Source organism: Theropithecus gelada, chromosome 7b, assembly GCF_003255815.1.
Source record: "Theropithecus gelada isolate Dixy chromosome 7b, Tgel_1.0, whole genome shotgun sequence".
Classification (NCBI taxonomy): domain Eukaryota; kingdom Metazoa; phylum Chordata; class Mammalia; order Primates; family Cercopithecidae; genus Theropithecus; species Theropithecus gelada.
This window is the reverse complement of record NC_037675.1, coordinates 65,893,032-66,180,145: the sequence shown is the minus strand read 5'-3', so window position 1 is coordinate 66,180,145 and position 287,114 is coordinate 65,893,032. Positions and strand designations below refer to the sequence as shown.

At 47.1% G+C, this 287,114-nt stretch overlaps 4 protein-coding genes and 1 pseudogene across 10 annotated transcripts; 2 read left to right on the top strand and 3 right to left on the bottom strand.

Moving 5' to 3' along the window:
• Window positions 1–55,241: 55,241 nt before the first annotated feature.
• On the top strand, window positions 55,242–134,461 carry SPTB (spectrin beta, erythrocytic). Its single transcript, XM_025392131.1, has 35 exons — window positions 55,242–55,678; window positions 75,064–75,215; window positions 76,377–76,550; window positions 77,499–77,584; window positions 77,977–78,057; window positions 78,411–78,526; window positions 78,942–79,054; window positions 79,880–80,067; window positions 81,980–82,097; window positions 83,412–83,570; window positions 84,790–85,092; window positions 85,810–85,960; window positions 86,563–87,433; window positions 88,572–88,709; window positions 93,281–94,037; window positions 94,475–94,677; window positions 94,791–94,881; window positions 96,025–96,171; window positions 97,841–98,104; window positions 100,681–100,887; window positions 101,368–101,457; window positions 105,221–105,499; window positions 106,106–106,236; window positions 107,212–107,416; window positions 107,681–108,055; window positions 109,512–109,756; window positions 110,912–111,050; window positions 111,493–111,577; window positions 112,706–112,902; window positions 113,205–113,254; window positions 113,769–113,844; window positions 127,046–127,302; window positions 130,614–130,787; window positions 131,075–131,117; window positions 131,295–134,461. The coding sequence occupies exons 1-35, from the start codon at window positions 55,531–55,533 to the stop codon at window positions 131,460–131,462; spliced, it is 6,981 nt and encodes a 2,326-aa protein (XP_025247916.1). The 5' UTR covers window positions 55,242–55,530; the 3' UTR covers window positions 131,463–134,461.
• A 1,932-nt stretch (window positions 134,462–136,393) lies between these two features.
• On the bottom strand, window positions 136,394–179,065 carry PLEKHG3 (pleckstrin homology and RhoGEF domain containing G3). Of its 2 annotated transcripts, none has more exons than XM_025392133.1 (17): window positions 178,766–179,065; window positions 152,925–153,314; window positions 151,804–151,901; window positions 150,602–150,671; window positions 150,224–150,270; window positions 149,963–150,113; window positions 149,743–149,874; window positions 149,369–149,551; window positions 149,110–149,202; window positions 148,748–148,834; window positions 148,487–148,520; window positions 148,046–148,144; window positions 144,137–144,175; window positions 143,665–143,684; window positions 142,189–142,302; window positions 138,266–139,685; window positions 136,394–137,747 (listed from the first exon to the last, which is right to left on the bottom strand). In XM_025392133.1, exons 2-17 carry the CDS (start codon window positions 153,273–153,275, stop codon window positions 137,035–137,037), a joined length of 3,651 nt encoding a protein of 1,216 aa, XP_025247918.1. In that variant the 5' UTR covers window positions 153,276–153,314; window positions 178,766–179,065; the 3' UTR covers window positions 136,394–137,034. The 2 variants fall into 2 exon arrangements, with proteins under 2 accessions (XP_025247918.1, XP_025247917.1); XM_025392132.1 differs by lacking the exon at window positions 178,766–179,065 and adding an exon at window positions 164,702–165,090.
• A 51,094-nt stretch (window positions 179,066–230,159) lies between these two features.
• On the bottom strand, window positions 230,160–273,722 carry PPP1R36 (protein phosphatase 1 regulatory subunit 36). The gene is made up of 12 exons (XM_025392380.1): window positions 273,564–273,722; window positions 272,646–272,710; window positions 270,777–270,824; window positions 257,296–257,382; window positions 256,346–256,443; window positions 256,094–256,160; window positions 252,769–252,867; window positions 246,567–246,701; window positions 232,693–232,735; window positions 232,199–232,377; window positions 231,273–231,464; window positions 230,160–230,408 (listed from the first exon to the last, which is right to left on the bottom strand). Exons 1-12 carry the CDS (start codon window positions 273,630–273,632, stop codon window positions 230,222–230,224), a joined length of 1,269 nt encoding a protein of 422 aa, XP_025248165.1. The 5' UTR covers window positions 273,633–273,722; the 3' UTR covers window positions 230,160–230,221.
• On the top strand, window positions 261,277–261,839 carry LOC112628990 (annotated as a pseudogene).
• Window positions 273,723–279,590: 5,868 nt separating the features above from the next.
• Window positions 279,591–286,901, bottom strand: HSPA2 (heat shock protein family A (Hsp70) member 2). 6 transcript variants are annotated; one of them, XM_025390997.1, is made up of 2 exons: window positions 286,824–286,901; window positions 279,591–282,010 (listed from the first exon to the last, which is right to left on the bottom strand). In XM_025390997.1, exon 2 carries the CDS (start codon window positions 282,003–282,005, stop codon window positions 280,086–280,088), a length of 1,920 nt encoding a protein of 639 aa, XP_025246782.1. In that variant the 5' UTR covers window positions 282,006–282,010; window positions 286,824–286,901; the 3' UTR covers window positions 279,591–280,085. The 6 variants fall into 6 exon arrangements, with proteins under 6 accessions (XP_025246782.1, XP_025246786.1, XP_025246784.1 ...); XM_025391001.1 differs by lacking the exon at window positions 286,824–286,901 and having other exon boundaries at window positions 279,591–281,498; window positions 281,589–282,380; XM_025390999.1 differs by lacking the exon at window positions 286,824–286,901 and having other exon boundaries at window positions 279,591–281,828; window positions 281,880–282,377.
• Window positions 286,902–287,114: the final 213 nt, after the last annotated feature.

The window sequence follows — 287,114 nt, the reverse complement described above, 5'->3', positions numbered from 1 at the left end:
GAAGGGTCAGGACATGCTATGCCAAGAGACTGAATGGTTTCCATCTTTTCTTGGGACATGCTATGCCAAGAGAGTGAATGGTTTCCATCATTTCTTGGGGTCACTAGATCCCTGAGCTCTGCCCCTCGGGTCCCAGGATCACCACTAACTTTTTTTTATCCCGCAGGCAAACACCTGATATATAATGTGAGCAGGACAGAGGAGGCTCCTAAGTGAATTATTCTGTCTCAGGGCCCTTCCTCCTCTTGTATCCTTTAACTCTTGCTTGCAACTTCCCTACACTACTGCTCCTCCTGAATCTGTTCTGGTTTCCTCTGATTTTGTTTCTCTGTGAATCAGATCTTGCGTCTTTTCTGTATCTCTGGATTTCTTGAACATTGTTGGAATACTGATCCCCCTTTTCCTTATTTTCCTGTGCTTTTAGATGCCTGTTTCAGACATATCTTTTAATGAAATTTGGAGTAGAAGAGAAGCTAACTGTGTGTATTCAATTCACCATCTCCATCCAATCTTTACCTTTTAATTTATTTATCATCTCTACTTATTATCAAACAATACAAGCTTATTGTGAAAAACTCAAAGACTATAGAAATGGAAAGTGAAATTTCCCTTTTATGTTAGATGACTCTAACATAAGTCTCAGCTGGTATCTTCTTGGCCTCACCTGTTGGTTTCAGCTAGAGCTGAGTAGACAGTTCTGTGAAGGCTTACCCCCCAACTCTCTGGCTGTCAACATCTATTCTCAAATGCACACCTTCTCCTCTGGCCCCAGAACTCTTCCAAATCTGCAGATTGCCTGTGTGGAGCTTGCTGGGTAGCTCGGAAGTGCAGACTTTCAACATGGGTGGGAGAACAGTGGGGGCAGTCCCTTGTCCAACCAGGATGAGGGCCAATATCCTATCCTTCACATAGACAATTCCAAGAGGTATTCTATACTCTTCTGAGGAAGTCCCTCCAAACTTGATCCCTATTGCCCGCAACAATGACCTTGATAATGAACCTATGTACGTGTTTCCTTCTCCCTTCTTTTTTTTTGAGACAGAGTCTTGCTCTGTCAGCCAGGTGGGAGTGCAGTAGCATGATCTTGGCTCACTACAGCCTATGCCTCCCAGGTTCAAGCAATTCTTCTACCTCAGCCTCCCAAGCAGCTGGGATTACAGGTGCGCACCACACCCAGCTAATTTTTGTATTCTTAGTAGAGATTGGGTTTCGCCATGTTGACCAGGCTGGTCTTGAACTCCTGACCTCAAGTGGTACGCCTGCCTCAGCCTCCCAAAGTGCTGGGATTACAGGCGTGAGCCACCATGCCGAAACTTTCTCCCTTCTTTTACTCTCCCAATTTCTTATTCCTGGTCACAGAGATCTGTTCCCCTTTCCCTCTTATTTGACAATGCCCTTTTCCTCACTGCAAACCTAAATTTCCTCTATCCCTCAGTTCTGATTTATCATTTCACTATAACTCTATCAGCTGTAAAGCATTTGGGGATGCTGTCAGGATAACACGCTCTGTAGCAAATGAGGTTGTATTGAATTATTTAGCTTTCAACTAAAGTGGAGATAACTAAAGCAGCTGAGCTGGTTCGTAAAATGTTGGGGTAATCTGTCTGCTGATTTGGAGCTTTTATCATATTAATTTTTTCTTACGGTTGAAAATTATAAATTTTAAGGTTACAAAGAAAAATATGTGTGCAACTATTTAGTTCAGTGCCACAAACCTATAGCTAAGGAGTTATCTGTTTTGCATAGTATATAATTACGTAGCTGCAGAACCACTGTTCTAGAGAACCATGAATTTATCTAATAAGTGTATTCATACAAGGTTTTAAAAAACCATAAATACATAATTTCCCTCCATTTTTTTCTATCAAAAGTAGATCAAGGATTTCTGCTTGAGATATATAATAGTCTCAGCTTTTGAAGCTGGCCTGTTTTTCTTGAGCTTTTTTTGCCAGAATTTGACTTAAAATTTTTTTTTTCACCAAAAAGAACTTTCTGTCTTTAACTCAGTAATAGACAAATGCACTCTTAAATGTTGTCAACAAAGCAGAGGAGAGGATCATTGCTAATCTATTGATGACCATGAATGTTTTTGTATCCTCTATCCCATATTATTAGTGTCTCTTGGAAAATTGAGCTGTAATAAGGGTCCAGCCAAGAGGAGGGTGAAGTGAAGAATTCTGTGGCTTTGTAATACCTGGGGCGTTTGTCCCACTCAGCATATCTCAGTGTCTAAATGCCCACCCTCAAGAAGTGGGACTGCGGCAGGAAGTGAAGTATCTTTGCATATGTTCAATATATAAACTAAACTCGAACATCTGGCAATTAAACACCCCTTTCCTGGGTGAATTCTGGAAAACAGCACAATTATCCTCCCAAGCAAATAACTGATGCTGCCTGTTAAGAACACCAGGCAGCATCAGTAAAGTTAAAACTTCTTTCTGCATCTATGCGCTTTTAATCTCCACGGCTATTTCCATAACACCTGAGATTACCTGCGTTGATAGCTGGTGAGAAACCATCCCAGGTACCACAGGTGGAGTAAAGAGATGAAAGCTACCGCAAGGCGCACACGTAAACCTTACTGAACAATGACCTTGTATCGTTAGAAAGTCAAGAAAATGGACTGCCTTGCAAGCTGCCCGTGTTCTGTTGAGTCTCTCTCCGGGGGCAACTCGGAGATGCCTTTTTGGCACCATCGGTTCTAGAATTTCCTCTGGCCTGCTGCACCGCGCCTCATCCAGGCTTGCAGTGAGGCACCCCCACTCGCCCGGAGACCCGGGTCGGCCAGGAGGTGCCAGTGGGCAGGTGTGGCAGCCTGCCTGTTGATTACAGTCTCTGCAATGTGCGAGCGCCTTGGGACTGCAGGCTGCGTGCCGCCAGCTTTGCCTGGTTCATCCTGACTACACTAGGTTTTCGGGCAGACACAGCGACACCGAGCTCGGGCTGGGGGTGGGGGCCTCGGGCCCAGTGCCCGCCCCCTGCCCTCCCAGCGTCTGCTCTCATTGCCAGCCGGGAGAAGCCCGCCCGGGAGCGCGCTTTCTAATGCACCAGCCCCTGGGAACAATCTGTCCCTCCCAAACCCGCCACGGCGGGGGATCACCGCCCGGGTACCCGTCGCGCCCACCCTATGGCCTGAGTGTCTTTTCATATATTTAAAAAACCGAACTGTGTGCAGTGGGGACGCAGGGCGAGAAAGGCTGGAGGGCTCGTTTTCGCCACCAGGCTCGCCTCTCAGGGCTCACGAATTAGGCCCCAGCTAAAGTCCAACCCTATTCTCGCCTCAGGGGGCTCGGGGTGGCGCGGGGTTAGGGGCAGTGAACGACGATGGGGGGGCGCCCCAGGCTCAGCGGCGGGCGGGAAGGCAGAGGCGGGTTCCAGGAGCCGGGCTGAGGCCCGGCAGGTGCCCCCAGGCGCGGAGGCTGATTGGCAGGTGCGGGAGTGGGTGGGGAAGGCGGGGGCTGGGCCTGGCGCTGCGGGAGGCTGCGGCCCCGCCTCCCCGCCCCCGCCGCGGGACTATCTGGTCCCGGCAGCAGCGATGTCCCCCGGCAGGAATGTCCCTCCTCAGATAATGTTATTTATATCTCTGGGCGGGTCCGCGGCTCGGCAGCACCAGGAGCCCGGCGGCCGCTGTGCCAGGAGCCCCGCGCTGCCCTCCTTCCCCTCCGCCGCCGCCCCTGGGCTCGGGGTGGCCCCCGCTTCAGTCCCAGGGCAGGTGAGTCCCACGAGGGCCCGGCGGCCAAGGGAGCTGGGTGCGGGTGAGCAAGGCTGGTACGCGCGGGCGCCAGCTCAGAGGAGCGCTGGGCCCAGGGGGCGTATGACGCGCAGGGCCCAGGGTACCGGGTGGGAGTCCAGCCCCAGTTGCCGGGCGTGGGATGGGAGGGGTGCGGGGCCCGGGAGGCCCGGCAGCTGCGGCAAAGATCATTCCGGGACGCGGGAACGCGCGCGGGCGTCCGAGACACTTGGTGCTAGCTTTGGAGAGCCGGATCCCGGAGAGGCCGTCGCCCCGGGGCGCAGGGAGAGGGTGACTGGGGTGCGTGTTCTCGTCCGCCTCCTCCAGGACCCCGGCCTGGGAGCAAAGGGGATCGCGCGTCTAGCCGGTTCACCGCCGCGCTGCTCTCTCTGCCTTTTTCTGTCGGGCTTCTCGGCTCTGGGGCCGCTCATATCCCTCTTCTGGGGAACTTGGCTGCGCTCTCCCTGGGCCGCCCAGCGCCCAGGCAGGAGGGACAGGTCAGGGCAGCAGAGGGGGCCGGTCCTCCGGGCGCTGGGAACCACGCGGAGAGTGACCCCGTGTAGACCGAGGGAGGAAAGATCCTAGTGCCCTAAGCCATACTTCAAGGACCCCTAGCCTTCCTCTCCCAAAGAGTTCCTCTTTCTCTAAGCTTCTCCAGGCTACTCTACCCTCACCCTCCTCTCCAGTTTCCCCTCTTCCTCTAACTTGGTCTTGAGAAATAGCAGAAAGTGGGATAAATAATAGAAGCTGTAAAACAATCCCCGACTCCCACCAACTCATCCATACTTCCCAGGCTAGGGAAGCAGCTGCGGGGCTGGAGTGCTGTTTCCCTGACAACGAGCTTCAGGTAGGGCCTTGAGTTATAGCCTATTAATATCCAAACAACTGTTTTCAGTGAGCAATTAGAGGCGCCAGGAGTAAGGAAAACGAAAAGAAGTCACTGTTTTTTGTACATCTAAATGTTAGATGCATCAGATTGGGGGGTGGGGTGGGGGGATATAGTGACAGTCTTTTTGTACTGAAAATTTCTGTGAGGAGAGACTAGGTTGTCACCTCCAGGTAGGAGGCAGTCATGCAAAACCCCTGCCTGGAGGTAGTCACGATCCGTATTTTAGTTTCTAAGGAAAGAGATTCAGGCGGCTCCCTAAGGAGAGGAGTTTGCAAATCAAAGATTTTTAGGCACAGCTCAACTGTCCACTGTCCTATGCTTAGCTTCACAGATGGCTCTGAATTTTATTCTAGAATTCCCTCTTCGCCCACCCCTTCCCCCACTATAACCCAAGACAGGTCATTTCTTATTTCGGGATCCAACTTCTATTCTTTTGCTCTGAGTCCCAGGTTCAAAAATGCAATTGAAAACACTTTTTTTTCCTAAGTGCAAAATGATTGTTAATGTATGCTGAATGTCCAGCACCTAACACAGTTAGGCCTGTGCTTGCCTGGAGGCTAGCAGGCTAGCCAGGAAAGGGAATGTTAAACTTACATTGAAGAAGAGCCCACCAGCCTTGAAACCCACCAACTCCAGAGGTGGGTCATTTATACAGAATTTTGTCAAAAACTCTAGAGTAAAGCACCATTGAAAGACATAAACCCTCATGAAAATGTGGTTTTAGACCCCTGAGCTGTTGTTCTTAGCTTTATCAGTGCCCCAGTGGCAATGATTGGGGATGAGCCAGTCCTATTAATCTTGAGTTCTGGGAAGACTCAGAGTCCACTCGTGGAATTGTAAGCACCCAAGGACTCCCAGGCATCCAGGATGGGCCTTGTAGCACAGGCATATCAAGTTCTCCTGAGCGGCTTGCCCAGAAGAGAGTTGGGATACCACCTTTGGCTCTGATCAATGCTTTTTCCAAGTGTTCTGAAGGTGTCCTATAGCAGAACACCTGCTAGATGACTAGTTTTGGGGGTGAAGGTATGACAGGAGCAAGACTTCTACCTGGGATCACGTTTGGCAAAATAAAAATGAGTATTTTAGGCAAGCTAGGTGTGAATGAAAGTTTTGAACTAGAGTCAAAGTCTGACAGGTCTGTCACAGCTCTGGAAATAAACTGTTTTTGGTAAATAAAAATAATAATAGCTTTTATTTATTCTGTCTTTTATGTTGTTGTACCCAGTACCTGGCTGGTAGTGAACCCTCAGTTAATCTTTGTTGAATGAATGAGGAAACCAACAAATGAATTCTCAGCATTTTCTTTATATTATCCAACTTAATTATCATGGTAACTCTATAAGGTAGCTCATATCAGCATTTTACAAGTAAGGAAACAAGTAATCTTCCTTACAAGTAAGGAAGATTAAATAACCTGCTTCATATTACCTAGCTAATGAGAGATGGGTCCAAGATTCAAACTCAGTTTGTTTGGTTCTACCTTCTTTTTAAGGTTAGATACTCAGCAGGGAATATAGAGTATGAGTTGGGAAGATTTGACTGTAGCATTGTCTTCTAGCTTCACAATCTTCATTCCCAGGACCTCAGGTAATAGTTCTGCTTATATCAGAGGAGCTTAAAAAATATTGTCTGAAGACAATATTGGGCATTTATTTGCTCAGAGGTTTTTAGCCTTGCCCATTATTTTCAGGTCATTGTTTCAAGGACAGAACTATAATTTTGGCAGGAGTCAAAGCATGGATTTTTTTTTTTTTTTTAAAGAACAGATTTTCCTTTCATTCCTGGAAGTGGCCAGGAGGGCTTGATGATACATAGGGACAGTGTGATAGGACAGAGGATAACTATAAAAAATTCATGAGGCAAACACTATTGGAGAGGGAAGGGATTTTGGAGGTCACTGAACCCAGCCTTCCATATGCGTACTTACTTGCTTAAAGGCAAGACCTAACTACATGTACCTGATCATTGATGTGTAGCTATGGCACCCATACTCCTTATTACTCGAGCTCACTTCTTTCCTGTCTCACTCTCAAGGCCAATATGGTTTATTTCCTGAAGTTCTGCCTAATCAAACTTCTGAGATTGTATTTCCTTTGGAGGAGATTATGAGAGGATGTGTTTTAATATCCAGTACTTTCATTTTAGTGAAATCTTACAGAAAAGGTATTGAGGATAAGTAGGAGAGAAGGCAGTCTCAAGCATTAAACTCTAAACTGTTCTATAATCTCCCCCATCGCTTGTAAGGTGTACACATGTATACATTTTAAAACAATAGTTACGCACATTACGATCTAGAGACAAGAAATCTTAAGTAATTATGTCCATTTTTGGGGGGCATGGGGAAGGACTTTAGAGAACTATTGAGACTGTCAGATATGTGTTTTAACCTAAACCCAATCACCAAATTGCTCTTGAAGAGCAGCACTTTAATTTCAAAATCAAACACAAAATTTTACTCTCTGCTCAAGACCAGAAAACGTAGGAAACACGACCAGTGGGAGATTTAAAGTAGAGATGGGGTTTCACTATGTTGGTCAGGCTGGTCTCAGGAGTTCAAGACCAACCTGGCCAACCCCATCTCTACTAAAAATACAAAAATTAGCCAGGTGTGGTAGTGGGTACCTGTAACACCAGCTACTCAGGAGGCTGAGACAGAGAATCACTTGAACCTGGGCAGTAGAGGTTGCAGTGAGCCAAGATTGCGCCACTGCACTCCAGCCTGGACAATAAAGCGAGGCTCTGTCTCAAACAAACAAACAAACAAAAAAAAGTGTTATAAAAAAGCAAGGTATAGTGGCTTATGCCTATAATCCCAGCTACTTGGGAGGCTAAGGGAGGAGGATTGCTTGAGCCCAGGAGTTAGAGAGGCTGAACTATGATTGTGCCACTGTACTCCAGCCTGGACAACAGAATGAGGCACCATCTCTAATTCATGAATTAATTAAAAAGTGATTTAAAATACATTTCTTTGTTACGGAATTTTAAAATTATGGAATTTAAAAAAATAACCTCAGATCTACAGATTAACATTTATCAATGAACTTGGGAGGATCAAGAGTGAAAATAACTGTGCTATGTGGGCTGATGAGAAATTTGATTATATAATGAGGACTGGCAGGGAAGTTCATGGATACTGGTTTCTAAAACCATATGGATATCACAAGCCAAAAATGACTGTGGAAAGAAGAAGTTCATCTTTGAAGTAGCTTGTATTGACTCAGTTGGTTTTAACACACAGATCGTAGGTTACTCCTCTGTTTTAGATAAGAAATCTGAGGAGGAAGAGTAGATGCAGTGGTCTGAGTGCCAGAATCATCATGTGGCATTTGCTGGGTTTATCACAGAGATGCTTCCTTCTTCACCGCATTAGGTGAAGGTCACCTGTTTTGGAGATGGAGAGAGTGATTGAGGAAGAGCGTAGGAGGCAGTCAGGAAAATTCACTGTCAGATCTGGCTCCGCTGATGGATTGCCAATTCCCCTTGGTAAATATTTAGAAAATGCCATGGCGTGTTTCCCTCTGTTGCTGCGTGTATTTCTTAATTCACAGCCAAGTGATCCAAATTCTTCCATTTTCAGCCAGCCTCAGCTGAATATCAAACCACTAGGGATCCCTAGCCTTTATAGCTCCCGTAGTCTTAGAGGTGGTCACAGACAGAAAATGCTTCCTTAATGAATTGTCTGCCTAGCTTATCAAATTCCCAAACGACCTTTCATTTTTCTCTTTCTTTTTCCTGGTTGCGGGAAATACTACAAAGCCCTCTTCTTCCTACCTCAGCAAGTCCTTCTCAGGCTTTGCCATAATGTTTTATTTCCACACCGTACCTGTGCAGACCTGGCTGAGGGTAGAATTACAAGGGCAATTAAAACTCAGACATATACCATGTGAGCAGTGGGGGCAAAAGTGGGCTTCCTTTCTTTCACTTGGATGTTATAAATTTAGCAAGTGAAAAGGCACAGGGTTAGAAAAAAATAGGCTTTGCATTGAACCGGGCTCAGATCATCCAGGATATTTATGAAGAGAATAACAGGGCACCTTGACAGCTAAAGAACAATAATTGCTTCGAATTATAGTCAACTTAGGAGTTTCCACCATTGTGAAAAGGAGAAGAAACTTGAATAATTCTGAAAATGAATACGTTGAAAATAATTTCCATTTGTACCAGACTTAAATATGGGCATGTCTCATTTGAGAATTTATAGCAATTCAAATAAAACAAAGCATACTTTAAAGGCATGAATTATGTGGACCAGAAAGAAGTCTGTAACCTTATTCTGTCCCTCTTTCGAGTCCCAACCTGTTTCTAGAAGAACCCTAGGAATGGCAATTAATTTCACCTTCCAGCATATTTCTGCAAGGGTGGAAAAGCAAGAAAAGGCCTTTCATAATACTGACTTCGAGTCGTAAGTCATAGAGAGTTAGAGGTAGAAAGGCCTGAGAAAGAATTGAGATGTATTCAAAAACAGCAGACATTGGGTGTCTACCACGTGTCTTACACTATTATGCTATTATGTGCTGAAGACACACAAAGAGATCAGATGGAGAATCACTGATCTGGTATGAAAATGGCCTTGCAACCAAGTAATGATTCAACAGGATGCCTGAGAGAGAGGGCGCATAGGAGGAAACGTCTCATTCAGGTTGGGGAATCCCAGAAGACCTTTGAAAGTGCCTAGGATTTCCCTAATGGAAGAAGGGAGGATGAGGGGGCCTGCGAGTGGAAGTTTAGGCAGTTGTCCAGCACAGACAATAAAGCATGATTAGATTAGGGGATGAATCGTAGTTCCACATGGCAGAAGTTTGGCCAGAAAGGTGGTTGGGGTTCAGCCTGTGAAGAAGTTTGAGTCACTGGAAGTTTTTAAGTCGTAAAGGGGTATGATGAAATCTCTGTTGACAAAGCTCACCAGTGGCGGTGAAGAGAAAGTGAATTAGATCCCAGCCAGTACAGGATGATGATCACAGATAACTATAGTCCACTCAATATTCAGCATGCCTTTGTCTGCACGTCATCTTATTTTATCTTATGATGACCATGTGAAGGGAAGATCTGATTATTCCTGGTTTCCAGTTACAAAACAGGATTAGAAATGTACATTTATATACTCAAGGTCCCTCTAGTAGTTTACTCCAAAATGTGACTTTGACCCAGTTGCCTAGTTCTGAGGCTGGAGCTGTTTCCAGGTCTTCTCAGTGGAGTAATTGAATATTCTGGGCCTTCTGGTTGAGACCACGTTTGCTTTTTTTCTTCAGCAGAATATTCCACCTAAGTTCATTGGTTCCGGAGAGAAGGAGGGAGACGTTTGTTAACAGTATTACCCTTTACCATAGCCACAGAACCTCAAGAATGGCCCTCCAGAGTATACACAGATGATGTTCCAAAGCATAAATTAATGGATTCTCAGTAGCATGCCATAGATAAATGAAGGGTTCATCTGCCTGTTAATTGATGTTTTGGCTTTTTCATTCCTTTACCCCAGAATCACTGGACATTATTGTGCTTATGCTTCATTTTGGACTTCAGCAGCCTCTTTTTGTCCAGTGATCTTGAGGGCCTTGATTTGTACTTATGTCAGTCTTCAACAAATATTTACGGAGCTCTTATTTAATTTGCCAGACATGCTGTAGGCCCAGGGGATGTAACAGTGAATGTGGCAAAAATGTCTGATGTCATAGAGTGCATATTGTAGTTAGGGGAGAGAGGAACTAAATGACAAGCAGCAGACAAAAATATATATTGTAATTTCAGGTGCTAAAAAGAAAAATAAAGCAATGTGAAGGGAAAGAAGGGTGGTTCTACTATTTCAGGTAGGGTGGTATCTGATGGGGCTTCATCTGGGCTGAGACTCAAATGAAGTGGGGAGAGGGGCATGGGATGTTTGGGAGAAGAGATTCAGGTTGAGTGGCAGTCTGTTCTCACACTGCTAATAAAGACATACCAGAGACTGGGTAATTTATAAAGGAAAGAGGTTTAATTGAATCACAGTTCAGCATGGCTGGGGATACTTCACAATCATGGCAGAAGGCAAAGAAGGAGTAAAGGCATGTCATACGTCGTGGCAGGCAACACAGCATGTGCAAGGGAACTGCCCTTTATAAAACCATCGGATCTCATGAGACTTATTCACTATCATGAGAACAGCACATGAAAAACCCACCCCCATGATTCAGTTACCTCCCATGGCGTCCCTCCCATGACATGTAGGAATTATGGGAGCTGCAATTCAAGATGGGATTTGGGTGGGGACACAGCCAAACCATACCAAGTGAGAAGCCCCCAGCGTGGGACCACTGCTGTGTCCAAGCAATGGCAAGGAGGCCAGTGTGGCCTGAGTGTAGGGCGTCATGGGGAGAGCTGACCACAGTGCTGGAGAGAAAACCGGGTCTGGATGGTACAGGCTTTGTGACCTTTGGGTTTTAGCCCAAGTGTCATAGAAAGCCACTGGAAGTTGGGGGCAGGGGAGTGACTTGTTCAGATTTGTGTCTCAAGTGGATCTTTCTGGCTGCCCTAAGGAGGATTGATTGTGAGGCACAAGAATGGAGGAAAGGAGTCCCATGAAAGCTACTGCGGTGTTTCAGGACTGAGAGGACGAATCAGGATGATAGTGCTGGTGAGATGCAGTTGGGTTCTGAGTATAGAGATTATGGGATTTGGATATAGAGGATGAGAGAAAAAGAGTAAGATGATTCCATTGTTTTTGGCCTGAACAACTGGACGAACAAAAAGGTCGTTTACTGAGATGGTGATGTATTTTATCAAATGTACCACGGGCTATTTTTTTTATTTCTGTTTTTGTCGAGGTGTTGACTTGGAATAGTCTCTGGCAGACTTTTCATTTGAATACACCAAAAAGGAGATGTTTTTATTTTCAGATGATTCATGACATCTGTTTGAAGTGAAGCCTTAGATGTGCTGTGCACTTTGTACTGGTACTTTTAGATCAGTCCCACAATGTTTACACTATGTGATGGAGATTAAGATATGGGAGAAACAAGATTGACATATGTTTCACTTTATTTTTAGAAATGTTTTGAATTGGCTGGTTAAAGCCCAAATATTTTTTGATGCTTCCTTGTTGTCATATTTTAAAAACTTTTAAAATTATAAAATAAATTCATGTACATGGTTAAAACATATATCCATATTATACAAGGGTATACAATGAAGAGTAAAAGTCTTCCCCTAACTTTAGCCCTGTTTCTAAGAAGGTACCATTGTCAGCAGTTTCTGTGTATGCTTTGAGAAGAATTTTTTTTACGTTCAAGCATTTGGCCTGATACATTTTAAGTCATAGCGTTAAGCTAGCAGCATCACGTATTTGAGTGGTAGTCTGTTCTCACACTGCATCAGGTTTCAGATTTAGTAGCCCTCAGGCTAAGCGACCTGGAGTCCACTTTCTATCAACTAAGGGTCTCGCTCTCCAAACCATCCCATACTGAACCACTGTCTTTATCATATAACACCCCTTCTCAAAAGCCACCAGTGGTTCTTCTCTGGGTCGAGGTAGAAATCCAAACTCATAAAGTTGGCTTTTAAGAGCCATTGTTTAGGCACCAGTCTCTTTTTTTCTACTCTTTTACCACTTTCCATCACAAACTCTCTACTTAAACTAAGTTTCTCCGCTTCTGCTTACTGAGTCCTGAACATTTTTCCCAGATTTGGAGTGTTTGCCATCAGAACCTGGGTTCAAAGCTGTGTCTTCTTCCTGGAACACTTCACTCCACAGTAATCTCTCCCTTCTTCAAACTTGCTAAATTAGGGCTAGATACATGTACCCTATTTGAACATAATCACAAATTTTTTATTATTATAAACTTTCCTTGTATCTGTGTATTATTTGCTCAAATATATGCAACATAAAATTTACCATTTTAACCATTTTTAAGTGTACATACAGTTTAGTGGCATAAGCACATTCACATTGCTGTGCAGCCATCACCATCATCCCTCCCCATCATCATGAAAAAGATGGACTTTTTTCATCTTCCAAAACGCAAGCACTGTATCCATTAAACACTAACTCTCCATTCCCTCTCCCTCCATCTGTCTATGGACACTTGGATTGCTTCTACTCTTGCCTATTGTGAATAATGCTGCTGTGAACATGGGTGGGCAGATGTCTCCTCAAGACCTTGCTTTCACTTCTTTTGGACATATACCTAGATGTGAAATTGCTGGATCACATAGTAATTCTATTTATAATCTTTTAAGGAACCCGTCCATGCAATTTTAATATTTCCCCTTGGTATTTAACATCTCCAAAGGGAAGGGCAAAAATTTATTAACATCCTCATTTTGGGGGCCAAACTGAACTTGAGAAGTGTTTATTTCAGAACACTGTCTTTGGGTGATAGTTCGTCATCACAGTTCTTGAATTTGTTCATTTATTAGTTTGCCTATTTTTAGATTGTAGACTTTTAGAGGACAGGCAGGAGATGTTTAATTTGCTTTGTAGAGCATGTAGCCCAAGCTTAGGTGGGGAAGGGTGTAAATATTATGCGATGTTTTATTTCAGCTAAAAAATCTCCTTGAGCTGGATGACAAGAGTCTGGGTTGCTTCCAGCTCCTTTTCTCTTGCTGTTTGCCCTTGGGCAAAGAACTTCCTCTTTCTCTGACCTTTTTTTTTTTTTTTTTTCTTTTTCAGGGCTTTTTGTGTGTGTGATTGTGATGGTGCCTTAACATTTATCATCATCCTTAACATTTTCCTTGTGGATTCCTCTGTAAAACTTACATGTTGCCTTCTCTTCATAACCTTGCCTGACAGCCCCTCTTCCTTGCCAGGTCCTGGGGTAGCGCTGATTGCTTCCTCTTTTGTATTTTTACCGTACCTTTCTCATTCCTTTCTTACAGGTGGATCATCTTGTTTTGTAATTGTCAACTTGCCTTCTACACTATTAGTTCAAGCTTCTTGCAACGGGGAACTGAGTCTCACGCTTAAAAACAAAACAAAGCAAAACAAAACAAAATTCAGCACCTAGAGCCATGCTTTATACGCAGAGGGGAGTGGATTAAAAATATTTGTTGATTAAAAAATTAGGCTGGACATGGCAGCTCACGCCTATAATCCCAGCACTTTAGGAGACTAAGGTGGGCAGATTGCTTGAGCCCAGGAGTTTGAGACCAGCCTGGGCAACATAGCAAGACCTGTCTCTACAAAAATTAAAAAAAAAAAGCTGGGCATTGTGGCACGTGCCTGTAGTTCCAGCTACTCAGGAGGCTAAGGTGGGAGAATCACCTGAGCCCGGGAAGTTGAGACTTCAGTGAGCCGTGATTGTACCACTGCATTTCAGCCTCGGTGACAGAGTGAGACCCTGTCTCAAAAAAAAAAAAAAGAAAGAAATTTTAAAAATCTGACCAAGCACAGTGGCTCACACCTGTAGTCCCATCTGCTTAGGAGGCTGAGGCCGGAGGATTGCTTGAGCCCAGGAGTTCAAGGCTGCAGTGAGCTACGATCATGCCACTGAATTCCAGTCTGGACTACAAAGTGAGACCCCATTCAAAATAAATATATTAATTAAAAATTAAAAAAAAATTAAAGCAATTGGTTAGAGTGTGGAGCTCATAAAAAATTAATGAATGTTTGAAATTACATGTATCTAAGTTCGTATAATTTTAACTTGGATACAAGGCATTGTTATGCTAATGAGTTTATTATAACAACAAGTCAACATTTATTGAGAAAGTTATGTGGTAAGCACTATGCTGAGAGTTTTCATGTGTATTTATTATTTACAATCAGACTTGGAAAGTTAACTTACCCATGAATACCCACCGAGTAAGGTAACAGCTGGACTTGAACCCATGTGTGTTTATTCTGGAGTGCTTGCTTTGAACCACTGCGCCTGCTCAAATTGGGGTGGAGGCCAACACTACCTGACTTAATTCTCAGCGTTTCTTTTTTTTTTTTTTAAATCCTTCATCTTTAATGGTTTGAAATTAGAGAGGTAATTCGTTGCATATCTTTATATGTTGCTTTATATTTGCAATGATTTAGCCTAATAGACTTGAATCCCTTTATTAGCTTTTAATAAATAATTAATGTTCTGAATCCTACTTCCGATGTAGTTATTTGACATCTGAGGATGGAGATGCTAATTAGTACCACACAATATACCCACTCTCATAAGGCAGCTGTACCAAAACTGCTTTAGAAAAGGTCTGAATTATTGCCAAATGTGATAGCCTCCTTCCAGACCCGAGGTTTCCGACTTCTCCACAACATTTGACCACTCTCCCATTGAACCTCTGCCCTCTCTGGGCGTCTGTGACCTGGGCCCTCCTTTTTCCCTCCTAGCTTCTTTACCACTGCTGCTACATTTGTTGTTATTGTTCCTTCCTCTCTGCCAGCTTTCAATTGTTGGGATTGCCAATAGGTCTGAATCCTTATCTCTAGTCTGACCTCCTCCTCAATCCCAGATCAGCTTCACAGCAGTCTGCTGCTGTCTTCATTTGCTTCTATAGAGATATCTCAAGCTCACCATGTCATCCTGGGACTTCTCGCCTCCCTTCTTCACCCCAAATCTGCTTTTCTGCCTTTTTTTTTTTTAATATATATATAGCTAGGTTCATGTTGTCACCATCCCCCAAGTAAGAATCTCAGTACCATTTTTGGTCTCTCTTTTTCCCCCCATACTTCCACATCTACTTGGCTGCTCATTTTTCCTCTAAAATTTTCAAATTAGTTCCTTTCTTTTAATTCCCACTGTCACTATTCTTATCTTATGTTTAAATAATTGGCCTTTAGGCCTTCAGTCTCTACCTTTCTAACCCATCCCACACCCTGACCTCAGAATTATTTTTAAAAACCTAAGTCTGACTGAGTCATTCTACTGCTTTGAAACCCTCAATGGTTCACCATTGCCCCAAAATAAAGTGTAAAGGGGCAGGCAGGGGCCTCGGCAATCTGTTCCAACCTCCCTTCCTAGCTTCATTCCTTCTCCATTACCTTGCCTGGGGTGCTTGTGACTTGCTCAACTTCAGGCTCATTTTCCTGCCTCCATAACTTTGCTGCCACTTTTTCTTTCTTTCTTTCTTTCTTTCTTTCTTTTTTTTTTTTTTTTTGAGACAGAGTCTCGCTTTGTTGCCCAGGCTGGAGTGCAGTGGCACAATCTTGGCTCACTGCAAGCTCCGCCTCCCGGGTTCACGCCATTCTCCTGCCTCAGCCTCCTGAGTAGCTGGGACTATAGGTGCCCGCCACCACACCCGGCTAATTTTTTGTATTTTTAGTAGAGACAGGTTTTCACCATGTTAGCCAGGATGGTCTCGATCTCCTGACCTTGTGATCCACCTATCTTGGCCTCCCAAAGTGCTGGGATTACAGGCGTGAGCCACCGCGCCCGGCCTGCTGCCACTTTTTCTATGCCTAGAATCTTTCCTCTCTTTCCTTAGCCATGAACTCTTTTTTTTTTTTTTTGAGACAGAGTCACCCTGTTGCCCAGGCTGGAGGGATAGAGGACAGTCGCATGATCATGGCTCACTACAGCCTCCACCTTCCAGCTTCAAGTGACTCTCCTGCCTCAGCCTCCCGAGTAGCTGGGATTACAGGCGCCCATCTCCATGCCTGGGTAATTTTTGTATTTTTAGTAGAGACGGGGTTTCGCCATGTTGGCCAGGCTGGTCTTGAATGCCTGACCTCAGGTGATGTGCCTGTCTCAGTCTCCCAAAGTGTTGGGATTACAGACGTAAGCCTCCACACCCAGCACAGCCATGAACTCTTACACATATATGCCTTAAGACCCCCATCAGCTGTAACCCCTTTTTGAAGCTCTCCTGAAACTTCTTTCCCTCTACTGTGACCCCAGAAGACACACATTCCTTCCACCTTTGCTGTCCACACTGTAGCCTGGCTGGTCATGCACAGGCCTGACTCACCTCTAGATTATGAGTTCCTTGAGGAAGAGATGGTGTCTGATGTCCTTGGGGACACTCGTGCCCAACTCAGGGCCTGGCTTATGTTCAGTGCTCAAGAAACAAGTTGAATTGGGTGATAGGGGGAGGTTTCAAGAATATTAGGCGTTGTAAATAATCCAGAAATTAATGACCTATAAAAGATTATGAAGAGGGGCTAATGGAAGACACTATGGATGGGTTGGAGGTGAGGAGGGAAGAGGATTGCTTTAGACCTGAGTGGAGGCTGTCTTCCACCTCTGTATTCTCCACAGTTTCCCATTTATGAGAGGAACAAATAATGGCTCATTTTAACTTACATCATCAGATATGTCTATTGCTAGAAAAATTTAGTTATTCATCCAGAATACAGTCACTCCCACCTCATTTTTCAGTGAATGTTTGAAGCTGACCCTCAGAATGCAGCTATGAAAGGCTCTTTGACTGTGCATTTCAGATCCATGGACACAAGATTTGTTTCATAACAATAAAGAGTTAAGAAAAACACTTAAGAAAAAAAAAGACTGAAAATTCCTGTATAGAGGTTTTATTTTTCTGGGTACAGTTAATCTGTTTACTTGTTTGTCCTTAAGGCATGTCAAAGTAGGAACTACCTTGTAATATATTACAGTATTTATTGGTTGGTTTGTTCTGCCCTCATTTCTGCCTTACCCGGACAAAAAGTGAACCTCACCAATGGCTGGACTCACCCGAATTCTGCTTGCTCAGGCCTCTGAGCATGTTTTGTTTCTTTCAACAAAACTCTCTGTCATGGATGCACTCCCACTGCAATCCAGCTGCTCTCTTTTCCTGCCTCGTCCTGCACCCAGTGACTGATAGGAGCTGGTATTTAACTTCCAGAGGCGGTGAGTGGAGCTACGAGGCCTCTAAGTATGTGGTGGGGTCTGAGATGAGCTGATAAGCGGAAGGCCCTCAAAGGCCTTGGCAAGATGTGCCTGGGATAAAGAACGGCAGGGGACAAAGTTAGGCCTTGTGAGGGGGACCTGAGGGCAGTGAGGCAGAGGAAGGGACTCAGCCAAGACAACTGAAGAACCCATTGAGCTCTGACAGGTATCCTGAGGCCAGCGATAAGCAGACAACAGTCAGCAAACTCAATGGAGAGCTGACAGTGAGGGTGGGATAAACAACTAGCAGCTTCTAGAAGCTCTGGAATGTCATGAATGCCAGTGATCATCACCCCATCTCAAGGATTACTAGGCACCATAGTGAAGGTCACCAGTAGGCTGACTACTAGTTAGTGGCCTCACTGCATACTCTTCAAGTGAACAGTCTTATTCATTTCATAGATGTTTTACTTTGTGGTGTTTTAGCCACGCCATGGTCTCTGTTTTTCTCATTTAAAATCCAGCCTGCTGCTCGTAGAGTCAGTAGAGCAGGCTCTGCCTTTCTCTGCAAGGTGGGTGTGTGCATTCTGTAACCGCTTTCTGGAACTATTGGGAAATCTTGATGCCCAAATGTTCAACCTAAAGTTGACGCAGGAGGGTTCTTCACTGTGTGAAGTGATGGGAGGAATGAAGGTGTTTGCAGGTACAGGGAGTGAAGTAAGATGGTAGAATCAAAGCAACTGCTCTGGGAGAGGAAGCCAGTACCCTCTGCAAAGCAGAGACCTATACCTGTGAGGGCAAACTGGGTCATTTGTGTTTCAAAGCTGTGTGAAATCTCTTTGCCCAGGAGACTGAAAGAGTACTCCATGGATCCAGGCTAGCCAGGCTTTTCTTACCATGGTCGCTGGTGAGTCCAGTGGGTGTATGGTAGAGCTGGTACTCAGTACGGCGTCCTCAATGTAGTAACTCCATTGGCAGCCTCGGTTTAGCTACTCTCACTGCATCTGACCCAGAAAACGCTCAGAAAATGACTGCAGTGAAACGCGTCTTCAAGGTGAAGCTTTGAGTCCACGTGGGGGAGGGATGCGGAGTTGATCCCAAGGGCTCAATACTTCTAAATGTGCTGGGAGTGAGCTTTGTTTATGCTCTGACCCAGAGGAAGTCACTTTACATCTCACCCTGCTTCTACCAGCATAGAGTGCCTTCTGCTTGTTTTGCATAAGCTGTGTGCCTCCTCTGCAGAAGAGGCACAGAATGAATTGGGAGCTATAAAACTCCTGGCAGTCATAATTCTTTGTGAACAGCAGAGTCTGGTGAGCAGTGTATTTGGTTGGCAAGTGATCATTACGGTCTATACTTGGTTTCTCTGTCTGTAAGACGGTGGGAATGCTTTCTCACTGAAATGTGAAGGGGGTCAAAATGAAATCGTGTATACATTGTCCTTTTTCTAAGACCCGATGCTTAAAGCATCAAGACTCATCAAAGAGAGATGTTCTATGGATAAAATCTACTCCAAGCATCTTGCAGACATTATCTAATTGAAATTGTCCCTGAAGAGCATCTTGTTCAGCTCCCTTATTTTACTAATAAAGGAGATTTGGAGGGGAGTGATTGGCATGAGCTTGCATAGTTCGTGCAGGACTCTTGAGTGAAACCCAGGTCTCCTGATCTGTGGCCTAGACCTTTTTCCCTGCCTGTATCTCTCCTTCCCTCTCCTTCTTCATCTTCTACAACTTTTTAAAAACCAGTTTTTAGAAATTATAACATGAACATGTTATTTTTACCCAGGGTAAAAATAATTCAAACAGTACCAAAGAGTATAAATAGCACTCCTAGACTCGTTACTGCAGAAGAGGCACAGGTAACAACTATTAACAATTTGTTGTCTATCCCCTAGAGATTTTCCAGGCACATATAGATATACACACATAGATACAGATATGTGTTTTTGTAGGTATATATATGTGTATATTGTGGTCTTTTATTTTTTCATACAACATTGTAACTTGTCCTTTTGACTTAATGATGAAACTCTTTGGATATCTTTCCATATTAGGACATAGAGGTTGACCTCTTTTATTTTTCTGTTTTTGAGATGGGGTCTTGCTCTGTTGCTCAGGCTGAAGCACAGTGATGCAATCATAGCTCACTACATCCCTGAACTCCTGGGCTCAAGTGATTTTTCTGCCTCAGCCTCTTATGTAGCTAGGACTACAGGCATGCACCACCATACCTGGCCTTTTTTTTTTTTTTTTTTAAAGAGATGAAGTCTCACTGTGTTGCCCAGGCTGGTCTTGAACTCCTGGGCTCAAGTGATCCTCCTGCCTTGGCCTCCCAAAGTGTTGGGATTACAGGCATGAGCCACTATGCCTGGCCTGACCTCTTTCATTCTTATCAGCTGTGTAATATCTTATGCTCCTTCTATTTCTTCATGATGAGTTTCAGAATTATAAGCAGCACTGTGGAATTTGAGTCCTGAATTCATGATGCCAAAATAAGAATCTCTATTTTACATGAGACTCCGGTAAGGGGAATGACTTCTGACAAGGTCACATGGCCTAGATAATTGAGAAATCTGAGACTCTACTTCTATTTGCTGATGCTATGTACTTATGGGCCCCAGTCATATGCCAGCTGCCATGCTAGGGCTTCGAATACCTTCACTCGTTTAATTCTCAAAATAGTCCATTCAGTGTGATGTTGTAATTGCCATTTCACTGATGAGGAGGCTGAGGCTAGTCAAGCTAAGTTTGCTTTGGTTCACACAATCAATTAAGTGTCTGACTTCAGATTTGTACCCAGATCCACTTGACCCAAAAGGCAATGCTATTCTCACTGTCTGAAATCTAGGACACTAGGGAGAATGGTTATGGTGAATTGAACCAAGCATTTTTTAATGGCTTTCAAGTTTGGCTAGAAACTTGGGACCTAGAATCTACTATGTGCATAGCAATGACATGGAGGACCAAGTAGCAGTGGAGCAGAGACAGAAATGATGCAGGGAGGTGGGGACAAGAAGTGGCCGCTCCTCAGGACATGTTATTATCTGTTTTATGCTAGGCTGTGTGGAAAACACAGAGGTCATTTGTTAAGGCACAGTTCTCTGCTCTTGAGAGGTTTGTAGCATGACACAAAGTGGACCCAGGTAGGTGCCATTGTGGGGCTGGCTGCAGAATGATCCAGGGTCTACACAAGCTCGTTCAACCCAAGGCCTGTGGGCTGCATGTGGCCCAGGACAACTTTGAATGTGGCCCAACATAAATTCATAAACTTTTAAAAAACATTATGAGAATCTTTTGAAAAACAATTTTTTTTTTAGTTCATCAGCTATCATTAGTGTTAGTGTATTTTATGTGTAGCCCAAGAAAATTATTCCAGTCCAGCCCAGGAAAGCCAAAAGATTGGACACCCCCTGGTCTACAGGAAGCCAAGACTGGTTTGGACTGGGGACCCAGATCTTAGGGCACCATCAAAACTTTCTAACAGGGGAGTGACATACAACCAGCTATGTTTTAGGACACCCTGCAGAAATATAACAAACGACTCAAGAGTGTCTAAACCAGGGCAGTAGGAAGGGAAGAGAGGCGGTGAATTCAAGAGCTTCTGAGAAGTCAGAGTATCTGTACTTTCTATGTGAGGTAGGATCCAGTTCAGTATTTTCAGGCCCTACCACATAAAGGATCAAAGATATTAAAATTTGCCAATATCCCATATTAAATATCATGGGGTGTGGGGTTTTTTTGTTGTTGTTGTTGATTTTAGTTTTTTGTTTGTTTATTTGTTTTGTGACAGAGTCTCACTCTGTTGCCCAGGCTGGAGTGCAGTCAGTGATCATAGCTCACTGCAGCCTCGAACTTCTAGAGTCAAGGTATCCTCCTGCCTCAGACTCCCAAGTAAAAGCATGCTAGCATGCCCCACTAATTTTTTTTTTTTTTTTTTTTTTTTTTTTTTTTTGAGATGAAGTTTTGCTCTTGTTGCCCAGGCTGGAGTGCAATGGCATGATCTTGGCTCACTGCAACCTCCGCCTCCTGGGTTCAGGCAATTCTCCTGCCTCAGCCTCTCCAGTAGCTGGGATTACAGGCGCCCACCACCACGCCCGGCTAATTTTTTATATTTTTAGTACAGACGGGGTTTCACCATGTTGGCCAGGCTAATCTTGAACTCCTGACCTCAGGTTATCTGCCCATCTCGGCCTCCCAAAGTGCTGGGATTATAGGCGTGAGGCACCGCGCCTGGCCCACCCCACTAATTTTTAAATGTTTTTACAGAGATGGGGTCTCACTATGTTACCCAGGCTAATAAAACATTTTTGTTCTCGGAAATATTTGAAAGGATTTTAGAATTATTCTTAATTTTGATTATATGGTCTTAATTTTGTACTTATAAGATAGTTTTTTTTTTTTTTTTCAAGTCTTAAAGCATTTTTGCAGGTTCTTGAAAATCTTGTAGGTATGTGGTGCCTACTGGCACTTAAGGGGAGGGAGAGAGCCACTGAGTGTGGCTGGAGTTTTCTAGCTCAGGTATCTGGGAGGTTGCTGTTGCTAATTTACTGAGATTAAAGTCTTAAAAGAAAGAGGCACCCTGGGAGTAGGGAGGATGTACAAAGGAAGAATTCAATGTTAACTGTGTTAAGTGGGAAGCAGCTGCAGCGTGTTCTGTGGAGCTGCTGTAGCAAGTTGAGTCCAGGAGGGGCTGGGCTGGGGGTGTCGATTTGACAGCTCTCAGCACAGAAAAGGGAGCGGATCACATGAGAGAAAAGAGAGGCCTTAACTTTGGGTAATGCCTACATTGAAGGGGTGAGTGGAGGAAGAGAATCTAGTAAATGTGATTGCAATATCACAGCACACTGAGGATGAAGAGCCAGGAGAATTCAAGGCCTTGGAAATCCAGCTTTGAGAAAATGATGGTTGATTGTTTCTAACACCGAAGAGGGATCACATCGGAAAGGAGTGTACGAAGGCTGTTAGACTTGGAAGAGGCTCAAGTGACCCTCTAGAAAGCAATTTTCGTGGAAGGATGAAACTCGATGATCAGGAACTACAGAGGGAAGCCGTGACGAGGAGGAGAAGGCAGTGAATGCAGATTGCTTTTCTGAGAAGTTGATAGAAAGAGGATGGTTTGAGAGAGAGGTCAAGGGAAATTTTGTGCATTGAATAACATGATTTTTAGGCCAAGAGGGTGGGGATCCCTTGGAAAGAAAGTGGGGATACTGAGGCAGCTAGGGATGGAGACAGAGTTGATAGATGCTGGAAGTCTCTGGGAGGCTGGAAAGCATCAAGTGGATGGGGGAGCCGGTCAGTGCACCCACGTGTGTGCCCTGCCATAGATGCCTGGTATCATTTTGAGAACACTTGCCAAGTCCTGTCACATACAAAGAACCATGATAGGTGGCCCTGTGGCATTCTTCACTTATATGAGGCTTGATTATATACTCTCAAGGGCAGGGACACTTTTTTTTTCTCCTTTATTTCTTCAAAAAAAAAAAAAGAAAAAAAACGGGATACATGCGCAGAACGTGCAGGTTTGTTACATAGGTGTATGTGTGCCATAGTGGTTTGCTGCACCTATTGATCTATTGACCTGTCCTCTAAGTTCCCTCCCCTCACCCCCAACCCCCCAACAGGTCCTGGTGTGTGTTGTTCCCCTCTCTGTGTCCATGTGTTCTCATTGTTCAACTCCTACTTATGAGTGAGAACATGCGATGTTTGGTTTTTTTGTTCCTGTGTTAGTTTGCTGAGGATGATGGCTTCCAGCTTCATTCATGTTCCTGCAAAGAACATGCTCTCATTCCTTTTTATAGCTGCATAGTATTCCATGGTGTATATGTACCACATTTTCATGGGCATTTGGGTTGGTTCCATGTCTTTGCTATTGTAAATAGTGCTGCAGTAAACATACGTGTGCATGTGTCTTTATAGAAGAATGATTTATATTCCTACAGGTACACACCCAGTAATGGGATTGCTGGGTCAAATGGTATTTCTGGTTCTAGATCCTTGAGGAATCACCACACTGTCTTCCACAATAGTTGAACTAATTTACATTCCCACCAACATCGTAAAAGCATTCCTATTTCTTCAGGGCAGGGACTTTTTGTTCAATGCTTGTTATTTGTGGATAGAGCAGGGCCTGGCACAGAGGACGTGTTTGTTGACAGACTGATGGACTTATTGCACCTGTCCTACAACATCCTGAGGCAGGCTCGATCTTTTTTTTCTTTTCTAGTGTCCTACTGTGGGATATATGACATATGGATGAGAATATAAGTCATACACATGTAAGTTTTGAAGCATAGTTACAAAAAAAAAGCACAGTCCTGGCTTCCACGCTTGTGTGCCTACCTGGGTGCTCCTCCCCTTTTCTCAGAGCCCTGCCCTCTCAGGTCTTGTTTCTCTTGGAAATGTGGACAACTGAGTTTTTATTGGGACTCTTCCTGTGCCTCTCAGTGCCCCATTCTGGGGCACCAGAATGTTCTGTAGAAGCAGGGAAAGAATATATGACAATCCTTTAGGGGAAACAAAGGGGCTCATTCAATGAGTGAGTGAAAGATGAGACTCCCAGTTGATGGTGATAAGAGGATTTTGTTTCCTGAAAGTTCTCTGGGTGTGAATACACTTTCTTTGCTTGGTTCATGTCACTGGGGGATTTCCTTCTTGCCCAGTGAACAGGACAACTCTTTGCTAAGAAGTCCAGCTCCTGCCATCCCAAACTATTTTTGGGAAGGTCAGAAGCTCAAGGGTCAGGCCATATTTGCTGCAATTCTCTTAGATTCTAGGGGGGAAAAGTATTTTATTCAGTTGGAAGCATCTGACTTCAAGTTTTAGGCAATTTTACCTTTTCTTATTGAGATGAGGTGGGAGATTTAACTTTTCATTCACAGTCTTTTCAGAAAGACAATTTTTTTTTTCTGATCACAAATGTAATGCAAAGTTTTACTAATGTAAAATATTACAGAAATACAGACCATAGAAAAATATTATATATACATATATATATATAGAGAGAGAGAGTTTCCCTCTGTCGCCTGAGCTCAAGTGATCCACCCACCTCAGCCTCCCAAATAACTAGGACCACAGGTATGCACTACCACACCTGGCTAATTTTTATATTTTTTGTAGAGACAGGGTTTCTTATGTTGTCCAGACTGGTCTCAAACTCCTGAGCTCAAGTAATCTGCCTGCCTCAGCCTCCTAAAGTGCTGGGATTACAGGCATGAGCCACCACAGCTCGTCAATTGCTATGTATTTTTACAGAAAATGTTTTATAGTTTACATACTATTTAACAGCTTACCTTGTTTAACTTAGCAGTATATAAAGATCATCTTTCCGCATATGCATACCTGTAGACTTACCTCATTCAAAATTGTTCCACTATATTTCATGATATGGAAGAACCACATTTATTTAACCAATTTTATTTTATTTATTTATTCTTTCTTCTGAGACAGAGTCTTGCTCTGTCGCCCAGGCTGGAGTGTAGTGGTGCGATCTTGGCTCACTGCAACCTCCGCCTCCTGGTGATTCAAGCGATTCTCATGCCTCAGCCTCCGGAGTAGCTGGGACTATATAGCCACGTGCCACCAAGTCTGGCTAATTTTTTTGTGTAGAGACAGAGTTTCACTATGTTGACCGGGCCGGTCTTGAACTCCTGACCTTAAGTGCTCCACCCGCCTCAACCTCCCAAAGTGCTGGGATTACAGGTGTGAGTCATTGCACCCGGCCTATTTAACCAATTTTAAAATGATGCCTGATTAGGTTGTTTCTGTTTTTTATTTGGCTTTTGCTCTAACCAGTAATACAGACTATTTCCAAACTGCTAGAGGTGGATAGTCTGTTTAAGCTAGCGGGGCTGGTAAAATGAGGCCATCTTTACTGGGGAAATGGAAGGCTGAGCCCCAAGACTCCCCTGATGCTCTCCTGACATTCTCCCTTAACAGGCAGACAGACCTTTCCTGTAGCTCAGGACATCACCTGCCCCTTCTCCCAGGCAGGGTCCAGGCACCAGCCTTTTATTGGGATGCATACTTAGACCAAATGCCACTGTCATTTGTTTGATGTTTTCCCCTTCTTCCCTCCTTTCCTGTCTTCTTTTCCTTCCTTCCTTCCTTCCCTCCCTGCTTTCTCTTACTCACTTGGTGTCCAGTTGCAGCTTCCGCTGTCTCTCTCCTCTCTTATTCCAGTCACCTGTGGGTGTCCAGGCTCTGCTAGCTTCCCTTCCCCACAGCAGGGCCTCCTACTGCTCCTAACTGTGATCTCATTTCATACCGGCTCGAATTTCCAGTTTCTCTAGATGGTGCCTTTCTTAGTATCTGCTGCCTTCTCCTATCACCTCTGCAAAATGTATTAAATCTACTGCTTTCACAAGTACTTGCCATACCCTTTAAAGGATTTAAATAAGAATCAAGCTTAACACGGCTGCCGCAGTAGCCTCTTTACTCCATGTTACCTAGCTCTTACCTGCACCCTCTGTTTACTGTACCATGAGTAGTAAATTTCCGTTCCTCGCGAGGTGACTTCATTTGTAGTAGAAACTCCTGCCGTGTGGTGTGGCAGAGAGTACATGCTTTGGCTACGGTCTAACCTGGCTTCAAATCCAGGTTCTAACACTCACTGTCTGTGTGGCCACAGCAGGTAATTTAATCTTTCTGATCTTCATTTTCCTCCTCAGTAAAATAGGGAAGAATAAATAATACCCACCTTGGAGACAGGTATTGCACCTGTGCTATGCTGTGGATGAAAATATGTGTCAGATGCCTGGCACATGACAGGTGAACAAAAATGCTAGCTACTGTTGTCCTTATAGCTCACTTTCTCTTTTGCACATTTGTTGATTTTTAGTAGATCTCATTATGTGCTATAAGGGATCAAAGAATTGATGTATCCGAAGTCTTATTAGAAATGGATCCCATAATGATGTACAATTTTGAACATAAATATCTTTGCCAGCAGTTCCCATATTTCTAGCAATAGTAAATAGAGTAATTAATAAAACAACAATTTAGAACAAGAACTTAGATATTTTCTTGAAGGCCATTATGCTAGAAATAATTTATATTTTTCAGAGAATAGCTGTTCCCATTCCCTCCAAATGATTTCCAGAAGCAGGATTTTTTTTTTTTTTTTTTTTTTTTTTTGAGACAGTGTCTTGCTCTGTTGTCCAGGCTGGAGTGCAGTGGCGTGATTATGGCTCACTGCAGCACTGCAGCCTCAACTTCATGGGCTCAAGTGATCCTCCCACTTCAGCCGAGTAACTGGGACTATAGATGCATACCACCACGCATGGGTAATTTTTAAATTTTTTGTAAAGATAGGGTCTCACCATATTGTCCAGGCTGGTCTCAAACTCTTGGGCTCAAGTGATATTCCCGCCTCGGCCTCCCAAAGTGTTGGGATTATAAGCATGAGCCACTGTGTCCGGCCTGGGATTGTTTTTTCTCTCCTAGATCCAGCAGTTGTATTAGACGATGCTCTTTGTGGTTTCATTATTGCCACAAATATGCACCAAAGGCTTTCTAAGCCAAGACTTGAGGTGTTCATTTGAGGGTTTGCTATAGATTAATATGGCAATGATTCTCTGGTACCCTCACTATCAAATTTGTGTATTGCGGTCGCATGCTGCATTTTGGGGTTTCATACGCAACATTCTGGGGTTACTTGGTTTGGAGTCGAGTCTTTCTTTACTGGTTTCTGGTGCTAATCCCTCAAAGGGTTTCTCAGGACCATATGAACAAATGATAAGGAAATTAAAGCATTGACTCAAATTTTCCTTGATTCTCAGAGGAAAATTAAGAACTTTGTTCCCTTCCCACAGAGGCAGTGAACTTGTCCAAGGTCTCAAGCATGTCGGCAGCAGCTGCCACTTGTTTTTTCTCTGGAGCCATCCTTCCTTGTGGCTGTAACAGCAGCTCTCCCACGCTTGGGGCTTAGTTGCCCTCCTCTGAGACCAACTAGGAAACAAATTCTTGAGGACTCCACCCTTCTCCCTTGAGGGTTTCTGAGCTCCGTAAACCTTGGGAACCTTTCATTGCCCTAGGGAAGGTACGTTCTGCCTGGGAGGCGTTAATGAACACAAAGGCATCTGATCTGCAAAGTTTGCCCTGGCTCATCCATTTGGGGGCAAGTTGGGTAGTATCATCTCTTCCTTTTCAAATGGAAGAGGGCTTGGTAAGGAAGAGAAATGACTTGCCCAGAGCGTCCCAAAGTTACTAGCAGGACTGAATTTTCCCTTCCAAACCTTTAAACTCTTGCTTCCTTGATGAACTTGGCTAAGCATCTTAGGGGCATGATGCTGATGGCTCAGGGGCAGGTCAGCTGTGCTGAGAACGTGGATAGTCTCATGGAAGAAAAGGAACTTGGCAGTGGGCTCCTCTCTCCCTACAGCCAGATCCTCCCTCTCAGGTGGCAGCTATGAAGAGTCCTGGTGAGGGAGGTTTGGGATGAACCTTTAGCATGGACGTTGGGAAGCTCCTTTCTCAGGAAGTGAGCTGCCTTGTAAAACTGAAGCGAGATTCCTGGAGAGACAGCCTTCTGGGCCTTACTGTGCTTTGTCTGCTTAAACCAGCAGGAGCTACAGGACCCAGCATTAGCCCATTGCTTTCTTTTCTGAAACCTCCATTTTTTCTTCACCTCTTTTCCTCCCATTTCTTCCCTCCCCTGAACCAGGCAAGGAGGCTTGGGGCCAGCTGGGCTGTGTGTGTCCTTGCCATCTGCCAGGCCTCACTCCTCGGCCCGGAGCCTGGGCTTCAGCCAGTGCTTCCGCAGCTCTGCCCTGCAGCCCAGCCCTGCGATCTTCTCAGTGGCACTGAGCAGGTGTCCTACCAGGGTGCCTGGTGCCGTGATGCCAGCCTCCTGCTCCAGCCCTACAGGAAGGGGTGGAGGCTTGAGAGAGGCTCCTCTAAGGCAATCTGGTGGAGAAGGGGCAGACCTCGTGCCTGGAGCGCCTCCCCTGCTGGTGTTCTCAGGCACTCTGGCCCCAGCCCTCCAGTTTCTTTCTCTGCTGTATATTTATTTTTCATGAATTTTGTGGTTCCAATAGCAACAAGAGGAATTGAGTGGAAAATCCAAATCCGGAAGCCACTTACAAAGAAGATCCACATTTCTCTTAGACAATTATGTTGTGTTTTTCAGGAGGCCAAGGTGGAAGGTTTGCTTGAGCCTAGGAGTTCGAGACCAGCCTAGTCAACGTAGCAAGACCCTGTCTTATGAAAAGATTAATAATAATAATAATAATAAATTATGCTGTGTTAGAACACAAGGGATGATGAATATTTGGTGTCTTGTGATGTAAATATTTTGTCTAATACAATTTATCTTTTTTCATTTCCCCAAGCCATAAAGAATAACTTCTTAGAGTATCATTTTCCTATTTCATAAAGAATGGTGTTTAGAGTGCATTCTCCTTTGGGAATGGGTCAGGATCTCTAGGCTGGTCCACCCTGTGGTGAGAGGAATAGTTCTTGCTAGACATTTTGTCTTCATATGGACACCTTGTTGACTGTCTTTCCTTCCCTTTCCTTCTGTTTTTGCTTTTCTTAGCTTTGCTGCTTTATTGTTTTGTCTATCACTCCTCACTGGTTGGGAGGCCCTTTGCCTGGTAACTGGCGCATTGGGCACCCTTCTCTTCCAGAGAGCCAAGTGGTTCCAGGTGTCTCTGCTGTCATTTGACCACAGAGTGGTTGTGAAAGGCACTTGCTTTCTGGCGAGTTGCCGTAAATTAAGGGCAAGGGCCCCAAGGATGATCTCACTGAGGCGCCACTTCCTGAAAGGGGTGATCATGGAGCCTGGCCCATCAGAGGGGCATCAGCAGCCCTTCCCAGCCAGCCTGTCTGTGCACAGAGAACTCATTTGTAGGAGAGTTTCTGGGGTGAGGTAGCACTACTACTTTGTTCACCAGGAAATAATATACCAAGTTTTTCAGTTTTCCCTTCAATGAAGGGCAAGGCCTTGGAGGCCTTGGCCTGCCAGCATCCTGGAGGATGGGATGGGGTGTAATCCGAGGAGCTTTCCCCTCACCCATGTAGTTTTCTGGGCCCGGCTTGGCCCAGCAAATGTAAATCCTACACGACTAGCTGAGGCAGAACTAATATAGGGAGTCCAGAGTTGGACCATCTAGTAGAGAGAGAGCTATCTCCAATCAAGAGTCCGGAAAGCTGGCTGGGCGCAGTGGCTCACGCCTGTAATCCCAGCACTTTGGGAGGCCAAGGCAGGCGGATCACGAGGTCAGGAGACAGAGACCATCCTGGCTAACACAGTGAAATCCCGTCACTACTAAAAATACAAAAAATTAGCCGGGCATGGTGGTGGGCGCCTGTAGTCCCAGCTACTCAGGAGGCTGAGGCAGGAGAATGGCGTGAACCTGGGAGGCAGAGGTTGCAGTGAGCTGAGATCACGCCACTGCACTCTAGCCTGGGCATCAGAGTGAGACTCCGTCTACCAAAAAAAAAAGTGTCTGGAAAACTATTGACTGTTTTTGCCCAGTAATAAGTTTTTTTTTTTTTTTTCCTGTAGTTGTTGTTGTCTTTAGGCAGAGTCTCGTTCTGTCACCCAGAGTGGAGTGCAGTGGCGTGATCTTGGCTCACTGCAATCTCTGGCTCCCGAGTTCAAGTGATTCTCCTGCCTCTGCCTCCTAAGTAGCTGGGATTACAGTCGCCCGCCACTACACCCAGCTAATTTTTGTATTTTTAGTAGAGACAGGGTTTCGCCATGTTGGTTAGGCTGTTCTTGAACTCCTGACCTCAGGTGGTCCACCCGCCTCGGCCTCCCAAAGTACTGGGATTACAGGCGTGAGCCACCACAGCCAGAAAGTGATAAGTATTTTTAAAAAATTTTTAATAAATGTCTCTTGAGTCATACCAGAGATAAGTGTTAAATTTTACTAAGCTCCTGATATGTGTGAGATCCTAGGCCAGTAGACACAAGAAATGTTCCCAAACACTTCAGGGCTTGTCACAGAACATCTGAATCTTCAATCCTTCCCTCTCTCTTGCTATTTCACTCTTGCCTATAGACAAGTTCAGGTCTTTCGCATTGACTACAACTGTCCCTCGGCCCTGCATGCCTGTCTGCTCACCCTCAAAGCCCCATACCCTCTCCCATCAAACATTTTGAAGGAATGGGCTACACTCATTGTTGTACTCTGATTTATTCCACTCTCTGCTGCCATGGGTTCTTGTCCCCATGCTCTACTGAAACTGTTCTCCCTCTGGTCACCAGCTGTGAATCACTAAGGCTCTCTGGGATATGGGACAGCGTTGTTTGCTCCTTGCTTCTGGAAATTTCCTTCCCCGAGGCTTCCTGATATGGTTATCGCCTAACTTGCTTTGTTCTTTGATGGCTTCCTGGGCATATCCTGAGGAAGGGGTTCTCCAGGGTTCACCCTCAGCTCCCATTCTGGGCAGCTTAAACCCTCTTTGTGGACAATCTTGGCCACTTTTGGTGTTCCTGCTACCACCTATTTACTGCTAATGACTGTAAATTTCTCTGGTCTTCGGCCATTCATTTCCACAGGTTCAGTACTTGGGTACCCAGCCTCAGGTTAAGCATTTCCACCCAGACATCCCATGGGATGTCCAGGACTCCTACTGCTGGCATTGCACGTGCTCTTTCCCCATTCTTTGCCTGTCTCTTATTTGTCCCATAGGTATTCATTTAAAGGCTACTTCCTCAGGGAAGCCTCCCCACATCCCCTAGGCTAGTGGAAACCTCCCTGTTAATGCTTGCCTAGTACCTATACATCTCCTCGGCAGCACTCGGCAATGTGTAAATTATAATTATTTGTAATAATTCACTGGCTATTTGTCTTCCTTGCTGGACTGAAAGCACATGAGAGCAGAAAGCCTATCTATTTTGCTTCACTATTGCATTCCCAACACCCAACATTACGGCTAGCACAGGGTAAGGGCTTGCTATGAAATTTTGACCCATTGAACTCATCCTTTATCCCCCCTAAACTTCCTCCTTGTCTGGTAATCACTACCTTGGTTGATGGGACCATCATCCACTTGAGAAATCATTCTTGGCTCTTCCCTTTCTCTCACTTGCTATTTCCACTCACCTACCAGTATCCTACATAGGTTTGTAACCTGATTGCTCCTCACCATCTTGTCTACCAAAGTCCTGAGTCTTGCCCACACCATCTCTTGTCTCAATTACTGCAGCGATATCCTAATCATTTCCCTGCCTGTAATTTTGTCCCTTTCCCTTTGAATCCATCCCTCCATACACCTGCCAAAGGGATCTTTCTAGAAGGCAAGCTTAGCTACACTGTTCCATTTAGCACCCTTCGCTGTCTCCCCACTGCTTAGGTTCCCCTTGTCTGGCCCCCAGCCTTATCTCTCACCCCTCTCTGAGCTGGTAGCCGTTTCCTGGGATCTCCAAGCTGTTTCTTCCATCCTTCCATGCCTCCGCATATGCCTTCCTCTTACTTGCCTGTCGTGCCTGCCTCCACTTCTCTATCGCCCCCAAGTGTGCCTGGATAACTCCTGTTCCTCCTAAAGCCTCAGCTCTGATCCCCACTCATCCTCCACCCTTGCAGAAGGCCATCTGTGTGCCTACTCTGCTCCCACAAAACCCCAGGTACTTCCCTTTCCTCATTGTCACCTAGCCTGCTTTTACAACTTTTCAAATACTCAACTGCAAGCTACTGGAGGCTTTTTTATATTTTGATTTTAAGTTCCGAGGTACATATGCAGGATGTGTAGGTTTGTTACCTAGGTAAACGTGTAAAANAGTTCCGAGGTACATATGCAGGATGTGTAGGTTTGTTACCTAGGTAAACGTGTAAAAATGTGCACCACTTACAAGTGCTAACACGCGGTGTTTGGTTTTCTATTCCTGCATTAGTTTTCAGAGGGTTTAAGGTAAATGAGTCCACTCTACTTCTGGGGCAGGGTTTTTAATTACCGTGTAGTCTTTGTTCTGTTGTTGAGATCGGGCTTCTCTGTGTAGGGAGAAGGGAATTCCAGTCATCCTGTTGCATTATAATCAAGTTACTTATCACAAGTCAGGAGTAGCAGTTCTCTGCTTTCATCCTGATCACAGTGGTGATACAGGAATGTAGCATCTAGTGTTTCACTGGGTGCATTAGGCTGCGGTTGCAACAGTGCTTCAGACTGGTGGTTTTCAATCTTTTAAGGACCATGAAGTCATTACAAATTTCATCTGAACTCCATAGTCTACCTACTTTATGCATAAAATGTAGAGTGGGTTTTTTCTGGAAAATCAATTTTGGCCTGAAATGCCTGACCATGAAATGTATTTAATAAATAACACACACAGAGCTTAAAAATTAAAATGATAAAATTGTAAAAGAGTTGAAAATAATTTGGCTCAACAATGAAGAGAATAGACGAGCCCATGGCAGAACTCATTTCACAAAGTTGGAGAAACATACAGGGAAACTTCTGATCCCTAAAACATGATAATTTCTTATTGTCAAAGGCTGGTACAGCTTGGCAGCTTTGTAAGTTGGGTGATCCTGCTGTCTCCTGATTCTGGTGTCACAACATTTTGCTTTTCATCTCTAGAGTCCTGTAGTTTGGTAAAACTTTAAGTTTGAGAGTTCAACGCAGTGCTCAGAAGATATTTGTTGGATGAATTCATCACTCATACTCCAGTTTGGTTATCTTTTTGTAATTGATGAGGATGAGGAGAGTGGCAGGTATTTTCGTCAAAGGGCTAAGACTATAACTTGTAAATAGGTACTTAGTTTCCAAAGACACACAGCCACTTGGGCCACACAGCCAGTACCTGTTCTGTATTCATGAGCTTTACATCTGTGTTTATGATGTTTGTACCAATGGGCATACACAGAACTACCAATCTTTTGGCGGGCTAAGCGGCTACTTCTGTTCAAAGGAAAAAACTTGCTAAGTGGCTATTTTCTGATAAGGATGTCCACATGTAATGGGTGTAGCAAACTGTGTAGGGCACAAAAGAGATAATGACAGGGAGCAGGCTAGTTCTGCCATGCCCAGATAGTGAGGATAGGAGGAGCTGATTCTGTATAGCCAGTCTAGCCTGGTTTGGTTATGGATTACTTTGGATCTTTCATTTCTCAGTGCTTTGCTTGTTTTCCATGTCCATCTCTCTCTTTAACAGGGGAGTATTGTATGCAGTGAGAGCAAGAGCTCAAAGACTTGGGATTCTGGGTCTTATTTCTGGTCAGGTTAATGACATGAAATGCTCAGAGGTTTTAGGAAGATCATCTTCTTCTCCATCTCCAAAGTTGCATGCTGCAGTCACAGAGGGAATGGGAGGCAGACATCTTTCCAGACACTGAGATCAGGTGGAATCTCTGGAATGTGATTTGGATGTATTTTGGAAGTGTTGGGCTATTTTTAGTAGAAACGGGATAGGGAGTTGGGGAGAAGAGTAAATCTGACTTACAGAGAGTAGATGTTCATGGGAAGTCATAGCCTCTTCTTCATGTTACTTTTCAATTAAAGCCCTGCTAAATGTTAACGTGAATTGCTGGACTGTTATTAACAAAGCTGAAATTTATCATTAGAGACAATTCATCCTCAAGTTCTGCTGTCAGACCAGCATCAGGCTTCTCACAGTTATGTGCCTTTGGGCAAGTAGCTTAAGTTCTGTGAGCTTCAGTTTCTTCATTTATAACATGGAGAAGTGAAAATCACTCACAGGAGAGCACCGATGATGAACGGTGGTGTGTATGTCAGGCACTTAGCATGGTGCTAGGTACTCACTAATCATGGTTGTTTCATTGTTGTTGGGGGTGATGGTATTCTACAAATGTCTAGTGTTGGAGATGTAAATTCCTATTTTGTGTTGGGACCTGGTCTCTTCACACACAGGTGGATAATTCACAACTGAGGACATGCATTTGCTGGCAGTCAAGGGTAACTATAATAATAAAGACAGGCTGGGCTTTCTAGCTTTCTCTTTTTTTTTTTCCTCCATGACTCCTGCTAAGCACTCTTGGAGATCATGGCCATCACATTCTTCGTGAAGATTCTCCACCCAGACTGGATGTACTATTTTGAGGACGGGTAGGTCCACTCTTGTTGGATCTCAACTGCAACCTTTTTTGTTGGGATTTGCTAAAGATCTGGCATATGTCACTTTTATAATTAAAAACAATTTAATAAAACACATTAGGGTGGCTGAAAGGAAATATCCCAAATTAACTATGGTCCTATCTGAACATAGGCTAATGCACAGCTCTGTGCTGGGATGGGAGGCTGGTGGTGGTGATGGTGCTTAGACAGTCCAGTCAGGAGAATGGGTAAATTCTGCATTGAGCACAGAATGGTTCAGGGCAAGGCGCATGGGCTAATGCTCAGAGCAGGTGGTGACTATTGCTGTGCTCCAAGCCTGGCAAGGGGTGTTGCCAAGGTGAGCAGGCAGCATTCTGTCTGTGCACACCCACTCTTCTCTCCCAGTCCTGCTCCTCAGGTTGGCTTGACAGCTGATGGCCTTTATCCAAAGAAGGCAGCTGCTGGAGGAAGCCTAAAGCCTGTCCTAACTCTTGACAAAATGTCACACTCATGCCTTTTTTTCCTAGCACCAGAGACTAAGGGTTGTGATGGAAACAAGGGAGCTGCAATAGGGCCGTGACCAAGTCGAAATGAGAGAGTAAGGAGTTTACTGTTTTGCTTGTTGTGAAGAACGGTGGCAAACATTCAAACATTGGTTTGGGTTTTATTTTCCTAATGAAATATAAAAACATCTTTTCCTATTTTTTTGGAGGGAAAGGAGGGGGCAACAACGTGACAGAGCTTGAGTAGTAACTGTGTGGCCGCTCTGCATCCTGCCCTGAGCATCTCTTCTGTAGACATGTCTTAGGCATCACAGTAGAGATGTGGTTGCTTCCTCATGTCTTCTCCTGGACCTGTAAAAGCCTTGAGAAGCACAAAATACAGGCCGTTTGTTTTCATCAGAAACCTGTCATCCAGTATTTACGGAATCTACACAGATGCCCAAAAAGGGCAAGATAGCCATTACCCATGTAAACGCTAGATAGCCTATGTCTGATGTTAAAAATTTTCTACTTCTATGTGTCTCCCCTACCCCTTTTTTTTTTGAGACAGGGTCTCGTTCTGTCACCCAGGCTGGAGTGCAGTGGTGTGATCACAGCTCACTGCAGCCTCAACCCCAGGCTCAAGTGATCCTCCCACCCCAGCCTCTCAAATAGCTGGGACTATAGGTGTCTGCCACCATGCCTGGCTAATTTTTTATTTTTTATAGAGACAGGGTCTCTCTATGTTGCCCACGCTGGTCTCAAACTCCTGGGTTCAAGTGATCCTCCTGCCTTGGCCTCCCAAAGTGTTGGGATTACAGACATAAGCCACTGCATCCAGCCTATATGTCCCCATTTTTAAGTGCCACAAGTAGAGGGGGGTGTAGTTGCCATTTTATAATTGGAGAAACTGAGGCACAAACGGGGCTAACAATTTGTTCTTCTGGGCTGTGGAAACAGCAGCAGCCTTAGAGCAATGTTTGTAGACCACACAGGTTCAGAGCCTGTATACTCCTTGCCTGACACTCTATTAAGGACTTTAAATACATTATCTCATTTGATCCAAACAGCAGTGCTGTGAGCTGATGACTATTATTAACTTCATCTTATAGATGAAGAAATAGAGGCTTACAGACTTTAACTAAATGGCCTAGGGCCTCCCAGTTACTAAGTGGCTAAGTCTGGAGACATCCCCAGGCATTCTAACTCCAGATATACCTAACCACTATGCCGTACTGCCTGGTTCACGTCCCCAGATCAAAGTCACCTTAGAATACTATTTCTGCCATGAAATCCCCTGCCTGCTATCCTCTGGCTCTTTCTGGAAACTGGCTCCAGCCCTTGCTGAATGGAGGAGTACTGCTACCATGTACTAGGAAATGAGGTGTGGCAAGCGTTTTAGAGTTGCTTGCAGACTGTTTTAGCAATGACCACTCACTTCTCTGTACCTTTCAAATGACCTATGCTGGCTTATGTGTCCACCACCATGGCCCCACACACGTGCCTTCCTGGGAACAGCGGGCACTTGACAGCTCTTCTGCCCCTTGCTCTAGGCAAGTTGTTTGGAATCAGGCCACTTTAAGAGAGGAATGTGGTGGCAGTTACTTTGCAAGCAGCTCAGTGTGACTATTGGTAAGGCACTGACATGCCGTTCAGTGAAACTTCTGAGTAGCCCAGTTACAGTGCTCAGAACTGGGGGTGCTCTTGTCCTGGGTGCTTCCAGATAACATTTGCCGCACTCTTTAACAGATATGAGGAAAGTGTTATCAAACTGCGACACCTTGGGACACCTTCTGCAAGAAACCCTCTTCTAGTTCCATATACTGGGGTTTCTCTTCTTCTGCATATAGGTAAATATGTGCTGTGTTAAAGAAAGACCCCCCCCCCAAAAAAAAAGTGGGATGTCAGAGGGCAGCTGGGAGATTGGACATAGACATTTCCCTCTGACTCTGCCACTGGTCTGTCCTGGGAATGTTACCCACAATGCTTTCCTATCTTCTCTACGTCTGTGTTGATTTCAGGGAAAAAGCGCTTGGCAATCCTCACAAGAAATGTGGATCTGACGCAGGCTAGAGACCCAGTGCATTCTGTGTTTTGAAATCTCAGGGTGTGGATTAGCTGTGACCCTAAAGAGCCTTTTGGGCCTCCAGCGCAGATCGTCTTTCTTTCCTGTTGCCTTTCTTGATGCTCTTGTTGCCTGGTGTTGAGCTGGAAGTGGAAGAATTCGTCTCAGATGATTTAAAAACTGTTTATAACCTCCCCACTCCTTTGATCTCCACATTCCTTCCTGCAGAGGGCTTGGGTCTGGCTCGGTTGACAGGGCAGTGATCACAGGAGGTAAGGGCAGGGGCTCTGACCCAGACTGCCTGCGTTTGAATCCTGGCTCTGTCATTTACAGGCTGATGTGCTGGGGCAAGTCACTGAACCCTCTAACCTCAGTTTCCTGACTTATAAAATAGGGATAAGGAGAGTGGCTTGCCCTCAGGGTTGTTCTGAGGAGACGATGTAATGGGGTTTACAAAATCCAATGCCAGGCACAAGGTAAACTCTCAGTAAATATACAATGACAATAGCTTCATAGCTGGAGAAATTTACTTCCTATTAACTGGGTGAGGAAACTGAAGCACAGAGAAAAGCAGTTTTTCCAGCTGTGCCAATAAGAAATGTTTAAATTACCTTCCTGACTGTAAGCTCCTTGAGGATAAAGAACACATATATAGCATCCCTTTGGGAAATATTTGGATAATTAAATTGATGTTTATAATGGTACTGTCTTGTATGGCAATAGCAGCAAGTTCTACAGGCCCTATCCACCTCTCTGTCCTGTGGTCTCCTCCCTAGAGGACTCTGCTCTATTGCTGATCTCCCTTCTGTGTAGCCCAATGTTGATCACATCGACAGACTCTAGAAGTAAGGAGCTCAGTACGTGTGTGTCAAATGTGAAGGGATGGTGAAGAAAGGGCTCTGTGGGTCACAGCTCAGCCAGGTGAGGTGTGTGAATAGGTTCTCTCCTTCAGGTAGCAAGAAGCTTCTTAGAATAGCCTCATAGTTCTTTTGGGGAACTGGTCCACTGCAATAATGAGTGCAGCTTTAATAATTCACTCCACAAGTTCTGAGGTTGCATCTTACATGATTTCAGAATTACGTATTTGACCATGCCTTTGCAGCAGTACTTGTAACTTTCAAGACTTTTGCTTTTTTAGCATTTATAAAAGATACTTTGAGACCTTTAAAGCATGAATCTAAACAAATGTCACAAAAAGTCTTTACTCTCTTGGCTTTTGCTTTCATAAGCAGGAAAGGCTCAAATAATGATGTTAGCCTCGTGGGGTATTCTCAATGGCCAGGAGAAAGGTGAGAAGTAGCTGATTCACTTGGAGGGATCCTAAGGTGGAAATGGGCCATTAGCAGTCTTTCCCCATCTTCTGAAAAGGCAGAGTTTTTCTTCTGAATGGGAACATCATGGAGCAGAGCACATAACAAACTCTCAGAAGACATGAGTTCAAGCATTGGTTCTGCCAAGAAAGGAACTTGATCTCTAAGTCTTAGTTTGTTTAACTGAAACTGAAATTAATAGTACCTTTCCCACCTGTCTCACAGGGTCATAAGCAGATCAGAGAGAAATTGCAGGAGATAACTTTCTGATAGGCATTGTTTACATAGACAATAAAGATCATCATTCCCTTTTATCAGCACCCGGCTCAGACGCCGTGTCTTCCATGAAGCCTTCTTTAATTTCTGTAGCTTTAAGTATTCTCTCTGACTCTGAAATTCTGTGGCACTTATTTATGCCTCTCTCTTGACACTTGCATAGCTCTATCTTGTTGTATCATTATTAATACCATGTGTTAGGCAACCTTAGGAAAGAATTCATAAACTTCCACTATAGAATCTTGCTCAAGAAAAATCTTGCATTATTTAAAAATAAATTACGATAATTATTTGACATTTTTCTCATCAGAGCAGTTTATGGCAATGGGACTGCCAGGTAGTAAGTGCTCCATAATTATTTGCTTTTAATCTTTTCATTTATGTTTATTTATATTTTAGTTTTAATATGTTGCTTTTATGTCTATCAAAGCATAATTTACATACAGTAAAATTCACAAATTTCTATAGGTTTTGACAAATATATATAGTTGTATCACCACCATCAAAATCAACCTCCAAAATTCCCTCATGCTCCTTTCTGTCAACCTATTTCCCCAACCCTACAATCCTAACCCCTGGCAACCACTGATTTGTTTCTTGTCCCTATAGTTTTGCCTTTTCTAGGACAGCATATACACTTAATCAGACAGTGAGCAGGCTGTTCAGTCCAGCTTCTTTTGCTTAGCAGAATGCATATGTGATACATTCATGTTGTGTATATATCAATTCTTACCCTTTTACCACTGAATAGTAGTCCGTTTTGTAAGTGTACCACAATTGGTTTATCTATTCGCCAATCTGATGAACATTTAGGTTGTTTCCAAGTTTTAGTCAGTATAAATAAAGCCACTATAAATATTTGCATAGAGGCTTTTTTTCTTTTTCTTTTTTGAAACAGTTTCACTCATGTCGCCCAGGCTGGAGTGCAGTGGCGTGATTTTGGCTCACTGCAACCTCCACCTCCCGGGTTCAAGCAATTCTACTGCCTCTGCCTCCCGGGTAGCTGGAATTACAGGCACGCACCACCACCCCAGGCTAATTTTTGTATTTTTAGTAGAGATGGGGTTCCACCATTTTGGTCATGCTGGTCTCAAACTCCTGACCTCAGGTGATCGCCCGCCTTGGCCTCCAAAGTGTTGAGATTACAGATGTGAGTCACTGCGCCCAGCCCTAAATATTTGCATAGAGGCTTTTGTGTGAACATGTTTTCATTTCTCTCAGGTAAATACCTGGGAATGAAATTGCTAAGTCATATGGTAAATATGGTATGTTTAACTTTATAAGAAACTGCAGAACTTTTTTTTTTTTTAAAGCCACTCTAATAGATATAGAGTGGTGTCTACCTGTGGTTTTAATTTACATTTTCCTAATGACAAATGAATTTGAGCACACTTTCATGTGCTTATTTGTTATTATATTTCTTTTTTAGGTAAAGCATCTGTACAAATCTTTTGCTCATTTTAAATTGAGATTTTTTTATTGATGAGTTTTGAGTTTTATATATTTTGAATACAACTACTTTATCAGATACATGTTTTGCAAACATTCCTCCTAGTCTAGGGCTTGTATTTTCATACATTTTTAATTTTGGTAGTCAAATTGATCAAATCTTTCTTTTATGATACCTGATCTTTTATGGATTATACTTTTAGTGTTTAAAATATTTTGCTTAACCCAATGTCACAAAGATTTTCTTCTGATTTTTTTAATGGAAATTTTATGGTTGTAGGTTTTATATTTAGATCAATAATCCATTTTGAATTAATTTCTGTACATGGTATGAGGTATGGGTCAAGGTTCACTTTTTTTGCATATGGATATCCAGTTGTTCCAGTGGAATTTGTTAAAAAGACTATCCTTTCTCCATCAAGTTGTTTTTGTACCTCTGTTGGAAATCAATTGGCCATATATGTCAATCTATCTCTGGACTCTATTCCATTGATATATATGTCTATCCTCTTGCCATACTAGTCTATCTTGATGACCGTAGCTTTGTGGTAAGTCTTGAAATCAGGTAATGTAAGTCCTCCAGTTTGGTTTTTCTTTCAAAATGGCTTTGTCTATTCTATTTTCTTAGCCTTTCCATAGAAATTTTAAAAATTAGCTTGTTGGCCGGACGCAGGGGCTCACGCCTGTAATCCCAGCACTTTGGGAGGCCAAGGTGGGTGGATAACCAGAGGTCAGGAGTTCAAGATCTGCCTGGCCAACAGGGTGAAACCCCATCTCTACTAAAAATACAAAAATTAGCCGGGCATGGTGACAGGCACCTGTATTCCCGCTACTCGGGAGGCTGAGGCAGGAGTATCGCTTGAACCTGGAAGGCAGAGGTTGCAGTGAGCCGAGATCGCACCACTGCACTCCAGCCCAGGCAACAAGAGCAAAACTCCGTCTCAAAAAAGTAAAAATTAAAAAAAAATCAGCTTGTTGATTTATCAAAAACAGTTCTCCTAGGATATTGACTGGCATTGCTTTGAGTTTATAGATCAGTTTAGAGAGAATTGACATCTTAACAATATTGATTCTTCCAATCCCTAGGCATGGTATATTTCCCCATTTATTTAGATCTTTGGTTTCTTTCTTTAATGTTTTTAGATCTTGCCCATTTTCTCTTATATTTATAGGTAAGGATGTAATAGGCTGTAGGTTGCTGTTGTTGAGTAAATACTTGAATTCGTGAGTACATAAAAGTGTCAACCTACTTGTGAGTGCTTGTCTTGATTCCATAATTAAATACAAGATGCTAGAATAGGGTTGGAAAATTTATCAAATCTCTTGGTTATGAAGAGGCCAGCAGTGAGAATAAGAGGTCTGAGCCTCCAGGAGACAGGAAATCTGGACTTCATTCTGACACCCTCCCCAGCACATTCTTTAACCTTGGACAGCTTCTTTCCCCTGCCAAGGGTCTGCCTCCTAGCACAAGTTATACATTGAGAAGTCTGCATCTTTCAGGGATTCTCTGGGAAGAGCTCATTTTCTCTGTAGCTGCAACAGACAGCTGCCTTTCTTGCATGATTTGAAGGTGCTGAAGAGCCTGTCTGACCAGCCATTTCTCACCCATTAGCCTGATTTGGCTCCTAAATTTCCTCTTGCAAAAGATGTCCCTCCTTTGAGTAATATATTATATTTCCATAGGCCTTTATTCAGATGTGTTCCCTGAGAGGGATACTCTGGCTCCTTAGGAAGGTGGATAGTTACATCTGTTCCATCCAATTAACATGTACTAATTGAGTACCTACCATGTGCAAGGCACTTTTAAGACCTCCAGGGTGAAAATGGCATCCTTCCCTTCAAGGAGTTTACAACAAAAGGAAATTAGGTTGTCAAAGTCAATTTTGTTTCGAAGTAGGATAACCGCTAGGTCTGAAGGACCACTGTTTGAGTCATTCAACTTGGAGGTTAGGAGGGCAGGGATGTTTGAGGCAGGGACGAAGGAGAAAGAGGGTCACAGAAGGGGCGATGGGGAAATGACAATAAACCCCACCGACCATACCCTTTTTTTCATTTTGCCATGACAGCATATTGAGCAGACCCACAAACTCAATACCGAGAGACATTGTATGTTATTTGTAAATAATACCCTGAGGCAATCTGTTACTATACAGTTTATACATTATTTTCATATAACTTCATTTAATCTGTGCAGCAGCTTTATGTGGTAGGTGGTGAGTGTATTAATTAGGGCACCCTAACTGCTCCAATAAAGATTCCAAAATGAAATGTTATCTTTTGCTCAAATCATAGGCTAGTATATCAGTGTAAATCGAGGGGGAGGCTTTGCTCCTGAAAGTCATCCAGGAAATTCAGTTCTTTCCACCTTATGGCCCCATCCTCTAGGTCCTAGGAATTTAGAGCAAAGAGTAAGAATGATGGGAAAGATTTTATGGCTAAGACCTGGAAGTGGTGCACATCATTTCTGCTCATTCAACCTCACAGCCTCACCTAACTGCAAGGACAACTGGAAGGTGCCTCCAAGCTGTGCGTGCAGAAAGCAGAATATGGATAATGGTAGACCCCACCAATCTCATTTTATAGGTAGGGAAACTGAGGTACCGAGTCATTAAGTGAGCTGTAGAAGAGCACATCATTGCTAAGTAGGACAGGATTTCAACTTAGGTCTTCTATTTGGATAGAATGGGAATAATAATGGCAGTAATAACAATAATAATATCTACCAGTTTGTGAGTGTGGGTGGGTATTCAATGGAACAATATACATAAAGGCCTTAGTATGTTTCAGATTCCCTTTCTAACTCTGAGCTCTGCAACACAATCCTATAAAGAGCCAAGTATCTTTCCTGAGCAGCAGAGGGACAGCAGGAGCTGGTAGCTGGTGGCTGCCTGTCAGCAGAGCCCACCACAGGGCTGAATCGACTCTAATGGTGGAATGCTGCTCTCCCTGCAGACCTGGGAGATTGTGCACACCAGGAACTGACTCTGGGCTGGGTGAGGTGGCTCGCGCCTATAATCCCAGCACTTTGGGAGGCCGAGGCAGGCAGATCATCTGAGGTCAGGAGTTCGAGACCAACCTGGCCAACATGGTGAAACCCTGTCTCTAGTAAAAATACAAAAACTAGATGGGCAAGGTGGCGAGTGCCTGTAATCCCAGCTACTCAAGAAGCTGAGGCAGAAGAATCATTTGAACCCAGGAGGTGGAGGTTTCAGTGAGCAGAGATTGCACCACTGCACTCCAGCCTGGGTGACAGAGCGAGACTCTGTCTCAGAAAAAGAGAATGGACTCTGCAGGGCCTGAAGAAGCTGGACTTAATTTTGCTCAGTACCAAAGCTGCCTCTTGCAAGCACCTTCCCAAATGTTCCCAGGGGACAGCCCCACTGAGTCAGGCTAGGCATGCTGGCCAGGGATGAGAAAACCTCTAACCAGCCCCTGTTCCCTCAGGAGTCCTTGTGGGCCCCAGCAACTTTTAAAAGATAAATTTTCACTTAATTCTTTTGAAAGCTCTAACATGAATGAATAAGTAAATTGGCACCCATAACTTATATATTATTTATAGGTTAGACTTTTTAAATAGCTCTTTTTGTTTGGAAACCATTCTAAGACTGACATTTCTGTGACACGAGAAAGAAACTATAAAAGACTTCTCAACTAAGTAAGGTAGGGCTTCCCTGTCTAGAAAAGTTCTGCATGTGAAGCTGCTGCTTTTATCAATTTTTGGGGTGAGGAAATTGAGGTGTGGGTTGTGTCAAAGCTGTCCTAAGGGATTTTAAGATTTGTAGAGATTCAGGCTGGGTACAGTGGCACATGCCTGTAATCCCAGCACATTGGGAGGCCAAGGTGGGTGGATTGCTTGAATCAGGAATTCCAGACCAGCCTGGCCAACAAGGTGAAACACCACCTCTACAAAAAATACAAAAATTAGCCGAGTATAGTGGCACGTGCCTGTAGTCCTAGATGCTTGGGAGGCTGAGGTGGGAGAACTGCTTGAGCCTGGGAGGCAGGGATTGCAGTGAGTGGAGATCATGCCACTGCACTCTAGCCTGGGCAACGAGATTGAAACCCTGTCTCAAAAAAAAAAAAAAAAAAAAGATTTGTAGAGTTGGTAGGAGTTTGGGCCCTGTTGCCACTGCCCATCCCTTTTGCCACACCATCTAGCAGGAGAGGAAGAGGTGGTTAACAATGTGTGGTTGAGCCAGTCATGGTGGCTCACAACTGTAATCCCAGCACTTTGGGAGGCCAAGGTAGGTGGATCATCTGAGGTCAGGAGTTTAAGACCAGCCAGACCAATATGGTGAAACCCCGTCTCTACTAAAAATACAAAAATTAGCCAGGCATGGTGGTGGGCGCCTGTAGTCCCAGCTACTTGAGAGGCAGAGACAAGAGAATTGCTTGAACCCAGGAGGCGGAGGTTGCAGTGAGCCAAGATCATGCCACTGAACTCCAATCTGGGTGACAGAGCGAGACTCCAATTCAAAAAAGAAACAAAAAAACAATGTGTGGTTGAGGCAGGAGGAGTGACAGGGACAATGTCAGGGCATTGATGATGAATCCACAGTGCTACTGCAACATGCTATGCTTCCAACCTTCTCGCCACCTTGACCTCCAAATTGGCCTCCACATGGTGTGTCCTCTGTGGGAACTGCTTTTATCTCCTTAAGGAGCAGCACTCTGCATTTCTCAATTCTCATCCATTTATTAAAAAACGATCTTTAGCTCATTTCATGTACCTGGCATTACGTTGGGCTGTTGGGATAAGAAGAATGAATATGGATGGTCCCTGACCTCAGGTAGCTTACAGTCAGTCTGGGAGAGACAGAGAACTAGACTATGATGCTACAGTGTGGCAAGTGCATTGATGAAGATGAGTACGAGTGTGATGGGAACACTAAAGAAACACCCCACCTCTGCCTGCTGCAGGGGATGGTGGTAGAGGTGGGAGGTTTCTTTTTTTTTCCTTTTTTTTTGAGATGGACTCTTGCTCTGTCACCCAGGCTGGAGTGCAATGGCCCAATTTTGGCTCACTGCAACCTCTGCCTCCCAGGTTCAAGTGATTCTCCCACCTCTGCCTTCCCGAGTAGCTGGCACTACAGGTGTGCATCACCATGCCCAGCTAATTTTTGTATTTTTAGTAGAGCCTGTGTTTCACCATGTTGGCCAGGCTGGTCTCGAACTCTCAACCTCAGGTGATCCACCCGCCTCGGACTCCCAAAGTGCTGGGATTATGGGCATGAGCCACCACACCCAGCAGAGGTTTCTTGAAGGAAATGAGGCTGGGCTGAGTTCTGATAGAGAAGAAATTATTCTGTAAAGGAGCAAGGATTTTTCGGGCTTAGGGAACAGCACGTGCAAATAACGTGTTCAGAGAGAGCCAGGGACCTAAATGGAGTTCCTATGGCTGGATGTAGGATTGGAGAAGTTGGGGGGAAGGATTGGATGGAAATAGTAATCAGGGAGGGACTAGATCACAAAGGGCTTTGTCTGTGATTTATTATGGGTTTTAAACTCCCTTCTGAGATAGAGAAGAGCTGTTAAAGTATGTAAGTGATGTCATCTTTGTATTCTAGGATGGCCTTTCTGGCTTCAGTGTGGAAAATGGGCTTGTGTGGTAGGCCAAAGAACAAATATAGATACAAAAACCAGCAGAAACCACTAGACTTGAGAAGGCAGTGGCCAGAAGTGTGGGGAGCAGTGGAGATGGAGAAGAACAGAGATTGGAGAGATAGAAAAAGGGCTGGTGTGATGAGACGGAAGAAGGGCATGGAGCATGGTCTGAGGTTTTGGTTTGGGCCACTGGGATGTTGACAGACAGGAAGCATGGCAGGAAAAATGGGAAAAGGATGAGGATAGATTCCACTGGGGGTTAGGGTAAACATGAGGGACTTGTGGGCCTTCTAGGTGGATGTTCTGAAGGCGGGTAGACACGATGGATTCAGAATATTTGAAAGTCATTAGCATAAGATGGTAATTCAAGTCATGGGAGTGAAGGAAATAGCCTAGGAACAGTGTGTAGACCGAGGAAGAAGTGGAGGGGCCCAGGAGATAACTTTGGGGACCATCACTATTTAAGAGACAGGCCAAGGAAGAGTAGCCCACAGAGAAGGCCAAGGAGGAAGGGCCAGAAAGTTAAGAAGGGAACAAGGAGCATGTCCTGGAAGACAAAGGAAATGATTTCAGAAAATTTTGGAATGGCCAACAGAGCCTAATGCTGCTAAGTAAGATAAGACCTGAAAAGCATCTCCTGCTTTAAGTAACAAGGAAGGGAGGTATCAGCTATTTTGGCAAGAATAGCTTCATGGAAACTAGATTTCAGTGAGTTGAGGAGTGACTTAAGGATGGGATGAAGAAGCTAGAAGCTACCATGAATATAGATAAGTACACTGTATCTATTTTCACCTCTGGAGTGGAGGGCTGAGGTCATCATACTTCTCAGTTCATCATCATTTTCCAGGCAAGGCCCTTCTCTGTGGTTGGTTGATTGATTGATTTGCTTTTATTTCCATTTTCCTTTTCTATTCTCTTCACTCCACATAAAGACAACCATTTTTATGTGTTTAAGAGTTTTCCTTTAATTTGCATATGTCCTTGTATGGGTATTGGCTTATATGCACATATGTTTAAATTATGCCAATGATGTTATAGATCTCATTCTGTTTCCTATGTATTTTGTTCAGCACTGTTTCTGTGATCCCCCAGCATTGCCATGTGCCCTCCACGTGTTCATTCACCGCATTTTACCTGGCCCTGCCCCAGTGGTGGACACACAGGTTATTTCCACCTGCCAGTCACCACAATCAATGCCTCAGTAAACATTCTTGCATATGTCCTCTTCTAGGCCTGTGTGAGTAGAGTCACACTTAGCCTGCCTGAGTCCTGGCAGACAGCCTGCCAGAATGGCTGGGCCAGTCCACACTCCCACCAGCAGTGCACAAGGCAGCCCCTTTCCACATCAGCGTCTACGTTCAGCATGACCCAGCTTGCTAATGTTTGCCTGTGGGGTCTCCTTGTTTTAATCTGCATTTCTCAGGTTACTCATGGGCTTGAGTATCTCTTAGGGTTTTAGCTTTTTAGGTTTTCACTTCTATGAATTACTCGTTCATGTCCTTGGCAACTTTGTCAAGAATTTTGGCTCTGAAAGAAAGGAGAGAGAAGATGGCAACAAGGACTTTTGCTAAAGATGGGAAAGACCTGTGCGTGTGAAAATGAAGGCAGAAGAGAGAAAAAGCTAGAGATTCATGTTTCTCCCAGGATTTGAGGAATGGGCAGCAGGAAGGAATGCAAAGATCTGACCTCCCTTGGCAGTGGCAGTGAGGTTGGTGGGGAGGAAGTGGCAGTGAGGTTGGTGGGGAGGAAGTGAGACTGAGGAGGGGGAGTCGGTGCATGGGTCACCACCAGCTTTCCCTGAGCCCATCTTGCCTGCCCCCTCCACTTGAGGGGAAAAAGAGGCAGCCGGGGATCCGTGGGGTTGGATGGGGGGAAAAGGCAACCTCACTCAGCTTCTGAGAACATGATATACACGTGTTTCTAAATGTTTGAAAATTGTATTTGTTTTAAATTTTAAGGGGATGGGAGAGGTAGCTAAATATCAGGGTATGGGATATGGCATAAATAAAGTTGTCAAGGCACATGACACCATGGTGGGGACAGGGGCCATGTGAGCCCTCCTGACTAAAGCAGAGTTCACATAAAGGAGAGTGTGAGCTCAGCACCAAATGGTGCAGGACTTTGGATTGGACTGCACTGCTGAAAGCTTACAGAGTAGGGGTGTGTCAGCATGAGGGGCCATGCAGGAGGGACTGTGAAGGGACTGAGTACAGACAGAGATGGACCAAGTGGGAAGAGATGAGGGCCTGAGTGAAGTAGAACTTTAAAACATAAAGAAATGACGAATGAAAGACCCTGCCAGAGGCTTAATGACTAGCCTTGGTAATGAATAAATATTGAATAAACAGTCAGTACATGTACATGGGATAACTGAGTATGTGGGTCAGGGAATATGATGGGATAGAAGGCTTTAAAAAGGCTCCAGAAGGCAGAGGTTACAGTGAGCCGAGATCGTGCCACTGTGCTCCAGCCTGAGAAACAAGAGTGAAACTCCGTCTCAAAAAATAAAATAAAAATAAATAAATAAATAAAAAGACTCCAGAGTTTGAGATCAGGTCTGTAGGATGAGGATAATATTTACTGAGCACCTACTAAGTCCCAGGCCAAGTACTAGGCACTGGAGTACAATAATGAAAAAGACAGACATGACAGACATGGCTGCTACATGTAAGGAGGCTATAGTCTAGGCATAAAGAAAAAAAAAAAAAAGAGAAAACAGACAGATACATGAATAATTACAATTATAATAAGTTCTATAGAGTTAAACAGATTGTCAAAAAGACTGAGGCTAACAGAGCAGGGAGCTACCTTAGAGAGGGTGAGCAGGGAGGACTTCCACAAGAAAGCCATGTCTGAGAAGAGACCTGAGGAATGAGAAGGAGCCAGACATGCAGAGATGCTCCAGGAAGTGTCTGGGGCAGTGGGCACAGCATGCACAAGAGCCCTGAGCTGGGGAGGACATTTCAAGTTTGAAGAACTGAAAGAAGGCTGGCAGGTTACCTGTAGGGGGTGTGGGGAGATGAGCTTGGAGAAGATGGGAAGGACCTTAGGACCATGGGAAAGGGTTGACTTTTATTCTAGGTTCCAGTTGTGCCTAGGGCATATGACTGTATTTTACAAATTTAATTTATTATTAACTGCCAATTTTATCAAAGTTTTTATTATACAAAATTTCAAGCATAAAAAGTAGAGAGGATAGAATCATGACCCCCCATAAGTAGATCACTCCAAGCCAATAACCAACAAGTGGTTTCCCACTTGTTTCATCTGCATCTTATTTTGCTGAAGCACATTTAAGCAAATCCCAGACATCATGTCATGTCCCCCACTACATTTTTGAGCATTGCAAAAAAAACCTCATTTTCTTACATAACCATAATGCCATGATCACATCTAACAAAACTGACTAATTCCTAGGTACCAATCAATATTGAATCTGTAATTCAGATATCCCTGATTGCCTCGTAAATGTGTTTTTTTAAAATTCAAGATCCAAACAAGGTGCATTATATTTGATTATAATATCTCCTGAGTCTCTTGATCTATAGCAGTCCTCACTCCCTGCCTCTTTTTTGTCTGTTTTAATGCCTCTGACTTGTTGAAGAAGCTGAGTCAGTTGTCTGCAGAATGCCTTACATTCTGGGTTTGTTTCTTTGCTTCCTCATGTGGTTATTTATCTTGATTTCCTATAATTCCTATAAATGGGAAGTTAGCTCTAAAGCTTAATTATTAATAAATTCAGGTTCAACTTTTTTGGCAAGAACATCATAGGTCATGATGTCCTTCACGTTGCGGCATGTCAGGAGGAACACGTGTCTGATTGTCCTGTTCTTGGTGATACTAAGATTCATCAGTGAGTTTGGGTGTTGAAAACTTGATCCCTCCGTTGGAAAGTTCACCCATCAACCCATTATCTGATGGGTTTTTAAAATCTTTTCCGAATCAGTTATTACATTATAAATATCATTTCAATGATGATGCCAAATAAATTATTCCAATCTATTCTTGACTATTTCCAATGTTGAGACCTCACTACCTCCTGCAGTTTTCATCAGAGAAGAGAGAAGTTACTGTAGATATTCTGCAAAAGTCCTCATGGCAGAAGAGAAATTGGGCATCCAACTTTTCAACTCAGCTGCCATAAAATGTTACTTATTCTGGGAGAGGAGGGCAGTGGCTATCTTGAAAGAAGTGAGTTGGGAGAGATAAGAGGAGGTAGGACTGGGTCACAAGTTTCTGTAAGTGTAGATATTGAGCCCAAGAATCCCCATAGAGGATAATGTTTGAAAACTATTAGGTTGGTGCAAAAGTAATTGTGGTTTTTACCATTGAAAGTAATGGCAAAACCCACAATTACGTTTGTACCAACCTAATATGTATATAAGAGTATCATCTCTCCCCTCTCCTTTAATGGTTCCCAGTGGAAATTTGCCTCTGTGCAGGATGTGAAGTGCTGATAGATACTGTTGTTACGATAGAAGGCTGATGGGCCAGTCCCTACATCAGAGCTGAGCAGCACCTGTTCCTCAACCAAATCTTATAAGAACGATTGGAGCTATGATCCTATCCACCCCCACCCCTATTCCAGCAGCTGCAGCATAACTGGAGCCAGTTCTTGGTAGGAGATTTTTCCATGATGAGGGTGGACAAGTTGCGGCATGTAAAGCCCCTGCTGGGTGACAGAAACTGGAGTAGAAGTGTCTAGTAAAGGCCTCACCAAACAGCAGTGGACCAGAATGACCAGGACGTTGCAGATGCATGGAGATTCCTGAGTAGCAACCATGGGTAGTAATCTTGGGACTTTAAGCACCCCAAACCACAGTCCATCAGTGATGCACTAATAGCCAGGCTTGGTTGGGATGGGAACTGCAGTGTGAAAAAGCAGAATGTGCTCTGGGGAGGGGAAGTGGCTTGTCCAGGAACTGCTGGTGGTGTCCATTGACTGGAAAGGTCACCCATAGGTGGCATGCTTATCTGGGCCACACCATTACCCCATAATACTGAAACTCCCTGGTTCTGCTGTCCTGGTAGCCCCATGCTCAGTCTTAGCCATATTGAGACTGAGCTGTAATTTCTAGGTGGAGATGTCTGATAGGCAGATGGAGGTGCCAGACTAGAGCTTGAGAGTAGGGAGGAGGTAAGGGCTGCAGATGGATTTAGAGTAAGTACTCTGCACTGCATGTTTTATTGCTTCTCATTCTAGTGAGTGTGTGCACGTGTGTTTTTGTGTATTTAACTATTCTTTAAGGTGCCTGTGAATATGCAATGCGATTATGATTAGAGGGAGAGGAAGGATGTTCCTTTTTTGGTGATGGATTGACAGAAAAATTACCAGAGAAGCTTCAGGATTTAATCTCCTGACCGGGTTGCTACAATACCAAATTATGTTAAAAGCAGGTTTGAGGTAGCATAAGGGGGCAGGACAAACTAGAAAGCAGGTGAGGGGGTCAAACCTTACAGCTAGAGAGAAAATAACAACAGAGTGGAAGGAGCAATACTGTTTAAGCAAGACAGTGTCCTTGCTATTGCAACAGCCTGCTCCTCAGCCCTGCTTTGCCTTGTATTCCCCTGGTTTCCCACTTTGGAAGTAGATCTTTGTGCTTTGTTGCTTCTCACTTTTGTATGACCCAGGGAAGAGGAGAGGATGCTGTTTACTTTGTTATGGGACTAGAGGATGGAGAAAAGAGAAGAGCTGCCTCTTCTGCTTGGGGCTTCGGCGAGGGCTGACATACATGGGTTTTAGCTTGGGCTCCATCAGCACCCTGCAGGCTGGGAGAGGAGCTGCTACCACCACTTTCTCAGTTTTTAACCAACCCAGGGAGTAACTGGACATAGCATGTAAGGTTGAGGCTCCGAGCCTAGCATCCGACCTCAGAGGCGGATGTGAAGGTTGGAGTTGTGGGTTGCATCAGTGGTATTGTGAAATGCATTAATAAGTATACGTTCCTTCTGTGAGCTGAGTCCTCTGTGTGATCCCATAAACTTTTCAGTGCTGAGCTGTGGGCAAGACTTCTCGGGTCCCATCCTACTCAAAATATAGCCTGGGGTCAGAGGGTGGCAGAAGGCAGGTAAGGATGACTCTGGACTGTGCATTTAGGGCTGCTAGATGGGCAGGTGGATGGATGGATGGGGCAGGTGGACCTCTCTGGGCACAGAATCACAGAGACCAGAGAAGACCCACCTATACTTTGACAAGGGTCAGGTGGGTTCAGAGAAGGAATTCTGGGGGGGACTTGTGGGTGAGTCGGGGAATGAATGGACAAGGAAGTACTTATGCCTTTTTTCCTGGGTTTACTGATGGGCCTGAATTGCAATTTAAGGTCTAATTTTAGCCATGTATTTGTGGTCCTCCGTGACTCATGGAAGGCCACTCTAGATGTGCAGATGACTTATATCCTTGAAAATGAGACCAGATCATCTCATCTCCAAGTTCCTCCCAGGTAGCAATTTAAATGTCATTTCCATGACTCCCCATTTGATTAAGTGTCCCCACCATGAGCCCCAACATATGCTGTTTTTTTCGGTCATGGTCATCTCTTTATAGCCAGGCCTTTGAAGGGCCGTTGTAACAGTACAGAAAGAGACATGGTGACACTGAGAATGGGTTAAATCTGGTGTTGGACAGGCATATCTTCATGTTTGCTTTTTGTTAACTATCTGTAGCTTTGCTGTTCTCTTATTTATTTCCTTCCGCTTCTCACACCTGATTCTCCGAGAGCTTCCCCACGTGCGTGTACTGGCCCATCCCATGACCCCCTTGACTCTGATGGAATGCCATCTGGGCAGGGCCTGGGGTGGGCATGGCAGGGGAAGAGGGACACAAGGAAAGGGGCCTCACTTTCGTTTCTGAACCATCTTTCCTTGGTGTTTGTTTTCAGGGACCTGACTCTTTCCAAAACAAAAACAAAAACAAAAAACTCCAGCTGTGTATTTAGACACACATATACATCTCTTCCCATTCCTGGCAGAGCTGCTGCCCGGCTGCTGCCTTCTCTGAGCCGTGGCCGCAGGAGGGATGGCATTTTTAAGCAGGATGAATTACTGTCGAGCCGCCGCTCTTCTGCACCCAGGGCCATCAATCTTGTCTTGAATGCCGGGACTGCTGGTCGGCCTGCTCAGGCTCATCTTTCTGGGGCAGACTTATTTATGGAGCCACAGCAAAGGTAATCTCACTCTCCAGCCCCACGGCCCGGGCCTCTCTCGGCCACTCTTAAAAATAGCCTAGGACGAATAGGAGAGCCAGAGTCCGGTTACTTCCTGCACTCAGGGTCTGATCTCACCTCACTTCTTGCCTCTGGCAGCTCAGCCCTTCTCAGGGGCTGCTGGACAGGCTTCTGGCCCTGCAGGAGGTGGTCAGCCTGTCAGTCCCTCTCTGGCTTAGAGACCAAGTCAGTAGTAGTTTCTTAAGGGAAGTAGGGAAAGGCATGGGGCCGGGGGCGGGGGCTATCTTTCCCAGCTAGCATTGCCCAGCCAGTTGGGTGCGAAATCTCAGTCCTGGAAGCAGCAAGTCCATCTGCAGAAGAGGACAGGCTGTTCAAAGGGACAAGGATGGCCTTGGGCACAGGCCTGGCATCATGGGGTATCCTGTGTTTAGGGGGGATGACTGGTTTTCCCACCTTGCACCTTCCCTTCTCTTGAGGGGTAAACACTTTTGTCAAGTCCTGGCTGGGAAATGCCCTCTGTCCCCATGCACTGTGTCCTTTCCCCACCTGCCCTCCCGAAACCTGTTTGGTCGAGGGGGATAAACTGCACTCCCGTTTGGCCTTTGGTCCCAGCCACAGTCATTCCCCGGAAGACCCTGGGGAGGCCTCCTCCTGCAGCAGACCTTGGTTTTTCTCCCAAGGCAATTAGGGTGGGTAATCCTGGCTCCTGTCTTACCTCAAAAGGATGTGGTGGGATGGATTCATCAGGTTGGGGAAAATGCAGTCTCAAGTGAGTCTGTACGTGAAAAATAAGGCTGTAGCCTTGCTGCCATCTCACGCTTGGGCTAGTGAATGTGCTTCAGTGCCTCCAAAAGCGTGTGCCTGGCTGGTGCGCATGTGTGTGCTGGTGTGTGTCAGCGTGTCGGATGTGAGCCAGTGTGTGTGCTGTGGGTGCACACACCCACAGAGGGAGTGGTCTCCCTTACAGCTCACTGGCTGTCAACCCCCATCACGGGTCTGCCTCACAGCCTCCCCACCTCCCGCTTTGCTCTCTTGGATGTGAAGGCTCTGGGTCCTCTGCTCTCTTACAGACTTGATCTTGGAATCCCTTAAGATTCCCAGAAAGAGGAGCGAATGGCAGGTACAGATGAAGAAAGCTAGTAGTTTTCCTAGGGCCCAGGGCATCGAAGACCGAGCCTGGCCCCGCTGGCCCTCTCCTCACTTTTCTCCCCGATCCCAGCCCTGCCTTCCCATTACTTCTTAAGGTTCCCAAAGCTTGCTGTGTTCTTTCTTTTTTTTTTTTTTGAGATGGAGTCTCGCTCTGTCGCCCAGACTGGAGTGCAGTGGCACAATCTTGGCTCACTGCAAGCTCCGCCTCCCGGGTTCACGCCATTCTCCTGCCTCAGCCTCCCGTGTAGCTGGGACTACAGGCGCCCGCCACCGCACCCGGCTAATTTTTTGTATTTTTAGTAGAGACTGGGTTTCACCGTGTTAGCCAGGATGGTCTCCATCTCCTGACCTTGTGATCCTCCCATCTCGGCCTCCCAAAGTGCTGGGATTACAGGCGTGAACCACCACGCCCGGCCGCTGTGTTCTTTCTTAGCTTCAGGACTTTATACCTGCTCTTTATTCCCTTTGCTTGGACTCTTGTCCTTTCCCATCTGTCCCTTCATGGGTACCTCCAAGCTTCCTTTAGGAATAAACTTCAACTTCCCCTCCCTGGCACCAGTCCCCGCCGAGTCCCCACCTAAGCCAGCCATGACATACATCACACCTTCTTGTAGTTGCTTGCTTAATTGTGTGTCTCTGCCACCAGAGTCCAAGCTCTATGGGGACATGACCTTTCCTGTCTTGCTTGCCCCTGCCTAGTACAGTGCCTGCCACCTTGTTGGAGCCTGGTACATATTTGAATTAATTGTGAATGAATTAATGAGTGAGTAGGAATGATTGATGACTGGTGAGGGAAGACCCAGTGCTCCTGATGTGCTGGTTCATCGCATGGACTCGCAATGCACGGTTCCATTGTCCGTGGGATGCCCTGACTGCCATGCGCTTGATGGGACAGCAGGCTCCTCTGGGTTGCTCGATCTGTCCTGGGATTCAACAGGAGACCTCATCTGAGCACCTGGTTATGCTCCAAAGAAGCCCTAAAATGCAAGGTCACTTTCTGAATACCAGCTGCTGGGAAGGAACTCAGAGGGCTCTCCAAAAGCCTCCAGGAGGAGTGAAGTCCCCCCAGTGCAGCTGCCCTGGGCTGGTGGCATCAGTGGTGGCTTAACTCTCTCATCCATCTCTCCCCATGGTTCCCATTTGTGTCAGACTCAGCCTACTTCCAGCTTCTCCCATCCCCTGGCCTGTCCCCATCTCCCTCACCAGGTTAGGTCCTGGCCCAGTCCGCAGGGCGAAGGTTGCTTTCTCCAGCTCGTGCCCCGCAGCCTCTGGCTCCTGGGCTCCTGGGAGAGCTTCCCCTCTCCCGGGGTGCTCCCTGCGGCGGGGCGGCGGGGCGGCGGGTCTGGAGGAAGCCGCCGGCTGCGACTGACGTCTCCACCTGCTGGCCGTCCTGACCCTTGCTACATGCAGCTCTCCATCCCCGCCACCGCCGCCGGTACTGTTGCTGCTGCTGCTGCTGCTGCAATATTTTATAACAAACGACCCAGAGACCCAGGTAGGAAGCATGCCCAGGCAGATGACACGGCGTGCTGCTCCCGCCAGAATCTACTCACATTGGATGCTCCGAATAAGTTTCCCCTGAGAAAAAGTCCGAGCGGGTAGAGAGCTAACCCTCTGACTGTGTTGCCGTCCCCCAGGGATCCTTCCATGAAGACTGAGGCAGGCCGAGCTGCTAAGAGCCTGCTGACATGACATCGGCCGCAGAGTTTGAAAATGTGGGCAACCAGCCACCTTACAGCCGGATCAATGCCCGCTGGGATGCCCCAGACGACGAGCTGGACAATGACAACAGCTCAGCCAGGCTCTTTGAGAGGTCCCGGATCAAGGCCTTGGCAGGTACTGTTTGGGGCCACAGGGGTTGGAGGGCATTCTCCCAATCACAAGGTTCACAGCCCTCCCCAGTTAGTGTGGATCCTCCGTGTGTGTTGGGTGAGCCCTGGCATGGCAGTGATGGAGACATGTTTGCCGAGCTCAGGGAGGTGGGGGTCCCCTTGGGAGGGAGCACACGCTCTGGCAGCCTCTGCCCCCAAGGGCCTCTGAGAAGCGAGGAGGTGCTGAAGCTGGGACCAGGTGGGGCCTGCCCTCTGCATCTGTCCTGAGTGACCTGCGGCCAAAGTGAGAAGTACAAGAGTCTGGGCAAAGCAGTGTCTGAGGGCTGGACAGCCAAGCGCAGGTACACAGGGCCTCCTGGATAACCCCGATTTCCTGCCTAGGCCTGGAGAGAGGAATTGTCGTCCTCTCTGTGGTCCCAAAAGGAGTGATTGGATAGGAAATCGAGAGCAGATAACATCCTTGCCACTGCCTCAGGAAGGATTTTCTTGATGAAACCTTTCATCCTTAAGCTGGAATTAGATTTTTGCTTAGCAGGTTCATAATAGATCTTTCTCTCTCTCTCTCTGTCTCTCTCTCTGTGTGTGTGTGTGTGTGTGTGTGTGTGTGTGTTTGTGTGTGTGTGTGTGTGTGAATCCCAAGAATCGGACCTCAGCCGGTAGGGGGAGGAGAAGCCATTCCTACTAGAGATTTAAGATATTCTCCAGCCCCACCCTCTCTCTCTCTCGGGGTGTGTGTGTGTGTGTGTGTGTGTGAGAGAGAGAGAGAGAGAGAGAGAGAGAAGATGGGGGTGGAGAATATCTTAAATCTCTAATAGAAATGACTTCTCCTCTCCCTGTTGGCTGATATCTGATTCTTGGGATTTTTTTTCCCCCAACTCCTGTGCGTATTGCCTCTCTGAACTTGACCCAGGATAACTATATTCCGACCTTAAGTCCTCGGCCAGTAAGAAAGGTGGAGTTGCATGGTGTTGTGTGTGTATGTGTGGGGGCTGGGTTCCTTTCCCTGATCCGCCAGTCAGCAGCCCACATTGGACCTGTTTCCCTCTCATTGACTGTTCCTGTCTTCCACCTTCTAAGAAGACCACAACCTTCCCCATAAACACTGTCTGGAGTGATTCTCCCACTGCCCCCATACCTTATGGCCCAAATTGAAGGTTGTAGTAATCCTCTTCCATCCTCCCTCCCTGCACTCAGCTCCCAGATACCACAGTCCCCGGCTGATCTTGAAGCCTGAGCAGGCCCTGGACCCTCTGGGACCATAATGACCTCACACCTTGGAGTGTCTGGGCTTCTCATTCTGGGAAAGGAATGCTGCAGTGTCTCATCTCCCTTATCATGACAAGGGATCCACTTGGGTCTCACTCATCACCACTGGTGTCCTTGCTCTTTATAGGAAACTCTCTTTCTTCTTCCTTCATTTCCTTCTCACCCTCCTTGACCCCACAAAATTCTCCCTTGGTTTCCCTTGGGGACAGACCATAGCAGTGATCCATTGCTTTTGTATACATTAATTGAAGCCAACCAGACTTGGAACCATTGGCTTCGTCAGTCTGGTTTTACCTTCTTATATCTCTGTGCTGGCTGGATCTAGCTGCAATGACCCTGGTGATCCAGGTGGAGGGAGAGGGTACCATATTCCGTAAAATTTGCCAAAGCAAGGTAAAAGTGGGGACTGGACTTTGTGCAGGGATCCTTTCATCTTTTTTAAGAAACCAAGGTAAATTCTATTTTAATAGTTACTTGTTGTACTCTTACTATGTTTAAAGCTAAACCCCTGGCCAAACGTGAAAGGGGGAGAGGGGAACCACAGATTAATTCAATATAGTGTCTGTCTCTCAGGAGTTCACAATCTATTAGGGAAAAATGAACTATGTTCACAATTAATTAGCATGAGAGGAATTAGAGAAGAACTGTAGGAAGAGCACATAAATTAAACAGCAATGAGAGAGCCAAGGAAGAGATGCAGGGAGAATCAGGGAACAGTTCATGGAGGAGGCAGCCTTTGAGCTGGGAACTGAAGGGTGCGTGTGATTCTGGCAGGCAGAAGGGCCCCGGGTTTCTCTGGTTGGCCTGTGTGTGTTGTCGCCAGGTCTGATGAGCTGCTTGGGAAGTTGGTGGAGATACGTTAAAGAGCCAAGCACAAAGCCGGGTGTTGGGCGTGGTAGCTCATGCCTATAATCCCAGCACTTTGGGATGCTAAGGTAAGTGTATGGCTTGAGACCAGAAGCTCAAGACCAGCCTGGCCAACATGGTGAAACTCCGTCTCTACTAAATTACAATAACTAAATAAATAAATAACTGGGCATGGTGGTGCATGCCTGTAATCCCAGCTACTCAAGAAGCTGAGGCAGGAGGATCGCTTGAACCTGAGGAGGTTCAGTGAGCCAAGATCATGCCACTGCACTCCAGCCTGGTGACAGAGCAAGACTCTGTGCTTAGTGGTCAGTCCTAGGTTGATCAGGAAAGAGCCTTTGCTGACATTGGCTGTGCCTAGTTGAGCCTACGCCTCACCAGGAGCATGCATCTGACTTACCAGAGAATCTGAATGCCCCCTAGGGAGAGGAAAAGCCACAGAGCGTAGAATTGTATGCCTGGGCCTTAACGATTCAGAACATCTGGCCAACAAGTAAACATGCAAGTTTGAGGTCCTTTCAAGATTTTCAAAAAACAAACAACCTAAGTGGTTACTGGCTTCCTTCTCCTGAGAGTCCACTCTAGGTGATCTGGGCTTGAGCTAAAGCTTTGGAAAGGTCTAAATAGAGTGGCAGATGTGCCCATTCTACTGGGTAGGCAAAATGGAGAAAGGGAGCATGTCAGCCTTCCTAGTCTCAAAGTCTTGACTTTTTTTCCCTTTAGTACTGTCACTGGGGCCACCTTAACAGCCTAGGCAGGGGTCAGTCTTTCAAAAGAAACATTAGGGAGCAGGAGCTCTCAGCCACTCTCCCACTCACAGGAATATTAAGGCAAGGAGGGGATTCAGCCCTGAGTTGCTTAGAAGATAGCAGTGACCTGCTTCATAGGTATATGTGGTAAAGTAGGGGAAATTGGCCTGGCATCCTCTTCAGAAATGTAAGGTCCTGCGGTGAGGAGGAACATGTCACAAGATCCAGATTCAAGTCTTGATTCCGCCTTTAATGCCACCGCAGTAGAGGATCACTGACTCCTTTTCCATTTTTATCAAATAGGGATGATAGTATTTTCTCAAGGTTGTTGTGAAGAGCAAATAAGATAAAGTTTATGAAAGTTTTTATTAATAATAAAATGCTAGGTGAATGTTAGATAATGTTAGTACTAAGAAAATTCCCCATAGGTGTTTTCTGTCCTTTCTCTTTTCCCAACTTCAGACATTCAAGATCATGAGCTTGGTCTTTTTCCTTGCCTGTTGTACATTGGCCTGTTCTGGGACCTGTTTCTTCCTTCTTAACCCCCACCCTCCTTTGCCTCAGAAGTCTGAGTTGGAAGAAAAAGCCAGGGACCAAGGAAATCAGGCTAATGTTTGTGCTTGGAGCTCTGGGCTCTTTCCCCTTCCCCCAGGCCTGATGCCCATGAGATGGAGCCCCATGCCGTGCAGGTCTCTCTCTCCATAAGACTATCCAGTCCATGACCCTGGCTGTGTCTCTGCCATCTGACTGGGTGACATGGAAGGCCCAAGAAACCTAAGGATGATGGTCTCGTCAAATGCTTTTCCAGATGAGACAGTTTCTCTAGGTCCATCTCCATTTAATGACCTATGGTTGGAAGACCTGAATTTGGGTGACTGGATGTGCTCTTTTCTGCCTCTTAAGTAAAATTCCTCTCAACTCCGAAGGAAATACTCCCTATTCTGCCTTTCATACCACTCCCAGGTCTTCCTTCTTGGACCTAAAGAAACAAGCCATCTGGCTAATCTGTCCTCGTACATAAAAACCTGAGCTCTCTCCATAATGAATGACTTTCTGTATGAAACTGGGAGTCGGCCTAACTAAAGTGAAAAGGAAGATGGGTAGGAAAATGTTGCAGAAGGCTCCTGTAAGGGGGTGGATTTGACCTTGGCAATGCCAAGGGGAGGGCTGGGATCCCAGCAGGAATATTTGCCCTGTAGCTCCCTGAGCAGATTTTCGCTTTTTAACGTCAGTCTCTAAACTGGCCGCCTGTCATGAGGTTAAGTAGCAGATAGCCCTGAGGCTTCTTCCTGGGCTGGAGACCATGCTTCTCTCTTTCAATGACTGCCTCTGGCACCTTCCTACTTTCTAGACCTGTTTTGAGGGATTACAGGAAGAGCAGCAACTGAAAAGCCCAAGTTCCTATCCTTCCAAAAGGTTCCAGCCTTCACGTTTCAATAGAAAGGCTCCCCCTATCTCCTAGAGTCCCCCTAATTGTCACACAGCCCCATTTCTTCTCCTTCCCCTTTTCATACTGGGAGCTGCCAGATGAGCATTCGTGGCTGTCTGGATGAAGAATGAAGCACTGCAGGCTGCAGGGAACTTACCAGTCAGAATGCCCGCCCTCTGTCTCCCTCTCCTTGCCCCAGAGGAGGCATCTGCCTGCCTGCCTGCACACTCCTCCCCTCCCCGGCACCTGGGTACAGACTCCAGTGACTCCAGTGAGGACACTGCCTCAGGGTAGATGTGGCCCAGCTGGGAGAGCAGGGAGTGGAGGAACCCCATGGAAAGATGCCCCAAAAGAGAAGCCCTGTGCATGAGCCTCACTCCCCTTTTCTCTCTTCCCTCCCCTCCCTCCTTCCACTCCCCTGCCTTACCCATGCACACAGCTTGGCCTCCGGCATCCTATGTGCCGCCTGCTGCGTGATTTACAGCTTCTTGGCTCACAGAGGCATCTTGGAGGCATCCTGCAGTGCAGGGAGCAGTCCAGAGCCTCCTGCAAAGAGCCTGTGGGAGACACAGCCTTCATGTTCTTTCTCAGTCTTCCTCCTGTTCTTTGGCCCATGGAGCAATCACCAAAGGATAGACTACACAGGGCCTCTCATTTTAAAACCAGGTGTATAGAGATCTGTGTTACCCATTCAGGTTTTGCCTTTACATTCAAATCCAAGTGATGCGGCAAGCTAGAGATGACCTTCCTTCCTGCATTGTCTCTTTGTAGCCTTCTTCCCGGAAGAGAGATGAGGCTGAGGGGTGAGGTTGGTTGAGGACAATTCTGAGACTGCTGCAGGACAGCAGGTGCACTACAGCCTGTGTCCCTGCACTCTGAAGCACATAGTTGCTGCCACTCTGAACCTTAACTGTCTTCTGGACCCACTGCGTGCAGGCCCCGAGGTTAAGTTCTGTGGTTGCGGACATTCCTCAGATGCTCCTGCTCCCCGCCCACCTCCTGCTGCCAGGAACTCCCCGGGGAGGGTGGTAGAGGCCTTTTCCTGACGGCTGCTGAAAGGGCCTGAGAGTGTTCCGGACATGTTTGGCCTCTCTCTCAGACCCCTTTCCCCTTGTGTACAGGAGGATGCTGATCTCAGGTGCCCCGGTTGCCTAGGAGGGCTTTGTGTCCAGAGGACGAGTGATTTCTCAGGGAGCAGGGCCTCACCACCCTGGATGGGTATCAGTAGCTTCTCTGTTAAGTTGACAGATTCAGGTGCAGCTGCTGGAGAGCAAGGCGCCAGTTGTCCATGGTCCCCCCATATCTGTCTCCGGATACCTGTAACCAACAAAGATGGTAGTGTCATTAATGGGAGGTTTGTAATGTTTTCTTCTTCTCAGATTTCAAAACATAAAATGGAGTTTTATTTAGAGACTACATATTGGGAAAATGTACTAGCCACAGAAATAGCTATCATTGTCAGCAACCATTTTAATGTCAGAGGGAAAAAATTGGATCCGCAGCTTTCTCTGGGAGGTCAGCCATGGTGAGATTGTCTCCCTGCCCCCAGGCAGGACACAGTGTAGATAAACCTGCCAGTTACCTGTGCAGATAAACCTGCAAGAGATGTCAGCATGCCACCTGCTGTGTGGCCCAGGGCCGGTTTCCCCTGCCCAGGACATAAAACCTTCCATTGTCCCCTTACCACTCTTGATAAAAGCTATACTTCCTCTCTCAGAACTCTTTACAGAACCAAGGCTGCTTCCCTTCTATGGGTGGCTGCTATCTATCATTGTGAAGATGCTTTATCAAATATTAATACGCTGAGGTTAATAATAAGACTGTGTTCTCTCCCCCGGCAGTGTAGTCTGAGTGAACCATGTTAATAGCCTCCTCCATCTTTAGGACATTTCTGTGGGATTTGTTCCCAAGGGCAAGCTCTGACCCCAGGCCTTGACTGTGTTTATGGCTCTCAGGAGCAGCCAGCACCCATTCTCCCTGCCCCATGTGTCCCCCACATGCTGCTTGGCTGAGGAGGTGCCAAGGGTGTTGTTTTCAGAGCATCTGTAGCAATTTTCCATTTTCCCTTTATAACATGTCACTGAGAGAGAGTGACAAGGAGGCTAGTAGCAGCTGAGTCTCTGCGAGCATTTTACCTCCAAACCCTTTGGCCTTCAGACTCGGGAAAGTAGATCAACCAGAGAGTCTCATTTTACAGTCTAGTGAGACAGAGGTAGATCAAATAATCCCACATGCATCTATATGCATAGACACATGTGCACGGCAAATTATGACAAATGCTATGAAGATTTGCTGGGAACTGTAAAGTTTGTAACATAAACTGCAGCTCAGTTCAGGGGATAAGCATGTTTGAGTCAGAGCACAGGGTCGGTGGTGTTGATAGGAGGGCAGGCAGGGACCACCTCACAGGCCTGATAGGCCACCAGCGTTGCCAAGGTCCTGGGCAGGAAGCAGAGGAAAACTCAAAAGGGGTGGCTGTGGAGTTTGAGGAGGGAGTTCTTTGCAAAACAGTGGTGAGGTTGAAGGGTCCAAGAGAGGGAGCATTAGCTGTGGGCTGCAGGACAGGAGCTGAGCCTTCAGTAGAGGGTGGAGGGTAGGAGCTGCTGCCAGCCCATCAAAGTACTTTCAGCAGGAAAATGACATGGTTAGATTTGGGTTTTTAGGGCTCGCTCTGACTACTAAGGATCACCCTCTGTAGGGAGAACGGGTTGTGGGGAGGCTGTGCAGAAGTCCGGTAAAGAGAAGATGCTGTTTGAGTTAGCTTGTTACCCATAGGTGAGGAGAAAATGGTCTACCTGGCAATATCACTCTTCTGTCCTCCTGCCTCTATCGTTAGGGGACCTTGATCAAGTCACTCTTCTGCTCCTCGGGGCCTCTTTATCCTCACCTGTAACACCAGGGGCTTGAACTAGATGATGCCCAATGCTCTTCTAGCTCTGACAGTTTGAGCAGAAGCCACCTATGGAGTGGTATTGACAATGTGTTTCTTTACCCTGAACCATGTAGCTTTGGTTCCTGGCCTGGGGAAGGGAACTGATCCTTTTCAGCAAATCGGTGCTTCTCCAGAAACTCTCTCTCTGTTCACTAAAGGCATCACCTAGGCTGAGGCCAAGTCCTGGACTGTCTTGACTTTTGCAGCCCCATGTTCTCAGAGAGTGTAATCTCTCTCTGCAGCCACCACCTGCATGCAAGACAACCATGCCTGATATTTGTGCAACTGCTTCATGTTCTAGCTACTTTTGTTCAGATCATCTCCATGACTCTTCACCCACTCTGTGAAGTGGGCAGGGTATAGCTGTTGTCATCTCCCTAGAGATGAGGAAGGTCACAATGCCAGGAAGTGGCCAGGACAGGACTAGGATCCCAGGGCTTTAAAGTCATCACAGCACTGCTTGGGCTGCAGCCCGCGGACCCTACTGAATGCTCTTCATTCTTACCTTTTGTACTCCTTTGTGGCCCCCCGGAGATGCCCCTTCCCATTTTTCCTTCCAACACCAGCCTTTTGAGCCTCCTGCCTCCTGCCTCTCCCCTGTCCAGTCCGGTTTACACAGGACAGTTAGAATCTTTGTCCTCCAGCACACTTTCAGGAGGTGCTGCTTTACTTAGGAACCTCTGGGCTGTTATGTACCTGGACTATAATGTTCACATTCCCTAGACTGTCCTGCAGCTGCCTTGCTCTGGATAAATTCACTACTTCTCACCCCAACTCCCAAAACCTGCATACATGTGCACACATGCACACACACACATAGGCACTTGCCCGTTGCCACCTGAGGGGCTTTGAATATGACCTCCTTTTTCTTCCCTGCCATTCTAGAACCATTATCATTTTTAAACTCCAGATGAAAACTAGCCTTCTTCAAAAATAAAAAACTTTTTGATTTAAACTGGTCTACGATAACTTGTTTTCTTTTGCAATAATATAAAGATCATACTTTATGTAAAATGCAATAAGAGCTGGACACAGTGGCTCATGCCTGTAATCCCAGCATTTTGAGAGGCCCAGCAGGGAGGCCAGGAGCTCCAGACCAGCCTGGCCAACATGGTGAAACCCTTTCTCTACTAAAAATACAAAAAATTAGCTGGGTGTGGTGGCACATGCCTGTGATCCCAGCTACTCGGGAGGCTGAGGCACAAGATTTGCTTGAACCCAGGAGGCGGAGGTTACAGTGAGCTGAGATCCCGCCACTGCACTCCAGCCGGAGCGACAGAGGGAGACTCTGCCTCAAAAACATAAATAAACAAATAAAAAAGCAATAAGATATTTACTTCGATATCTTTTTAACATTTTTGTTAACAAGAATATATATTTAATATAGAAAATATGAGAAAAACAGATAAAAGTAGAGATTTTGTTAATGTCTCATATAGACATTTTAATTTCTATAGATGTATGACTGTATATGACTGTATAGGTCTGTGTATATATTGTTATCTATAATAGTATAATCTTAGACCCTCTTTCATGTAGCAATATGCTATGAGTATCTTTTCATGTCAGCAAACATGCAAATTATTTTAATGGCTATATTGTCTCCCTTTGAATTACTATACCCCAAGCTCAGCCTCCCAAGTAACTGGGACTATAGGCATGCACTACTGCACCCGGCTTCTGACCACTTTAAAATCAGTCTTATGGGCTTTATTCTTGCATTTGCATCTTAAGATATGTAGTAAGCATCCTAAACTTCCATCTTAGAATCACCCCTAGCTATGTTGCAAATCCTTAAGGGTTGGGGAAATAGCTGTTCACAAAACCAGTGTGACGAAAGTTGGTTGAAAGGAAAATTCCTCTCCAAACTGGTTAAACAGAAACAGTAGAATTTGTGTCATCATCATTTATGATGTGTCCCTGAGAGTCTGCCCCATGCTAGGCTTTATTGTGGATTGGCATCTGTGTCATTGAGGTTTGCCACAAGTTCATGGCTGTTAAAGTATGGCTCACTTGGCCGGGCACAGTGGCTCATGCCTATAATCCAGGCACTTTGGAAGGCCAAGGCAGGCGGATCACCTGAGGTCAAGAGTTTGAGAACAGCCTGGCCAACATGGTGAAACCTGGCCTCTACTAAAAATACAAAAAAAAAAAAAAAAATTAGCTGGGTGTGGTGGTGCGTGCCTGTAGTCCCAGCTACTTGGGGAGGCTGAGGCAGGAGAATCACCTGAACCCAGGAGACAGAGGTTGCAGTGAACCAAGATCGTGCCACTGCACTCCGGCCTGGGTGACAGAGGGAGACTCCATCTCAAAAAACAAACAAACAAAAACAACAACGGCAAAACAAAGCATGGCTCACTCTGGTTCCCTAAGCTCTTGGCTTCTTGGCATGAGAAGGAGAGAAATCACAAGTTGTGAACCTGCAAAGGGCTCAGCATGAAATGACTGTTTTCAGAAGACTCGTGGTCCATGGGCCTCCCTTGGTGCCTTTGCTCCTACTTGTCTTTCTGACCTACTAGTTTTACCTGTAGCTTAAGGCTGTGAGTGACTGAAAATGCAGACTTCCTCGAGATAGAAACTTTTTTTACTTTTCATCTATTAGTCCTCAGGGTTTATGAACTTTATATCCTATTTTTCTTTATGGCATCTGTCATTTCGTATTATAAAAGCAATATATGTCCATTGCAAATATTTTAGAAAACACAGAAAAGAAAAAAAAAAGTTACCCAGCATTAGGACATACGTTTGAAAATCTTAATTTTCCCCCAAAATACATTACAATATCCTTTCCTGTCATTGAAATTTCTTTAACAACCTTAATAGTATCCTCATTAATATACCAAAATATTAAATTATCCCTTGTTTTTGATTATTTAGGTTGCTATTTTCTATTCTTGAAAGCAAATTTTTTTTAACAGAAAAAGGAGGGATAGGCACAAAACCCTCAAGAAATGTAATAGAAAGCCACTGAAGCAATAAATAGATGGATCCAGAAATGGGAGACGAAGCTTCCAAAGATAAGATACTTCAACTTTACCGTTTGGTTTAAGGACGGCTCCTATTTTTAAAACAACCCCACTAGGGACTTTTGATGGTGAACTTCCCAGATGCCCGTGACATCAGGGGGTGAAGCAGGTCCTGGAGTGGGTTGGGCTGGCGGCTGGTGTGCTGCTAACCAAGAAGGGAGGAGGGAGGACCCACGGGAAGCCTGGCGAAGGAGTAACACAAGAAACAGACTGAGCCGTGACCCTGTGGGGAGACATTTATGCTTTAAACCCCCGTAGAGAGTATTCAGAGGGCGGAACCTCAGACAGGAGCTGTGTGGGGGTCGGGGAGGCAGAGCGTTCCTTGCTCCTTACAGACCTCACTTCCCTTTTGCATCCAGGGGCCAGTGCTTCTGCCATCGGCCTTGCTCTCTCCTTTTCACTTCTCTTATGGGCTCAGGTGGTTAAAGATGCTTATGATTTTGGCCTGGTGAAAAATCCCTAAGGCAGGAAAGCACGCAAAAGGAATGAGGCTATCTTGGAAAAAGGAAGAAAAGAAAAACATATTAGTATTTTCTTTAGGCTGGGCGCGGTGGCTCATGCCTGTAATCCCAGCACCTTGGGAGGCCAAGGCAGGCAGATCACCTGAGGTCAGGAGTTTGAGACCAGCCTGGCCAACATGGTGAAACGCTGTCTCTACTAAAAATACAAAAATTAGCTGGGCATGTTGGCACACGCCTGTAATCCCAGCTACTCGGGAGGCTGAGACAGGAGAATCACTTAAACCCAGGAGGTGGAGGTTGCAGTGAGCCGAGATGGTGCCATTGCACTCCAGCCTGGGTGACACAGCGAGACTTTGTCTCAAAGAAAAAAAAAAGGAAAAGGAAAATATATCTATTTCTGTTTTGAAGGAGTAATATATACACCCAGTAAGTAAAACCCAAAAGCTATAAAAGGGCAAATAACAAGTTTTACTCCCACCTCAGTCCCCCAGACATCCAGTTCTTTTCCCACAACCTCTGTTAATCATTTCTTGTGTATCTTTCCAGAAATATTTTATGCATATATAAGCACATGGTCTATATTTTTTCCCCAGCTGTAGTTTTGCTTTTTGTTTTTTTACTATATACTGTTCTATGTTTCTCACCCAATGTATCTTTTTTTTTGTTTGTTTGAGACGGAGTCTCGCTCTGTGGCCCAGGCTGGAGTGCGGTGGCCGGATCTCAGCTCACTGCAAGCTCCGCCTCCCGGGTTCACGCCATTCTCCTGCCTCAGCCTCCCGAGTAGCTGGGACTACAGGCGCCTGCCACCTCGCTCGGCTAGTTTTTTTGTATTTTTTAGTAGAGACGGGGTTTCACCATGTTAGCCAGGATTGTCTCGAGCTCCTGACCTCGTGATCTGCCCGTCTTGGCCTCCCATAGTGCTGGGATTACAGGCTTGAGCCACCGCGCCTGGCCTCACCCAATGTATCGTGATGATTGTTTGATATTAGTATATAAGCAGCCTCCACATTCTTTTTTTTTTTGAGACGGAGTCTCACTTTGTCGTCCAAGCTGGAGTGCAGTGGCGTGATCTCGGCTCACTGTTTCAACCTCCGCCTCCCAGGTTCAAGCGATTTTCCTGCCTCAGCCTCCTGAGTAGCTGGGATTACAGGCGCCTGCCACCACACCTGGCTAATTTTTGTGTTTTTAGTAGAGAGGGAGTTTCACCATGTTGGTCAGGCTGGTCTGGAACTCCTGATTTTGTGATCTGCCCACCTCGGCCTTCCAAAGTGCTGGGACTGCAAGCATGAGCCACTATGCCTGGCCTATTTTTTTAATTAAAAAAAGTTATCAAAAGATTTTAAAATTTAAAAATGCAATGAATTTCCAACTTCTATGTATATATATATTTTTTTTTTTACCAGTGTATTAATAGATCTGTAGGATAAATTCCTAGAAGTGGAATTACTGGGTCCAAAAGCATGTGCATTTGTAATTCTGAGGGGTCTTGCCAAATTGCCTTTCATAGAGGTTGAGCCAATTATACCCTCTCCAGCAACACATGAATGTTTTTTCACCACATCCTTGCCAACACAAGTATTTTATCAGACTTCTTGATCTTTGCCCAGCTGATAGGTGAAACATAGTGTGTTCGTGTATTTTCATTTTACTTCTTGGCTTTTATTATGCAAAATTAAAAACTGATAAAAAAGTAGAGACAAAAATATAATAGGATCCTTACATTATCACCTGAATTTAACAATTGTTGATATGTTGTTATATTTGCTGATCTATTTTGGGGGTTGAAGCATTGTTAAAGTAAAGTAAAGATCATCATTATATTTCCCCCTAATTACTCTAGTATGTATCTCTGAAAAACATGAGCATTTTCCGCCTAACCATGGTACCATTATTACACCTAATAAAATTAACAATAATTCCCTAAAAATATAACCTAATACATGCTTGATATTCAGATTTTCCAAGTTGTCTCAAAAATGTCTTTATGATTAGTTTGTTCAAACAAATTAAGGATCATTATTAGATTGTGTATTTGCATGTGTGTGTGTGTGCATGCACGTGGGCTTTTAATTTGGACCTCTATTATGAGTGACTTGTACATTTTTTTTATACTTTTTTTTTATACATTTAAGAGATGCTTATAATTTTTTCTGTTAACTCTTTGTTCACATTATTGGTCTTTTTCCCTGTTAATATGTAGGTGCTTTTTGTATATTGAGTACATTAGCCCTTTTGTATATTAAGTACATTAGCCCTTTAGAAATTTTTTTCCTCGTTTGTTTGACTTTGCTTATGGTGTTTTATCCAATACAAACTTTTTTTTTTGAGGTGGGTCTCAGTCTTTCACCCAGACTAGAGTGCGGTGGCATGATCATAGCTTACAACATAGCTCAAACTGAGCTCAAGTGATCCTCCTGCCTCAGCCTCCTGAATAGCTAGGATTACAGGTACATGCCACCACACCCCTCTAATTTTTTAATTTTTTTGTAGAGATGCAATCTTGTTATATTGCCCAGGCTACTCTCAAACTCCTGGCCTCAAGTGATCCTCCTACTTTGGCCTCTCAAAGCTCTGGGATTATAGGTATGAGCCACAATGCCTGGTCCAACACAAACATTATTTTAATGTAGTTGAACTTTCAAATTTTTATTTTATGGCTTTTGGATTTTGTGTCATATTTTGAAAGCCCTTCCCTACGCTAACATTGTAGAAAGCATTTACCATGATTGATCTTTTCTTGTTGTTGTTATTGTTGTTTTGAGACAGGGTCTCATTCAATCACCCAGGCTGGAGCACAATGGCAAAATCTCAGCTCACTGCAATCTTCAGCTCCTGAGTTCCAGTAATTCTCATGCCTCAGTCTCTTGAGTAGCTGGGATTACAGGCGTGCACCACCATGCCTGGCTAATTTTTGTATTTTTAGTAGAGATGGGGATACATCATATTGGCCAGGCTGGTCTCAAACTCCTGACCCAAAGTGATCCACCTGCTTTAGCCTCTCGAAAGTGCTGGAATTACAGGCATAAGCCATCACGCCTAGCCTTATTTTGGTATTTTTATAGTTTTGTGTTTTACATTTCAATTTTTGACCCACATGAAAATTATCCTGGAGTATGAGGTATGAATGTAACTAACTTTTCCTGCCTGTCCATCCAGTTTTGCCAATACTCTTATTGAGTAATTCATCTTTCCCCTTCCTATTAGAAATGCCACCTCTATCAGCCATTAAATGCCAGTATGTACTGGGACTATTTCTGTCCCATTGATATATCCATCTTTTCATATGCTAGTACAACACAGTTTTACTATAAGTTTACACTATTCTTTGATAGACAAAACATCTGGAAAGGTTGGTAGCCCTTTAGTACTCTTATTTTTTGGAATATTCCTATTTTTGATTGCATGTTTTTTCAGTGAAATTTTTAATCATTTGTCTTTTTATCCCACAAATTCAAATTGTATAATTTAAATATATTTAAAACACTATTAAATATATATTAATTTAGGGTAAATTGATATCTTGATGATGTTGAGTTTTTTATTCAAGACCTCAGCGTGCATTTCCGTTTGTCTAGATTTTCTTGTGCATGCCTCAGGAGCCTTTTAAGGTTTTCTTTGTATGGATTTTGCATACTTCCTTTGAGATGTAATCTGAAACATTTTGTATCTTTATTAACATTGCGGGCCTTACAAATTCATATTTCAGGAAATGACCTTACCACACCTTCAGTGCCTCCTTTGCCTCTAGGATTAAATTTTTTTTTTTTTTTTTTTGACACGGAGTCTTGCTCTGTCACCCAGGCTGGAGTGCAGTGGCGTGATCTCGGCTCACTGCAAGCTCCGTTTCCCGGGTTCATGCCAGTCTCCTGCCTCAGCCTCCTGAGTAGCTGGGACTACAGGCGCCGGCCACCATGCCCAGCTAATTTTTTGTAGTTTTAGTAGAGACGGGGTTTCACCATGTTAGCCAGGATGGTCTCGATTGCCTGACCTCGTGATCCACCTGCCTTGGCCTCCCAAAGTGTTGGGATTACAGGCGTGAGCCACTGCGTCTAGCCAGCCTCTAGGATTAAATCTAAACTTCTTAGCCTCTCGTTTAAAGCTTTCCACATCCTGTTTAAAACCTGCTTTCCCCTATAATCCCAGCACTTTGGGAGGCTGAGGTGAGCGGATCACAAGGTCAGGAGTTCAAGACCAGCCTGGCCAATATGGTGAAACCCCATCTCCACTAAAAATATAAAAAATTAGCCAGGTGTGGTCGTGCATGCCTGTAGTCCCAGCTATTTGGGAGGCTGAGGCAAGAGAATCACTTGAACCCAGGAGGCAGAGGTTGCAGTGAGCCAAGATCGCACCACTGTATTCCAGCCTGGGCGACAGAGCGAGACTCCGTCTCAAAATAAATAAATAAATAAACCCAAAACCTGCTTTTTCTCTAACCTGTAGCTATTCTCTAGCCCTAGCCCCTGAATAAGCTTTGGCCTTTTTTTTTTTTTTTTTTTTTTTTTTTTTTTGAGACGAAGTTTTGCTCTTGTTGCCCAGGCTGGAGTGCAATGGCAGGATCTTGGCTCACTGCAACCTCTGCCTCCTGGGTTCAAATGATTCTCCTGCCTCAGCCTCCGAAGTAGCTGAGATTACAGGTGCTTGCCACCATGCCTGGCTAATTTTTTGTATTTTTAGTAGAGATGAGGTTTCATCATGTTGGCCAGGCTGGTCTCGAACTCCTGACCTCAGGTGATCCACCTGCCTCAGTCTCCCAAAATGCTGGGATTATAAGCATAAGCCACCGCGCCCGGCCTAGCTTTGGCTTTTTATACCTGTCTGCTTGGACTCATTCTGTCTCCCTGGCTCCCCTCCCCTTCTGACAATCCAAAGTGGCTTTCTTCACCAGGTCCCCCCTCGACCACTCCAATCGGAAATGACCTCTTTCTTCTTGGAACCCTCGAGCATTGACCATATGTGTCATGTATCTGATATGGAATTCAGTATTACCCTGTGATGGCTTTTGTGTTATTAAAGTGAACTGCCACTTATTTCTTATGTGCTTGCAAAAGTTAATTGGTGGGTTTGAGTATTGTTTCTTCAACTGTATCTTAAGGCCTTGGGGAGAGTGAGCTGCCCAACGCCCCTGCAGCACCTAGGACAGGGCCCACTAGTAATAGCAGCAGTAGTAGTGACGATAACAATGAAAGTTCACATGACGGCAACCTTTCTCTGTGCCAGCCCGTTCCATGTACGAACTCACTTATTACTAGATAAATATATTTGAGGGTTTTAGTGTCATGGGTGTATATTTGACCTCAAACTAAACCTTTGAAGGGTTTTAGGTCACCCAGTCCCCATAAGACAATAATTCTGGGTCAGAGCTGATCAGGGAGGAAGATGAGTTTTCTAGGCAAAGGCCTAACACACAGCAGGGAATGAGGATGGCCACAGCCTGGGAAGGAAAGGGAAAGAAAGAGGAACAGAGAGGGCTGTGCACAGTGGCTCACACCTGTAATCCCAGCGCTTTGAGAGGCCGAGACAGGAGGATCACGAGGTCAAGAGATCAAGACCATCCTGGCCAACATGGTGAAAAATACAAAAAATAGCCAGGCGTGGTGGCGCACACGTATATTTCCAGCTACTCAGGAGGCTGAGGTAAGAGAATCACTTGAACCCAGAAGGCGGAGGTTGCAGTGAGCCGAGATAGCGCTGCTGCACTCCAGCCTGGCAACAGAGCAAGACTCCGTCAAAAAGAAAAGAAAAGAAAAGAGGAACAGAAAGGAAAGAGATGCTGGGTTTGATGGCAGCAGAGGCTGTGAACCAGTCCATGCTGGTGGACTCACCCCCTTTCCTGCACTGGCAGGGTAGGGCTCTGGAAATAAGGCCTGGCTCCTGGCAGGGCTGTGCTGAGGCCTCCTTCCCATGGTGGGTCCCAATAGGATGGTCTGGGTCCCCTGGGGACAGCAGGCCCAGTGCACAGCCACCTCTCTTCCTGTCCACACTACCGGGGTTCCCAGCCTAGCTGGCTCCAGGCCACCTGCCTCTCCTGCACTTGGAAGGCACGGGATGAGCGTCTGGGCTGTGCGGGAGTGAATGTGCTGAGCACGCCAATGCCAGGCGGCTGGAGCCAGCCAGCTCATGGAAATGCCTCCCACCCAGGGGCCTTTTCTCCCCTTCCGATCATCATTAGCCTCTCGAAATATTTCCGTGTCTCAACATTGCAAAGCGTTTTGGGGCTCTGGGGATTCTGGGTGATTTCACTCCAGCCTTCAAATAAAAGGCAGCTAGGAGGCCACCTGCCTGTGCTCAAAACCTGTGGCTCCCATGTTTGAGGGTCCAGGGGGCATCATTCATGTGGTGAAAACTGGGGAGATCCAAGGGTGCTTTCTGATACTTCTGCACCAATAAATGCGCCAGCCCAGTGGCCTAGAATTAATCCATGTTCCCAGCTAGAGGCACTCCCTTACCCTTTGCCAAGCACAGATAAATAGGTCTCAGCACCCAGGTAATGAATTGTTTGCATTCTTAACGACAGGAGAAGGAGGAAGCAATACTTTCACTTTGGGGGACACCTACATCTAAAGGGGCTAACATTTTTACCCCCCTTAGTCAGAGGCTCCGCACCTGACCTGAAGGGCTAGCTACTTAAAGAATAGATCTGGTTTCTAGGGAAAGAACTGTGGGACTGTGGCTGGCTCTATTGAATCTAAAAATGCCCCAGAATAAATGTAATTGCTTTCCGTCCAGTATGGCATCAAACCCCGTTTAGTTACATTTTGCTGAAGCAGCATTTAAAATCAGGAAAGTGGTTTAATTTGCTGCTGACAAAAGGGTAAGGGGAGTTTTCTCGCTGAAACTTTGCACAGAGGCCCAGAAAAAATGAGTGCCGTTTAAATTCTACATGTATTTAGGATTCACACAGTCAGTAGTAGTACTTTTCCTCTTCTTGGAAGTCTTATTTAGATGGCTGCTGTAGAATTCTTCATGTATGACTCAAGCCCTCGTCATATCTATAATAGACTCTGTCTGCCCCAAGGATGGGGACCGTTGGTCTTGTCCTTGAGTTCCGCACTGCCACCCAGGGCCTGGCACCTGACGGTTGTATGGTAAACATTTGCTCTATGGGTACACAGAAGAATCAAGGGTCTGAGTTCCTAATACCAAAAGAGCCATGAAACAGGAAGACATCTGATGCAGCAAGCCTCAGGAACTGCCAGGATTCTACCCTTGAGGCAGAACTGGCTGAGCTCCTCTTTTTGTTATTGTTGAATCAGATATTTAATAATTTAAAAAGCCAGCCCTTTCACGGCTGAGGCTCAGTTGAGCACACAGCCTGCTTCTACCGCGCGGACACCGCTCCTGGCTAGGCCACTCCAGGTGCGTCCTGGCTGTGATCTCCCCCACCCAGCCATGTACCCTCCCCAGGGATCCTCCACAACCTCCAGGCCCAGCCTCACTGCCAAGTCACCTCCTGCCCTGAATCTTCAAACCTAAGTGCCCAGAAGCCAATTGCCACCAAACTGTTCATAAATCCAGAGAGGGCTCACTCCTCTCTTCTCACCTTCAATTCTATCTTACTTGTTTTTCTTCTTTTCTGCTACTTTTCTTTTTTTCTCCCTCTCTCCTCCCCTATCCTTTTCCCTTTATTTTGTGCCATCCCAGTCTTCTGTCCTGTCTCTAGCATCTTGTCCGAGCTTCCCCAGGTAATGCTCATGCCTCACTTGGACAGACCACCAGCATTATTTGTACAGAGGCATTAAGAAGTACCCCACCTGATCTGGTACAGCATGGGCCAGGGGCTTGGCTTGGGCTGATGCTGATTTAGGGTGGGGATGTCATGTCACCTTCCCAGGGGTGAGAAAGACAGCATAATGCCACGGACAGCCCTCAGCCCAAACCTTCACTATCCTTACCCCCACATGAATCACACATGCTACATATCCTCTTCCCTTGCTCATCATTTTCCTCCCCCTACCAGAAACTCCTTGAGGGCAGGAAATTTGTTTTACCTCTGTGCGTCCTCAGGCCTAGCACAGTGCTGCCACATAATAGGAACAGAATCAATGTTTGTACAGACAGCCACAATACAGCTATGGAGTACTGATGGTGTGCCAGGTTCCAGACACTGGAGACAGACAGGTGACCAAGACAGATTTCCCTGGGCTCAGGGAGCATCCAGGAGAGAGAAGGAAATGTAAATGCAGGGAGCAGGGCACAGGAGGGGAGACGCAACCCAAGTGCCATTTACACCGGCTCTTAAAGGATGAATTAGTGTTAAGTGAAGGAGGTGGGGCGGAGTGGAGGGGCTCAGAGAGAGCATTCTAGGCAGAGGGAATGTTTGATGGGTGGATGGGTAATCCTGGCATTGAAATCTGAATTCAGTGGCACAACAGTACAGAGTAGTCTGACTGATACAGGGAAACAGATGCTGAATTAGGAGTGTCCTGATACTGTGCATAGAATATGATGGCAGTGGGAGTGATCTCCTTACTGCCTCTGTTCTGGTGGCTTGTGGACCGGTATTGCTACATCTTGATGGCAAATGCTCCCAGGAAGGGAGTGGAATGAATACATCGACCTCCTCTGGCAAGCATGGGGCTTAAGGTAAAACCCCTTGGCCCCATGTCACAAGGACCCTGCCAACCTCAGGCACCTCACCAAGGTTCTTCTCTCCGCCTAGATGAGCGGGAAGTTGTTCAGAAAAAGACCTTCACAAAATGGGTGAACTCGCACCTGGCTCGAGTGTCCTGCCGCATCACTGATCTCTACAAGGACCTGCGGGATGGGCGCATGCTCATCAAGCTGCTGGAGGTGCTCTCTGGAGAGATGCTGGTAAAGTCCCTTCCGTGGGCCCCGGGGCTGCTGCCATCGGCCCCTCTTCAGCAAAGACATGGTTTGAGGGCATCTCAAGTTCTCATGGCCTTCCCAGTTTCCTCTCTGCTCCTTTGGGAGGCTCTAATACTTAGAATGGGAAGCATCCATGTGGCTGACTGGGTTCTCTGAATTCTTCCCAGAACTTCTTGCCTCCTCTGACCACTCCCACCCCTTCATGCTTCTCCCAGAAGCCATGCAGAGCTCCTGACTTTCACACTGGGCTCTGGGCATCTGTAGCTGGCCTGTGATGGCCTGGCCCTCAGTCTGCCCATTGGGCTAAGATGCGTCTCTCTTAGAACCAAGAGGAAAGTGTGGAAGCCATTTTGCTGTGTGTTTTACCACCCTTGCAAGTGGAAATTTATTAGAGGCTGTCTCAGTTGTAAGCCGCCAGCAATACTGTTGACCCCAAAGGAGAAGTAGGTGAAGGTTTATGTTTTGCTCAGCACAGAGTAAGCTTTGTGTCCTTGGGCCTGTCAGGCAGGACCCTCTTTTCCTCCATTTCCCCCATGTGTAAAATGAGGGCAACGATACCTGTACCTGATGAAGTTATTCTGAGATCCTCAGAGTCTGAATGAAAAGGCTTGAATGAAATGCCTTTTCAACTCCGTGCTGAAGTTCTGCCTCTCAACCTGCATTGAAATTCCACTAGAGAGAGTTACCATGGGGAACCCATCAGATGATGCAGTTATCATCAGGGGAGAGGTGAAGGTTGATTGGCAAGGATGAACCCATTATCAATCACCAACCTAAAAGTCACTCTTAACACTGACTGGCAGTAAACAGTTCTTAGAACTGTGCCTGGCACATAGTAAGTGATCAGTTAACCATATGTTATGCTATCTTATGCAAATGCCATTTATCGCCCACTCAGAGGGCTTTGTTCAGCCCTGGAAGGGCACTGATGCAGCCTGGTTGCCGATCTCTGGGTGCTTGTTGGAGGGAATCTCTGAGCTTTGCTGAAAGGAAAGCACTGAATAGTGTCAATGAATGACCACGGGACTTGGAGTTTGGCCAAGAGGGTGGAGGGTGGGTGCTTATGACAGGAGCTGGTCCAGGCTGCGGCCTCTGGGATGACTGTGCAGTTCCTCCATGCCCACGGGGGCCACTGCTGTCCCCCAGCCAAAGCCCACCAAGGGGAAGATGCGCATCCACTGCCTGGAGAACGTGGACAAGGCTCTCCAGTTCCTCAAGGAGCAGCGTGTGCACCTGGAGAACATGGGCTCCCATGACGTTGTAGACGGCAACCACCGCCTGGTCCTGGGCCTCATCTGGACCATCATCCTCCGCTTCCAGGTAGGTTCCTGGGGGGCAGAGGAAGTCGAGGGAGCCCTCAAGGCTGCACAGGGCCTGGGAATCTTCTAAAATGGTGAACAAAGTGGGGATGTTAGCGCACATTCGGGGAGTCTGTAAATCTGCCATGTGGGACAGTGCTTGTATCACCCCAAATCGTTGAAGCTAAGGGGGAGCTGCTCACTCAGTAGTATAGTCTTTTCAGGGAGAAGATAGAAATTAATTGGTAGCTGGGTTGATATCTGGCTGGAAGATTAGCTTTTTAGCCTCCTCCCCCTACATATGTAACTTCTTGGTTTTTGAAATAATTAGATTCAGAAATTGCAAAAATTGTATAGAGGATCCATGTGTATATTTTCCAGTTAGAAACTTTTCTCTTCTCACCCTGAAATTCAAAGTCCAGATAATTTGTAAGGAAATTTAGAAAGGGGAAGGGGAGGAAAACAGGGGGACAGAAAGAACCTTGCCCGAGGAGGTGAGGGCAGGAGAAAGAAGACAGCATACAACTCGCGGACTGAAGACCTCAACCAAGTGGTCCTGGATGTCCGATCTCACTCTCCATGGATGCGTAAAATTGAACAACAATAGTAGCAGAGTTGGGGAGAATGGAAAGGCAAGAGGAGCTGCTAATGAAAGTGCAGTACTCACCAGCATTCATGTTGTTCCACAGCCTCAAGGGGCATTGCACGTCCAGAGGAGGAATCGGGGCATCTCGTCACTGATTCTCCACATTCTATTAGTTATCCAATTACAGCTGTCTCATCCCTGCGCCATTTTGGCTGACGGAGGCAGGGAAACAGGCTGCTGGGGCCCAGGGCCTCAGGGTGTGGTGTTGCTGTGGGGCTGGCAGCTACAGCAGAGGGATGAGGGGGGGAGCCTCCCAGGGACAGCAGGAAGGCACAGATCCAGATGCGAATTCTCGTCAAATCTCTCTTGTTCTCCTACCTTCAGATTCAGGACATTGTTGTCCCAACTCAGGAAGGTCGTGAAACAGCCAAGGATGCGTTGCTGTTGTGGTGTCAGATGAAGACGGCAGGGTATGCCCTGGGAACCAGCTGTCAGCACGTCCCCCACCAGCCCCTTGCTCCCCACAAGCACTGCCATCCCCAGAGGGACACTAGATATCATCATCCAGAACTACAGCCGCCTGCCTGTAATGGATGCGAAGTCTGTGCTGAGCTGATTCTTTGAGGCCGGGAATACAGGATTCTTTTCCAAAGCTGCCTGCAGGCAGACTGGGGGGTCTGTGTGGTGTTCACATCTGATGGGGGAGCCTCTGTGTGTGGCTTAGCTGCTGCCCCCACTTGGTGACCTGGCTCAAGAAAGGACAGTTCCATTTCTTTCCTAGTATATTGGCCCTCAGTTTGTACACTTGTTTGGGACTACAAAAAATCTAATTCTTAGCTCTTACTGTTTCTCTTGGATGCAGCTACCCTCATGTCAATGTCACCAACTTTACCTCCAGCTGGAAGGATGGCTTGGCCTTTAATGCCCTGATACATAAGCACCGGTAAGAGGGAGGGGACAGCCATGGGGACTGACTGAGACAGCCTCCCTGGGAATATTTGGACACATTGCACTTAACATGGAGTCACAGAAATGTGACCTCCGCTGTTCCTTCTCCTCTCCCCTTCAGCACTCCACAGCACCCCCACTTTCCTTAAATCGCAGCGTGTCTGCCACCCACTTCCCCCATGTGCCAAGGCTCACACCTGCCCCCTCTCCTCTGCTCCCGTCTCTTCCTTTCACTCCTCTTGCCCGACCAACTCCCTGCCTCTGCACAGTGTCTGCTTCATGCTAGGGCTGCCCTGCTGGTGGGGATGCTGTGGCCACTCCCTTTTCACAGTCCAGCTTTGTCCCCAGGCCCGACCTGATCGACTTTGATAAGCTGAAGGACTCCAATGCCCGGCACAACCTGGAGCACGCATTTGATGTGGCTGAGCGCCAGCTGGGCATCATCCCGCTCCTCGACCCCGAAGGTGAGCCACACCCACCCCTGCCAGCCTTTGCTGCAGCAATGAGGGATGCACTCGCTGTGCTAGAGGAGCTCAGCCACAGGACTTCTGTAGGCCGGCCCAGGTGCTGGGCAAGCTGTGGGCACAGGGAGGGGCAGTGGCCGGGCCAGGCTCTGCTCTGGGCCTGCTTCTCTGCTCCATGCTGGTTCCCATGCCTGCCTGGTCTGTTTGGAGATGGACTTTGGATCTTTCTTCTTTTCTTCTTTTGTAATTTGTGGTTCTAAAATGGATTTCATCACATTCTTCCATTCTTGCTCTGTTGGTTGTCACCTTGTGCCTGTAGCTGAACTTCAAGCTGGAGGAATGGGGGATAAATCCTCTAAGCCTGACTTTCCTGGCTTCCAGTTTGGTCCTGAGAGTACACCCTTTTCCCTAACAGATGTCTTTACGGAAAACCCTGATGAGAAATCCATCATCACCTATGTGGTGGCGTTTTACCACTACTTCTCCAAGATGAAGGTGCTGGCAGTGGAGGGCAAGCGTGTCGGCAAGGTACAAGCTGTTTTGGAACCAAGGTGTCACCCTTCCCCTGTCTGCCAGATCCACACAGAGTGGCCCCCTTTCCAACCTAAGAAAGGGTGAAGAGTACAGCTCCCCTACCCCCTAACTTCCTCTAAAGCTGCCCTTGGCAGCATTGATGGCTCCTGAGCTGAATTCCAAAGCAGGTTGATGGTCTGTCCTGAAAGGTACCACAGGCGGCTGCTCTGTGCCTGGCGTCCACCTGGTCCACCTGAGATGCATATCTCATGAACATCCCTACAGGAACCCTCCAGGCTTTTATGTGGTTTGTTTATTGTGATCGCCGACCTCTTAGGCACCCACAGTATACCAGAAACTCACCCATCGGTAGAGACCCTCATGCCAGATTCCTCTCCTCTGCTAGATAGATCCTTAGCTCCTAAAGAATAGGTACCATTTCTCATTCATCTCTGTGCCTCGTGTTTAGTAAAGACAATGGCTGGCGGCCCTTGACTCCTCATGAACATTTAAAAATAAACAAAACCCTGGCCCCCAAGTGGCTGGCATCCTGGCACAGCAAGCTTACCAGTCTTCTCTCGCACTGGGGAGGGGAGCTGCTCCCAATCCCTAACAGGCCAGCTCGCTGCCGATTGGCAAGAGGAGGGCTTCACCCACTTCCCGTCCACTCCTGCTGCCCTACCAACAGTCTTGGGCTCAGGGAACAAACCCAGCCTAGAGCACTCCGGGGCTTAGGAGGTGGGAGCCCCATTTCAGGGCACCTTGATGGTGGTCCTCATTGGTATCCTCAATGGTGGCATTGCCCTTCTGATGAGAATAAGTAAGAAGGTGATTCCTTAGGTTATTGACCATGCCATTGAGACTGAGAAGATGATTGAAAAGTACAGCGGGCTAGCCTCGGACCTGCTCACCTGGATCGAGCAGACCATCACTGTTCTGAACAGCCGCAAGTTTGCCAACTCACTGACGGGCGTCCAGCAGCAGCTGCAGGCCTTCAGCACCTACCGCACTGTGGAGAAGCCACCCAAGTAAGGGCCTTGGAACACGGGAGGGTGGTCCTCAGTGGCTGGGAAACTGACCACCAAAAGGTAGAGCCAGGTCCTGGGCCTTATGAAGTACATCTACGAGGCACATGCTCAAGATTAGAGAGCTGCACATGTATCACCTGCCTCGTGCCCCTCTTCACCACTCTCCTCCCAAGCCACCAGCTTAGAGGAAACCAGCATTGATGAGAAACCTCGATTCACGACCAAAGACAGTGGTTCCTCCCAGATCCCTGAGGAGGAGCAGGAAGGAAATCATAGGCTTCTGAGTCTCTTTGAATAATCCAGGCTGAAAAGCTCCTCTCTGGTCTGCCACTGAGCTGTGGGCTTGTTTTCTGATGAGATGACCTCTGTGCTCTCAGCCCCTGAGCTCTCTGCATGGGGTCTTATGGATCATCAAGTTCATCCTTCTTTTCCTCTCCCATCTGTCACTGCTCAGCAACAGAGCACTTAGCCTGCTTCTCAGGAACTCTGCCCTACCCTAGTGCGTGCAGAGCGTGTGTGCATATGCTTACACACATGTGCATGCAAACAACCGTGCACACACATGCATACCTGCGTACACACAACCATCCATACACACAACTGTGCACCCATGAACATGCATGCACACACAACCATACACACACAACCGTGCACTCATACACATACACATAACTATACATGCATTTGTGCGTGCACACACAACTATGCACCCATGCACATACATATGCACACACAACCACATGTGCAAACGCACATACATATGTACAACCACGCATGTGCACACGCACACACACACAAACATGCACACATACACACAGGGCGTTCCAGCTTATCTGCCATTAGCTTGTCCAGCTCCTTTGAAACAGGCTTCTAGCTCATTGGTGGTACCTTCTGCTCTGCTATTCCCCCCTACCCTCCACACTCTCCATTCGTGACTCTGAAATGGGGAAAGGTGAAATGCTGACTCTAGGATATACTATAAACAAGTATCTGGTTTCTGGTCTGACACCAACCCATTTCTGAAGCCCTAAATCCAATACAGTTAGCATCCCCTATGAGTCTACCAGTCACTGCACACAGGGGTGTTATCTCTTGGCTGTGTAGACAGTGCTTCATGGCCACAGTTCTCTTAAGTGCCTGTGAGCACTGAGATCCATTAGACTGGGCTCAGGGTGGGGACATTGCATATAGCTGATCCTTGACTGCCAGGTCAAGGATGCAGAAATGGGGGGACACTTGGGTACATGCAGAAATGTGGAAGTACCTGATACCTGCAGCCTGTACCCCACATGCTAGACAGCAATCCTGCTGCCAATTCTTGTCTCCTACACCTACAATCCTCTCAGAGCCCAGCCTTTCCTGCCTTCTGGGAAGCATCTGGCCTGTAGGACTTGCCAGGAGATCTGGCTCATTAGGACCTGGGTGAAAGCTGTTTTCAGTGTAGTATGCTCTCCCACGGAAAATGCTGCTTCTGGGGTTTTATTGACTCACTCAATAAGAAACTGACCAGAGAGCTGATAAGAAGCCCTCATCACTTGCAGAACAAAGAAGGTTTTTTTGTTTTTTTTGTTTTTTTGTATTGATCAGTAAAACTTGATATTTACAGGAATTACCAGAATACCTCAGCTTCCCATGTAGAAGCAAATGATAAATGCTATGGTGGCCATTGTGTTTCCTTTGGTTTATATTGTAAAGACCCAAACCCCTATTAGATCTTAGCTGGTGAGAAGGATAGATGTTTTAACAGGTAAGCAGACCTATAGATTCTCTTTAGTTTTTCTGTGTTTTTAAGGGAAATATGCTTTGCTATCTAAGCTTCAAGATGCCACAGTTCCGTATTGACTTCAGCAAAAAAAATTGGCCATGAGATATGAGATTAATACCAGTCTTCCTACCTCTGTTTTCTTGACAGGTTTCAAGAGAAGGGGAATCTAGAAGTTCTACTTTTTACCATCCAGTCCCGGATGAGAGCCAACAATCAGAAAGTGTACACACCCCACGATGGGAAACTAGTGTCTGACATCAACAGGGTACCACAGCATTTTCCATTATGCATTGATGGTGGATTGATTGAATTCCTGATAAGGACACAGTGAATGGTCATTGGACCAGATTAAACCAAGCCACTTTCTTTGGTGTTATTAATCCACATGTTGACTATTTGGGGGAGTTATCTGAACCTGGTTCTGAGGGGTCAGACTCTACTCTTCCACCCTCCTTTAATCCCCCTGTTCAGATGCCCTGAGTCCCTGAGTCCTTTTTTTTTTTTTGGAGACAGGGTCTCACTCTTCCACCCAGGTGGCAGTGCAGTGGCACAATCACAGCTCACTGCAGCCTCACCCTCCCGGGCTCAAGTGAAGCTCCCACCTCAGCCTCAGTAGGTGGGACTACAGGCGTGCACCACCACACCCAGCTAAATTTTGTATTTTTTATAGAGACAGAGTCTGGCAATGTTGCCTAGGCTGGTTTTGAACTGGGCTCAAACAATCCTTCCATCTTGGCCTCCCAAAGTGCTGAGATTACACATGTGAGCCACCACACCCAGCCTCCTAGTCCATTTTTTTTGGAGTCAGTTTTATAGCCTGTCCTCTGTAGAACCTTGAGTTTGTCTTTGAAGATGGAATATTAACTACTTATAACCAAAGGAAAATGCCTATGACATTTCAGAGGTTTGGAGGCTTACCACCACCTGGCAGTTCATATTGAACGGAGGTAGCCATTAGTCAATAAGAACTTACTGAGCATAGCCAGGCACGGTGGCTTAAGCCTGTAATCCTAACACTTTTGGAAGCCGAGGCAGGCGGATCACGAGGTCAGGAGCTCGAGACCATCCTGGCTAACATGGTGAAACCCCGTCTCTACTAAAAATACAAAAAATTTAGCCGGGCATGGTGGCGGGCACCTGTAGTCCCATCTACTCGGGAGGCTGAGGCAGGAGAATGGTGTGAACCCGGGAGGCGGAGCTTGTGGAGAGCTGAGATTGTGCCACTGCACTCCAGCCTGGGCAACAGAGTGAGACTCTGTCTCAAAAAAAAAAAAAAAAAAAAAAAGAACTTACTGAGCATTCAGAGAAGTGAAAAACATTATTTTGGGCCAAGAGTCTGAGGCAGGTTTAGGGGAAGAGGGAAGTGAGACTCATGAGCAGTGCCCCCTGAATCTTTCATGCGTCCAGACATGAAAGCCAAAAGGCTTTTAGTGATCTTTAATCTGTTACCACATCACCCAAGAGCATCAGGTTGTACCTCAATTCCAGAAATCACTCAGTGTTGGGTTAAAGAGGTGGAGCCCCCAAACTGAGGCATTTCTCCTGTACCCCAAGAATTCTCATTCCACCCTTTGTGCAGGCCTGGGAAAGCCTGGAGGAAGCTGAGTATCGGCGGGAGCTGGCCTTGAGAAATGAGCTCATTCGGCAGGAGAAGCTAGAGCAACTGGCCCGGCGCTTTGACCGGAAGGCTGCAATGAGAGAGACCTGGCTCAATGAAAACCAGCGCCTCGTGGCCCAGGTAATGAGGGACATGCTTTGGGTGACAGGAGAGGGGACATTCTTCAGAGCCCCCAGCTTTTGGCTGGGCTGGAGTCCAAGCTGGCTTCTCACAGCCTCTCCTTGTGCCTTGCATCCCAGCTCCCCCATGATCTGGTGGATCAAGATTTGCATCTGGGGAGGAGCTCTCCAGGATTTATTAAATCTCATTTTTAGGAAAGAGCCTTGGAGTCTAGAACTGGCTGCTGAAGTTGTCTTTTGTGGGCTTGTAGTGTCAACTACAGCTGGGATTTGAGTTGATGTTAAATCGTGGTTCTTGGGGGATATGGTAAAATCACAGATTGCACCTTGTCTGTGTCGGGCATGCCTTTTGGACTCTGGCCTCTGGTGCTGTGACATAATTCTAGCTAAGAATGGACCCCAGGGCTGATTCTTCATCAGAGCACCTGTTCCCTCTCACTTAAAACTTGGAATCAAATTAGATTCTTTCCAAAAAGGGGCAATGAGTATTCTGAGAGCACTGGAGAGTGTATGCGCACCCCAGAGAGCGTGTGAATAAACCATCTGTTTGCTGGTGCATGGTTTCTGAGTGAGAAGCAGCCCCTTCCTGCCCCAAATCCAACAAGTCCACTCAAGGCAGGGTGGGGAGTGCCAGCAGGCCACCAAGGGGCTCCATTAGTAACACACAGGCTGCATCTCCCACACGGGTGGCACAGGGAGTAAAATCACGAACTTGTCGCCGGGCGCGGTGGCTCACGCCTGTAATCCCAGCACTTTGGGAGGCAGAGGCGGGCGGATCACCTGAGGTCGGGAGTTCGAGACCAGCCTGACCAACATGGAGAACCCCCGTCTCTACTAAAAATACAAAATTGGCCGGGTGTGGTGGCACATGCCTATAATCCCAGCTATTAGGGAGGCTGAGGCAGGAGAATTGCTTGAACCTGGGAGGTGGAGGTTGCGGTGAGCTGTGATCGTGCCATTGCACTCCAGCCTGGGCAAACAAGAGTGAAACTCCATCTAAAAAAAAAAAACAACAAACCATGAACTTCTCTTAGAGGCTCTTGTAAGACATTACTTTTTGGAATTTGGGTCTGATAAGACAGCTGCGAAAGGAAGGCGAAGTTCTTGGGAATGTGCTTTCCCATCTAGCACTGGTTCTGAAGGGACCCGCCCTTTCCCTGCATTTGGGGATGAGCCCCGGGGTGTCTCACTGAGCTGCCTGTTTTTCTCCCGTGGGGCAGGATAACTTCGGGTATGACTTGGCAGCTGTGGAGGCTGCCAAGAAGAAGCACGAGGCCATCGAGACTGACACGGCTGCCTACGAGGAGCGGGTGAGAGCCCTGGAGGACCTGGCTCAGGAGCTGGAGAAGGAGAACTACCATGACCAGAAGCGCATCACGGCCCGCAAGGACAATATCCTGCGCCTGTGGAGCTACCTGCAGGAGCTGCTGCGGTCCCGGCGCCAGAGGCTTGAGACCACCCTGGCACTGCAGAAGCTCTTCCAGGACATGCTGCACAGCATTGACTGGATGGATGAGATCAAGGTGGGCCCTGGGGGCCACCTCCTGCCATGCCCTGCAGCACTCACGTTGGGTCTCAGGGGCCCTGCAGTTAGCATAGGCTTCCTTAGACACCTCCCAGCCAGTCATATATCTGAGTCAAAATAGAGAAACTGAGGCAGCAGTGTCTAGCTGCACTTGCCTCTGTGCCTCTTGGTCCACTCTGCTCCAGCAGGTGATACCAGCCCAGGTCCATGGTACCCTGGTGATTGAGAAATCTTGGGTTTGTGGCAGCACCGGTGCCAACCTGCAGGGCCTTGAAGAGACATACATTAATCAGGAACCTGGAGAATCAGGCTCTTAGTAATTACAATTTGACTCTGGTTAGAATCCAGACCTCCCAGCGTAAGGGCAACCTCTCCTCTCTCTCTGCCGTAGTGAGTCTCAACTGAGGACACACATCAGACTGCCCCTGGAGCTTTGTGAAAATACACATGGCCAGGCCCCAACCCTGAGATCGATGCAGTAGATGAGTGTGGGCCTTGAGCATCTGTAAGATGTTCCATGGATGATGCTGATGGGCACCTCCAGTAGACACTCCCCCTCTGGAGCTTCTTCCATCATCAGCAGCAGCCCTTTTCTGGCTGCATTAGGCTCACCCTTGCTCAGACACCAGGGACATGCCCTTTGCAGGGGTCTTTTCTCCTAATGTGTAGGTCTCTTCGTTTCTCCTCATTTCCTTTCTGCTGTTCTCTTTGCCAGGCTCACCTCTTGTCTGCCGAGTTTGGGAAGCACTTGTTGGAGGTTGAAGACCTGCTACAGAAGCACAAGTTGATGGAAGCTGACATTGCCATCCAAGGGGACAAAGTGAAGGCCATCACTGCAGCCACCCTGAAGTTCACTGAGGGGAAAGGTGAGACCAAGTCTGTCTCCCCTGTTAAGGCTTCTGATGCCAGAGCCTCATCCTCTGGCCTAACACCCCAACTTGGATAAATCTCCTGGAACCAACTTTAAAGTTCTGTTTCTTTCATCAAATAATGATCCGAGAAAGAAGCTTGAGGGACAGTCAAACTCTCTAGAGAGCCGACCACTGCTTCCATAACCTATAATCACCAAGGAGCCATCATCTGTCCTTCATTCTCCTTGCTAGTTCAAGTCATGGCTGAGACAATTTAGGTTTCCAGATTCTTGTTTTAAATAAGAGACCTCACTGCCTCTTTCAAGAATGACCTTGAAAATTTTTTTAAATTAATTTAAAAAATAATTTTATGTTGTACATTTCTATTAAGAACTAACCCCACTTTTTATCTTCCTTAACCCTGAAGTTCAGTGGGAAATAATTATAAAGAATCTGTCTGCCCTCTGAGCAACTGGGACCCCCCTGCACCCAACCCCAAAGCCCCAGTGTCATGGCAGCTTCAGGTTTGTGTAGTTCCAACCTGACAGCTTATCTGAAGCGTGCCCATAAATGAAGCCCATTCCCCACTTTGTCCTCCTTCCCCCTATTTCTTCCAGGGTACCAGCCTTGTGACCCCCAGGTCATCCAGGACCGCATCAGCCACCTGGAGCAGTGCTTTGAGGAGCTGAGCAACATGGCAGCTGGGCGGAAGGCCCAACTGGAGCAGTCTAAACGACTCTGGAAGTTCTTCTGGGAGATGAATGAGGCCGAGAGCTGGATCAAGGAGAAGGAGCAGATCTATTCTTCCCTGGACTGTGGCAAAGACCTGACCAGTGTGCTCATCCTACAGCGCAAGCACAAGGCTTTTGAGGACGAGCTCCGTGGGCTGGATGCCCACCTGGAGCAGATCTTCCAGGAGGCTCATGACATGGTTGCGCGCAAGCAGTTTGGGCACCCGCAGATCGAGGCCCGCATCAAGGAGGTGTCGGCTCAGTGGGACCAGCTGAAGGAGCTGGCTGCCTTCCGCAAGAAGAACCTCCAGGATGCTGAGAACTTTTTCCAGTTCCAGGGCGATGCGGATGACCTGAAGGTTTGGCTGCAAGACGCCCACCGGCTGCTCTCTGGTGAAGATGTAGGGCAGGACGAAGGGGCCACGCGGGCCCTGGGGAAAAAGCACAAGGACTTCCTGGAGGAGCTGGAGGAGAGCCGTGGGGTGATGGAGCACCTGGAGCAGCAGGCCCAGGGATTCCCCGAAGAGTTTCGGGATTCCCCAGACGTGACCCATCGGCTGCAGGCCCTGCGGGAGCTCTACCAACAGGTGGTGGCCCAGGCAGACCTGCGTCAACAGAGGCTGCAGGAAGCCCTGGACCTGTACACGGTGTTTGGGGAGACAGATGCCTGCGAGCTGTGGATGGGCGAGAAGGAGAAGTGGCTGGCCGAGATGGAAATGCCAGACACCCTGGAGGACCTGGAGGTGGTGCAGCACAGGTCAGAGTTAACTCATCTTTTCCTCACCTCCCTGCACCCAGGTCTGGGCACCATCTCCCACCTAGTTTGGTAATAGTCTCTGGATCAGCAAAGGTCTCTTTGAGAGGCCCTGGGATGCCCTTTGTTGCAAAGTCCAGGCATTGGGAGTCACAAGTTCTATTCTGGCTCTGTGGTCTGGAGTACTTCACCCACTGGGGCCTTGCGTTCCTCAAACAAAGGGAATTTCTCTAGTCCAGTTATTCAGTTACTTTTCAGCGATAGCAGTCTTTGCTCAGATGAATTGTGTATGGAACCCCTAGGTCACACAGAGGAAAAATGGAGCTACTCTGGAGAAGGAGGTTGAGAGGCCAGGACTCTGCCAGCTCTAGCCTTTCGTGGCAGTCCCTAAGCCAGGGGACTCTGAGGGGCCACAGAGAGAGTTTGCAAACCCCCTGTCTGCAAGGCCACTTTCACCCCTGGTATTCTGATTTCATCAGTACCCCAGATGGTGAGGCACGCCCCAGTCTGTGAGGCATCTCCACAGCCGAAGCACAGAATTCAGGGAGTCAGGAGGAGGAGAGGCCACTCTCTGGAGCAGTGCCAAGGTGGTGCTGCACTGATGCTGGAGAATCCTGGGCTCTTACCCTTGAAGGATCGGCCTTCAGAACCACAAATTCCCCCCAACCACCACCCCAGCAGCTTTTCCTTATCTTACCCAGGAATGGAGCACCTGACTGGAAAGGGTAGCTTTCGGATCAAGATGTCAAGGCATTGGACTCAGAGTCCAAAAGCAACAGCCAGAATAGTGGAGGCCTGGAAGGTGGCCCTTGTGACAATTGACATCCCCCACACAAATATACAGTAACCTCTCTTCAGCCCTCCCTCCCCTTCATATGTCTCTGTTGAGCCAGAAGCCTGTGTAGGAAGTAACTGACTCTCTCAAGGCCTGTTCCAGGCAATGCTAACTCACAAAATCAAACCTACGAACCAGAAAGGAGGGCCAGCATATCTGTCTTCTTCCTCCTGCCTCACCTGAACAAACGGTTTAGGCAGTGGAAGGAGAAAGCAAGAGCTACATGTTCTGAAGACTGGGGGTGCCACTGGCAAGGAAGTGTCTGCTGCTGCCTCACTCATCCTCATTTCCCTCTGCCCCTATCAGGTTCGACATCCTGGACCAGGAGATGAAGACTTTGATGACTCAGATTGATGGTGTGAACCTCGCTGCCAACAGCTTGGTAGAGAGTGGCCACCCACGCAGTGGGGAGGTGAAGCAGTACCAGGACCATCTAAACACCAGGTGGGGTGTGGGTAGGGCATGGGGCGGGGGGCATTGTCTCTCGACATCTGACACACTTCTGGGGGCCAGGCCCAAAATTTAGGCCACCTACTATGCACCAACACTTCTGTACCCTCATCATTCCTGTTTTTTTGTTTTTGTTTGTTTGTTTGTTTTTGAGACAGAGCCTCACTCTTTTACCCAGGCTGGAGTGCAGTGGTGTGATCTCAGCTCACTGCAACTTCCACCTCCCAGGTTCAAGCTATTCGTGTGCCTCAGCCTCCCAAGTAGCTGGGATTACAGGCGCGCAGTACCATTCCTGGCTAGTTTTTGTATTTTTAGTAGAGACGGGGTTTCACCACGTTGGCCAGGCTGCTCTCATTCCTGGCCTCAAGCGATCTGCCCACCTGGGCCTCCCAAAGTGCTGGGATTACAGGCATGAGCCACCGCCCCCCCACCAACATTCCTGTCTGTCTCAGCCATGATTCCTTCCCAGTAGTACTGGAGTTGTAGCAGCAAGGAGGAATGATCGAGGTGTGAACAGCCCAGGGAGGGAGAGAAACGAGTCCTGGGAGGCTCGAATGCTGTGCCTGGGGAGGGCAGGTGTGTGTATGTGTGATGGAGGGCACGTCCCAAGTGTGCCCAAACTCAGAATCAGGCCATATGCTTCTCATGCTATATTTCCCCGGACATTCTTGGGCAGAGAAAATTGCTTTCTGAGAGCTCTTAAGTACTGTCCATAAAAAAATGCTCCAGCCTGTGCCAAATGCAGTATTGATAATGAGGCTGGCTTGAATGAAGAGGAGAATTAGCAGGGAGCCTTAAGTAAGCTTTGTGGCCAGAACAAAAAACAGGCCCCGAGGAGCCTTTAGAGAGGGGGTGCTTTCAGTGTGGGGTGAAATTGCCCACGAGTTCCTAGAGGATCTTTGAGGACACAGCAAACGCCTGCATTCCCTGTCTTTACCCTGGGCCCTGCACATGCAATGCCACGTGTTCACCACCTCCCCACTACCCTGGCCCCTTCCCCACACTTGTGCCCCACAGTAGAGCCTTGCTGTGCCTGAGGCAATCTGGGAGGTGGGCCTGGAGAAGACTCCATTGTAAAGAAAGGGATCAGCACAGTGGAGACTTCACTGGGGGGTTAAGGGGAGGCAGCGATGACCAGAATTCTTTAGAGCCACTAGAATGGGATGATTGTCTTAGCAGCCCAAGCTGGAGAGTGTGGTTCAGGAGATTCCTTTGTCAATCTGATGTTTTACAAAGGAAGAGAATACCTCTTCCCTCTTCTTTTGCCTTGTAGGTCATGAGTTTGTGTGTGTTGGTGGGCAGGAGGTGGTAGAGATTATTGCAATTGCTGCATAATTGAGGAAAGTAGAGCAGGTCTAAACCAGAGAAACTTCCTGAGAGGAAGAACTCATCAGCTCAACAATGAACTATAGTCTGAGAATGTTGATCTTTACAGACCCCTAAAACAGGCCCCATCCCCAAGTGATAAATATCCAGGTACCTGCCATCCTTAAGTGAGAAAAAAACCTGAGGGATGAAATTAAATTAAATTTGAGAGTTGAAAGGGACCTGAGAAGTCACCCAGTCTAGCCAGCGATGGGGAACTCACTCCCTCACCCTGCAGCCTGTCTCATTTTTGGGCAACTCTTTTTGGTTAAAAAATTTGCTCTTCCATTGAGTGGAAATCTGCCTCCTTGAAATGTGTACCTATTGATTCTGGCTCTGCCCTTGAGAGAGATCAGACTTACCCTGGTTCCTCTTCCGTGTATAGTTCTTCAGTTATTTTTCAGAACAATGCCCATTCTACACCTCCACCCCCAGAGTCGTCTTGTGCCTCTGCAGTGCTTTTCCTCAGGGTGCATTCTCCCTACCTCTACATTATTCCAAATCCTGTCTCTGCCTGGGCCCATCCAAGCCACTTGCTTTCCAGTTTTCCAGATGAAAAGCCATCTTTTCCTCCTTTGTACTGGTTTTGAGCTTCACATCCTATCTTATATTCTAATTATTTTTGTCCCCAAGGACTTTCCTACTAGACTATGTAAGCAAATGAAGACCTGTGTCTATTTACATTGCCCAAGGGCTTTGCACACCAAACACATTTTTGAGGTTCCTCCTGTTTGGAATATTACTTTCCTAGCTTTGCCCTTGGCTTACTCTTTTTATTCAGGTCTCAGCTCAAATGTCAGCTGATTGGTATGACCCCCACTGACCACCCCATTGAAAGCAGCACATCCTTCCTCTCGCTGACCCCTTTGGCCTCTATATTGTTACCTTCTTTTATTTTTTCTTTGCACTTATCACCACTTGATGGATTATAGACTTGTTTATGTCTCTAACTACTTGAATGAAAGCAAGGACTTTGCATTATTCTTTATTAATTAATTAATTAATTTTTTATAGAGACAGAATCTCACTCCATTGCCCAGGCTGGAGTGCAGTGGTGCAATTTTGGCTCACTGCAGCCTCAGCCTCCCAGGCTCAAGTGATTCTCCCACCTCAGTCTCCTGAGTAACTAGTGCTACAGATGCACACTACTATACCCAGCTAATTTTTTGGTTTTTTGTAGAGATGAGGTCTCACTATATTGCCTAGGCTGGTCCTGAACTCCTGGGCTCAAGTGATCATCCAGCCTCAGCTTCCCAAATTGCTGTGATTGACAGGTGTGAGCCACTGCACCCAGCCTGCATAGTTCTTTCCATATCCCTAGTACCTAGATCAGTGTATGCCACAAGGCACCTGAGAGTTGCTTGATAAATGCTTAGTACATGAGTGAACTGGGAAAAAACTAAAATTTTTCTGCCAAGCTTCTGTGTGAGTCATTCAAACACTTGATGAATGTGTGATCATCTTTTGCCATCTGCATATTCCAGCTGAAGAAAAACCTGGCCCAGGACCAAACCTGAACTCTCTATGTCACCTGACCAGTGCTAACTAGAGTGGCTCTATCAACTTCCTGCATCTCAAAGACAGTGCAGTGGCAGGGGCAAGTGTAGGTTTTGGAAGCACACTAGACCCAAACTCCAGTGCATCTTTGTGTGGCCTCCACCCAATGGCTACAGCGGGGCCGCTCCAGGAAAGGCCTGGAAAATCACTATGGCGCCTCTTGCCTGGGGACACAGCCAGACCCTCTCCCAGGAACACTTCCCTGTTGATTCCAGGGGTTTCAAACAAACGTGGAGAAAACCCCTTGATTTCCCAGCCTCAGAGCACCATCTGTGTGCCAGACAGGCACAGAATTCCCAGAGCAGGGGGTCTTCATGGTCTAGGATGGGAGCCGAGAAATCTGCAGGCTGTCTGTCCTCCCTCGTATCCCTGGTCTCTCCCAGCCTGTCTCTTACATCTCTCTGCAGACCTTTCAAATCACACTGGCTGCTGTTGTCACACCTTGGGAATGCACAACAGCGCCCTCTGCCTAGTCCATCTGCTAGTCCCTCAGCTTCCATCCCCGGAGGCAGGGGACAAAGATGAATGAGAGACTTGGTCCCATCCTTTAATTGGTCACTCCAGTGGAGGCACTGGGGGTGTGTTCACTGACTGGGGCTTTGTGTCCAGTGATGGGTTGTGTGGAGGTGACGTGAGCGACTGTCACCCCGTTGCTCCTTCCAGCTCCCTTAGTCCTCCTCTCTGCCTGGTAGGTGCTGTGTACATGAAACTTTATGCTATGTTATTTGTGAGCTTGTCTGAATATTTCTCTAAATCGTACACCCCACAGGGCAAGGCCTAATTATGTCTGTATTCTCCCACAGGCCAACAAAATGCCTTATACCCCTCTGGGTGTTCAAGAAAGATGGGTTCAATTAGAGAATGAGCATTCAGCCTGCGTATTACAGTGATGCAGAATGAGTGAACCTAGGCCCAAGGGTAGTGTCCCTAGTGGTCTGGCCCGGCTGATGGGCAGCTCTTTGAAAGAGGTTTATTGTGTACTGCAGACTGACCCCAGGCCCCCAGGCATCCACCAGACCTTAGCACATTTCCGTGTTTCATAGCACCACTGTGCTCGAAGGTTAAGATTATGTTAGTCTTTTAAATTATCATCACAGCTTATTCCTCCTCATTCTCTTCTTCCTTCTCCTCTTATTCATCTTCTTTTTCACCAGGGCATCTTTTCTCTTAGATCCAAGGTGATCTTTTTCAGGCCCTAGGAGACTTTGCATGTGGCCTTGGGCGTTTACATGGTTCCTCTAGGGCAGCTGGCGACCCTATGTCCTGAAGCATTCTTGAAGTTAATGTGAGCCTTTTAATTACTTTGATATTTCATAAACTCTGGGGAAATTGTATATTTGCCTGAAATCCAACTACATGCATAGCCTTTGCTTTCATGTTCCTTTACTTATGGTTGGAATCACATCACTAATTGCCCCCTGCTGATCAAAAGATCTGATTGACAGTGATATATGTCTTGAGTTAAAATTGGATAAGTGAATTTTGCTCACCCACGCTTTGTTAGGTAGATTTTGTTTTTCTTTTTATCATACAAAGTCTGTGCGGGGAGATTGCGAGAAATGTGGGAAGGGGTCAGGGTCTCCTATGGGAAGAGTTAAGGGAGAAGGTGTCTCTCTCCTCCGGGCTGTGTCCCCATCCGGCAGGTGGCAGGCATTCCAGACCCTGGTGTCAAAGCGGCGGGAGGCTGTGGACTCAGCCCTCCGAGTGCACAACTACTGCGTGGATTGTGAGGAGACCAGCAAGTGGATCACGGACAAGACAAAGGTAGTGGAGTCCACAAAAGACCTGGGGCGGGACCTGGCAGGTGTCATCGCCATCCAGCGGAAGTTGTCAGGGCTGGAGCGTGACGTGGCCGCCATCCAGGCCCGTGTGGATGCCCTGGAGCGTGAGTCCCAGCAGCTGATGGACTCGCACCCTGAGCAGAAGGAGGACATTGGTCAGCGGCAAAAACACTTGGAGGAGCTGTGGCAGGGCCTGCAGCAAGCCCTGCGGGGCCAGGAGGACTTGCTGGGGGAAGTCAGCCAGCTGCAGGCCTTCCTGCAGGATCTGGATGACTTCCAGGCCTGGCTCTCCATCACCCAGAAGGCTGTGGCCTCCGAGGACATGCCCGAATCCCTCCCAGAGGCCGAGCAGCTCCTGCAGCAGCATGCAGGTATCAAGGATGAGATTGATGGGCACCAAGACAGCTACCAGCGTGTTAAGGAGTCTGGGGAGAAAGTGATCCAAGGCCAGACGGACCCAGAGTATCTGCTTCTGGGCCAGCGGCTGGAAGGCCTGGATACTGGCTGGGATGCCCTGGGCAGGATGTGGGAGAGCCGCAGCCACACCCTCGCTCAGTGCCTTGGCTTCCAGGAGTTCCAGAAAGATGCCAAGCAGGCCGAAGCCATCCTCAGCAACCAGGTAGAGAGGCATTCAGGGCTGGGCCAGGTGGGTCTCTCAGGGCAGTAGCTCTTGTGGTGAGTCCACAAATGTGCTGAAAGGCTCAGGGACCTCATGACTCTTGTCTTGTACTCTGTATTCACTCATGGGGGAAATCTTTGTTTCTCATTAGGTGCCTTTTCCAGCCCTATGCCTTGTTCCTGGGTCTATCAGAGGCTAGAGAAGCGCATTTTGCCCTGGGTGGTTAGTCTTCCATGTGGCTTTAGGCACACTGTTTATTGGTGCCCCTGGGGTAGGAGTGGGGGCAAGACCTGGGGAGTAGCACCTCCTCCCTGCTCATTCAGGGGGCTCATTCTGACTGTGGCCTGTGTGGCTGCACGTGGTGCTCCCACTTGGTAGGTGTGCTCATCACCTCCTCCATGTGTCTTCATGCCTTGTCTGGAAACTTGCTCCAACAGGAATACACTCTGGCTCACTTGGAGCCCCCAGACTCCCTGGAAGCTGCAGAGGTTGGGATCCGGAAGTTTGAGGATTTCTTGGGGTCTATGGAGAACAACCGGGATAAGGTCTTGAGTCCTGTGGACTCTGGAAACAAGCTGGTAGCTGAGGGAAACCTGTACTCAGACAAGATCAAGGAGAAGGTGCAGCTGATTGAGGACAGGTACTCCCGGGCCCCAGGGCCACGAGGCCCCCAGAGCCACAGAGGGGTAGTGGTGCCATGCGAGGACCCCAAGCTTGGCACTATTGTGACTAGGCCTTTGGCTTCCTTTCCAGGCACAGGAAGAACAATGAGAAGGCCGAGGAGGCCTCTGTCCTCCTGAGAGACAACCTGGAGCTACAGAACTTCCTCCAGAACTGCCAGGAGGTGAGGCTCCAGCAAGGAGCAGCTGCTTTCCTGGAGATTCCTTTCTAGAAGCAGAGTGCCCTCAAGGGGGGAAGTCCATAGGGATCCTTTCTAGCCCACGAGCTGTGGGATTCCATGAGCGGGGACCTCTAGGTACTTAACTGGGTCATCCTCTAGAATCTTCAGTTGCACTTTTTTTTTTTCCAAATCTGAAAAGTCATCCTTAACTTGTCAAGTCTAGGCCAGAGTTTCTTAAGAGTAGTCTAGGGACAGTCTATTTTAGAATCACCTAAGACCCAGTCTGGGCCAGCTTCAAGGATGTGTGACCTATGTCACACCCTGTGCTTAGCTTAGAAGGGTCCTGGGCTCAGTTTAATGCTCTACTCTTGCCATCTTGAAATTCTTCATGCTTTTAAACAACTCCATTTTGTACTGGGCCCTGCAAATTATGGAGCCAGCCCTGGTCCTAGTTAAAGCAGACCCCTGGGTCTCACTCAGGCCAGATGAATCAGAACTTTAAGGGGTGAGACAGAGAAAGAACATTTTAAACAAACCTACCAGTTGGAAAACTGCTGGCTAGGAAGGTCCTTGCTCAACCTGGGGCCAGCTGTACAAGGAAGGTCTTTAATCCGCCTTCCCAGGTCCCTTCATTGACAGTACTTTCTATGTGGAATGGGGTTTTCCTTGACTTCTTTCTTGTCATACTTCTTTTCTGTCAGCCCAGGCAACTTTATTTTCATCAACCTCTGTCCTTGGCTTCTTCCTCAAATAACATTTTTTTCCTGTGTTTATCAAGGATCTCTCACCAAACTGCCAAAGGATGGATTTATCCATCCATCCAGTAAATACTCTTTGGGTTCCTAGAATATGCTAGGCCCTGTCGTAGGTCCTCGAAATATGGAGAGAAGAGTAAAGTATCCCTGGTCTCACACCATACACACTCCAGTGGGGAAGATGCACCTGTGCCCACATTTTAGCCCTGGCCTGTCATGGGTAAAGTTGCCTGTGCTGGTCCAGAGGGATCCAGAACTGCAGATGAGTTCTCTTCTGTGCTTGCACTTCCTCCCCATGGGCTTCTCCTTCTGCAGCCAGGGATGGGCAGCAGGTTCTGCCCTGCCAAAGAAATATACTCAGGGACAGTCAGCCCACTCTTTATGCACACAGCTCACTCTTTGGATCAACGACAAGCTGCTGACATCTCAGGATGTCTCCTACGATGAAGCACGAAACCTTCACAATAAATGGCTGAAGCACCAGGCGTTTGTGGCAGAGCTGGCTTCCCATGAAGGGTGGCTAGAGAACATTGATGCGGTAAGTAAAGTGAGTGGGTGGTGGAGGGCACTCTGCTCAGATAGGCTTGCCTGGATGGGGCTTCACCCAAGGTGTGGACACTGTCCTAAAGCTTGCTTACAGTACAGAACGTGGCAGCGAACAACCTTTCTAAATAGTAGTTAAACCTTCAGAGGTCCTGATATAGTCAGTCTTAGTACACCTGGTCAGAATCAGTGCCTCTTCTGGGTCACCTGAATCTAGGAACAGCCCAGGACACTGAGGACATCTAGTTAGAGCTTCAGTGTCCAGTGCCAGGACAGCAGTTGTTAATGTTTGCTTTCCATTGCCCTCACTAGGGCTCCGGCACTGTCCTGCACAGGGCTGGAGGAATAGGCAAGATGATCAGAATGGTCCAGGGGAGCCATTAATCCTCATCATTTGTATGGGCAGAACCACTGGGGAGTGGTCGTTTCCACTCCTTGCAGATGGTGAACTAAGGGACCCCTCTGTAGAGAGTTTGCCCAGTGGACAAGTCCAAATGTGGCTGGAATTAGATGTGGAAATCACTACCTTTGCTCCTGTCTACCATGGCTGTCCATGAAAAAGCAGCCCTAGGATCAGACTGATTTCTTAACCTCCCTGTGCCTCAGTTTCTTCCTCTATGAAATGAGAGTAATAATAGGACCTTTCCAGTGGAGTTGGGAGCACTAAATACTTAAAGACAAATGAAACATTTAGCATAGTACTTGGCAATTATGAGACACTCAATAAATAGTAACTTTTAGGCCAGGCACTGTGGCTCACGGCTGTAATCCCAGCACTTTGGGAGGCCGAGGTGGGCAGATCACTTGAGGTCAGGAGTTCAAGAACAGCCTAGCCAACATGGCGAAATCCCATCTCTACTAAAAATACAAAAATTAGCTGGGTATGGTTGCATATGCCTGTAATCCCAGCTACTCAGGAGGCTGAGACACAAAAGGGTTTAAACTGGCGGGAAGAGGTTGCAGTAAGCCAAGATTACGCCACTACACTCCAGCCTGGGCAACAGAGAGAGACTCTGTCTCCGAAAAAAATTAACTATTATTACTGATATAGATTCCTAAGTCCAATTTATATCACACTGTGCCCACCCAAAAATGATACATCTATGCAGATGAAAACCAGACAAGGCAACTTCAGTAACCAAAGGAGGTCAGTGAAGGTTAGTGCACAACCTCGGGAACTCACGGGGCAGTTTCTGCATTGGCTGTACTTGGATGGGTCTGGAATGCTTTTTCTTGCAGCAGCTGACCCTTGTCTGCAGCTCCCGTGCTGCAGTCTCCCCCAGCGCTGCTCTCCCTGCCCGGCTTCCCCTACCAGCAGTGTCTAACCCTTTGAATATGAGGACTTTTTCCTTGTCTGTGGTGGTGCATATCATGAAAATTATGCACAGACTTTTTTTTTTCACTCATCAGCTATTGTGTTAATGTATTTTATGTGTGTCCCAAGACAATTCTTCTTCCAATGTGTCCCAGGGAAGCCAAAAGGTTGGACACCCCTGCTAATGCTGGGGATTCAGAGTCAATTTCAGTTGCGCCTCACCCACATTCTATGAAGATTCTTCACCTTGCTGATCTCCTCTTGGGTAGTCTCTTGCAACCATTAGGAGCAGGGCTCACCCAAGGCCCATTCAGCCCAGAATGTGAGCTCTCCTCCTTCTTGACCCTAGGAAGGAAAGCAGCTGGTGGATGAGAAGCCCCAGTTTACAGCCCTGGTGTCCCAGAAGCTGGAAGCCCTGCACCGGCTCTGGGATGAGCTGCAGGCCACCACAAAGGAGAAGACCCAGCACCTCTCAGCTGCCAGGAGCTCCGACCTGCGCTTGCAGACCCATGCTGACCTCAATAAGTGGATCAGCGCCATGGAGGACCAGCTGCGGTCAGATGACCCGGGCAAGGACCTGACCAGTGTCAATCGGATGTTGGCTAAGCTGAAGGCACGTGAGTGGGTTGTAGACTTAGAGTGTTAGGATAGAAGGGGTCGTGGAAGCCAATCTGACACCTTTATTTTTAATTTTAGGTTTGGGGGTACATGTGAAGGTTTGTTACACATGTCATGGGGGTTTATTGCACGTATTATTCCATTACCCAGGTTTTAAGCTCAACACCCAATAGTTATCTTTTCTGCTCCCCTCCCTTCTCCTACCCTCCCCCCGTCAAGTACACCCTAGTGTCTGTTTCGATCGCACCTCACCCACATTCTATGAAGATTCTTCGCCTTGCTGATCTCCTCTTGGGTAGCCTCTTGCAACCATTAGGAGCAGGGCTGATCCAAGGCCCAGTCAGCCCAGAATGTGAGCTCTCCTCCTTCTTGCCCCTAGGAAAGAAAGCAGCTGATGGATGAGAAGCCCCAGTTTATAGCCCCGGTGTCCCAGAAGCTGGAACGCCTACTGTTGTTTCCTTGTGTTCATAAGTTCTTCTCACTTAGCTCCCACTTATAAGCGAGAACATGTGGTATTTGGTTTTCTGTTCCTGCATCAGTTTGCTAAGGATAATGGCCCCAGCCCTATCCATGTTCGCACAAAAGACATGATCTCGTTCTTCTTTTATGGCTGCAAAGTATTCCATGGTGTATATGTATCGTATTTTCTTTATCCAGTCTGTCATTGATGGGCATTCAGGTTGAGTCCATGTCTTTGTTATTGTGAACAGTGCTACAGTGAACATAAGTGTACATGTGTATTTATGGCAGAATGCTTTACATTCCTCTGGGTATATACCCAGTAATGGGATTGCTGGGTCAAATAGTAGTTCTGCTTTTAGCTCTTGAGGAATTGCCATACTGCTTTCCACAGTGGTTGAACTAATTCACACTCCCACCAACAGTGTGTAAGGGTTTCCTTTTCTCTGCAACCTCGCCAGCATCTGTTATTTTTTGTTTTTTTAATAATAGCCATTCTGACTGGTGTGAGATGGTATCTCACTGTGGTTATGATTTGCATTTCTCTAATGATCAATGATATTGAGCTTTTTTTCATATATTTTTGCCTGCATGTGTGTCTTTTTATGAAAAGTGTCTGTTCATGTCCTTTGCCCACTTTTTAATGGGATTGTTTGTTTTCCTCTTGTAAATTTAAGTTTCTTATAGATGCAGGATGTTAGACCCTTATCAGATCCATAGTTTGCAAATATTTTCTCTCATTTTGTAGGCTGTTTACTCTGTTGATAGTTTCTTTTGCTATGCAGAAGCTCTTAAGTTTAATTAGATCTCATTTGTCAATTTTTGCTTTTGTTGCGATTGCTTTTAGTGTCTTTATCATGAAATCTTTGCCCATTCCTATGTCCAGGATGATATTGCCTAGGTTGTCTTCCAGGCTTTTTATAGTTTTGAGTTTTACATTTAAGTCTTTAATCCACCTGAGTTTATTTTTGTATATTGTGTAAGGGAGGGGTCCAGCCTCAATTTTCTGCATATAGCTAGCCAGTTCTCCCAGCACCATTTATTAAATAGGGAGTCTTTTCCTCATTGTTTGTTTTTGTCAGCTTTGTCAAAGATCAGATGGTGGTAGGTGTGTGGCCTTATTTCTGGACACTCTATTGTGTTCCATTGGTCAATATGCCTGTTTTTGTACCAATACTATGCTGTTTTTGTCACTGTAGCCTTGTAGTATAATTTGAATTCCGGTAATGTGATTCCTCCAGGTTTATCCTTTTTGCTTAGGATTGCCTTGGCCATTCAGGCTCTTTTTTGGTTTCATATAAATTTTTAAATAATTTTTCTAGGCTGGGCATGGTGGCTCATGCCTGTAATCCCAGCACTTTGGGAGGCCAAGGCAGGTGGATCACCTGAGGTCGGGAGTTCAAGACCAGCCTGACCAACATGGAGAAACCCTGTCTCTACTAAAAATACAAAACTAGCTGGGTGTGGTGGTGCACCCCTATGATCCCAGCTACTCGGGAGGCTGAGGCAGGTGAATCACTTGAACGCAGCAAGCAGAAACTGCAGTGAGCCGAGATCGCACCATTGTACTCCAGCCTGGGCAACAAGAGCAAAACTCCATCTCAAAAATAATAATAATAATAATAATAATTTTTCTAGTTCTTTGAAGAATGTCATTAGTGCTTTGATAGGAACAGCATTGAATCTGTAAATTGCTTTGAGCAGTACAGCCATTTTAACTATATTAATTATTCCTATCCATGAGCATGAGATGTTTTTCCATTTGTTTGTGTCTTCTCTGATTTCTTTGAGCACAATCTGAAACCTTAAAGTAAGCACTCCTACTCTTTCTCTTAACTGGACTTGCTTTTATCATGCAAAAATGTCGCCTGGTTTCTAATCCATCTCCAACCCCTTTTGCAGTGGGTAGGACAGAGACCCAAAAGGATGCATGAGATGCAGAACAGGCACTCAGAGGAGGGAAAGATGAGTGGGAGCATCCAAGGAGACTCCTTGGAGGAAGTTGAGCTCAAATTGGTCCTTAAAGGAGGGGTGGGATGCAGATGAATGAAGAAGATGGAGGGGCTGTCCAGGCGCCCAGGCTGGTGCTGACACCGTCCCCTTGTGTCTCAGCGAGTGGAGGACCAAGTGAATGTGCGGAAAGAGGAGCTGGGGGAGCTGTTTGCCCAGGTGCCTTCAACAGGAGAGGAGGCAGGAGACGTAGACTTGAGCATTGAGAAGCGGTTCCTGGACCTCCTGGAACCCCTGGGGAGGAGGAAGAAGCAGCTAGAATCATCCAGAGCCAAGCTGCAGATCAACCGGGACGTAGAGGATGAGACGGTGCGTGGGCCGCAGCTTCTCCCCACCCCCTGAGGCGGAGCCACCAGCTGCCATCAGAGTAGCTGGCTGCCACCCAGAGCAATTCTTGGCAGCAGATGACTGGTCACCTCACCCCTCATCTCATAGGGGTGTTGTGAGGATTACATTAAATAGAAAGCTCAAGTCAGTGCTTTTGGTGGGAACTCACTGTTCACTTGCTAGTATTGCTCAGTGAAGAACATGGACTTTGGGGTCAGACAGACTTGGGTTCGAGATCCAGCCACGTTACCGTCCCACTGTCTGACTAGGAGCAAGTTATTTGGAACCTCAGTTCAAAATCCCTGAATATTCCCATCTATAAAAGGGGGACAAAACCCTGATGGGGTGTTGGGAGGAACTGGGGAGACACTGCCAGCAAAGCTCTACCCCGCCCATGGTGAGCACTTGGGAAATGGTGGCCATGATTGTCATCAGCTCTCCCCTGCCTTCTGGTCTCTGCAGCTCTGGGTGGAGGAGAGGCTGCCTCTGGCCCAGTCAGCCGACTATGGCACTAATCTGCAAACTGTGCAACTGTTCATGAAGAAGAACCAGGTGAGTCCTGCCTCACCTCGCCAGTCGTACCCGCCCCTCCTCACCCCCACCTGGCCCCACAGGGGTAGGCCCAGCCCTGGCCTGCAGAAGGCTAGCAACGGCAGGTTAGTGTTCCTGTTGGCAGCTTTGGGGTCTCCAAACCGTATTGGTAGTCTTAGAGCAGAAAGAGCAGGTTTTTGTGATTATAGAGCAAATTCTGGGAGGATCACAGAGGAGGGAGGAATCCTGGTGCTTGGGGATTCAGGGCCATTCAGCCTCCATCAGGCACAGGTGAATGCAGGGTCTTGGGGGCCCTGGCCTGGAGGTTGATGTGCTTCAGTAGCTGTGTATTCAGTGTGTCCACTGGTCTGCCTGCGAGGAAGACAGTAACTCCTGGTCTCTCTCCCACAACACTGCCTTGCCCCTCTTCCAGGGCTGAGCTTGGCATGTGTGGTGTCCTTGGGGTAAGTAGGCCCCATTTCTCTGGACATGTGAGGATACTTGTGGGGCTCAAATTCCATTAGGAAGCCACTAACTTTGGACTCCGAGCCCTTGGACCAAACATCCCTCTGCTTTTTGACACTCGCTTAGCCCTGATTGGGAGCTCCTGTGGCCTTGGTCAGAATCCTGGATGTGAGCAGATGCCAAGCACTCCCTCTTGGATCAGGGCTGCAGCAGGAGCCTGAATCATGCAAGGAAGCTGACTGTGTGGGGTCGCAGCGGCCAGAGAGATGGCCACAGACCCTTCTTGGACAGAGAGACCCTCCCTCTGCATGCTCTCTGGGTCAGCAAGGAGAGCCCAGGAACTTAGATCCCAGAGAAAAGCGACATGTCCCAGAGTGCCCTGTTAGTACTGCAACTCCTTGAGGAAGGAAAGTCATAGCAGACAGCACTCCCTTTCCCCATGTTGGTAGCAACTGACATCTGCTCACAGGACCGTTTGAGCCCAGCAGCAGTGCAGAGGCCTGGATTATATTCAGAGAGGTTTCTTCAAAGCTGCCTTAGGCCCTTTGCTTCTGGTTGATGCGATCTGGTCGCAGAGACTCCAGCAGCCACATGCAGGGACCTGGGCTAGAAGATGATAGAAATCCGTCCTCAGTTAATGCCACAACCTTCAGCTAAAGGTGGAAGGCTGGTAGGACACGGTATCCTTGGGACCTCAGTTTCCTTAATTGTAAAATGAGCCAACTCTAGTCTTTCCGACACTAGGATTTTTGATTCTGTGCATCCTCTATAAGTGTTATTGTTCAAAGGTTTTTAACTCCCCTGGCTGGCAGTTGCTATTTCAGGAAAAGGACAAGACAAATATGGATGGGGTTCCCCTAACCAAGAAGGGAAAGGCAGCCTCTTGGGAAAGCGTGACTGCCCTAGTGAAGACTATTTTAGGCTCACCTGGCTAAACCATAAATCCAGTTTTATCATTTTCCCACTTAAAACCCTCTATTGCAATGGTTCTCAAACTCCAATATGCAACTCCTTTAACAAGCCCTCTGGGTGAGTTTACACAACTTAACCGGGTGCCACCCCCAGATCCACTGCATCAAGCTCTGCGGGTAGAGCCTGATAATTTGCATTTCCAACAAGATCCTGGGTGATGCTGACGCTGCTGGTTCAGGACTCCACTTTGGGAACCACTGCTCTCGGGACTATTCATTGCAATTAGAACACATTCCACAAGGTACTACATGAAGAGTTCTCACACCGGGCTGTATACTCAAATCACCTAGGCAACTTTTAGACAGGTGAATGCCCAGGTCCCACCTCAGATCAATTAGGATCTCTGGGGGTAGGCTCCTAGCTGCATCTATTTCCCTGGGTTATTCAGTGGGCAATCAGGATTAAGAACCAGTCATGCCTGATATGGCCCCTGCCTTCCTCTGAATCTCAGCTCTTCTCACTTTGCCCTCCTTCACGGTATTCCAGCTCTTCTTGCCCTCTCTGTGGCCTCAGACAGTCCCAGCTCAAGACCACCCCAGAACCTTTGCACTTGTTCAGTCCTCTTGCCAGGAACACTCACCTCCAGATCTCTGTGTGACTGCCTCCCTCCTGTCATTCATGTCATGGTCAAGTGTCGTCTCCTCAGAGGGGCCCTCCCTGACTCCCTTAGCTAAAGTGGCTCCTGCCACATCGCAGCAGACATTCTTCATCCCACTGTTGTCTTTTCCTCATAGCCCCCAGGGAGGAAGGCCCAGCCTTTGTTTATTCATTTATTTGCATGTTTACCTTCTATTTCCTCTACCAGCTTTAGAGTACAGGGATTTTCATTTTTCTTGTTTCTATATCGTCCCTATTACCTAGACCAGGGTCTGGTACATAGAAAAGAACTTAATACATAGTAGTTGAATGAATGAAGATGGGGAAGAAGACATTAAACGTAAGTACCCTGCACAGATACTAGAAAGTAATTGCTTAAAAAGAAAGAAATACCTTTTTAGGCTGGGCGCAGTGGCTCACCTGTAATCCCAGCACTTTGGGAGGCCGAGGTGGGTGGATCGCCTGAGCCCAGGAGTTTGAGACCAGCCTGGGCAACATGGCAAAACCCCATCTCTACAAAAAATACAAAAAATTAGCCAGATGTGGTGGTACATACCTGTAACCTAAGCTACTTGGGAGGCTGAGGTGGGAGAATCATCTGAGCCTGGGAAGCTGAGGCCCAGTAAGCTGTGATTGTGCCACTGCACTCCAGCCTGGGTGACTGGAGTGAGACCCTATCTTTAAAAAAAAAAGAAAGAAATTAATTTTCAGGCCACCATGCAAAGGTCTTAAGATCTCAGAGTGACAAGCAAATGGAGCTGAAAACGTGGGGGGTTTGAATGCAATTGCAGAGACTACAGGAAATTGTAAAAATTGAGATTCTGAGCATAAAGTATACAAATGCATTTCAGCAAGTTATGTGACTTGTAGATGTGGTTATTTTGTATATATTTCAAATGCTGGCTATCACTGTACTGCTCATGTGGGCTGCTGTTGCCCCTGCCTTCCAGTTTTAAAGGCCACAGGAAAATTATAGAGAGGGAAGAAACAGGTAGCGAGGTATATGGAGCTCAGGAGCCCACACACCAGCAGCAGCTAGCCCGGCCTCTAGGACCTAAAAAGCAAGTAGCCCGTGTCAGGGCGTCCTGAAGAAAAAGGTGACCCAGCCACCAGGGTGGGAGGAAGAGGCCATGTTCATGACCTAAGGCTCAAACAGGGACTAATGCAAAGCTCACAAAAGATTTGAGAAATAGAAGTAGGGAAAAATGAAACAAAAGCTAAGACTGTAAACAAGGGGCTGCTGTCACCTGTTCTTTTAGATGGAAGGCGAAAACTGTGTCCACCTGAGCTGCCAGGTTGTGCGGATCCCGCATAAATGATCCTGCATAAATCCTGCAAAAGCTGTTAGAACAAGGTATCAAAAAGGCCATTTTTCTTTTCCTTCCAACACATACACCTAAGGAATCAAGCTCTGCTGAAGCATAGGAAGATAGGGGACAATCAAGAGCACAGGCTTCTGGGTCAGGTGGAGCTGTGTTCAAATCCGGCTCTGCCACTGAGTGACTTCACTGCTGCATGCCAGTTTCCACATGCTTATCTCAGCAGGCCACCTGAGGGTGCAAGAATGGTGCACGTGAGGTGCTTAGCAGCCTGCAAGAGGTCCTTGGTAGTTCTTATCGCCATCACCTGCTCTGCTCTGGCAACAGGGGGTGAGAGGGACCAAGGGTGTCAGAGCTATGCTGCCACTGCAGAAGCAGCCTCCCTGCCATGGTGGGAAGGCCCTGCCCTGAGCTCTTCCTTCTGGCCACAGACACTGCAGAATGAGATTCTGGGCCATACGCCGCGGGTTGAGGATGTGCTTCAGAGAGGGCAGCAGCTGGTGGAGGCAGCGGAGATCGACTGCCAGGACCTCGAGGAGCGCCTGAGACACCTGCAGAGCTCCTGGGATAGGCTGCAGGAGGCAGCAGCTGGGAGACTGCAGCGACTGAGGGACGCCAACGAGGCACAGCAGTACTACCTGGATGCGGATGAGGCTGAGGCCTGGATTGGCGAGCAGGAACTCTACGTCATCTCTGATGAGATGCCCAAGGTCTGTTCGGGCAGGGGATACCAGCCAGGGTGCCAAGGCAGAGAGGAAGAGTTGAGGTTGGCTGTCGGTGGGGAGCCTTGTGAGTCCAACTGTGTGAAGAGTGAGGCCAGGGGAGGGGCATGAGGAACCCACAGACTCCCTGCCCTCCCTTGGTGCCTGCTTGGACACACCCCTGTAGGGCACACGCTGCAGCCAGGTGCCTCCTGTTTGCCCACTTAGGTTTGCTCTAACCCAGGGGTTCTCTACTTTTCTTTGCCATGGATTCTGTACTGGTGAACTGCTATGAAAGAGATGGGGTGAGAGGTGACAGGTGGGGGTCTCTCAAAGCTGGAATGATATATGATGTTTTCATGGGGACAGGGGTTAGGGCATGAAAGGAAGGGTATATGTCAGATACAAATCGGGGGAGTCTGGAGAGGGAGGTAGGACACGGGCATTGCTGGGAAATCAGAAAGGCAGGAAGGGAACATGTGCGGCTCTCCTATGGGTGTCCCGCAAGCCTGCTCCCCTCCTCCCTAAGGCACCTCCAGGAGCAGGGGCACAACTTGCCAAGGGAGGGATCATGGCCAGGCTGAGCTCTGGCGCTGACTGTCTGCTGCGTTCTAGGATGAAGAGGGCGCCATCGTGATGCTGAAGCGGCATTTGAGGCAGCAGCGTGCGGTGGAGGACTATGGCCGGAACATCAAGCAGCTGGCCAGCCGGGCCCAGGGCCTGCTGTCTGCAGGCCACCCTGAGGGGTGTGTGTGCCCCCTGGGGTGACTCAGTCAGGAGATGGGGATCAAGCCAGTGGCCCACCAGTCAATGTCCCTTCAGATTTAAGAGGAAAATGGAAATAGTTTTCACTAATAGGGCTGGAGAAAATTGCCGCAGGACTGGTGATGGATCCAATTTCATTTAATGCCTTGGTTTTGTGTGAGTCACTTCCAGCTGGGTCAACAAGGCCCTGGTTTGCAAAATGAAAAGAGAAAAGAGAAAGGGTTAGCAAAACTACCCTCTTGGTGACCTGATAGCACCAATTTTCCAAAGGGTTACAATATGCTAAGGGACACTGAAGACTACTTTAGCTTTTCTTTTTATGGTCCAGAAGGTCTGCAGGACTTCACGGTCCAGACAGAACCACGATGTAGGAGTGCAGGTGGAAACCTGTGCCCACCTGGGCTGCGAGGTTTTGTGGATCCTGCATACATGGGAGCCCACTGGGCCACAGACCACACACTGCCCCCAGCCACAGCCCTGTCCTCAGCTGCCATTAAGGTGCCCACCACTGTGGGTCCTCAGCAGCCACCCCAGATTTTCCCCGGGACCCACACTGTCTGGGCCCCTAGTATGTCCTGTCCCTCCCTGGAGGGCTGAGCAGAGTTGTTGCTGCAGGAGCCCTGCTCAGGCAGTGCTGCTCCCCCAGCCTCTCTGGAAGAACAATGGAGGCATTCCCCATTTGCACTTGTCCCTGTAAGCTTGCCAGATTGAGGGGCACCACGGGAAGCACTCCTCCAGGACAGAACTCCAGGACACAGTGTGTCATCCACTGAGGCTAGGATGTGGCCCATTCTCTCCCCACCTCTTCCCCGGCAAAGCCCCTGTCATTTCTCCAGAGCTTCACTCCCTACCTATCCCTGCCAGGGGGCTGTGGTCAGCATATGTTGGCTCCCCCGAGCCACTGCTCTGGGTTCATGGCTGCTGTCTCTGAGGGCCTTCTTGGTTTTGAATTCCAGGGAGCAGATCATCAGGCTTCAGGGGCAAGTGGACAAGCACTATGCAGGGCTGAAGGACGTGGCGGAAGAGCGCAAGCACAAGCTGGAGAACATGTACCACCTGTTCCAGCTCAAGCGGGAGACTGACGACCTGGAGCAGTGGATTTCAGAAAAGGAGCTGGTGGCCTCTTCCCCAGAAATGGGGCAGGACTTTGACCACGTGACTGTGAGTAGCCACAGCTCCTGCTGTCTTTGTCTTTCTCTAATGCAGTAGACGCAGCCAGCCCTCACTCGAGACACACAGAGTGCTGTGCAGGATGCGACTTCCCCAGTGTGAGGTGGGACCCGCGGATGGGGCCTGCCCTGGGGAAGGTGTGAGAGTGTGGCTCCCGGTGCTGCAGTCACTGCCTGGGAATGTCTTCCGCTAAGCTGGTGACACCTATAACCCCTCTGCACCCCATAACCACATTTCTGTCTGCCCCACACCCAGCTTCTGCGGGACAAGTTCCGGGACTTTGCCCGGGAGACTGGGGCGATTGGGCAGGAGCGGGTGGACAACGTGAATGCCTTCATCGAGCGACTCATCGATGCGGGCCACAGCGAGGCGGCCACCATCGCTGAGTGGAAGGACGGGCTGAACGAGATGTGGGCAGACCTGCTGGAGCTCATCGACACGCGTATGCAGCTGCTGGCCGCCTCCTACGACCTGCACCGCTACTTCTACACGGGTGCCGAGATCCTGGGCCTCATCGACGAGAAGCACCGTGAGCTGCCGGAGGACGTGGGGCTGGATGCCAGCACGGCCGAGTCCTTCCACCGGGTGCACACAGCCTTCGAGCGGGAGCTCCACCTGCTGGGTGTCCAGGTACCTTCAGCCACCCACCTGCTACCAACTTCCAGGAGACCCGGGTGTCAGTCCCAACCTGGCTGTCAGCGGGGAAACCTCTAGGATGGGTGCCAGGAGGTTTCGCCTCCTTAGACAGCCAGGAGCTCAGGGCAGGGAGCAGTGGCTTTCAGATGTTCCTTAGCTTCAGAAGTCGTTCTTTAAACTGAATCCTCACAAAAGGCCGATGCATATAATACTATACAGTGCAGTTTCTCCAGTTGTACAGTATTATTAGTGAACACATGCACAGCACTTTTCTAGCACCAGGTGCTTTTCTGAGCAATGTGTGTAGCCATTGGACCCTCAAGGCCGTCCTCTGAGGCAGCTGCTAATATTCCCTGCACTTTGTAGATGAGAAAAGGGAAGGGTAGAGGGCCCATAAGTTTCCCAGGAACATGTGGGTACACAGTAGAGCCAGGGCTCAGACCCTGGCAGTCTAGCTATAGACCCCACACACTTAGCACCAGGCACTTCAACCTTTCCACATGGGAGCTGCAGAGCCCCCAAGTTCTACTGTTCAAACCCCTGCCTTCCCCGGCAAAGCCCCTGTCATTTCTGCCCTCCACAGATCCCTAGGGTCCCCCAGAGCTTGGTATGATAGAAGGGGCAAATGCAAGGTGGCCCCTGTTGCTGAGGGCTCCCCCAGCTTCCAGTGCAGCAGGGAGAGGTAGGCTGGCTGTGCAATCCCAGGCCAGCCCAGCGGGGGTTGGGGACAGAACACCAGGGTACGCTGGGCCCCTGGTTCATCCAAAAGGGGATCTCTTAGGGATGTGTCCTCCAGCTGGAGTGGAGGGCCTGGTGTGTGGCTGTTGCATTTGGGGATGCCAGGGCCCCTGAGATAGATGTAGTCCCACTGAGGTCTTAGGAGTGAGGTGTCACTGTCTCCGGGGCCAGCCTCAATCAGGGGATCTGGTGCAACCCCTTCCTTAGAGAGGCAGCACACAGAGTGGTTAAGAATGGGGACTCAGGAGCACGGTGCAAATCCCAACTGTAGCCCTTTACTAGTTTGAGGGACCCTGGACCAGTTACTTAGCTTCCCTGTGCCTCGTTTTCCCCATCTCAAAAATAGCAACAGTAATAGTACCTCCTTCATGGGTTTGTTGGAAAGATGAAGAGAGTTCATCAATAGAAAGTGTTTAGAACAGTGCCTGGTACGTAGTTCCTCTCATTAGTGTACTGTTGAGGAGATCAAAGGGCATGGAGTTCCTCTCACTCCCAAACCTTCACAAAGTTCAAGAGGTATCTTGGGTAGGCAGAAGTGTCAAAGCAAGGAGCCTTCTCCTATAGCACTCCCTGGGTGGAGGCTGAAGATCCTACCTTCCAGCAGTGCCCTGAGTTGGTAGGCCAGGAGAATGTAGCTGCCCTTCCAGTCCTAGGACCACAGCACCTAGGGAACGATGTCCAGAGAACAATGTCTGGTTTTGCCTGACCACAGGTGCAGCAGTTCCAGGACGTGGCCACCCGTCTGCAGACAGCATATGCTGGGGAGAAGGCAGAGGCCATCCAGAACAAGGAGCAGGAGGTGTCTGCCATGTGGCAGGCACTGCTCGATGCCTGTGCCGGGCGCCGGACCCAGCTAGTGGACACGGCGGATAAATTCCGCTTCTTCAGCATGGCCCGTGACCTCCTCTCCTGGATGGAGAGCATCATCCGGCAGATCGAGACCCAGGAGAGGCCCAGGTGAGGGGAGCGTCCTTGAGGCAGAGGCAGCTCCTCTCCAGGCCAGAGGATCCCGGCCAACCAGGGTGCTGCACTGGGGCTTGTCCCTGGAGGGACAGTCCTGGACTATTGGTCCATGAAAATCCCTGGGGGACACTTGAGGCCTGAGGCTGGATCTAGGCAGAAATGGCCTGGCTCAGCTTCCACTGGGAGGACCAATCGTTTCAGAGTCAGGAGAGTCCTGGGTGTAGAGAGAGAGACATCTGTCATTCAGGTTTTCCAATGGGCACAGTGACCATGGCTGTCAGTGAAAATAAGCAACTCACATGTCCAAAGCTGGGTAGGTCTAAGACTGTGCATTCTTCTCCTAGCCCTGGGATGTGAGGGGGCCCTTCCCCCGAAACTCAGGAAGAAGCTCATTGTCCATGAGAGGAGGAGTCAGGCATTGGGCAGTGAGAGCCCCTGCAGAGATCAGACCACTCTGCTCAGTCTGTGCAACTTCATCAGTTATTGCTGATCCATCTCCATCCTTCTGCCCCTACAGTGTCTGTCCTGATGGTCTTACTTTTAACATTCTTACAGAGATATAACTCCCATACCACACTTCATCCATTTAGGGTGTATCATTCAATGGTTTTTAATATATTCACTGTTACACAACTATCCCCACAATCTAAGGTTAGAAGATTTTCATGACTCTGTCCCTATTAGCAGTCACTCCCCATTCCCCTCTCTTCCCAGTCCCTGGAAACCACTACATGACTTTCTATCTCTCTAGATTTGCCTATGCTGGACATTTCATATAAATGGAATCATACAATATGTGGTCTTTTGTGACTGACTGCTTTCCCTTCATATAATGTTTTCAAGATGCATCCATGTTGTAGCATCAGTCAGTACCCTATTCCTTTTTATTGCCCAGTAATATTCCCAGGCTTCTTTGGGGATTTCTATACCCACTGCCCATGCTCTGGCCACTGAGCAATGGGAGATACTAGGGCATCTGTGTTCCTGCTGGGACTGGGCTGGTGGAGGACCCCCTGGCTGGCCAGAGAGAGAGGAGGGAGCAGGGTCTGACTCCCACAGGCACGGGGAGGTGGGCCCCTCTGGTTGGGACACAGAGGCAGGCCAGAGCGACCCAGAGTTCCCTTCTTCCCTTGTCCTCCTGTCCCCCAGGGATGTCTCCTCTGTGGAATTGCTCATGAAGTATCACCAGGGCATCAATGCAGAGATTGAAACCCGGAGCAAGAACTTCAGTGCCTGCCTGGAGCTTGGCGAGTCCCTGCTGCAGCGGCAGCACCAGGCCTCAGAGGAGGTGAGGGGACGGCAGGGATGGAGGCAAGCCAGGCAGCCTCCTGGGAGGGAGCTGAGAGCTGCAGCTTTTCTGAGGAGCTTGTCTTGCTCTCACTCATAGAGATCAGGGCTGCACACAGGCCCGGGGATTGCAGCCCCAGCAAGTACACTCCCTGCCTTAAGGAGCTGGCCACTCAGTAAAGCAGAGCAGGCTCATAACCTGCCTAACACCCACAGGTGCACACACTTTGGAGTTGGTGACCTCCTTTAATAGGAGAGGCGCATGGGCCTCAGAGAGGTTAAGTAACATGCCCCAGGCCGCACAGCTGGCAAGTAGCTGGGCCAAGACTTGAAGCCAGGACTGTAGAACCAAACCTGGCATTCTTTGCAGGACCCATCTATGCACTGCCTCAGATGGAGAAGGGTTTGCCAGGCCTGAACTTTTCTCCCTTTCCTCCCCGTAGATCCGCGAGAAACTGCAGCAGGTGATGTCTAGGAGGAAAGAGATGAATGAGAAGTGGGAGGCCCGCTGGGAGCGGCTCCGCATGTGTGAGTAGAGCCCCGGAGGCAGGGCCCGGGGGCAGGAGTACCCCCGCTGGAGTAGGGGAATAGGGAGGTGCCACCATGGGTGGATTTTCACTACTGTCTAGAGAGGAGCGCCCCACAGCACTGCTCTTCAGCAAAGCTCTGGGGCCAGGGGCCTCAGCCGTCCAGGCAGAAGGCTGGAGTGGACACGCTGCTGGAAGCCTCTAACCAGGCAGCGTGCCCCCACTCCCTGCCCATCCTCTGCCCCACTTGCCCCCAGCCTCATGCCCAGGCTGGTATGCCTGCAGAGCTATGCCCTGGGGGAGGGGTTGAGGGTTGGGGGAGGGGTTGGGGTCTGGGGGAGGGGTTGGGGTAAGGCTCTCATGAATCCCAGACATTCCTCCTGAGGAATATCAAGCGTAGAGGGGGCTCTTCCTCCTTCAGCTGGGTGCTGATGAGAGGTGGGGAAAAGCCACCACTCAAGGAGGAGTTGAGAGCCAAGAAGCGCCAACTGGTCCTCTGGCCACTCATCCAGCATCATGTGAGACAGCCAAGGGCTGGGAAGAATGTTCAAGGCAGAAGACTCCTTCTCAGAGACATCTAAAATACATTTTGTTTTCAAAATAGAGTTCTAATTAGTGAAAAATATAATTTAAAAAATATAACTATTGGGCCAAGCATGGTGGGTGATGTCTATAATCCCAGCACTTTGGGAGGCCAAGGCAGGAGGATTGCTTGAGCTCAGGAGTTTGAGACTAGCCTGGGCAACATAGGGAGACCCTATCTACAACAACAACAAAAATTAGTTGGGTGTGGTGGTGCACACCTATAGTCCCAGCCACATGGGAGGCTGAGATGGGAGGATCACTTGAACCCAGGAGGCTGAGGCTGCCATGAGCCATAATCACATCACTGCACTCCAGCCTGGGTGACAGATTGAAGCCCTCTCTCTAAAAACATATAACCATTGTGAAGCTAGGTTAGGGGCCCAGTGTGGAATGGGGTGGCTGCAGGCAGCAAGGGTGTCCATGTGGTTTAGGGACACCTATTCAGGCCCCCAGCCTGACCACTGGCCCTAATCAGGAGTGAACAGTTGGGTGCTAACAGGCCCTGGGCCTTGTGGGGGGGTCTGTGTCCTGTTCCCCCTGGCAGTGCTGGAGGTGTGCCAGTTCTCGAGGGATGCCTCTGTGGCTGAGGCGTGGCTGATCGCCCAGGAGCCCTACCTGGCCAGCGGGGACTTTGGACACACAGTGGACAGTGTGGAGAAGCTCATCAAGAGGCACGAGGCTTTTGAGAAGTCCACGGCCAGCTGGGCAGAGCGCTTCGCTGCCCTGGAGAAGCCTACCACGGTGAGCAGGGAACAGTGCTGGGAGGCTCAGGAGGGTGGCAGCTATGCCCTCATGTCAAGAACTCCAGGCCAGTTGTTAGGTAGTTAGAATGGTGTGACAGGCTTGGCCAGCAGGGACAATGGGAAGGAAAAACAAGTGGCAGGAAGTACTGACCTCCGAACGCAAAGGACAGAAGGGGCTGACTATAGAAGGAATGAACGCCAGGGCGTGGGGGGGTGCAGGGCCACGTCCAGAGGGAGGTCATCTGAGAACACAGCTCGCCTCTGTGGCTGCTCTGACCCCTGGGCCTTCTCCTCCTGTAGCTTGAGCTGAAAGAACGCCAGATTGCAGAGAGACCCGCAGAGGAGACTGGGTGAGTGGTGGCCATGTGTCCGGGGAGCTGAGTGTTCTGCCAAGTGGGAGTAGGGGGTGCCTTTCATCAGAAACCTGACATTGGGACCAGTTGCATTTGACCTCTCACAGTGGGCACCCTTGTCAGGAAGGCCCGGAGTGCCTGAGCATGAGGGCAGAGGAGCTTTTGCTTCCCCAGTCACGGGCGGGCTGAAGGCCTGGTGCAGGAGGAGGGGGCCGGGAGCAGTGGCTGCCAGGTGAGGCCCTGCCTTGGAGCCACCTGAACACTGGGCCCCACAGCCTGTGCTGCCTGGAACCTGGCTCCCTTCTGAAGAATCTGCCTTGGCTTCTCCGAAGAAGTCTCTGGGCGGCTCCTTGCCGAGCACTGTCCAGGCTGCGGGCTGATGGGATGGGGAGCTATTTGGAGCTTGCTATTTGGAGCTTGCTTCCTGTGGGCGTGGGTGAAAAGTCAGGCCTTGCAGGAGGCACTGGCCTCAGAGGGGTGCTTGTTTTTAAAGAGACTGTGTCTTCCTTAGGCCTCAAGAGGAGGAAGGCGAGACAGCAGGGGAGGCTCCGGTTTCCCACCATGCGGCCACTGAGAGAACGTCCCCGGTCAGTCTCTGGTCTCGTTTGTCTAGTTCCTGGGAGTCACTGCAGCCAGAGCCCTCTCACCCCTACTAGGCTCAGCCCAGCTGAAGGCGAGATGAGCTGGTGCAGCCCCGCCCTCCATCCTGCCCACATCCCTGCAGCCACCTCCCAGCAGAGCAGGCTGCGTCCTCATTCAGGGGTTCCGCATGAGAGTACTGGCCTTCTCCACTCCTCTCCTCAGCGCAGAGGAAACAGGCCAGCACAGTGACATGACGTTATTAGTTTGGTTTTATCTAATAAATTTTATTGTATAAATATATCACCATTTACATGAGGGGAAACACTAGCCAGAGATGATTAGTGCATTTCTGTACCGTCCTTTCCATTTTCCAACTCCTTCCTCTAGGCAGTACTCACCCCTGCACCCACACCTACACACATGCACACGCACACACACATGCATGTGCACACACACGCACACTCACCACACCCCCATACACACACCTCACAACCACACACCCACATACTCATGCACATATGCACACACCACACCCACCCACTTGCACACGCAACACACCCCACACACGTACACGCTCATACACCCCACACCCCACACCCCACACACATATCCACATTCACACCCACACACACGTACACACTCATACACACCACACCCCCACACACATCCACACACACCCACACACACGTACACACACACCCACACACACGTACACACTCATACACAACCACACCCACACACACATCCACACTCACACCCACACACATACACACACCACACCCCATACACACATCTACATTCACACTCCCACACACGTGCACATACACCACATCCCCCATACACACTCATACACACACCCCCCACACACTCATACACACATACACACTCATATGCACACATCGCACCCCACACACACTCATACACACACACACTCATACACACACCACAACCCACACACACATCCACACTCCCACCCACACACGCACACGCTCATACACACCACACCCCCACATCCACTCACACCCACACGCAATACACATATACACACACCACACCCCCCACACATGTACACATACACACCACACCCATACACATCCACACACACGTACACACACCACACCCCCCCCACACACACGTACACACTCGTACACACACCACACCCCACACACCCACATGCACACACCACAACCCTCCCCACACACGCACACACACATCACACCCCCCCGTACGCACACCCGCACTCACAGACACACACCACTCAACTGTCCCATCCCACCTGCCCCACTGCGGGCATCTTCAGTGGTGAAGTGGGGCTGCCCATCCTTGTAGGCTATTCCTTCCCCCTATGCAGAGCCCTCTCCTCTTTCCACCGACCTCGCCTGAGGCCTGTGGGTCAGTGAGTCTGGATATGGAGCTGGTTCTGGGACAAGAACAGACTTGAAGGAAGTCTGCAAAATTGAAGAGAATCCCAGGGCTTTGAATAACAGGGGTCATCCCCCCAACTTGTAGGAAAGGAGGATGAGCCAGAGGCCTGGCTCAAGGGACAGGGAGAGCCCAAGACAGCAGCTACCAGAGGCCTAGGGCATGTGCCTCAGAACCTTACCTGGAGCAGGCCCCTTAGGACCCCATGGGGTCTGTGCAGGGAGGTTGGGAGGCTGTCACCCAGGCTTAGGGAACTGCTCTGGGGAGCAGCTGACCGAGAAGAAAGCAAGAATTCAGCACATGGCTTGCATGGCTTCCCCCTGCATGTCCCCGCTGTGGCAGGATGCACTGGGGGTCAAGGCAGCCACAGATCCTTCCTGCAGTCTACCTCTCCAGGTGCCTGGTGAGCCTGCCTGAACCTGGGGGTGAGGTTAGGAAGACAGGCATTCCAGATGGAAGTTTGTGGTACCAGTCACCCCCAGTCACCCCCAGAAACATGTACGAACAGTGAGGCCTCCCTTTTTCAACCTTTCTCACCATCTGAGGGAGATGCCCTCCCCAAGTCCCCCTCCCCCCGTTCTCCCCACCCCCATTCCCCCTCACCCCCCCCCCCACACCCCTCTGTGGCCTCCAGCCTGGCCAGAGGCTTCCCTTTCATAGCTGCACCAGCCCACCATGCCCAGCAGAGGGCACTGCTGGGCTCCTGCTGAAGGTCTCTCCCAGAAGTTCCCTCTGAAGCTCCAGGTGTGGCATGTGGGGTCTCGCTTCCCTGTCTGTGGTGGACTGCGTCCCAGCCCCTTTTTCCCAGCAACAGCCCCTGCCGGAAGGAGAGCAAACTTTGGGGGCCTGGCATAGACTGCGTACGCGGGCTGGGGCTGTCCCTGCGCCCTGCCCCCGCCTGCTTCTGCCGTGCGTCCCTGTGTGTCTGCATGTGGCAGTGTCCCGGTGTGCGGGCTCCTCGGTGAGCACCAGAGCGACTCCATCCATTGTCTGTGTCATGTGTGTCTGTGCAAATGTAATTACTTGTGCATCAGAGCCGCCTCCAGCCAACACCTGAACGTCACCGGGTTGGGGGGAATAAAACCTGTTTGGACCTGATGATCTCTTTGGGGGAAGGAGTGAGCCCACATTCGAGACCCCTTCCGGAGAGCCAGCCACTCCAGCAGATGAGAAGACTGGACTGTGCCCGGTGCCGGAAAGAAACCAGATGGTGACTCAACACCAGACCCAAGGCCTCATGCACAGATTTCCTGCTGCTGCTGTCTTCTGAGCCCTTTGTTAAGTTTTCATGGGGATCCATGAACCTCAGAGGTATTAGGCCCTCCTAATACGCCATCCACATTCGATGCAAGAAAGAGGAGGACACAGCCTGTTGGGAAAGCCCAACCTGGCTCTGGAAGAGTCCTCGCAAGCCCAACGGCCGGTCCCTCCAGCCTGCCTGGCCGGGACTACCCCTTCACAGAACCGCAGGCCTCTCCCAGGGAGCAATGACCAATGGCTGCGCCTCCCCTCTGGGATAGGCCTGGGGGACGGTGGCTCTCCTGCTGGTCCTCTGTGTGTGGTCTGGTGTCAGTGCCCTATAGAATAGATCCATGCGGTGTTGCTTCATGTACAACCCCTCACTGTGCATGTCGGCTTCCTGCTGGGGGGAACTGATGGGAGTGGACCAGGCACCCCTGCTCCTGTCTGGACAGCTGCACACCACAGGGTGGCACCCCTCCCTAGTCCTACCCTTCCCTGTGTGTGTGTGCACATGGTGACTGGAGCTGCCATCCCACACATCAGCCTCTTTCTCAAGCACATCACTGCACGGTCCCACCACCTTCCCTCACCTCTTGCCTTTTCACATTAGAGCGTGTTCTGGTAAAGGCCAATACGTTCATAAAGGTAAGTGCATAGGAGGCCAGGCAGAAGAAACGAGACCTCACTCACAAAAGACAAAACTGCTGGAGGGGAAGTCAGGACATCTGGGTTCTAGTCCTCAATTCTGTTGGAAACTTCCTGCATGATTTTAGATAAACCACCTAATCCCCTGAGTCTCCATGCTCTTATAAAGCCTTCTCTGGAGAATTACCGAAAGTCTGGAACATTCCTGTATGTCAGCAATTTAGCAAATTATAGGGAGGGGCTGGGAGAAGTAGTTTTCACCACTTTCCTCTTGCCTGGTGCTTAGTGCTATGGTACCCAGCTGGTCTCAGGTACCCACTGGTGTAAGACGGGAGATGGGAAAGAAGAAGTAAAGGGCTAGGGTGTTTGCCTTTGTCCCTGTGGGGGAGTAGAGGCAGGGCTGCACCTCTGCTACGGTCAGGATAGTGCCCTGAAGGAGGCCCAGGTCTGCCAGGAAACCCTCGGCAGTGAGCAGGCAGACCTGCTCAAGACTGAGCACCTCCCTTTCACCTGGGGCTGTGGCCCTGGGAAGGACTTGGGGGTCCTGCTGAGTATCCCCCACCTCCCGGGCTCAGGGTGCCTCAGAAGCCCTAGTGTAACATGTGTGGTGAGAGGCTGCTTTCTCCTGGGAGAGAAGGAGGCGGATTGCATGGAGAAGAAATGGTATTGAAGATGCTGCAAGTCCCCCCAGGCTAAAGGTCCCCAGTGCACAGCCCTGCGCATCTTCCTGTCCCTTGTGCCTGATTCTGGTTTTGGGAAGTGAAGCGGGAACTGCTCTGAGAACTCCCTCAGCAGGGCTGCGGTGATGCCATGTGTGACGTCCCTGAAAGGGATTGGTGCTCCTAATCGCCTTTGCTAGGGCTCACTGTGTGGGATAAACATACCCTGCCTGCCTCCAAGCCCCAAGGCTAGATCCAGGCTGTAGTGCAGAGGGACCCCGGGATGCCAGGCCACTCCAGAAAGCAGCTGCTGGGTGCCCCTCATTATCAGCCTTCTCATCAGGAAGTCAGGGAAAGCTGTCTTCCCCAAGGGCAGCTCACAGATGCCCTTCTTGCGCAAGGCCTTCCAGCACCGCCTGTGCAGCCAGTGACCCTGGAGAAAGGGCCTGAGCATCTCGCTAGGGCTGAACATGGAAGCTGAGACTCCTAGGTCCCTTGCTTCTCCATTCCCATAGAATTAAAGGTTTATGTGGCTTCAGGGAAGTAACCAGCACTTACGAACATGAGGGGCTGAGCAGGTACTGGACTTGCAGCCAGGACCACCTCTTGGCCGGTGTCTGGCTGGCTAGCTCCAGCTGCTGCTGCCCCTTGGCAACCTGGGCACCTCCCCCAGCAGCAGCCTCCCTGGCAGGCAGCCAGGAGCTTTAATCAGCGGCCAGCGGTGGGGCTCTGACGTCCTTGGATGGAAGAGATGTGGGTGTGGAGACAGCAGCTGTGTTTCTTCTCGCCTGAACAAGCTCTCCCAGTCTTTCCTTCTCCTCCTGCTACTCTTTCAGACATTTTGCAGCGAATGCAAATCTTATGTTTGTTGGTAATGGGCAGACCCAGCTGGAAACAACGTCAGTTTTCCCCAAAACCTGGGCGTGTTCCTGTCTACCCAGTATGCCTGAGTCAGTGTGGCAGGGGTGTGTCTGCCTACACTCTGGCACTGCGCCTGTCTCCCTGGAGAAACCTGCTGTAGGCTCTTTCTGGACACCTGCCCGCTGCTGGGCATGTCCCTTTCTCTTTGCTGTGGTCAGATTTAATATTCCTGGCCCCTCTGCTCTAAAGACTCTTCCTAAATTCTTTCTTTCAGGCTGTGTTTCAGAACATCCTAGATACTGATGGCCTCAGGGTGAGACTCAGTAAACATTGGAGGCATCTCAGAAATGGGTTTGAAGTGGACGACGTGACCACTGGGTGGCAGATATCGATGGGGGAGTCAGTGTCTTCTAGCTCTCTCTAGTCTTTCAAATGCTGAGTGGCTGGCTCAGAACCACTGAGCGACTAAGCAGTCATCAGCTCCTCCAGGGCAGGGACCTGAAGAGGTCACACAGGTGGTGGGCATGGTGAAGACAGCTCCTGAGGAAGCCTCATTCTCTTCTCACGCCCTGGTGACAGTGGACCAGGTTTCTCCTCCCCTGCACACTGCCATTCCCCTTCCCCTCCATTTGCTTTACCGGGTGCCCTTCTGCCCTACATCCCTTCCTGTCATCTTGGCCAGGCCCCCCAGTTGCCGTCTCAGACAGCTGGACTCTGGGGTGCAGTGTTGCACTGGACTGCTTTCCTACCCAACTTCTCATAAGAGCCCCTCCCCATCCCTTGGCCTGCAATCCAGGGGACCCCTCACCATGCATCCCAGCCTCAGCTCCCCACCCTGGTTCTTTCCCCCTGTTCAGCAACAGCCTCTGCTTTCTCCTTTAAGGCATCTGTCTCTGCCCACCTTAAGTTGCCATCTCTTCATCTCTTTGGCTGCCCTCAGCTCAACAAACCATTTCTTTTTCTTTTCTTGCAAACAACTGTCTTCTGAACAGCCTTTCCAACCCACCCAGTGACAGCCCTTCTCACCCAGAGGACAAGAGCTGAGACATCAGCCATTGGGCGAGGGCAACACTTCTTGGCTGCCTGCTCCCTGCACCCCACAGTCACCAGCACTCTTTGGTTGCCTAAGGCATCTAGCAGGGGGTCTTGTTTGGCCCCAAGCCCCTCTTCCAGCTCTGGCATGATTATGCTGCCTCTGTCAATCAGCCATGTGTTTTGCATAAGCCAAGGTCATCTCATTGAGACTGCAAACCCCATCGGGCAGGTGCTTTCCTCTGGAGTGAGGATACAGGTCTCCCCTCTTGCAGCAGGATTTAGTAAGAACACAGAGTTTGGTGCCAGACAGACCTGCATCTTCAACGTTCTTCACTAATGTGTGACTATGGACAGGTCACTCATTCTCTATGACCCCCAGTTTCCCTTGTTTGTAACACAGGGGGTAATAACTACCTGCCTTGTAGAGAGGCTGGGAGGATTGGAAGAGACGATGTAGGTAGAGTAGCTGGCACCTAGTAGGTGATCATTTAAGTCCCTTCATTTTCCTCCATCTCCTACCTCAGTCCTTCATCTCTTAAAAGCATGTGAATTCTAACATGAATTCAGTCATGGCATGATGCATCCCATTGCTGCAGTCAGTCTGTTTCTGGGGTGCATCCTCAGGCCCTAGTTCTCACTGGCGTTACCTTTAGAGAGACCTTGTTGCCTGTGTTCTTTGCTTGTAAATGCATCCGGGTTCGCTGAGCATCTTCAGAACCTCTGAAAGACCCTGTGGTCCCCAGCCAGGTTGTGTTTCTCCTGGGAGCCTGAGGAGTTTGTCGTCTGTGTGCAGTCCTCTACGCCACCTGCTGGCTGAGCTTGGACATACACCTTCACCTCCTTTGGCCCAGAGAAGACGTTTACCCATCTGCCCATGTCCCTGGCCTGTTTTGCACATCCTCTGTGGAGACCCCAACCCCCTACCTCCCCCACTCAAGCCAGTTTCCTAGCAAGGCAGGACACTAAAAAGTCAAGCTTACACAGACTCCTGCTTGACTTTGCAAGACTGCAAAGACCCGGAGATGGTCATCCCCCACCCATTGGGAGCCTGTGGCCTCTCCATGTTGGTTTGACTACAATCCTGTGAGGCCCCAAAAGGGCTGTGCCCTCTTTTCCACTGATCCCTGTCAACCAGCAACCGATGCTGCCTGTCTCCTGCCCTCCTCTGACATCACGATCCCACAGCCAGTACACACAGCTCAGACACTTCCCCCTGCCTATTCCCCAAACCAGAGGACTAAAGGTAGTGCCTTCCCTTATTCAGCCCGCTCCCCAAGTCTCTTTCACCTCCACTTATGGTCTAGACTCCCTTGCTGCCCCCAGCTGGACACCCAGAATTTCTTCCAAGCAGCAGACTCTCCTCCTTCAGAGTGTCCCCTGCTCTGGTGGGTGACAGGCCTCAGTGGTGCAGGTGGAATCTGCATCTTCCTGATGACCTGAGGACTCCAGCACAGCCCCTGCCTTACAGCAGAGTTGGAAGAGAATCTCAGATCAGCTCCTCCATACGTGGCGCCTTTGGGTAGAACCTGCCGGTCCCTCAGTCACACCTCAGCCACATGAGTAGCGAGCATTGCCTCTCCTGGCGCTTTCTGTCCCTAGATCCCACCTCCTGTCAGTCAAGGCAGTCCCCACCTAAGACCATGGCCTACTTACAGGGGGGCAGCCAGAGAACCCTCACCTCATCCCCTCTTATTAGCCCTGAGGCTCAGGGGAGGTGGGTCCTCCTGCCAAAGCATGCTGCTAGCCTGACCCAGGGTCCGCAGTTGGCATGGGTGGATGGTTCAGCTGGTCAGCTGGGAGGTCCTTGATGGATCTGGCCTAGAAAGAGGCAGGGCTGAGCCAACAGGACCACAGGCCTCCCACTGCAGGTTCGCAGCCAGGGGGTCACGGGTGGGTCCCTGCCCAGCTACTTGGTTCCCTGCCTTCCTGCACCACCTGCGGTGCCCTTTCCAATTTGAGAGGCATTGTGTGGATAGGGAAGCAGGGCCATGGATTCTTGCCCCAGCTCTGCTACTAACTTGCTGTGTGCTCTAATCTCAGCCATCACTGAGCTTTTCCAGAACCCAGTTTTCCTATCTGAGATAGGAAGGGCTGAATCCCATGACCCCAAGGCCTCTTTCCAGCTCTAGAATTCTGAGAATCTCTTTTCTCACAGGAGCTTCATCTACCCCATCCCCAGCCTCCCCCACCGGCTTCCCTGATAAGGCCCCCATTGTTGATTCTACCTACATACCCTTCCCAGAGGAATGGCTAGAAATAAAAGGCCCCAGAGAAATTCCTTATCTCTTATGAATTGCAAAAGATCTTTACATACACACTCACATGCTTGCAGGGCTGTGTCAGGCTCCCACACCTCCCCTCCCCCAAGAAAGGAGCCTGCCAGCAGCATCTGGCCGTCCCTCCAGCCTGCTCTCTGTTGTTTGAGCACTTTCCCTGGGCAGATGGGAACCCCAAGAGTAACTTTTTAAAAAATGGTCCTGCTTCAGAAAAGGATTTGACCTCTTGGATATGTATCTACATACAATCTTCCTCAAAGTCTTTTCTTGACAAAGTTGTGAGGTCTTTGTAAAATCCACTTGTGAATTACCAGAGCCTTCCACTCAGCGGCACGCTGTTGTCCTCGGCCGGACCTGGGGACCTCTGCTTTTGGCTTCTGGGGCCCCTCCACCTCAGTGCCCCACTCCAAGCATTGAGGCAGGGCCTCGGGCCACTCCTGCACTGCCCTAAAGGGGTGGGGCCTCAGGCCCTTCTGCACTGCTTACCTGTTCACATGGTTTCCCCCTTCCTGTCTCAAGCCTCAGAATGTTCCAACCGAAAATGGCCGAGAAAGGAGGGGCTGAGGTCTTGCCTGTCAATGGCTGAGATTCCCTTTCCCCATTTCTCAGTCCTGAGCATCCACTACTCCAGGAACAAGAGGGTTTTTGAGATCCTTACACTAGCCCCACAGGACACTGGCCACAATAATTGCTCAGCAAAGCCCCAGGGAGGCAGGGGTGGATAGGGAGGGGTGAAGGATCATGAGAGAGCCAACACTTACAGACATGACCTCACTTTTAAAGGCTGCAAACCACCTGTGAAGTAGGTCACAGGCTCACTCCCACTAACTGAGTCAGGAAGGTTCTCTGCCTTCCCCCAAATGGAATTCAAGGGACTCTCACTCCACACCTGTCTGACCCAACACCTGGGAAGGGGTGGGCTTCTTATGAGGCCCTCTGCTGGTGGTCCCGGATGGGAGAGCAGGAAGAGGGCTGAGGGAAGGGGCCAGCTCCGTCTGAGAGCTCATTGGTGTCTCTGCTCACAGGGCCTTCTAGAAATCCCTGTCCTCCTTCTTCCCTCACCCCAGCCCCTCTTGGTTCCTCCTCCTTGTACCCCTCCAGGGAGTTGGCCAGACTCCTGGGAGCTGAGGAAAGGATGAAAGGATTGTCCCCAAAGCCTCTCCCCCGTCTTCTGTACCCACCTTCATTACACCCCACCTTTCTCACCTGTGTCCGCTCCCCTCTCCCAGAGAGGAAGGGAAGCCCTGCCAAAGCCCAGTTCCTTCATCTCTCACCCTCATTCTTGGCCTTGGCCTTCAGGGTGGAGAGGACAGAATGCATTTTAAATTGTCTCTACAGGAGCAGTCAGGAACGCCAAATAAATCTTTGCATACATTGGAAACCCCCATTTTCCAAAGCCAATCTGTGCCCCGGTCATATAATTTTTTATTACACTGGCATAGCCTCTGAATGTCCCTGCCAAGGAATGTGGGCCAGGCACCCATTAAGAGGAAACAGAAGAAAGATGGGATTAAGTTGGGAGTCAGCCCTGGCAAAGTCCATCTCTATTTTCAGAGGACAGTTTTCTAAATGGAGGAAAATGGAATGGAAGTATAGGAAGAAAATGTGGACACAGAGGTCTCTAGCAAAACCAGTCCCAGGAGAGCAGAGCCTGGGTGAGAGGGGCGAACATGGCTGAGAGGGTCTGGCAAGCTTCCCTCCCTATATCTGCCGTGGCTGCCTCTCTGAGACCCAAGGGCAGGGAGAGCACTGATGGTAGCAGGAGCAACAGTGCAGCCCATGTCCCCTCCTCTGGAACCTACTCCTACCCCTCTTGGAGGAAAAGCAGGCCCTCCCCAGATGCATACCCAAGTCAGAGTGCAGGACCCACAGAAGGACCCCCAATCTAGGCTTCCAGTCCCATCCCTGCCTCTCCTGCTCTTCCTCTCTGCTACGGTGATCCAGGCAGTGCTTTTGGGCCTCCAGATCCTTATGGTCAATGCTGGCTCATTGCAAACAGTCTAGGGTCCAAAGGCTGCCAGATGCATAGAGAGAAGAGTGGCCTGGCCACAACCCTCAGGGGCCACTAAGGTGGGAAAAGATGAACACCATAAAGATGGGATAAAAGCTCAGGTCTGTCCATTTTGGGAGTGCATGTTCCAAACCGCCTCCTATACCTGTTAACCTTGTTGTTACGAGGAAATGCGGAGTCCTCAATTCTTGGTCTTACTTGGAAGAATTCAGCCAAGAGACCAAGTAGCAATGTAAGCAAAAGGTTTATGAAGGAAAATAAAGAGCAGTGATTTTATTTATTTATTTATTTATTATTTATTTATTTATTTATTTTGTGACAGAGTCTCACTCTGTCTCCCAGGCTGGACTGCAGTGGTGTGATCTCGGCTCACTGACTGCAACCTCTGCCTCCCGGGTTCAAGTGATTCTCCTGCCTCAGCCTCCCAAGTAGCTGGGACTACAGGCACGTGCCACAACGCCCAGCTAATTTATTGTATTTTTAGTAGAGACGGGGTTTCACTGTGTTAGCCAGGATGGTCTCCATCTCCTGACCTCGTGATCCACCTGCCTCGGCCTCCCAAAGTGCTGGGATTACAGGCGTGAGCCACCGCGCCCGGCCTGGGAGTTTATTGAAGTAGACTCCAAGAGAGGAACCAGCGGGTCTGCTTGGGAAGCAGCAGTATTCAGAGCAAGAGTGAGGTAGCAGCAGAGACAGTACACTCTGAAAGATGAGGCAGAGCAGGCTGCTCAGAAGATGACCCAGCAACTCGAGAGTTCTGCCTTGCGGTTTTTAAGTTCCTCCACACACTCTTTAAGTTCCTGCCTCTGTCTCAAGTCTCTCCCTTTGTCTAATTCCCTGCCTCTGTCTTATGTCTCCATCTTTTTGCCCCACCTAGTTCCTGCCCCAGGTTTGTGGGACTCCCCCTTACTGTCTGCTGATGAACCTGCAGGGGCGGGTGTCAGATATGAATCCTACTGAATGGTGACGTTGCTAATTACTGCCACTCCAGGAAGGGTGTATATTGGTATTTATTGCACCTGCATATCTCGTAGGAATTTCTCCTTTGCCTTCTTTCCCTCCTTAGCGTGCAGCTGGCTACATTCGCACAGGTTAACTGCAGAGTGAGTGGTGACTGGGCGTCTTAAGGGGTGTCTTGGGGCATTCCTTCCTGCATAGATATTTCCCGTCCTCTCTGCTCATATCTAGCGTGAATGTTTTGGGTGGTCTCCGGGGTGTGAGACTTTCCAGACCTCCCTTTCTCAGGGGCTCCCCCTCCTACTCATATCTATCTGCCTACTCTGACAGTATAACCTTGGGCAAGTCATTGACCTCTCTGAGCATTGGTTTTCTCATTATAGACCGAAAGTGTTAGACTAGGTCAGTGGTTTCCAAACTTTCCCAGCCACAAACCCCTTTCTTTAAATGAAATCTCACTGGAATCCTAACATGTAACCTGTTTACTGAACGGTCCTAATTTGATGAGATACAAACATGACCAGTTTTATCTTTCTTGCAACCACTGCCTTCCAGCGTCTCCATTGAGTCCCCCTTCCCATTCCTAAGGCCACCTCAGGCAGACCCTGGTCACTTTCAGTGGATAAAAAGTCTACTCAGTTGTTTCAGTTTAAAGCTTCAATCTGATGTCCAACATGGGGCCCACATCCTCCCATCCTCCATCCCCTGTTTCGGGTTTGCCCCATGGTCTGAAGAACCAGACCAGGGAGAACATGGTTTGCTCTCTCCTGGCTCCTTCCCGCTCCTCCCCTGCACTCTTCTGGACCTCTGTCTTCAGTTGTTGGGGCCGGGAGGAGGGAAGAGAAAAAGGACTTCCTTTTCTTACCTCCTGGCTAAAGATGTCCTTGGTGCTTCAGGCATCCAGCTGCTTGGGGGCCTTCCTACCTCTTGCTGAAAGGTGTTTAGCAGTCAGGCCTTTGGGACTGGGTCCTGGCCAGATGGCTTCAGCAAGGCTGCCTTCCTTGGTGCTCACTTGGCACGGAGGAGATCCACCCGTTCTTGTCCCACCTGGCAATGGGAAGCCGCTCCCTGCTGCCCCAACAGGCAAAAGGGCAGATCAGCAAGGTCTAGCATAAGGAGACACCCAGCCAGGGAATGGCAGGTCAGCTTCCCTTCTCGTGGGCACCTGTACATCATACAGTGAGTGGCACCATTGGAGGCCCCGCCCTTGACTTGGGCAGGGGCCAGGGATCCCCAAGTCTCCACAGGGAGGTGCAGGGAGGTAAAGACCACAGAAGTTCCCCAAGGCAGTGCCTCCTTCCGAGGGGAATTCTCAGCTGCTGCGCATTAGGTCCCATGAAATGCTCAGTAAGAAATACCAATGTGCCGACCCCCAGGCCAGTTAACTCAGCATCTTGAGATGGAGCCTGAGAGTGTTTCTTTTAAAAGCACCTGAGGTGATTGCGGAAGGCAGCCAGGGCTAGGAACCACTGCCCTGTCCAAAAAGTTCTCACCCAATGATGGAGAGAGGACCTGTTAGACCTGTTGGCCAGGGAGGGTCTGGGTTCTCCCTTTGTAAGGTGGCGGGGGCAGACTTAGGACCTGGTACCCTTAGTTTTAGGGCTTTAGGCACAATTTGAAGGTACCAGAAAAGTTCCCATTCAACATTCTACTATAAGTGGTTGTCGAACTTGTCTTAGCAGCAGAATTTTCCTCATATGAGTGTCTGGCTGCAGCAAGGGGAGGGGCCAGAGCTTTGCCAGCAGCATTGGAACCTGCCTTCCCTCACACCCCTTTAATGAAATAATCACTCAGGCCTCTTTGGCTCACTCTAAGAACCTTCCATTGCTATGTTACATTGGAGTGAGGGGGCCACCGTGCAGCTCTCTGAAGGAAGAATGGGATGGAAATGGAGCCAGAAGCACAGGCAGAGTAGAGAAGCAAGTGGGCACCCATAGGAGGTTGTGGGAGAACCAGGGTGAGCCAGGAGGTGGGAGTAGAAAGGAAGTAGGCTTGGGGGTGCGGGGAGGGTGGCTGCTGACCTCCCAGTTTTGCTGAGAACAGCCATCTCTAGGCCAGAGCCCCCAGAAAGGTGTGCTCCTCCCTATGCCCTGAGCAGGGGGAAGAAGAGGGAACGTGGCCTCAGAACCTGCAGCAGCCACCACCGCCAGGGCAGCACGAGGATGGGCAGAAATCTGCTGGGGACGAGAGACCCACCACGGAGCCCCTCTTTAAGGTCCTAGATACGCCTCTGAGCGAGGGCGATGAGCCTGCAACGCTGCTAGCCCCGCGGGACCATGGGCACAGTGTGCAGATGGAAGGCTACCTGGGCCGCAAGCACGACCTGGAGGGGCCCAACAAGAAGGCTTCCAACAGGTGAGTGCGGGAGAGGCTGCTGGCTGAGGGGAGGTTGGACAGCTCCCAGGGATCTCTCTGCCAGCAGAGCCTCTGCCTCAGCCTGTGACAGCTCCTGGGCACCCCCTCTGGGCCAGCCCCAAGGGCTACTTGGCATGATGGGAAAGCCCATCTCCAGTTCTGGTCCTGAGTTCAAATCTTATGTCTTCATGCAAGTTACTCAACCTCTTTAAATCGGTTTCCCCATTTGGAAGGAGAGGATGATGAGAACAGTATGTCTTTTCACTACAGATACTGTTCCTGGCACACAGTAGGTGAACACACTTGGTGAACACTAGCTATTATTATCCTATTATCCCAGGGCTAGGGGTAGGTAGCTCTAAAGGTTAGGCAGGTCTTGGCACTAACAACGTCCTTGTTCGAGCCCCACTTTTTACCATTCTAGGCCTCAGTGTCCTCAGCTGTAAAATGGGAGTGATGGGGATAGGGCATGGCCTATTGCCTCCCAGAGGTCCCTTCCAGTGCTGTCATTTGGTGACTCTATGACCCCAAGGAAGTGACTCAAAGGTTGTGTCCTTTCCTGACCCTGAAACAGTCATGCCCTTCGGTTTGGTCTATCTAGGGCTGTCTCTGTCTGGGGCCCCTGGGGGCCTCCTCTTTCTAGCAGCCGTCCAGGGTTCCAGGAAAATAGGGCAGCACCAGGAGGTTGAAGCCAGCCGTATTCCCAGGGACAGCTGGCAGCATGAGCATGCAGGGTGTATCTGGGGGACTCACGAAAGGGATTCCAAATTCCAAAAAGGAACCATTTGGGGGCCCAGTTGCCCTGAAAAGGTTTATTTATTGCTTAAATGGACAGTCTGCCCGGAAAAGAGAAACTAACATTTACTGAGCACCTACTATATGCTAGGCATTATGTTAGGACTGATAACATCTTCGAAACAATCCTGTGACATTGATGTTTCTCTTTTCCGTGGGGAAAACAGAGTCTCAGAAAGGTTAAGTCATTTGTTCAAGGCAAGCTCTTTCTCCAAAGACCCAGTTCCTTCTTCGTAACTGCCTTTCTGCTAGAGGAAAGATCCCTGAGCGCGGAGTGAGAAATGGGACTTCGTAAAATGGCTTTTCAGCCAGCTTTGCATGGTCAGTTTCTCTCTCTGAACTTCCAGAACTTCCTCCCTATGTGCTCTACTAGTTTCCCCACCTTCCTGCCCTCAAAAGTAAGGGGGGAGAAGAGGGGGACAGAGGAGGATGAAGAGGAGGAGGAAACAGAGTCTGTTGCTGTAGAAATGCAGCAACATGCTTCCCATGTGTGAATGAAGAGGCTCGGGCCAGCCCCCCTCTTCAGTTATGAATTTGATGCTCTCACCAAACATGCCAGTTGACATGAGCCCTATTTGGTTTTTTTGTTTGTTCGTTTTTTGTTTTTTTTAGACAGAGTCTCACTCTGTCACCCCGGCTCGAGTGAAGTGGCTCAATATTGGCTCACTGCAACCCCCGCCTCCCGGGTTCAAGTGATTCTTCTGCCACAGCCTCCTGAGTAGCGGGGATTACAGGCATGTGCCACCACACCTGGCTAATTTGTATTTTTGTTTTGTTTTGTTTTGGGTTTTTTTGGGTATTTTTAGTAGAGACAGGGTTTTACCATGTTGGTCAGGCTGGTCTCGAACTCATGACCTCGTGATCCACCCACCTCAGCCTTCCAAAGTGCTGGGATTATAGGCGTGAGCCACCATGCCTGGCTGACATGAGCCCTATTTGTAAAATTTGCTCCTTTAAAAAGTTTAGTATGCTTGGCACATCTCATCAAAACAAAAAACAATCACCAACACAAAAACCTGTTCATTCCTTCACAGTTCTGTAGTGAGAATCAAATACGCTAATGGATGTAGAAATACTTCAAAAGTTAATTTTTTACTGTTGGTCTTAAAACGTAATAGTTCCACTTCTGTAAGTGTACTTCAAGGTAAGATCAGAATTACAGGCACAGATTTATGTGTAAGAATGTTCATCACATCGCTATTTAAATTATGGGCCAATTTTCCAGTATTATAAGGTTCATCAATAAAGGGATTGTGATAGGCTTCCACATAGCTATTCAAAATTATTTTAAGAAATATTTGAGGATATGGGCCAGGCGTGGTGGCTCAGGACTGTAATCCCAGCACGGTGGGAGGCCGAGGCAGGTGGATCACCTGAGGTCAGGAGTTCAAAACCAGCCTGGCCAATGTGGTGAAACCCCATCTCTACTAAAAATACAAAAATTAGCCGTGGCTTGTGCCTGTAGTCCCAGCTACTCGGGAGGCTGAGGCAAGAAAATCACTTGAACCTGGGAGGGATAGGTTGCAGTGAGCTGAGATCGGGCTACTGCATTCCAGCCTGATAGACAGAGGCTCAGCCTAAAAATATTATATAATATATAAATATTATATATGTTATATATTATCTTATATATGTTATATATTATTATATATTATATATGGTATATATTATATTTATATATTATATATAACATTTATATATTATATTACATTTATAATATACACATAGTACATATATAACACGTATATATACATATATACATGTTATACATGTGTATGTGCATACATATATGTATATATACATACACATATGTATATATACACACATATATAACATATATCATATATTTAATATATATTTATATATATATATTTTTGACACGGAGTCTCATCTCTGTCACCCAGGCTGAAGTGTAGTGTCAGGATCTCAGCTCACTGCAACCTCCACCTCCCGGGTTCAAGCGATTCTCCTGTCTCAGTCTCCTGAGTAGCCGGGACTGCAGGCATGCACCAGCAAGCCCGGCTAATTTTTGTATTTTCAGTAGAGACGGGGTTTTACAATGTTTGCCAGGCTGGTCTCGAACTCCTGACCTCAGGCAATCCACCCGCCTTGGCCTCCCAAAGTGCTGGGATTACAAGTGTGAGCCATCGTGCCCGGCAAAAAAAGAAATATTTGAGGATATGGAGAAATACTCATGATTTAGTGTTATGCTTAGAAACAGGATATAAAATTGAATATATACATAACCAAGTTTTAGCTACCTGTGAATAGTAAAAAAAAAAAAAAAAAAAAAAAAAAAAGTGAAAATGTGAAGACTAGAAGGAACACATAAAATGTTAATAATAGCTAATTTTTTTGTAATGAAATTACATGCAGATGATTTTTTAACAATAAAATATGTTACTATGTATCAGAACAAACATGCTGTAATTTTGTTTTAATGGTGAAGCTATAGGAATTGACACCAGAGATGCCGTATCAAGATGCGGGTGACCTGCCTGTCTGCATCTTTGCAGGTCCTGGAACAACCTGTACTGTGTGCTCAGGAACAGTGAGTTAACCTTCTACAAGGATGCCAAGAACCTGGCCCTGGGGATGCCCTACCATGGGGAGGAACCCCTGGCCCTGAGACATGCCATCTGTGAGATTGCTGCCAACTACAAAAAGAAGAAGCATGTCTTTAAACTGAGGTGAGGCCTTCCTGGCCTTTGAAAGTTCAGGTTGATGGCTTGATTGGGCATTAGTGGCAGGGCAGAGGCCCTCTGTATGGGACCAGCTCCATGCCTGAGCTACTCCTCAGGGGTTTTTCAAATCAAAGAGGCTGATGGTCCAGACTTTGACCTCTCAGAAAGTGCTGGGCTGCCTGAGAGGGTTCTGGATGTTCGGCTCAGGGAATTGTGGCAGAGGCTGGGCCAGCCCTCTGCCCAGCGCCCCCTCCAAAGGTGTCTCCATGACAGGAAACCCTTTGTCCTCCTAGGCTGAGTAATGGCAGCGAGTGGCTCTTCCATGGCAAGGATGAGGTAAGCGCGGGCAGTCTAGCCCAGACCTGGCTAACAAAGGGGTAGGTGGAGGACCCCAGGCCGCTTGCCCTGGAGGCCCCCTCAGAAGGGGCAGTCCCAAGAGCCCCCCATTGTTGCCTGGCCCGCGAGGTGGGGGCTGTGGGCCTCCAGACTCCACCGTGACCCTCTGCCCCGCAGGAGGAGATGCTGTCCTGGCTGCAGGGCGTGAGCACCGCCATCAACGAGTCCCAGAGCATCCGCGTCAAGGCGCAGAGCCTGCCCCTGCCCTCCCTCTCCGGCCCCGACCCCAGCCTTGGCAAGAAGGACAAGGAGAAGAGATTCAGCTTCTTCCCCAAAAAGAAGTAGCGGCTGGAGGCCCCCGCGGGTGGGGCTGGCGGGCGCGGCGGAGTCGCAGAGACCGGGCGCCCCGGGCCTTGGCCTCCTCTCGCCGCCGCCCGCCTGTCGAATCGAGTCGAGTCGCGGGCCGGGCCCCCGGGCCCCACGCTGCACTGCAAAAGCTGCCTTCGCCCGCGCGTCCTGGGCCGACGCCCCCTCCATGCCCTCGCCCGCGCCGGGTCTGCTCCGGGGACAGGGGCTCCCAGCTCCTCTGGCGCCCTCGGGGCCTCCAGGCCTGGGGGCAGGAAACGGTTCTCTGAGGCACACGCCTTCCTCTCCCACCCTCCTCCTGAGCCGAGGGTGCGCAGGCCCCTTACCCCCAACCAAACAAAAAAAAAAAAAAAAAAGAGCTGGAGAAGGCTGATGGGGTTCCTCAAACGCTGCCCGTTCCTAAAGCAAGTCTTGCTTGGGGTCACCTCCCACCTGGTGGCAGCCAGGGAAAGGGGAAAGGAGGAGGGCACTGGAAATGCATGGCCAGCCACCTAGGGGCATGAGGAAGGAGCCTTCAGGTGGCCCACAAAGCCCTAGCTCTGGGTCAGGGGCTGTGGGGGGCTGAGGGGACCAGACTGGGTGCAGGGCCTTGGGTGCTGCCAACCTCCTCCCCGCTGGGCTTCCGCAGAACTGGAACACTCACCTCAGGGGCCACCACATCCCTCCTCTCTGCTTCTCCCCCCAGATCAAAAGGCACCCTCCACGGTTGGCAGGGCCTGGCTGAGTGCCTCCAGCACCCTTGTGCCACCACAGGCAGTCCCAGGAGGGGCAGCAAGGTCAGACCATTCCTCATTGAAAACTGTGGCTAGGGCACAGGGCTGTGATCTGAAGGAGTAGGTGACAACACTGCCTAAGGCTGTCCCTCTCAATGCTAGGACCCTCCCCCCACTCCCAGTGGCAGCCAAACCAGCAATATCCGACAGATGTAGGCCCCCTAGGGGACAGTGTGGGCCCCCAAATACGAGATGGATACCCGTGCACCTGCAGTGAAGCATCCCAAAGCCAAATGTCCAATTGCATCCTGTCTGCAGCTGGGACTTCGGAAGGTACGGCTGGGCAGACAACAAAGTTGATCACCTGTCGTCTCGGGGTGGCAGATGCAGCCATGCCTTGGCATCACCACCCGTGACAGCTACCCCTGCACAGTTGGGACAGATGTCGGGGCCACAGCCGTGAAGGTGTGGTACCCCTTGATCAGCTTCTCCAGAAGGTCTTGGCCCCAGGTCTTGGGTGGGGGGTGGCGGGGAGTGTCACATGAGTACAGAGGTCAAATATCTACCACCTTCCAGCCCTGAGCGCCAGAAGTTCTGCAACCTACGTCTTCAGGAATGGCCTTTCCCTTGCTGCCCAGGTCATACTTCTGGAGGGAGAGAAAAGTCACTCCACAAGGATTTTCCCACCACTCTACTCTGAAAGCAACACAGTTCTGGCCCAGTATCTAACTAGGGTTAGGTCCAAGAGAGGAGTCAAGCAGGTGGGGTGCGGGTGGCAGCATTCTCCCCCAGGGAAACCATAGAAGTCCCCAGGGCCTGCAGGCAGTTTCTATCACTTTCCCTGTGTGAAGGACCTTAGTTCCATGGAGATGAAGGAGGTGAGGTTCAGGTAGAAGCCACAGGGGCAGGCATCCAGAATGAGGCCCCCTGAGGAACCCTGAGTGCTGACCAGTGCCAGCAGAAATCAGTCCCACCCTGTGGCTCTGACACTGTCAGGGAGACACCAACTGCAGCAGGCAGGAGCTACAGGAAGGAAGACGTCATCCAATGGAGCCTGATATCCCCAGGTTCCCGCCTGGTGGGCAAGGTCTTCATTTGGCTTCAGTGCATATGATCCTATACAGGGAACCTAATGTGTACCACTCACCAGCCTCTTTCTGTATCTGGGGAAACCAAGGCAGTGAGATGACTGCACTCACCTAGCAATAAAGTAGGCCTTTGGTGCACTTGCGGGCATGTCCTCTGGGGCAGAAAGCAGGTTTCTTGCTGAAGGGCAGATGGTGGCAAGCATCTCCCTCAACTGTTTCCCTCGGCCAGTCTTTAGGGAGCCAAGGGACAAGGGCCCACCCTCCCCCTTCCACGTGTGCCAAATCAGCACCTGAAGTGAGTCATTTCCAGCAAGCAACTCCACAGACCCAAGAAAAGAAGGACTCCAGTGGAAGAGCTAGCATCTCACCACCCCAGGTCCCCCGGGCTGGTCCAGGGCAGCCAGCTGCATGTGACCATTCTGTTGCCAGCTCCCCACACATCCCTCCTGTCACCCAGGCCCCAAGACATTCGACCAACTGGACTGAAACCGCAGGCATCCAGCTTTGGGAGGCCCTGTGCCACACAGGGCTAAGCTCTCCCAGTACCCTGGCAAGGTCTTTTTTTTTCTCTCCTTATTCTACTTTACAGTCTTTTCTTTGACAGTATTCCTAAACTAGGTTGACACAGCTCCAGTCCACACCAGCATACCAGGCTTCCTCCCCAGGGCAGTTTAGAGGAAGCTCCTTCCGGGCACGGGCAGGCGGTCCTCCTTCCCTCTCCTTCCCCTTTGTCCCGGCCTCAACTGACTGGCTATGGGAGGTGTGGAGGGTCCTTGGGCTTTCCTCCCCAACCTGGCCTCCACTAGCACCCCTAACAGGAGGCCCGTGGAAGGCTCAGCCTCTCCTCCACATCCCTCCTCCTTCCTGCCTATGGGAGGCAACCAGGGTCCCCAAGGCCGACCCTGAATCCTCTTCCTTCCTTCATGGAAGGGGGGCAGGAATCCAGAGGAGGACGAAGCCAGTGGGACCACATGGCTTGGTGGCTTGGACAAACAAGCTCAGGGAGGAAACGAGGACGCAGTGGCTGCCGAGGAATGCAACCCTGTTGGGCACAGACCATGCAATCTGGGGCTGGCCCTGGGGCCAGCTGGGTCCTGTCCTCCACCTGCTCAACCGTGCTTCCACCAACCAGAGGAATCCCATTTACTAGTTTTTCTAATAAATCAATAATGCTCCATATTTCTCTGTTTCTTATTTGACTAGCCTCCTCTCCCTTTGAACTGGGTCTAAGAGGGCTGGCACCATGGAGACAGAGGGACAGCTGTCCCTGGGAGCCTTATGGGGATGACTGCAAGCACCCAGGTCCTGGGCTTCACCACAAACTCCGAGAAAAGCTTGCTCATTCATGCATTTGATCAACTTGAAGGCCTGCTGTAGGGCAAAATCATTTCCGAGCAATGATCAGTCCAGGCCCCTCCCCACAGAACTCAGCACGGATCTCAGCACTCCTGGACCACAGAATCATCAGAATCTCTAAGCCTGGGATTCACCTCCAGAGGGCGGTTTCTGTTGGTCTAGGGAGATGGAATGTAAGCACCGTTTCCAAAAGGCTCCTCAGATGATTCCAATGGGTAGCCAGTGAGAACCACCGACCTGGTGCAAGGTTCCCAGGCATACCTAGATGGCTGTGTAAGGACTGCCTGGAGAAGGGGTTAACTACAACTTCCTGGGCCCCACCCTCTGAAGAGCCCCAGTTGGGTTCTTTAAGGGAAGATCAGAGAGGCTAGTGACAACCTCTCTTGAGCAGAAACAGCGAAGGGCAGAGGTAGCCCCTGGTCTGGCAGCTGCCCTGAATCTTCTGTGGTCATTCCACAGTCACTGGCTCCTGCCAGGCCAGTCTCAAGATATGATGCTGAGTAACCACAAGGGCACTGGACAATGTGAGGGTCAGGGAGGTGGAGGTTGCAGTGAGCCGAAATTGCATCACTGCACTCCAGCCTGGGTGACAGGGCAAGACTCCATTTCAAGCGGGGGAAAAAAAAGAATCTAGGTCCCTCTGATCTTCCCTTGACCTTGTTAGACTCAGCAGACCCATCTTCAGGTTGGGTCAGAAGGCCCACAGGGCCCTGGCCCAGCAGCCCCGCTGAACACTTGTCAGGCAGCTCTACCATCCAGGCCCTGCAGCGTCCACCTCCCAGCCCCCAGTCAGAAAAAAAAATTGAGCAAAATGAGGCCGGACCACTGTGGAGAAAGGGCAGAAAACCCAGCTGAAATAGGGAGGCATTCCTAACTCTTCTGAATCAAAGACACTTCTGAGAATGTGATAAAAAGGGAGGAATCATCCCAGAAAAATGCACTAGTACTCCTCATCCAATGTTGCAGACACCTTTAGGACATTTCTAGTCTCCAAGTTTAGAATCCTTGCCTTTAGCCAGATACAGGTGCTCACCCCTGTAATCCCAGCACTTTGGGAGGCCGAGGTGGGTGGATCACCTGAGGTCTGAAGTTTGAGACCAGCCTGGTCAACATGGCAAAACCCCGTCTCTACTAAAAATACAAAAAATTAGCTGGGTGTGGTGGCTCGTGCCTCTAGTCCCAGCGACTTGAGAGGCTGACACACAAGAATCGCTTGAACCTGGGAGGCGGAGGTTGCAGTGAGCCAAGATCACACCATTGCACTCCAGCCTGGGTGACAGAATGAGACTCCATCTCTTTAAAAAAAAAAAAAAAAAAAAAAAAAAAAAAGAATCCTTGCCTTCTAGGACGTTTCCTGGGAACTGGAGAGAAGTGCAAAAGGCACCAGATACTGGGAACTTCTGCTTATGAGAAAAACGGTCTACCTCACCACCTCCCTTTTTTTAGTCCAACTCTGGCCCTTGGGGAAAAGAGCAAAAGGCTGGCATGCGGGACTCCCTACCCTAGACAGGACAGCAGGCTGCTGCTTGGCAGAGAAGCCCATGGGAGTCCAGGCAGCAGAGAGCAAGCTCCCAACCTCACATCCTCCTGCCCCACCTCCCCCACCAGTACCCAAGTGCCTTATGTTTCATGAGCTCAGGTGACCAATGAGTGTGGAAGGAACCACCTCCATGTCTCCATCTCCCTAAGACATCCCTGGCCCACGAATAACCTTCCCTACCCCAGCCAGGCCCAGGAAGGAGTTCACACATAATGGGTTGGTCAGCAGTGGTTATTGCACCATTGGCAAATAATGAAATGTGTGTACATCGGCGACAACCACAGGGTCAGCGCAACAACCCTCAAAAGTACCTGAACTGCATCCACTTCATTCTTGACAGGAGGGGAATAAACAGAGGCCACACACTCACGCACGCGCACATCATACCACGGAATGGAAAGCAATAAATTACCGGCTTCATTCCTGCCTGGACCCTAAGAAAAGCCACAGTTACAGAGTAAAGCCTCTCCAGGCCACTGCCTGAGTCTCGCTGGGGGTGGGCTCCTCAGTCTGGCTGTGGCCATGGCCAGCCAACGCTGCAGGCCTGAGCAAAGCTTGCTCTCTGGGAAGACGTGAGCTTCGATATTTGGCTTCTTACCAGAAAAGAACTATTTACAAGGGAAGCAGCCACACCAGCCTCACAGGTGAGTGGGAAGTTGTCTCGAGCCCCAGTGGATGGCACAGGCAGGAGACCCCTGCACACGGGAGCATCCTTCCCGAAGGGCAGAGGGGACAGACTTTCCGCCCGCCGGAGGGCCCTGGGCAGGGGCTCCATGAGCCCAGGCTTGAGGGGAAGGATGCCCAGATTCTTCCCCAACCTCCAACATGACTCCTCCCTCCCCCAGGAGTCAGCATCAACCAACAGAGTTCAAGGCCTGGAACTTCTCTCTGAGGTTTCTCACTCTACCCTGCTGGCTCGGGTCCCTGGGACCCTCTTCCTTCAGCCGACACTCTGCAGACTGCTGGAAGTCCTGGCCCTGCCCCAGCAGGGCCCCCGGCAAGCTTGGTCCCTGACCACTGCTCTCCTCTAGCCCCGCCGTGGGGCCGGGAAGGGGTCCCTTCTCCATGACAATCACCCGCCGGTTGTCCTCAAGGGTGAGGTCTGCAGTGACATACAGGGTCTCGCCTCCATCCTGCTTGCTCTGGGGCAGAGGCCCAGGGGATCGGGCAGCCTCTCCGCCTCCCCGGCCCCTCTTGGTGCTCAGGCTGCGGCAGCGGCCCACCCTGGCCGACAGAGGCGGCTCCACCATGTTCTCCGGCACCGAGTGGCTCCTGTTGACGGGTGGGCCGCCGGGCCCACCACCCCCTGCTCGGCGTGCCTCATCGCGGGAGGCGTACTTGGAGCAGAGCTCTCGGACGTCAGGCCAGCTGAAGGTCTCCGTGGGGCTGCGGGGGCTCCGGGCAGAGAGCCGACCCCCAAGCGAGGTGGTCCTCTGGCTGACAGCAGACGGGTTGAAGGAGAAACGCTGTGGCGATGTCTCCCTAGCCGAGGAGGGCTTGGGAGGGCTGTGCTCCTGGGCCATCAGCTGCTCGTAGTCGAAGAGAGACAGCACTGGCTTCCTCTTACCTGTGAGGAGAGAGCAAGCTGCCTGAAGCACGGGGTGGGAGGGCAGAGCTGCAAGGGGGTCTCTGAGCAGGATCCAACTCACCTTCCAGGAAAGGCTGGTTGTTGGGGTTTGGGTGTGATGGGGAAAATCTCATTTACCATCCACAGCCCCTTTCATGAAGGGCCATGGGAAGAATGAAGGCAGTGGAAAGGGGTCAGGTGTCAAAGGAAGAGGGGAGAGCTTCTGCTCCCATCCTGCTAAAGGAGGGGCCTGGGGCCATGCTTCCTCCAGAAGTCTCTGCTGGATGGGAAGGGCTGAAGCAGAGGGCATCAAAAGGGCTTAACCAGGAGAGCAAGTTTGGCCTCAGAGCACTGGACTGGCCGCCAGGGCTCACCCTGTGCCCTTGGTGCCCAGGGTCTAGCTTCTCCCTTTGGTAGAGCCTCCTTAGAGGTCACTTTCCCCGAGGAGCCAAGTGGTTCCTTATTGGCTCTGCAGTCCCTAGGCTTGGGGAAGGGCCCACATGCCGCTCCTGTCATACCTTTGCCACCTAATGGCTCTCCAGCCTCTTCCTGTAGACAGGGCACAGTGGGGCTCTTCCCGTTCCTCTCAGGGGCCGCCTTTTCCCACTGCAGTGGTGGCCTGGCCATCACTGGCTTGTTGCTCTTGATTCGGAGGCTGTACTGGCGGGCCAGCTGGTAGACCTTGTTCTTGACGCACTCGCTCACGTGGCTGTCCATTACATGGGAGAGCTGCACGATGCGGGGGTGCAGTGGGACCACCAGCTCCCCCTGGGTACTGCTGCTCAGCTCCTTCACCAGCTCTTTCAGCTCCCGGGCCAGGTGGGCTGGGCTGCGCCCCTCAGTGGGAGAGGAACTTTCCGGGGAGGCAGTGGCTGACTCCTCCGTGATGGCTCCCAGCTCATGCTCCTCCAGGATGAAGAGTGGCTCATGCAGGTCAAAGCCATTGGCCTGGCCCTGGCCGGGCCCCTTCCCAGGGCTCCCCCCAGAAGACTCCATTCCCTCCCAGATCTTCACAATTTCTGATGATGGGCGGAACTCAGCATCTGAGATGGAAGGTGGGTCCCCTTTGCCTGCCTGGCTTGGTCCTGGGAGCTCAAACAGGGCCCACGAAGTCGGCCGGGAGCCCACCTGTCTCTTGCGCCCCACTGGAGGTACTGGCTCTGGGTCTGGCCGAGGAAGGCTGTTGAATCTGGAGACAGAGTTTCTTACCAGTCCTTTGGGGATGTAGGAGAGGCTCTCCCGGCGACGGACACTGAAGCCCGCATCGTGGTGTTCTGCATTTTCATAATAGCTCTTAATCTTGTCTAGCAACAGCCGGTCTCGGGTGGAGAGCGCTGATTCCTTCTTCTTGCAGGAAGACCAGTCGGGCTCCACTGGGCAGCCTGGGCTTGGGGACTCCATCCCATTGACAGAAGGGCTGTCCTCTGTGCCCCCCCCCACACTGATGTCCACTTCTGGGGAGAGCTGACAGCTGAGGGAGTCTGTGGCACTGCCACGCCGCGCCAGGCCCTTCTCACTGCCCTCCAGGCTGAGCACGCTGCTGCTCCGGCTGACCAGCCGTGGGCTCCCAAAGCCACTGGACTTGCCGTCCTCCTGTGCCACGCTGCTCCGCCGAGAGAAGCTGCTAACAAACCGCTCCGCAATGACACTGGCCTGGTCCAGCACGGAGGGTGGCAGAAGGCTTTCAGGCTCCTGGGCGGCACCCCCCATTTCTTCTTCCTCCTCACTGCTCAGGGCCTTAAGGTCCTCAGTGCTCTCAGCCGCCACGAAGCCCACCATGTCACCCGGGGGGTCCATCCCCAGAAGCCCCTGGTGGGCGTCAAGCGGTGTCTCCAGGACTTCTACAGATTCTGTGTCTGAGGGCATCTCCTCGGCACTGGGCCCTTCCACAGCAGCAAATACCTCTTGCTCACTCCCAGCCTCAGGGTCCGGCTCAACCTGAAACATAGCAGAAAAGGCTCACATGAGTAAAAGCCTCCTTCATGGGACCTGGGGAACAAGGGAATAGCATGGCCTGCTCAAGGTCCAATGACAGGGACCTGCAGTTTAGGACCCAAGGCAATCAGAATGAGCACAACTTAGGAGTAGGGCAGTGGGTCCTTAGAGGAACATGACTGTGTCCTTTAGTCATCCTACAGTGGGGGTGCTGGGCCCATGTCCTCAAAACCAAGGAAAACACTAAGAATGCAGATGGTGCCGGATGGCGACACCTTGATGGCAGCCAGCCTGGGAACTACAGGGACGAGGTGGGAATACACAACAGTGGGTAGGGCATGGCCCCGGGTTCCCAGGGGCTGGTTCTCACAGCATCATGGAACCAGCATGGCTGATGGGGAGGCAGCTCGCCAAAGACCTAGAGGCTCCTCACTTGGAGGTTCTAGGGTTCAAACCCAGACCCGTGCAACATGAGAGGCCATTTCGTTTTCCTCAGGGGACGGGGCCTCCCACGTGGATGAGGGTCTAGAGAGCAACACAGCCACATGCTGGAATCCTGTCAAGAGGGTGAGGACCAGGAATGTGGCTCCTCCCAGCACCTGTGGGCCCAGCACAACTGCCTATGCCCAGGAAATGGGCAAGGAAGAAAGCAAACGTGAGAATTCCCTCTTGACCACCTTGACGGTAATTTGAACCACAGAACTGCTGATATACACAGCTTTCCAGAGCAGTCATTAGAGAGAGAAGAGCAAACACTAAATTCTAAGATCGGACCTAATTCCTTCTGTTCTAGTCTGGAATCTGCAGAGCACCCAGGATCTAGACCTGCACTGTTCAACATGGGAGCCATAGTCACTGTGGCTTTCCGAGCATGCAAAATGGGGTCAGGCCCAGTGGAAACCTGCTCTTGGGGTAAAATACACATCAGATTGCAAAGACTCTGTATAGAAAAAAGGGACAAAATATATCAGTAACTTTTTATGTTGATTACATGTTAGAATAATACTCTGCATACATTGGGTTAAATAAAATATACTACTAAAATTAATTTCATCTGCTTCTTTTAAATGTTTTAATGCGTGGTTCTCATTGTATTATTACTGGACACCCCCATTTGCTCTGGTCTGAATGTCTGCATATCCCTAAAATTGCCAGGTGGAGGCTAACACCCAGTGTGATGGGAATGAGAGGTGGGGCGTTTGGGAAATTAGGTCACAAGGACTCCATCCTCATGAATGGGGTCAGATCCCTTACAAAAGAGGCTCAAGAGAGCTTCCTTGCCCCTTTGCCATGTGAGGACACAGCAAGAAGCCACCATCTATGAAGCAGAGGGCGAGCCCTCACCAGAGTCTGCTGGCATCTTGACCTTAGAATTTCCAGCCTCTGGCCGGGCGCGGTGGCTCAAGCCTGTAATCCTAGCACTTTGGGAGGCCGAGACGGGCGGATCACAAGGTCAGGAGATCGAGACCATCCTGGCTAACACGGTGAAACCCCGTCTCTACTAAAAAGTACAAAAAACTAGCCGGGCGAGGTGGCGAGCGCCTGTAGTCCCAGCTACTCGGGAGGCTGAGCCAGGAGAATGGCGTAAACCCGGGAGGCGGAGCTTGCAGTGAGCAGAGATCCGGCCACTGCACTCCAGCCTGGGTGACAGAGCGAGACTCCGTCTCAAAAAAAAAAAAAAAAAAAAAAAAAAAAAGAATTTCCAGCCTCCAAAACTGAGCAATAACTAAGCCACCCAGGCAGCAGTAAGGGATTTTGTTATAGCAGCTCAAGCTAAGACATCATGCTACATTCCTGTCCAGTATCATCCAGGCTTCTTAGTCCTGGCTGTGGGGTCCAACATGGGGTCCAGGTCGTAGCTCACGATCATTCCCTTATAACTTTGGGAAAGTAAAGGATGTTGCTTCCCACAACCCACAGACAGCATAGGGCAGCAGGAGGAGGAGAGTGGGCCTCTGAGTCCCAGCCCCAGGTCTGATCTCAGCCCCGCCCCTCAGGAGCTGCTCAGTGTTAGGCACGCCATCAACCACTCAGAGCCCTTTTCCTTCTAGAGCTGTTGTGGGGAAGAGAAGGAAGAAATAACACATCAGTTACAGAGGACGTGTCCAACAGACATCAGTTCCCTACCCTTTGCCCAGGTGACCACAGGTGTGATTTCAATGTCTGGCATGCTGGCAGGGACAGGGCCTTATATCCCATACAAGGTGGCCTAACCAAGGGAGCCTAATACCTGGTTCATTTCCACTAGCTGTGTGCCCTTGACATGGGACTGCATCTGCCCAAAGGGGAGTCTTTTTCTAATTCATAGAAAGGGGTGGTCTGCTTACCAAACCATATACTCTAGGCCAAACAGACTTCATGCAGGGCTGAGAGTCCTGGGAGGTGGAGAATCTCTGTTCCCATGGGCCCAATGGGAAAGCCTATGCCTGAAAGCCCTATTTGCAGACTTGGAAATCCGGACTCCAAGTTCTTCCTGCTATCCCCATCCCACCTGCTGGTCGCTCACCTCTGGCAGGGAAGAAACGGACTCGAAGCTCATGCGCTTCTCAGCACTGGTTGGAGACCGACCACTGGGCCTTCTGCTGCTCCTGGAGCCTTCAGACTCCCTGCGCCCCTTTCCCTGCAGAGGTAGAGGTCAGTCATCAACTCCAAGACAACTGGAAGCTGATCCCTTCTGCATCCCAACACAGGCAGCGCCTCCCACGCCCCAAGGGGCTGGGCTGAGCTGAGAGCCAGTCTTGGGCCTGAGCCATTCCAGAGCCAACCTGAATGCCAGGCCTAGGGCTGCAGAAAGCCTTGTCAGGCATGCAGCTTCAGAAAACCTCGGCCCACCTTTCCATCCAGACAAAGTGGACTTGACCTTTCCAGCCCCACTGTGTGCTAGCTTCTCCCTGCCCCCACCGCCCCACCCCACTTGTCATGCTTGTTGGGCGTTATAATGATAAGTGCCCAGTACTGGAACAGAGCATGCCAGGGGCTCACCAGGGTGTGACAGCGAGCGAGGGTGTTAAGTGCTGAGGGGAGGAGTAAAACTAGGGCAGGGTGGGGTGGGGAGGGCAGCAGAGGGGGCCCTTGGGTGGGCATGCACATCCCAGGGAGCATGCAAGGAGGAGGGGAGATCGAAGAGACACCTCACCATAGCGCCCCGGGAGAAAAGTAAAGCGTTGGCCCGATAATGCCAGCAGTGGAGGGCGGCCAGCAGGGAGCTGGCAAAGTCAGCTACCTGCTCCGCCACCGCCAGGCTCTCCTCCTGCTCCTCCTCCTCCTCCTCTGAGCCTGGGGGCTTCGGCCCAGCCCCTTTCTCGTTGCCTTCATGCCCTGTCAGGTCCTCCAGAGAGACCTGAAAGGCCTGCTCTTCCTCCTCCTCCTCCTCCTCCTCCACCACCTCCTCCTCTTCCTCTTCCTCCTCCTGGGCAGCCCCTTCAGCCTCTGGCTGCAGGCCCCGAGCACGAGAGGGCTGCCCAAAGTCCAGGAGGGTGCCAGCACTGCCTGCATGCTGTTCAGAGCACAAGACCCCCTCGTGACCAGCCTCTTGGGCAACCTCCTGTCCTCTTGCAGGCAGTTGTGGGTGGGGAGGCTTCACACAGAAAGCCACACCTAGATGCCCAACTCAGGTCTCCACTGGGGTCCAGGGAGGGGCGGGCGTTCTCATGGTGGAAAGGCTGTAACCTGGTCAAAAATTCAGAACCCAAAGAGACCTGCCTACTTGTCTACCCTAGAGAGAGGGAAATCTGAGCAGGTCCATGCTGGGCAGGCCCCCAGCGGGGTGCTGTTCTAGGAAGAGGGTGCAAAAGGGCCCCCAGGGCAAGGCCCATGTCTTCTTCATCTCTGTGGCCCTATGCCACACAGCCTGGTACACAGTGGGTGCTCAGCAGGCATTTGTTGAATGAATGAAGACAATGAGGGCTGAAGGAGCCAGGGGCTGACCTGGGCAGTCCCACCCTCCTCTGTCAGCCAGTCCCCTCCTCCCACTGGCCTTTACCTTCATTCCTGCTGCTCGGGCTGCGGACATCACCACCGGGTCCCCAACACACCGGCGAGGGGCAGGGGAGGGGAAGAGATCAGTAAGCAGGAGAAAGACCTCTGGACAGCCCCCTGGGGAAGGCCTCACTGGGGGCTCCTGCTCCCAGAACCCTCACCTCGTCTCCTGTGCTTTCAAAAGAATGACTGACAGAGCAGGGGCCCAGGGGCCACACAGCAGCGCAGGTCTGTGCCTGTTGCTCAGTTCTCATTGTTTCCAGAGAAAAGGGCATGAGGCCTGTGCATAGGGGAGAGCTCCAGCCCCTCTCCTCAGCCAGCCAGGGGCGAGGCCCTCTTCCAGGGGAGAACGGAGGCAGAGACCCTTCTACACTATTCTGACAATCCCCCACCCTCAGGTCAACCCCTAGGTTGTCGGCTGCTTCCCCTCCTCCTCCCCCCATCTCTGGGAATAGCTGGCCACCTCACACACTCACCTTTCTCGTTGAGTTGCCTGAGCAGGTGTTTGGTTGGCTCTGAGGAGGAAAGCATGGGCAGAGTCAGCACGGGCCAGGAAACTGCCGTGCCTGGCTGGGTCCCAAGCTCACAGCACCACCAGCCCATCACCAGCTCAAAGTCCACTCTGGCTTGCCCCCCTACAGTCATAGGCCCCAGGGAGGCTGCCTTCCACAATGTCGCCAAGCTCCTTGCACCTACGGAGAGGGAGGCGGGCCCATCCATCTCCAGGACCCCCGCTGTGGCTGCCAGCCCTGCCGGAGCAGTACCACCCATGATGCAATGCATTAGCACACCTGGCCCAGGGCCCTCGTGCAGAAGCCATAGGGAGGGGACTGAGTTCCATGCTGCCCCCTTCAGACCAACTAGCAACATCTCCGGAGGCCGCTGGCTCCACCTCAAGCCCCTTGCCTCCCTGGCAATAAGCATATGAGCGCATCAGCTACACCCACTGCCAAGCCCCTCACAGCACCCCAGCTGGAAAGCAGAGGTCACACCCGACTTTCTACGGCCCTTAAGGCCTGGCACCATGAAGCCTCGCTGCCCGCTGGGGAGAGTTGCCCGGCTGTACGGAGAGTGACCAGGCTCTGGGGACAGGATACAAAACACATCCATTAGGCCAATGGTGTCATCACCTTGTACCCCAGCCTTTTTGGGGACACACCTGAGACTGGAGGGCGGGAATAAGAGGACCTTGTCTCAAGGTCCAGTTCTATAGAGCCTCGGCCTTCGCCTATCCATATCCTTGCCTAGGTGGCGGTAAGTGGGAGGCCCAGGGATCGCCACGATTTGCTACACACTTGAAGTCAGAAGGAAAGTCTACCAAGGTATCTTGCTGTTCCTCAGCAGGCAGGCCTATTGAAGAACCTCTTTTCTGTTGACACACACAATGTACATACACTATCTGTATCAATGTAAGTAAATGCCTAATTGTTTTTAAAGTGAAAAGTAGAAAATGTTCTATTCTTTCATTTTAAAACTTATCAAGAATATTTAATAAGTGACATATAATTTAAACAATAAACCTTAATTATCCACAGAATATACTTGTCAGCTCATCTCAGCTCACTGAGTGGTGAGCAGAAGCAGAAAAGACCTCAAGGAAGTCAGAGTGGATGGCTGAGCCCAGGCAGTAAAGTGTCTGGATGTGGCCCAAGTCCCTCCCCAGTGACTTTCCTGATCTTTTTGTGGTCTACAGTTCCCACAAGTTCAACAGATTGATTTCTTTTTCTTTTTTTCGTTTTTTTTTTTTTTTGCAACAAGGTCTCGTCTGTCATCCAGGCTGGGTACAGGGGCATGATATCCATTCATTGCAACCTCTGCCTTCCAGGCTCAAGTGATCCTCCCACCTCAGCCTCCAGAGTAGCTAGGACTACAGGTGAACACCACCATGCCTAGCTAATTTTTTAATTTTGTAGAGACGAGGCCTCACTATGTTGTCCAGGTTGGTCTTGAATTCCTGGCCTCAAGTGATCCTCCCACCTCGGCCTCCCAAGGTGCTAGGATTACAGGAGTGAGCCACAATGCCTGGCCTGATCGATCGCTTTCTAACAGACAGGAGGGGAAGAAGGGCTACTACAGACAAACATGCTTAGACCAATGAAAACAGACACTTCAGTGTTACAGAAGAACCGTGAAGAAGGGCACGACACGTCAAACGCAGGCTGTCTCTATGGCAACCCACAGCCTCTGGGGCCCCTCAAGCATCTGGCAGTTCACACACCCTAAGTGATCGCTGTAGCATTAACTCCAGAAAAGGAAAGGTTCAACGGCAGGCACCACCTTCTGTTTTAAAAGACTCAAGGGTACAAAGCATGCTTTAGAAAGATGTCTATTTTGGTCGGGTGGGGTGGCTCACACCTGTAATCCCAGCACTCTGGGAGGCCAAGGTGGGCGGATCACCTGAGGTCAGGAGTTTGAGACCAGCCTAACCAACATGATGAAACCCTATTTCTACTAAAAATACAAAAAAAAAATTAGCTGGGCATGGTGGCGCATGCCTGTAATCCCAGCTACTTAGGAGAATCACTTGAACCCAGGAGGCAGAGGTTGCAGTGAGTAGAGATGGTGCCACTGCACTCCAGCCTGGGCAACAGAGCAAGAAGGAAGGGAGGGAGGGAGGGAGGAAGGGAATTTCATAACAGTTAAAACATTTTAAAACTATTTTTTGAAAAAATGCAACTCTTAGTATTTACAGGCTAAAAATCTCAGCCATGTGGAAACTTCAGCTCTTTAAAATGGCTCATTTCCTGAGTGCTTTGGACAGCTAAAGTTTGGGGGTTTTCTTGTAACAGCTTTATTGAAATATAATTCACATACAATTCACCTAGAGTGTACAATTCAATGGCTTTAAGTATATTCAAAGAATTGTACATCCATGGCTAAAGTTTTGGTGCTAACATTAGGATGCAGCTACTATCACTACCACCAACATTATCACTTGCTGAACACACCAATGTGCTAGAAGCTTCAAATTTTAAGGTACACCAAGTTGAGGAGGACAAGAAGAGAATTACAGGAGAAGAAAAGGAAAGGAAATAAAGAGGGCTAGAGAGAAGAAAGCAACACCCCCATTTGGAGCTTTTAACTATAAAAACCATAAAACTTTTGCAACCATAGCAAGGTGGCCTAGGGCTCAAGATCCACCCAGAGCAATACCAACAACATAAAACCACAAAAGCCTTCTATAAGCCACTGCTCCACCTTCTAGAAGGCTAACACCCACATGTCAATCCACACACACATTCAGGGGACTCACAGGTCATCACCAATGAAAACCCAACACACTTGTGGACCCAAGCCAGGACACTGCTCTCAGTTACTTTAGAATCTTTCTCTCCCGGGGTCTTAGACAATTCTCACCCCAACTCCCACCCTGAGTATATGTTTGGCAGACACCTGGCTTAAGCCAGAGCTGTCCTTGGGCCTCGCACTAAATAGCAACGAAAAACCCAATGTAGAAAATACACACACTCATCACCACAGAGTTAAGAATAAAAGCAAGGTTTTTCTCTTTTCAAATAGACGATTCATTCCAATAATCCAAGAACACCCTAGCAAGTCCAGGAATGGAAGAAAACTCAGGAGAGGAAAATGGAACTTTTTCCTGAGACTCAAAGTAAATATTTCCTGTCTGGGTTTGGTGCCACTGAACTCGTTTTCCCCGGGTCCTGCTTCTGCTCGGGTTGTTCCAGGACTGGGCTGGGGCCATCTGCGATGTCCGAGTGTTACTCCTGAATGACTTGGTGTTGGTATTCCCAAGAGGCAAAGGAGGCAGGGGGCTAAGAAGGGGTGCCAAGACCCAAGTGAGCAAGTATTCCTAGGCCCTTAAAAAAGGTAGGCTGGACAGGCGCAGTGGCTCACACCTATAATCCCAGTACTTTGGGAGGCCGAGACGGGTGGATCACCTGAGGCCAGGAGTTCGAAACTAGCCTGGCGAACATATAGTGAAACCCCATCTCTACTAAAAAATATAAAAATTAGCTGGGTGTGGTGGTACACCCTTGTAGTCCCAGCTACTTGGGAAGCTGAGACAGGAGAATTGCTTGAACCCAGGAGGCAGAGGTTGCAGTGAGCTGAGATCGAGCCACTGCACTCCAGCCTGGGCGACAGAGCAAGAGTCCATCAAAAAAAAAAAAGAAAGAAAGAAAAAAGTAAGAAACAGCTGGGCTGCCCAGAACTGGTAGGCAACGAGGGCCCAGAGGCATGTGGTGTGGGTAGCACCAGCACAGGGAAAGGATGAGCCCCAGGTGTATGTCCAGCCCCACTCAAGCCTTTCCCAGGGTTTCCGCAGAGGTGAGAGACACAGCCCTGGACACTGCCGCAGATGGTCCCCAGCCTGGGAAAGGGTGTGAGGGAGAGGCCTCCTGCCTCCACAGTCCTTCTCTTACCAGACTGCCGGCGCCCCTGGCGCACATGGGTGGACACCTCATCCTGGGAGGACCAAGCCTTCTTCAGCCGCTCTGGGCTGTAGCGGTACCGATTGGGATCTGCATCCAGGAGAGAGACAGTCAAGCTTTTGGTTTCCAGTTGGCCTTGGTCTACCCTAGACCCTGTCCATACCCAGCCAGACCTCTACACCCACCCAGCTCCAGGGCCAGGAGCCTCCAGAGCTCCCTCCATCTTCTAGCTGGGAGCTTCAGGCACTGAGAGTCCCACTGCTCAGCAGGAGAGCATCCTTAATCATATAGTTCGCCCCCCAGCCCTTAACAGGAGGCCCCCATCCTCCCTGCTCCTGGAATAAAATTATCAGGTAAAGCTTCCCCAGGATGCAGCCTGACCGAGCAATGTCCATGAGTAGGGACAAAACAGGCGGAAAAGAGCACACTTACAATAGGAATCCATTTCCAAGATGGCTTCCTTGGCCTGACAGAAGGAAACGCACCTGGTTATTACCTTACTATGTGCCAGCCTCCCCTGTTGCTGTACGAGGACACCCCACAGTGCGGCACCAAGGCCCGAGGCATCTGCTGTACTGACATCCACTGTCCAGTGGAGCCCAAATCCAGAAGGTGAGTCCCCAGTGGACCTTGTAGAGCTGGCTCAGAGGAGCACATTCTCCCTGTCCGCTGTCAAGAGCTGGGGGAACTCACCTTCTGGGGAATGGTGGCATGGTGGTTCTCTAGGATGAGCCTCTTGATGTGGTGAGTCCAGTTCCGTTTCTCCTCCACCGTCTTGGCCTGGGAGGACCCAAGGGAAAGGGACCCAGGGGTTATCATTACAGGCCTGAAGCTGTCCAGCATGGACAGTGCTTCCGCCCAGGGAGAAAAAGTGGGACCATGCTGGGAACTCTGAGGTTAACCTGACTCCTCACTTTGACCCTAAGAAGTGCCTGCAATGATCCCTGCCTTACCGGGATCCTGGGGCAGCTAGGTGGGCGGAGGAGCCAGGAGTTCCACACAGATGTCCCCTGGGCATCTTGTTCCCTAGCCCCTGAGCCCCACTGGCCCCTCACCTGGATGCTGTACTGCTGCTTGCTGTGCTTGTAGTGGGTGACAGTGAAGCACAGGGAGTCTCTGGTGCTTTCGATCAGCATCAGGGAGGAGCACTAGGGGCAGAGGAAAAGGACAGTAAAGCACAAGGTTGACAGCCTGGGGAAGCAGGGAGGGTGATCTCAGAAGGGTGGTGCTGAGCCCCAAGAAGCAGACAAGGAGGGGAGCCCAGATCCTTTGGGAAGGAGAGAAGACGGCGGAGATAGGGCAGGGCCTGGTTACCGGGATGTTGCCCTTGTAGACAAAGTGATCGCCCCGCTTCTTGGTGATAAGCAGTGTTTTGTCAAAGAGGAAAAAGGTCCTTTCATTGCGCACGCGATGCACGCGGAACGTGCCCTCCAGGACAAGCTCCCCGTAGGTGGTCAGGTCGGGCCCCTTCCAGTTGATGAGGAGTGACTGAATCTCCTGCAGCAGAGGGGCCCCAACCCCTACAGTCAGGCCACTGGGGCCTTCGGAGGCTCTGCAAAACCTGCCACAAAGGCTCCCCCAATGCCACCACCCAGCTCATCCCAGCAGGGTGGCCACAGTCCTTCTTCCCAGCCGAAGCATGGCCCACCCAGCCCTGCCCCTCCCCCAGCCTCCCAGCCCCCGAGCACCTGGAGCCGGACTGCATGCTCATGCCTCCTTTTCATGTCGTTGATGTACCAGGCCACACAGGTCATGGTGTCAATGGCATCCTCCACCACCTCAAAGCCATCCTCTTCTTCATCAAAATGCTTGGCAATTTCCTGAGCAGAAGATAGAGGCTTAGGTACCCCTGACTCGAAGGCCCTGCCCTCCCCAGGCCCCAGGTGCCTGGGAGGACCAAGGGGCTACCTGCAGCAGCAGGTGGTACTTGAGGATGCGCTGGACCGGCTTCAGCAGGTAGGAGCCCAAGGGCAGTGAGTGCTGCAGCAGCTCCTGCCGGTCCCGAAAGAACTTGGCCTGCTGCTTGTCCCTCATGCATTCCGTCAGGGCGGCCACGGAGCTGAGAGTGGGAGAAGGGCCAGTCACCACCCGGAGAAGGCCTGGATGAGGAGGTGGGGGGCTCTGGACTCACCAGATGGCTCTGCCTTCCCTCTCACCCCAATTACTCACTTGGGGTAATTGTTGCAATACTGGGTGTAGATATCAAACTCTTGGCTCTAAGAAGAGATCAAAAATAGTGATTTCAGGGAGATTCCCATTTGACTGTAAAGATGGTGGTACTAGATAGGCCCCTGGCCCCCAGAGCATACTCTGGTCCCCTGTTCCCAAGTGCCTACAGAGCCATCTTTATACCTATTTATCAAGGACATCCCATCCACCCAGCAGCCCTGGCTCCCCCTAGAACACCCTTCTCATTCAAGACACAGCACCAAGCACTTTCCCTGGAAAGGGATCCCCAGGACTCAGATTTCCTCTTACACTGGCAGAGTTCTTGTCTCTCTGAGCTCTCAGCAAGGTAGGACAGGGCAAGGGCCCAGCCCTTCTTACCCTTTCCACAAAGCAGCTGGCCACAGCCACGGGGTCACTATTGCAGCTGTCCAGGTCTCTGAGGAGCTGGCTGGGTGAGGGGAAAGCAGCCACTGTACCCTCTGCAGTCAGAGGACAATGCCCCTCACTGCCCCCTCCCCAACCTCCTGAACCCTGACTGACAGCCAGCCCTATTGTTAAGGTAAAGAGCTGGGGCTTCTAGCCTCAGAGGGAGCCCTGCCCCAGGCAGCAACCACAGAAAGTATCCAGCACAAAGCAGCCACAAAGCAGGAAGTCAGGGAGACCTACAGGCTCAGCAAGCGGGAGAGGAAGAGGGGACCCTCGTACCCACCTCAGGAGGGGACACAGCTCCTCTGCAGGCAGAAGGAGTCAAACACACAAAAGCAGAGGATTAAAGGGCGAAGGAGAGAGAACGGGAACTAGCAAAGGAGCCAGGGCGCCCAGGATGTGGGACATGGGGAGAGACAGGTGAGTCCTGGCACCCCTAGAAACACTGCTCCCTGCCTCCTCTCTCTGTGCTCCTCCTCTTTTCCCAAACCCTCACCATTGGTCTAAGTCTTCCCTGTACCCTGCCCTTCCAGACTTCTCCAGCTTACTGCCCATCTTAAGTGGCCTGGGATACGATTCTTCCTGTCCTAGCACCGCTGTTCCCTCAAGCTCTGACCCACCAGAGCAGCGCACTTTCCCTGGGGAGTCTGTGGTCCCAGGCAGCAGACCCACGCCCTTTGCCCTGACACAGCCCCTGGCCAGGCCTTGTTTGGCCTCTCACATCTGTCTTGCCTGGGTTGTGCAATCCACTAATAGGTCAGATCATCTCCAGGGAGCCCTTGGAGTCAGTGGGAAGGAGGATAAGAAATTAAGAGATGTGCAAGTGGAAAATGAAGATGAGAAGGACAGAGAAGCCACCCACAGGGAAAAGAATCAGTGTGCAAGGAAGGGCCCAGCAGCCCCGTGAGGGGTGCTGGCCCAGGCTGGACCCAACACGCACATACCCTCAAATTACCTCCCTGTCTGCCCTTGAGAGAAAGCACATCAGCCCACAGAGATCAGGCACAGAGATGGACCACCCTTCCCTGTCCTCAGAGATCAGGCCCCAGGCCCACATGTCACAGGCCCATGAGTCCAGGGACATCCAGGCTTCCTCCCTAGGCCCCGAGGTGGGCCTTCGCAGGCAGAACATGGTGTCAGGCCCATTCACACACCTGTTCAGTGCGTAGATGTTTTCTATGTTCCCAAAGAGGGCGCTGACCTGTTCTGGCTTCAGCAGCCCGGGCGTGTCGATGATCTTCAAGAGGTAGTCCTGCGTGGAGGGAGGTGGTCAGAACCTGGCCCCCAGCACAACCCTGCCCACGACCTTCCCTAGCCACACTTCGTTTAGGCCCTGCTGGGACACCACTTCACAGACACTGCCTACTGTGAGACAGCGTCCACCCCAAAATTCACATCCATTTGGAACCCCGAATGTGACTTTATTCGGAAATAAGGTCTCTGTGGATGCCATTAGTTAAGGATTTCAAGATGACTTCAGATAGGATTTAGGGTAGGCCCGAAATCCAGTGGCTGCTGTCCTTATAAGAGGAGAGGGAGGACACAGAGAGACACAAAGAAGGTGGTGATGGGAAGGTACTGGGCCGCATCCCCAGGCCAATGATCTCAAAGACTGCCAGGACCCAGGAAGCTGGATGACAGGCACAGAACTACTCACTCAGAGGCTCTGGAGGGAGCCAACCCGGCCAGTGCCTTGATTTTGGACTTCTGGCCTCCTGAACTGAGTGAGAATACATTTGCTGTTTTAAGCCACTCAGTGTGCGGTCATTTGTTAAGGCAGCCCTAGGAAACTAATCCACACCCCGAGCCAGTGGAGCAGAGGGCTTCCTCAGTGGCAGCCACACAGCTGCCCTTCCATGTCCTTCACCTACAGTAGCCCTGCAAGGTAGGTGTGGCTTCCTTTTACAGAGGAGGAACCTGAGGCTCCACACAGCCAGGCAACAATAGGGCAGGGGATGCGTGGGGCCAGGCCCAGAGCCCATGTCTTCACTGCATTTGGTCTCTGTGGCACAGGCTTTCTAGAGCCATCTTCCCAGGCAGGCTGGGGACCCATCCTCCCTGTCAATGATGCTCACTCCTGCCAGCCCAAGCTACTGATCCGGCCCAAGGTCCTAAGGAAGCCTGAGGGGTCAACAGTTTTCACCATGCAGTCAGCGAGGGTGGGAGACCCGAGTCCTCCAACTACTTTATGGGAAGTGGGTCTTTCCAGAGCTTCTCTCCCAGGGTGAAACAGGCTTCCGCTAGAATGCTGTGCCACAGGGCCCCCGGCACGCACCTCCACGATGCTGCGCAGGTCCTGCACATACATGCGCTCCGTCTCCACGATCTCCCGCACCACTCGGCCCAGGTAGCTGAGCTTGTGGTGCGCAGACCCTGCCGCCGCCCGGCTGTTGAATGGGGAGAGGGGCCCCTTCACGTTCAACCAGCTGCTGGAGTTGTTGTTGCTATTGGGGAGATGCCGGTCTCTTGGGGAGCCTGCCCCATTCTCAGCAGGAGCCTCGGAGCCGCTGGGCTCCTCCATGGCACTGCGACTGTCACGGGAGGAGCCCGACGAGGAGGTGGTAGAGGTCAGGCTCACCGGCCGCTCCTGGCTGCCATCCTGGTGGAGGGAGGTGGACACGGGCATCCTGGCATTGCTGCCTGGGGAGGGCACCCCAGGGAGATTCTGCAGCAAGACAGACAGATGAAGGGTCAACCTTTGAATGCCCACAGAAACAGAACAGAGGGACAGCTGCCAGGGGTGCCGGCAAGCAGGGTGGGAAGGTATTGTTTAGTGGGTCCAGAGTTCAGTTTTAGAAGATGAAAAGGTTCTGTGGATAGATGGTGATGACGGTTGCACAATGATATCAATGAACTGTACACTTAAAATGGTGAAGATGGTCAATTTTATGTTATGTGTGTTTACATTTAACACAATTAACAAAACAAAACTGAATCCCAAGAAGGGCCCTGCTCTCCGACTCTATGAGCATTGATGAGGGTGCCCAAGTCCACCTGCCAGCACAGTGGTCCAGGTACCCTCTAAGGAATTCATAGCCCAGCTCCACTGCTGAGGCACAGTACTTAGTGCCTCAGAGCCTCAGCTCCTCACCTGTAAAATGAGGATAGATACAGCCTACCCCATGGCTTGTCCTCCCGGATGACGCCACCTGCTGTTCGTAAAGCTCTGAGCATGATGCCTGGCACAGGGTACGTGCTCCACACGCCATGAATATAGTGATGATAATGGCAATTGTCAAGAGGAACTTCCCAAGTGCCCACCTGTATGTAGCGTGTGCTGGGGTCACTGTACAGGGATGGGCAAAGATCTGCTTCTTACAGTGTTAAGACACATACCAGGGATAATATTCTCCTAGGACTGCAAAACCTCAGGGGCACCGGTGGCTTCACCACGAACCTGAAACTTTCTGGATACTGACTGGCTGAGCCAGCATTATCCCCCCACTCCGCAGCCCCACCCCAGCACCTGGTACAGGCTGCCTCTGACTCATCCAGGCCCCAGGAAATTCCCCAGGGCTGAGCCATCAGTGAGTCTCTGTAAGCTCCCCTTGGCACAGCTCGGTGGGGGCAGCAGCGAAAGCAGTAAACTGCACCCAGGTGAGGCAAACACAGCCTCAGGTGGACTTTATTCCCTAAGCAGATGGTGTGGCTCACAGGCAGGCCCACCTGGGGCAGCCGGGGGAAGGAAGGGTGGAGTGGGCAGACTACTTCAGGCTGTAGCCTTCGGGAAGGACAGGGACACCCATGCAACACCCATGCCCACGCCATAGAGCTCACCAATGCCACTTTCCAGAGTACACATTTCATTGCTATTTCACAGGAAAACAGTAAGTTCCTGGGCATCCCTCTCACCCCTACTGACCCAGATCTTCTACCCCTGGCTCTAGGGCTCAGAAGTGACTAGACCACAGACATGACCAAAGGGCAGAGGCTTGAGCTACAAGGAGAAGAATCTAGAAGCTGCCGTTACTCTGGGAACCCTTGACACTGGCCCGTGGTTTTCTGTGCCTCTGCCTCAACCCGTAAACCAACACCCCTGGGTCTCAGGCCTTTGCAAATGTTCTCTCTGCTTCAGCGTTCTCTCTTCTCCATCCACTCCATATGGTACCATTCCCCAACCTATGTAATTTACATCCAATCTTTAGGTCTCTGATTAGAAACCGCCCCCTCCAGGAACCTTCCAATATCCCCCAAATCTAGGGAACTCTTTCTGTGTTCTCTTACTACCTTCCAGGTTTCTCCTATTGTAGCACTCGCCTGACAAAGTGTGACTAGTTTGAGACCCTCTGCCATACACCATTAGTTACTAAAGAGCAGGGGTCTTAAGGGCCAATTTAACAAATGAACAACAATGGTGAACAAATTGATGCTTTTACTGAGGTACAGATCAAGCGCCTCAAGACCTACTTACCACCCGCCGCTAACCTGGCCGGGGCGCTCTGGAGCACAGCACTTTGTCACTGGGTCTCACTGGAGGGGGTCACCTCCAAGGTGCTCTGTCTGAGCCTCTCTACTTGCAGATGGGGACTCAGTGGCAGCCCAGTGCTCCCCTCCATGGTGCAATGCAATGCCAGGAGAGCTAATTAGCAGGATCATTTTGGTAAAGCTCTTTGAGCGGCTCAGAGGAGAGCCCCTTGGGAATTGTAGGGCTGCTGCTTTTTCCTCCCTCCTCAAAAGGGCCTTTACAATTCCTCAGCTATGCCTTTTACAGAACCAGCAGGCAGGGCAACACCATGTCATTCCAGCACTGACAGACAAAAACCCAAGCTCCGCCCCAGCCCTTAACCCCCAGCCCTGTGGCATGCTGATGTCCTTCGAAGCACAGTGCAGTCAGGCACCCCACCCACCCACCCACCACCATCCCAGCAGGGAAAAAAGGGGCAGGGATTTACGGCCTAAGACCTTTCCCAGGTCACATCTGGGGTCAGTCAGCTTCTCTGGGGAAGCTAAATGGAAACAGCCCCACTCCCAATGGATTTCACAGCCAGCCAGTTCACAGCCTTAAGCAAAAGATTACTCACAGTCCCACCCCTACCCCAACACACACACAGTTCGGGAGATCTGTCTCCAAAAGGGACCTTCTGAGGGTCCCTCTTTGGGGACTCCACTACAAGAGGATAGCAACATAAGCACACTTTAAACCCAGAAACTAATCGGGCTTTTCTACTTGGAGAAGTTTTCTCTCTGATTGATCTTAGGCTACCTGTCTGCAAACTAAGCTCATACTCTGAAAATAGTACCTGTATCCCAAATCCTCCTAAGGCTAAAACAAAGCATAACAGCCAACTGCTAAAATGTTCTAAGCGCTATGTACATATTAAAGTGACTAACCCCTTGCAACAACTCCAGAGGGTTCTATGACTACCCTCATTTTATACATGCAGGCACTGAGGCCACAGAAGTAGTAAGTGGTAGGGCCTGGACTTGAACTCAGGCACTGAAGCTCCAGAGTTTATGCTCTCCTGCCCACTGCCTCCCTAACGGACTACACACCAGCCAGGGCCACAAGCAAAGGACTGGTCACAGCCCTGGCTGCCATGGCTTTGCTTCAGCATAAGCTGCAGGGGACATATGAAGACCTGAAGGATTGGGGCTTATGACACGACACTCGGAAGGACTTAGTCAAAATTCCTTAGGGCAGTTTTTGGACCTGCTACTATGTGACCTTTGGCAGTTCACTCTCTGGCTGGAACAACATGGTAAAATACAGATCCCCAGTCAAAGGATCGTAGGTCATGGGTAAGCAGAAAGGAAAAGGAAGAAAGCATAAGGTCACCAGGATTGGACTATAAATTTCTTGGATGATGAGAGAAGCCCTGTAGTGACCAGGAAACCCACGATCACCAGGCTGTCTCTCCTGGGCAGGAGGACTTGCTGGAAAGGAACCAAGAGCCCAAGAAAGGGAGGGCTGAAGAACAAATGAGGCACTGAGTACAAAGCAGGACACCAGTACAGACTGTCAGGAGGCACCGTTTGATGGTGACGGATAAGAGGCATCACATTCAATTGGAGTGCATTCTGAGTGCATCACACTTAGCTGGAGTGCATTCTGGCCCTAAGAGACCGGATTGGAACCATTATGTGTGTGTAGCTCAGACTCCCACAGAGACAGCTAAAGTGCCTCCCTGGGTGGCAGCCAGCCTTTCCTTCCTACCTGAAGAGCATCACTCCATACAATAAGATTCCCCCAAGCCAGGATGAGAACTCAGGTCTTCAAACACATCCTAGAAGACCCTGTCTGCTAGGGAAGTAGGAGGCCAGAGAAGGAGGTGATGAGGCAGACAGCAGCCAAACCCTCAAACCAGGTACCCACACCTACCCCGTCCTACCACATACCACATCCAGTTATCCTAAGTATGCCCCAGCCGTGACCTCTTCCATCCTGCAACATGAATCAATCCAGTCAGTCATCAATCAGTGAATCAGTCTTCTAGAAAACTCGCTTTCTCAGCCGGGCATGGTGGCTCACGCCTGTAATCCCAGCACTTTGGGAGGCCGAGGTGGGCGGATCACCTTTGGTCAGGAGTTCGAGACTGGCCAGGCCAACATGGTGAAATCCCGTCTCTAACAAAAACACAAAAATTAGCCAGGCATAGTGGCAGGCACCTGTAATCCCAGCTACTTGGGGGGCTAAGGCAGAAAAATCACTTGAACCTGGAAGGCAGATGTTTCAGTGAGCTGAGATCATACCATTCTACTCCAGCCTGGGTGACAGCACAAGACTCCATCTCAAAAAAAAAAGAAAAAAATGAAAACTGAAAACTCTCTCAAGTCCTATACTTGTGAAGCCTTCTTTGATCAGGTCCCCAAAGACTTTTCTCTTCTTTTGAAACAGGGTCTCCCTCTGTCACCCAGGCTGGAATGCAGTGGTGCAATCACAGCTCATTGCAGCCTTGACCTCAAGCGATCCTCCTGCCTCAGCCTCCTAAAGTGCTGGGATTAACAGGTATGAGCCACCATACCCAGCCAAGCTTTCTTTTTGATGGGCCTAAGAAGCAGCCCAGACATACACCTTTAAGGATCGAGGGGGAGAGAGAGAGGTTTCTTTTTTTTCTTTAAATTTAAGCCTAAACCACACCCTTCCTCCACCCACACCTGTCCTCTGAAGGAGCGTCCCTGAATATTGCAGGTGCAGAGGCAGGCAGGCTGCAGCAGGCCCCTGGATTCCCAGCACAGTAGACTGAAGCCACATCCTTCCCCTCCCCACTACGCCTCAGCACCATGCCCCATTCTGACCGAACAAGGAGAAAAAAGGCACACCCTCCTAACCCGCAACAGCCTCAGTGTTCTGTCCTCAGGCCTCCTGTCACTGAGGCAATGGGACCCTGCTCCTCCCCCATCCCACAGGGTCACGGGAAGCCTTCTGGAACTCTGTGTCTCTGGTCCCGGGGAATGCCCAGGAGTCAGGCCACTCCCACTGGCTCTCCCTCCCAGGTCAGTGAGCTGAGGACAAGGCAGGAGAGGGGAAGAGGACACTTGGGGGTGAACCCTCTGGTGGGCACACGAGAGACTCCACAGAAAACATTCTGGTTCAGAGAGGCTGATGTCATCGTTTCGTCCACCGTCCTTCACCCCACACTCAAGAATCAGAAGCCACACCGCACCACAGCTGCTTTGGAGCCAGGCAGAAAAGGAGCGAGGGGGGTCCCCAGGGGCAGCTGCTCCAAAGGCCCCAGTCCGGGAGGAATCCACACGACACCTGCACACAGGGAAAGTCCTCGTGGCCAGGCGCAATGGCTCACGCCTGTAATCCCAGCGCTTTGGGAGGCCGAGGGGGGCAGATCATCTTTGGTCAGGAGTTCGAGAGCAGCCTGACCAATATGAGGAAATCCCATCTCTACTAAAAATACAAAACTTAGCTGGGTGTGGTGGCATGCAGCGATAATCCCAGCTACTCGGGAGGCTGAGGCCGGAGAATTGCTCGAACCCGGGAGGTTGCAGGGAGCCGAGATCGCACCACTGCACTCCAGCCTAGGCAACAAGAGTGAAACTCCATCTCAAAAACAAAAAAAGGAAGTCCTCACTCAGGGACAGTGATGGCACAGCCCTCCTGTGTGGCCTTCATCCCTCAACTACATCATCTGCTAAACATTCCAAGGGCTCTCAAAGCCAGGGTGGCCCAGAAGCTTTTGTCCTTCCCCAAAACAATCCCCACGACGGCACTTTCGGAATCTCTTCAAAAAGGGTGCCAGAAGGAAGCAATGGAGAAAAGCTAGAACTTTTCCAGAAAAAACAGTGTGGAAGCAATGTGAACTTCCAGAGAGAGATCTCTCTCAATTACAATCTCAACTAAGATGGTGAAATCCCTCAGCTGTGCTCTCACCCGCAGCTCGGCAACACTCTGGGCCACCCTGTCCCAAACTGTCCCCAGAGGCCCAGCTCTTGCCTGTCTGTTCCCATCGCTCCCCGCACCCTGGGGGCTCTCCTGGGGGAGAGGAGGACCTCCTCCTAGGGGACCCTTGCCCCTTTTCCCAGCAGCTTCCTCACTCTGACCCCTCCCTTCCCTCGTGGAGATTCAGCAGCCCTGAGCACCCTAATAAAGCTCGAGAGAAGGCTCCCCGGGGAGTGACTTTGTGTGCATGTAAGCAACGTGACTGCCTGCAGAGGCTGTGCCAACAGTGTGACCAAGGTTTCTGGGCCACCCAAACCCAGCCCAGCTGGCTCAAATTCATTTTCCCTCGGGAATGCATTTTCCCACCACCTAAGAGCAGCAGGGCCTATGCAGTCTGGCTGGGTCCCTGCAGCAGGACCACAGCTGCCAGGAAGGAAAAGGACTGTGTGGTGCCAGGGAGGCCCTCCCACATGGACTCCAGGAGAAAGTCTAGGCCTGCAACTGAAGTCCAGAAAGTTCCCTCGGCCTGGCCTTGGAAGGAAAGGAAAGCCGGGCACCTTGCTCAGGGGGAGGGCTGTTCATCCATACCCCCTGTCCCCACCTCCCCAGCATGTGCCCATGTTGTCTCTCAAATGTGGAATGTGTCCCCAGATCCTCTGCCTATACACATTTAGCAATCACCTCCTTCAGAAAGGCCTCCTCAACCATTTCCCAACAGACACACTACTGTAAGCTGAATCACGCCCCCGCCCAAGGATATCTACAGCCTGACCCTCAACCTATGAATGCCACCTTATATGGCAAAAGGAACATAGAAGGCAGATGTGATCAAATCAAGGGTCTTAAGATGGGAGATTATCCTGGATTGGCCGGGTGGGTCTGATGGGAACATAAGGGTCTTCATAAGGGGAATTCGGCAGGAGTCAGGGTCAGACAGAAGTTTCACAATAAAAGCAGAGGGACAGAGAGAAGGAGACTGGAAGATGCTACACTGCTGGCTTTGAAGGTGGAGGAAGGGGCCACAAGCCAAGGATACGGGCAGCCTGGGAAGCTAGGAAGGGCAAGGAAACAAATTCTGCCCTGGATCCTGCAGAGGGAACCTGGCCATGCAAACCCAGTCTGACTTCTCATCTCCAGAACTTTAAGACAACAAATGTGTGTTGATTTAAGCCACTAAGATTGCAGAATTTGTTACAGTGGCAATAAGAAAGTAATGTACTCCTCTGAACTTGAAACACCCTGAGTATCACTTAAAGCATTGGTCTTGGGGCTTGATATGTACATGCATCTCTTCTGGCCGATACAGTAAAACCCAGGGGGCTGGGCCTTCTTTCCCATACCTTCCCTTCAGCCCCAGAGAGCAAGGCACATCAGGTGTTCAATAAATGCCTGCTGGAAGAACTGTGAGATGGTGCCTGGATGAGCTCACCACTCACACAGTCAAGAGAAAGGTAAACAGTGGGTGAGGTCAAGACCAAAGCCAGTTCCTCCTAGTCTAATGAGTCTCCACATTAGTCACTGCCAGCAAGTTTCCGATCAACCAAGAAGCACCAGGATTGGTGACTGCTCATTCACTCTGGTAGTCCCATCCTACTTGGCCCCAGACAGGGAGCTACAGCATGGCACAGCTGCCCCGCTGGGCTACATACTAGGTGACCAGCCACAAGAGACTGAGAGGAAGGGGAAAGTGGCCAAGTTTAGAAAAGGGGCTATGACGACCTGGTCTCCCTGCAAATGTCTCAGGAAGTTTCATGTAAACATCTGCTAAAGCCAAATGGGGGAAATTATTGTTTATTATAAATTGCTCTTGTTCACAGCCAGGGTAGAGGTCACTTGGCTGCCAGCACAACTTGTCACTATGCAATGTGCCCCAAAAATGGAACAGCCAAAGAAAGCCCTAAAAGGTGTTACTAGAAATTACCCCCTGGAAATCACAGACAGATCCAAAGTTCCCAGAGGCCCCACCTCTCTCATCTTGAGGTCAAAAAGGCTCACAGAACCGCTGCTACTTACCAGCAAAGTTCAAGAACCCAGCCCTGCAAATTCGCCATCTTTCCAGCCTCATCCCCATTTCAGGGGCTGCTTGTTTCGAGGCCTCTAGGCTGCAGTGGGGTGGGCGGGTAGGAGGAAGCTGTATTTTACTACTGCCTCAGGTTCAAAGGCACTGGAGAATCTCACTGGGAACCGAGTGGGTGTGGAGGGGCCCCATTGGGTCCCTCTGCTTTCTCGGCAGAAAAGAGAATATGCACAGATGCAGTGGTGCCCACAGAGGTCAAATGCGGTAAACTCATCCACTGGCTCTGGAGTCAGGCAGACCCTGTCTGAATTCCAGGCCCTCCACTTTTCCTGGATGTATGTGGCCTTGGGCAAGTCACTTCACCTCACCAAGCTTCAAGTTCCTCATCAGGAAAATAGGCACAGTAATAGTGCCAACCGGACTGGGTTGTCTCCAGGGTTGAGATGATACAAGTAAGTAACCCGTACATCTGACACACAGTAAGCCCACTGAGAACGGTGGTGGTGGTGGTGATGATGATAACGGATAAATCACTTTGTTTTGCAAGTATCAGGACAATGAGATTTTCCTGCCTTGTACCTACAATGTTTGACCCACATCTCAAATTAATAATAATGATACAAGTTAAACTTGGTGAACCAGGACCTAACCTTCCCCCACCACCCATGTGTTTATCCATCTTCTATGATCTCAACATCAATACAGACCATGATCTTCTAAGGGCAGACACACAGCAGTTCAGCTGGAAAGGAAAAGTAGCCTGACACCCATACCCAACAGGAGGTCAAGCCAAGAAATGAAGTATTAAGTGAGTCCAAATCCCGCCGCTATAGCAGACAGGGCGCATTCCTCAGGGATCCACACAGAGAGACGGCATGTACTACCGGGAGCTGGAGAGGAACAGGGCCAGGGGGCACCGCAGGCCTGAGCAAGAGCAGAAGTTAAGGCAACTTCAGAGAGCAAAAGCACAAATAAGTGATTAACAAAAACCATCCTTGACACTGGTGCCTGGGTTTTAAACCCATCTGCAGGGTAGACATCTGGGAGGGCCAGGGCGTAAGACAAAACAGCAAGGTACTGGGAAGGGCTCCAGTGCAGACCCATTCCTAAGTCACGAGGAATATCAAAAAAAGGAAAAGCAGAAGAATGTGTATGAAAGAGCCTGGGGACTACAGACAGCATTCCTCCAAACTACCCTAGCTCTGCCTAGCCACTGCATGATCAGGAGCAAATCAGCAGGCTCTTTGTGACTCAATCTCTCTCTGATTTGAAGATAACCCTAGTAATGTTCCGACCTAAGCTGTTTACCAAGCACCTACTGTGCACAAAGACACATGGCAGCCCTGCAGTTAGGACAAGTCACACAGAGACCCCACTTTTCAGAGCTTATATACTATAAGGCAAAACAAGACAACGCAAAACAAGACAAGGCATCTGTAAGAAAAGGAGGGAGAGAATCCAGTTGTGAGCAGTATGGGAGTTCAAGACTGTCTCCAGTTTGGGAACTCATTCAACACTCCTGAACATGAATGCAAGGCCCTGGAGATATGACATGAAAAATACATTGTCCCTGTCTTTGAAGAACTTGAACTTCAGAAGGAAAAATGGCCACATAAACAGAGTATTCACAAAACAATGCCTTGAGTCCTAGTACAAAAGCATGAATAAATAACTGTGCTAACAGAAGAAGGAGTAGCTAGTGCTACTTGGGGGACCAGAAAGCTTTCTAGGAGGAGGTGACATCTTAGCGGAGTCATAAATGATGAGTAAGCTTTTGCCAGGTGAAGAGATCTGAGTGCATTTGCTGCCAAGAGAGCAGCTGAGTCCTGAGAGGACCCAGACCACCCCCACACCCCAGGCATCTGGCAACAAGAGGCTAGGCTGCAAGGCAGGCCAAGGACAGATGGAAGGAATCCACGTGGCTTTGTGGGAAAGGACAGATCCAAGCCAGGTCTGGAAGAACAACTACCAAGACACGTGGAAATGGGGCTCCATGAGACGAGGTGTAAGAATGTGCCCTAAAAAGGTCCAAACCATGATATGGGCTGTGGCTGCAGGTGTCCCAGAGCCAAGGAGTGTTCGAGAAGAATGCAGAAGCCAGGAAGGTGCTGGCTGTTCAGAGACAGCTTCAAGGAGGAGCAAGAGATTGAGGGAACATTGGCTAAAAGAAGAATGAGACCCGTTCCAACCCTTGTAAAGTGGGAAGAAATGAGACCCAATATATACGTGAAGAGACGAAGCTACATTTAAATTAACTGCTGTAGGAGCAGGAAGAGAACACCTACTCTAGAAAACTGAGATGTCAGTTCTTAAATGGAAGAAATCTCTCAGTGGGATTTCAGGCTAGCAGCTCTCAACTGGGCTTGGGGAGGAGTTTATGTGCATCTTACTACCCAAGGGTTTTTTCCTTCCCCCAATTCTCACTTTCCCTTCCCAAGCACATCAGAATGGTGGCTTGGAGGCAAGGCTGCCAGGGCAATTCCCTAAAACACAACTCCCCTCCCAATTCCAAGCATGAGCGTCCAGACCCAGAAAGTTCTGTAGACAACCTGGCCTTCCCCCTCCCTCAGGCCTTGCTGCTTCTTCGAAGGTGATACAGCAAGAGAAGAGCTCCAACACACCCCCTTTCTTTGCCCTGGGCTCTGACCTTGGGCTTGGTGCCTGACCCAGAGAAGTTAGGAAAGTGGATTTTCCAAAGCAGACCTTATGGACTCTTACACACACACACACACGCGCGCGCACACACACACACACACGCAAATTCCCAAAGGCAGCCAGCCCTTCAGCCAGCAGGGCCTCACACACTTCCCCTATCCTACAGAGCCCAGGGGGCTCCTTTCCACCCATAACTCCTTCCCCCATTCCCCTGTGTTCCCCACTTCCCCTTCTAAAGGACCTCACCAGAGAGGCCTAAGAAACTCATCCAACCAGTTCCTGGGTAGAGGAGGGGCACCTTCCTGCCTCAGCTGGGAGGATACATGGACCAGAATTCAGACCGGTGGGGCAGTATTACCCAATCCCAACTCTGGGGTACACACGTGTAGAGACACGGCCCGGGAAGCAGCCTCTACTCCTGGAAAAGTGAGGCCTTGATTTGGGGTCGATCTGCCCCGACCTCCACGCACCTGCTGCTCAGAGCTATGAAATGGTGGGTACCAGGGTCAGGATCGGGGTCTGCTGCCCACTGGGGAGGAGACAGGGCAGGGGAATAACCTCCTTTCAACTGCTCTACCAGCTGCCGCTTGGTTTGATCCAAAACAACCACCCTCTGTGGATTCTGGGAAAAGGAAACATCAGGAAGAAGTGGGAAATTAACTGCTTTTGTGTGTGCGTGTGTGTGTGTGTCTGTGTGTCTGTGTGTGTGTGTGTGTGTGTGTGTAGGGTCCTACATGACCTTCTCTAACCACCCAACTCCAAATGTTCAAGACGAGAAGCCCCCCTGAAGCCCCCGGCAGAACCAAAAGGACTGTCTTGCTGTCACCCAGCCACATGACAGTTCACTAAGAAAAGCAGTTCACCTACACCTGCTCCCTTTATGGTCCTCAGTGTCTAACCCACAGGGAAAAACCTTCCTTTTACCCCAACGCCTGTGATTGGCTGGGTTTCCTGGGGGAAGTCAGGCAAGGCTTAGAGGCCCGGAGTTGAAAGAGTCCCCATCCCACCCCATTCCTATCCCCTGGCCTGGCCCCAGCCGGGTACCTACCGCTTTCCTCAGGAGGGCTCCCATCCAGGCACCACGAGGGTGGCAAGGGGCCGGGCAGCCGCATTGTCCCCAGCACTGGCAGCCCAGCAGTTAACAGGCTTGGGGTGAGCAGTGAGCTGCCACCAACAGCCTCGGGAATTAAAGCGCCCGCCGCCTCCTGCAAAACTTCGTCAATAAACGTTCTATTCAGAACCAGTTCCGCGTGTGGGTCATACTTTCTGCATTTCTCTCATTCCTGATTGCTGGGGGGCCCTAGCCCAGGAAATGCAACTTCCCGACACAATTCTGCAGGTCCCCGCTGGTAAAGACCCAGGCCACAGCCCTGGGAGGTGAGGGCCACAGGGCTGAGGACCTGCACAAACCTCCAGTAATTAAGCACAGGGGATACTAACTGCAGGAAGTCACATACTGAAGACTCCAGAACAAAGCCAGATCATTCACCAGCACAACAATGCTCTGTTTATGCAGCACCTCCCCCACCCCAGGCCCTCGAGGCTGAAAGATAATTAACCCTTCTGCCCTCACAATAGTGGCGGCAGAGAGGATGGGCAGGTGGCCATCCCTATTTTACAGGTCAGGAAACTGAGGCACAAGTGGCTTTCCAAATACCTGGCTGAAATAACCCCAGCTAGCACTTATTCGAGTATACCAGACATAAGGCAAAACACATTCTCTACATAATCTCCTCACAACACTCCAGTACCCAGGGCCATACAGTCAGGGAAGTGGGGGAGCCAGGGTTTGCTGGAATCCACAGTCCCTGTGCCTTTCACCAGTCTCTCCACAACCTCCCACAGGGTCCGAGAGATGAGCAAAGAAGGCCATCTCTCACCATTCCTAGGAATGCTCTCACGTACTTTTTGCTTGTAAGTAACACTTTTTGCTCACAACAAGTTCCTAGAGTATGGGGCAACCTCAGAAAGGAGCCAAAATGAACTCAACTGGGAATTCATAACTCACCTGTAGATGCCTCCAGAAATGGTATGTAACCAGCAGTAGACAACCCCAAGACACAGGCCTTCCTTCTCTACCCACACACTCTTGCAGTGGGGGTACCAACCTGCAAGGGGGTCTCAGTGAGTAGCAAGTATTCCAAGCTGTTTTCTCTGAGTGTTCTGTTGCCTCAACTCAGTAACAACCTCCTAGAGGTAAGAACCAGGTCTTCCAGCGTTTTGTGCTCTTTTTTCCCCCAGGTCCTCTGGCACTCAAATCCCTACTTCTCATTTTGGCCACTGTGTGAAAATGTGCCAGAAGAAGGCGGAAGCACACAAGATGGATGGTATTTGGGGGGCTTTTGTGCTGGGGAAAAAAGGCATCCCCAATGGGAGCACAGGTATTAAGTTTGGGAAGGGAAGGCCAAGCTGTTCACCTCCTCTCTGCTGCCTGGTCATACCCAGCCCAGAAGAAAGCTTCAGAATCATGGCTGGGATGACTTCCTGTGTGAAAAGAAGACTACTCAAATTCACTCACATTTATTGACAGTATAAACCATGTGCCATGTGCTAGGGACACAGCAGTGAATAAGACAAATCCTCATTCTCATGGAGCTTACATTCCAGTGAGGAAGACGGCCACAAAAAGGTAGACAAATAACTAACACATTTTTGGAAAATGTTTAAGTGCTATGAAAAAAATAGAGGAGGGAAAACAGAGTGTGATTGAGAGATGGGAATTTCCACTAGCTAGGGAGGCCTGGGAAGGCATTAAAGAGGTGACTCTAGAGCAGAGACCTGTATTGTAAGAAGCAGCCAGACACGTGAGGCACAGACACGTGAGGCACTGGGGGACGAGCCTTCCAACAGTCTTTTCCTCTACCCCACCAGAGCCATCCACTCACACGTCTCCTATGCCCTAGACCTCATCATCACCAATAAGTGCACGCTTCCAAAACCTTGCTTTGAAGTATCTCATCTGAAATTTCAAACCACACAAGGAAACAAACCATCATAAGGAAGTCAGAAAATGGAACAAACTGGCAGTCAAAGAACCAGAAATTAAAGAATAGGTCTACAAAAGATGTTTAGAGATGAATAGTTTAAATGATTGGAAATACAAAAGAGATAAAAACCTTAATTAAAGAAGATGATAGTACAAGGGGGTAAGGAACGGGCCAATTAGAAAAAGCAATACATGAAAATAAAATATTCAATATTGAAATTTAAAACCCAATAGTTAAATAGAAAATTAAACACAGCTAAAGAGAGAATTAGTTAAGTGAAAGATAAACTAAAGAAATCATCCTGAATTTAATTCAAAGAATTAATATAGGAAATATAAACATTAATAGACTTAGAGGTCCACAGAGGAAAAAAAAAGGAAACGGGGGAAGGTGCAAATTTCAAAGAGATAATGTATATGAACTTTCTAGAACTAAGGACAGACTTTAGTCCTCAGATTGAAGGCACACACCAAGTTAAACTTCAAATAAGCCCACATTCAGACATATTGTTTTTGTTTGTTTGTTTTTTGTTTTTTGTTTTTTGGTTTTTTTGAGACAGTTTCGCTCTTTTTGCCCAGGCTGGAGTGCAATGGCGCGATCTCGGCTCACAGCAACCTCCGCCTCCCGGGTTCAAGCGATTCTCCTGCCTCAGCCTCCCGAGTAGCTGGGATTACAGGCATGTGCCACCACCCCGGCTAATTTTGTATTTTTAGTAGAGACGGGGTTTCTTCATGTTGGTCAGGCTGGTCTTGAACTCCCGACCTCAGGTGATCCACCTGCCTCGGCCTCCCAAAGTGCTGGGATTACAAGCATGAGCCGCCGCGCCCGGCCATATTGTTTATAGTATAAATGCAGAACACCAAAGACAAAAAATATCTTAAAGGATGATAAGGAAATGTCATGAACTATATGCCAATGAATTGGATAACTTGTATATAGTATAAATGCAGAACACCAAAGACAAAAAATATCTTAAAGGATGATAAGGAAATGTCATCAACTATACGCCAATGAATTGGATAACTTTGGTGAAACAGACAAATTTCTAGAAGGGCACAAACCACTGACAGATTTAGAAAGAAAAAGTCTAAACAAGAGATTAAATTTGTAACTTTAAAACTTCCAATAAAGAAAAGCCCAGGACTAGATGGCTTCCCTGGTGAAGTCTACTAAACATTCAAAGAATAATTCATATCAATTCTTCACAAACTCTCACCCCACAAAAAAACAGCAGGAAATACTTCCCAACTCATTCTATGAGGCCATTATCCTGCTATCAAGACCAGACAAGGTATCAGAAAAACGAAACCTACAATCCCACATTCCTTATAAATATACACACAAAAATCCTCAACAAAATACTAACAAATTGAATCTAGCAACCATAAAAAGGAATATACATTATGACCAAGTGGGATTTATCCCAGAGATGCAAGATTAGGTTAACATCTAAAAATTAATTAAAATAATTCAAGTTGATAACAGGATAAAGTGTAAAAATCACCTGATCACTTCAATACACCCAGAAAAAAATTTTGACAAAACCCCACACTATTCTATGATAAAAACACTCAACAATCTAGGAAGAGAAGAGAATATCCCCAATCTTACATGGAGCATCCATGAAAAACCCACAGGTGCATCATACTTAATGGAGAAAGACAATGCTTTTTCACTAAGATTAGTAAGAAGACAAGGATATCCAGTCTTGCTACTATATTTGATATTGGAGTTCTAGCCAGGGCAATTAGACAAGAAAAAGAAATAGAAGAGATCTGGGTTGAAAAAGAAGAAATAAAACACTCTCTATTCATAGATAACATGAACTCGTATGTGGAAAATCCTAAGTAATCTACTATAAAACTATTAGAACCAATAAAAGTGTTCAGCAATGTACCAGAATACAAGATCAACACACAAAAGTCTATTTTATTCCTGTACACTAGCAATGCGCAATCATAAAATGGAATTAAGAAAAGACTCCCATTTATAATAGCAGCAAAAAGAATAAAATACTTAGGAATGTATTTAACGAAAGAAGTATAAGACTTGCATGCTGAAAAACACAAAACACTGTTGAAAGAAATTAAAGAAGACCTAAAAGACATTCCTTGTTCATGGAATGGAATATTTAACATTGTTAAGATGTCAATACTCAACAAATCAATCTAAAGATGCAATACAATCTCTATCAAAATATAGTTTTGTTTTTTTTTTTTTGCAGATATTGACAAGCTGATCCCAAAATTCATATGGAAAAGTAAGGGACCCAGAATACCCAAAACAACCTTGAAAAAGAACCAAGTTGGGGGACTCATACATCCTGATTTCAAAACTTACTACAAAGCTATAGTTATCAAGATTATATGGTACTGGCATAAGGGCAGTTATATATATCAATGAAAGAGAATTGAGATTACAGAAACAAAACAACACATTTATTGGCAATTGATTTTCAACAAGGGTGCCAAGACAATTCAATAGGGAAAGAATAGTCTTTTCAACAAAAGGTGCTAGGACAACTGGATCTTCACATGCAAAAGAATGAATCTGGACACCTATTTCAAACCATATACAAAAAAGTCAAAATGGGTCATAGACCTAAACGTAAGAGCTAAAACTATGAAACACTCAGAAGAAAAGATAGGAGTAAATCTTTATGAACCTAAGTGAGCAATGGTTTCTTAGGTACAACACCAAAAGCACTAGCAACAAAAGAAAAAATAAATTGTACTTCATCATCAAAATTTTAAACTTTTGTGTTTCACAGCATACTACCATGAAAATGAAAAGACAAATCACAGAATGTGAGAAAATATCTGTAAATTGTACACTTGACAATGAACTTATATCCAGAATATATAAAAACTCTTACAACTCAATAATAAAAAGAGAATTCAATTTAAAAATGGGCAAGGGATCTGAAGATATTTCTCCAAAAACACTATACACATGCCCAATAAACACATGCAAAGGTATTCAACATCACTGACTTTGGGAAATGCCCCTGGAACCATAATTAATACTACTTCATATCCACTAGGATGGCTAAAATCAAAATGATGGACAATAACAAGTGTCGGTAAGGATCTGGAGAAATCAGAACTGTTGTACATTGCTGGTGGGAATGTAGAATAGTTAAGCCTATTTGGAAAACAACTTAGCAGTTCCTCAAAGAAGTTAAACATAGAGTTACCTTATGACCCAGCAATTCTAATGCTACGTATACACCTTAGAGAGCCGAAAACATATGTCCACACACAACTTGTACATCAATGTTCATATCAGCAGTATTCATAATAGCCAAAGAGTGGAAACAACTCAACAGAACATCAGCTGATGAACAGATAAACAAAATGTATGACACCCATGCAAAGGAATATTATTCAGCAGGAAAAAAGAATGAAGTACTGATACATACTACAAATGGGTGAACCTTGAAAACATCAGGCTAAATGAAAAAAGTCACAAAAGATTACATATTGTATGATTCCATTTATATGAAATGTCCAGAAGAGACAAGTTTGGAGCCAGAAAGCATATTAGTGGTTGCCTAGGACTGGGGGAAGGGGAAAATGAGAAATTACTGCTAATGGGCACAGGGTTTCTTTTGGGGGTGATAAAAATGTTTTAAACTTAGTATGGGCCGGGCGCGGTGGCTCAAGCCTGTAATCCCAGCACTTTGGGAGGCCGAGACGAGCAGATCACGAGGTCAGGAGATCGAGACCATCCTGGCTAACACAGTGAAACCCCGTCTCTACTAAAAAATACAAAAAAAAAAACTAGCCGGGCGAGGAGGCGGGCGCCTGTAGTCCAGGCTACTAGGGAGGCTGAGGCAGGAGAATGGCGTGAACCTGGGAGGAGGAGCTTGCAGTGAGCTGAGATCCGGCCACCGCACTCCAGCCTGGGTGACAGAGCGAGACTCTGTCTCAAAAAAAAATTAAAAAAATAAACTGGGCCGGGTGCGGTGGCTCAAGCCTGTAATCCCAGCACTTTGGGAGGCCGAGACGGGCGGATCATGAGGTCAGGAGATCGAGACCATCCTGGCTAACACGGTGAAACCCCGTCTCTACTAAAAAATACAAAAAACTAGCCGGGCGAGGTGGCGGGCGCCTGTAGTCCCAGCTACTCGGGAGGCTGAGGCAGGAGAATGGCGTGAACCTGGGAGGCAGAGCTTGCAGTGAGCTGAGATCCGGCCACTGTACTCCAGCCTGGGCGACAGAGCAAGACTCCGTCTCAAAAAAAAAATAAAATAAAATAAATAAAAAAAAAAATAAACTTAGTATGGCTCTGTGGCACAATGGACAGCGCATTGGACTTCTAAAAATGTTTTAAACTTAGATAGTGGTGATAACTGTACAGCAATGAATATACTAAAAACCAATGAACTATACACCTTACATGGGCAAATTTTAAAATACGTGAAATACATCTCTACAAAGCTATAAATTAAAAAACAAATATATAAACAAATAATGAATATCATAAAAAGAAACCAGTCAGTAGGAAATAGTACAGACTATTAAATAACCAGTGCCGGAAAAACTGGCTATTCCTCTGGAAAAAATAAAATCAGTTCCATCTTACAAGGTTGAGTGGTTTTCAACCATGGCTATACAGAAAAGTCACCTGGGGCATTTCACAACCATGCCTGGGCCCTACCCCCAAGATAGTTTTATTTTATTGGTCCAATCTGGGGTGAGACTCAGGCAGCAGTATGTTTGTTAAGCTCCTCATGGGGTTGTATATGAACCAGTGTCACACACACAAAAATACATTCCAGATGAATTTAAAAAGTACGTGTGGGAAGCAGAAGTTAATTTTAGAAGAAGGTCGGGTGTGGTGGCTCATGCCTGGAATCCCAACACTTTGGGAGGCTTAGGCGGGAGGATCTCTTGAGCCCAGGAGTTCAAGACCAGGCTGGGCCACATAGTGAGCTCCTGTCTCTACCAAAATTTAAAAAAAAAAAAAAAAAAAATTAGCTGAGTGTGGTGGCAGCGCCTATGGTCCTAGCTACTCAGGAGGCTGAGGTGGGAGGATTGCTTGAGCATGGGAAGTCTAGGCTGTAGTGACGCATGATCGTGCCACCATACTCCAGCCTGGGTGACACAATGAGACCCTGTCTTGACAAAAAGAAAAAGAAAATCAGCACTTGCCAGATCTAGATGGTGAGAACATGGGGTTGGGGTAGGGGCTCCTATGCAGGCACGGGCCCCAGCCACCCTGGAGACCAGCTGGAACAACAGGCACCAAGGCTACACAGCACAGCATCATTTGCCAGTATCCAGACCCAAACAAAGGAACAAAGCTCCAGATGGAAAGAGCCCTGGGATGCTTGAAATTGCAACTCCTCTCTGTCATTTTCTGGCTTCAGAAAGTGCTATGTGACACCCAGGTAGGTGCTTACAATGTAAATGCATTAAAAGCACTCGTTTCAACTGAGGCAAACACTCTTTGGGATAAATGGCAATGTGCTTGGGTGGAGCTGAATTAAGATTGGACCCATTCAGGCTCTACTGTAACACAGTCAAACCTTGGCCAGCTGGAACCCCTGTGGAGAGAGGGCGTCCAAAAAGCAGCATTTGCAAGAGCGCGCAGAGTTTCAAAACAGTATGGGCTAGGGCTAAGAGCATGCTCCAAAAGTTCAAACCCCATCCCTGCCAAGTATTAGCTGAGCAATCCTGAGCAAGTTACCTAACTCGTGGGGACTCGGTTTCCTCATTTGGGGGTAGGAGAAGGGGGTAAACCACCTACCTGGCCTTGTTGAAAGGATCAGTGATATTATTACCTAAGTATCAACACTTAAAATTTTAGCCAACCTGACTGAGAATCTTTTGAAAATATGTTATACACTTCCCTGCCTTCCTAAACAGAGTCAAGGGAACATAATTTAACCTTTTCTTGATGACTCTGGGTCACAATTACCAGCAAAGCATAAATTATCAAACTGATGATCCCCAGAGACCCAAGGAGTGCCAAATCATTCCCTCCACCCCCCCTCCCTCCAAAAGAAAAAAAAGATCTCTGGCACTTCTGCTAGCACTTGCTTTTCCTGGAGTTTTTATCTCAGTCTGCTCTCACTGCCAACTTTGCACTGTAGTCATTTTTTCCCCCTCAATGCTGGTTTCTTTATCCTCTTTCGTTTTTTTTTTTAATTTTTTTTGAGACAGAGTTCCACTCTTGCCGCCCAGGCTGAAGTGCAGTGGCGCAATCTTGGCTCACTGCAACCTCCACATCCCAGGTTCAAGCCTCCTGAGTAGCTGGGATTACGGGTGCCCACCACCACGCCCAGATAATTTTTGTATTTTTAATAGAGACGTGGTTTCACCATGCTGGCCAGGCTGGTCTCAAACTCCCGACCTCAGGTAATCCACCGGCCTTGGCCTCTCAAAGTGCTGAGATTACAGGTGTGAGCCACCGCGCCCGGCCTTTATCCTCCTTCATTTGCTGCTTCTTCCAAGCTTGAACACAGCATGACACAGCTTAGATGTGTAAGTTAAACAGGGTCTGAGAAGGCTGGTATGAATAAAAATGTAAAAACTTGAGTCCTTGACTTCTTGGCTACATGCAAATAAGCAAGGGTGCTGGGTGGCTGAGTTCCAAATAAGAGTTTAGGGTAGAAGAGTTGTTATTGGATATTGTGGAACATATTATGGGAAGAACTATATCCAACACTATAAGTACACCCTGCTCTCCACTTTGGGGCCACCTTTCATGGGAGCAAAATGTGTAGCAAGCTTTTGAAGACAGGTCCCAATGACTGTAGGTCTCCTTCTTATACATGCTGCAGGAATACAGGGTTTCCTGCCCCACTGTCAGAACAGCTGACTACAGGTTAACTTCTTAGAATCTTATGGACATTCTTTGTCAGGAACAGAACATTCATAAAGAGTGTGAGCATTTCCTTAATTCCTAAGGTCTCATCACACAGTAGGGTTTTACTTATTAGACAAACACTTATTGGAATCCTACTGTACAACAAGCACTGGGGATGTAGCAATGAACTGGAGGAATAGAAGCTGTATGAGAAGACTGGTTCCTTTCCAATAAATACTACACACACACACACACACACACACACACACACACACACACAGAGTCTCACAGACTGGGAAGTAAAGGATGTGAGTTTTTAAGAGCTTCCGGCACCTGTGGAACCCATCTCTCCTCCTGGGACCCTGTTCCCAAGGTAAAATAGACTTCATTCCTCCTGCATCTTTCTCTTCCAGTCCCAGCCCAGATTCTGGCAATAATCAGATCAGCGTCTAGGACCCTCAAACTGTGTTTCACAAAAGGCTGCATGCACAGCTACCACTGTGCCCACGAGAACCCTATTCAGGTTGTGTTCAGCCCAAGTCTGCTCAGCATGAAAGACAGTGCAAGTCCTTAAAAATCCATTCCTTGAGCTTACATAGGGCTCCCTCCCCAAAGGCCGGCCGCGAGAACTGTGTAAAGCCTTATTCTCCTTAGTGCTTGCGTTCCCAGATGGCAACAGCCCTCCCAGGGCTGGACTCGACCCTACCACTACTTTCTTCTCCCTAATCCCATGGAACAAAAGCTGCAGCAGATAAGACCACAAGCCCAGAATACCCTCAGGGTAGGACCCCAGCCCAAGCCCATCACTCCCTGTTGATCACGCTTTGTACCATTCTCAATGCTATCTGGGCACAAAAATGAGTCCAGTACCGTTCCTGTCCCCTAGATAGCAACCCAGTTAGCATGGCCAACCTTTATCCCCAGGCAGCTGACAGAGGGGCTACCAGTGGCTCTAGATGGGCCCCCTGCTGATCAGTTTAGTCGTTGTCCAGTTTTCTTTCTCCTGACTTCAGGTCACCCAACACTAACATGCTTGGGGCTGTTCAGGGTCCTCTTTGCAACTTCCTCTGATATCAGATCATCTAGGTTTTACCCATTTCCAGGCACCAATTGGCAGGCCCAGGAAGTTCCTTCATCACAGGGCCTGCCTGGCTGCCGAGTGTGCAGCAACACACTTGGGGGTGGGGCAGGGGGTGGAACTGGCCATGACCACTTCCCTAGGCCTCACCCTCCACTGCCTATCCCTCACTTCCTGAACTAGGGCAGGGTCCCAGGAAGCCACTCACCACAAACTTTGACAGCGGTACTTTAGATTACACCCCTCCCTTTGTAGGCCTGTGGTTCCAGCAGAGGGGGGCGGAGACTCAGCAGATCAGCTGGGTAGAAGCGGCTGGGAGCTAGGCAGCCAACCCTGAGCTCTCATTGTGTCTGTCACTCTATTACTTTAAATTCTGGTCCATGGCAAACCCTTACTGAAAGTCTTCCAAGCCGTCTCAGAGCCTCCGCCAGAATCCTCCTGCCACCTTTCTGGGCTTTCCTAGGACAGCTCTACTCACCATCTGCCCCCTCCCTCACTTTCCCTACCCCTTGTCCCCGCGCCCCTCTGCATCCGACCTCCAGGCATAATTTACCTACTGGAGGCTGGGGGAGGGGTGGACAGCCTTCCTAGCAGTGAGGCAGAATAGGGAGGTCAGGGAGAAGGTGTGATTCATTGAGTCTGGCTGGAAGCAGGGGGAATTCCGAGCAAGAAGGGGGTGGTCAGGGCTATCCTCGTCATCCTATCTGTAGGATGCAGTGGTGGGGGTGGGCATAGCACGTACCTGGGAGTCCCACGTCCTCAGCCATCTGCAATCTAGGGTAGGGCAGGAAAGGCTCCCTAACTAGAAAGTTTTTGCCAAGGTTTTCTATTTTACCCTCCCTCTAATTCCCCACTCCTGCCCAATACCTAAAATGAAAAGCTTTGCACCTACAGTCCTTAGCAATGGCATGAAATATCTCATGCTACCCCGAAGAATCTGGTTGGAGAAATAATTTATTGAACCTCTCTCTAGTCTTTACTAAGCATTCAACATATGTTATCTCACTGTACATTGCCACGATGCCGCATGTGGTAAGTATGATGACTAATTCCATGTTAGGTGAGAAACACAGCTCAAAGGAATTGAGCACCACATCAAAGGCCACACGGCTGGTGAGCTGTCAAGCCAGGGATTTGAAACCAAGGTGTGTCCAACTCCAAACCCTGTTCCTCGATGCCACAGTGGGATGAACTGGCCTTCAAGGAAGAGAAGGCAGAGATGAGGGAAAATACCTCCTTCAGGCATCACCTCAAAAGTACCTTCCTCCTGGAAGCCTCCTTGGCCACCCTATCTAAACTGTCACCTCATCCCTTCCATGACAATTCACACCTACCTTCCCTATAATATTTTTTATTTCTGTTTATCACTAACACACTTGCTATTTCAATCTTGTTTATTGTCACTTTTGCTAAAGTCAGCTCCATGAGGTCAATAATTATTGCATATTTTCTTCACTGCTGTGTCTTCTGCATCTAGCATTCATACATAGTAGGTGCTAACTCCTTAACTGTTAAATGAATGGAGTATTTTTAAATAGAACTAAGGGGCATGAGTATTGGGGAAAAAAGGTGATCCGTTCATTCAGAGGAAGAAAGGAGAGATGAGAAAAGATGGTGTGGGAATCTGGCCACAGGTGAGCTGGGGGGCCCAGATGAGCTTAACAAGAGGAAATGAGGGTCTGCCAGGTCCACTGGGGGCTCCAGTAGCCCCTTCCTCCTGGCAGTTGTGATTTCCAGCTGCCAGGGCCCCAGCTGGAGGGCTTCTGCTGGGGAGGGAGGGTGGAGCAGGGCGGGTTTACAGCCACAGAACAAAGGCCTGTGGACTTGCAGCTGGCCAGAGAGGCGGGACAGAGCAGTGGCCTGGGCCAGAGGGGCGGCCTGAGATGGGGGAGGGGGCACAGAGGAGGAGCTGAAGACAGCCCTCAGTGCAGCTGCAAAAGCAACAGCCTCCAGAGTCCCTGCAACCCCCAACACAACAGAGAATAGCCAGAGGGCTTCACTTTTAACCCTCCAACGCCAGGGCGGCCTGTGCTTGTGGCAGCACCCCCGGCTTACAGCTGGAACCTTCACAAGGTTCTGGGAGCTGGGAGAAGAGAAGGGGCAAGGCATACCTCTGCAACACAGGCGCCTTCCCCCTCCGGCCCTGGTCATCCCGCTGGCCGTGGCCTTTGGCCTCTTCCGGCGTAAACGGTGACCCTGGGATAGCTGCGGATTTGGTAAGGCAAATGTTTACTCTGGAGCTGAGATATTAAGACCAGGGTGTTTTAAACATCCACTAATGGCTCCTGGTGTCTAACAGCTCCTTGTGGCACACACGTGGGACATAGCCAGCAAATTGTAAAACCCCTAGGAGACTCCCTCCCCATCCACTGTGAGCCCTTTAGTTTTAACATAAGTTTATGGAGCACTTTCCACAAATGAGGCTTCCTTTGATCCTCACCACAGCTCCTATGAGGAAGAGCAGGCAAGTAATCCCACTTTATTCATGTGGAAACTGAGTCAGAAAAGATAAGTGAATTAGCCAGATCATGTTGGAAAAAACACAGATCAGACGATGAGGACAACGGAGCTCTGGTTTCTACTTGGCCAATAGGGTCCCAGGCTGAAATCACCTCACCCCTCTGGGCTCTGCTGCCTTCACGAATAAATGGAGTAGGCTAATCCAAGGGGCGTTCCAGCCCAAGTGACTGCCAGTCAACTCTATCAATCTTCCATGCTATGCAGAAGAGCCAGGTCTAAAACTAAAACTAAAAGAGTCCAGGCATAAACCCGTGCTGGACTACCAGGCCAGTGCTCTTTCCACTTTCCCTGCCATGTCACTTCTAATAAAAGGCAGTAGAAAAGCCCCCAAAGCAGCTCTTCAACCAATCACTCCCTCAGCAGCTAGGACTTGGCCTGGGGGTACCTCTTCCCCCAACTCCCTGCCCCATCCCCAGGGCTGATTACCCAGGGAGCCAATGGGTTGCCCCATCTTCCAGGAAGGGAGTGGGGGAGAGCAGGGGAGTGGGGAAGGAGTGGGGGACAAAGGGGAGGTGAGGTCATAGCATCCAGGGGACCAGCCCGGAACCACAGGGGAGAGATGAATAACAGAGAGATAAATGTACACTTTTGGTTCTCACTCCCTAGGTTTCCTCCTGGGGAACAGTTGGGGCTTAATCACTCAGGATCTCATCCTTGTCCAACAAAGGGGTCCCGGAAAGCCACATTGCTTAAGGCTAGGCGGCCGATGTACTCAGCGGGGAGCCCCTCCCCAGCTCCGGACTGTCATTACCCTCCCTGCTTATTATTTCTTGAGCAAGGGCCATGTGACTGGGCTGCGTGCAGAGGCACGGCTGGGGAGACTCTGGGAACCCCCAGTCCAGGTTTTCCTGTAAGGTGAATGCAGTGTGGGTCTCCTGCTGGGTGCCCCAGAGCAAGGGACAGGTACCTACATCTGCCAACAGATTAGCGAGTGACCTCGAGGATCAAACTCTTTCGCGGCCGCCAACACCACCCTCCCCAAAAGCCACACCTCTCCAGCCTCCAACCATTCCATTTCCCCCTCTGTTCTTCCTTTTGTGTTCCAAAGGCGCCCCAAAGAGTCAGTAGCTATTTAAATAACGCCTTAAAAGTTTAAGCTTGCACGCCTTATCCTGGCTTTCCAAACCAAAGGGCTGGGTGTGGGGGTGCGAAGAACCAAACCGACTTCAGGAGTGGACGAGGTCGAGGCAGCCGGGTGCCTCTGGGTTTACCGCTCCCCGCTTCTGGCCCCCACTCTCCTCCCTCCCAGACAGGTAGCGGAGATTCCCAACAGCGAGCACCATGCGGCACCAACCCGGAACAGGCTGCAGGCGCCTCCCGGGCTGGCAGGAGCCGTGGCTCGGGTCGTAGTGCAGAAGGGTCCGCCCGCCCGGCCCACAGCTCCAGCCAAACACCAGCTATCGGGCGCGCGCGGCCTCGCGGGCTTCCTGGATTTCAAACTGAGCCTCTCTGGAGCCGCCCGGCGCATTTTGCCCCTTTTGTTTCCGGAGTGGAGGGAAAAAAGGACAGAAAAAGTCTTCCCACACGACCCTCCTGCGCTCGCGCACTGTGCGGCAGGGTGGCCCGGATTCTCTGTCGCCCCGGTCCTCACCCTGCAGGGGGCTGACACGGGGGCCGCGAAGGGACTGCGGCCCCAGCGTGACTGCGGGCACCGCCGCTCCGCCGAATGCAGGCAGACAGAGGGGAGAGAGGAGAATCAGGGGACACTCACCGAGCGTTCGCCGCCCCGCGGGCTCGGGACACGCACGGCGTGCGGGGCTGCCCAGGTGCTGCCGCGACTCAGGCGCGAGTTTGAAAGTCGCTCTCGGAAGGGGCCGAGGCAGCCGGCAGCTCCCGCCCACCGCCAGCTCCTCAGCCGGCCAGGACGCGGTCAGTTGCTAGCGCGGCCCCCGGGGACCCCAGGCAGCGCGCGGCTTCCCAGCGCCCGGCAGGAAGTCGCGGAGCGGAGCCGGAGCTGCAGCGGGAGGGCAGGAGGGAGCGAGGGAGCGAGGGAGCGAGGGAGCGAGGGAGCGAGGGAGGGGCGGGCCAGGAATTTTTCCTGTGGGTGGAGACTCCGGCCCGCGGCTGCGGTCCAGCCATTGGCGGCTCTGCGGGGGCCGGGGGAACCTTCGCGGCTTGGCGAGCCAGAGCCGGGGTAAGGCTGAGGCGGCGGCGGGGCCTGGGCGCGGTTAACGATTAACACCCGCAGGGTAATGAGCTCACACCACGGGATGGTCGGTCCCGCCGGCCGCCTGCCTCTCCCGGGCAGCCTAGATGCTCTAGGATACCAAGACGCACGTGGTGGGGTCACCCTGGTGTCACAGACCTGCTATCACTGCCTCCCGAGAGCGCATGTCCAGGCCAGAACGTACCCCTTGTACGGACAGGGAACACCGGGCCCTGCGAAGGGGGCTGAGGGCTTTCCCAAGTGAGTCACCAGCTGGGATCGAATCTCGGGGTCCTGATCCTACCAGAGCTGGCCATCTCCGCTTTTCCAAGTCAGAAAGGCATGTCTTGAATTTCTCACCATAACTCGGTCCCTGTGACGCTTTACAGTGGTAAATCCAAACCTCTGAGAAGCTGACGGGAAAGAGATAAAGAGATAACTTGAAGGCAGCTCCACAAGGAACTGTTAAATAGGAAAAATAAAACACAGAAGCCTGGGTGATAGAGGACCCCGTTTTTATAAAACAAAGAGAACCGTTTGTCTTTATGTCTCTGTATATATATGACCGTGTGTGCATGGAAAGGTACACACCTGGAAACTGGGGGCAAGGGGTAAGGATGGGGGACAGAGGCATTCAATACAGGCATGTTGGATTTTGAGCAACAGTGTAAATCCAAAAACCCATAGTAATTCATCAATAAAGATCCTGAAGAAACGATGCTGTTCCCAACAAGCCCGGAGGAGGGAAGCCCAGAGTGGGGCCCCGGAAAAGTAACAACGCCCACTGTTTAGACGCCATCACTAGTTCCTTGGGAGGAGGAATGGGACGCTGATATCAAAACCACGGGGTATATTTGTTATCCGGATGTACAGCAAAAGATTTCTAGAGGTATCCTTTAAAACAAAACAAGCGCCCGCCCCAAAATGCTGCTCTGGGCAAATGCAAGCAAGGTCCAGGTGATCTGCTGGGAGGGGAGAGGCGGGGCAGGCGCGGAAGGAAATGGCTTTCAGGTGACTTTGAAACTGGATGCTGGCGGAGGGTGGGGTGAAGGCAGCGTCCTGGCTCTTGACTGCGGAGGAAGCGGTAGGCGCTCGATCTGACAGGCCCAGAAAGCCGGGCCCACATTCCTTAGGGAGGGAGGGTGTGTTGGAGGCTCGCAGAGCTCCAGACTCGCGGACCGCGAAGGTGAGAGCAGAGATTGCAGAAGAGGGCCTCGGAAATAGATCAACTTACGCTGGGGCTCCACTAGCCCCCGCCAGCCAGGAGAAAAGTCACAAGTCTCCCTTCTGGCCTTCCAGGACTTGTGCTCACCCCTTCCAACCTCAGGCTTTCACCTTTTTTTTTGTTTCTGCTTTCTTATCTGATTACCTGAATCTTACGAATGCTTTCCGGTCCGCTTCAAATTCCAGCTTCCAAAGAAGCCCCCTGACTTAACGAAGCCACTTGTGAGCGACCCTTCATTCCTTAGCCAGGACACGTTACAGTGTTAGTGGCAGTCATAACTGTCCTTTAGTGAATGCTTACCATGCTGAGGGCCTGTGCTACGCTCTTAACAAACTGTGTCCCTGGATCTTCACAGCCACCTTGCGAGGTAGGAGGTGTCCTAATCCCCATCTTACAGACAGAACACTGAGGCTTAGGGGCAAGGAGCAGCTTGGCAAAGATTACATAACCAGCAAAAGCAGTATTGGGCAAGTGCCTAGATGGGTCCACCATGAGTGTGCTTACTATGTATTAGCCGTTCTTCTAAGTGCTTTACAAAAACAACTGCAGTAACAAAAGGAAACTGAGGCAAAGTCACACAGCTAGTGAGTGGTAGACCTGGAAGTCGTAACAGGGAATTCTGCTCTTAACCACCACTGCTTCCAGTTTCTTTCTGACACTTGTTATACCCAATTCACTTGATTATAATATCTTATATTGTTTCTATGAATAATTGTTTTAATTTATATCACCTACTTCCTAAAAGGATTGTAATCTCCCTGTGGTGGAAGTCATATAGGAAGCATTCAGTAAAACAATGCTGAATTCAGCTGAAACAACCTAAAGAGTTTGTGAGAAATCGCAGTGTCTCACTTCGGAGAATAAAACCCTGTGTCCAGGGCCAGGGGCTCCAGGCTGCAGCCCCTCCACAGCTCAGAGCCTCTTCCTTCCTACCAGTTCTTGTTGCAATGGCCTCACCCTGCTATTAAATCATTTATTATTATAATAGTACCTTCTTCCTCAGCAATGCCTTTAATCCAAGATCTCAGGATGTTCTAACAAATACAGATGAATTCACTTTCACAGTACCCCAGCTGAGATGAGGAGATGGAGGTCTTCTCCCCACTGTATGGGTGAGAAAACCAAGACAACAGAAAATTGAGATCACTCACTATGGTAATCAGTGGCAGGGTTCACTCCCTCATCTCTTCCCCTCCTCCTTCCTAATTCTTGGCTGCCAATACTTGCATGAAAATTTCAAATCCCAGAGACAAGAGCCATTGAGTTTTCATAATAAAGGACATTTCCAGACTGTCATTTCAGCTGCTCTATTGTGGCAGACCTCAGGAGAGGGGGGGAACATAAGCCCAGTAAAGGTTCCCTGGGGCTCTGTGCTCCTGGCTCAGAGGAGCCATGCCTGGCTGGGATGGAGGAATGAAACCTCAAACATAGAGAAAATCCCCCTCAAAGGTGACCTGAAAAGCCCCACGAAGCTCTGAGATCTCAAAGCTTCCAGAGTTCCAACTTGCATTTTAGCAACATTTCTCAAAAATGTGAGCCACATGCAACAAAGGAAAAAAAATAAATTGGACTCACCAAAATTTAAAACTTTTATGCATCAAAGCATGTTAAAAAAGTGAAAAGACAACCCAAAGAATGGGGGAAAATTTTTGCAATTCATATATCTGATAAGAAACTTACTGAAATACACGAAGAACTCCTATAATTTAATAAAGGCAAATAACCCAGTTTAAGGACAAGGGATCTGAATATACATTTCTCCGAAGAAACCATACAAATGGCCAATAAGCATGAGAAAAGATACCCAAGGAAAATGCAAATTAAAAACATAGTGAAATACCATTTCACACCCACTGGGATGCCGATAATCAAAGGCAGGTAATAATAAATGTTGGCCAGGAAGTGGAGAAATTGAAACCCGCTTGCACTGCTGGCAGAAATGTAAAGTGGTGCAGCTGCTTTGGAAAACAGTCTGGCAGTTTCTCAAAGTTTTTTGTTTTGGTTTTTTTGAGACAGGACCTCACTGTGTCACTCCGACTGGAGTGCAGTGGCACAATTCAAAAAGTTAAATATAGATTTACTATTTGACTCCACAGTTTCACTCCTAGCTATATACCTAGGAGAAACGAAAACACCTGTTCATATAAGAAGTTGTACACACTGTTCATGGCAACATTAATTCACGGATAGTACATAAAAACCAAAAAGTAGAAACAACCAGGCCAGGAGTAGTGGCTCACACCTGTAATCCCAGCACTTTGGGAAGCCAAGGTGGGAGGATCACTTGAGCCCAGGAGTTGGAGACCAGCCTAGTCAACATAGCAAGACCCCACCCCACCTCTACAAAAAAAAAAAAAAAATTTTTTTTAAATTAGTTGGGCGTTGTGGTGCCTTCCTGCAGTCCCAGCTACTTGGGAGGCTGAAGCAGCAGGATAGCTTGAGCCCAGGTCAAGGCTGCAGTGAGCTATGATCATGCCACTGCACTCTAGCCTGGATGACAAGGCAAGACTCTGCTTCAGAAAAAAAGAAAAACAACCTAAATGTTCATCGACTGATGAATGAATAAACAAAATGTGGTGTATCTGTACAGTGGAATATTATTCAGCCATAAAAAGGAATGAAGTATTGATGCATGGATGAACCCTGAAAACATTATAGTAACTGAAAGAAGCTGGTCACAAAGGACCAACTGTTGTATACTTTATATGAACTATCCAGAATAGGCAAATCCATATGGGGAGAAAGTATAGATTCCTGGTTTCCTGGGGCTGGAGTGGGGATTGAGGAAAGTTGGAAGAAATAGGGAGTGACTGCTTGCAGGTTCAGGGTTCTTTTTAGGAGTGATACAAATCTTGTAAAATATTCTGATGGTTGTACTACTCTGAATATACTAAAAAACTTTAAATGACCGACATAGTGAAACCCCATCTCTACTAAAAATACAAAATTTAGCTGGATGTGGTGGCACGCGCCTGTAATCCCAGCTACTCAGGAGGCTGAGGCAGGAGAATTGCTTGAACCAGGGAGGTGGAGGTTGCAGTGAGCCAAGATCACGCCATTGCATTCCAGCCTGGGCGACAGAGCAAGACTCCCTCGTCTCCAAGGAAAAAAAAAAAAAAAAAAAAAAAAAAAAAAAAAACTTTAAATGGGAGGATTGTATGGTATGTGAAATATATCTCAACAAAGCTTTTTGTTTTTTTTTTGTTTTTTTTTTTTTTGAGACAGAGTTTCGCTCTTGTCGCCGAGGCTGGAGTGCAGTGGCACGATCTTGGCTCACTGCAACCTCCGCCTCCCAGGTTCAAGTGATTCTTCTGCCTCAGCCTCCCGAGTAGCTGGGATTACAGGCATCGCCATCACGCCCGGCAAATTTTTGTATTTTTTCTAGAGATGGGGTTTCACCATGTTGGCCAGGCTGGTCTTGAACTCCTGACCTCAGGTGATCCTCCCACGTCAGCCTCCCAAAGTGCTGGGATTACAGGCGTGAGCCACCACTCCTGGCCGCGTTTTTTTTTGGTGTGTGTGTGTGTAATGTGAGCTACTACCCCCTGTTCCTGAGTGAGGGGGGCTGCCTATAATCACAATCTATTAGAATCTGCTGGAATCTTTGGCGCTTTGGTGGGCAGGACCCAGCTCTGTGTTTCACCAGAGCACACTGAATGAAGTTTGAGAAGCACTGTAATGCAATGTCTCACAACACTCAGAGATTCAAAGCTTTAGGGCCCCAGACTCTCTGAAACTAGAAAAACAGGAGGGTTTGTAACAAACTTTGAAAGAGCCCTGGCCTCTGGGGGAAAAGGATCCCCTTCCTGAAGTTCTGTATTAATAGCTTCTTTCCCCTAGTCTGGACTTCTTAATGTCAGAAAAATCTGACATCAGAAAGGGGAAGAAGCTGTGGGGGAGGGGAAAAGAAGACTTCTCCCCTCCTTCCCTATATTGTTTACAGCCACTGCAGTGGAGAGCTCTTGAGGAAATGAGCTGTTTGTTTGCGTTTGTGTCTACAATAGAAGCATTTGTCAATCTCCTGTGGTTTTTCAAGAACCTGGGAGCCCCGTGTGAACGATTTCTGGAGATTGCTTATGTTCACCTTCGTTATCAGTAGATAAACTGGCAGTGGTCAGCGTTTACAACACCTGAGACTAGGGAGCTGGCACGCAGACGCCTGCCTTTGATGATCTGGGGGTTGATTTCTACACAGGCATGCTGTTTCTTCACTGCCTTCAGGCTGTTAGGCTGCTTTTCTATTTGCATCTCCACCTACAGGGAGATGAGGTATAAACATTGAACCATCATTCAAGCAAAAGATTTCCTGGGGTAGGTGTAGACACTATTGGCTGAAATGGTGTTTTGATTGGTCTGTGGACTTCATAGATCAATGTTAATATCCCCAAAAGACTTTCCACCCCTACCTGAGATTTTCAAACCTGCATGTTCTGAAGAATCATGTGGAAAATTTCTTACTTGGGACTGATGTGGACCCAGGAATCTGCATTCATAATGGGCAGGCGATTCAGATGCAAAAGAGATAAATCCACAGTCCATACTTTGACAAACACTGTTGTGTATTCTGCGTGTCTATTCCCCTCTTGGTGCGTTCTCTTCCCCCACCCCCAGATACAGAGGACTCAAAAACCCTGCAATCCTTCCCAGTGCTCCAACTATAAAAGGGCATTGCTTTTAAGACCTCATGATGTTGAAATAAATCAGGCTATTATATTTAATCAGATGGAAGAGTTCCATCTTGATTCATGCGAAATGCTTCATCTTCAACACCCTGGTGACAAGCAGGGCGGGGCACATCTACCAAGTACTACACTTTAAGCCTCAGAAAACAAACTGAGAACTTAATTAGCAGGTAATTGCCCAGTTACTTGCAGATAGAGGCACTTCTTCCTGACTGTGATTTTGGTTGTTGATGTTTTCCTCTTAGACTTCTCTAGCTTGTTCAAGGAGGACAGGACAGCTGTGACCCCCAGATCTGCACAACCTTCTTTTGGTTTCTGTGCCAGGCCATACAGGAAACATGGGTTGGTTATAAGTAGATTAGGGCAACTGGGACCCATTCCATTGGGTTTCCCAAGTCACCAGCAATTCCTCCTGGAAAAATGAGGAATTGGTCCAAGGGAGGATAAGGTAACTTTGTGCTTTCACTCGAGCAGTGACTGAGCTCAAAGACCCCACGTGGCCCCATTCTATTCTTGGCCTCCAGGCACTCCCATCAAAACCTCGAATTGAGTGGTTCTTTGTGGAGGTCATCCTGGTCTACTATCTTTTCCACCTTCCTGCACCAAAGCTGCCATCTTCTCAGTCTTACAGGATTTCCAGGATCTCTTCTAATCCTGCAAGTCTTGGATTCTACCATCTTAAGAAACCTCAATCTGGATCTTTCTGCTACAACAAGCTTTCTTTATCCTTGACCTCTGAGTTTATCTAGGGAGAAAAGCCTGGCTTCATAACCTCTCCTTCAGATACCCTTATCCCAGGTCTGTGGCTGTCTTAGGTCTACTAAGAAAATTAGGAGATAGAATATGGTGACAGGAACGGAGCTAAGGGCTTCATAAGTATTCTCACCCCATCTTCAAATCAATCCTTTGAGGCAGATGCTCATTCTCTCTCATTTTACAGATGAGAACATTGAGACGCAAAGAGGTCAAGTCACAGGTCCCAAGTCATGTGGTCTTTAATGGTAGAGTCAGGACATGACCCAGGACTGTCTGCAGCCTAAATCTATGATACCACCAAATACCCCATTCTACCACCAAAATACCCCACCCCAGCTCCCAAGGAGCCAGCCGCTAGGCCAGAGCAGAGAAGCTGGGAGTAACTGAAGCAAAATAAACCCAATAAAGAAATAGCCCTACCTGGTGTGATGGCTCACGCCTGTAATCCCAGCACTTTGGAGGCTGAGGGGATCACAAAGTCAGGAGTTCGAGACCAGCCTGGCCAAGAAGGTGAAACCCTGTCTCTACTAAAAATACAAAAATTAGCCGGGTGTGGTGGCGGGTGCCTGGAATCCCAGCTACTCGGGAGGCTAAGGCAGAGAATTGCTTGAACCCAGGAGGCAGAGCTTGCAGTGAGCTGAGATCGCGCCACTGCATTCCAGCCTGGACAACAGAGCAAGATGCTGTCTCAAAAAAAAAAAAAAAAAAAAAAAGAGGAAAGAAAGAAATGTCCCCACTCTACTCTGATCAACCAATCTGGTTTGAAATACCTTAAAGCACTTCAGAAAGCCTTCTAGACTCACAAATGAGTTACAAACTCGGTTCAGGGACTGGTAAATGTGTGACAGAAAGAGCAGGAAGAATGTGTTTATGGTCATAAAGTTGATGAGTAGAGAAAAAAAGCTAAAGTCTCTAAATACTTTTGACATCTCAAGCTAGCTGGCTATAAAAGGTAAAGCACGGTTTGTGCCTGGCAACCACAGATTTTTACACCCTAATCATAACTCTGCTGCCTAATAGTCCTGCTGCTAGAACTCAAAGAACATCCTGTCCTACCCTTCTGGGGAGCCAAGCTGAGGTTTACCAAGTGCTGCTGAGTGGGGTGGGAAGTTGGCTTACTATTGGGCTCACAGACTCCTGCAGACCTAAAGAGGCTGGATGCCCCGGAATTATCTCCAGAGCGTTCCTCAGCCCCAGCTGCCCCATGTGCCAACCCTCCTGATAGAGGATCCTGCTGTTTCTATGGCAACGCTCCCTCCTCCCCATCCCCTGCATCCCTGTGGCCCAATGGAAAGGCACCTTCTCAGGTATGGAGGGCTTTGGTGTCTCTTTGGGAGCATGGTGGTTAAGACACCATACCCCTGAATGCTAGCACTGCTTCTCAGACTAGCCACTTAATCTCCTCGTGCCTCACTCTCCTCTTCTAAAAATGAGGTTAGCAGTAGTGCCTATCATATAGTGTTGTTGTTTGGGAATAAATGAGAAAATATTTTTAAGATATTTGGCATAGTTCCTAGCTCACAGAAAGAGGTTGCTAATAATATTATTTATATTTCTGCTTCTAAGTATTAGGTTCCCAAGCCCCACCTCAATATTGTAGTTTCCTTAATGCCACATCAAGTCAGGGCATCTTATAGCTGAAAGAGGCCCTAGAAGTCACCCTCATATAATTATTTTTTCCCTTTGTGATTTTCACACATATACATCTCTAAGAATGAAATAATAGCAGTAAGGTACTTAGTGTGTGCCTTGGATATAGTAAGTGCTTAATAAATGTTAGGGGGTTTTGTCATTTGTTTGTCTAGGTAAATATGCATTCATCCAATAGTCACTTATTGAGCATCCTGGTTGCTGGAAGATGTACATTTAGTATGAGACATGGCATTTCCCCAGGAAGGAAATTTATAACCAAATCAAAAAGAGAAGAGCCAGAAAACAATTAGAGAATAGTTGAGGGCCTAATGCCACATTTTCAGGTGTGACTATTATCACACCTGAAAGGAGGAGAGAGATTCTCTCCCTTTTAAACAATGACCCAGAATTCATATATTCAAATAGTATTGTTTTCAAAGAACAAGGATATAGGCTTATCTCAAGGATCTTCTTGTCACTCAAAAATTCTTTAAATTATTTTTAATGGCTTCAATGCTGGAAAATCCTGGACTTCTTAATGTTGGGGCAGGATGTAAGGGAAACAGCAGAATGCCATTCAGACCCACGTCTGGTGGAAATGTCATATCCACCTGTTTAAACTGGATCCAGAATGAAGAGTGACAGTGGAATGAGGATTCCAGTTTGTCCAGCATGGCTCCTGAGCCAGTTCTGGAGCTCCAAAGAGGAGCTGATTCAGAGCCACTCCTACCCTGCCCCTCTCCCCACTCTTCCCCTTCTTCCAGCCTCACTCCCTGATATGAAAGAGTTGTCTGGTAAGAGACCAGATAGCCTTAATAGAGGAATGCAACCTACTGTCATCCTGGGTGCTTAAGTGCTTATCTCTCAACTAAAAAGAGCTGTATACACATTGCAATAGCTCTCACATGATAAGATCCCAGCTATTTTCTACCTTAAAATCATGTTTCCACAAATTTTCTAATCCCCAAACATTCAATGAGGTCTGTTATATGCCAGACATTATGCTGGCTCCTGCCAGGAACACAAAAGCATCAGACCCTGTCTCTGACATTGACCTGGTGGGAGAAGGTAGCAAACTGTAAACAGTAAAATTATTAAAGTGCCATGCTACACAATGAAAGCAGACATGCTATAAGACAGTTCACAATTCTTTGATAATCATAATTGGTAATAGAAGGAAAAAGGTAGAGAGTTCACTGCAGGCTGAAGTGGTCAGAGAAGGCTTTGGAGGAGAGGAGTCTAACCAGGGTCTTGACTGATGGGGAGGATTTGAGGAGCTGAAGAGAAGGAAATATCCAGAGCAGAAGAGTTTCGGGAAGGCAAACCTGTGAATGAGATTGGTTTCTGGGTCACTTGTAATTTCAGTCTGGCCACAACCTGAACTTGGCCTTCAGACAGAGGCATCCTCCCCACAAATTTTCTGGCCTAGTGACCCTAATACTTTCATGGCAAATGACAGAGAGTCAACTCAAACTAACTTAAGCAGAAAGGGCATTGATTGTCTCATAACTGCAAAGTCCAGGCATGGAGGTCTGTTCATTTGCAAAGTATTACAACACAGTTTGTGCTAGGAGCCCTGATAATATTTCAGGGCTCCCTTTTCTCTCCCTTTTTCTACTCCACTGAGATCTACTTCACAGGCTGGCTGTCCTGGTAAGATAAGGAGGATGGCTTCTGGCCACCCTACACTCATAGTCTCTGAGCTTAGCAACCCAGCAGGAAGAGAGGAAGTTTCTCTCTGGCCTCTCTTCTTAGCTCCTTCTCGATATCCTGGTATCCTGGAGAAAGCAGGTAAAATAGATTCCCTGGGGAGGCCTGAAGTTGGCTGTCACATGGGGAATAAATGGTACCATGGGGGTGGACCCGAAAGACTAGAAGGACAACCTCTGGCTGGTCTGGAGAAGAAAGCAAGGCTGTGATATCTTGTTCTGGAAAACCTCATCCCTGTTACAGACTCCCCAGAAAGACACAGGTCCCTGCTTCCTCCCAACCCCAGTGGCCAGAATCTTTTCACAGAGTAAGAATTGCCAGGAAAGCCTGTGTACAGACAGCAGCTGCCTACCACAAGGCACTGCAGCAGGGGTGGCACCAGCATAAACATCCAAGGTCATGTGGTGTTTTAGGAAAGGAACTGAGATCAGAAAACCAGGTTAGGCTGGCACACACTCACGGCCTGGAAAATGCCTTAGATGGATTTGGCGATGAGCAGGTCAGCAGAACAGAATCCCTGCTGCAGGCCAGAACTCAAAGGGCTTGGGGGGCAGCTTTCAGACTGTAGATGTCACACTCAGAAGACTTCAGAGCCTAACACTGCACTGGACTGAATATTAAGTGGATATTGAAGGCATATCCCCTCTGCTCATTCTCTGCTTTTGAATTCTCAATAGCCAGTGAGTTCTGGGGCCCACAGCCTAATGGAGTAGCAGCTTCCAATTCTCCAGGTCAGAATCATACAGGAGAAAAGGGAGCAGAGGCTCAGGGCAGCAATGTCCTACAGAACTTTCCACGGTGGTGAAATGTTCTACATCTGCAATGTCCATTGCCACATGTGGCTATTGAGCACTTGAAACATGGCTAGTGCAACTGAGGAACTGAATTTTTTATTCTATTTAATTGAAACTGGTTTGAAAATTCAATAGCCAAATGCAGCTAGTGACTATGTGTTAGACACTAAGCCTCAGTGAACATCCTTTCTTTACCTACCTCCAGGGCTTGGAAGGGAAAAAGATAGGATTAATTAGAACAGAACATCCCAATTGGCGATCAAGCCAGGAAAAGCAGATGGTGTAGAATGGGAAACAGGGGAGAGCCTAGTGTCAACCTTCTTCCTAGACACGGACACCAGCTGCCTAAACTCTGGCAAGTGTTATCCAGCTCTGAGAGTCACTGTTTCAGAAAAGGACTTCAAAAAGGTCATCTGAGGCTACCAGGTGGCCCCAAAACCATGGTCCAGTGAGGAAGGAAATACCTTCCACACCTTCCAATAACCCCACAGGAAATCTCCCCCGTGATTTTGGAGACCCCACATCCCATACTCTTCCTCCTCTATGGAAAGTATCTCACGCTGTGCCTGAGGACCCAAGGTCACACGTCCGTGTCCATCAAAAGTCCCTCAGGATTTCAGTTACATGTGTGTTAACTGAGTGCCTCCCAGATCATCAGAGGAAAAGCTGAACTTAAATAATTTCCTGTCCAGGAACAAGCTGTCACCTAACACAGTGGGAAAGCATCCAAGCTAGATAGTAGGAGTGACGCTGGGCTCCACCCACAGCCTCCAGCCTAGAAAGGGACCTGCTCTATCAGGACAGCCAGGGACTAGATGAATGGGTTCTGCTAATCCAAGAGAGACCTAAACTAGTCCTGAAAAGACTAAAAACACAGTGAATTCATAAGAAAATAAGATGGTTACTTCCATTAAACTCAGACCCCAGCTGCTTACAGCTGCCAGAGGCCAGACCAGGGCACTGTGCTGGTGTGGACAGGGTTGGGAGAACCCAACTGTGGGAAATATTGCAGAGGCTGATGGATGACAAAGAGGACCATGTGCCAGGCTGAAGCCAACTTGACTCCTTTCTGTGCACCTTCCCTGTCTCACTCTTCCTCCAGCTTACAGGGTCAACCATCCCAAGAGGTAGGACCTTGACCACCTCCCAGCTGTGAGGAGGGTGAAGGCAGGAGCTGAACTCATGCCCGGGCTTGCACTGGCCCAGAAGGGACTTACACAAGTTCTGGGCTTTCTCTGACCATAGCTTCCACATCTATTTGGAGGTGTCCTTTTTAAAAAAATAAGCTTTCACACACATATTCATTGCAGCATTATTCACAATAGCCAATAAGGGTTTGATGGATAAAGAAAATATGGGCCAGGTGCAGTGACTCACGCCTGTAATCCCAGCGCTTTGGGAGGCTGAGGTGGGTGGATCATGAGGTCAGGAATTTGAGACCAGCCTGGCCAACACAGTAAAACCCTGTCTCTATTAAAAATACAAAAATTAGTTGGGCCTGGTGGTGCACACCTGTAGTCCCAGCTACTAAGGAGGCTGAGGGAGGAGAATCACTTGAACCTGGGATGTGGAGGTTGCAGTGAGCCAAGATCACGCTACTGCACTCCAGCCTGGGCAACAGAGCAAGACTCCGTCTCAAAAAAAAATTTTTTTTAATTTAAAAATTAAAAGAAAAAATATATGTATACAATGAAATATTATTCAGCAATATTATTAGAGAAAAATATTCCTGAAACATTATTCAGGAAGAAAAATCCTGTCAATGCTACAACACGGATGAAACTTGAGGACAATATGCTACGTGAAATAAACCAGTCACAAAAGACAAATACCGCAGTATTCCATCTGCATAAGGTATCTAAAGTAGTCAAACTCATAGACACAGAAAGTAGAATGGTGGTTTACAGAGGCTGAGGAGAAGGGGAAACAGGGAGTTAGTCTTCAGTGGATACAGAGTTTCAGTTTTACCAGATGAAAAAATTCCAGAAATCTATTACATAACAATGTGCAAATGGTTAACACTACTGAACTAGAGACTTAAAAACTGATAAGATGGTAAGTTTTACGTTTTATCACAATTTAAGTTTTTTAAACAAAAAATCCAACCTGGGCAACACGATGAAACCCTGTCTGTACAAAGAATACAAAAATGGTCTGGACGTGGTGGTGCGCACCCATAGTCCCAGCTACTCGGGAGGCTGAGGTGGGAGAATGGCTTGAGCCAGGGAGGCAGAGGTTGCAGTGAGCCTTGATGGCACCACCACACCCCAGCCTGGATGACAGAGTGAGACCCTGTCTCAAAAAAAAAAAAAAATTCATCAAGCTTTTCATATATTCTCTTATCATACATGCCCATTGTGAAAAATGTGGAAAATTGGAAAAGTACTTCTTGCAAGTTGGGTTTTTTTTGCTTTTTTTTTTTTTTTTTCGAGACGGAGCCTTGCTTTGTCACCCAGCCTGGAGTACAGTGGTGCAATCTTGGCTCACTGCATCCTCCTTCTCCCGGGTTCAAGCAATTCTCCTGCCTCAGCCTCCCGAGTAGCTGGGATTACAGGCACCTGCCACTATGCTCAGCTAATTTTTTGTATTTTTAGTAGAGACAGGTTACACCATGTTGGCCAGGTTGGTCTCGAACTCCTGACCTCGTGATCCGCCTGCCTCAACCTCCCAAAGTGCTGGGATTACAGGCGTAAGCCACCGCGCCCGGCCTGCAAGTTTTGTGAGTATAAAACCTGCCCATAATTTAAACATGATATAATAAGAATAGAAAAAAGCCATAATTATCTGCCCTACTCTGGGCCTTCTCTCTAGAGAGTTTTACATTTTTCTACTTTTAGATGGTCATTACCCTAACACCAAGTAATTTGCTACTAAAGTTTTATCTGTAAACTTCAGATATCTACAACTCCTGCCTAAGAAAAATGAGGGTGTTCTTTTTTTAATTTAATTTTTTTTTTTTTTAGACAGGTTCTCACTCCATCACCCAGGCTAGAGTACAGTGGTGCTATTTCTGCTCATTGTAACCTCTACCTCCTGGGCTCAAGTGATCCTCCCACCTCGGCCTCTCAAGTAGCTGAGACTACAGGTATACACTACCACACTCAGTTAATTAATTTTTTTTTTTTTTTTTTTTTTTTTTTTTTTGTAGAGACAAGGTCTCACTATATTGCCCAGGCTGGTCTCAAACTCCTGACCTTAAAGCAATCCACCCACCTCAGCCTCCAAAGTGTTGGGATTACAGGCATGAGCCACTGTGCCTAGCCTAAAATGAGGTTTTAGATCAGTCACCCAACCCCTACCTTTCTTTTTAATCTTCTTGTTTTTAATAATTTACAATTTTCAGTTATTCTATTGGTTATCTTTGTAACATTTAACAATGTACTTAAAGTTCATTTGATTTCTGGTTGGGTCAAATTTCAATAGTCTCCTCTTGTAAAGTAAGTTAACTTGAACTCTTACCTGTCTTTCTACCAAGATGTCCCCTCCTATCACCAACTTCTGTTAGTTTTAGTTCTATATTTATATTATTGTGGTTGATAACATTTAATTCAATCTTTCTTATTTTACCATAGATTGATTCTAGAGGTTGAAAACCTATACACTATGTTTACATGAGTAAACATACAATATGACTTTGTCAATATTGTTCACTCAGTGTGACAGCGCCGCACTTCCCTCTCTATGGGTCCACTGTCATAAGGGAGATGACCTTTGATCACTGTGGGGAATACCCGGTTATAAAGGTGTTTGATGAATGCGAGGGCTCAGAATCTCCCACACTTACACAAATGTTTACTTTCTACAAATTTTTCACAGTTAAAACAACAATAATATCAGGGCACAGATTATGGAGAATATCATCGTAAATGAAGTCAATCGTTGCCAATATGGGAAGGTCCCCTGTGATCCACCCAAATAGTCTTCCCACTTGCCTGACTTGCCACTGTAATCAGTAATTCACTCCTTTGCAGTTAAGCAAAGCCCTCCACAAATCTTCCTGGGAAGGCCACCACATTAAGCGGCTGACACCTTGGTGCAACCCATTTTATCAGATTGCTGCCTTCCTGTATGTCAGGAAGGGTGAGCCAGCTCCTGTAAGCACAGGACGCCAAGTAGGTGGAGCTGCTGCATGGCCAGAAGGGGAAGGCAGCTCTTCCCTGACTTCCCAGTCGCCAGCCAGCCCCTGCTGGGAAGGGCAGTGGGTAGCAGCTGAAGCTTTCCTCGCTTCCAGCTCCCATTCTTAATGCTGACTAAGGTGTGCGGAGGCTGATGTTGGCAGCACTGCTAAAAGGCTGAGATGCCACTGCAGCTCCAGAAGTGCTGGGCTGGCAGCAGCCGCCTCCCCAACACAGCCCTGCAGGCTTCCACCTGCCCAGAGCAATCGAGAAAAAGGATGTCAGGAGGTCAAAAGAAAACCAAGGCAAAAGACCCTAGGGAAAGAGCCATAGGCTCTAGGGAAAACCTGAAGGAGCTTCAGGAAAGAGGGTCGAGGGGTGCCATCTTCTGCCTCCAAATGCTGGGGTTGACCTAAGCTGACAAATGTTCTTTTTCCTCCTGCTTTTTCATCATAGCTCATATCATCTGTGAATTGTCTGCTCTGTGCCTGTCTCTACCATATATACGACTTCAGGCTCCATGAGGGCAGAACCTGCCGTGTCTTATCTTCACTACATCTTCATGCCTAGCACAGTGCCTGGAAGACTGCAGGTAACTGAATGAAGCACTAGGCACATGCAGAATTGATATGCTTTTTGGTTTGCAAATGTCCTTCTCCTCAGCAGGTCTGTAACTTACTCACCTCTGTCCTTCCACATGCAAGCAGCGTTAGCTCAATACATATAGACTAAATCCAACTGAAATGCTGAGAATCAAAGGAAAGGATTGTCTCTTCAGCCAAAGCAAGGGCCTTTTGGGTTGGTTTAGGGAACTAGGACAACCCAGGGCCCTCCAGTGTATTATTAGTTTGGTGCAAAAGTAATTGTGGTTTTTGTCCTTTTCTTTTTTAAGGGCAAAAACCACAGTTACTTTGGCATCTACCTAGTAACGCCCACCAGACTTCTTGCAGTCCGGGGTTGTACAAGTGAGTGCCTATTGAGGAGGAAGAGAGACTCAGACACCAAGAAAAGCAGCTTTTGGTGTCCATTTTATATATTTACAGTATTAGTAGATACACTCACATCTGTGAGAAAGGATGTCTATCCAGGAGTTTTCACTCCAGCTTTGTTTGAAATAGTAAAATGTTGGAAACAACCTAAATGTCCCATTTATTGAGAATTGGGTTAAATAAATGATGGTACTTCCATTTAATGGAATTCACTGTGGCCATAAAACAATGCAGAAGCCCTTTATGTGCTGATGCGGAATATTCTCCAAGATGTACTTTTTGTGTGTGTGTGTGTGTTTTTTGAGATGGAGTCTTGCTCTGTTGCCCAGGCTGGAGTGCAGTGGCATGATCTCAGCCCACTGCAACCTCCACCTTCTGGGTTAAAGCGATTCTCATGCCTCAGCCACCTGAATAGCTGGGATTACAGGCACATACCACCATGCCTAGTTAATTTTTTTATTTTTTAGTAGAGACGGGGTTTCACCATGTTGACCAGGCTCGTCTCAAACGCCTTGCCTCAAGTGATCCACCTGCCTCAGCCTCCCAAAGTGCTGGGATTACAGGCATGAGCCACCATGCCCAGCCAAGATGTACTGTTAAGTGAGAAAAGTAAGGCACACACAGTATGTTGTGTACATTTGTGAAAAAACAAAAAAAGGAAGAAGAGTACATACATATGTAGTTATTTGCACATGTAAAATTCTCTCCTGATAGAAATAGAAGAAGTTGGTAACACTAATTGTGGGGAAGAAAACCACGTGATTTGGAGACACGTAGTAGGGAAACTTCACTTTTCTACTTTTTTTTTTTTTTTTTTTTTTTTGAGACGGCGTCTTGCTCTGCCACCCAGGCTGGAGTGCAGTGTTGCTGTCATAGCTCACTGCAGCCTCAGACTCCTGGGCTCAAGCAATCCTCCCACCTCAGCCTCCTGAGTAGCTGGGACTACAGGCACATGCCACCACGCCTGACCCTACCTTTTGAATTTTGAATCATGTGACTGTGTGATTGATTGACTGATTGATTTTTTATTTTTTTGAGACGGAGTCTTACTCTGTCACCCAAGCTGGAGTGCAGTGGTCTGATCTCGGCTCACTGCAACCTCTGCCTCCCGAGTTCAAGCGATTCTCCTGTCTCAGCCCCGGAGTAGCTGGGATACAGGTGCGCACCACCATGCCTAGCTGATTGTATTTTTAGTAGAGACAGGCTTTCACCATGTTGGCCAGGCTGGTCTCAAACTCCTGACCTCAGGTGATCCACTCACCTCAGCCACCCAAAGTGCTGGGATTGTAGGCGTGAGCCACCACACCCAGCCGTATTTTTAAATGTAAATAAAATTGAATTTTGAAATAAATAATAACAAATGCCTCATTTATGCCAGTCGATATCTTTCAAATCTCTTTTTCAGTTTAGCAACTCTGTGAAATGGCTATGGGAAAATAAATTATCCTCATGTTCCAACTAAGAAAGCAGACTTAGAGAAATAAGGTAAGTACCTAAGTGCATGTGTGCACATGTGTGAGAATGTAGGCCTGTGTGAGGTGTGTGAACATGGGACTGTATAATGTGACTATATGCAGTGTGTGACTGTATAATGCACGTGTGTGTGAATATGCATGTGTCAGACTATAGAGCATGTGTGTGAATGAGTATGTGACTATGTAAAGCACATGTGTGAGTGTATCAACACTGTATGACTGTGAAAAGTGTGTGTGGGTATGTATGAACATGTATGTGTGGTTGTGTAAGGAACATGTGTATGAATGTGTGTGAACATGTATGTGTGAGACCATGTGAAATAAAGCATGTGCAGATGTGCCCCTGAGGCTTGGGAGGCCTGGTCTGGAAGAAACCAATCATAGAGGTGGAGGAGCCCCTGAGGAGACAAAAAGCCGTGGGAGCAGGAGCAAGGGGAGGAGAGGAGGCTGGGGTGCAGCTGGGCCTGGAGCTTGGAGAGAAGGCCTAAGGTGCTGGTCGCTGGAAGAGCACCACCATGCCTGGGTCTGAAGTCCTCAGGGCCAGTACCCACCAGGGCCAGAGCCCAGGAGTGGCATTGCTACCCCCGGAGGAGGCTTTTCCTGGCCCCACCCACATCAGAGAGAAGGGGCCGGTCCGGTGAGCCCCAGCAGGAGCAGTCATTAACCATGGAAGCTGACTTGGTGCAGCTGGAGGTGGAGTTGGAAATGTCTGCATCTCACTGGCAAGCTGCTTCCCTCCTCGCTGCATGCTCCATTCCTGAGCAAACGCTAGAGCTACAGAGACACAGCCCCCAGCCTCTCCCACCTCAGAAAGCTGGGAGGGCCCAGGCCTAGGGAAGGGATGGTGGAGTGGGCAGGCATCCAGGGAAGGTATGGGGATTGGAGGGGACATGGAGAATATTTTAAGAGTGGATTTGGTGTGGTCTTGTGCAAACTGCTGTGCTGGGAAGGCAAGTGTCTACGCTGCTGGCAGTTTCCTCTTCATCCTGCTGGAGCACCTGGCACCCTCCATACCTCACGATGGCCAGATGTTCCACTGTCTCCATGGAATGCAGACGTTAATGTGGCAGTTCAGCGTCTGTCCTGAGCATTGATGTCCTTGCCAGGCTGCTGAACCTCTGTGTGTGAGTGCACATGAGTGTGTGTGTGTGTGTGTGTGTGTGTGTGTGTGTGTGTACTGTGTGAACAAGTGTAAGGGATCCTGGAAAGGGGCCTATCTTGCCCTTGGAGCTGAGGGTAGCACCACTTCTTTTTTTTTTTTTTTTTTCTTTGAGACAGAGTCTTGCTCTCTCGCCCAGGCTAGAGTGCAGTGGCTCGATCTTAGCTCACTGCAACCTCCGCCTCCCGGGTTCAAGCAATTCTCCTACCTCCACCTCCTGAGTAGCTGGGATTACAGGTACTTGCCACCACCCTCGGCTAATGTTTGTATTTTTAGTGGAGACGGGGTTTCACTATGTTGGCCAGGCTGGTCTCGAACTCCTGACCTCGTGATCCACCCTCCTCAACCTTCCAAAGTGCTGGGATTACAAGCATTAGCCACTGCGCCCAGCCGCAGCACTTCCTCTTAATGCTCCTAAGAAAGCCCAAGCCACACAGGTACAAAGCAGGGAAGGTCCCTGTTGTGGGTTGAATTACATCCCCACAAAAGATACTGAAGTCCTAATTCCCAGTACCTGTGAGTGTGACTTTATTTGAAAACATGGTCTTTGCTGATGATCAAGTTAAAATGGAGTTGTTAGGTTGGGCCCTGATCCAGTACGATTGATGTCCTAATTTTAGGGGGAAATTTAGACTTAGAGACACAAACAAGGGGAGGACACCTTATGAAGATAAGGGCAGATATGGGGTGATGCATCTGCAAGCCACGGAGCAGCAAAGATGGGCAGCAAGCGCCCGAAACTGGGGCAGAGCATGGATGTGTGGTTGTGTGAGCACATGTGTATGACTGTGTGTAAACATGTATGTGTGTGGCTATGTGAAATAAAGCATGTGTGAATGTGCACCCGCAGCCTGGATCAGATTCTCCCTCACAGCGCTCAGAAGGAACTAACCCTGCCAACACCTTGATCTCAGACTTCAAGCCTCCCGTACTATGGGACAGTAAATGTTCTAAGCCACCCAGTGTTGGTGCCTTGTTAGGATGTCCCTGAGAAAGTAACGCAGGCATGATAGCACGCCAGTCAAGAACGTGGAACTGAGTCTGAATCCAGCTCCACCACCCAGTGTCACCGCCCTGGGTAAGTCACTCAAGTTCTAGGAGCCTCTTTTTCTTAAAGTGGGACTGGGGAGAGAGCATTGCCCTCCCAGGCCTGTTGTGAGGATTCCATGGGTTTGGCCCACTGCCAGCCACATGCTAAGGGCTTAGTAAACTGTGGCTGTTATTGTTATTAAGAACACAGCTGTTTTCAGGGTCTCTGTCAAAATTCCTGATGACACAATTATCTCCAACCTGCACAAAGTCCAAACATGAGAAACCGAAAGAGGAAAACAGAAGAGAAAGCCATGTCGTGGAGGGCACACTGTGCCAGGCATGGTGCTGTGTGCTTTCCCAGAGGAATTTAAATTCTAGGCTGGGCGCGGTGGCTCACGCCTGTAATCCAAGCACTTTGGGAGGCCAACACAGGCGGATCACTTGAGGTCAGGAGTTTGAGACCAGCCTGGCCAACATGGTGAAACCCCGTCTCTACTAAAAATACAAAAATTAGCTGAGTGTGGTGACACATGCCTGTAGTCCCAGCTACTGGGGAGGCTGAGGCACAAGAATCGCTTGAACCCAGGAGACAGAGGTTGCAGTGAGCTGAGATCATGCCACTACCCTCCAACCTGGGCAATAGAGTGAGACCTTGTCACAAGTAAATAAATAAATTCTAGCATTCAAAAGTCTCATGAGAGGGAGACCTGGGACCCAGGGGAAGGACCTACAAGTGGGGATGGAGGGTGAGGGACAGGTCTGATAGGGGAAGTGAGGCAGGAACCTCCAGGGGAAGGGACACCCAGGCCCTGAGTGCCCCTGTGTCCCCTCCCTGCCCAGCCCCTAGCCATGCCCGCCATCGTGGGGAGGTGCCTCATGGGAGATGTGCAGACCACAAACATCACGGCCAGTGGAGCCAGAGTCACCCGACCCGCAATAATACGCCTTTCTGCCCCAGCGGAGACAGAGGGCATTGTGTGTGTGGCTGCGGCCTGAGATTCGCAGCACAGCCTGCCTCTCAGAAAAGCATGATTGTCTTGGGCAACCTCTGCAGCCCAGGGCTGCCGAACAGTACGTCACAACAAACCCAGAGCAGTCGAAGGGACAGCCACCCTCCAGGGACAGAGCCCCTTTGAGACTCCAGCCTTAGAGGCCCCAAGGAGCCAGAGCAGAAACAGGAAGCAGGCCAGGGTGGGGGCTTTGAGACAAACTGGGTAATTTGGAGTGGTGGAACCTTTTCAAAGACCCTGGAATAGAGCGTCACAGAATCTACAGCCAGGATTTGTCAGGAAAATCAGTGGTTATGCGGAGAGGGTGTGTAGTTCAAATCCCCACTGGGGCATTCACTGGCTGGGTGATTTACAGCAGAATTGCAGATAAGGCATAGTTTCCCTCAACCCATAGAGGATTGAAGGAATTGATGTCTGATCCCTGGTAGGCACTCAAGAAATATTAGCTGTCGTAGTGATTATTAATCTACATTGTTCCAAATAAATTAGAAAAGCAAAATGTTTAGCACAGAGCCTGGTACCTAGTAGATGCCTAATAAATACTAGCCCATGCTCTTCATCCCTGACTTCTGTCCAAGAAGTACAGCTTTGGGGAGGCTAGCAGAGTGGCCTCCTTTCTTTAGAGGCATCCTTTCTCCAGCAGAGAAAGGGGTTTGGTGAACCCGCTGACAATCACTCTAGGCGAATGATCCTGTTCAGTTTCCTCCTCAGGGCTGGGCACCAGCCAGCCTGGCGGTAGCTTCTGTTTTGCAGGTGGGAGGCAGTAGCCAGATGCAGACAAGAAGGCCTTCGTTCGCCTGCCTTTGCTGTGCCTCCCAGTGAATTCACATCCTGTGTTCTGCCTGAGCCTCAGCCTGGCCCAGTTCTTGGGAGATTACCTTTCCTTTATCTCATGTCCAGGCATCTAGAAAAGCCAACACCCTCACCCCAGTCAGCAACCAAATGAGCTTCCAGAGCTCCGACTAGCCCTGCCCTGCCCACGGCTCAGGACCTTGCAGGAATTGGGAGGGAATGTGCCTCCTGGGCCCATGCCCAGCTCTGACTGAGGCTGGGCTGAGGGCCTCTCCTTGTCCCTCCCCCACAGACACACAGGGCTTTATAGTCAGATTATGCCATGGAAACTATGCACACGGCCTGCCCCGTTCACATGGCCTCAGAAGAAAAAATAACAGTGCCTCCTCTCTCTGCCAAGACCCACAGTCCTTGTAGGCCTGAACTACCAAAGCAGACCTCTTATGTGAAACAGGTTCCTGTAAAAATCTCAGGAGGTCATGCCATTGCACTCCAGCCTGGGCAACAGAGCGAGACGCTGTATCAAAAAAAAAAAAAAAATCTCAGGAGGACTTGTTTGGGGGTGCCCTTAAATCATTTCCCCTCCCCCTGCCCCTGGCCCTCAGCTTCTCTCTCCTCAGACATCTGGAGGGCTCCTCCCGCCAGGAACAAAGCCTTATATGGCGATGTCCTTCTGAGACCAGCTCATTTCCCTCTCTAGTATCTTCCTTAGGCCCTGGGAGCCCCACTCTGATCCTCCCCGAGCCGCCCTCTTCCTCTTGGGATGAAGTCAGCAGAGCCAACAGGGCGTGTCCATTTGAGCCTTGCCTGCCTTCCAGACCTGTGGTGTCTAATATGGCAGCCACTAGCCACATTTAGTAATTTATTCTTTATTTTTATTTATTTATTTATTTTGAGAGTCTCACTCTGTCATCCAGGCTGGAGTCCAGGCGAGATCATGGCCCACTGCAGCCTCGACTTCCCCAGCTTAAGTGATCGTCCCACCTCAGCCTCCTGAATAGCTGGGACTACAGGTGCGTGCCACCATGCCCGACTAATTTCTCCTATTTTTTGGTGGATGTAGGGTCTCACTATGCTGCCCTGGCTTGTCTCAAACTCCTGAGCTGAAGTGATCCTCCTGCCTCACTCTCACAAAGTGCTGGGATTACGGGCATGAGCCACTGTGCTGGCTTTTTTTCTACTCAAGATAGTACTTTATGCATGTGGCAATTTAAATTTACATGTTACTCAATTACAAATTTTTAAATTAAAAAATCCAGTTCCTGGCCGGGCACGGAGGCTCACACCTGTAATTCCAGCACGTTGGGAGGCCAAGGCAGGCAGATCGCTTGAGCCCAGGAGTTCAAGATCAGCCTGGGCAACATGACGAAACCCCAATCTCTACTAAATAATACAAAAATTAGCTGAGCATAGTGGTGCATGCCTGTGGTCCCAGCTGCTCAAAAGCGCTGAGGCGGTAGGACCACTTGAGCCCAGGAAGGGGAGGTTGCAGTGAGCAGTGATTGGGCCACTGCACCCTAGCCCGGGTGGCAGAGTGACACCCTGTCTCAAAAAAAAAAAANAATTAGGTCATTTTTTTTTTTAAGTTGACTTCGTGGGACAAAAGGAAAGGAGCCATTTCTCTTGACAGAAGGTGCTGATGCCAAAGCCATGGCTGAGGGCAGGAACCATGACCCAATATATGTGTTGTTATATGTGTTGTTATAAAGAAAAGAGCTTTATTTGGCTCATAGTTCTTCAGGCTGTACAAGAAGCATGGAGCCATTATTTTCTTCTGGTGAGGGCTTCAGGAAACTTCCAATCGTGGTGGAACGCAAAGGGGAGCTGGCATGTGCAGAGATCACATAGCCAGAAAGGAAGCAAGGGGGTTATGGTGGGGGAGTTCCAGGCCCTCATAGGCACTAATAGAGCAAGATCTCATTTATTACCTCAAGGACAAAGATGGCACCAAGGCATCCATGACGGATCCACTCCCTGTGCCCAAACACCTCCCATGAGGCCCCACCTCCAACACTGGGGATCAAATTTTAACATTAGTTTTGAGGGGAACAAACATCCAAATTGCAGCATATAGATAATACACGCACATATACTAAATATCTTTTACTTAGCCATATTGTAAATAGTGGCAGTAAATACCTCTTTATGCACTCACAGAACCACTACCACAATCAAGATATATAGAATACTTCCATTACCCCAAAAAGTTCCCGTGTGGCCTTTCTCAGTCAATTCCCTCAAACCCCAGCTCCAGGCAGCCACTGATCAGCTTTCTAGCCCCATAGATTATATTTGTTTTCCTAATATTTCATATAAATGGAATCATCCAGCAGGCATTCCTTTTGTGTCTGCTTCTGTCACTCTGCGTAATGTTTCTGAGGTTCATCCATGTTGTTTCAGGTCTAAGTAGTTCATTCCTCTTGATTACTCAGTAGTGTTCCATTGTATAGTCACACCACAGTTCATGCATTCACCTGTTGATAGACATTTGGGGCAATTATGAATAAAGCTGCTATGATAAGTCATTGTGTGGACGTGTCTTCATCTCTCTTGAGTAAATACCTGGCAGTGGAGTTTCTGAATCATAAGGTGTATATATATGTTTAAACTTATATATGTATAAAGTCAAAGTGTCTTTCAAAGTGTACCATTGTACCATCCCATCAGTCATATATGAGCATTCCAGGTCCTTCACATCCTCACCAAAGCTTGAGATAGCCAGTCTTAAATGTTAGCCATTCTGTTGAATGTGTCATTATATATAGTTCTAAATTCTGTGTTTTTTACTTAACATTAGATTATGAATGTTCCCCACGATATTAAATATTCTTTGTAAATGTCATTTTTTATGGAAGCACTATATGTCATTATATGGATGAACCATACATACGTTAGTTAAGTAATTTCCTATTGGCAAATATTTCAGTCGTTTATAGTTTTCTCCATAAATAATGCTGTTAAAATATCTTTGTCAGAATAAGGGGCTATTTTCTTAGGATAAATTACCCAAGTGATTCTTTTGGCAGAAAAATTTGGATACATGAAAAGACAAATCATCTATAATTTCATCACCTAGACAAAACCATCATTAACATTTTGGGGCATAACCTTCTAACTAACTAGCTAACTAACTAGCCATCATGTTCCTGTTCACTATGTTAAACCATATCTCAGAATAAAGTATGTATACATACTTAAGCTATCTTCACACACACAAAGCATCATGCATACAAGTGGAATGTGAATTTTTCTAAGCCTCTTGATACATTACCAAGAGTTAGGTTCAAGGAGAAGGATTCCAGCATTTCATTTCTTTTCTTTTTTTTTTTTTTTTTGAGAAGGAGCATTGCTCTGTCACCCAGGCTGGAGTACAGTGATGTGATCTCGGCTCACTGCAACCTCTGCCTCCCGAGTTCAAGTGATTCTCCTGCTTCAGCCTCCTGAGTAGCTGGGATTACAAGTGTGTGCCAATTTTTGTATTTTTGTATTTTTACCGGCTAATTTTTTTATTTTTAGTAGACACGGGGTTTCACCATGTTGGTCAGGTTGGTATCGAACTCCTGACCTCATGATCCGCCCACCTCGGCCTCCCAAAGTGCTGGGATTACAGGCGTGAGCCACTGTGCCCGGCCAGATTCCAGCATTTCAGTCAGTGCAGTGGGCAGCTTTGGATGCTTCCAATGGAAGGGGCCAGAACATTAAGGAAAATCCCCTGCCGATCTCAAGGAAGACTCTAGCGACAATTCTTTCTAAAGACTTCAAATGAAGTCCCACCTCACTCTAGAAGAAGGTGAATGTACAAAAGTAGGAAGCAAAAAACAAGTGGCTTTTTTCACACAGCCTTCTCCCCTCTGCCAAATACATATATTGTACATGTATATTCTATAGAACATTCCATGAAGTCCTCCCACTTCTGAGCTTTGGAAAGAATGCATTGCAAGACACACCCTTTCTGGATCCAAAGAGGAATTCCCTAGATGCTGGGTGTGTGCTGAAAGCACAAAACTGGACTGTAGGGACAGGCTCCCAGAGGCAAATGTCTCTAAGCTGAAGCTGGTGAGCACCTGGTAAAGACAGGGTAGAAAGCACCACTCTCAAGAAGGTAATGGAGAGAAGAGAAAAACTTGGTTTCATTATCAATCCAGAGGTTATAGTAAGAGGAGTGTACACTTAAGCAATTTCTTCCTAGGCAGACCCAAAAAGCAACTCCTAGAAAATGTGAGCCAATATTGCTTTTGCACTTCCTATGTGCCAGGCACTAGATTAGGTGCTTTATGTGCAGTAGCCACTTTAATATTCAGAGTGAACCTATGAGGCTTATTATTATCCCAGTTTCGCAGATGAGGAAATAGAGGCGTAGAGGGGTTAAGTAACTTACTCGAAGTCACACAGCTCATATGTGTGACCGGAGCCTCTCTGACCAGATCCATGTGATGTGGAACCACATACTCCAGTAATTCCTTGTCCCCTCCCCCTCCCCCGTGCCAAACAGCTCTCAGAATTATGCTTATACTGTGCCCCACTAATGATACCTCTGCTCTGCTTATTATACCCACGCCTGCACATATAGTTGATCACATTGGTGCTTTGGAAGTTGTGTACACCAGGTCACAGGGAATATGAGTGACTCTCCTGGGGCACCCAGCTGAGGAAGGCAGTGTTATGTGGGGAAAAGGACACCGAACTGGGGTTTATAAGGGCAGAGTTTTAGCTTGAAATCTCCCATGAACAGCCTTATGACCATGGGCAAGTCACTTAACCTCCCTGGGCCTCTACCTGAGCTCACCTGTGTAGGCACTGCAACTTTTCAGCATCCATTGCTCCCATTCAATCATAAGGCCTCCCTCTGGTGAGATTCGTTGAGATCGTGTATTTAAACATAGACCACTAAAGCCACTCAGCTGCTAGAACAGCCTGCCTAAGTGGAATCCCTGCCCTGCTGGCTGTGAAAGCCCAAGTAATTTTTTTTTAACTCACTTTGCCTCTATCTCCCCTCTGCAGAAGAATGGACCTATCTCATAAGTTGCTGTAAAGATTAAAGAAATAATGTCTGGAACAGCGTAAGCAGTACATAAATGTTATCATTACTGTTAACAACATGTAATCTATACATTCTCATATCTAGGTTCATTTTTCCTGTTGTCTAAGCCCGGCTCTGGCTGCCTCACCCATGGTGATGGAATCAATTGCCCACAGGCCTCTGGCTCTCTACAGAAGTTTGCTCAGAGCCAGTGTGACAGCTGACTCCTGCTCATTGAGAAGCGACCCTTCTGCCTCTTGGTTTTTTGCAAATTGATTTTAATGTGGGCAACAAACTTACCCAGAAATACTTGACACTGGTATGATGTCTGGAGTGATATTCCATTGTGTGCGTTCCCAAAAATGCACTTACGATCTGAAACCTGGACAGAACCAGGGATGCAGGAAGAGGGGAAGTTGAAGGGGAAGGTGTCCTACAGGCATTATTCATCTGCTCTTTATTTCAGAGACTGAGACCTCAGTTCCTTGCTCCTATTTTAATAAAGTTGCCACAATTGCACATTGCTTTTAACCTGCAGGCAAACCACACTAATTCAGACCAGGTGGGCTTTGTAAAATGTCAGCATTTTAGGCTATTTTATTCAATTCAAAATATTTTCTAATTTCCCTTGTGATTTATTCTTTAGTCCATAGGGTATTTGGAAGTATATTGTTTAATTTCCAAATACTAAGGGATTTTCCAGTATCTTTCTCTTGTTGATTTCTGGTTTAATTCCACAGTGGTCAGAGAACACACTTTGATTTCAGTTCTTTTAAATTCGCTAACATTCGTTTATGGCCCAAATTACGGTGGGACATATTTTGTGTGCATTTGGAAAGAATGAGTATCTACTGTAGTTGGGTAGAATGTACTGTAAATAAATGTCAATTAGGTTAGGTTGGTTGATAGGGCTCTTTAGGTCTTCTCTATTCTTACTATTTTTCTGCCTGCTTTGTATATTTGTTCTGTTGATATCTCCATCTGTAATTATGGATCTTTCTGTTTCCTCCTTCATTACTATCAGTTTCTGTTTTATGTGCTTTGAGACTCTGTTGTTAGGTACATACACATGTAGGATTGTTAGACCTTCTTGAGAAATCTACTCCCCTATCATCAGGTAATATACCTCTTAACCCTATCAATATTCCTTGTTTTGAAATCTACTCCGGCATTCTTTTGATTAAGGTCAGCATATTTTATCCCTCTCCATCCTTTTACTTTTAATCTGTTTGTCTTTATAGGCAGCTCTAGTTGGGTCTACCTTTTCATATTCAATCTGACAACCTCTTCCTTCAAACTAGGATGATTCAGACTGCGTAATGTAATATAATTATGGCTATGTTGGATTTAAATCTACCATCTTGCTAGTTGTTTTCCATTTGTCACATGGTTTCTTTGTTCTTTTTTTTCTCTTCTCTTGTCTTCTTGTGAATTGAGTATTAATATTTTTTGTTATTCTACTTTATCTCCACTTAAACTATGTTAATTGAAAGTGTTCCCATGCATACTGAACCCAAATTAGTGATTATTTCAATGTCTTGCCAGTAGAGTTTCATATTATTTTCATCAAAAGAGCGTGGACTTTGGAGTCAACAAAACCTGTATTTGAAACTTGACTCTACCACTAACTGTGTGGCCTTTCTCAATGTAACCTCTATAGGATTTATTTCTTCATTTGTAAATTAAGATGATCTTTACAACTTTTCAAAGTACCATAAGAATCAGGCTTGCCATTCTTCTTACCATAAGAATCACAGTGGCTTACACCTGTCATGCCAGCACTTTGGGAAGCTGAGGTGGGTGGAGCCCAGGAGTTTGAGACCAGCCTGGACACGATGGCAAAAAACTCATCTCTACAAAAAATAGAAAAATTAGCTGGGCATGGTGGCGTGCACCTGTGGTCCCAACTAATCGGGAAGCTGAGATGGGAGGATCACTTGAGCCCAGGAGGTCAAGGCTACAGTGAGCTATGACCTCACTACTGCACTCCACAGCCTGGGCAACATAGTGCGACCCTGTCTCAAAAAAAAAAAAAAAAAAAAAAAAAAGAATCAAATGAAAAATTTAAAGTACCTAGCATAGGTCCAGAACATAATAAATGCTGACTTAATGCTATTTGCTTTCATTCCATTTATTTATTTATTTATTTATTTTCTTTGTGAGACAAAGTCTTGCTCTGATGCCCAGTCTGGAGCGCAGTGGTGTGATCTCGACTCACTGCAACCTCCGCCTCCTGGGTTCAGGAGAGTCTCCTGCCTCAGTCTCCCCAGTAGCTGAGACAACTACAGGCATGCACCACCACACCTAGCTAATTTTTGTATTTTTAGTAGAGACGAGGTTTCACCATGTTGGCCAGGCTGGTCTTGAACTCCTGACCTCAGGTGATCCACCCACCTTGGCCTCCCAAAGTGCTAGAATTACAGGCATGAGCCACTGCGCCCGGACTATTTGTTTTCTATATAGCTCTGTTTCTAAAAGGGATTTGAGCACTATCAAGGAAGTAAATACCTACCTGGCCTATTAAGCCCAGGGCAGACATTGCTAATCAATCACAGTACTGTTTCTAAATAAACTCAGATATAACCTTTTTTCTTTTCCTTTCTTCCTTTTTTTTTTTTTAATGCATAATCTTTCTCAGCATTGTGTTAGTCAGAGGTTAGCCATACTTTTAAAAAACAGAAAAACCCATGTATCACTAACACATCAACCTGCGTTAAAGTTTTTTTGGTACATTTATTATTTTAAACAGGTTAAATCCTCCCTGCCTCTAACAACATTTTACTTTGTTCATTTATTTAGCAAACCCTTCTCTAAAGGTATTGCAAAGGAAAACTTCAGTTTATTCAGCTCCAATGATCCCAAATGCGGAATCAATGAGGTTTTTATTTGGCATCTGTGAAACCAGACACCAGAGAAGAGAAGGGGGTGAAAGTTGGGGAGTAAGCCAGAGGTCAGGGGTAGGGACACAGGGCTGCCTCATCACATTCTCATTTTAGGAACTGACACAAGCATGTGACAAGGGCGTGGAGTCTCGTGACAGGTACCGACTATTCCTCCTGGGGCTTCGAGTATCATTTAGCCATGGATGGACAAAGGACAATCTGTCATTTACTTTGAAAAAAACCTTGACCTTGTGTCCTAGGAAAGCACTGAACACTCTTTATTCAGCTGCCTCTTCCCAGCCCAGCTCTGAAAAGAATGATTTCCTGTTAATAATGCTGGAGCTGTCTGCCATTTCTAGAGTCATGCTGGTGCCCAAGAACATACATGCAGCTTTGTCCCTTCAGGGTCCTGAGCCTGCTGGGCTGGGACTGGCCTCGTCAGTGGCACAGCTGCTGTCCTTCTTGCAACCCCAGGAGAGGCTGGTTTATCATAGGATTCACTTATTATTTACGAAAACATCTGAGAGAGAACAGACATGCTGCCTGAAGGGAAATTCAAGGAGCTCCCCTAACCACCGCTCAGCCTGAATCTGCAGGGGCACCTGGTGTCCTCAGCCTGCAGTTTTCCTCCTCCATGCCCTCCTTGTTCTACGATTTCTCCATATCGTTCTGGTCATGAAAAACTTAGTAACAACATTCAGGGGGTTGGAGCTTCTTGAATTCTTCCACATTACGTGTATTCTATACTTTCATCTATTTGGGACATAGAATAAACTGGAATGAGCACCTACTTCTAACATGCTTCTGTGGGTTTGAGGTGATATTACCAGAACCCTTAGAAACAGGGCTCAAGGAAAGAGTTTCCTCCCACTCCGTTTCATCAGAGACAGGACGTCGTGCGCTGGCATTTGCTGTTCTACTATATACAAAATGGTCTTGGTCCAAATGTGTAAGAATGGTTGTAAACACACACACACACACAGAGCAGGATTCTTACTCTGAAATCCTCTGCAAGGCAGAGGTACAGCTTAAGCCCGTGGCCTCTGACTTCTTGTTGCCTTTGAATACTGCTTTATGTTAGTTTTCATTTGGGAATGTCATAGCGCTATACCAACACTGCTTAGATAAAATACAACAGTAACAGTTACAAAAATCCCTCAAACATAAAGAGAGCATCTACTTTATGTCATCTGCTTTCACATGCAATCTCTCATTCCAACCTTACGCAGTCCTCTGGGCAAGATAAAGTCATTATTTAGAAAACTAGGGTACTGATAACAGCCTACCCAGGGTAATGCACCACTAAGAGGCAGAGCTGAGATTTGAACCTGGGCCTAGAAGCTGATTCTAAACCCAGTGCTCATTCAACTATTCTTCATCCATAAAAGGTGTATTACTTCCCTAAGACCACAATCATGAAATGTGGATTTTTTTTCTCTATTAGACAATGGAGTCCATGTGACTTAACATGAATAACTTCTCAACACACAGGGCAGGAGAGGAACTGGAAGAGATCTCTTATTCCATCCCCAGATTGCTTACTGACCAACACCAAGGCAGAACAGGGCTCTAGCAGAGCCAGGGAGTATCACCCGTTGCAACCAGCCCCTGGAATGAATGACCCCTGTACCCTTGGCGCATGACTCTTGCCTGTACCATCATGCTCTGTGCTCCAGCCACGAGTGCCTGTCCCTGGACTTGGCAGAAACTCTCACTCCCTAGACCCCCCTCTCAGCTTCACCTTGAGAAATGCCCCCCTCTCTCCCTGACTTTCTGCAAGCTCATGTAAGTGGGCTTCTGTGAACCTTTAGTGATTTCCCCAGGCAAAAACCATCAATCAAAGTCTGTGCTTCCGTAGCAAATTGCACCTGAAATATGGCATCTATCACTTGATAGTAAAAGGAACTATTTTTGTTTCTTCCTTTCCTTGTTAGTCTGTGAAATCTCTAAAGGCAGGGAACAAGAGTTATTTGTCTCTCTGGAGGCCTAGCACAGGTCCTCAATAATGTTAGTTCAATGGAATGGAATTTATTTGAATTGAATTAAACTGGCACACTAACACAAAATTTAGGCACTGATATGCTCTGGGGTATGTGATGAGGAGCATTTGGCAATCAAAAGGCCAAGAAGCAAATATTCTCATAAGCCATGTCTGGGTTTGCAAACCATGTGATTGAATATGTGTATTGTGTGCAAGGCAGCCATAGCTGGTGTATAAGATGTATAATTTTATGATATAAAAATGTGATAGAATGAGGCAATTTTCACATTATGCCTAAAATATTGTGTCAGTGAGATGTTTAACATAGACACCATGTGTTGTTGACAGAGTTGACTCAAAGTAGAACTAGAAATTTCACGATAAGTTTGAGACAGTGTTTTAAACGGCTGGGAACAGAGTTAAGGATCCTCTCCAGGGGTCTGTTCTAGAAGTCTGTTCAAGATCCTTAGTGTTCAGCTAATAATCACACACTCCTTGGGGCTTTGTATTTATCATCTCATGCCATCCTCCCCACACATGTAGGAGGCAGACACTATTGCCCTCCCACTTCTTGGATGGGGAAACTGAGGCAGCTTGAGGCTAAGGAACCTACCCAAGGCCTCAGAGGTGGTGAGTGGTGGAGCTGGGATCTGAACTCATGCCCCAGAGTCCACGCTCTGTTTAGCACCATGGACTATACTCTAAGTTGCCCAGTCGACCTGCCTCAAGCGAACACGTCCTTACATCCAGTGTAATCTGAATGATCACATAGTTAGCTCTTGATTTCCAGTTGCGTCTGCTGTGAAAGACAGAAAAAGATATTCAGCACTCTCTTTATAATCTCACCATGAATATTTGAAGACCAGTTTTTAAGTTGTTTCTGAGTTTTCCTTCTATAGTTTAAACAATTCCAATTAGCTTAAAATTTCTCCTAGAGATCCTCTCACCTCATCTCTTAAGTCACCTATAGTTTTTGGGATACACTTTATTTTAGGGGGTAGACTTTCTAAATGATAAAGTGTTCTCCAGTTAGGGCCTGACCAATGCCATACATGGGAAGAGGATTCAGGAGTTTGGTTTATCTTTTCCTCATTAACATTCCAGCATTCCTAGTGATTCTCCATTGCTGAGTCATTTTGTACTTGTGATACAACTGCTAACTTTGAAAACTCCACAATATGTTTTTAAACAGTACCTCTTACAAGCCATTTTTCATCTTGAATTTGTGGTATGGATCTTTTTTCTTTTCTTGTTTTGTGTTTTAGCTTGTCAACGCCAATCTGAAAGGGACATATTGAGTTTAGTTCTCACTGTCTGGGATGTTAGCAACTCCACCTAATTTGGTATCATTCACCAAACACAAGATGCTTTTTCTCAACTCTATCATGTGGGTCACTGAGGAAGCTATTTATATAAACCTCTTCTCCCATAAATATACTTTTCTGGCTTCCAGATACCATGGGAGTGATGAGCTGAGTTCACATTTTAATTCTTTCCAAGAACTGCAGTTGATTATCTGAGCTTTATGCCATTTTATGAAGAAACAATCAAAACTCATTTCCAAGTCTGAAGAAATGCTGCTGTTTGGCTTCAGTTCCTGGATTACAACCAGAGCCGAATATACCCTAAATACAGGAGGGACAGCAATGTTCTTTGGAAGCAAAAAGTTTGGCCTGGATATCTGGAACCTACTGAGAGGGCCCTGACCCAAGTCTGCTCCTAGGCTGCTCTTCCTTTTAGTTATTGCCTAGCAGTGAAAAAATTACAATCTGGTAGGAAGCCAGGGCAACTATAAACTGAAGTACTGGAAGTCTTTAAACACAGGTTATTGTACTATTTATTTTAGATGTTGTCTCCTAGAAAAGTAAAGATGGGCTTTTTTTTAAAAAGGAAGTTCTAGAGCTTGTTTGCTTTCCTATTTGTAGGATGTACTGTTTATGCCAATAAATCCTAGGCCTAACTGATGAGCAAAACCACCTGGGGAGCATTTGGTAAATGCATATGGTTAACCCCTCTCTAATCTCCATCATGATGGTGGTATTGAGAGGTGGAGGCAGGGCATCTCTATTGGTTAAAACTTCCCCCAAATAGTTTAAATTGATTATGATTAAATCCATGTAATAGAATACCAAGCAATCTTTTTAAAAATGAATTAAATCTAAACATGTTAATATGGAAAGATCTCACATTAGCCATACAGAATGTGTAGTAGGTTTCCATTTGACAGGAATTTGTTAATGTATACATACTTATATATACTTGCTATACTATACACACATACATACATACATGTAACACACATATATATCTTGTGTGTGTGTGTGCATGTGTGTTGTGTGTAGTAACTTACAACAGGCACCAATCAGAAAGAATGCCACCTGTAGTGCCAGAACATCTGTGCATGGTGTAACCTTTTAGATGATTGTAAAGAAGGGGGTCCCAGAAAAGGGGCCAGAGTGGCTGCGTCTCAGGGGCCTGGAGCAGTGTCTATTTACCAACTTATATGGAAATATTTGAAGATATTCACAAGCAGATGAAGCTTAGTCCTTACATGCAGAAAAGAATTCTGGAAGGATTTCCAAGAGCCTGATACTAGCAGCCTATCAATCAATACTGGCTGATTTAAACAGAAAGAGAAATTACTGGGTAAAGAGAATATTGGGTACAATCTCCAGAATGGCTAAGAAAACAGACAAGAATAAAGGCAGGGTGGACAACTAGCCGCAGCCACAGGCAAGGCCGCACCACTGGCCCAGTCCAGTGAACCCCCTGCTGCTACCACCCATGAACGCTAGATGCTGCTGCTGGTACCACAGCCACCTGAGGACTTCACAGTAGCACCTAGCGCATCCTCTTGTAACCATTTAGATATGCACCTGTTCTTCCCTCTGGACTGCAAGCCTCTTAAGCATAGGAAGAGCATCTTATTAATCTCTGGATTTCTTTTTTTTTTCCCCCACCCCCAACCTCTGGATTTCTAGCCGCCAACCCAGTTCCTGGCACAGAGTGAGCAGAATGTTAAAAGAAATAAATGAGCAAATAGAACTTAATTGCTAGATATTACATCAATGTAGGCAGAGAGAGTGGAAGCTGCATTTAACTGTATGTGTCACTTTCAAACCTCAAAAATGAAAAGGTGCACACACTTTCTCATTCTCTACTCTTTCATAGAAGGCTTGTCAGATGTGGCTTCAAAAAAAATGTATGGCTTGGGTTTCGTGGTAGACTAGTTCTGTCCCTTTCTCTAAATTGAGCATTCTTTTTAGCAGAGATTTTTATAAAGCTATAGTTCCATGAAGTTATTATCTTAACTTCAAATGTTAGGTCCAGATAAAGTGGGACTAGGGGTCAACTGAACTTCCATCTCTATTGAAATGTTTAATTGTCACATCAAAGAATATCCAATCACACCTCTGAACCTTACTTAAGCAAGCAACTTGAAACCAAACATGGCTCATATTGACCAGGGTTCTGGAGAGAAAAAGCAAATAGCACCTATATATTAATAATTGCAGTGGTTTTCATACTCAGCCAGGAATCAGGGATATACAGTAGAATTCTGGCTTTGCTGGAACCACAAACAAACCATGTAACCCTTGTAAGTTTCATCTGCTTGTTGTAGGCCACAGAGGAGTTAGAGACTGGGAGGCTCTGAGGACGAAGGATAATAGCATGCTCATAACAATCATGATACAAAGAAAGTGGGCGGTATTTATGGTTATATATATATCTACCTAATGCAATTCACTATAAAAAGTATAAGCTCAGAGAAATGAAAACTTATGTTCACACACAAAAAAGCCTGTACATGAATGTCTGCAGCTTTATTTGTAATAGCCCCAAACTGGAAATAACCCGGATGACTTACAAAGGACAAATCAAACTATGGTGCATCCACATAATAGAATACTAGTTAGCAATAAAAGTAAACTATTGATAAATGCAACAACCTGGGTGGAATTTCCAGAGAATCATGCTGAGTAAAAAGTCAATCCCAGTAAATTACATGCTAAATGAATCCATGCATATAACATTCTTAAAATAAGAAGTGTATGTGGCTATAAAACATGAGGGACTCTTGGTTTTTTGTTGGTGGTGGTGGTGGTGGTTTTAGACAGGGTCTTGCTGTATCACCCAGGCTGGAGTGCAGTGGCATGATCACAGCTCCCTGCAGCCTCAACCTCCTGGGCTCAAGTGATCTTACCATCTCAGCCTCCCAAGTAGCTGGGACCACTACTCCCAGCTATTTTTTTTTTTTGTATTTTTAGTAGAGGTGGGGTCTCAGTATATTACCCAGGGTGGTCTCAAGCTCCTGGGCTCGAGCAATCCTCCTGCCTAGGCCTCCCAAAGTGCTGGGATTACAGGCATGAGCCACCATGCCCTGCCACGTTCTGTGTCTTGACTGGTTCAATATCAATATCCACTGTAAAATTGTGCTATAATTTTGCAAGATGCTACCATTGGGAGAAACCAGGTAAAGCTTTCACAGGATCTTCTCTGTGCATTATTTCTTACAATTGCATGTGAATCAGTAATTATCTCAAAAAAAAGTTGAATTTAAAAAAGAAACAAATGAAAATGTATAAGCAAGATAAAGCTGTAAAAATAGGAAACAAAGCCGGGCATGGTGGCTCACGCCTGTAATCCCAGCACTTTGGGAGGCCGAGGCAGGCAGATCACAAGGTCAGGAGATTGAGACCATCCTGGCTAACACGGTGAAAACCCGTCTCTACTAAAAATACAAAAAATTAGCTGGGCATGGTGGTGGGTGCCTGTAGTTCCAGTTACTTAGGAGGCTGAGGCAGGAGAATGGCATGAACCTGGGAGGCGGAGCTTGTAGTGAGCCGAGATCGCGCCACTGCACTCCAGCCTGGGCAACAGAGTGAGACTCTGTCTCAAAAAAAAAAAAAAAAGGATATAAATGCTTTGAGAGGCTGAGGCAGGAGGATCGCTTGAGCTCCTCCTGAGGAGGAGTTTGAGACCAGCCTGGGCAACACAGTGAGACCTCATCTCTACTAAAATTAAAAAAGAAAAATTAGCTGAGTGTGATGATACATGCCTCTAGTCCCAGTTTATAGGGAGGCTGAGGTGGGAGAATCACCTGAGTCCAGGAGGTCAAGGCTGCAGTGAGCCAAGATCGCTCCACTGCACTCCAGCCTGGGCAACAGAACAAGACTTTGTCTAAAAAAAAAAAAAGAAAGAAAAGAAAAGAAAAGAAAAAAAAAAAGGCCAGGCACAGTGGCTCATGCCTGTAATCCCAGCAGTTTAGGAGGCCAAGGCAGGTGGATCACCTGGGGTCGGGAGTTCAAGATAAGCCTGACCAACATGGTGAAACTCCGTCTCTACTAAAAATACAAAATTAGCTGGGCATGGTGGCTTGTGCCTGTAATCCCAGCTACTCTGGAGGCTGAGGCAGGAGAATCGCTTGAACCTGGGAGGTGGAGGTTGCGATGAGCTGAGATCATGCCATTGCACTCCAGCCTGGGCAACAAAAGTGAAACTCCATCTCAAAAACAAACAAAAAAATAAAAATCTAAAAATCTAAGCAACCAAAACACTAAGCTCTTATGATTAAGTATTAAATTTGTTTCTGTGGTTCCTTGCTGCAAAATAAAAAGAAGAAAACACGATAGGTTTTATATTCTTGTTCTCTGATCAAAATAATCATGGTACATTTTTAGGAGAGACAATCTTTCCCTTGGAAGTCAATTCTGAAAGAGTGATGAACTTAGTCTTAAAATATAACCTGCAGAGCACAAAATAAGGTCTACAGAGGCTAAGCAGGCTAAGAGCTCAGATGCTGTTCATTTTAATGCTTAATAATCCATGACTGGCCAGGCACGGGGGCTCACGCCTGTAATCTCAGCACTTTGGGAGGCCGAGGTGTGTGGATCATTTGAGGTCAGGAGTTCTGAGACTAGCCTGGCCAACATGGTGAAACCCTGTCTCTACTAAAAATACAAAAATTAGCCGGGCATGGTGGCAGGCGCATGTAATCCCAGCTACTCGGGAGGCTGAGGCAGGAGAATCACTTGAACCTGGAGACAGAGGTTGCAGTGAGCCAAGATCGTGCCATTGCACTCCAGCCTGGGTGACAGTGAGACTCTGTCTCAAAAACAAACAAACACAAAAACACAATCCATGACTTGGTTATGGGATCCTGAGAAAATAGTAATACAACTTTCAGGGCTGGTCTTAACACATAAGTGTAACAGATGATCATCCGGAAAATATGGCTTCAAGAAAATAAAAAAGATACTTCACAGCCCAGCTATGTCTTTGCTATGCAGTCTCTGAAAGTCCACCATTAGGGATGCACTTCTTTGGGTTAAGAATTTTTGCTACCTAGGATTCTTCTATTGAAAATTCAAGGACTGGGTGTTGCTCAAGTGATGCACATAGAGGGGGCCCCTGGGCATCTAAGAGCTTCAGGAGAACTTGAGAAAGAGCATCACCTGCTCTGCTTTCCCATTCAAGGCAACCCCACCCTGTGCTTCCCATCCCAAACTTCTCGCCTCCTCAAGGTCTCATTTCCGCCAAGCATCCCCTCTGTCTTGCATCAGCAGTTCCCCACCGCCCACCCGCTCCATTAGGTCATGAGCATCAGCATACAAATGTATTCTAGTATCTCCTGTCTCTGAGAAGCCAAAAACCAGAATAACCTCCCAAACTCCTCGCCTCCTTGACCCACAATGCCTCCTAGCTACTGTGCCATTTCTTTCCTTCCCTGCTCAGCAAATCCAAGGACTATGGAATCGACTTGTCCATAGTCTTGGTCTCTGCTTTCTCACCTGCCTTTCTCTACTCACCCCATTTCGGGAAGGCTGCACACCTCTGAACCTGCATGGTTGACCGCCACATTCCCAAGTCTGAGGGCCGCTTCTCTGTTCTCACCTTACTGGTTCTTTCTGCAGCATTTCTACTCAGCTTCCCATTGTCTACTTCATGACACAGTTTTTTGTCCCATGACTCCCCACGCTCTGGGTTTTCCTGATATCTTGCTGGCTGTTAGCACATTCTGAAGCCGATTTGGGTTGCTGGAGACCATAAGGAACTTAGTGTGTTTTATTTGCTCCTTCTCTGCCCCTTCTAACACTTCTTTGCCTAAAACCCTCCATCTGCTTCCCAACCCAATTAGTGTAAAATCCCAACACCTTACACACCTGTGAAACACAAATTATCTGGTTCCCACCAACTCCCTCTCATTCATCCAGAATGTCATGGAACATGTCTGCGTAGTCATAGGGGGCATTCTTAGGGTTCAGTACAGCAGGTGCACAATAAATATTTGTTTGTCAATCAGTGAATCGATGACTTAGTAAGAGAAACTTAAAATTCAACATTGGTAATAACAGCTCTGCACCTCAGGGTCCTGACTTGAAGAGCCAGCGTCTATAACCACCATGCTTTCTGGTTTGCTGTGGGAAGTAGTGGGAAAAAATGGCCTGGTTTTACAAATCCACACAATAGTTCTTTAATGGGTATGTGTTACAGTTTGAGTACCCTGATGACATTTAGGTCTCCTCCTCATTTTGTTCTTTGTAGGCAATGATACAAGACTCTGGAGTCCTGGCCGGGCGCGGTGGCTCAAGCCTGTAATCCCAGCACTTTGGGAGGCCGAGGCGGGTGGATCACGAGGTCAGGAGATCGAGACTATCCTGGCTAACATGGTGAAACCCCGTCTCTACTAAAAATACAAAAAACTAGTCGGGCGTGGTGGCGGGCGCCTGTAGTCTCAGCTACTTGGGAGGCTGAGGCGGGAGAATGGTGTGAACCCGGGAGGCGGAGCTTGCAGTGAGCCAAGATCACGCCACTGCACTCCAGCCTGGGAGCACAGCGAGACTCCGTCTCAAAAAAAAAAAAAAAAAAAAAGACTCTGGAGTCCTCCAGCAAATGCTCAATTTATACCTTTCAGGTCTGTGTCAGCGTGGGAGTATCAGTACACATTGAAGGATGTGTGTGAAGGGAAAGAGTGTAGGAGAGGAGATAATTATTTCCAGGTGAAGCGACTGTATTCAGGTAGCAACCAGCACATTTAAACAGAGTCAGTGGCTCAGAGAAACCACACAAAGGAACACGCTTCCCTGAATTAAAAAGCGTGCAGTAAAGCCACTGCCACATCCACGTGAGTCCTCTGCCCTGCTGCAGGCACAAGCTGACACTGATTTGAGCTGTCTGAGCATGTAGAGGATTTACTGCATTTTTTTTTTTCTTGAGGGTGTTTTTTTTTTTTTTTTTTTTTTTTTAACATTCTCACACATGCATTGGTCTGTGCTTGTTGCAAAGTGAAAGAATTGGAGAAGGGAATGAAATATTCATCAGTCAACTTGCAACCACATCCTGGTAGTTTATGGAGAGTTGATATCCACTCATTTTTTTCCCGTTCTCTTTTCCATTGTCTGCCTTTTTTTTCCATCTGTAAATATTTGTTTGTTCCTCTCAAAAAAGGAGGGATGGCTTAGAAAACCACAATAACATTATTACATCTGAAAATTGCTGGGCGCGATGGCTCATGCCTGTAATCCCAGCACTTTGGGAGGCTGAGGTGGGCAGATCACCTGAGGTCAGGAGTTCGAGACCAGCCTGGTCAACATGGTGAAACCCCGTCTCCACTAAAAATACAAAAATTAGCTGGGCGTGGTGGCGCACACCTGTAATTTCAGCTACTCAGGAAGCTGAGGAGAGAGAATTGCTGGAACCTGGGAGCCGGAGGTTGCGGGGAGCCGAGATCGTGCCACTCACTCCAGCATGGGCAACAGAGTGAGACTCTGTCTCAAAAAATAAATAAATAATAAAAAAATTTTCAATCATTCCTTCACATCAAATATCCCCTTAGTATTAAATTTCCTTAATTATATATGTTTAAATAGTTGGTTTGTTCAAATCAGGATCCAAACAAAGTCTACCCATTATATTTGACTGATACGGCTTTTCTTTTTTTTTTTTTTTTTGGAGACAGGGTCTTGCTCCGTCACCCAGACTGAAGTGCACTAGAGTAATCATGACTCACTGCAGCTAAATTTTTAATTTTTGTAGAGACAGGGTTTTGCTATGTTGACCAGGCTGGTCTTGAGCTACCTGGCCTTAGGCAATCCTCCCACCTCAGCCTCCCAAAATTCTGGGGTTACAGGCGTGAGCCACCATGCCTGGCCAATATGTCTCTTGTTTCTTTTTTTACCTAAAAGTTCTCCTTCTAGCCCTTTATCCCCTTGCTATTTGTTGAAGAAACTGGGTAACTTTTTCTGTAGAGTTCTCATTTTGAACATTTCTAATTGCATCCCTGTAGTGCTATTTAACATGTTCCTCCCTCCCTGAATTTCCTATAGATTGGTTGTTAGATTTAGTGGCTCAGTCTGGTGCAGGTTTTGTTTTTTGGAGAGAACATTTCCTAATTATTCCCAGTGCATACACAGGGCAACTCATAGATGCCCAGGAGTGTTGTAAAGTTCCATCGGGGGCACCTGATGCCCAGGTGTCTCTCAAGATGTCAGCTGCCACTGATAATCAGTACCTAGATCCATTATTGCACTAAGAGTTCTCAAAATGGTGATAGTCTAGCTGTATCACTCCTTTTTAATTTATTACCTGGAATATTTCTATAAAGAGGAATTTTTCCTCATCAATTATTTGGGTCGCTCTGAGGTACAATTTGGAAGGAAAATCACTATGTGCCATTTTCAGACTTGTGGGGTAGAAAAAACCAGGGAAAAGAGGCAAAACTCAGATGAACCCTCTGGGCTACTTGGTAAGAGTGTTCCTCAAGGCATTGATACAGGAGGAGGAGGGAGCGACTAACGGAAATGAGATTTGAGATCGTCTAATCTGCGGGGCCCCATTACTTCTGCATGGATAATTATGAGTTGGCTGACAGCTAAGCCCTTAGTCTCCGCGATTCCTCACCTGCCTGCTCCTTTGTTCTGTTACTGAGCTTTGTCCTGACTCCTAAGTTCAGCTCTGAGGGCAGAACCCCACCTTATACTTCTTGAGTCCCTCATAGCCCTAGCAAGGCACTGAGCACTGAGTCACCTATCAATGAATGACTGCTTGTAAATTCAAAGTGATAAATTATTTATTTTATAATAATTCTCACAAGCACTTCTGAAGTGTCTATCTGGTCACAGGGCTGGATGGAATGACATAGTTCCAACCCTCAATAAGTCTTAAATCAATAATGAACAACACTGTCCCAGATCAACATGAAGGAGCCAGATATTTGAACCAGTCTTAAATACGCAAAACACATGGATGTTCCAAAGGTAATATGTTACTGCCAGATTGCCTGCCAGACGCTCACACCAGAGCACACTCCTGCCCTGCCTTCTGTGCATGAGGATGCTCACATTCCCACCCACTTGCCAACAGTCATTATCATTCCTTCAAATCTTTGCCAATTCTATAGGTTAAAAAATGGAATCATGTTTTTTTGGTTTTTTTTTGAGATGGAGTTTCACTCTTGTTGTCCAAGCTGGAGTCCAATGGCGCAATCTCAGCTCACTGCAACCTCCACCTCCCATTTTCAAGTGATTCTCCTGCCTCAGCCTCCGGAGTAGCTGAAATTACAGGCGCCTGCCACCATGCCTGGCTAATTATTTTGTATTTATAGTAGAGATGGGGTTTTACCATGTTGGCCAGTCTGGTCTCGATCTCCTGACCTCAGGTGATCCTCCCACCTCGGCCTCCCAAAGTGCTGGGATTACAGGGATGAGCCACCACACCGGCCCATTGTATGTTCTAGTTTATACTTCAGTTAGTAGCGAGAACTAACCCCTCTTCCCATTGGCCATTTGTGTTCCTCCTTTTGCGGTTGATTACCTATTCACGCCTCTTACTCCTCTGCATTGAGGTCCCTGTGTACTGCTGGGTGGGACTGGGTGCTAAATGCCACAATGCATGAAGTCCAGGACACTCTCAAAACAAATATCTATTGTTTTTTAAAAAGAAGAAAATATGGCCAGGTGTAGTGGCTCACTACTGTAATCCCAGCACTTTGGGAGGCCGAGGCAGGTGGATCACCTGAGGTCAGGAGTTTGAGACCAGCCTGACCAACATAGTGAAACCTGGTTTCTACTAAAAATACACAAATTAGCCGGGCACCATGGCATGTGTCTGTAGTCCCAGCTTCTCGGGCAGCTGAGACAGGAGAATCACTTGAGTCTGGGAGGCAGAAGCTGCAGTGAACCGGGTTCATGCCATTGCACTCCAGCCTAGGCAACAGAGGGAGACCTTGTCTCGGGGGAGTGGGCAAAAAAGGAGAAAAAAATACATGTATGTAAAAACTGCTTCTCAGAACCATTGTTAGTAAATAGTTATTTCCTTCCAGATCTAAACATGTAAGTGTAGGTGTTTTTCACATATACAGGATCTTATTCTATTCAGCTTTTCTGTAACCTGTTTTCCTCATAAGAATCTTTGTGATCTCTTCAAAGAATGACAAATCAATAAGAGAATGATAGTTTGTTAATAGAAAAATAAGCAAAGAGTATGAATAGGTAATTATTCACAAAAGGAGAGGCACAAATGGCCAATGTGAAGAGGTATTCGGCCTTACTGTTAGTTGGAAACATAAATTAAAACAAACATATGATTCCATTTTTTACTATTATAGACTTGGCAAAGATTTCAAGAAATGATAATGCCCAGAGTTTGCAAGTGGCGAGAAAGTGGGCATTCTCATACAGAGATGCAGGTAATATGCTTTGGAGCTAGCATTTTGAGAGAAAATTTGACACTAATACATTCTTGAGAATAAATCTGCCCTTTGATGCACCAGTATCACTTGCAGAAGCTTACCCTAAGGAAATGACCAGTAATTTGAGCGGCAACATGTGTGTAAAAGAAAGTAGGGGATTGAAAGCCAGGTGCAGTGGTGCACACTGCAGTCCCAGCTACTTGGGAGGCTGAGGCCAGGGCATCTCCTGAGCCCAAGAGTCCAAGTTCAGCTTGAGAAACATAGCGAGATCCAGTCTCTTTAAAAAACAAAAACAAACAAAAAATAGTGGAGTGGACAAGAACACTGTGGCATATCATACCATAGAATACTGTGGGGCAATTAAAATCATATTTTAAAAGAATATTGGCTGATGTAGGAGAATGTTCACAATGTATTACCATATGAAAGAGGGAGATTGTCAAAAGGGTACATGGTATGACCCCATTTTTGCTTGTACATATATGCACACAAATGTCTGAAAAGAGAGTCACCAAAACATTAACAATAAGATTTTCTGGGTCAGGAGATTATGAGTGTTTAATTTTTTCTTTGTGCTTTTTCTAAGGTTTTTTACACTGAACAAGTATTACTTGTGTGAAGTAGTGGGGAAGATGTCATTAAAAATGGTTTTCAAGAGAAGTACTGGTTGATATGGGGCAACCACAAATAGACTTTAAGAATTTGATTCTAAATAGAGCCAATGTTCTGACACTGGCCAGTTGAAGTGGGAGAAGTGACATCTCTCAACCAAGGTCCTAGGTTTAGGTTACCACTCTTGTACCAGGTTTCAGTGTGACCTGACCTCTCAGGGTGAGGGCCCAGGCCCTCAGCCCCAGGGCATTTTCCTTGTGTTCTGCATAAGCCTCTGGGTTAGAGGTAGGAGAGGTAAAGGAAATGAGAACAAATTATTCTGCACAAGGAGGAGGGAGACCAAGATGCAAAGGAAGTGGCCCCAGACACCAAGCCTCTTGGCATGGCTCACCTAGACTGCCTGAGGCATCACCCTACAGGGACATTCACCAACATGTCCCCAAACTCAGACACAGAACAACTTTATGAACCTGCTGCCAGGCACAGACTGCTCCAGAGATGAAAGCAGAGAGATCTGCAAATAAAACCAGGGGTGGGAGTCCATCCCAAGCCTTCGGTTCCCTGAAACTTCTTTCTGCAACCTGAACCTTGTTCAGAGGGAGGAGAGACGAATGGTAATGAGTCTTGGAGAAGTTCAATTTACTTTTCTTTCTTAATAAAGTATAAAAATTACCTAAGAGATCAGAATGCTACATGCCAAGTCCTAAATAGGATGGTTTGTTTCTGTGATGAAATCGAAGCCCCAAACAGATGTGAAGATGGAAATGCTGACATAGTGGGGCAGGCTGAATCTCAGAAGAGGGTGATGGTTCAAGTGTGATAGGAGCCTGGAGTAGACGGCCTTAAAACAAAGAGACTTTTGCAGCCACTGGCAAAAGGTTAAGCAGTAAGACCCTATCTTTCCTGTTTAAGGGAGAAGTCCTCACTACCTTCTAACTAACCCCACAGTCCAGCTCCAAAGAACATGGCCACCCGGTTTCAAACCCTGTAAGGACCTCATGAAGCATTCCCTGACTCCCATCCCGATTCTGCCTAGCAAGGCCCCACACATCTTCAAGAGCCAACCTTATGCCCATCCCTCCATCCCCGCTCATAGGCTCTCTCTTTTAAGCCCTAGGCATTATATTTCTTTATTTCTGACTTTTGGCCTCCGTTTTGAGTATGTATTTGTCTTATCCTCACCCTTCTGCCCAGAGAGCAACTTGAGTAAAGGACTGCACGTTGTCCTCTATATCCACATAGCAGGTGCCATGTAAATATTTGCTGAACATTTTTTAAAGTCAATGTTTTATTTTAGAACAGTTTTAGATTTACAGAAAAATTGGGAAGATAGTAGAGAGTTCCTATATACCCCACACCCAGTTTCCCCTATTCTTAACGTCTTATATGAGTACAGTACGTCTGCCCAGTTAATGAACCAATATTGAACATTATTATAAACTAAAATTGGCCAGGTGTGGTGGCTCATGCCTATAATCCCAACACTTTGAGAAGCTGAGACAGGAGGATCACTTGAGACAAGAACAGCCTGGGCAATAAAGGGAGATCTTGTCTCTAAAAATTAAAACAGTAATAATAAGTACTAACTAAAATCTATACCGACAATCTTCTTAATTTCTACCTTCCTTCTTCAGAAGCCCATCCAGGATACTGTATTACATTTAGTAATCGTGTTGCAGTTTCTCAGACTTTGCTTGTTTGAGATAGAATTCACATATCATAAAATCCACCCTTTTAAAGTGTACAACTCTGTGATTTTTTTACTGTATTCACAAAATTGTACAACCAGTAGCATTATCTAATTCTAGGACATTTTCATCTCCCCTAAAAGAAACTCCACCTTGGCCGGGCGCGGTGGCTCACACTTGTAATCCCAGCACTTTGGGAGGCCAAGGCGGGCGGATCACGAGGTCAGGAGATTGAGACCATCCTGGCTAACACCGTGAAACCCCATCTCTACTAAAAATACAAAAAATTAGCCAGGTGTGGTGGCGGGCACCTGTAGTCCCAGCTACTCGGCAGGCTGAGGCAGGAGAATGGCGTGAACCCGGGAGGCAGAACTTGCAGTGAGCCAAGATTGCACCACTGCACTCCAGTCTGGGCGACACAGTGAGACTCCGTTTCAAAAAAAAAAGAAACTCCACCTGTTAGCTGTCACTGCTCTTTCCCTCCTCCCAGCAGCTTCTGGCACCACTAATAATACCTTGTCTTTATGGATTTGCTTATGCTGGACATTTCACACAATTGGAATCACACATTATGTGTCCTTTTGTGTCTGGCTTCTTTCACTTAGCATAATATTTTCAAATTTCATTCACCTTGTAGCATGAATCAGTACCTCATTCCTTTTTACGGCTGCGTAATGTTTCACTATATGGCTAAACTGCATTTTGTTTATCCATTCATCAACTGAAGGACATTTAGGTTGTTCCATGTTGGGACTGTTATGAATAATACTGCCATGACATTCGTGGGCAAGTTTTCGCATGAACATAATGTTTTCATTTCTTTTGGATGTATTTAGGAGTGGAATTGCTGGGTCATTTGGTAACTCTATGCTTAACTTTTGGAGAAAATGCTAGTTTTCGAAGTGGCTGCATCATTTTACATTCCCACCAGCAATGTTAGGAGGGTTCCAATTTTTCCACATCCTCACCGACACTTGTTGTTGTTTTGCTTACAGCCATCCTAGTAGGTGTGAAGTGGTATCTCCTTGTAGTTTTGATTTGCATTTTTTAAATGACTACTGATGTTGAGCATTTTCTCATGGGCTTATTGGTTAGCTATACAACTTCTTTGGATAAATGTCTGTTCAAATCCTTTGTCCATTTAAATATTGTGTATTTTTTCTTGTGAAATCAAAGTTATTTTCATATTCTGAATACTAGATTCTTCACATATGTGATTTGCAAATATTTTCTCTCATTTTGGGGGTTGGGTTTATACTTTCTTATTTTTCTTTATAATGGCTTTATTGAAATATAATCCACATGCCATGTAATTCACTCTTTAAAATGTAACAATTTGGTTGTTTTTAGTATTTTCAGAGTTATACAACCATCACCATAATTTTCTTAATAGTGTCCTTTGAAGCACAGAAGTTATTAATTTTGATGAGGTCCAATTTACCAATTTTTCTCTGGTTGCTTGTGCTTTTGGTGTTGTATTCAAGAAACTACTGCCTAACCCAACAACATAAGGATTTACTCCTATGTTTTCTTTTAATAGTCTACTTTTACCTCTTATATTTAGGTCTATGATCCATGTTGACTTCAATTTTGCATATGGTGTGAGGTATGGATCCAACTTATTCTTTTGCTGGTGAATATCTAGTTGTCTCAGAACCATTTGTTGAAAATATTATTTTCCCCATTGAATTATCTTGGCACCCTTATCAAAAATCAACGGCCTGGCCGGGCGCGGTGGCTCAAGCCTGTAATCCCAGCACTTTGGGAGGCCGAGATGGGCGGATCACGAGGTCAGGAGATCGAGACCATCCTGGCTAACATGGTGAAACCCCGTCTCTACAAAAAAATAAAAAAAAAAAAAAAAAAAAAAAAAAAAAAAATAGCCGGGCGAGATGGCGGGCGCCTGTAGTCCCAGCTACTCGGGAGGCTGAGGCCGGAGAATGGCGTGAACCCGGGAGGCGGAGCTTGCAGTGAGCTGAGATCCGGCCACTGCACTCCAGCCTGGGCTACAGAGCGAGACTCCGTCTCAAAAAAAAAAAAAAAAAAAAAAAAAAAAAATCAACGGCCTGGCTGGGCGCAGTGGCTCACGCCTGTAATCCCAGCACTTTAGGAGGCCAAGGTGGGCAGATCATGAGGTCAGGAGATCGAGATCATCCTGGCTAACACGGTGAAACCCCGTCTCTACTAAAAATACAAAAACTTAGTTGGGCGTGGTGGCAGATGCTTGTAGTCCTAGCTACTCGGGAGGCTGAGGCAGGAGAATAGCATGAACCCGGGAGGCACAGAGCTTGCAGTGAGCTGAGATTGTGCCACTGCACTCCAGCCTGGGTGACTCGGTCTCAAAAAATAAATAAATAAATAAAATAAAATAAAATAAAATAAAATAAAATAAAATAAAATAAATGGCCCATAATACATGCATGGGTTTATTTCTAGACTTTTGATTCTATTTCATTGATCTAAATATTTGTTCTTATGCCAGTACCACACGGTCTTGATTTCTAAAGCTTGTGGTAAGTTTGAAATCAGAAAGTGTTAGTCCTCCAAATTGGTTCTTCTTTTTCAAGATTATTTGGGCTATTCTGGAACCCTTACAATTTTATATAAATGTTAGAATCATCTTGTCTGTTTCCGCAAAAGACTGAGCTAGAGTTTTGATAGAGATTGCATAGAATGTGTAGATTAATGTGGGGATTACTGCCATCATAACAATATTGTCTTCCAATCCACCGACATAAGATATCTTCATATTTATTTAGGTTTTCTTTAATTTATTTCAGTGATGTTTTGCAGTGGGGTCAATCCCCAACTGAGCCTTTAAATGACTTCACTTTAGCCCTGGTTGTCACTTTGAAGCCTTTTGAGAGACCCTGAGTGAAAGGAGTCAGCTAACTGCCACCATATTCCTAACCTACCAAAACTGTGAGACAATAAATGTTGCTGTTTGAAGTCACAATGTTTTGAGGTAATGTTATACAGCAGTAGATAATGAAGACAACCAGGAATATTCCCCTCCTAAATTTCCACCTCTCCAACTCCTTTGAGTCATCAGTTCTCAGATTTAAATGTCGATTCCTCAGGGATGACTTTCCCTTTCCCTGACAATCTCCCCCATACCAGCAGGCCTCTGATGATACATTCTAACAGCATCCTCTTCTCTTTTGCAGCACTCATCACCATGACAATTTGTTCATAATCTGAGTATTTGTTTCATGCCTGTCTTCCCTCAAGACTGTCAGTTCCATAACTGAGCAGGCTATATTTATTTCATCCACACTGAATTCCCAGCACCTAATGTGGTGCCTAGCATAGAGTGGGGACATAGTAATTGTAGGAAAAAAAATGTAAACTTAAGAATGAATTAATAAATAAATACATCTAAGCCTCATAGTTCAGAAAGGAGGGAGAGAAAAGCCTAGTAAAGATAGTTACAAAAGTCTCATAATTCCAGGATTTTCTTTTTAAAAAATACTTATTAAACGGGCTGGGCGCGGTGGTTTATGCCTGTAATCCCAGCACTTTGGGAGGCTGAGGCAGGCGGATCACAAGGTCAGGAGATCGAGATGATCCTGGCTAACACGGTGAAACCCTGTCTCTACTAAAAATACAAAAAATTAGCCAGGCGTGGTGGCTGGCGCCTGTAGTCCTAGCTATTTGGGAGGCTGAGGCAGGAGAATGACGTAAACCCGGGAGGCGGAGCTTGCAATGAGTCGAAATGGCGCCACTGCACTCCAGCCTGGGCGACAGAGCGAGACTCCATCTCAAAAAAAAAAAAAAAAGACTTTTTAAACAAAACAGGAGGTGCAGTGGCTCACACCTATAATCCCAGCACTTTGGGAGGCCAAGGCAGGCAGATTGCTTGAGCTCAGGAGTTCGAGACCAGCCTGGGAAACATGGTGAGACTCTGTCTCTGCAAAAAATACAAAAATTAGCTGTGTGTGGTGGTACGTGCCTGTGGTCCCAGCTACTCAGGAGGCTAAGGTGGGAGGGTCACCTGAGTCCAGGAGGTGGAGGCTACAGGGAGCCATGAATGTGCCACTGTACTCGAGGCTGGGAGCCTCTTTGACAGAGCAAGACCCTGTCTCAAAAAACAAACAAAAAAACCATGTCAACATATTCTAGTTAAAAATTTGTTATAACAGAGTTTATTATAATCTAATTCTCCACTTTAAAAAAAAGGCCAACCAGGGTTAGCCAATAGTCCAAGAGTTGACGTCGGTAATAAAGGATGAGAGGGTAAAGACAGAGTGCATGTTTAAAAAGCTGCCCCAATATCAATAGGCTGGAATTGATGTTCTTCTGCCCTGGATATTGAATCTGGGAAAGGTGTACAGTTTTTCTATGAAGCTGAATGCCGGAAGGAGGATGTTGAAGTCTGAGGATAAACCTGTGGCCTGGCAAATTTAGTCCCATTGTTTCAGGTGACTAAATTCTATACCCTTACAAGACTTTTAAAATGATATTATATAATCAACAGCTCTATATTCCATCTAGTGAATTGGTTTTATTAGTGATTCTTTATCTTCACTGCCTACCAGATAACATCCAACTCCTCCCTAGCTGGATGTCCAGGACTCAGCTGACCTTTCAGGCTTGCCTACTGCAGACACCATGCTCTTGGCACTCCGCAGTCACAGGGTCCACTTTCCCAACTCTGTGGCTTTGCAAGCGCTCTTCCTCTAACTGCAAGTTCCCTTTCAGTACCACCGAATCCCCCAAAGCTAAGTTCAAATCAGAACTCTCCTGCTGCCCTCAGAACTGACTGCTCCATGGCTCTGTCTTCCTGAGGCACTTCGTGCGTTTATCACTTCTGTGGCTAACAACATATTTAATATTATATTGTGATGATGTATTTTATTTATCTTCTCTGCTACATAGACCTGGAGGATATTGTGTTTGTCTTCATCTTTTTTCCTACATAACACAGTACATGGCTCTGGATGGAATAGGGGCTTAATATATATTTGTTGTTGAATGAAAGAACGAATGTTAAAAGGCTTCTAAATGAATCTGATATAGTTTAAATCCCAATGCCAGTAATAACAATAATAATATAGTCATAGAAAGAGATTAAAGTTAAAAAGTATTAATTTGCCTTTTTAATTATGAAGTTCTGTTTCCCCGTGTACCAAAGAAGACATCTCATAAGGCAAAAATGAACTTAGAAATGAACAAACAAGGCCGGGTGCAGTGGCTCACACCTGTAATCCCAGCACTTTGGGAGGCTGAGGTAGGCAGATCATTTGTGGTCAGGAGTTGGAGACTAGTCTGGCCAACATGGTGAAACCCTATCTCTACTAAAAATACAAAAAAATTAGCCAGGCATGGTGGCACACGCCTGTAATCACAGCTACTCAGGCTAAAGCAGGAGAATCGCTTGACCAAGGTGGAGGTTGCAGTGAGCCGAGATCACGTCACTGCTCTCCAGCCTGGGCTACAGAGCAAGACTCTGTCTCAAAAAAAAAAAAAAAAAAAAAATTCGAAAAATAAACGAATGTTTCTTCACTAGTACACTAGAGCACTGACTAAATGTTCTAATACATTACTCTTAGTAGTCACATAGAGCTCAAATAAATAAATAAACAATAAAGCAAACTACTAAAAATAGGAAAATGAGCTTTTCAAGAGCTTTCAGGAATTCTTTGTCTGCTGTTCAACTTTTAACCAGACAATCTGAAAAATTTTTAAAGCTTAATAATAACGAATAACCATCTTCTATAAAGTCAAAGTAGTTTACTTGAGATACAGGGACTTATCACAGAAATGGAATGTACCAGGTTACTTAGGGCATGATGTTTGAGAGCACAGTGTCTTCATGACCAAGTCCAGTGTATCCTGAATCCTTATGTTATTTGTTTCCATCAGGGAAGGATGTCTCCCAAATGATTTTGTGTTTTCTTCTGGATCAAGGGGGTGAAGCGTATGGGGGTTGAATAGACATCGAGGCTCCCCCAAGATGCCAACTCTGTGAAAAGAATTATTGGGACAGCTGAAGTGGTGAGGCCAAAGACTGACGTGGAGAGTTGAGACTGTGATTGTGGTTGTGTGTATGTGTGTGTGTATATACACTAAAGCTAAGATACACTCTCTCCCTTTTTAAAAACCTTCCCTGTTTCCATGAACTACTACTGTAGTCTAATATATGAGTCCAAAAGTAAATTCTTAGCAAGATTTTGTAGTAGCGCTTCCCACATTTCTCAAAAATGATTCTACTAATAGAAAAACCTCAGCCTTAAAAAAATTCAGTTACAGGGCCGGGCGCGGTGGCTCACACCTGTAATCCCAGCACTTTGGGTGGCCAAGGCGGGCAGATCACCTCAGGTCGGGAGTTTGAGACCAGCCTGACCAACATGGAGAAACCCCATCTCTGCTAAAAATACAAAATTAGCCAGGCTGGTGGCGCATGCCTGTAATCCCAGCTACTCAGGAGGCTGAGGCAGGAGAATCACTTGAACTCGGGAGGCAGAGGTTGAAGTGAGCCAAGACTGGGCCACTGCACTCCAGCCTGGGCAACAAGAGAGGGACTCTGTCTCAAAAAATAATAATAATAATAACAATAATAATAATAATAAATAAATAAATCAGTTACTCACTCCTCCAAACTAGAACTATTTGGAGTCTAGCACCACTTTCTAGCAATTTTTTTTCTGGTCTAGATGGGTGTACCTCAAGATTCTCTAGAAAGGAAACTAGGAGGGCAGCAGGGCAGAAGTAAGAAAATGGGGGCTGTCATCATGGCTCAGTTCCCTGGCAGAGGGCCCCTGCCCCTTCCAGTCCCACCTGGGATGCCACCTCAAGGCACTCATGTTTCTCTTGCCAAGCCACTTACACTGGCATGGACACAGAGTCCAAAGCTCCCACATGCTTTTGCATCTCAGCTGGGAATCTGACGTCTACTTGATGATACTTTTTCTCAAAGACGTTTTGAGCTTTTTCTCTGAGAGATGGCAGCAGAGTAGACATGACTGGAGAACGCATGTTGATGGCTTTTTTAATTGCTGGGCGTTTTGCCATCATTCTCCTGTTGGGGAGGAAGGTGACATTTAGGTCATACAACCCTGTTTTCTAGAAATGTTCTTGAGGCCAAGTGCAGTGGCTCATGCCTGTAATCCCAACCCTTTGGGAGGTCAAGACGGGAGGATCACTTAAGTCCAGGAGTTCGAGACCAGCCAGGGCAACATAGCAAGACCTCCATCTCTACAAAAAATTTCAAAAATTAGCCAGGCGAGACAGCATGCCCACAGTCCTAGCTATAGGAGGATCACTTGAGCCTGGGAGGTTGAGGCTGCAGTGAACTATGATCATGCCACTGCCTTCCAGCGTGGGTGACGGAATGAGATGCTGTCTGAAAAAAAGAAGACGAGGCCAGGCACGGTGGCTCACACCTGTAATCCCAGCACTTTGGGAGGCTGACGTGTGTGAATCACCTGAGGTTAGGAGTTCGAGACTAGCTTGACCAACATGGTGAAACTCTGTCTCTACTAAAAATACAAAAAATTAGCCAGGCGTGGTGGTGCATGTCTGTAATACCAGCTACTCAGGAGGCTGAGACAGGAGAATTGCTTGAACCAGGAGTTGGAGGTTGCAGTGAGCCAAGCTTGTGCCACTGCACTCCAGCCTTGGCAACAGAGCAAGATTCTGTCTCAAAAAAATAAAATAAAATAAAATAGAGGAGAAAAAAGAAAAGAAAAGAAAGGAAAGGAAGAAAGGAAGAAAAGAAATATCCTTGAGCATAGGAAAGTCAAAAGGTCATACCTAAACTGAACAAAAGTCATGCGTTTCTTTTCCCCTCCTGATTCCTCATCTTCACGCCTCCTGCGAGGAATGTTGAACATATTGGTACGAAAGAGTCTCCCTACTTCTTCTTCAATCTCTGTCAAGTGTTGACGTCGGAAGACAATCCAAGCCACATATGTACAGAAAGTGTAAAAGGACTATAACAAAAAATAGACAAGAATCACAATCCTTAGCTGTGAAATGGAAAACTCCCACCTGCCTATATAACACAGCTAAGCAGACACAAACCCAGATGACCCAATTTCCCAATATTCCTGAAACACTGTGCAAAATTACACATGTACTCACTTTTGCACAAGGAAGATCAGACCAACAATTTAAGGTATAGCACATAGCTTGTTAGCATCCTTTTTAGAAAGGATATTCGCTAAAAATAAGTGTCTGACAAATGGTCATTTGTTGTTGGTATAAATTGTTTCATATCAAAAAGCACCAAAACATAAGTGACTCACCTCAAAGAACTTCCAGTCTTTCTGTGTATCTGATATTTTCTCCCTGTAACATAACAAGTCACAACTTGAGAGGGAAGTTCAATCTTTCAGGGACCTAGTCTTTATATTCCTCTAAAGTTAGGGTCATTATCTTGGCCCCAAGATTATTTTCAGCTACACAAATGCTATCAAAAGGCCTTCATAAAGAGTCTCAATACTTTCTTCTTCAACTTCCTATGTTACCCAGATAAAAATCCCTAGAATGGTAAAAAGTTAATCGATATAAATTTGGGGTAAACAAACCAGTGAGGAAATGTATTTTTCCAAAGACTTCTAGTAATTTGAGTGTTGGGGAGGTAAGGAGAGTGGAAAGGTGATAAAGAGGAAGCAGAGAACTAGAAGGTAAGGCTGCAATAAAGAAAAGGAAAATAATTAGCAAACAATAGTTATGGCTATTGGGTACAAAAAGAAACAGAAACAAAAGCCACAAAGATCTATGCCAAAACAACCAATAGACTGAGAACAGCAGTGTGCTCCTCCTTTTGATGGGCATGGGCAAACCTGAGTCTTCTCTCTTACCAGGAGTCCTTGGAACACAAATTCAATGTTAAGAATACTATACTTGGCCAGGCGCAGTGGCTCATGCCTGTAATCTCAGCACTTTGGGAGGCCGAGGTGGGAGGATCACTTAAGGCCAGGAGTTTGAGACCAGCCTGGCCAACATGGTGATACCTCGTCTCTACTAAAAATACAAAAATTGGCTGGGTGTGGTGGTGAGCACCTCTAATCCCAGCTACTCGGGAGGCTGAGGCAGGAGAACTGCTTGAACCTGGGAGGCAGAACTTGCAGTAAGCCGAGATTGTGCCACTGCATCCCAGCCTGGGTGACAGAGCAAGACTCCATCTCAAAAAGAAAAAAAACCATACTAAACTGGCATGGGCACAATTAGTGAACATGGCCTCCCCTCCTAACAATTCTGATTCTGACTCCCAGCATTAGGAAACCAGATCTGGTCTGGGGAGCCCTTGAGAGTTGATTGAGGGGGCTATGCATCTGCAATCACTTCATCAGTCACAGCAGCCAAGGCCAGACCCTGGACACTTCAAGGCTGATCCTAGTTTTGCTTCTTTTTTAAGACAGAGCTGGAGTGCGGTAGTGTGATCATAGCTCACTACAGCCTCAACCTTTTGGGCTCAAGCAATCCTCCCACCTGCCAATCCTCCCCCCTCCAATCCTCCCACCAGACTGTAGGAGTTCAGGATGGTTCTGGAGAGCCTGGTACCCACCTCAGCCTCATAAGAAGCTGGGACCACAGGTATACACCACCACACTGGCTATTTGTTTTTCTTTGATACAGGGTCTCACTCTGTCACCCAGGCTGAAGCACAGTGGCATGATCATGGCTCACGGCAGCCCTGACCTCCCCAGCCTCAGGTGATCCTCCCACCTCAGCCTCCCAAGTAGCTGGGACTAAGGCACACGCCACCACGACCAGCTAATTTTTGTATTTTTTGTAGAGACGGGGTTTCACATGTTGGCCAGGCTGGTCTCGAATGCCTGAGCTCAAGCTATCCACCCATCTCACCGTCCCAAAGTGCTGGGATTACAGGCATGAGCCAAGGTGCCCGACCTGCTTCTGCTTTTGTTGGAGCCTTCCTTGGAGGAACTGTGACTCTGAGGATTGGCCTTGGTACCAGGCTCTCCAGAACCATCCTGAACTCCCACAGTCTGGGAAAGATGACCCAAATCTCACAGGACCTTCGGCCTTCTCACAAGGACTTCCTGGTCTGAATGGGCCTAACCTAGCCCTTCACTTGGGGAATGAGGCCGAAGAGGTGGTTACTGGGGCCTGCCCCTCCCCTCCTACAGACTCTCTTCATTATATATTGGTTTCTTCATGTGCAAGTCTTCAATAAAGAACTGCGGCAATAGCAATTACAGTGAACATGGACTAAGTATGGAGTATGTGCCGGGTACTGCGCTAAGCCCTTTACACGTATGATCGTATCTAGTTTTCATAACATCCCGCACCATGCTAAGCCCTTTACATGTATGATCATATCTGGTCTTCATAACATCCCTACGGTATAGTCAACATTATTATTCCCAATTCTCAACTGAGGAAACTAAAGTTGAGACTTAAGTCCAAAGACATATATTTAATTAGGGGCAGATCCTGTACTAAAAATCAGGCCTGTCAGATACCCACATCTGTCCTCATAACTGGAATGTGAGGAGAATAAGCTTTTTTCTTTAAAATAGTTTGCAGATAAACATATTGAACAACAGAGCTCAGCGGAAACTTTTCGGAGCAACCCTCAGCATTTCTTTTCTGTGCAACCTGAGGCCTCCACCTGAGGGGTGTGCTGATGTGAAATTTCTGCCCTTTCAAAGCTCCTCTTCCGTAACCAACTGTAAATCTTCTGCCAGCTGAAACCAGAGACCATGAACACCTGCCAAGCTGAAGCAAGAAAACCAGCCAAAGTCTGTTTTGGGAATAAAGTCAGCATGCATTCTGGGAGATCGAGAGCAGAGCTCACAACAGCACAAGGCAAACCAGCACCATCTTAGCACGGTTTTGAAATGAGAGTGATTGCCCAGGAAACACACTTTCTTTCCTTTTCTTTCTGGGTTCTTTTTTTAGATATTAGAAGAGAAGGTAAGGCTGGGCACAGTGGCTCACGCCTGTAATCCCAACACTTTGGGAGGCCGAGGCAGGTGGATCACCTGAGGTCAGGGGTTCGAGACCAGCCTGACCAACATGGAGAAACCCCATCTCTACTAAAAATACAAAATTAGCCGGGCGTGGCGGCAGTTGCCTGTAATCACAGCTACTCAGGAGGCTGACTCAGGGAGAATTGCTTGAACCCAGGAGGTGGAGGTTGCAGTGAGCCAAGATCGCGTCACTGCACTGCAACCTGGGCACAGAGCAAGATTCCATCTCAAAAAAAGAGAAAAAAAAAAGAAGAAGAAGAGAAGGTAACATGAACCTCTTTCCACTTTCCCTCAAGTTGCCATACACACTGGAACTCTTTCTCTCTCTTTTTTTTTTTTTTCTTTTTTTTGAGATGGACTTTCACTCTTGTTGCCCAGGCTGGAGTGTAATGGCACGATCTTGGCTCACCACAACCTCCGCCTCCCAGGTTCAGACGATTCTCCTGCCTCAGTGTCCCGAGTAGCTGGGATTACAGACATGCACCACCACGCCCAGCTAATTTTGTATTTTTAGTAGAGATGGGGTTTCTCCATGTTGGTCAGGCTGGTCTTGAACTCCTGACCTCAGGTGATCCGCCTGCCTCAGCCTCCCAAAGTGCTGGGATTACAGGTGTGAGCCACGGCGCCTGGCCTAACTCTTTCTCTCTTAATGCCCAAAGCAAACTGATGTAACCCATACTGCAAAAATTAAGTACAGAATGTTGTGGGTTTCTTCTTACCATTCTGATTTAGCCCTGCATATGAAATAGAAATGCGCCCAGGAAATGGGTGCATACAATGAATACATTTGGGGACTTCAAAGTTAAAAGCTCTACATATTTATTTCTAGCTGGTATATTTTGAGTCGTTTTCCTGTCTTTTTTGGTATTTTATAATTTTTATATTAAGTACATATACTTAAAATAAATTGATTATAAATTTAAAATTTTATTGATTATAAAATAAAATTGGCTGGGCGTGGTGGCTCACACCTGTAATTCTAGCACTTTGGGGGGCCAAGGCAGGAGGATCGCTTGAGCTCAGGAGTTCAAGACCAGCCTGGGTAAGTTGGCGAAACCCGATCTCTACAAAAAAACACAGAAAAAAAAAAATAGCTGGGAGTGGTGGCACACACCTTGTAGTCCCAGCTACTTTTGGGGCCAGGTGAGAGCATTGCTTGAGAACAGGAAGTTGAGGCTGCAGTGAGCCGAGATAGTGCCACTGCACTCTAGCCTGGGTGACAAAGTGAGACTCCATCTCAAAAAAATAAAAAATAAAAATTAATTTAATTTAATTTAAAAAAATTAAAATAACAAAATTTAAGCCTCTCAAAATTGTCTGCAAATAGAAATGGGGTTTAAACAATACAATCTGTGGAAATACAATACAAGTCATAAATGTAATTTTAAATTTTCTAGAAGAAAAACAAGTGAAGAGAAACAAGTGAAGCTAATTTAATATTTTATCTAAACCCCCCAAAACATTATCATTTCAATATAGAAGCAATATTTCTAAAGTACTGAGATATTTTATTCATTTTTAGATTTTCTGTGTACAGTGCTTATTTTTCACTTACAGTATGTTTCAATTTGGACTATCTACATTTCAAAGTGCTCACTAGCCACTTGTGGCAAGTGGCCACCATGCTGGTGAGCACGGACGCCATGCATTCCATGTTTGAGGACACAACCCAAAGGAAAGAGGGGAAAGCCAGCCTGGTAGTAAATCTAGAGATTTTTAGTGGCCTGTTATGATGCTTTCTTATTCCTTCTTGCTACCTTAGACTCTTGGCTCCAAATCAAAATGAAGAAAGTATATTTTATGATTTGTCATTCCTAAAGGGAAACAAAGTTTAGTCCCAGACTTCTGGGCTGGGAAGAAAAAAAAGTTGTGCTCCCCTATTTGCCCCCTGCTGCTGTAGGTATAATCAGGTTTCAATGAAGGGCAAGGTCTGCTCTATACAAGACAGTATCAAAGGGATGTATTTTAGGGGAGGGGAAAGAGGCTTTGGTGCAGCATGTGACTGGGGGTAAGGGCAGAGGAACAGGGCTTAGGGATAATTTATACACCTGAGTTTCAAAAAGACTCCCTTTTTCCCCGTCAGCCCCACTGCTAGCCTCTCTGGTCACCCATCAAGTGACAGCTGCACTGAGAACAGTGGAAGAAGGTATAAATGCTAGGGTCAAGGTGGGGGTGGAGCCAGCATTGGCCATCACCAAAGAAAAGATCTAACTATGGCATGTGCCTGCCACCAAGGAGGTTTTCATATCTTAACTTGGAAAACACAGAGAACTTTTATTGAACATGTTCATCAAAATTCTGCCAAAGCTTTTGGGATGTCAGGGTTCCTCAGACATTTAAAGGCACATGCTTCTACTTCTCAAGAGACATGAAAGCACTAAATTAACAGCACCCAAACTGCTGGTTCTACTAAAATCTTTAATCCTAGAGATAAATAGCATAACGTGTTATAGTCCAATATTAAGTGTGCATATGAGACAAAACAGGGACCAACCCCCCTACACTTAGGGACCTGCCACCCCACCCCCACCCCCAAACATGGAAATAAAGGAAAGCCTTGAGTTCCTTTAAGGGAAATTCCAGGCACCTAGCTAGCTCTGAGAAGTAAATGAGCAACTTGATAAGCAAGAAGGTAACAGTAGCTTAAAAGACAGCCAAGGAAGTTAGAGTCACAAGATGTTTGGTTCTCTATATAAAGTAAAAATAACATTTTAACATACGTCCCTGGGTTGTTTTTTAGAAACTCAGACCCTCACCAAATGGGTCCACTGGCATGTAGACCTCAGATAAGAGGAGACTGAGGACTGAACTCTGACTGCATTCATTGTTCTAAAGTTCTTCCTGAGAGGCCTAGAAGAAGTCATGTCCACGAGCCAGACCTAACACATCTTCCTACAGACCCCAAGTTTTTTAAACAAAGCTGCTCTACCTTAACCAAATCAGAAAATCTTTGAATCTGCTTATGACCTGTAAGGCCCCGCTTCAAAATATCCTGCCTTTTTAGTCCAAACCAATATATAACCTCCATGTATTGATTTACAATTTTGCCTGTAACTTCTGCTTTCCTAAAATTTACTCCTGCCTTTAAAAACCCTTGCTTGCAAGCCATCAGAGAGGTCAGGTCTTAAGCGAGAGCTGCCTGATTCTACTTCCTTGGCGATCTGCAAATAAATGCTCTCCTTTCTCCTGATATTACAAACCATGGTGTGGATGTTTCACCTGACTGCATCAGGCAAGCAGACCCCAGTTCACTTCGGTAACACATATCTGAGAGAGAAAAATCAGAAAACACACATGCAAATATTAGCTTACTGAAATCGGAAAGAAGTGAAATGTTAAAATGAGTTAATCACCACAACTGGCAAAAACATTGTCCTCATCTCCTCCTACGTAAAAGCCACCAAAAGAACAATATAAACTTCTGAATCATGGCAAAAACCTGTTCCAGTCTGTCTTCTATGTCCTTTGTTCAGCGTCTGACCTGTATGGAATTTGTTATGTGGGTGGTGAAATCTACGCTCATTCTTCTATAAACTGCTATCCAGCAGGCAGAGGAAACATGGGTTATGTCGCACACGGTGGAAAAATGACTAGCACCATCTGGAAATGAGCTAGTGCTAAACAGAGGCCATCACCTACTTTCAAACATATGCGTTCCTTTAAAGGTTTATATAAAAATTGCCTTGGAAAAAGTACAATTACTTCAGTGGTACAATTATGCCGAGAACTAAAAAATATTATAAATTCTCTAATTATGGTATAATTGTTTATAGTTTGCTGTTTATCCCAACATTAGTTTGCAATGTATATGTGTTTTTAAAGATTAAACCTTAAGTATGAGAAATTTAAAAAAAATTTTTTTTTGAGGCAGGGTGTTGGTCGGTCACCCAAGCTAGAGTGCAACAGCACAATCACGACACATTGCAGCCTCAAGCTCCCTGGCTCAAGCAGTTCTCCCACCTCAGCCTCCCAGGTGGCTGGAAATACAGGCATGCACCACCATGCCCAGCTAATTTTTAAATTTTTTTTCTGGAGAGAGGGTCTCACTGTGTTGCCCGGGCTGGTCTTGAACTCCTGGGCTCAAGTGATTTTCCTGCCTCAGTCTCCCAAAGTGCTGGGTACAGGCATGAGTCACTGTGCCTGGCTAAAATCATTTCTTAAGAGCAGGTTTTTGTTTTGTTTGTTTGTTTGTTTGTTTGAGATGGAGTCTCACTCTGTCCCCCAGGCTGGAGTGCAGTGGCATGATCTCGGCTCACTGCAAGTTCCGCCTCCCAGGTTCACGCCATTCTCCTGCCTCAGCTTCCTGAGTAGCTGGGACTACTGGCGCACGCCGCCACGCCCGGCTAATTTTTTGTATTTTCAGTAGAGACTGGGCTTCACCACGTTAGCCAGGATGGTCTCGATCTCCTGACCTCGTGATCTGCCTGCCTCAGCCTCCCAAAGTGCCGGGATTACAGGAGTGAGTCACCGTGCCCAGCCCAAGAGCAGGTTTTTTAACCTTAAATCCTAGTTTTCTAACTAGAAGTGACACTTTAAAGACAAGAGATCAGTGTCAATAGTGATATTGTAAATGATTGAGTAGGAAACTGTAAAGATAACTGTAATTTTATCATAATGCTTTTCTTAAAAACTTTGTCAAGAGAAAACACTACTTCTTTCTAAACAATGAAGTCTACAGCAAGCTAAACCTCCACCAGCAGCCCTAGACACCAGCAAAAGCTTCCTGTTTTTGGATCACAGAAAGGTATTTTTGATGCTGAAACATCCCCAACTTCTAAGTATCTCTATGTTATATCTACTACTATACCACGCTCATCACAGATATTAAATGTAACAATTCCATTATTTTATATATGCTCTTGTCCTTTTGGGTTTCTTTTTTCTTTTAATTTTAGGTTTGGGGGTACATGTGAAGTCTTGTTACATAGATAAACACGAGTCACGGGGGATTGTTGTACATATTATCACATCACTCAGGTATTAAGCTCAGTACATAATACTTATCTTTTCTGCTCCTCTCCCTCCTCCTACCCTTCTCACCTTAAGTGGACCCCAGTATCTGTTGCTTCTTTCTTTGTGTTCATAAGTTCTTATCATTTAGCTCCCACTTATAAATAAATGAGAACATGCAGTATTTGATTTTCCTCTCCTGTGCTAGTTTGCTAAGGATAATAGCCTCCAGCTCTATCCATGTTCCCACAGAAGGCATGATCTCATTCTTTTTTATAGCTGCAGAATATTCCAAGGTGTAAACATACCACCTTTTATTTATCCAGTGTGTCATTGTTGGGCATTTAGGTTGATTCCATTGATTCCATGTATTTGCTATTGTGAACGGTGCTGCAACGAACATTCGCATGCATATGTCTTTACGGCAGAATGCTTTACATTCCTCTGGGTATATACCCAGTAATGGGAATGCTGGGTCGAATGGTAGTTCTGCTTTTAGCTCTTGAGGAATTGCCATACTGCTTTCCACAGTGGTTGAACTCATTTACACTCCCACCAACAGTGTATAAGGGTTCCCTTTTTTCTGCAACCTCGCCAGCATCTGTTATTTTTTGACTTTTTAATAATGGCCATTCTGACTGGTATGAAATAGTATCTCATTGTGGTTTTTATTTTTTACTGTAACCCACAGAAAGAAATATATTTAATAGAGTCCTCAATACACACTGAAACAAAAGTCTCCTAAAACAATACTTACTTTTACTTTTTATGATGTACTCTGATTTTTAAAGTTCTAGTCTATTCTCTTCAAGACTTACTAAATTGATTTTGAGATCCATTAATGTGTTGTAACTTGTACTTTGAAAAACATTGGTTTAGCGCGGTGATGAAATACCTGTAATCCCAGCACTTTGGGAGGCCGAGGCGGGTGAATCAGCTGAGGTCAGGAGTTCAAGACCAGCCTGACTAACACAGTGAAACCCCGTCTCTACTAAATACAAAAAATTAGCCAGGCGTGGTGGCAGAGGTTGCAGTGAGCCAGGATTGCACCACTGCACTCCACCCTGGGCAACAGGAGTGAAACTCTGTCTCAAAAAAAAAAAAAAAAGTCCAGTCGTGGTGGCTCACGCCTATAATCCCAACACTTTGGGAGGTCAAGGCAGGCGGATCACAAGGTCAGGAGATAGAGACCATCCTGGCTAACATGGTGAAACTCCATCTCTACTAAAAATACAAAAAATTAGGGCATGGTGGCGGGCGCCTGTAGTCCCAGCTACTTGAGAGGCTGAGGCAGGAGAATGGCGTGAACCCAGGAAGGGGAGCTTGCAGTGAGCTGAGATTACGCCACTGCACTCCAGCCTGGGCGACACAGCGAGACTCTGTCTCAAAAAAAAAAAAAAAAGAAAAAATAGTAATCATGGCAGCAAAGCTTAAAAATGCTATGATGTTGGATATGTTATCAGAAGCAGACACCAAGACAGGACTGGACATGAGATTTATTGGAGGAAACGATGGTGACAGAAAATGAGAGAACTGGAGAAGGCAAGGAGCGCCGTCACACCTCAATGCATGTCTGACCCTGTGAGAGAGGAAAGGCAGGAGGGTCTGGGTAGGAAGGAACTCAGACAGTGGCAAAGCTCTAGGAAAGTTTTGACCAGGCCAAAGGGGAGTCCTCGAGCTGAAGCTGTCAGTCAGAGGAGTCCCGCAACCGTGAGGAATGGGCCTGCTGCACTCAGACACTGGCAGGAGGCAGCCTATGGGAAGCATGGTGCAATGGGCTGAATGTTTGTGTTCTCCCAAAATTCGTATGTTGAAATCCTAACTCCCAGTGTGATGGTATCAGGATGTGAGGACTTTGGAAGTAACTAAGTCATGAACATAGAGCCCTTATATATGAATTAGTGTTCTAGAAAAGAGACCCCAGAAAGCTCTGTCATCTTCTTTCTGCCATGTTGAGGATACAATGAGAAGCTGGCAGTCTGCAACCTAGAAGAGGGCCCTCACCAGAGCCTGACCATGCTGGTATACTGATCTTAGACCTGCAGCCTGTAGAACTGTGAGAAAGATATTTCTGTTGTTTATAAGCCACCCTGTCTATGGTACTTGGCTATAGCAACCCAAACAGGCTAAAACATGTGGCCTCAGTGCAGACCTGGTGGTGGATTCAGGCGCAACAGCTGGGGCCACTGCTCAGTTACACTCCCTGAGTGCCACATTTTCATGGTCCCATGCTGGAAAGCAGAACCAAATTTGTCAACTCCATAAAAGAACTGCAGCAGCAAAAACTTGAAAGCTGCAGAACGGATGTAGTAGAATAAAGAATGGGTGCTGTCAGGGATACACATTAAGAGTGTATTCCCAAGTCATGAAAAATCACACACACATGGTGAATCGAATCACACAGATGGTGGGCCTCAGAAGTGGATCGAGGACATCTACCACTATAGAAACAGGGGTGTGAAAGAAGCGAAATGGCCAACAATGACAAGAAACAACCAAAACACAAAGAAAGTGAGCCTGAACTGAAAGTATATCGATGCAAACATCAATAAATATCAAGTTCCAGCCGAGAGAAACTTCATATGTATATCTGTTTTTTAACTTTATAAACTAATATAGCTCCTTATGAATAGCCAAGAAGAAATTAGAGAATATATGCCTGTGCCCCTCAGACCCTAGGTAACTTGGAAAAAAATCTACCCAACTAAAGAATGAATTAGGGCCGAGTGCCGTGGCTCATGCCTGTAATCCCAGCACTTTGGGAGGCTGAGGTGGGTGGATCACCTGCGGTCAGGAGTTTGAGACCAGCCTGACCAATATGATGAAACCCCATCTCTACTAAAAATACAAAAATTAGCCAGGCTTGTTGGTGTGTGCCTGTAATCCCAGCTACTCGGGAGGCTGTCAGGAGAATTGCTTGAACCCAGGAGGCAGAGGTTGCAGCGAGCAGAGATAGTGCCACTGTACTTCAGCCTGGGCGACGGAGCGAGACTCCATCTCAAAAAAAAAAGAAAAAAAAAAAGACTGAATTAGCCACATACAGTCTCTGTCCTGCCTTTTCTTTTTGTAGGTAGTCAGAAAAGATTGGAACATCCAGAAAAAGTGAAAAAAGAAAAAAAAATTGCAACCACATCTCATATTTGTAAAGTTCATTATATGGGAGGGTAGAAATTGATGCTCAAATGAAAGACATTAAAACACAGATTAAGCAAAACTTTTAGTAAGAGTTGGGTAATAAGAAAAAATAAACTGGAAAAATAGGGTAAGAACAGCAAAATATAAACACAGAATTTCATGAAGCATTTTCAATTACCAAGACTAACCCAAAAAAGGGACCTCAAATTATGTTTTTCCATTTATCTTTTGTCACAGCAACATGTGTTCTTGAATAAGACTCTTAAAATTTACACATGATATATCACATTTAAATGTGCATACTATTTGACTCAGGAATTCTAGTTTAAGGAACTTATCTTTAGGACAAACTAGCAACTTATCTCAAATAGGCAAAATGGCCAGATAGAACATTGCCAAAGGTAAGAGGAGCGACTCTTGTTATCAGATGTTAAGTCACACCCTTTCCTGCCTGGCTCCCACCTATGCTCCTCAGTCAAGTGTCCCTAAGGGACACCCCTCACTCTCCTGCTACGGGTGCCCACTATCTGTCTATGCTGCTATTGTACTGACCAGCAATCTTTGCTTTCCTTACTTGATGACTCCTCCATTAGACTGTACACACTCCTTGAAGACTGTATGTTCTTTGCACCCTAGCACTTGGCACCATAACTACCACATAACAGGCACTCAACGTGAGTTGAATAAATCAAAGAAAAATATCAGCCATATAGTCCTGTATTTATAACAGAAAAACTGATCAATAAAACTCAATAGGAATTCCCCAAATTGGGTTAAAATATTAGAAAAATTCAACACCTAATAAATAAGAAATGTTACAGAGTGTGGAGACTAAAATCACTAAGTATTGGAAAGTTGGATATTAGTAAAGACAAAATATCTTAAGATTCATAACTCTTCTTATATGTTGTAACAAACCTCGAATAGATCAAAGATCAACATTTTTTTAAAACCTTATTGTTTAAAACTAGGAAAGAAAGGTAAATAGTTTAACCTAGGAATGGCAAGAACTTGCATGACTCTCGAGTAGCATCAGAAACAAGGTAGACGTATTCAAATAAATAAAAATGTGAAACATTTTCCTAATATGTAAAAACATAAATACCAAAAAGAAAGCAACAAACTAGAAATACAAATGACCAATCCTTGCTATGGGATACATATTTTAAAATTATACAAATTTTCAGCTGAGCACAGCGGCTCATGCCTGTAATCCCTGCACTTTGGGAGGCCAAGGCAGGCAGATCACTTGAGCCCAGAAGTTTGAAACCAGCCTGGGCAACATGGAGAAACCCTATCTCTACTAAAAATAGAAAAATTAGCTGGGCATGGTGGTGCACATCTGTAGCCCCAGCTACTCAGGAGGCTGAGGTGAGAGGATCACCTGAGCCCGGAATGCAGAGGTTGCAGTGAGCTGAGATCACACCTTGTCACTACACTCCAGCCTGGGCCACAGAGCAAGACTTGTCTCAAAAAAAAAAAAAAAAAAAATTATACAAATTCCCAGTTTCCATTTAATAGATGGTTAAAACTAAATGAACAGGCAGGCAGCAAATTATTTTACACAGAAAGACCACAGCCTCCACCATCATAAAAGATACTCAGTCAAGGCCGGGCTCAGTGGCTCACGCCTGCAATCCCAGCACTCTGGAAGGTCGAGGTGGGAGGATCACCTGAGGTCAGGAGATGGAGACCAGCCTGACCAACATGGTGAAACCCTATCTCTACTAAAAATACAAAAAATTAGCCGGGCGTGGTAGCAGCACCTGTAATCCCAGCTACTCAGGAGGCTGAGGCAGGAGAATTACTACCTAGGAGGCAGAGGTTGCAGTGAGCCAAGATCGTGCCATTACACTATAGACTAGGGGGACAAGAGTGAGACTTCGTCAAAAAAAAAAAAAAAAAAGATACTCAGTCAAATAAAACATCTTTAAGCTTTTTATACACCTTTAAACTGTCAAAAATATTAAAGTAATAAAATCCAACGCAACCAGATATACGTACTGCTGATGGTAATACAAAATGTCTTAACCTTCTTAGAGAACAATCTAGCAGTATGTATCAAGAGCTACAAAACTGTTTGTGGCCTTCTAGGTAAATATACTGTGGAAAATAAGCCACAAGGAAATAGTCCAAATGAACAAAGCAGTTTGTATAAAGCTATTCAATGCAGAAATATTATAACACACAAAAACTAAAATTATGCAAATGTACACAAAAAGAATGGTTAAGCAAATATGTATGTTACATAACAGAATCCTATTCAAAGTGGTAAGTGAAATCATATAATCAGAATAATAAGAGAAAGTACCCCAGAAATACAGAATACAAAAATGTATATACCAACAACTGTGTAAGTATGCTCATTAACAAAGCCGGTCTTTGAAAATGTGGAGAATGTAGAAAGAGACACATCATATACTAGGTTCTTTTCCTATGGAGGGGAAAATTATTTTCCTATAGGGGAAAAAAGCTGTTCTGGCTGACATGGTGTAGATCTGGGGCCTGTTGTGAAACTCAGAGAAGGAGATTCTGAGTTAAGGGTTGATATTTTCGACCTTGTGATCCCAAACCTGTGATGAGACTCCTCTTTAAGTTTTAATTACAGTGGTGTAAAAATAGTCATCCTAAGGTAAAAATGATCTTCCCACAAAGAACCATCTTAGAATCCACACCTCAGCAGCTCCTACTCACAATTGTTGCTGCTGCAAAATAAGCAGTGAAAGGGTAGGGAGACACCTAATCCCCCTGCACTACCAGCCCCACAAGGCCTCCTGCCCAGGGGAGCCAAGTCTGGCAGCAAGAGCCCTTCATGGTTGAGAGCAAGATTTCACTGAGAGACCATGTCACTCAATCTCAAGCAGTGGAAAGTTTTAAAAATATCAGCTGAGATTCTGAGATTTCTTCCACATGCACTTCGCTCTCTCAAAGGAGACATTACAAGGGTTTGGGACAGATTCTCACCTGAGCCCAATTACTCTGGACAACAGAAGAAGGAACATTTTCTCAAGTTAACCAAAGCCAAATGTAAGCATCTTAAGGGTGTGGGTCTATGATGGAGTGATGATCTAATGAAGTGTAAAATGTGTGCTTACTTTCCACAGCACATGTGATGCTTATCCGGCATTGCCAAGCCCAGCACAAGGATACAGTACTTCTGCGCCAAGTACCTCTGTGCTGCTTCTAATTCACTTAAAACCAATTCCATTTCTTTTTTCTCTACAAGGCCTCTGATGGGGGGGGGACAAAAAAAAGAGAATTTGGGTTAATTTTCATAAATTCCTATATTAACTAGCAAAAAGTCAGAATTATAAATTTTTTTTTTCTTTTAAGACAGGGTCTTGCTCTGCTACCTAGGCTGGAGTGCAGTGGTGCAATCATAATTCATTGCAACCTCAACCTCCAGGGCTCAAGCAATCCTCCTGCCTCAACCTGCTAAGTAGCTGGGACTATAGGTGCACGCCACTATGCCTATCTAATCTTTTTTTATTTTGTGTAGAGGCAGGGTCTCACTATGTTGTCCAGGTTGATCTTGAATTCCTGGACTCAAGTGATCCTCCCCTTGGCCTCCCAAAGTGTTGGGATGGCAGTGTGAGCCAGTGTGCCCAGCCATAAACTATTTTGAAAGAAATACAAGTGAGTCAACAGACTTCACTTACCAATGAGTTTATTTTATTTAAGCAGTGATATAGGAAAATCCTTAAAGTCCCTTTGTATTTAATCAATGGAATCAGCATCTCAAGTTTACGGTGTATTTTTGCTTTTTTTTTTTTTTTTTTTTTTTTGAGACACAGTCTTGCTGTGTCACCCAAGCTGGAGTGCAGTGGCATGATCTTGGCTCACTGCAACCTCCACCTCCCGGTTCAAAGAATTATCCTGCCTCAGCCTCCCGAGTAACTGGGATTACAGGTGCCTGCCACCATGCCCGGCTAATTTTTCTATTTTTAGTAGAGACGGGGTTTCGTCATGCTGGCCAGGCTGGTCTCAAACTCCTGATCTCAAGTGATCCACCCACCTTGGCCTCCCAAAGAGCTGGGAGTACAGACATGAACCACCACGCCCGGCCTATTTTTGCTTTTTTATTAGATTATACTTCATGTTATGTATCCCCAATTTTATATGCAGGTAGTCCTAATTTATACAGAACAGCTCAACTAACAAATTATCTATACTGGTTGCTGAGGCAGTTAGCAGCCTACTTTCCTGCTATTTTCCTAAAACAACCATGGAGGCTATGTACCTCAGCGTCCCCTGTGTTCTCTATGTCATTACTGAGCTTGGGGGCTCAGCATGTGAACAAGGACCGACACTCAGTTCTGAGTGTAGTTGTGTTTGCTAAGGAGGCATCTGTGGACTACTACTCTGGGAACTTTGGCATCAATTACAATAACACTGCTTCCCTGTGAAACCAGCCGCAGTTCCAATTGAATTGCAAATGAACTTTCTTAAAGACAAACTGTTCTTAGGTTACAGCATGTCTGAAGCCAGATTTTAAGTTTCTGCTGTACAATACAGTAGGAAACAATATTGCTGATGATACATTCCAACATACTGTTATTGAAAAGTGAGTTGTACTCTTATTGAAAAGTGAGGTGTCACTAGACACCAAATGATATTTACTCTAAACAGGGACAAATGACTGCCCCTTCTGATATAACCATTAGACTGACTCCAAGAAGATATGCCATGAGGGGAAGGGGGTGTATTTAAGGATAATACAGACATTTCAAAGCAGAAAATGTTATCACATGTGATGAAAAGGCTTATGAGTCATTGGAATAAAATGGATTTCTGGAATAAAGTGAGCTCCAACGTTAAGTGCCCAAATGCCATATAACCCAAACACACCCCTCCAGACGCACCCCAGTGGCCACACCCCTGTGCCTGTTTCCTTCAGCAGCCCCACCCTCACTGGTCACCCTACTCTGCCAGAGCTGCCAGTAGCTCATATTCTTCTTTTGCTGTAGAAAACAACCAAATCAAACTACAACCACCAAAGAATGCCTTGAAGCTTTTAGGCCAATGCTTCTCAAGTTTTAATAAACCTATGAATTATGAAAGAATCACTGGGGATACTTGCTAAAAGTACAAATTCCCAGTGCAATCCTCTCTCCAAGATTCTGGCTCAGGAGTCTGGGTCTAGCCCAGGAAATTTAAAACAATCTTCCCAAATGATTCCAAGGCAAGTGGTCCCTAGACCACATATGCACATATACATAAAGGACTGATGTGTTGAAATGGAAAAAAAAGGAAAAAGCTATGAAAAAAAAATACTCAAGAGAAGCTAACCTATATACAAAACTCCAGGCAGAGGTGGCCTGTTTGCACCACATTTCTGTGTCTGGAAACCATTCCCCCATACTGTTTTCATCTAATTTTGTAAAACTGCCTTAAATACAAACCCAGTTAGTGGTTCATTTTTAAAGCACATTCTTTAAAAATGCAAACAATAATGCTGACAAAATTTTGCTGAAATGGATGTGCTTATGCATTGCTTGTAAAAGAAAATTGGCATAATCCTTTGGGGAAAAAACTGAAAATAATTTCAAGAGCCATAGAAATTATCATAAATTTTGATCCAATATCATCTCTCCTGGAAATTTATTCTTTTTAAAAAATCATCCAAAATTAGGAGGAAATTTTTATGCATGAGGACATTCAATGCAATCATTATTTATATATCAGAAAAACTAGAAATTGCCATAATATATAAAATAGAAGATGATACGGTTTGACTATATCCCCACCCAAATCTCATCTTAAATTGTAGCTCCCATAATTCCCATGTGTCATGGGAGGGACCCAATGGGAGGTAACTGAACATGGTGGCAGGTCTTTCCCGTACTGTTCTCATGATAGTGAATAAGTCTCATGAGATCCGATGGTTTTATAAGGGGCGTTCCCCTGCGCACGCTCTCTTGCCCGCCACTATGTAAGATGTGCCATTGCTCCTCATTTGCCTTCCACCATGATTGTGAGGTCTCCCCAGCCATGTGGAACTGTGAGTCCATTAAACCTCTTTCCTTTATAAATTACTCATTTGGGTAGTCTTTATCAGAAGCATGAGAACAGACTAATACAGAAGGATAAAGGGAGCAGCAATACAGTCAGATATTGTTTAAGGACTTGATGCTTATTAACCTAACTTATGAGTGAGTCTCCCACGAGATGTAGCCCAGGCATCAAAATCTTTACCCTTAACCACTACAATATACTGCCTCTTAGTAGGTAAGTCAATGCACACACATTGGCTTGATGGAAAACTATGCTACCATTAAAAATTATAATTATGAAGATTATAATAACTTGAAAGTACATATGATATTATGTTTAAAAGTACATACAGACTGGGCACAGTGGCTCAGGCCAATAATCCCAGCACTTTGGGAGGCTGACGTGGGTGGATGACCTGAGGTCAGGAGTTCAAGGTCAGCCTGGCCAACATGGTGAAACCCTATCCCTACCAAAAATATAAAAAATTAGCCAGGCATGGTGGCACATGCCTGTAGTGTCAGCTACTCAGGAGGCTGAGGCAGGAGAACCACTTGAACCCAGGACGTGGAGGTTGCAGTGAGCCGAGATTGTGCCACTGCCCTCCAGCTTGGTTGATTGAGCAATACTCTGTCTCAAACAAACAGACAGTACATACATAATTGTTCAGAAGCTAAAAATTCTAATTATGGACAGATAAACTCTGGAAAACAGTGCAGTTGACTGGTGGGAAGTGCTGGGCATGTTGTGCAGTGGTTCAGGCACAAGCCTTGGAGTTAAACAGACCTGGGTTCTAACATCAGTTCCACCTAGGAACTATAATGTAATCTCCTAGGTATAGTACGTAATCCCCAACAAACTATTTAACCTCTGTGAGCCTTAATTTCTTCACTTGTAAAACAGAGATAAGACTTCTTCTTCTGGAAGTAGGGCTTTTAATCACCTGACATCATCTAAGTATACCTTTGCCATCCATTTTCACCCTTTTCTGCTTTCCTCTCATGGCTGTAGGCTTTCTTCCCAAGTGCCATGCACTGGGTTAAGAAACACTGTCTCATCTACTTCTGTATAATAACTCTGTGAATTAAATGCTATTACTATCCCTATGCTCTATCTTGGTATTTGAAATCAATTTTTTTCTTCTGTGCAGATACCTCAATGCAATCAACATTTAATTCTATTATAGTAAGTAAACCAACTGACCACAGGAAGCCTGAAAATAAAGAGTTGTAATTTTTATTTTTAGAATCACACCATAAAATCCATACTTTTTTTTTTTAAGGCAGAGTCTCGCTCTGTCCACCAGGCTGGAGTGCAGTGGTGCCATCTCGGCTCACTGCAACCTCTGCCTCCCAGGTTCAAGCGATTCTCTTGCCTCAGCCTCCTGAGGAGCTGGGATTATAGGCGTGTGCCACCATATCCAGCTAATTTTTGTATTTTTAGTAGAGATGGGGTTTCACCATGTTGGTCAGGCTGGTCTCGAACTCCTGACCTTGTGATCCACCCACCTCAGCCTCCCAAAGTGTTGGGATTACAGGCGTAAGCCACCGCGCCCGGCCAAAATTCATACTTTTAAGGCTTTGATTGGTTTGTTTTTGTCAATCTGAGTAACTGATTCCTTCTAAGGAACAGTCTGCCTTATACCACTGTGTTCTAATATGTTTGTTTGCATCTTTAACTAGAAAACCTGTCTTATTATCTATTCTTATCAATTAAGAAAGTAGGCCAGGCATGGTGGCTCACACCTGTAATCCTAGCACTAAGGGAGGCTGGGGCAGGCAGATCACCTGATGTCACGAGTTCGAGACCAGACTGGCCAACATGGTGAAACCCCATCTCTATTAAAAATACAAAAATTAGCTGGGCGTGGTGGTGGGCACCTGTAATCCCAGCTACTCAGGAGGCTGAGTTGGGAAAATCGCTTGAACCTGGGAGGTAGAGGTTGCAATGAGCCAAGATTGCACCACTGCACCCCAGCCTGGGTGGCAGAGCGAGACTCCATCTCAAAAAAAAAAAGAAAAAAGAAATTAAACAAATCTTTTTGCTAGATTAGCAATAAGCCTCAGAAGAGGAAATACCATAAAAATATAAGCCAAAGTGCAAAAAATGTCTAATAAGTTTCTATTTGGAAATAGTAAGAATCCTCAAACCTTCTAAGTCCATAGCTGGCTTTAAACCCTTTTGCTTGCTACCATAGAAACATTTCATGCTCTGGCTGCCCTGTTGTGAAATACAGTCCCAAAATAACACTGATGTTGTATATTATGATGGTTTTACAGGAACAAGAGTTTTTAAATTATTTATTTGGTTCTTTACAAAACTGCCATCCAGATACATTTATTCCGTCCATAAGATGTTTTTCCAACTGCTTGATTGTATACAGGGTTTTGCGTTTTGAAAACATCCTGCAGCAACAAGTTAATTACTCTACCCAGCATTCCTAACAGCTAAATCATTGGGTTGGTTCCACACTTACTGGGGAGGGCAGCCTGGCACGTGGAAAGTTCCATGGTTTGCAAAAGGTCACCAAGGCTGAGAGGCATTGTTCTGCTCTGTACTCTGAGTTCCCAGATTCTTGCCCTGGTGTACACCTCTGTGCCACTTCTGCCTAAAGCTAAAGCATTTAAATTCTTTATAAGTAGCCTAAGAAACCTTGGATTTTTTCCTGTGATGTGGAATGCCACTTTGGCCAAATCTATGAATTTTTTTAATTCTTAGATGTTTTTTAATTGGATGCTTACAAGCCCTTTAGCAAGAACTTTGTAAGCATAAAAAGCACACAAACAACAACTATATCTGCACCATTCAAGATGGCTGCCACTAGCCACATGTGGCTACTGAGAATGTGTCTAGTATGAATTGAGATATATTATAGGTATAAACTAGATACCAGACTTACTACAAAAAAGTAACGTATCTCATTAATAACTTCCTAATATCAACTTCTGTTGCAATGATAATATTTTTTGCATCATTGGGTTAAATAAAAGACACTATTAAAATTAATTTCACATGTATCTTTTTACATTTTTAAGATATGTTTACCAGAAATTTTAAATTACATACATGGCTTTCATTATCTCATTATTGTGCAGTGCTAGTCTGTATCAGTTGGAATATTTTGTTACTGGAATACACATATAAATTATCCAGTGAGCTTTAAAAACTGACACACTCTTCCTATGTAAAATGTCTCAGTACATCTCAAAGATCTAAAAATTTCCATCATCTCTTTATCCTAGACAAAAGTTACTTTTAATACTGGCAGTGAAAAAACTCTAAAGCACACTATAAAATCTTACTTACACCATATAGCTTTTGGGTTTCTTTTCCAGTGAGTTTTTTTCCAAGTAACGAGCTAAGTAGTACAATAATGCCATGAGGAAATTATCAAGATTCTTATTCCTATGAGGATATTTGAAACAACAAAAAGAGTCAATGCTAACATATTTCAAACATAAGATTTCTCATAAAAAAAAATTGAGCACACAACACAAGAATAAATAGAAAACCATGTTATCATGCCTATCAAAGAACTAATTTACCACTTAAAATTCTATCTACTATATATTTAAAGATTTAAGAAATCTGGTTTTTGTAAGTAAAACTTTTGGAGAGGTCAGACACTAAATTCTTATAGTTGTGCTTACTAATTAATTTTCATTTTTAAAAAGTTATTATACAATATATTTCCATTGTTTAAAAAATATAGAGAAATGTATCAAGTAAAAAGTTCTCTCCTCCTACATCTGTCACCATCCTACTCCCTAGTGGTTACCACTACTAAGAGTTTGGTATGGGCCAGGCACAGTGGCTCATGCCTGTAATCCCAGCACTTTGGGAGGCCAAGGCGGGTGGATCACTTGAGGTCAGGAGTTCGAGACCAGCCTGGCGAAACCCCATCTCTACTAAAAATTACAAGAATTAGCTGGGCGTGGTGGTGCATCCCTGTAATCCCAGCTAGTTGGGAGGCTGAAGCAGGAGAATCGCTTGAACCCAGGAGGTGGAGGTTGCAGTGAGCTGAGATCGTGCCACTGCACTCCAACCTGGGCAAAAGAGCGAGACTCCATCTCAAAAAAAAAAAAAAAAAAAGAGTTTGGTATGAATCCTTTCTAAACTTTCTAAAACATAAGACAATCACATACAACATCCTCCTTATCCTCCTCCACCAACATATACACATGTATAAGAATACATGCCTTAAAAATGTTTTTTGGTGGCCGGGCGCGGTGGCTCATGCCTGTAATCCCAGCACTTTGGGAGGCCAAGGCGGGTGGATCACGAGGTCAGGAGATTGAGACCATCCTGGCTAACACAGTGAAACCTTGTCTCTACTAAAAATACAAAAAAGAATTAGCTGGGCGTGGTGGTGGGAGCCTGTAGTCCCAGCTACTCCGGAGGCTGAGGCAGGAGAATGGCGTGAACCCGGGAGGCGGAGCTTGCAGTGAGCCGAGATCGTACCACTGCACTCCAGCCTGGGCAACAGAGCCAGACTCTGTCTCAAAAAAAAAAAATGTATTTTGGTAATAAGTGGGGTAATACTATATATACAATTCTTTGCAACTTGCTTTTGTCACTTTTCTGTGTAGCATAGATCTCTTTCTATGATATTATATGTAGATTTTCTTCATTCTTTTAAAGAGCTGAATAGAATATTCTATACCTCATTTAACTGTCTTCTATTGTGGGTATTTAGTTTTTTAAAAAAATATTATAGACAGAAGTGAAATTGCTACCACAGAGTGTATGTGCCTCGCTCTCTGAAAAGGCTGCACTGATTTACAATGCTCTCCCATTTGTTTTTAACTAGAAGTCACTGTTTTCTTTCTAAATATTTTTTCAAGACTTTTGCTGCCTTCTGTGTGGCCCCAAATGGAAATTATTTCTCCGGCACTGCTTTCTTGAACTATACCTAAAGAGCAGGATGAGGGTGAGCATTACAGATTTTCTTTTCAAGATATTAATAACTCCCCGTCTCAGGGAAGTTATTGGAAGTGATATCAGTTTAGTTGGAAGTGATCTCAGGAAATATCAGTAGGAAAGTGGGGAAATGAGGCAGGAAAGGAAGCCAACAAAGAGAGTGTTAACAAGTAAGTGGAATTCAGTCCTGTGGGGACTCTGGGAGACAGCGTAGAAAACATCTCAAGAATTTACCTACCAACTCCTCCTCCAGCAGGGCATTGAATAAGGGCTGCTTCTAGGGCACTGATTCCCTAGCTCCGAGCTTGCCCTGCAGTCAGGCTGAGTGTGTGCCTGTGGTGGAATGAAGCCTTCAGGCCAAGTCTCAAGCAGTTGCCACAAGCAGCCTGCATGTGTATGCTAAGGGAATGGGGAGGGGTGCAAATGGCATCAGGCACCCAACTCTCACTGAGCGTTCCTGGTGCAGAGGCCACGTGAGGCACAGCCACGCACAGCCACACAAAGGGGACACAATTACACAATTACTTCCCAATTTTGTAGCTGAGGAGACTGAGGCTTAGAAAGGTCAAGAAACGGTCACACCTGTAATCCCAGCACTTTGGGAGGCCGAGGTGGGTGGATCACAAAGTCAGGAGATCGAGACCATCCTGGCTAACACGGTGAAACCCCGTCTCTACTAAAAGATACAAAAAACTTACCGGGCGTGGTGGCGGGCGCCTGTAGTTACAGCTACTCAGGAGTCTGAGGCAGGAGAATGGCGTGAACCCGGGTGGGGCGGAGCTTGCAGTGAGCCGAGATCGCGCCACTGCACTCCAGCCTGGGCGACAGAGCAAGACTCTGTCTCATAAATAAATAAATAAATGTCAAGAAACTCACCCAGAGCCACACACCTAGCACATCCTGGGGCTGCCAAACATAACTAGTAGAGAAAAGTGATCTTCAGTAAATGGGTAGATCTTTTTTTTTTTTTTTTGAGAGGGAGTCTCACTCTGTCGCCCAGGCTGGAGTGCAATGGCACAATCTTGGCTCACTGCAACCTCTGTCTCCCAGGTTCAAGCAATTCTCCTGCCTCAGCCTCCCGACTAGCTGGGATTACAGGCGTCTGCCACCATGCCTGGCTAATGTTTGTATTTTGGTTTTTTTTTTTTCTGAGATGGAGTTTTGCTCTGTCACCCAGGATGGAGTGCACTGGCGCAATCTCAGCTCACTGCAACCCCCACCTCCCAGGTTCAAGTGATCCTCCTGCCTCAGCCTCCCAAGTAGCTGGGACTACAGGCGCCTACCGCCACGCCCGGCTGATTTTTGTATTTTTTGGAACGGGGTTTCACCACATTGGCTAGTCTGGTCTCGAACTCCTGACCTTGTGATCGCCTGCCTCAGCCTCCCAAAGTGTTGGGATTACAGGCGTGAGCCACTGCACCTGGCCAGCAAATGGGTATATCCTTTAACTATTATATAAAAATAGTACAGTCCATGTGAGACTCTGACAGCATGCTCTCCATACTACTTGCCCTGGGATTTTATTTGGGGTTCCTATGACTTCTGGCTTCCTCTCCCCAACTCTTTGGTCGCAGTCTTTGTGACTAGGATGGCTTGCATAGAGCCAGTCTCACACTCTTCCTCTAAAAATCAGATTTGTCATCACTTATCAGATGAAGTTACTGAAAAATAAAGGATAAAAGATCTAAAATGCCTCATAAGCAATAGATACCTCATAAATGTTGTAAAAGAACAGATCCGCTGCATCTCAGTATCTTGTAGCAAAAGCAAAGTAACAACTGAAAAAAGAAAATGGACAATTGAGAGAGGCACAAAGAGCTGCCTTAGAGAGTCACACAAGGTATGTTTATGTATGGATGTTATGTATAGATGGGTGGATGTTTATGTACGGATGGATGGATGGATGTTTATGTATGCATATACAGACGAATGTTTATGTATGGATAAAGAAACAGTTACTCACATTTAACATCATCCAGTGTAATGGTGCCCTGCTGACCTCGTTTCTCTAAAGTTTTAGCTGACTTATCATCTCTTGCAGCAAGTCTTTTATCTGTCAACCTGTTTTGGAATATAACAGTTGCCAGTAGTGGTTTAATATATTTTAGTTGTATTCAATCTATCCTGAGGTGCAGAAAGCATTTATTAAACAGTAATAAGAGCCTGAGTGTCATACATGGGTTTTGTTTGATGTAAGATCATTTTGGAATGCTTTTTATTAAACATTTTATTTACTATGTTAAGGCAAGAGGGATGTTCACTGTCTGATATAAAATGTTTATACAAATACCATCCAAAATAGATCATTTAAATCATCTGGGCCGGGCGCGGTGGCTCAAGCCTGTAATCCCAGCACTTTGGGAGGCCGAGATGGGCGGATCACGAGGTCAGGAGATCGAGACCATCCTGGCTAACACGGTGAAACCCCGTCTCTACTAAGAAATACAAAAAATAGCCGGGCGAGGTGGCAGCGCCTGTAGTCCCAGCTACTCGGGAGGCTGAGGCCGGAGAATGGCGTGAATCCGGAGAATGGCGTGAACCCGGGAGGCGGAGCTTGCAGTGAGCTGAGATCCAGCCACTGCACTCCAGCCTGGGCAACAGGGCGAGACTCCATCTCAAAAAAATAAATAAATAAAAAATAAATAAATCATCTGTTCTGGTGTACCTATCATTTTCAAACTTTAAAAAACTGTAAAAAGTTGAAGATGTGCTAACAGCCAGGTTAACAGAATACATTTATCGGGACTATTGTAATTCCTACCACAATTCTGAAACAGCGCATGTTCTTTCTTTGATGGGTATTCGCATTGCAAACTAGAATAATAGGAATGGTATTTTCGTAGTTTGTAAAGGCTGAAGCCATTCCACTGAGAGATGCTATGCAACTCTGGCATGATTGGAAAGTTAATCTACCTGTCTGAAGCTGGACCATCAATTTCTGCAAAGTGAACTGCTTTGCCTTTCTTTCCTTTTTCCTTGACTTCTACTGCAGGTGTAAAACTGCAATAAAAATGAGATAATTAGGGACCTCACCTTTTCTAGGGGAAAACAAGTCAAATCATATCATAGCTCATAATCTTTGGACTAGCATATATTATCAGCAGAGGCTGAAGAGAATCTGAGACACAGCAGTGTTCAATTCATGTATTTATAGATGGAATACTTATCTAGAGAAAAATTAAAACTTCAGACTTTACATTCAGCCTCTAACCATCAGCAGTCTCCAGAATACCACCACACACAGAGTATCTGAAAAATCTTGTAGCAACTTCGTAAGAAAGAGAAAGCTCTTGGCAAGTTTGAAAACTCATGGAAACTCTAACACAAAATATGATCACCATCTTCACATACAAGAAAAATGGAAACTTAAAGAGAAATTAAGTGACTTGACTAAAATAACAGCAACTGGCAAAGTCACGACTGGTGCCTAGGTTTTTAGCCATAAAGCCGAGTGCTGAGCCACCAGGCAATCCTGCCTCCCAAACAGCAATCTCAGTATTCACTGCTGTGGACTCTTCTAAAGGCCTCAGCCATCTCCATCTCCAGGTGGGTTTCAGGACCTTTTACTTAACTCAGAGTTTCTCAGCGTGTTGTACGAGCACTACTAAGCCGTAATGAGTTTGACTAACACAGGAACCCAATTAAGTAACAAATCTATACTGACGATTTACTATGTGTTAGGAATTGCTATGACATTGGAAATAAGCTGGTTTCGCATCAGAGCCATTGAATAGACTTTTGAGAGTCTCAGCAAATGCTAACAGAAAAACAGAGAAAAGTGTTTTGAAGACTAACAGGACGAGGTTCCTGCCTTATAGATAGTACATTTTCTGGGAGAACTGTGGTGTCTGTCAAACCCATTGCGGGTTATAACAATGCCACATTGATAACACAATGCAGAAATTTACCCTCTGCCCAAAGTTATGTGTCCCTCTGTTAAGCTGAGATGCAGATGCTGTAATAGAAGCACTTCCCCTAAACTTTATTCATTCTCTAAAGACAAATATCAATCATAAGAACTTTATTATTTCCTTGGTAAATCCCACAAATAAATTTTGTTAAAGAAATACCTCCCCATGAGAGTAATAAAGTCAGCTTGGTACTTTCTTCTTCTTCCAGGAGTTTCTCCAACTGCCTGGCAATATTCATGTTGTAGGTTAGTTCCTAAAAGCACGTACACAATATTACCTCAAGAAAATGATTTTTTTAAAATTATTCCACTGTTTTTTTGTTTTTTTTTTTTTTTTTAAGATGACTGGCATCAAGTTGGCCAGTGATGATTTCTAAGCTTTTCATTCTTTCTGGTGCTGCTGTTATCACCGGTCTCCAAGAAATGGGTATTCATGGGGCGGGGTGTGCTAAAATACTGGAGGTGGAGGTGTGCAGGGAAAAAGAAATGGAAAGATACCAAACGTTGGTGGTGGCTACCTCCAGAGAGGGGTGGGGGATCAGACGGAGCAAGAAGGAGAGAGGGTAATGAAGAGATCTCAATTTCACATCTGTATACATCTGCATTATTTGAATTTTTTATGAAAATGTATTACCTGCATAACTTTTCAAAACACTGATATACAGACTAAAGAAATCCCAGGTGCTCCCAGCTCTCTCCTGGGTTTCTCTTCTCTAGAAGATGAGAGAAGGTAGAAACACTAAATCTAAGTTAATGTCAAATAAAATTGTGTCTCCTCCCCCTTTTCTTGGCCCATCACTATAATTCAAAGTTTCTTGCTATACTAGTTTGCCTGAGATGTTCTGAGACAAGAATGCCTTAAAATAAGAAATTTGGAAGGATATATTTGGGACTATCTTATTTATATAGATCAGGTCTATGAACTAAGTCAGATGAACTTGGAACTATAAAACCATAAAATTGGCCAGGCTTGGTGGCTCACACCTGTAATCCCAGCACTTTGGGAGGAAGCTGAGTCCAGGGGATCGCTTGAGCCCAGAACTTAAGACCAGCCTGGGCAACATAGTGAAACCCTGTCTCTACTAAAAATACAAAAAAATTTTAGTTGGGTGTGGTGGTAGGTGCCTGTGTTCCCAGCAACTTGGGAGGCTGGGATGGGAGGATTGCCTGAGTCCAGAAAGTGGAGATCGCAGTAAGCTGAGATTGCACCACTGAACTCTAGCCAGCCTGGGCGACAGAGTGAGACCCTGTCTAAAAATAAATAAAAAAGCGAGGCTGTGCGCAGTGGCTCACGCCTGTAATCCCAACACTTTGGGAGGCCGAGGCAGGTGAATCACCTGAGATTGGGAGTTTGAGACCAGCCTAACCAACATGGAGAAACCCCATCTCTACTAAAAATACAAAATTAGCCAGGCGTGGTGGCTCATGCCTGTAATCCCAGCTACCTGGGAGGCTGAGGCAGGATAATCGCTTGAATCTGGGAGGCGGAGGTTGCAGTGAGCCGAGATTACACCATTACACTCCAGCCTGGGCAACAAGAGCGAAACTCCGTCTCAAAAAAAACAATAGTAACAAAATGAAATAAAAAATAAAATCATAAAATCATAGAATCTGGGGGTTATTAGAAGTAAAAAATATTATCTAGTATAATGCTGTCATTTTACCGATGGAGAACTAGGGCTTGGAGAGGCTGACCCATGTCCCAGTGTTAGAAACTGGTAGGTAGTGCCTGCCAGTAAATAGCCTGGCATTTACTGCTAAGCTTTTAGTCCTTATGCTCTGACCTCTGGACAGACCTTCTTTACTTCACACTTGTCTGAGTGGCTTTCACTTCACTGAAGTCATTCTCTAGCTTGGCTGGTGAGACAGGTTCCACTTTGTGAGTGAGTGCTCTGCTATAGCCCTAAAGCAGCCTATGCTCACAATGCATTTGGACTCACCAAGAAACAACACTAGAAATAACTGAATTTTTTTTTTTGGGGGGGGGACTGAGTCTCACTCTGTCACCTAGGCTGGAGTGGCACGATCTCAGCTCACTGCAACCTCTTCATCCCAGGTTTAAGTGATTCTCCTGCCTCAGCCTCCCAAGTAGCTGGGATTACAGGTGCCTGCCACCACATCCTGCTAATTTTTGTATTTTCAGTAGAGAAGGGGTTTCACCATGTTGGCCAGGCTGGTCTCGAACTCCTGACCTCAAGTGATCCGTCCAAAGTGCTGGGGTTACAGGCGTGGGCCACCACACCCAGCCAATAATTGAAAATTGCACTGTGAATTGAACCTCTGATTGGTGCCCAAACCACAGCCTGGGCTAGCTAGCCTGTACCCTCCTACTATCTCCAGAGTACAAGGTGGATATAATTTCCTAATATTACAATATATTCATGTCATTCCCCTTGCCTTGAAGTAAACAGGAAAGCAATTCATATTTTCTCTCTAGAATCCATCACGTAAATGCAGAGGGCTTTTGGCTTCCACACAAGTTAGACCTCTTCGATGTTTTCTCACAGAGTCTACTCATAGAGTAGGGTTTCCTTGGTTTTATGTCCTCAGGGGAGTCCATGACCTTGGCAAAGATTCAGGCAGACTGCTGGTTCCCTCCCAGCTTTGGAATAGGGGCACTTGAAGCAACAAGGGAAAGGATAACAGGTACTATGTGAGAGAGAAAAGTCTGCCTCGTGGGCCAACCTAGATGATGCCTGTGAGTAAAGGTGTTATCTCTTTACCAAATAAGAAATGGGCATGCATGCTGATGAACTATACCAGCACCCTCGTTTACTTCTCACGAGGCATTATTATTTCATTTTATAGATTAAGGAGCTGAGAATTATTGAGGCTGAGTAACTTGACAACTGATAACCATCTAGTAAGGGGCAGAGCTAGGATGTGAACCCAGATCTCCCTTCAAACCATTCTCCACTGCTCTTCCTTAACTACCTCTTAAGAAATAATGGGAGCCCCAGCCCCAGACGCTGCAGCCGCCGAGACGTTGATGCTTAAGAAGAACCGGATTGCCATTTACGAACTCCTTTTTAAGGAGGGAGTCATGGTGGCCAAGAAGGATGTCCACATGCCTAAGCACCTGGAGCTGGCAGACAAGAATGTGCCCAACCTTCATGTCATGAAGGCCATGCAGTCTCTCAAGTCCCGAGGCTACGTGAAGGAACAGTTTCCTGGAGACATTTCTACTGGTACCTTACCAATGAGGGTATCCGGTATCTCCGTGATTATCTTCATCTGCCCCTGAAGACTGTGCCTGCCACCCTACGCCGTAGCCGTCCAGAGACTGGCAGGCCTCGGCCTAAAGGTCTGGAGGGTTAGCGACCTGTGAGACTCACAAGAGGGGAAGCTGACAGAGATACCTACAGATGGAGTGCTGTGCTACCTGGTACCGACAAGAAAGCCGAGGCTGGGGCTGGGTCAGCAACCGAATTTCAGTTTAGAGGTGGATTTGGTCGTGGACGTAGTCAGCCACCTCAGTAAAATTGAAGAGGATTATTTTGCATTGAATAAACTTACAGCCAAAAAACCTTAAAAAAAAAAAAAAGAAAGAAAGAAATAATGGCCACCCTTTCCCTGGCATTTCTGGCATGGAGGTTATGGGTATCTGTTGTATTCTGATAGCCATCCCCATCAGGGTATAATCTGCAAAAGTAAGACAAGACTTGCCTATGAGTAGGGAGCTAGGTTGTCTCTAAGGGTAAGATTTCCCGTTGTCATTTGACCAGGAGAGAGGCCAGGGAGTTCAAGCTGGGGGAGGGGAAAGGGATCATCTTTTCTTGATCTGAACTTCAGAATACCTAGAAGTCTAGCACTCCTCTTGGCTAGTGGTATAGAAGCTGGCCTACCCCAGGTGGAAGAGGATTAAAACCTCAGAACTTTCAGGGTCTTAAGTTGATGGGATAAAACTTGAATGCCCCCCGAGATCAAGATGTTACTTTATGAAACAGATTATCTGGATTCGGGACACTCCATTTTCCTCCCCTCTCTCTGGCTACAATTTATTGGTCTCCTTCTAAAGCTCCTTTTCTGAGCAATGTTCCTTCCCTAAATGAAGGCCCTCTCAGAACTCCATATGGTTATTCTTCTCATTCCCTCTGAATAATTCCATCTACTTCACTAGCACCAATAACACACAAATTTATATTCAAGGCTCAGATCTTTCTGCACACTTATAAAGTGACACATCAGTCTATTGAACACCATCAATCAGCTGTCTTAGAAGCATCTCAAACTCAGTCTGTCCAAAATAAACACATTCCCCCTTAACTGTGTATTCCCGCCTCCTGTTTCCCCCATCTCAGTAAATAAGTACCACCATCAAACCAGGTGCTCACGCTGGAAAATGGTGTCTTCCTTGATTCCTCCATCACCCTCACCCCTCATGGCTCACTAATCACTAAATTCTTTAATATCTTTTTAAGCTACTTCCCTCTCTTTCCATTGCCACCATCCTAATTTTAGCCATCTGTCAACTGAATTTCTGCAATTGTTTCTTAACTGATCTCCTTACCTTCAGTCTTGTCTCCCCCAAAACAATTTTCCATCTTTTAGCCAGTCGTTTTTCTTCTTTCTTTTTCTCTTTTTCTTGAGATAGGGTCTCACTGTCGCTTAGACTGGAGTGCAGTGGTACCATCATGGTCACTACAGCCTCAACCTCCAGGGCCCAGATGATTCTCCCACTTCAGCCTCTCAAATAGCTGGGACTACAGGTGTGCACCACCATGCCTGGCTAATTTTTGTACTTTTTGGTAGAGATAGGGTTTTGCCATGTTGCCCAGGCTGGTCTTAAACTCTTGAGCTCAGGCCATCTGCCTGCCTCAGTCTCCCAAAGCGCTGGGATTACAGGCGTGAGCCACTGTGCCTGGCCCAGCAATTTTTCTAAGATGTGGCTTTTGTTTTTGTTTTTTTTGAGACAGATTCTAGCTTTGTTGCCCAGGCTGGAGTACAACAGCGTGATCTCGGCTCACTGCAACCTCCGCCTCCCGGGTTCAAGCGATTCTCCTGCCTCAGGCCTTCCAAGTAGCTGGGACTGCAGGCGGGTACCACCACGCCCAGCTAATTTTTGTATTTTCACTAGAGATGGGTTTTGCCATTTTGGCCAGGCTGGTCTTGAACTCCTGACCTCAGGTATTTCTTCGCCTTGGCCTCCCAAAGTGCTGGGATTACAGGCATGAGCCACTGCACCCGGGCCTAAGATACAATTCTAATCACAGGTGACTTCTCTGCTTTGATGACTCCCCTATGCCATCTAAATAAAGTTCTAATTCCTCACCATGATATACAAGAGCTTTTATAATCTGGCCCTGGTTTAAATCTACTTCGTCTGGGACCATATACTCAGCCCAATGAACCACCTGTAGTCCCCACATTATGGCCCATGCGCTTGCAGGTCTGGGCTTTGCCCACGTTCCTTCTCCCTAGAATGCACTCTCTTCCTCCCCAGCCAAATGGCCCTTTACCTTGCCAATTCCTATTTTTCCTCAGGTCGTAGCTTAGATATCACCTCTCTTGGGAAGCCTTCTCCGTCTCCTCTGTCCACTGGACTTCAGGAAATCCAGGTCCCATATCTGGATCAGGCCACTTTGGTGAATACAACTTTCCTCAGCCCTGGTGCCCAGCCCAGTGTGGCAGTGGCAGCAATTCCTGGTAAGCGAGCCCCAAGCAGAGCAGCAATCTCAGGGAAAAAGAGTTCGGTTCAACAGCACTGCTAACAAAAAGCTCTCTTTTTGACTATAGCCTGGAAGGGTCTGGTTTCTTTTCAGTAAGAACGGCAGCATGGATACCCCTGCCTGTACCTCCAAATGCCCAAGCTGTCTGCATTACCTCCTTCCCACCACTCAGTGGAAAAGTTGCGGCTCTCTCTTCCAACCCTGATCTCTGATCTTGATCCCAGTCCCACCTTACTTTCTCTGTCTATTCATTTTTTCTGCCATAACAAATTCACTTAAGATTTTCCTACCTTTAAATCAAAACTAACAAAAATTCCCAAAACCTTGCCTTACTCCCAGATCCACTAAAGGTTACTATGTCTTTCTTTCCTTCATTCACCGGTAAACCTACTGATGAGAGTAATCTATTTTGGGCCAGGCACGGTGGCTCACGCCTGTAATCCCAGCACTTTGGGAGGCCGAAGTGGGCGGATCACCTGAGGTCAGGAGTTTGAGACCAACCTGGCCAACATGGTGAAACCCCGTCTGCACTAAAAACACAAAAATTAGCCAGCCGTGGTGCCACGTGCCTGTAATTCCAGCTACTCAAGAAACTAAGGCAAAAGAATCGCTTGAACCCGGGATGGGGAGGTTGCAGTGAGCTGAGATTGCACCACTGCACTCTAGCCTGGGGCAACAGAGCGAGACTCCATTTCAAAAAAAAAAAAAAAAAGACAAAACAAACCAAAAAAAATAAGAGTACTCTATTTTGGGGGTTTTGTTTGTTTGTTTTTTGAGGCAGGGTCTCACTCTGTTGCCCAGGCTGGAGTACAGTGGCAGAATTATGGCTCACTGCAGCCTCAACTTTCTGGGCTCAAGTGATCCTCCCACCTCAGCCTCCCAAGTATCTGGAACCACAGGCACGCACTACCATGCTCAGCTAATTCTGTCCATCTTCGGGAGAGACAGGGTCTTGCTATGTTGCCCAGGCTGGTCTCAAACTCCTGGGATCAAGTGACCCTCAACCTCGGCCTTTCAAAATGTTGAGATTATAGGAGTGAGCCACCACACCTGGCTAAGTACTCTATTTTTGCTAGTTTTTCATCTTTATCTTAGATTCTCACCTGTAACTACTGTCATCTGATGTATACCCTACAGCCTTCCTGAAGCTGCTTCTCACCTAGTCCCTGGAGATCCCTAACTTGTTAAATCCACAGGCCTCTTTGCAGTATGTGCCCTCCTCAGAACTCTCCAGCCTGTGACACTGCTGACCCCTCCCTGCCCAATCCTCTTTCTTGGAGAACCTTCTTTTGCCCCTGAGGCCTATCTGTATCAGGGTTTTTCCTCTGATCTTTCTAATCATTCTTTCTCCCTCTCTCTTTTTTTTTTTCTTTTTTTTTTTGATACAGAGTCTCACTCTGTCGCCCAGGCTGGAGTGCAGTGGCATAATCTCAGCTAACTGCAACCTCTGCCGCCTGGGTTCAAGCGATTCTCCTGCCTCAGCCTCCTGAGTACCTGGGATTACAGGCGCCCACCACCGCACCTGGCTAATTTTTACATTTTTAGTAGAGACGGGCTTTTACCATCTTGGCCAGGCTGGTCTCGAACTCCTGACTTCATGATCCACCACCTAGGCCTCCCAAAGTGCTGGGATTACAGGAGTGAGACACACCCCCGGCCCATTCTTTCTCTGTCTTTGGCCAATTCCTCTTTCTTTGCCTGTCTCCTATTCTTGAGAGCAGTATGAAGATACCGATCAAAGGCTTAAAATGTGTACAATAATTAAGACATATATCAAGCCAATTGTAATGTACAAACCTTATTTTAAAGACTGAGTGAAACAAACTTAAAAAATATCAGACAACAGAGGACATTTGAATACCGACTGAATATAATTGAATATATGATATTAAGGAATTACCATTTGTATTTTTAGGTATATAAACAGTAATTCAGTTGTATTCTCCTCCTCCCCCTCTCTGTCCCCCTCCTCCTTCTCTTTCCCCTTCTTCTTCTTATTTTATATATTGGGACTCCCAACCTACATCGGTTGTGTTTTCTAAGGTAGTGCTTATTTTTTGAGATACATACTGAAATATTTACAGATGATATGATGCCTGAGATTTGCTTCAAAATAATTGAGGAGTGGGGTAGACAGAGGTATAGATACGAAATTGACTTTAATTTGGTACTTGTTGATGCTGTGTTATAGGTTGGTTGGGGTTCATTACAACATCTTCCCTATCTTTATATATTTGAAATCTTCTAATATAAAAAGTTATAAGTGGCCAGGCATGGTGGCTCACACTTGTAATCCTAGTACTTTGGGAGGCAGAGACAGGAAGATTGCTTGAGCTCAGGAGTTCCAGACCAGCCTGGGCAACATGGCGAAACCCCATCTCTACAAAAAAAATACAAAAAAATTAGCTGGACCTGGTGGCATGCCCCTGTAGTTTCAGCTATTTGCTGGGGGGCAGCAGGTGGGCGTGGTGGGGGCTGAAATGGGAGGATCGCTTGACCAGGAGGTCAAGGCTGCACTGAGCCAAGATCATGCCATAGTACTGCAGCCTACGTGACAAAGTGAGACCCTGTCTCTAAAATTCTAAAATAAAATAAAAAGTTTTAAATGTTTACACACACACACACACACACACACACACATATTTTGGAGATTCGGTCTTACTCTGTCACCCAGGTTGGAGCACAGTGGTGCAATCATGACTCACCACAGCCTCAATCCTCCCACCTCAGCATCCCAGGTAGCTGGGACTACAGGCGCATACCACCAGGCCTAGCTAATTTAAAAAAAAAAAAAAAAATTTTTGTGGTAACAGAGGTCTCACTATGTTGCCCAGGCTGGTCTCAAACTACTGGGCTCAAGCAATCCTCCCACTTCAGCCTCCCAAAGTGCTAAGAATGCAGATGTGAGCCACCACAGCCAGCCTATTTATACTTATTTTTTTAAGTTTTTAAAATAATGCTGCAAGAAAAATAAAATTGACAACAAAATCAAACCTGCAGGGCAGGGTACCGTGGCTCATGCCTACAATCCCAGCACTTTGGAAGCATGAGGCAGGCAGATCGCTTGAGCTCAGGAGTCTGAGACCAGCCTGGGCAACATGGTAAAACCCTGTCTCTACAAAAACACAAAAATTAGCCAGACATGGTGGTATCTGCCTGTAGTCCCAGCTACTTGGAAGGTTAAGGGAGAATTGCTTGAGCCTGGGAGGCGGAGGCTGCAGTGAGCCTGGGCAATGGGAGTGAACCCCTGCCTCAAAAAAAAAAAAAAAAAAAAAACGAACCTGAACCTACAAAGACTTCAGATTTTGGAATTATCAGTCACAAAATGTAAAGTAAATGTAACCAGTATGTTGAAAACACAAAATTGGCCAGGCGTGCTGGCTCAAGCCTGTAATCCCAGCACTTTGGGAGGCCGAGACGGGTGGATCACGAGGTCAGGAGATCGAGACCATCCTGGCTAACACGGTGAAACCCCATCTCTACTTAAAAATACAAAAAACTAGCCGGGCGAGGTGGCGGTGGCGGGCGCCTGTAGTCCCAGCTACTCGGGAGGCTGAGGCAGGAGAATGGCGTGAACCCGGGAGGCGGAGCTTGCAGTGAGCCGAGATCCGGCCACTGCACTCCAGCCTGGGCGACAGAGCGAGACTCCATCTCAAAAAAAAAAAAAAAAAGAAAACACAAAATAAAAATAACATGGTAACTCTTAACATTGGTGCACTGGTGGTCTTTGGGTATACAACTGTGGTAGAATCTTCACTTTCTGCTTTGTACATTTATATACTTGTTTTTCAGTAGATATGTACAATTTTTTTAATGAGGAAAAAGATACGAAATGATGGAAATGCAGAATGTTAAGAGAGTGTGTGTGTGGAGAGAGACAGAGAGAGAGGGGAACATCAGAAGAAGATTTGGAAAGCTATATATGTATACCATAAGATGTTAACAGTTACTTGCTGGGTGGGACTGTGCTTTATTTTTGCTTATTAGTATTTTGCAATTTTTTTTTAAGAGACAGGGTCTTGCTATGTTGTTCAGACTGCAGTACAGCGGCTGATGCTATTCCCAGGTGTGATCATGGCACAATATAACCTCAAATTCCTAGTCTCAAGCAATCCTGTCCCCTCAACCTCCCGACTTACTGGGACTACAGGCACTCACTGATGTTTTTAACCCTTTTCCTATTTAGAAAAAAAAAAAAAGTGTAGCTCACTGCCAGCATTCATTTAATTTTACATAAACACCCTCTTTGAGGCTGAAGCAAATCTGACTGATTTTCCATGTGAAAATAAAATATAAAACTATTCTTAGAGTTATTTCTCAACAGAACTAACATCAGAATCATCTCAATCATCAGAATCGTCTATTTCAGAACAATCATATTCATCAACTGAATCTTTGGCTAACAACTGTTCGAGAACGATGTTAACATCATGTGTAGGAATGCTACATTTTCTAGGATTTGAAATCTTCAGCAATAGACAATTACTATATTTCGTAAGTGGTAATACCACTAAAAACCGAATGCTATAAACAGAATGTCTTTTGTCTCCAAAGTCAATATACTAGAACGATGAGAAAATAATAAGGAAAGCGAGATATTTCATGGCAAAGTTATCTTGGGGTAAACGCTGTAGCTGCAAGCGCCACTGGAGAGTATTCTCTAGGCAAACAAGAAAATGGTTAAATAGTATGATTTAAAAAATATATATTTCATAATTTTTTTAAGAAGGTATTTCCTAGGGTTCTGGCCTCAATCATTCCACTTCCCACTCTAATTTTGCACTTGCCTTTCTCTTAAGGGCCAAACTCCTGCCTACTGGATTCTTAACCTGGGGTCCTATTGGCAGGCACCTTGAATAGTATGCATTTTAAAAAATAAGCTTGTTACCCTTTACCCACTCCACACACTTACTGGCTCTCCCCACCCCTGCTTATCTCTCCATTCGCCTGCCAGAGCTCCTCTGGGTCCTAGTCACCTCCGTCTTGGATTGCTGCATAATTGTCTTGTCTGCCTAGTTCCAATCTTGCCCTGCTGGGTGTGAGAGCAGTCACTGAACACACCTGCTACCTTTGCAGCTTCCATCCCTACCACCGTCTACTTTCAACCACCTCTGCCTCAGCCCTGCCCCTTCACTACCAACTGGAGTAACGTAAGTCCCCAGTAGCACTGTCCATGACAGAAAAAGCATGTTCCAGTTAAAGAGTCCTCTCTGACTTGAAACCTATCTGTTAAAATTTGTGATGAAGCCAGGTGCGGTGGCTCACGCCTGTAATCCCAGCACTTTGGGAGGCCAAGGCGGGCAGATCACCTGAGGTCGGGAGTTCGAGACCAGCCTGACCAATATGGAGAAACTCCGTCTCTACTAAAAATACAAAATTAGCTGGGTGTGGTGGTGCATGCCAGTAATCCCAGCTACTCGGGTGGCTGAGACAAGAGAATTGCTTGAACCCGGCAGGCAGAAGTTGCCGTGAGCCAGGACTGTGCCACTGCCAACTTGGGCAACAAGAGAGGGACTCCATCTCAAAAAAAAAAAAATTATGATGGAATATGCTCAGACTTTAACAGGGAACCAATACCTGTATTTCCAATGAATCCAAATACCAACTCTGACCTAAAATACACAAGGGTCTGCCTTCCTCTACCTGAGCAGGTAGATGCCCAAGGTAATCCTGATACTATAAGGCTCACCACATTAAGTTACTTAAACACAAAGCAGCTCTACCAAAAACGGGCTGGCTCAACCCCATCTGTTCTTCATAATATTCCTTTTCCACCTCCCTTAATGGCCCCCCAGTTTGTGTACTGCACATAGTCTGGGGTTTGGAGGTTTTTTTTGGGTTTTTTTTTTTTTTTTTAGTTATAACTTACATGTAGTAAAGTGCATAAATCTTAAAGTGTGCAGCTTGATGAATTTTTTACTATGTATATACCCACAAAGCTATCACCCAGATCAACATATAGACCATTTCTACCACCTCAGAAGGTTTCCTTATACTGTCTCCCACTGCTACCAGTTGATAACCCCCTAAAGGTGACCACTATTTTTTATTTACTCTTATCATTAAAGTTATTTTTTGCCTACTTATTAAAACTTTTATACAAATGTAATCAGGCAGTATTTACATTTTTGGGTCTGGCCTCTTTTGCTCATGTTTTTATATTTTGTCATATAACCTACATTTTAAATCATACCATCATGTAGCTATTCTCCAAAATTAGTGGAAATCAAATCAAGCCACAGTTTAACAATTTGGTAACAAACAAAAAGAAACTTTAGTTTATGAATACGAATATTTTACAGATATGAAAGATGATATGAAACTGATAGCCGTGAACTTATTAGTAGGCTCAAATATGAAATGGCACCATTTGGGGTGGGTTGTCAGATTAGCACTAAAAATTAGTTTGAAAAATACTGTCAGCCAGGTGTAGTGGCTCACACCTGTAGTCCCAGCACTTTGGGAGGCTTAGGAGGGTGGATCACTTGGGCCCAGGAGTTCGAGACCAGCCTGGGCAACATGGTGAAAACCTGTCTCTACTAAAAATACAAAAAATAAGCCGGGCATGGTCATGTGGGGACTAGGCTGAGATGGGAGAATCACCTAAGCCTGGGAAGTCGAGGCTATAGTGAGCCAAGATCATGCCACTGTCCACCAGCCTGGACAACAGGAGTGAGACTCTATCTCAAAAAAAAAAAAAAAAAGGCATTTAATATTTATATACACATTCTCTTGTGCTTTAACATGTATTTTGACTCCTGTAACTATCTTGTCCGTCTAATCCAAAGCTATCTCACTGTCTATCTCACACTTACTGAGGGTGATGTTTCAGGAGCCACTGGACAGAATCTTCTGCGGCAAACCTGAGAAAGAAAACTGAAATTACTGCTTTGAAGTGATGGGTTACTCAGAAATACTCAAATATATATTCTATAAAATGTCAACTTTTGATTTTGACTGTAATAAAATGTTAAGCCTTTGAATTATTGTTTAATTACATGTCATTATATTTATAATGTAACTATAAACATCTAGTGTAAATATATATGTCTGCTTAGCTAACTCCTTTCCTGACCTCCAGCCCCATTTGTCCAACAGCCCAAGACATATTAATGTGAACAAGTCATAGCAACCTGAAACACACGGCCAGTTTTGTCATGCTATTTATTTATTTATTTTTGAGATGGAGTCTCTCTCTGTTGCCCAGGCTGGAGTGCAGTAGCTCGATCTTGGCTCACTGTAACCTCCGCTTCCCAGGTTCCAGCAATTCTCCTGTCTTAGCCTCCCAAGTAGCTGGGATTACAGGCTCCTGCCATCACACCCGGCTAATTTTTGTATTTTTAGTAGAGGTGGGGTTTCACCATGTTGGCCAGGCTGGTCTCAAACTCCTGACCCCAAGTGATCTGCCCACCTCAGTCTCCCAAAGTGCTGGGATTACAGGCGTGAGCCACCAAACCGACCGCCAGTTTTGTCACTTTAATGCTGTATATGGGTGAAGGACAATCCCAGCCACCTGATCACCCAAGTCAGACACAACTAGGAGCCAATCTAAACACCTGCTTTTCCCTCTCTCTTCACATCCAATCCCCACATCCTATCTAAATATCCTGTCAATCCTATCTCTTAAGTATTTCTTAGTCCTTTGCCTTTCTATTTTTACCAACATGGAGTTAATTCTAACTCTCGCTATTGCTTACTTTTATAATTATCTGTAATCCTATAACTGGCCTTCTAATTGATCACCTGCATCTATTCTTCCTCTGTTTGAATCTAGCAGATTCTTTGAACATGCTCAATAAATATTTATTGAGTACCTACTTAAGAGGTTCTGTAGATGGCTCCAGAGACCTGAAGATGCATAAGACAGTTTCTGCCACTGAGGAGCTTACTGTCTAGTTGAGGGAGACAGTGAGTACATGAAAAGGGCTTTGGCATTAGACAAATCTTGGTTCAAACTATCAGTTCTGCTACTTACTGGCTGTATGACTTTGGTTCAGTTGCTTAATCTCCCTGAGCCTTGTTTCTTCATCTATAAAATGAGGACATTAATGTTCACTTTCCACAGTTGTTTTAAGAATTGGAAAAATACGTAAATATCTGGCACATAATCAGTGCACAACAGAGTGTCTAGTATTATTAGTTTAGCTATACACTTGTTAAGAGTCAGTGTCTTCTTAATAGAGATTAGAATCAGTTTTTCCTAATTTAGTAATTTTATCTTGTGAGATTCACCATCTATTGCAGCAGGTATAATATGGTCCCATTAATGTAAAACTGTATTTCTCTAACTCAAAAAGGCAATTTTATAAAGTAATTAAAAACATGGACTCTGTAAATCAAACAGACCTACATTTAAATAATCTTAGTCACCTCTGAGCTGTGTGATTGGGCTAAGTCACTTAATTTTCCTCAAATCGCTGAACCCTTTGAAACCTCAGTTTCTTCATCTGTAAACTGGTTAACATGCAGCTGTTTCAAAGAGTTGGTAAACTGGTTAGCACAGTGTCTGGTCCATATGAAGCAGCTGATAAGTGTTCAGAGAAAGGCCGTTCACTGAAATGATTGTCTCCAGATGGTGAGGTTTCAGTGGGTATTTATCCTTTATACTCTTCTGTGTTGCTTTTTTTCCCCCCAGGCACATGTAATTTTTATAAAAACTCTAATAAAGTGTTGTTAAAATTTACCTTCTGAATTCAAGAGTTCTGGTTTCATCTTTCCAGTACCACATCCCTAATCGCAATCCCAACTGCTGTAAAACGAAATGATTGCAGCAAAAATAATTAAAAGCTCAATTTACAATCCACATGCGACAACAAATCTTTAACAATAATTCCTACTTACTAACACACCTTTTAAGTAATAAAAAGGAAACAAAAAACAATGGTTCTTACTAGTTCCTCTTTACACTTCCAATAAGAGTGTAGAATCCTAAAGTGTTAAACTTGAAGCTAGGATTTTATCCCTTTGATTTTAGGTGTGGTTTCAGTAAAAAGGCAGGAAGGAGGGAGAGGGAGAAAGGAAGGGAGGAAAGTAGACAAGGAGGAAAGAAGAGGAGGAGGAAGGGAAGGGCGAAAGGAAGGAAGGAAATTGAGACTACATATAGCTCATCATAGCAATTTACCAATTAATTGGAATTCAGACAATAAACTGATGCCCAGGGTAACCTCAGCTGTCTAGTTCTGGAGCTTTCCGGGCTCCAACACTGCCCTTCACAGGCAGTGGCAAAAAGTAAGTACACCCTTTTCACCTGTGGAAGCTAGCACCCCACCATCCTTTCTACCCAGAGCGGGGCTGCTTCCCCCGCAGTAGGTATCCTTATTTTGCAGACAACCAATTTGAGGTGGTGAGGTGGGATTTCGTAAATACCTAACTACCTGCGCAGGGAGCCAGAATTCAATTCTGACCATCTGTCAAATACACCAGAGGTTTTTTTTTTTTCCAGGCAAATATGGCCAGGTGTCTCTGAGAACCGCCAGCCCGGGACGAAGGCGACGACCTGCCTCTGGAGGAGGGCGAGGGGCGCGGCGCCGAGAGCCGGTTGGGGGCAGCAGGGCCCGCCTTGCTCCCAGCCCAGGTATGGGGGCGACCAAGGCTGCACTTACATCCATTAAGTAAGGCGTCTGCCCACCTAACCGCTTCCTCCTCGCATAAAACTCGGGCACCCGGTACATGGCCTCGCCCTGGCCGCCACACGGCGTCGCCGAGGATACCGCTCGCAGGCGCCTGCACCCGGCGGCCCGGGGCGCTGAGCGGGGCGGGGCGTCGCTTCCGTCCTCGGCCGCGCGGGCTGCTGCCGCACGCAGGCTTCTGCCGAGATTTCCAAAGCCCAGCCTGGTGCCCTTTTTCCCAGTCTTAAAAGCCGTGGCGACTTATTGGCCTATCCATTGAAAAGCCGCCCAGGGCATCATGCTTCATGGCATTCCAACCGTAAACTTCACGAAGTTATTTACTTTACTGTTTTAATTGGAGTAACTACATTCAGTCCTAAGGGAAGAAAGATCCATCTCTTCCAAACTTTCATGATTACCACTATTATTAAGTTCAAATCCAGGATGGACCTAGGTTGATGAGGAGAGCAGGGTTGAGGTGGGGAAGCAGGGTAGCCTCGTGGAAGAGAACCTGGGTACGGAAAAAAGAACAGTTGTGCTGCTTAACGAGCTGTGGAACCTAGGACAAGACTACTCTGATCCTGCTTCTGAAAACACCAAATCAGGGGTTATGTGGATTTTTAAGGAGTGGTGTGTGTAAAGCACCAGTCTTAAGTACTCAAAATTAGTGTTGCTCAAAAACAAAGAACCTTCCTTAGTGTCAATGGGTATTCAATTGATGTTTTTACATTTACACTTTTCAAATCATATGTCTTGTAATTCCTTCTTGCAACTGAGTTGATAATGCTGATTCTGGTTGATTTTTTTTTTTTCCTTCCAGCTCTGAGTGAGCAATGCTAGATGATGCAACATGATTGGGAATGCCTAGTATATTCTTTTGTATCACCACAGTGTAATTGGCATGAGAGGCTCATAAGTAGTGGGTATATACTCCCATAAACTTTTAAATTATGTCAGTAGGCATCCCACTGCTTCTTCTGTTCCCACCCTCCCAGTCTCACTGCTTGGTAATACACAATTTCTGGCTACAGCAATTAAATAGTAATCATCTAGACTCATGTTCTGCTCACTTGAGTCCATTTTGGCAGCTGTTCATTTGGTCCAGATATATGGAAACCCACCTATATACTGGCTGCAGACAAGGCTTTCTTACTACATGATGACACGCTTGAAAAGGAGAATATCCCATATGCCAAGAGCTTTTCACCAAGTAGCGAACATAACTTGGGGTGGACAGGACAGGGAAATAATGAGGTAAAGCTCCAGAAAAGATGAAGAAAGACCAAGGAATCTGGATGGCATCCAATCACTACACAATCATTATCGGGAAGAACAAACTAGTGGTCAGTAAACCTCTTCAGTTCATCCCAATAATATGTGGAGAAGTGCTGACAGAAAACTTAAGATCTATATATCTTATCACAGAATAAACTTAGGATGTCTAATGTACAAAACTTAGGTAAAAATAAAAGTTGAGAGTCCAAAACAATATCTACTTAAAAATTAAAGGAGCATTTATTTCGCATATGATAGAGGGACATAATATTTAAAGGAAAGTTTCAGTAACTCCGAAGGGACAATCTTATACTTCTCTATCACTTTACCCCAAACAAAAGCAGGAAGAAAAGATTGTTTTTACATCTCTAAATCATTACAGTACTTATTTTAAAAAGTGACCTACCTATTTCCTAAGGTACATTTTTCACCAATTAGGTTTCTTTTTAAATGACATTAGAAACTCACAACTAAAACTGGAAATATGATTTTCCCTTTAAATAAAAAAAAACACAATTGATGATATTTAAAGTAGGGATGAAAGTACTTTCTAAATATTTGATAACTCCAAGTGTCCTGTGAGGGAATTTTCTTTTGCCTAATTAAGAGAACCTTAAGGTCATATAACTATCTAAGAGCATATAATATATAACTAAACTGCTGGTCCCAGATTTTAGGTCCAAGACATTAACTGAATATAATGCATGCTAATTCTATAAAAAAGATAATGGACAGAATTATTATTATTATTATTTTTGAGACAGTCTTGTTCTGTCGCCCAGGTTGAAGAGAGGTGGCACGATCTCAGCTCACTGCAAGCTCTACCTCCCGGGTTCACGTCATTCTCCTGCCTCAGTCTCCTGAGTAGCTGGGACTACAGGTACGTCCAACATGCCCAGCTAATTTTTTGTATCTTTTAGTAGAGACGGGGTTTCATCATGTTAGCCAGGATGGTCTCGATCTCCTGACCTCGTTATTCGCCTGCCTCGGCCTCCCAAAGTGCTGGGATTACAGACGTGAGCCACCAAGCCCAGCCAATGGACAGGGTTTTATAATTCTACCTTAAAAAATTAACTTTCCACAGAAGAAAACAGCAATGCAAAATTTTGAATCAGCAACTCCTTTAAAAAAAATTTTTTTTTTTTTGTGACACTATACATCTAGAGATGGCAGCTCCTGTTTTTTTGTTTGTTCGTTTGTTTTGTTTTGAGACAGGGTCTCACTCTGTCGCCCAGGCTGGAGTACGGTAGTCTGATCTCCGCTCACTGCAACCTCTGCCTCCCAGGCTCAAGCGATTCTCCCGCCTCAGCCTCTCGAGTAGCTGGGACTACAGGGGCACGCCACCATGCCTGGCTGATTTTTGTATTTTTAGTAGAGACAAGGTTTCACCATGTTGGCCAGCCTGGTCTCGAACTCCTGACTTCAAGTGATCCGCCCACTTTGGCCTCCCAAAGTGCTGGGATTATAGGCGTGAGCCACCACGCCGGGCGAGCAGCTCCATTTTTGAGTGTTTATTTACTAAGCCTTCAATTAAAAGACAACCTAATCTACACTGAAAGACACGGGAAGAAAGGGCCTATGACATCTTGGTATGTTGTAAGGGAAAGACATTTAAACATTAAGCATTACCCTATTAAATTTCAGAAATGCATATACCCTAAAATATTTCCATTTCAAAAGCTATATCAAGCTATATCAAGGCTGGGTGCAGTGGCTCAGGCCTGTAATCCCAGCACTTTGGGAGGCTGAGGCGGGCAGATGACCTGACGTCAGGAGTTCAAGACCAGCCTGGCCAACATGGTGAAAGCCCGTCTCTACTAAAAATACAAAAATTAGCCAGGCGTGGTGGCGGGTGCCTGTAATCCCAGCAACTCCAGAGGCTAAGTTTGAACTGCTTCGAATTGCTTGAACCCAGGAGGCGGAGGTTGCAGTAAGCCGAGATTGTTCCACTGCACTCCAGTCTGGGTGACAGAAAAAGACTCTGACTCAAAAAAAAAAAAAAAAAATGGCTATATCGAGAATAAACACTGGGGCCAGGCATGGTGAGTCAGGCCTGTAATCCCAGTACTTTGGGAAGCCAAGGCGAGCAGATCACTTCAGGTCAGGAGCTCCAGACCAGCCTGGTCAACATGGTGAAACCCTGTCTCTACTACATAGTCCCAGCTATTCGGGAGGCTGAGGTGGGAGAATCACTTGAACCCGGGAGGCAGAGGTTGCAGTGAGTCATCGCACCATTGCACTCCAGCCTAGGCAACAGAGCAAGACTCTGTCTCAAAAAAAAAAAAGAATAAATACTGGGCTTTTGCCAGGTGCAGTGGCTCATGCCTGTAATCCCAACACTCAGGGAGGCCAAGGCAGGCAGATCACCTGAGGTTGGGAGTTCAAGACCAGCCTGACAAACATGGAGAAACTCCATCTTTACTAAAGATACAAAATTAGCCGCGCGTGGTGGTGCATGCCTGTAATCCCAGCTACTTGGTAGGCTGAGGCAGGAGAATTGCTTGAACCCAGGAGGCGAAGGTTGCAGTGAGCCGAGATCAAGTCATTGCACTCTAGCCTGGGCAACAAGAGCAAAACTCCGTCTCAAAGAAAAAAAAAAGAATTTTAGATAAGTGCCTGTCAGAGAAATGTACTTCTTCCGTCCCTTAACACACACTCTCACTCGCTCTCTCTCTATATATATATATCTTGAATTTGCTTCAGTCATGACCTCTAGTCCCCAACATAACCCACTACTTAGTTCAAATGATACTAGTTATTCCTTAAACTGTAATTTAGCCCCATCCTAACATCAAGTACTTTTCCACTGTTATTTGACTATGGCTGATCTAACATCTGCAAAGGAGTTCCCAGGAGTTATCAGGTTACCAGTTTCAACTGACCCCTGGAAAGTGAATGGCTACTTAGGTGGCTTTATCTTAGTAATATGCAAATCTAGGTAAATTTGAAAAGAGAGAATTAAATAAGAAACACTCTCAAGAATGCTAGGAGTTTTACAAATTACTTTTCAAAATAGAAAATGAAGTATCTGCCCAGATTGATGTTAGTATTATAGCAAGTTACCGGAGGCCAGGCCGCAGGATCAAAAACTACCAATGGTCATTTTCTGATACTTTAGAAACTAATCTCTTAAGTGAGGTCTAAAATGAGTCATACCAAACTACATTTACAGAAGGACTTCATTATATTTTGAAGTTAGAGCAAGGAATGAACACTTTCAACAAATAAAGGACTAATAAAAGGGTAACAGAATGGGTACTTGGTAAAACTCACAGTAAACGTCACTCTAAAGCTACAATTAACCTGATTTTGTAGTACCATAGTAGTTTGTCACATATTTATGCCTATAGTCCATGAAACACCATTAAATGCTTGTTGCTGAAAAATTTCCACCAATGTGACACCAGCACTGATAAATTGGAGTTACCTTTAGCTTTTCACAGTATAAAAAGCAGTTTCCTTTTAAAAAAAAAAAAAAAAGTTTTTAAGTTTATTTTGAAGCAATTTCACTGTTGGCTATTTATATTCCTCCCCTCTACCCAAATGAAGCTTGCTAAAAAGGAAGAAAAAAAAAACAAAAAAAACCTTATCTGTACTTAAGAGTCAACTCTTGTATGAAAGGGTCATTACCAAAGGCCAGTATTCTTAGGCTAACTTCTTACCTAGTTTTAAAATTATTACTCATTCCATTATTCATAAAATTAATCTCTCTGAATGACATAGATGGGTCCACTACTAAATTGAAGATAAAGCTTTCATAACTTGTCTTATGAGCAACATGAAGCAAACCTATATCATTTGGAAAGATATCAAAATGTCTATGTGCAGTAAAAACATTAGGTTAACTATGCATTTTCCTATTGGTTTTACTGAATTTCTCCCAAGTTCTCCTTAAAGAAAGTAAGAAAGGAGTAGTCATGTCATTTCACTAAAAAATAAAAATGAATTCCTTTCTCTGAAGGATGTGAATTTTAAAGATTAAGTCCAGGATAGTGGATCACCAAAGGGTTGCAATATTCCTATCTATAACAATCTCAAATTGGATATGGAGGAAAATGGACAAGTTGTATATTAACAAAATACAAGACTATCTAGTACAGTTTGCCTTTTAAAAAAGAAATCTATTGTAGTGATTTAAGGCAAATATTGCAAAAGCATTACGATCCCCAAACCAGAAAAAAAAAATAATAATCTGTGTTTCCCTACCCAAGTAATTCTAACTGCAGGAAACATGTTATTAGAATTTGCCATAAGCTTAGAAGTTGAGCTGTTTTACTAGAAAATTAAACAAGTTTGACTAAATTTATACTCACTATTAAATCACTTGAAAGCTTGCCTGCTGTCTCTTGTTTCAGGCTCCTGTATGTCACAAAATTAACTTGTTTCCATACTTTCTTTGGCAATTATAAGACAACTTCTGCCCAGTTTTTGTTAAAGGCTCATTTTATACTTAACCCCAGAATATAGCTCATATTTTCCTGGAATATTCAGGTGAATTTTCATTTGGACACTTAAGTTGTAGGAGTTTGGGTACACTAGGAAGACCCCCAGTCAGGTTTCTGTATTTAAGGGTGGGTGAAGTTTACCCAGATTCTTCTCCCCTAAAGTTGTTGGAATTCAAGGCAGCACCCTCATCTGGGAATTAAACAAGATTGGTCAGATAAATTTCACATCATACTAATATCTTAAAAGACTAATATGCGTAAAATATAAAGGAAGGAAAATTGAAAACTCCAAGACAGTAACTTTGAGATCAATTTCAGCTTTACTTTACATTTGCATTTATGCATTTGTTTGCAAAAAGTATACCTGTCCTTAACAGTACTGCAGTGTTCAGTTTAAAGTAGTACATAAAAATAAACAATTTAAGCTCCTATATATTTTATTGTTTCCAAGCTTCTATAGAACAGGTGTGCAAACTTCAGGTTTCTCATCTCAAACGAATCTCCATGCATAAACTAATCAAAAATGCTCAAGTCAGCAAACACGCAAAATGCATTAAAGAGAAACCTCAAATAATGTTTTTAAAAAACAAACTTTGGAACTAACCTTTTATAATTAAACTAAGTTGTTGCACCTCTCTTTTCATTTGCATATACCAAAGACTTCCAACAATAGATCTCCTACTTGGCACAAGGACATTTCAAAGAAACAAAACAAAACAAAAAAAAAAAAAAAAAAAAAGAGAGAGAGAGAGAGAGAGAGAAAGGCAAAGAGGTTTACGCTGACTTGAGTTCAAGCTTAGTCCACTTCTTCGATAGTTGGTCCCCCGGAGGCTCCTGAACCGCCGCCGCCGCTGCCGCCGCCAGGACCACCTTGGTAAAGTTTGCTGATGATGGGGTTGCAAACTCTTTCGAGCTCTTTCTGCTTGTGTTCATACTCATCTTTCTCTGCCATCTGGTTTCGGTCGAGCCAGTTGATCACCTCCTGACACTTGTCGAGGATCTTGTTTTTGTCCTGCTCGCTAATCTTGCCCCTCAGTTTCTCGTCTTCCACCGTCTGCTTGATGTTGTAGGTATAGGACTCCAGGGCATTTTTGGCCGCGACTCGGTCACGATTCGCCTCATCTTCCGATTTGTACCGCTCCGCCTCCTGCACCATTCGGTCAATGTCGTCCTTGCTCAGACGACCTTTGTCGTTGGTGATGGTGATTTTGTTTTCCTTACCGGTGCTCTTGTCGGCGGCGGTAACGTTAAGGATGCCATTGGCGTCAATGTCGAAGGTGACCTCGATCTGGGGGACCCCGCGAGGCGCAGGGGGAATCCCGGTCAGGTCGAACTTGCCCAGCAGGTTATTGTCCTTGGTCATGGCCCGTTCGCCCTCGTATACCTGCACCAGCACGCTGCTCTGATTGTCCGAGTAGGTGGTGAAGGTCTGCGTCTGCTTGGTGGGGATCGTGGTGTTCCTCTTGATGAGTGGGGTCATGACACCGCCAGCTGTCTCGATGCCCAGCGACAACGGGGTCACGTCAAGTAGCAGCAGGTCCTGCACATTCTCCGATTTGTCGCCGATGAGGATGGCCGCCTGCACCGCGGCGCCATAGGCCACTGCCTCGTCGGGGTTGATGCTCTTGTTCAGCTCCTTGCCGTTGAAGAAATCCTGCAGCAGCTTCTGGATCTTGGGGATACGAGTGGAGCCGCCCACCAGCACGATCTCCTGGATCTGGCCCTTGTCCAGCTTGGCGTCGCGCAGCGCCTTCTCCACCGGCTCCAGGGTCCCGCGAAAGAGGTCGGCATTGAGCTCCTCGAAGCGGGCGCGGGTGATGGACGTATAGAAGTCCACGCCCTCATACAGCGAGTCGATCTCGATGCTCGCCTGCGTGGACGAGCTCAGGGTGCGCTTGGCGCGCTCGCAGGCGGTGCGCAGCCGCCTCACGGCGCGCTTGTTAGGCCCAATGTCCTTCTTGTGCTTGCGCTTGAACTCCTCCGCCAGGTGGCTCACCATGCGGTTGTCGAAGTCCTCACCGCCCAGGTGAGTGTCGCCGGCCGTGGACTTCACCTCGAAGATGCCGTCCTCGATGGTCAGGATGGACACGTCGAAGGTGCCACCGCCCAGGTCAAAGATGAGCACGTTCTTCTCGCCGCCCGCACAGCCCTTCTTGTCCAGGCCGTAGGCGATGGCCGCCGCTGTGGGCTCGTTGATGATGCGCAGCACATTGAGCCCCGTGATGGTGCCAGCGTCCTTGGTGGCCTGGCGCTGGGAGTCGTTGAAATAGGCAGGGACCGTTATGACGGCGCTGTGCACCTTGCCCCCCAGGTAGGCTTCTGCGATCTCCTTCATCTTCGTGAGGACCATGGAGGATATCTCCTCCGGGAAGAAGGTCTTGGTCTCCCCCTTGTACTCCACTTGCACTTTGGGCTTGCCTCCCTCACTCACCACCCGGAATGGCCAGTGTTTCATGTCCGACTGCACTGTGGCATCCTCGAACTTCCGTCCAATAAGCCTCTTGGCGTCGAAGATGGTGTTGGTGGGGTTCATGGCCACCTGGTTCTTGGCGGCGTCGCCGATGAGGCGCTCGGTGTCCGTGAAGGCCACGTAGCTAGGGGTGGTGCGGTTGCCCTGGTCGTTGGCGATGATCTCCACCTTGCCATGTTGGAAGACCCCCACGCACGAGTAGGTGGTGCCCAGGTCGATGCCGATAGCCGGGCCACGGGCAGACATCCTGACTGAAAGGCGAGCGACGTTAGGATGGGGAAACCAGGGAGAACTCCGCGGAGTCAACTAACGGTCACCTCCCACCAGACACCACGGCACTACCAGCAACTCTCAGCACTCCGCGCCCAGTTCCCGGTTCTTATAGCCGCCTCTGGGAGCTCCCAGACCCAATCCGCTCCCGGGACCGCCCTCACAAACTCTTCCAGCTCCACCACAGGCTTGCCTGGGTCGGAGTGACTGGCCCGTGGCCCAACAGATTTCAAGTTGGACGAGGGGCGGGACTCCGGCCCCCGCCAGGAGAGAGAAGGGCGGCCGTTATGTAAATAAGGTTCCTCCCTGACTCTCGGCCGCCGGGCCGCGGCGCCTCGCGCGCCTCCTGCTGCTGGCGGGCGTTGGGCGCGCGCTCCCAGAGCCAGGTGTACGCGCTTTTTCGCGGTGTTTGCCCTAGCCGATGGGCATCGGATTGGCAGGGCACGCGACCAATGAGCAGCGCGGACTGAGGCGAGGAGGCGTGGAAGGGGAGCCGGGTGAGGAAAGCCCCCGGGAGGGTTAGCTCAATTCCTGAGGCTTTAAATGCAGTTCAGTGCTAGGGTGCCGACTTGCTGAGCACGCAGGGGCGGAGGAACTCATTCTGAGTTGGTTGCACCGAAGAACTACCGCTCGAGCAGCTTGTTTTCCCCCGCGCCGTCCAAGGGGAGGGAATAGGGAGTTGGCGTGGCTGGGGTAGGGGGTGAGGGCGGATCTCTTGGACGCGGATAAAAGACAAAGTTTGAACCAGCGGTCGGCCTCCTGGGATTTTACGGTGCGTGCTTCGCTGAGTCTCAGTGGTTGTGAGCACTCGATTAAAACTGCCTGTCTGGGGCCGGGCGCGGTGGCTCACGGCTGTAATGCCAGCCTTTGGCTTAACGCGGATCACAAGGTTAAGAGATCGAGACCATCCTGGCTAACAAGGTGAAACCCGTCTCTACTGAAAATACAAAAATTAGCTGGGCGTGGTGGCACGTGCCTGTAGTCTCAGCTACTCGGGAGGCTGAGGCAGGAGAATCGCTTGAACCCGGGAGGCGGAGGTTGCAGTGAGTCGAGATCGCGCCACTATACTCCAGCCTGGGTGACTGAGCAAGACGCCGTCTCAAAAACAACAACAACAAAACAAACAAACAAAACCCACTGCCTGGCGGGCGGAGAGAACCTGAGCCCAGGGCGAGGCCGACCGTTTTCCCGCGCCGCCTGAGGGCGGCTGGAGGGACGGCAGACGGGTGTGGCGGCGACTCGTCCTCCGAGGAGCCTACATTTAAACGCTTCCTGCCTCACTCTTTCTTTTTCCTGTTTGTCCTGCCGCTTTAAACTCTGGTTTCGCCTTCCTGTTCATTCCATTGCTTATTTTAGGTCGCAAGTGCTTTATCCACTGCTTTGAGTTCTTGACTGGAAAACCTGTAATATAATCAGTCAAAACCCACACGTTGAAACACCATAAAGTCAGTCAGTCTCGGTCACCCTGGCACACACGCGGTTGTGATCGTGACCTAGTCATGTTTCTGACTCCGCTCAATGGAATGGAATGATTTTCTTTGGCTGTGCTGAGGTTACTATTGAAGGCATAAACCCTCCGAGAAGATAGATGAAAAGGAGCGCGATTCACTTCCTCCTGTTTAACACGAATGTGAGGACAGATCTGGAAAATACCCTGGTACCGGGTGATAATCTGTAGAAGCAGACTCCCATATAAATAGGCTCCTGGACGGGCGCGGAGGCTCATGCCTGTAGTTTCAGCACTTTGAAAGGCCGCGGCGGGTGGATCACGAGGTCAGGAGTTCCGAGGCCAGCCTGGCCAACATGGCGAAACCCCGTTTCTACTAAAAATACAAAAATTAGCTGGGCGTAGTGGCGCGCGCCCTGTAGTCCCAGATACTTGGGAGGCGGTGAGTCGAGATCGCGCCACTGCACTCCAGCCTGGGCTACAGAACGAGACTTCGTCTCAAAAAAATAAAATAAAATAAATGGTCTCCAGGTGGATGCAAAGACAGCGATCACTTTACATAATATGTGTGGGGAGGCTGGGGATGTCCTTCCATCAAGCTTGAACGGGTACCTACTACATGGCAGTAAAAACCAAATGACATGGCCTGGTTTTCAGAGGTAGAGAGTCTAATAAAGCGGTAAACATAATTTAGGAGAAGCACTGAAAGCAAAGCGCCATGGGAACACAGGGAGCACAACCAGGCTGAGGGAAAAGTGCGTTGCTGAGGGCTACCTGGAAGAGGTGGCATGCCTGAGCCAGGAGCTGAAGTTCGCCAGCAAAGAGTAGGAAAGTCATTCTTTACATAGATTGCGTATGGGCGAAGATGAGAGCAGTGTTTGCTGGGGAACTAGGATTTCTGTACAGAAGATTAGTGTCACTAGAAGGGAGGGATACAGGCAAGCAATAGGCTCTTCGGGTGGATAGGATACATCTCAGAGCTTTCTGGGCCATGGTCTTTTTCCTGAGGCTTTGGGCTGGGAGCACCATCCTTTAAAGCAGGCTAGTGATGTGCAGCCATGTAAAAGCTGTATGAAATGGCGCTCAAGAAAAGCTTTTGTCAACCCAGAAGTTATCTGTGACCAAAAAGTAACGTTGACAGAATTCTATAAAGTCAGTCAATGAACATTTAAGATTATTTTATGTAGTGGTGTATATCATTTCCAGTTTTTAAGAACATAATTTGCTATTAATCGGTTAGTGTCATCAGTTAGTACTAGTTTTAACCATAATTCCTATCCTCTTTTCCATGAATTTGAAAAAATTTTGAAAAAGGAGACCTTTTAAAGAAAATACTAGGAAGGCCGGGCACGGTGGCTCATGCCTGTAATCCCAGCACTTTGGGAGGCCGAGGTGGGTGGATCACGAGGTCAGGAGTTCAAGACCAACCTGGCCAAGATGGTGAAACCCTGTCTCTACTAAAAATACAAAAATTAGCCAGGCGTGGTGGTGGGCACCTGTAATCCCAGCTACTTGGGAGGCTGAGGCAGAGAATTGCTTGAACCCAGGAGGTGGAGGTTCCAGTGAGCTGAGATCACACCACTGCACTCCAGCCTGGGCAACAGAGCAAGACTGTCTCAGAAAAAAAAGAAAAAAAAAAAAAGAAAAGAAAATATTAGGAAAACAAGGATAAAACCCAGACTTTTCTAATTGAAACTGTCATGAATTGTGAGTACAGATCTCTTGATTTTATTCTTGGAAATTCTTCTCTTTTGTGTAGTTTCGGGGTGGGGGGGTATTTGTTTGTTTGTTTTTTGAGACAGAGTCTTGTTCTGTCTCCCAGGCTGGAGTGCAGTGGCTCACTGCAACCTCTGCCTCCTGGGTCCAAGAGATTCTCATGCCTCACCCTCCCAGATAGCTGGGTTACTTATGTGCACCAGCACACCTGTCTAATTTTTGTATTTTCGGTAGAGACAGGGTTTCACTATGTTTGCCAGGCTAGTCTTGAACCCCTGACTTTAAATTGTCTGCCCATCTTGACCTCCCAACATGCTGGCATTACAGGCCTGAGTTTTTCTTTTCTCTTTTCTTTTCTTTTTTAGAAAAGAGGGAATTAGTGGGCTGGAAGCAATGCATATTCTTTGTACAACTGATGATATATGCTTAGAGATACAGTCTCAGCTACAACTGAAAAAAGAATGTGAGAAACACAAATTCTTTAGATCTCTTGCATTCAGTCAGCCCTCACACACTTGCTTCAAGCAAACCAAGATTGCAAAAGAGCAAGCAGGCCAGGGTTCTCACATAGAAACACTAAAATTAGAGCTTCAGAGGAATAGTTTCTTTTGCACAGTAACTGTGCTACCTCTGTGCCCAGTTATTACAAACACATCTTGCAATCTGACCACCGCATTCATCTTTAACACAGCTTTCTGAAACCACAGTAGCAATTATACCCGCATTTTCATTAGCCGTGTAGACTTTTTTCTGCTCTAATTTATGTTTCATATGTTCCATAGTTTAAGTGGCATCCTAAGATTTTCCCAAAAAATACACTGTATTTGTATTTTGGGTTTTTTTTTTTTAATTTGTTTGTTTGTTTTAAGAGACAGGGACTTTCTCTGTCACCCAGGCTGGAATGCAGTGGCAGGCTCACAGCTTGCACAAGCGATCCTCCTACCTCAGCCTCTGGAGTAGTTAGGACTACAGGCATGCACCACCATGCCCAGCTGATTTTTGTATTTTTGTAGAGATGGGGTTTTGCCATGTTGGTCAGGCTGGCCTCGAACTCCTGAGCTCAAACCATCCACCAGCCTCAGCCTCCCAAAGTGCTGGGATTATAGTAGTGAGCCATCGTACCTGGCCAATATTTTTTCTTTACATTAAATATGATCATGCCTTTTATTTAGCATTACTCATCGTGGGATTTATTCTAAGGAAATAATAGAAAATGCAGGTAGTATTATTTATGTTAATGATAATAGAAAGGAAAGGGTTTAAATATCCAAAAATAAGAGATTACCTAAATTTTAGTGCATGCATATGATGAATTCTTACGCAGCCATAAACATGGTCTGCAAGATTTTTAAAGACATGGGAAAATTTTCTTGGTATAATTAAGTGAACAAAATATATGAAACTTGTATCTTCTTATATATAGGATAATCTTATATAGATTTAAAATGCATCAAAATTAGTTATCTAGAAGGTAGAATTATCAGTAATTTTTCTAAGTTTCCTTACTGTACTTTTACAATTGATTTTGAGAACTTCACTATTAACAGCTATATTCGTCCATTTTCACACTGCTGATAAAGACACCCAAGACTGGGTAATTTATAAAGGAAAAAGAGGTTTAGTGGACTCACAGTTCCATATGGCTAGGGAGGCCTCACAATCATGGCAGAAGGCAAAAGTCACATCTTACATGGCAGCAGGCAAGAGAGAATGAGAACCAAGCAAAAGGGTTTCCCCTTATAAAACCATCAGATCTTGCCCCTGGACACCCCCAAGGGCTGTGGTACCGTCCTGCTTTCCAGTCCTTGCAAGGGCTGAAAGGTGTACCAGTATTTCAGCAAGGCCCAGGAACCCCACACAGCCACACCAAACCCTACGTCTGCTCCAAGGGGTGAAAGTTCTAGTGCACCAGAGGCCGACAG

Coding starts and splice junctions, on each gene's coding strand:
- SPTB (XM_025392131.1), top strand. CDS start 55,531: ATGACATCGGCCGCAGAGTTTGAAAATGTGGGCAACCAGCCACCTTAC. Junction 112,903..113,204: donor CCCTGGAGAAGCCTACCACG/GTGAGCAGGGAA, acceptor CTCCTCCTGTAG/CTTGAGCTGAAAGAACGCCA. Junction 131,118..131,294: donor TCTTCCATGGCAAGGATGAG/GTAAGCGCGGGC, acceptor TCTGCCCCGCAG/GAGGAGATGCTGTCCTGGCT.
- PLEKHG3 (XM_025392132.1), bottom strand. CDS start 164,725: ATGGGAGCCCTCCTGAGGAAAGCG. Junction 150,114..150,223: donor TATTGCAACAATTACCCCAA/GTGAGTAATTGG, acceptor TCCCACTCTCAG/CTCCGTGGCCGCCCTGACGG. Junction 143,685..144,136: donor CAGGCAACTCAACGAGAAAG/GTGAGTGTGTGA, acceptor TGATGTCCGCAG/CCCGAGCAGCAGGAATGAAG.
- PPP1R36 (XM_025392380.1), bottom strand. CDS start 273,632: ATGTACCGGGTGCCCGAGTTTTATGCGAGGAGGAAGCGGTTAGGTGGG. Junction 272,711..273,563: donor AGACGCCTTACTTAATGGAT/GTAAGTGCAGCC, acceptor TTCGTTTTACAG/CAGTTGGGATTGCGATTAGG. Junction 257,383..270,776: donor CTCCTGAAACATCACCCTCA/GTAAGTGTGAGA, acceptor TTTTTATTGCAG/TTTTACACCTGCAGTAGAAG.
- HSPA2 (XM_025390997.1), bottom strand. CDS start 282,005: ATGTCTGCCCGTGGCCCGGCTATCGGCATCGACCTGGGCACCACCTAC.